General features: G+C 34.8%; 6 protein-coding genes across 6 annotated transcripts; 4 read left to right on the top strand and 2 right to left on the bottom strand.

Moving 5' to 3' along the window:
- Positions 1-52,642: 52,642 nt before the first annotated feature.
- Positions 52,643-79,528, top strand: LOC129248314 (UDP-glucosyltransferase 2-like). The gene is made up of 5 exons (XM_054887811.1): positions 52,643-52,820; positions 77,422-77,668; positions 77,780-78,226; positions 78,293-78,450; positions 78,519-79,528. Exons 2-5 carry the CDS (start codon positions 77,422-77,424, stop codon positions 79,248-79,250), a joined length of 1,584 nt encoding a protein of 527 aa, XP_054743786.1. The 5' UTR covers positions 52,643-52,820; the 3' UTR covers positions 79,251-79,528.
- Positions 79,529-109,415: 29,887 nt separating this feature from the next.
- LOC129248883 (UDP-glycosyltransferase UGT5-like) lies at positions 109,416-115,585 on the top strand. The gene is made up of 4 exons (XM_054888497.1): positions 109,416-109,665; positions 111,535-111,981; positions 114,638-114,795; positions 114,857-115,585. Exons 1-4 carry the CDS (start codon positions 109,416-109,418, stop codon positions 115,583-115,585), a joined length of 1,584 nt encoding a protein of 527 aa, XP_054744472.1.
- A 5,944-nt stretch (positions 115,586-121,529) lies between these two features.
- On the top strand, positions 121,530-131,853 carry LOC129247709 (UDP-glucosyltransferase 2-like). The gene is made up of 4 exons (XM_054886963.1): positions 121,530-121,585; positions 129,667-129,913; positions 130,088-130,534; positions 130,610-131,853. The coding sequence occupies exons 2-4, from the start codon at positions 129,667-129,669 to the stop codon at positions 131,551-131,553; spliced, it is 1,638 nt and encodes a 545-aa protein (XP_054742938.1). The 5' UTR covers positions 121,530-121,585; the 3' UTR covers positions 131,554-131,853.
- A 5,187-nt stretch (positions 131,854-137,040) lies between these two features.
- On the bottom strand, positions 137,041-141,654 carry LOC129248882 (uncharacterized). The gene has a single exon (XM_054888495.1). The coding sequence runs from the start codon at positions 141,652-141,654 to the stop codon at positions 137,041-137,043; it is 4,614 nt and encodes a 1,537-aa protein (XP_054744470.1).
- Positions 141,655-151,727: 10,073 nt separating this feature from the next.
- Positions 151,728-155,438, bottom strand: LOC129248881 (E3 SUMO-protein ligase ZBED1-like). The gene is made up of 5 exons (XM_054888494.1): positions 155,425-155,438; positions 155,198-155,321; positions 155,059-155,131; positions 153,565-155,000; positions 151,728-151,802 (listed from the first exon to the last, which is right to left on the bottom strand). Exons 1-5 carry the CDS (start codon positions 155,436-155,438, stop codon positions 151,728-151,730), a joined length of 1,722 nt encoding a protein of 573 aa, XP_054744469.1.
- A 25,856-nt stretch (positions 155,439-181,294) lies between these two features.
- Positions 181,295-288,135, top strand: LOC129247010 (uncharacterized). Its single transcript, XM_054885833.1, has 14 exons — positions 181,295-181,442; positions 182,454-182,696; positions 278,450-279,003; positions 279,071-279,419; positions 279,482-279,596; positions 279,673-279,944; positions 280,058-280,333; positions 280,412-280,629; positions 280,738-282,116; positions 282,183-282,336; positions 282,397-282,658; positions 282,726-282,872; positions 285,822-285,975; positions 286,077-288,135. The coding sequence occupies exons 2-14, from the start codon at positions 182,659-182,661 to the stop codon at positions 286,317-286,319; spliced, it is 4,161 nt and encodes a 1,386-aa protein (XP_054741808.1). The 5' UTR covers positions 181,295-181,442; positions 182,454-182,658; the 3' UTR covers positions 286,320-288,135.
- The last annotated feature ends 223 nt before the right edge of the window (positions 288,136-288,358 follow it).

Below are 288,358 nucleotides of genomic sequence, written 5' to 3'. Positions count from 1 at the left end.
TACAAAAAGTTTATGCTGCGGAGATGCTGATTTAAGTGAAACAACGTGCCGAGATTGGTTCCGTCACTTCAAAGACGATGATTTTAATGTTGACGACCGTCCACGTGAAGGAAGGACAAAAACCTTCGAAGAAGACGCTGAAATTGTGTCAAACGCAAGAAAAGCTTCAGTATTAGGAGTTACCCGTTAATCCATTTCCAAGCGATTGCATGCTTTGTGAATGATTCAGAAACAGGGGAATTGGGTTCCCTATGAGGTAAAGCTAAGGGGTGTTGAACGTCGTTTTTTCGCCTGTGAACAACTGCTCCAGCGGCAAAAAAGGTAAAAAATGAAGGGTTTCCTTCATCGCATCGTGACGGGTGATGAAAAATGGATTCATTACAGCAATCCAAAGAAAAGAAAGTAATGGGGCCTGCCCGGTCATGCTTCAACGCCATCGCCACGGCCGAATATACACGCTGCGAAGGTTATGCTAAGTATTTGGTGGGACCAAGTTTGTGTTATTTATTATGAGCTGTTAAAATCAAGCGAAACCATCACTGAGGAGCGGTATCGACTTCAATTGATGCGATTGAGCTGAGCACTGCGCGAGAAGCGGCAGCAATACACGGAGAGGCATGATAAAGCGATTCTACAGCATGATAACGCTCGGCCTCACGTTGCCAAATTCGTTAAAACCTACCTGAAATACTGAAATGGAAAATCCTACCCCACCCGCTATATTCTCCATATATTGCGCCGTCCGATTATCACCTGTTCCGATCGATGGCACATAGTTTAGCTGACCAGCAGTTCCATTCATATGAAGGCATCAAAAAATGGCATGATCCGTGGATAGCCTCAAAAGATTAACAGTTTTACCGCGACGGTATAAGAGATCTACCAGAAAGATGGGAAAAAGTAATAGCCAGCGATGGGTAATACTTTCAATGACAGCGAGAACTTAGTTACTTCGGATGAAGTTTTTTTTCAAAATAAATATTTTTTAAGTGGAAAAAATACAAATATTCTGGATATTCTGCCAACCGTTCGCTGTATAAGCAAAAACCGTATTTCATTAAAAAAAATATTATTTCAAAAAATGAAAATATGGTTTTTATTGAAGTGAAAACTTCTTTAGAATCGTTGGGAGTGATTTGGGAAAAAGTGAAACGAAAAAAGCGACCAACTTGGCTACGAAGCGTTATATTATATGTTGATATAAACGTAGCGACGAACTAAATAAAAATAACTTTTATTTTTTCTTGTGATTCGAACCAAGGATTTTGGATCGGAAGCTCACATTGCTAGTCGCTCGGCTACCGCGTCATGCTGTAAATGCTGGCCTAAAAGTTATTTAGTTACGAAGCGTTATATTATATGTTGATATAAACATAGCGACGAACTAAATAACTTTTAGGCCAGCGTCGACAGCATAGCGCGGTAGCCGAGCGACTAGCAATGTGAGCTTCCGATCCAAAATCCTTGGTTCGAATCACAAGAGAACAATTTTTTTTAAACAGATATTTTATTTTATTTTATGATATGTTTATGAGGAGCTTTTTTTCATGGCAGAAATACACTCGGTGTTTTGCCATTGCCTGCTGAGGGGTGAGCGCTATTAGAAAAATAGTTTTCCTTAATTTTGGTGTTTTCACCGAGATTCGAACTGACGTGCTCTCTGTGAATTCTGAATAGTAGTCACGCACCAACCCATTCGGCTACGGCGTTTGTTTAATTTTACTGATGCAAAAATGAGGGAAAATATTTGAATAAAGTTTGCTTACTGTTTACACATTTTCCAAAGGTGACGGAGAACCAAAAAAAAAGTCGATTTTCAAACAAATACGAGTGCATATGTGTTTGTAACATTCAAAAAAATGTAATTGTGTTAGAGTTTCGGTCACGCAGGTTTTGCTGGGGACGCTCATAATAGCAACCACGTGTGTATTTTTATATTCGTAAATATTTTCATTTTTAAATATTTACCGCAATTATGCCGAAAAACAATGCAGAAAAGTGTCGTGAATATCGACAGAAAAAAAAATCAATAAATAGCATCACGGAATTCATTCACGAAAATTTAATAAAGTATACACCAGAAGTATCGCGGATACTTAATTAGAAAAGATTACGATAAAGTTCCAATGATTTTAAGTGGCGATTTTAACGTAAATTTTGCATTAGACACAGCGGTTCCTTCAATTGACTTTCTCAATACAACATTCAATTTAAAAATGTGTAACAATCGCACTGAACCGACAACACGATCAAAAACAACAATTGACGCGGTATTTCAAAGATATGTTGACAACATCGAAACCAAAGCATTTGTATCATATTTTAGCTATCATAAGCCACTCGTATCATTTGTTGAAATTGAAAACATTGAGGATGAATAATAATAAAATGAAGAAAATAAAATATGAACTTTATAGCAATATTATAATGAACCTATAATTATCCCGCCCCTAATGCTGCTTTCGTCTCATTCTCTCTCAGTTTGTCTTACGGAAGGTTTCGCTTCTATCCCGTCTAACCGTTAGACTGGTATTTTTTTTTTTATTTTACGCAACAGGTCTCCATAATCTCTGTATCATAGTTTAGTAAACGACATAAAGGCAGTATTTTTAGGAATTTTTGATATCGGAACTTTTTCTTAGGTTTTCCACCAATAGCTCAGACTATGCCCAGTAATCCTTGAAAGTTCCATAGTGGGATTCCATTAAATTCTCGAGTTATATTGAAATACGTAGAGTGAACCAATGTAAAATCAGTGCAGAACAGTCGTGCAGCAAAACACTAACATAAACAGTCGTATATTGCGTATCTTTTCAAAACGATAGAAGCGAGAATATGTGCATTAGTACGCTGAAACGCAATATTTTGACCGTAAAATCACAAAAAAAAAAATTTACCAAAAATTTTGAAATTTCAATTTTAAAGAGAAAAAATTTGATTTTATTTTCTTTGGCGAAAATATATTAAAAATATATTTTTGTTTTGGGAAAATGTGTTAAATTTTTTCTTTTTTAATTTATTTATTACCATTCACAATTTTGTTATAAATTATTAAATTATAATTTTTAATATCTACTCTTTATATTAACATAAAAACGTTTTTTTTTTGTTTTATGGGAAAATATGTTAAACAATTTTTTTTGAACAATTTAATCAGTGTCGAAAATTTTACAGATACAGATTTTTTAAAATAGAATATCTACCGTTCTTCTTAACATTAACATTTAAAAATTTTCATTTTAATTTTTTTTAAGGAAAATATATAAGTATACATATTTTTTTTATTTTATCAGGGAAAAAATATTACAACTTTCTTTTTAATTTTTTTAGGGGCAAATGTGTTAAAAAAATTTTAAAAATTTTGAAAAAAAAAAAAAAAAAAATTAATTTTTCCAGGGGAAAATGTGTTTTTTTTTTACTTTTTTATTTTTGGAAGTGTTTTTTAAAAATGTTTCTTTTTTTAATTTTTTTTTTTTAATTTTTTTTCATTTTTGTCAAAATTTTAAAAATTTGTTTAACACATTTTCCCCTAAAAAAATTAAAAAAAAGTTGTAACATATTCCCCCTGATGAAATACTTATATATTTTCCTTAAAAAAAAAAATTAAAAAGAAATTCTTTAAATGTTAATGCTAAGAAAAACGGTTGATATTTCACTTTAAAAAATCTGTATCTGTAAAATTTTCAACACTGAATAAATTGTTAGTATTTTTGCAAATTTTTTCAAGATTATTTCTTATTGTACTCAAAAAAAAAATTGTTTAACATATTTTCCCCTAAAACAAAAAAAAACGTTTTTATGCTAAGATAAAGAGTAGATATTAATAATTATAATTTAATAATTTATAACAAAATTGTCAATTGAAAATTTCAAGATTTTCAACATTCCTTTAATATATTGGGTTGTTCAGAAAGAAATTTCGTTTTTTCCCCACAGCGGAATTAATTGTATTTTTCACAGCTAACTTCACACTTAAGTCGCATTTTCATTATATGTTTTGATAGCTGATATAGCAAGGCTTGTATGTCAATAAGTTCAATTGATTTAACGCAGTCATTTTCGGTCGGTGCCCTTTGAATATAGAGAGCAATAAGCAGCATTTTCGTCATATTTTAGTTTTTTACTATAGAAAAGGTAAAAATGCTGTTCAAGCCAGAAATAAATTAACCGATGTGAATGGCGAAGAGGTGTTGACAATACGCCAGTGCCAGAATTGATTTGCAAAATTTCGATCCGACAATTTTTATGTCCAAGCTGCACCACGTTCTGGAAGGCCGGTTGAAGCTGATAAAGACGCCATAGAGTCATTAGATGATGCAAACCGGCGAATAACAACACGTAAGATCGGTGAGCGGTTAAATTTATTGAATTCAACTGTTTATGACCACCTGAAAGGCCTGGGTTTAACATCGAAGCTCGATATATCCACAAAAAAACGAAATTACTTTCCGAAAAACTCAATACTTATATTTTTACTTAAAAAATAAAAAAGTTTGATCTTGAGAAGAACAGTCAATAGTTTATTTTATAAAACTCTATATCAAAATTTTCAATATTGAATAAATTTCAAAATTATAAATTTTAATTTTTTAAGTTTATTAATTATTGTACTTAAGCCTACAATTAAACAAGTTTTTAACAAAAAAAAAATAAGACAATGTCCAAAATACTTGGATCTCTTGGGATGAGATCACTTAATTCTACCTAACTAGGTAGGGACTTGAAAACTTTAGTAGGCTGTGAAAAGAACTCCACCTAACTTTTTCAAATTCATCGAGTGTTTTATTACTCGATAGTGATGCTTATTAACAAAGTACGAGATAAATATTAACACAATTCCGGCTAGCTTGAGTTGCCATAAAATTATCGCACGTAAACAATGATGTCAGTTGGGCGCTTAGAAGCTACGATTTGAGTTCATTGGATATTTTCTTGTAGTGCTACTTTTAGATTAAATTAGAATAGATTTTTGGGGGGTTGGACAAGTCCAAGCACTCAGTCAGGAGACCATTGTACTACACCCGGATAGATTTCAGTAGTAAGAAGAGAAATAGGAAAGATAAAAAGTGGGTGGTAAGACCGATAAATTAGTTTGAGGTCACTCTTCCACAAATCTCTTGGATTCTTTGATGAATCTTAAGAGATCCGGAAGAGGAAGAGTATGAACTTTATCCATACTCAGTATATCGCAACCCAATATGCTAAGTCTGATTCTGGCAAATGCAGGACAGGTACAGAGAAAATGTTCTGCAGTATCGTCGTTCTCAAGATAGGCATATCGGGCTGTCTACGACTCCCATGGCAGCCATATGCTGACCATAGACGTTGTGCCCTGTGATTACACCCACCTGAGAGTACTGATTCTTTCTGCTGAGTTTTAGGAGAAAGGTCGCTATTTTCATTTTTGGTTCTATCACAAAGCACTTGGCTACTCTGCATGAGTTCAACCCAGACCAACATCCTCTATGGGTAGACCTCATGAAGTCGTCAATCCATAGATCGATGCGGAATTGACACCTAGAAAGGGTTTAGGGCCTAGTGGCATACTTGTTCCTTGTAATACCACAATGTCCAGGCCCCCAAATAAGACTAACTTTGTTGTGTTTTGCAACACTGTTCACTTTTGTCTTACATTCATCGACTAACTTCGAAGAGCAGCGTGGGTGATCAAGGGCTTTCAGTGCAGCTTGAATTTAGGAATAAGCTACCTTTAGGAATAAATATTGTGACAAACAGACAGGGGCGATTTGAGAGTTAAAAACGAAATCAAAAATTCTCATTCTTGCAATAAGTGACTGAGGAAAATGTAATGAAAAATTCGGTTGGTAGAATGGATTGCTCTGTAAAGCCAGTGGCGGAAATAGTTTGCAATTTGCAGCTAAGAACGAACATAAAGTGGAGCAAGTCAGATAAGCAGCCTCAAGCGATGGAAGTTGAGATGCATTCACATACAGATGTAGGTGAAACTATCAATAAATTACATCGCTTTTTTTAGTTTTTCCGTTAACATCTATCAACTCAATTCACGCAGATTTTTATCTGCATACTTTTCAAAAAACTTCGGCAGCAAAAGTGTAAAGAGAAACTCAAAAGTCACACAGCCGCGAAGGGCAAAGACCTGTAAGGACCAACAAATGGCAACATATTTACACATACACACGCAACTACATATATGTACATATGTAAGTATGTGCTGTATTGTGATGGAAATGCAAGAGCAAAACAACAACAAGAAAAGGAGTAGACGAAGACAACAAAAACAAAAAGCAACATCAACCGCAGCACAGCAGCACCGCAGCGGCTAAAGTTAACTACTTCAGACGCGGCAATGGCTCATTGCAAACACTTGGCTCACATGACTACATACGAACATAAGTATGCGTATATACATAAATAATATACATACATACATAACCACGCACACACTCACATATTTACGTGCGCTCGCATATGTGCAAATCTTTTATAAGTGAAAATGTAACAAAATAAAGCCTCATTGGCGGCGTTGCGCTGTGAGCAGAGCTCCGACAACAACAAATACAAATACAAATGCAACAACAACAACAATGAATGATAATAATTTTTGAAAATTGTTGCTGCCGCCTCTTCAACATTTGCTTGCGCCCATTTTAAATTAAGCAAAATCAGCAATGCACAACGTGCAACATGCAACATGCGGCATGCCACAGCGCAAAGGGAGCAATCAAAACATAATTTTTTGTGCAGCGCAACGCATCGCCTCCAATAGCAACTGCAAATGCAACTTTTCCGCTGTCTTTTCCGATTTGCCTTAATAAGCGACACTGTGTGTGCGTCCCTATGTGTGTGTGTCTGTGTGTATTTATGTGCACCTTTGCCCATTCGCAACGCACTGCATCAAATGCCAAACGCAAACGGCAACGGCAAGCAACAGCTGGCGGCTAAAAACTGCGTTTGCCAGCCAACAAAAGCAATAACTGCAACAACAAGAATAACAAACGGCTTTGGGGACAACACCGCTGCTGCTGCTGTTGGTGCTGCTGTAGTAGTTGTTGCTGTTGCTCGCCGTAAACAGGAAAGTGAATTATTTACGGATGGAATTCTAAATATAAACCACTCCCCCTCTTTAAAATTGAAGTCGCTGTGTTGGCTGTATTGAAGAAAAGTCGACTATTGCTTTCATAGAAAAAAGTTAGTGCCGCCTTTGCTGTGTCGGTGGTGGTGCTGCTCAAGTAGTTAAGGCAAGTTGTATGGAGGGGCACTGTTGCCAGAGACTACGATGGAAGTTTTGCTGTTGTCTTCAATGTCTGCTTGGCGGCTTTGACGACACTACGCTTCGATACTCTGCCCCTCTATACTCTACTCTACTCCACTCTGCTCTGCCCTGCATTGCTCACCTACTATTCATTTGATGATCGTAACACCAACTGTTGGTGTTGTCAACTGGCTGCTGCCTGCTGCAATCGAGACATTGATTAATATTCGGTATATGGTGTTTCAGATGTCTTTTGACGTTTATTTTTACATACAAATAGGGAACTCTAAATATGAATATGAGCGGTTGTGTGTTTATAGTATTTTTATGAGTTCTTTGAATTTATTGCGCTGGAATGGCGCATCAGAGAAATTGAAAATTTCTTATAGAACCTACTTAAAAAGTAAGCATGTGCAGGGCTATTCAATAGGTCTGGTTGAACTTTGATAGTGTAAAGCTACCTTCGATTCATCACTTCTATGTTGGCCTGAGAATTGCGCTGTGCACTAAGCGAGGAGTTCTTTTGTGAAAATCACAAAAATTTGCTATGTTCAAACAACTTCGTTTTCATCCTCTTAACTCACAAGCGACATGCTTAGGCTAGTGCTTACACCCTTTATTGGGTGTTTGGTCGAGTTATTCCTTCTATTTGTGGTATGCGTCTTGATGTTGTTCCCCAAAAAAGAGGGACTTACAATTTTAAGTCGACTCTGAATGGCAAATGGTTTTTTATGAAGAGCTTTTTCATGCAGAAATACATTCGGTGTTTGTCATGTTTACCATTGATTACCAGGGTCGACCGCTAATAGAAAAAACTTTGTCTATCATTTGGTGTTTCACGCCCAAAGATTCGACTCTGTACACTTCCAAATGGTATCTTAAAATGTTTGTTTTATTTTATTTCAAAATTTGAGCACCCTTAATAAAAGTCTCTATATCTAAGCGCATATATCCAAAAAAACAGAAAAAAATTTATTCTAAAATTATTTTTCATGAAACTCATTGTTTTGATGCATCAAATGCTGCTGGGTGTTTCACACATTGTCTTTTCAAGCTTTACGAAAAGAAAGAGAAAGTCGATTGTTGTAAAGGCCATCATTGATGATGATTGACCAGCCACCACTTCTATTGGAGTGATTTCTGTGGCTTGGCAATGAACTACCTGCAGTGTGAGGGATTCGCAAGACATTTTAAGTTTTCCATAACTAAACACATATCTTAAATTTTCGTTGTTTGGAGCCAGTGGAGCTTCAAAGTAATACTAAAAAACGCCATTGTCCCGAACTTCACATGCAATTATTTTGTGTTTATAAAATATTCCACATTTATGTAAGTTAATTAATTTTGGAGCTGTATTGGTAGTAAAAGACCTTTCAAAGGGTCGCGCCTAGATGTTTTTTTGACATAAAATATGTGTAACATTTAGATTCTTTCAGGTTTCACTATTTTTACTCAAATATGCCTGGTTTGGTGGGAAGCTCTTCGGAAGGGCTATAACATCACTAAACTGGGGAGGGTGTAGAACGTGCCCCCTAGTGCTGCCCTGAATGTCGTTTTGCACTTACTTCCCATTGACTTTTATGTTATTTCCATCACAGCTCAAAGTGCAATCAGGTTAAAGGAGGTTGGCCTCTGGAGCTAATCTCCCAAGGGACGTGGTAGCATTTTCCGGCAGTTAATACCGTATTTCTCTGAACCTCGAACAGATCTCTCTATCCGCAAACTAGAGTTTCAGGGTCGTGCTAGAGCAATGTTTCCAAATAGGCAGGATTGGATTGAGGGGAAAATCTGCACCGAAGTTTGCACCTCTGTCTTCACTGACGGTTCCAAGATGGAATCAGGAGTCGGAGCAAGGGTTTTCTCTAAATCAGTCAATTTATCTATCTCCTTTAAACTTCCGAACACTGTTAGTGTTTTTCAAGCAGAAGGCTTTGCAATCTTATCTTACAGGCATGCAAAATGCTTAGGGAACGCGGGAACGAGGGAGATATTAACATTTTCTCCGATAGTCAAGCCGCGGTTAAGGCTCTGCCGACGCCATGGTGCAGAACGAAATTAGTAAACTCCTGTAAAGAAGATATCAAATTCCTTGGGTGTGCAGGTAACATTTCTCTGATCTGGATTCCAGGACATAGGAACATAGAGGGAAATGAAATTGCTGATGAGCTTGCCAGGAAGGGGACTGAATTGGCCTCAGAGACCTCTTACCCGATCATCAGCATCCCTTCGACAGTTGTTAAAGGGGAACTGCGCAAATTATTTCTCAGGAAAGCGCAGAAAAGATGGAGCTCCATTTCTTCATATGCTATTTCGATAACCTTTTGGCCCCAATACTATCTACGAAGGACTCAGAAAGTCATTTGGACTTCTCGCCACTCAATTTCCAAACTCGTAGCTGTGTTACCGGTCACTGGACGATCGGCATACACACGGAAAAGCTTGGGTTATCATTTAACCCCCTCTGGGGACGTTTCAGAGAAGGAGACTGCAGAGAGATTAAGATCACTGGGTGCTCCTCGACAGCGTGGGGCAGTGCGCCCCATTATATCATTCTTCATTATATCAACAGGCTGGCTGTAGATATCTGCCTGTTGGTGGTCTCATAATGGTATCAAAACGGCGCTTCAGTGCTACTTGAGGAGTGCCACACTGACACTTAAACCATTTCACCTACCTACCTACCTATTCAAATTCACGGCTCTTAATTATTAAATTTTAGAGGTGGCATCATTTCTACAGGCTTTCATATGAAAATTAAAATTTTCAAGGACTCGCTCACGAATTATCGCACTGAGTTCAGCAATCTCGATCCGAACGTTGAGTTTCAGCTCTAGACCGCTTGTTGGCTTATTCACTTAGGCTTAACTTTTCAAAAAACCCTAGTTTTTTCTCCTAGTTGGAACCAGAAAGAATCGGTTTCTTGAAATTTGTTAACCTTTGAATTGTTTTTCGCGTGGAGTTGTATGTCTTCCATCGGAGAACGCGTCCGAAAGACAGAAAATCGGGGGAGGCTCGGCTTCATATAGGGTAAATAGGAAACAAAATAGCACTCGCGGACCAAAACAGACAAACGCCAGCTTGGAGTTGTGGATAGTTCAATTATCACCAAGCTAAGGTAGGTAGACAAGCAACCTACATACCTAAAACAGCTGGGTTACTATGGCTGCAAATCAACAAGAAAAATTCAAAGGAACTGCTTAGCCTCTCAAGAGAGAATATCTAACCGGTCATTGGCTATTTCGCAGGCTATCCTTGAAACTACGAGTTTTCTCCCATTAATACTGTACAAGTTGTAGAGATGAGGAAGAAACAGTTGAGCACTTCTTTTGCAATTGTCCAGCCTTAGCTAAAATCAGAGCAGGTAGTTTACTTAAAAACCTTTTTTCAATTGTCTTACCAATCCTGCGCTTCATAAGAGCCACAAAATGGTGCCACGAAAGAAAAATAAATAAATAAATGAGGTTCCTATATAGCAGTATATCTGGAGATCAACAACGCCAGGACCAAGGCCACAATAACGCAAGGCAGATATTGGTTGACGGATGTCCGGTGGAATTTGTTGAAAACTTCTGCTACCTCGGCTGCATCATCACGGCAGATGGTGGGGCAGATGGAGATGGTAACTGCAGGTTCAACAAAGCTAGGGCGGCATTCGGGCGAATGCATACAGTATGGGGGAGTTTGCAAATCTCCAGGCGCACTAAACTACGAATATTCGGCTCATGAGTAAAGGCTGCATTGTTGTAAGAAAGGGAAACATGGCTGGGCTCTAACACCATCACACAGGGGCTACAATCCTTCATCAATAAATGCCTTCGCATTATCTGCAGAATATTCTGGCCAAACACCATCAGTACCGACGCACTGTGGAGATTAACGAAGAACCCATCCTAAGACAATTCAAACGCAAAAAGTGGCGGTGGATAGGTCACACATTGAGAAAATCACCAGATAGAATCACGCGAATGGCACTGGACTGGAATCTGCAAGGGAGCAGAAGTCGTCGTCGACCAAAAAACATTTGGGGAAGGACGATGATGCGCGAACTAGCAAATGCCGTCATCTCACGGGACGGTGCAAAAACAACAGCACAGAATCGTGTACGAGTGAACAGGGAGAAAAAAAATATAAGGGCCAGTGGTATAAGTGGACATGTAAGGTCTAGGTTAGTTGGTGTGTACAGATCGACTACCACCATAACCTAATCTAACGTACCTAAAACACGAAATGCTAACGAATCGGCAATTAATCAGCCTCAGATGACAAAACGAATTCAAAAAATCGTCGGCGATATTTGGCTACCCTACAAGAACTAAGACGGAATTATAGAATTGACGCCCTGACAACTAGGAGTCAGAGGATTTTATATATACATGTATATATATCTTTGAACTGCCGACTCATTCAGAGGATTATTTTCACAGAAAAAAATTAAAATTTTGCGGAATGTTATTCTTGAAGATCGACCATTTTCATAATAAGTTTCGATAATTTGAACGCATTGTTCTAGCGTGTAAAATTGTATCTTTGTCTCCTTGACAAATGTCAAAGGTGGCGTCTAGGAATTATTCAATACTGTCATCGAGGTGTCACTTTTAAAGGGCCGTGTATTTCTTTAAGGGATTGGGGGTAGTCAGAATTTTCAAAAAAATTATTTTTTTTTGCATTTTCTTCAAGTATAATATCTTAAAAATATTGTGTGAATATTAAAAGTAAATTCGTCAAATACTTTTCGAGTTATTCAACAGTTAACAAAAGGCGATCGGGCGCTCCGGAGCTAGCAGCAGCTGCAAGCAAACGACATATGAAAGTGGCAGATTGATTATAGATGTATCACCAAGGACTTGAGATGATCACCGTGAGGGACTTCTGGAAAAACGGGCTCCACACAACCAGCGGTAACTTTTAGAATTATAAATTTTTTTTTTTTTTTTGTTGAAATTTTGCTAAAGTCAAGTCGAAACAGAATGTATTAATGACATGTTTTTATTTTTGTAAAATACAGCGACTGACTAGCGAAAAAATTATTGAAAGTCATAATTTTTTCGGGCCTCTGCCTACCCCTAGCCCCTTAAAAAATTTCCGTATCAAAATGTGTAGGCTTTACTTGCGGACTTCTCTTGTAAATGACATATTTTTTTTTGTTTTCTTTTTCGCTTTTTTCCCCAACTTTTATTGATTTATTTATAAATTTTTTGTTTTCATTTTAATCACAACAATGAAGAGACACAGGAAAAATTAATTATCGTCACAGTGATGCTCGAAGATTTTCTATGATTTTCGATGATTTATGCTTTGCTAGTGTTTTTGAGATCACGATCGTTTCTTCAACTCAGTCGAGAGTTTACCATTACATTTTTGTGCAACTGTTTTTAATGACAAAATCAACACATACATATGCACATATGCATGCGTGTAATCAATTTTTCTTGGAATTATCTTTTTATCCACGATCGCACGGAAACACACACACACACGCACATGAGCTGCTTAAATGGCCGGGAGTGAGGTCACAATGTGGCACGCAATTCGAGGCAAAGTAACAAATTAATTAAGCGCCGCTTGATGCAGCTTTATTGATAATTGGGGGCACTGAATAACTGAATTGAACTGTGCGCACACACATACATACATTTGAAGTTATATTGAACTGAATGGCAGCTATTGTTCGGCGCACAAAACTAAAGTGTTTAACTAAATTGAATTCCCACTATGGGCAACTTTTCAAATATTCAAAAACCCATTATTTTATTTACACTTTAGCAAACTTTTTTTGCTTTTGTAATTCCGTGCCTTTTTTATGTATCAATAGGCACACCAAAAAAATTTCGCCCACATAGTATGTATGTATGTTTGCATGAGTGTACGCAGGCAAGGCGCAAACTATTCACTTCCACACTTCACTCAGTTTGGTTTCCCATTGTCCACGAACGAACTACACAAAAACAAAGACACATTTCCAGCGCATAGTGAAAAATCTATTTTCTAGGCACACTCCTATGTTTGCATCTATCAAATATTGTACATACATACATACATACAAATATGTGCGCTTGTGTACTTTTCTTCCGTCGCGATCATCAACAGCGGCTGCGCCCCCAAAAACGGGTCCACACTGTCAATATTATATTTTCACGCTTTTCCCACAACAACTACTACTACTACTACAACAACAACACTTTTCCGCCACAACAAAATATTTACACGAAATCGTTAGTGCTGCACCACCGTCAAACCGTTCAATTCCGCGTTCACTCAGAGACTGAATGAAGAAGTCAACTCGCACCGACTGGCTGCGTTGCAGAGACCGGCAAGCCGTTGAGTGGCGTGGAGGCAAAAACAAGGCGGGCGTACTTGCTCGCCGCCATGGCGTTGTACTTAGTGGCGCACCCGCGTCTTGAAACAAGCCCTCGCGCATTTTCTGCGGTGCTGCGCCGCGCTGAGTGTCTTCTGCACTGGCACATCAGCTGGCACAGGGAAGTAATGAGCATTGGCGGGGTTGCACGCACCAGCGGTAAGTAAATATGTTTTGTTTTGTGTGTGTATGTGTGTGTGTGTGTGTACATGCGCCTAGTGCCGCGCGGCAATCAAGTACGAGTCACTTCCCTCCCTATGACTGTGCGACGATATTTTCTTTTCGTTTTTCCCAATTTTCGTAGATCGCTCTGAAAATAAATGCTACCATACACAGCCACACATGCACACACACTCATACTGTGTAAGTTATTGGGTGCTTCCATTGTGAATATTGCGATCGCGCGAAAAAAACCAAAAAAATGGAAAGAGCAACAGCGAGCGTGCTGTGGATGGTTGTACATACATACATACAAACATATTTCCATCCAAGATGATACATGGTGGGGTGCTCTAGAATGGAACAACAAATAAATAATGTCTGCTACAGTGCCGCCAAGATAAATGCAAATCTTCTTTCACCTGTCGAGCGTAATTTTTCTGTACTCTTTTCGCGATATTTCCTCAAAGGCACACTGCATTTAGGACCAGTACTGGCGTATTTGGGGTCAGATAGACTAATCATAATATGCTGAGGAATAGAACGACAATCTTTGAAACTGGGCCAAAAAGATTATGAGTCATGTCAACCAAAGGATGCCCCTAAGAAGGCGTTTTATCACCGCCCCTTTAGCTATTGATCATTAACGAGCTTCTACAGATTCTCGACAATCCGGGATACAAAGTTCCGGGCTTTGCTGACGATTTAGTCATCAAGGTCAGAGGCAAATTTGACTCTACATACTATAACTGATCGCATGCAACTAGCTCTCGACATTAAGCACAAAATTGGTGTCGGGAGCAAAGGACTTTCGTTAAATCCGAACAAAGAAAAAGAAGGAAATTAAGTATAGGGACCCTTAAACTTGGGGACACCGACTTAACTCTATCTGGTGCCATAAAATATCTGGGAGTAATCTTTGATAAAACCTTGACCTTGAAAAATCGTATACGTATGCCAAAGGCTTTACGGTGAAACATGAGGTCTGCGGCCAAACATGATGGTATGGTCTTCTAAGACAATAATAGTGCCAATGATCACGTATACCTCTCTCGTATGGTGGCCAAAAGTATTCCAAACTAAGACTCAGATAACACTTAACAAGGTATACAGAATAGCCTGTCTGAGCTTTGCGGGAGCAATGCCAACATGCTCCACAGCTACTTTAGGAATGGTCACTGGACTTATTCCACTATGTCTCGTAGCCAAAGGGACGGCAATCAGTGCGGCTCTAAGGCTTCCTAATCTATGCAATCAAATATTCTTAAAACAGGGCGCACAGGTATGGTTTACTGATGGGTCAAAAGGGAAGACGGTAGTACCGGGGCTGGAATTGTCGGACCACATTTCAAAACAGCAATTGCAATGAGAAACACCACTTCCATTTTCCAGGCGGAGGTCCACGCCTTAGAGCTGTGTGGCAAAGAATGTCTACGAAGAGGCACGCGAGTTACCAACCCAACACCCTTGCCACCAGTTCTCTGGAATGGGACTCAACAACACACAAACACATATACACTGATTCCTTGTAAAAACACACAAACACACATAAATGTATGTAACTGAAAATACTGAAATAAAAAATCACTTCTGTTTTTGCATTCGAATTGAGCAGACGTTTTACGTAGAGCGGCAAAACCCACACACACAGACTCACACCATCCTGCTCCCGATGGTAACCCGCGCAGTGCCAATATTAACATTTTCTCTGCCCGTCAAGCAGCTCTAAAACCACTTCTCATTCATACCTTGTACGCATGTGCAGCCATAGATTATGACCTGTTAGCATACCCATAATGGTTCTGCAGTCCTTTCGCGAGGGCGTAAGTACGAATTGAGTCAGTTTTTTGTCGTTAGTTCTACACATAACTTTTGCTGTTTTGCATGTGGTCAGATTAGTCCACCTAGCTTCCACTCGCCTTTTCATGTAGTTGTAGTCTAGCAGCACTTTTTGCTATCTCATCTGATATTTCGTTCCCCATAATGCTTTTGTGACCAGGTACCCAGTAGATATGCAGCCTACTGTTTGCGGCTAGCCTTTCTATGGCCTCCCTGCTCCGTCGAATATTTTTGGACTTAATACAATATGAGCTTATTGCTTTTATTGCTGCTTGACTGTCCACGTGTACAGGTATATTAATTGTTGAGTTCTTTCTTGTTCTAGTGTAGGCTAGCTCCGCGGCTTTCGCCACAACAAAAACTTGTAAATGCCCGCTCCCACTCCATCTAAAGTTTTAGAGCCGTCTGTGTAGCCAGGCTTCAAGCCTTTGTGCCATCACTCCTCTTCAATTAAAGTACGGAGTCATGTAGTCTGTGCAACCTAAACTTTCCTACTAAGCTGTGTCCGAAGGTTCTACAGGTAAATACTCCCTCAGCCACTAATCTCCTCGCGGATATCCTGCCAGGTTTTCCGCCATAAGATCAATAGGTGGAATGCTGAGTATCATTTCCAGCGCCGCCGTTGGAGTGGTTTTCATCGCTCCTATTATGCACAGAGCAGCAAGTCGCTGAATCCTTTCCAGTGGCATTAAGTATGTCAGTTTTCTTGTCGCAGTCCACCATACTAGCGCCCCATACCGCAATATCGGTCTAACTACTGCCGTGTAGAATCAATGCATCAGAGAGGGTGATAGACCCCAAGTAACGCCCACCATTCTTTTACATGCGTACAACGCATTACTGGCCTTTTTCATCCTTTCCTCAACATTGCGCTTCCGCAGCAATTTACTGTCTAGTATTACTCCGAGGTAATATTAATTCAGCCAAATCCTGGCCTTCTTAGACTTGTTTGGTATCAGAGGAAAGGCATTTTTTTAGCCTTTTAATTTTTTGGAAAATTAAACTATTCGCCAATGAATTTTTTTTCGCATACATAATTATTTTGACTTGGCTGATTCTGTTTTGAAACTTTTTTAAGCAAACCTTATAAGCCTTAGCTCTTCTACAGCGTGGCGCAAAATTAATCACCCTATCGGAAGAGCTATAATCTTTGCAAACAGCGTTGCGCGTCAATCATAATTTACACTAGCGAACTAGACAGCTGCAGTACACAAACAAATAAGCAACGGATCGCGTAAAGGTCAAAATAAAAACATCAAAATTGTTTTTCTTAATTTAGTAAAAAATTGAGTCAAAAACAAAATTGTTGAAGAAGGGGTAACAAATAAATGCATGCGCCACCTTGTATTATCTGAGATGATTTTTTGGAAAAAGTATTTTTAAAAACTAGTTTAAGTAATATATTGTAAATAATACAAAAACTTTTCCAAACGTCCAGCTCAAGTAAATCTCAATACTTTTCCGAAATATCATATTTCAGAGAGGCTTTCATATATAATAAATTTTATGAAAAGCGGAAAAACAGCAAATTATTTTTGGAGGCGTACCCTAATGTACATGCATTACTTCCCTGTATTCCCAAAACAAATTACTTTAATCCATATAATTTTACGCACCTATCGAGGCACCTCTGTTCAACAAAATGAACACAATGTGGGTGCAAAAACATACAAACGTATCAGTATGTATGTATGACTTAATGCTTTCTTGCTTAAATTCGTTCTACTTACTGTTTACTTGTTTACTATGCATGTTGAAGCTCATCTATGAGTCTACTAAATCGATCATCTTGAGAAATCTCGTGCACATGTTTTGGCCGGTTGTAGCAGTCAAAGGAGAATTTGAGAAAATACAACTGCAGGTGTTGAGCGCAGAATGCATATTTGCTGGTTTTTCTGCTCATTTAAGTAATCAGTTTATCCGATATTTTGCAATATTAAGAAAAAATGGAAAAAAATTGTCTACGAAATTGTCTTAACCCTCTCATAGGACAGATCAAACTCACGGTGAATGGAAAGGCTATACTACTGTGGGCAAAAAGTAAAGTGAATTTATTTGTCAAACTTCGCGGGATTAAAATTTCGCTCTAGTTATTTTTTTCATGAGTTGGCAGCACTGTTAATAACATCTGAGCCAACTTTCATGTGAATGTCATTATCAGTAATATATTTACGCTTGTGTTTACCAAACGACCAAGAGTGCATCTTTCGATTTTTACAGTGTCTGATTGTCTCTCTTGTGCCGTAGGCATGCAAAACTGCAAACAAACCCACACATAATACTTATACAAGAACCATGGGTATGTCACAAGCGTATCTGTGGTCTAAGTGCTATGTCGTGGGGACAAATACATCATTGTGAAGGGAATGTGAGACCGCGAGCATGTATTATCATGCCGAGGTTGATCGAACACACGATGTTAAAAGAGCTATGCTCTGGAGATATCGTTGCTGCAAAAATAAAGTACTTGAAAAGTGGGAACAGTGTCGAAGCTATCATAGTTTCGGCCTACCTACCCTACGACTCTTTACAGCCACCTCCTTCGAGGGAGCTAAGAGAAGTGGTCAAGTACGCAGAATCCAATAATCTGGGGCTAATAGTGGGCTGTGACGCAAATTCACAGAACATTGTGTGGGGAAGCAGCAAATGCAACCCCAGAGGTCTCAAGTTACTGGATTTTATCCTGTCATCCGATTTGGTCATCCAAAACACTGGTAACAAACCAACTTTTGTGACCAGAAGGAGACAAGAGGTGATTGATTTAACACTTACCAATAGGTCAATTGGAAATCAAATCAACCGATGGCGAGTTTTGGAAGAGGACTCTCTTTCTGATCATCGTCTTATCGAATTCCGACTGGGAATTGACACAATATCAATACCTTCCGGTAGGAATCCTCGAAATGTGGACTGGGACAGGTATGGTGAGCTTGTAACAGAGCGGTTACCAAACCTGAAAAAACTCAAATCAGCAGAAATGATTGAAGATGCTACTAAGAAATTAGAAGGTACTTTAATCAATTGCTTTGAGGAACTGTGTCCACTCAGGCAAAGCAGACAGGGGAAAGCGGTTCCTTGGTGGAACCCTGAACTGTCGAAGCTTCGTGTACGGTCCAGGAAACTTCTTAATAAGGCCTTGAAGACCAAAACAGAAGAGGACTGGGCCAATCATCGACTTACACAGAGAGAATATAAGAAAAAAGTACGGCAAGCCAAACTTGAATCCTATAGAAATTTCTGCAGTAACGTCGAAGAAATGAGGGAAACAGCGAGACTCTGTAAGGTCCTTCATTTAGACCGCTCAGTAAGGCTGGATTCCATTCGAAAACCTGATGGTTCATACACCATTTCCAAATCGGAAACGTTTAATGCTCTACTCGAAACCCATTTTCCGGGTAGTAGAACTCTCTCTGAAGCTGAGAGTGGCATGAACAATGACGGTGGCAACGGTGGAACCTCTAGGTACAGCTGGTATATTGCTAGTCGGATAGTGACAAGGGAATCGATAAGGTTTTCCTTATCTTCCTTTGAGAACTTTAAGTCCCCTGGACCTGACGGAATATATCCAGTAATGCTTAAAAAAGGAGGAGACAGGCTGATTGAGGCCCTGAAAAGGATCTTCACAGCCTGTCTTGCATTTGGTTATATACCATCCCAATGGCGACGCGTAAGAGTAGTATTTATTCCAAAACCAGGAAAAGATGACTATTCCCTAGCAAAAAGTTTCAGACCAATTAGTTTGACATCGTTCATGTTGAAAAGTCTGGAACGAGTGGTGGAGAAACATATTCGAGTGGGGGTATTGCCGATAAGTCCACTTAGTAGAAACCAACACGCTTACCAGAGTGGAAAATCATGTGAATCAGCCTTACACGATCTTGTTAGCAAGATTGAAGCTGGGCTGGAAGCTGACGAATACACAATGGGCGTGTTCGTGGACATTGAGGGGGCTTTTGATAATGCCACTTTCGGCTCGATATGTTCTTCCGCCGAACGACATGGAGTTAATCAAGCCATTATAAAATGGATATACTCCATGCTCTCTGAGAGGCTGTTAACCGCTGGTGGGAGCGGCGACGAGCAAATCACAGTCAGGGCCAAGCAAGGATGTCCCCAAGGGGGTGTTCTTTCTCCGCTGCTGTGGTGCTTCGTCGTAGACTCCCTATTAGCGGAGATGCAGGAACTCGGATTTCACGTCCAAGCATATGCGGACGACGTCTGTGCGCTAACATCGGATAAATCCTTAAGGAGGCTTTGCACGAAAGTGCAGAGGATCCTTGACAAAATCGATGATTGGTGCATGAGACAAGGTCTTTCCGTTAATCCGAACAAAACAACCATAGTCTTGTTTACGAGAAAACGGAAATTGGATGGACTCAGTCTTCCAACACTGAAAGGTGTGACACTTGGTCTCTCCAACGAAGTTAAATATCTAGGAGTAATCTTGGATAAGAAGCTGACTTGGGAGACACACGTTTCACTGAAGGTGAATCGTGCATTGAAGATTTTTCAGCAATGCCGTAGAGCCTTTGGCAAAACTTGGGGCCTGAAACCTGCTGTGGTCCTATGGATATACACGGCACTTATCAGACCAATCATCACTTACGCTTCTGTGGTCTGGTGGCGACGGAGCATGGTTAAGTCCACAATCCGGGAACTATACAGGCTGCAAAGAAGTGTATGTTTATGCATCACGGGTGCCATGAGTACAACCTCTGGTGATGCCCTAAATGCTATGCTTAATTTGCTCCCCCTGGATCTTAAGATACAACAGGAAGCAATAAAAGCAATGTGTAGACTCCATAAATATGGTTTCTGGCACGAAGATGGAACTACGGGACACAGAGAAATCTTTAAGTTGCTGTCGGAGCAGTATCCACTGTTTTTGGCACCTAAAGATGACCTGATACCCACAGTTTCATTCGGAAGGAAATTTGATGTCAGATTTCCATTGCGTGAGCAATGGAGCAATCCAGAATGCATGCAGGGAGGTTTGACGGATATTTTCTTTACCGATGGGTCCAAGACTGAAATAGGGTCTGGAGCCGGATGGTACTTAGACGATAGTTATAAGTATCACTATGCTATGGGGGGAATGGCAACTGTTTTTCAAACAGAAGTTTTTGCCATCCTAAAAGTAGCCGAATGGATAATCGAGAGGAGATGGAGCGGGAAACAGATTGGAGTCTTCAGTGACAGTCAGGCTGCATTGAAGGCCCTGGAGAACGCGAAGCAAACCTCAAAGATTGTTCAAGAATGTAAGAAGAAGCTTAATTCTGTCGCAAGACAAAACAGGCTTGTACTTATATGGGTTCCAGGACACTCCGGTGTTCAAGGAAACGAAATCGCCGACGAATTGGCCAACCGTGGATCAGCGGTGCCCCCACAGGGGCCAGAGCCAATAATCGGAATCAGTCCCGCAGGAATCAAGAATTGGACCAACGATTATGTAGGCAATCTACATAAAGAGCGATGGTCCGGTCTAGAACGCTGCAGAACTGCAAAGTGTTTTGTGACAAGTCCGAACAGAAAACTGTCAAACTTTCTACTAAAACTTAGAAGGAAAGACATTCGGTTGATGGTCGGCATCATTACGGGACACAACCCATGGGGTCAGCATATGGCCACCATTGGAATCATCGAGGACCCGGTATGCCTGTCCTGCTTGGAGGAGGCGGATAGCACTGAGCACTTTCTCTGTGAGTGTCCTGCCTTTGCTAGAGCGCGACTACGGGTATTGGGTTCAGATGTCATGGGAATGAGTGATATTCGTTCTCTAAAACTGGAGGATATTTACAGATTCGCCAAAGAATCTGGAAAATTCTCACAGGACTAACTATCTCTATCTCTGTCTCTATTCTTTCCTATCTCTTTCTCTGATACTTTTCTCCCTCCCTCCTTGACTATCTACCCCCTTTCCAGAGCTTTAAATACAATGGGCTTTTTAGCCTGAGTGTTTTAGGAGCCACCAAATCTCCTGGTGCTCCTTGGCTCGACCTCTTCAAATTCAATTCACAGTGTCTGATTTGATTGAGCAGAGAAGTACCATCAAATTTTGTTTGCGGATTGAAATTTCGGCTGCGGAAACGTTTAGCATGTTTCAGAAGGCATTTGGTGGTCACAGAAAAATGTTTATAAGTGGTACAAAGACTTCAAAGAGGGTCGAGAACGTGTTGATGACTTGGAGCGCTCCGGACGACCATCGACGTCAACAGATGACCAACACTTCAATAAAGTGAAGGAGTTAGTGCTCAAAAATCGTCGGTTGACTGTTAAAGACCTTACTGATATGATCGGAATATCAGAAAGATCTGTGAAAATCATTTTGAAAGACCATTTGGGTCTACGAAAAGTCAAATCTCGTTTGGTACCGAAAACTCTCAATTTCTTGGAAAAAAGTCGTCGCGTTGATGTGTGTGAAACAATGCTTTCAGACTATCAGGACAAGCTCAAATGCATCATTACGGGAGATGAGACTTGGATTTATGCTTACGACCCTGAAACAACCGACCAATCAAGCGAATATCGTGCTAAAGGCGAGGCCAGACGGAAAAGAGCACGTCAAAGTCGTTCAAAAATAAAGGTCATGATGACAGTTTTTTTCGAATTTCGTGGTGTGGTGCACTATGAATTACTTCCACCTGGCCAAATTGTTAATAAGGAATAATATTTGAGCGTTATGCGTCGTTTACGTGAAGCAATTCATCTAAAAAGACCAGAATTATGGGCCAACAATTCTTGGTTTTTGCATCACGATAATGCACCGTCTCACACTGCACTCGTTCTTCGTGACCATTTCGCCAAAAATTCCACACATATCGTTCCGCAACCACCGTATTCGCCTGATTTGGCTCCATGTGACTTCTGGCTATTCCCAAAACTCAAGAGACCATCCTGGGGAACGCGTTTCGAGTCGATTGAGGAGATAAAAGCTGAATCGAAGAAGGTGCTGATGGCTATACCGGAAATGGACTATTTGGCACGTTTCAGGGATTGGAAAAATCATTGGCATAAGTGTATTTCATCGAGAGAGGATTATTTTGAAGGGCATGAAATTTATTTATAAGAATAAATAAAGATTTTTCATTTTACAACCAAATTCGCCTTACTTTTAGCCCACATTTTTTTCTTATATTTTTTTCAATGCGAGAAAATGGCACAAGAAATTATAGGAAAGGCACCTGTATACCTAAGGTCCATATTTAATATTTTATACTAACTGATATTGAATACTGAAAAAAAAAGTTCAAAGAATTATGTTCTCGCTGTGTTTGTTATAATATGTATGTTTCACGACACCTGATAAAAATTAAGTAACTCGCACAGTATCTACTATTTCTTGTATTTTATTTATTTATGATGACTTCTCACACTTTACTGAAAAAACTTTGCCATTCTTCTTCGTAATTTATTCAAATCAGTAGTGTTTTGCCAGATATCTAATAATACTAAGTCTATGAAAAAGTAGTAAAATTAAAACAATTAACTTGACCCTTAGATATTCATGGGCATTACATCTCTTTTTATTCTTGTTGTTATTACATTTTCGTTACCGGTTTCTAAAGCTTCGTTTAGAATTCTTTGTCGATTTAGCGATAGCGATTTCTGTTATAAAATTTATGCTGACCTTCATTCAATAGTCGTGGCCTGTTTCATTAAATTTAAGAGCATGCCAAGGCAGCTGCTAAAGAAAGTACTTTTATAACATAAAATGCCGCCCTTTTGATTTTTGAATTTGGGCATTGCACTCGACTTCCGTTTTGGCTTATTCTTTTTTCCTTTCATTCCAAATGCTTGGCGCGATTTCTACTTAGCCTTTAAGGCGACAGATACCTGTAAACGGCCTTATTTTCCCTGATTTTTATTAAAATTACTTAAAATGAAGAAGTCAATAATATTTTTTTTTTAAATGGCATACAGTTTATTTATACATTAAAATAATATAAATTTTTTTTTGTAATTTAATCATTTAAAATGGCGGATGTACACTCAATTCTGCCAGGAAGTTCGCAGCTTCTCAATCGGCGGGCACTGTAGCATCGGCGTCAGTGACCTGAATACAAAAAACCAAAAATATTTTTGTTTATTAATATCATAATTTCTATATGAATTAAAAAAAAGGAAAACAAGAAAAGTTCGCGAAAAAATGCTTAAAAAAATTAATTTTGGAATTTTCCTACTATTTTTCTTTGAAAACATTATTTTTTCGAAAAATTTTCGAAAACTTGAAACACATATAAAATAATATCATAAAAATATGTGTGGGTAAGACTCCGTCAGAAAATATGAGATTTGCAAGTGGTCTTTCGATTTCTTTGAAACTTTGGGAAATATTAGTTCTAGGTAAGATACATTCGAGCCTAAAAGGATTTTGAAAAATTTTCAAAATTGAGTCATCTACGCCATGTTGAAAATCGGGACCGTGTTTTTTTCAAAAATCAATATTTCTTCTATAATAGTTCTCGAGATATTGCGATTTTAGTGGAAGCGCGCACCGTGAAGTTCGCGGTTACGCAGCGCGGGAGTAGAAAAACGTAGTAGAGTAGAAAAAATGCGCAGCAGTCTGCTCCAGTCACTCATACAGGAACACATAAGGCAGCGCGAACCGTGCGTGCGTACGCGAACCGTGCGTGGGCGCTTCCACTAAAATCGCAATATCTCGAGAACTATTATAGACACCATAAAATTTTTTTTTTCAAAATAAAGGTTAAATCATAAGGAATCGTTACGTGTATAACAGAAAATCTAAAAAACTGGCCAAATCAACTAAAAATTGATTCAAAAAATTTTTTTGACTTTTTTTTGGTCAAAATTTCGAAATTTTTTTTTTAACATAATACTAATTTAAACTACTTATTTGTTTCTATATTGTCTGTAAATTGCATTGAAATCCATCCAACGGTTCAAGAAATATTGATTTTTGAAAAAAAGTAGAAACATCTGAAAAGATGATTTTTCGGTAAAAATGCTCATCTTCGGTCAAGCGATTTTCTGCCCATTGAGCGAACCGAAAACGCATTGGATGGTCATTAGGCTTCAGTTCTTGCACCAATTGAACTTTGTAAGCCTTCATATCGAGGTCTTTAGGCAAAATTCTCCTCAAAGAAGTGCGTGAAATGTTCAATTCTTGAGAACGATGACGAGTTGAGGTTTTTGGATGTTCACGCACATTTTCGGCTACAACAGCAATGTTTTCGGGTGTACGCATTGTAGGAGCACGTTCACGTGTTGTTTTATCCATTAACGATCCATTTTCACGAACACGATTAACAAATTGATCCACAAACTGTCTTGTTGGCAAATCTTTTTTTTGGAATTTTTTTTTCAGATTTCTCACAGTTTGAGTAGAAGACTCACCACTTTGGAAATAGGTTTTCAATATTCCCCAATTTTGTCAAACCTTTAAATAAATTATGAACACATTTGACTTGTTATTTGTGTTACCATTCTCAAAAAAATAGGTGGTTCAAAAAGCAAACGCTATATGGCCCAACCGTATTTATACATTTGTTTTGGAACTTCAACTTGCTGGACAATGGAAAACCTCCGATCGTATTTCGCCATTAAAAACCTCATCATACAAATTATTTGCCGTTTGGAGGCTGCATAAAACTATAGGGCCACAAGTAGGAAAAGGAACTCGGCAACCCAATAAAAGGTGTAAGCGCCAATTATTTGTTGGTTAGGGGAAAATTAAATCTCTTATTTTTTCGGTGGATAGCTGTAGTGGTCGATACCGTACGAGATATCGATAAAACAATTTAAAGTTTAAAGTTAATTGTCAAGGCGACATTTCACAATAAAAAAATTCATTTTCACTTTTTTGTTTGTTTCATTCAAGTGTGAGTTACAGGGTGTTAACAATCGAAGTCAACAAAATGAAAATTTGGTTCATTTTACAGGCAGGCCGCTGAAAGTGTGAATGGTGTTTATGGTGTCGATATTGTAAGAGCTAATTACGTGAAATTTTGGTTTCGTCGATTCCATTCAGGCATTTTTGATATTAAAATGCATCTCGCACAGGCAGACCCGTCGTGGAAAATGTCGATAAAATCACAGAAATAATCCAAGTTGACCGACATGTCAGTAATCGTAGTATCGTCCAGAAGGCAAATATTGACCTAAAACAATTTAAAAAAATTTGCGAAAAAATTTTACGCAAAACTAATGGATTTTTTCCCCCTCAACTAATTATACTTATTTTGTCTCTATGAAGTTCAGTTGCCAATAAATTCCTGATTGCACAGGTTTATCTATACAATTTCCAGCAAATGATCATTGAAATGTCAAATAAGGTCCATCGCAAAATTTCAGTTAGAAGGAATCGAGCTGGAAGTACTAGTTTGCGTGCAATCAACGGAAATAAAAAGGAGCCCTACTTTTCAGGTTTATTGCTTGATGACATATTTTATGTGCTTAGTTCTCACCACAATTACAGACCAATATTTGCCCATTACATGGAAAAAAATTTTGTAATTAGGGCATAAATTGCCATTTATTATATGCGCGTACGTATGTTTGCGTGCGTCAACTGCCATTAAAAAGCACACCTTTTTTCAATACATAACAGGCTAACTCAATAAAGCCATTTAAAACTACTAATGCCTGCAAAAATATCTTGCAAAGGTACCAAATAGTTAATGTGAAAAAAAATCCACTCGATTTATATTTTTCTGTAACATCAACCGCATATTAAATGTTCATTAGTTAACAATAATAACCCTTAAATAACACTAATGACACTCCCATAAACATAAAAACCCGTTATATGTAAGTATGCCATAAAAAATTAACTCCTCAAGCATTTCCATCAGTCTCAGCATTGAAGCCGCAATAAATCACAAACAATAAACGATGCGGAGGAAAGGGAGCGAGAATCAACCACCCCTGGGAGGACTTTATGAGTGACAAACATGCAGGGAATGCATTTATATTGTGGATATATTTGTATGTGTGTGCGTGTAGAACGTGAAAAGCGCAACCAAAAAATATGAACAAAAAAAATGGTTTCAAGGCAAATATTTTTCAACACTTTCCCAGAGGTAAACAAGCGTACCTACATATTTCCATTTCCACCCCTCAGAATGCACGCACAATTTCATTTCAATTTACATGAAATTTTTTAAATAAAAAAACACAAAAACATTTCTAAATACAAATATTCGTATGGGTTAGTACATACATACATATACGACATGTGTCGACCCTGTAGGGAAATCAACTAGTACTAGAGGATACTGAAGTGGCATTTATCGCCTTGTGCTCTGGACTATGTAGTACTAAATTTGAAGGAAGAGTTTAGTATGACCGCCAGTCTTGTTTCCCTATTTCTGAACTAGTACTAAATTTCAAAGATGAGATTTAGTACTAAATGCGACATATGCAATCTGGTATGGTTTGCATCCCTTTTTCGATTATTCTGTTCTAGTATTAAATTTCAAAGATTATACCATTTTTCGACAATTTGAATCTAAATTTATAAGTGCTAAAATTTGGCAGATGGCGCGGGTACCCTTTGAATCATTTTTTTATGGGTCGTAATTAGTACTAAATTCGACATGTGAGACCTGGTATGATTTGCATCCCTTTTAAAATAAATTTGAGCTAGTACTAAATTAGTCAGATGAGATCTAGTTCACTCTGCATGCATTTTTCGATAGTTCGAAACTAGTACTAAAATTTCGTATATGGATCTGGTACGTTTTACATCGCTTTTTATATAGTTCGGAACTAGTACTAATTTTTGAAGAAGAGTAGTACTAAACTAGATAAATAAGATCTAATTGACTCTGCATCCATTTTCCGATTTCTCGGAACTAGTACTAAAATTTGTCAGATGGATCTAGTACGATTTACATAATATTTTATATATAGTGTGGAAGTAGTACTAAATTCGAAAAATGAGATCTAGAAATGTTTGCATCCCTTTTTCTATAATTAGGAACTAGTACTAAAATCGAGAAATGAGATCTGGAATGATTTGCATCCCTTTTTCGATAACTCTAAACTAGTACTAAAGCTCAAAGATTATATCTAGTACTAAATTCTGCAGATGGAATCTAATTTACTGTGAATCACTTTTTCTATAGTGCGGAAGTAGTACTAAATTCGACAGATAAGATCTGGTATGATTTACATTACTTTCTCGATAATTCTGAATTAGTACTAAATTTCACTATCACTGTTCCAATAGTTCAGAACCAGTAATTTGTTCCACTACGTTCAGACGTCCCTGCAGGGATGCTATGTGTTATGATGCCCGTGTGCCGCGTATGTATGTGTGTAAAGCGAAGTGATGTACCTTGAAGCACTTCCAAATAAATGTGACTAGGTATTCCCCATGCAAGTGTTAGGGATCTTCTTCATGCTTCGCCGCCAAACGAGGTGTGTCCCCCTGAAATCGATAGAGCAATGCTGGCCGATGTGTAAAAATGTGTGTATTGTATGGACATAAGTGTTGGTATACATATACGTATACACGTAAGAATGCATATATTTAAATGTACGCTATTTTTTGCTCTCATTCAGGGTTAGTTGAAGTACTCAAGCACTTCATAGTGAAACGGAAATCAATATTACTTTACTAATTGTGACAGGAAATTCTTCAAGAAATGGAAATGAGACATGAAGTAGTGACCACAAGCAATCAAACGCCTTGTCAGCGATGCAGTGAGAGGTGCATGTGTACTTCTTACATACAATACATACTTACGTGGATTGGCTTAGATTGAGATGGCAGGCCTCAAATAGACCCAAAACGTTTATAGTTTTACCAGAAACATTCAGATCATTGAAGCCCAATTTGGGTAAATAGGAGTAATGTTGAACCAAGAAAGATAGAGTCAAAGATTGCGCAGATTGGTGAGGAAAAATGAGAGTTACTTTGCCGCAACATAACTGTAGATGAGGTATGTGAGGAAAGCAGGAGGAAAGTGTCAAAATAGTCAGTTTATGCAAACAACAAATAAAAGTTAGGTTAGGATAATCTACCATAAATGAAAGTTAAATAACCGATCTGTTTCACTGCTCAAATCGGATTACTCTTCGTTGTGTTTTTGTTACCCGAACGGTACTTACTCTCCCCGATTACTTGTCACAAATGATTCTTATTGGCTAATAGACTGCATATACGCCTTTAGGTCTAGTGTTACATGCGTTTCCCCTATGAGGGGAATAATACATAGAGAAAAGTTCTTCGTACAACAAAAAATGTAAAGAAAACTCTAAAAATACATGAACTCAACAGCTGATTCTATCAAATTTACTGAGCGCCAGGTAGCGATACTGCGATATACATAACCTTCTGTATTCTCTCCACCGTAATGTTGAAGAATATTGAGGGCCCTTTGACACTTTAGGGAAGTACTTTTAGTTCTTTGTTGTTGGCTGCCTAGAAACACCTTAGCTGATCTTCACCTACTCAATCAAGTAATTCCTGCATATTTGTGTAGCGGAATTTGAGGGTGCGCACTGCGATAAGACACTCTCTTTAAAGGCCTTAAATATTCTCATTAAAAATAAAAAATGAGTGAGACAAGCAAAATCCATAGAAAAATAGTGAACGATTATAGCAATTAAATTAAAAAAATAATTAGTTAATGGCCCATTCTCTATGAAAAGATGGAAGTAGGAAATATAGTTTCTTCTTCTAGCACTTAAAAATCAAAGTGGATCCGTTAATGACCCCATTCTTTGTAATAAAATTGAAGCATGAAATTTATTTCTGCTAGAAATTAAAAAGAAACAATTACAGAAGAAAGAAGTAATGGATGGTTAAGTTTCAAGGGCCGGTGCTGATTTTGAATAAAATATTGTACAATTTTTTTAGGAAATTATTGTCATTTTTATTTATTATGATAATATTCGTATGGCTCAATTACGTGTAAAACAAAATATCATCCAAATAGCCGCCGCGATCTCGGCGACACACCTCCATCCGATGGTCCAAATTTTCGATGACGCTGAGGCATAATTGAGGTTCTATGTTAATGCGCCGAATTATCTCTTTAGCTCTTGAATTATTGCTGGCTTATCGACGTACACCTTTTCTTTCAAATAATCCCAAAGAAAGAAGTCCAACGGTGTCAAGTCACATTATCTTGGCAGCAAATTGACATCGACGGGACGTGAGATTATCAAATTTTTCGCGCAAAAGAGCCATTGTTTCGTTAGCTGTGTGACAAGTGGCACCGTCCTGTTGAAACCACATATCGTCCACATCCATATCTTCCAAATTGGGCCATAAAAAGTTCGTTATCATCTCACGTTAGCGAACACTATTCACAGTAACTGCCTGACCGGCCTCATTTTGGAAAAAATACGGCCCATAAACCGCACCAAACAGTCACTCTTTGTGGGTGCATTGGTTTTTCGGCAACCACTCTTGGATTATCATTCGCCCAAATGCGGCAGTTCTGCTCATTGACGAATCCACTGAGATGAAAATGTGCCTCATCACTGCAGATGAAGTGCGCAATATGCATTTTGATTTGAACGCCCGTTTTCATAATAAGCCTGAATAACTTTAACGCGTTGCTTGATTGTGTATCTTTCCATGGTTCAAATTGAGTTAGTCTGAGATTGCAAAATTTCAAATGAAATGCAGAAAAAAACTTGACGTTTAGGTGTGGTTCACATTCAACATCGGGCCAACCCTTTATAATAAAGTTGTAACGCATAACCAAGCTAAAGCTGCCACCGGTATGCTTTGAGGACAGCAAATCGTGTAAAAGTCAATTTGACTTAGCCATTGAAAATAAATATACGCCTAAAGATATGCAAAGTATTACATTGAAATTTGCATCCGTTATCATTTATTTATTGCTACACCACTGTTGGTAGAGTAAAGTTCGTTTAGTTTGAAATTTGTTTCATAATTAAAATTTCTTTAAAAATTGTTTCATAATTTGTTAGAATTTTTTTAAGAAAATTAAATACAAAATATCCAAAAAGAGTTAGTTTGAAATTTTTTAAAATGTATTTCATAATTTTTAGAATTTATTTATTTACTTTTTTTTTTAATTACAAAAATTGTAAGGCGGATGATATATTAAGCGGGGGTCTTGCTTTAGAGGCTTCAAAAAATCGATTTTTTTGTGGATTTGCTTGGGAAGGAAATAAATATTCGATTGAAACGAAACTTTCAGGTGTTATTGTTATATAATTCAGTAGTCTTCTCAAATTTTTTCATTAAAGTATATGCCATATTATGCCTGGTACAGGCATTTTGCCGAGGCGCCTCGAGTGTGCTTGTGTCGTGCGGCGGGAAAGGTGCAGGTCGCAATTTGCATCTTAAACCAAAAACCCAAAAAATTTTTTATTTTGGTATAGTATAGCTACTAGTTACACTTTATATTGTTTAAAAAGTGGGTTCATCATAACTTTCTTAAGGTTTTTTAGGTTCAACTAGAAGAGAATTTAATTCCGAATAGAATCAATGTCATCTCGTTTCGATAGGACGTTTAACTTTTTCCCTATCTTTCCCGTCAATTAGGAAAAATCGTAAAAATAAAAAACCGAGAAATCGCGCGTCAAAGTTTTTGTATATAAAAATCCGCTCGTATACCTGCTCGACGCTTGCTCACAATTTCTTCTGTAACTCTGAAAATATTTTGAATTTGCTTTTGAAATTTTGAGGACACATTCTTGGATAGTTTGGAAAGACATTTATGCAAAAAAAAAAATCGATTTTTTGAAGCCTCTAAAGCCTCCACCTTAAAAAAATTCAATTTTTACGATATCTCAAATACGGTTCGGCCGTTTAGTGGTGGTAAATGCACCCAGAAACACATAATTTGTTAGAATTTTTTCAGAAAATTACAAAAGTTTGAAATTGTTTAAACAATTGTTCATAATTTTTTAGAATTTGTTTTTTCAAAAAATTATTTTACAAAAACTCCAAAAATTGTAAGGCGGTCATCTTTGCTGATAAATTAAAAAAATCGAATTTTTGAAGCCTTTAAAGCAGGCTCCCCCCTTAAAAAAATTGAATTTTTGCGATATCTCAAATACGGTTCGGCCGTTTAGTGGTGGTAAATGCACCCAGAAACGCATAATTTGTTAGAATTGTTTAAGAAAATTGCAAAAAATCCACAAAGTGTTAGTTTGAAATTCTTTAAAAAATTTTTCATAATTTTTTAGAATTTGTTTTTTTTTTTAAATTATTTTACAAAAATTCCAAAAATTGTAAGGCGGTCATCTCTCTAAAGCAGGCTCCCCCCTTAAAAAAATTGAATGTTTACGATATCTCAAATACGGTTCCCCCATTTAGTGGTGGTAAAATCACCCAAAAACACACACGATTTTCTCTAATGTGCAAGGCACCAAAATACATTGGAAACCAGGCTTATATCAAAAATAAATAATAACTGAATAATAAAAATAATTAGTAATAAAATAATCAAATAATAAATAAACTAATAATAATAAAATAATTTTTTGTAACCCTGTGTTATTGTTTGCAAACGATGATTCGTGGAAATTAATAAAATTTCAATCATTTATTTATTTATTATTTTGTTTTTTTGTGAAAAAAAGTTCGAGGTCAACAAAACTTCTAAATTCTCCGAAGCAGCCAAACTCCACAAAATTTTCAATAAGTCGATTTGCTTCATTGAACTTAAAATTACATGCATGCAGCGAAGCGTAAAATCTCATACGCAATCATTTACAAATCTACTCATACTCGTATGTACGTATGCGCTTATGCACAGTTATACTTAAGTGATGATTTTACTCGCTCACATCAGGGGTTACACGTGTGGGTGTGCATATACATACATACATATATACATAGTTTCTGCCAAATAAATTACCGATTCTGCCACTAACAGACACGCGTCGGCAGCGAGAAGTTTGAAATTTTAAATTTCATAATACCCCTACCACCAAGTGAAATGTTGTTGTTGCTACACACACACATAAGTTAGATACAATACTTATTTATGGGTATATAATATTTAATTTTATAATATTTATTTTTGTTTAATTGTAGGTACTCAAATTTCATTTTATTTTAATTGCTTCATATGAAGGGGCGGGCGTGGAAGTTTAAAGGATTCTAAGCACTTAACTGTAATAACTCATTCATATTCTTAACTCAACCTTATAAATAGAGGAAATATCGCAGTTAAATTTTGCATTAAGTATTGCAAAAGTGTTTGCTGTCGTTTTTTATACCCGTGCGCACTGGTCCACTAGGGTATTTTTATTTTATTTACATGGCAGTCAAATGGAACCTATTAACAGTATCGAATTGGATTAAAATGTTATCTTTTACTTTTACTCGCTGATGATTTGGCAATCGCTGTTAAAGGCAAGTACACCAGCACTCTCATGGATATTCTCCGCTCTAACATGGCCTCGCTTCAAGAATGATAGAAAGAAGATTGCGCCCATCAGAGCGTACGTGACGTCACGTTTGCTGAGTTGTGCAGTATTGCCAACCATTTGCTGTTCGCAATAAATTTAGTGCTTTTTTATACACAAAATGCAAAAATTTTTAAGTTTCGTGTTTGTTTCTTTTTTTATTTATTTAAAGCTACCGAAACTTTAAGTTAAAAAACAAATTATATTATTAAACAAAAAAAAGTTAAAAAAGGTCACTCTGAGAAGATTTTAGTGCTAATGAAAATTTTTTTACTCTTATAAAATTTGATAATTTGAAAGTGCAAATTTAATTTTTGGCTCCATTTAAGTTTATGCAAAAATATTAAATGCCCCTCTCTCAACTCTTCTTAAGATTGAAAACCTTTTTACACATTTTAAAAAGCCTTTGAATTTATTGAATGCGAATTAAAACCATAGGGGTGTAATCGTTTCTTCCGGTCATCAATCCTTAGTGAGACATAGGACATTAAGAGTTATATTCATTGTAAAAATAAACAAGAAAATACCAGAAAATACTAAAGAAACCATACTGACATTTTTACAAAAAGAGTACCTTATCTAGTTACATAACTTCAAATATAGCAAAAAAGTCGTTCCCTTAACAAAAGAGTCTCGCTTAACAAAAAAAAAACCTCATAAATTAAATTGTACATAAGCATAACACGTTTATTTAAAAAAACGCACATTTTAAAGACAATTTGTCACGAATACAAAGTTCTTTAAGTGATTCAATAAAAATTTGTTGGTTTATTTTCTTTGAATGGGCATTTTAGTGCGTTTTTATATCCAAATCTAGGCAACACTGCAGTAGCGAGAGAGAGATTTGGCTGCCGAAAGCAGAAGAACACCAACAACACCTGCAATCGCGGGCAATGCCACCAGATGTTAAAAAAAAGTAAAGCTAAATAAACTGAGTGAATTATTTAAATAATTATTAAAAAATGTATATTTTACAAAATTATAAACATGACATTTTAATTAGAACAGCTAGAAAAATGTCATGAAGCAAGAACTAAAACTCCGAGACTAAATAACAAAAAAAAAAATGCTAAATCAAGTTACGAAAATGGTAATCTGGTCATACTGGAGCTAAAATCACGTAACTAGTTGTCAAATTCGCTGAGCGCAAAGTAACAGGACCACGATAGGCGCCATCTCATTATTCTTTCCATCATGGCCTCGCTTAGTAACGGAACAGAGAGTGGGGGAATCGATATAAACCCCGATAAAACTGAACTAATTCTCTTTACAAGCAAACATAGACTACCTACAGTACCCCCACTAATTTTGAAGAGAGTGAATATGCCTTTGAAGGAGAATATTAAATACTTATGTAGTTACTAACTTGGCTTATTTTGCTATATGGAATTCTTGTGTGATGGTCATCAACTCAAGCGCCAAGTTATGTGGAGCTGCTGAGGAAGGTCTAATCAAGGGCATTTCTATGCGTCCCCGGCGCTTTAAGGACGACCGCAAATAAAGCGCTCGAGGTGCTAATCAAATTTTTTGCTCTAAATCTGGTAGGAAAACACGTGGCCGCCGCTTCAGCTCTCACACTTAACAGTATGACGCTATGGAAGACCCGACGGTTCGGTCACGCTTCTATACTAAATACTATGAGTAGTTATAATCAAGTAATCGACTACTCTTTCCCTCAACCCACCTTCAACAGGCTCTTCAAGACTAGCATCCCGACAAGAAGAGAGAGCAAACTCTAATGCCGAATGGATAATCGAGAGGAGATGGAGCAGGAAACAGATTGGAGTTTTCAGTGACAGTCAGGTTGCACTGAAGGCCCTGGAGAACGCGATGCAAACCTCAAAGATTGTTTAAGAATGTAAGAAGAAGCTTAATTCTGTCACAAGACCAAGCAAGCTTGTACTTATATGTGCAAAATGATTTGTGACAAGTCCGAACAGAAAACTGTCAAACTTTCTACTAAAACTTGGAAGGAAAGACGTTCGGGTGATGATCGGTATCATTACAGGACACAACCCATGGGGTCAGCATATGACCACCATTGGAATCATTGAGAGCCCAATGTGCCTGTCGTACTTGGAGGAGGCGGATAGCACTGAGCACTTTCTCTGTGAGTGTCCTGCCTTTGCTAGAGCACGGCTACGAGTTTTGGGTTGCTATGTCGTGAGAATGAGAAATCTTCGTTCTCTAAAACTGGAGGATATTTACAGGTTTGCCAAAAATCTGGAAAATTCTCACAGGACTAACTATCTCTATCTCTATCTCTATCTCTATCTCTATCTCTATCTCTATCTCTATCTCTATCTCTATCTCTATCTCTATCTCTGTCTCTATTCTTTCATATCTTTTGCTCTGATACTTTTTTCCTTCCCTCCTTAACTATCTACTCTCTTTGCAGAGCTCTAAATACAATAGGCTTTTTAGCCTGAGTGTTTTAGGAGCCACCAAATCTCCTGGGGAAATAAATTTTTACACGGATGGGTTCAAGCTAGAAAATCAAGTAGACTATTGAGTTTTTTCAAAAGAATTAGGACTGGAATTATCTGTCCGACTTCCGGACTACTGTAGCGTCTACCAGGCAGAAGTCTTAGTCATAAAGTTGGTAACTGTGTACCTTAACACGCCGTAACAAAAACTGCGATAAATACCTTCTTGGGCAGCCACAGGGTCAGCAAATCAATGGGGGCAGTTATACTAAGATCAAATGTTGCTCAGGTATGCCTGGCAGCCTAAATGACGGTGCTGCTTTCAAGGTCAGTCTTATATGGGTTCCGATACATAAAGATATTGGAGAGAATTGCACGGCCGATGAGCTAGCCAGAAAGGGGAATAATCTTTCGCTGCTTGAAAGCAGAAGCAATATTGGAATTCCTATGGCGACTTGCAAATTCAGGATCAAAAACATATTTTCCAAAAGGCCAATAGATCATGAAGAGAAGGAAATACTTGCATAACAACCAGGCTAATTTGGCCGCAAAGGTCAGGAGAATTGCTTAATCTCTCAAGAGAGAACATCTCGTGTGGTCGTGGCTTATGCCACCGGTCATTGGCTCTTAGGCAGGCAATCTTCTAGGAGTACTTTCTAATGAATACTGCAGAAGTTGTAGAGACGAGGAAGAGGACGAAACAGTAGAACTGTTCCTCTGTAATTGTCCAGCATTAGCTACAAGCAGAGCGAATTTGTTAGGAAAATGTCATTTTAACTCTCTTAGGGACCTATCCGGTGTTGGGATAAAACCTATACTACGCTTCATAAGCGCGTCTAAATGGCTCCAGGATGAATAAATACTGAGGACCTACATGGGCTAAGTGAGTTGCCATTCTAAACCGACTGCCACTAAAACCTTTAATCAGAAAGAAGCATAGTAAATTGAAACAACTTGAAGCTGGTTTTCTTGAATTTTGTGACTCCTTCCAGCAAACGAACGACTTACCACCTTGATCAAAACGTGCCCTGGGTATATTCGGAAAATTCAAAAGACAAGTTTACTCCTCAAAAGTAATATTATCACCTTCAAAGTGCTCCGCATCAACTGCAACGCGCTTATGCCAGCGTTTGATCCAGCTCTCGAAACATTTCTGGAACACTATTTTCGATATAGCCATCGGAATAGTTTTCGATTTTTCCATTACATCCTTTCGGCTGCTAAAACGCGTTGCCCGTAGTGGTTTTCTGACTCGATCAAACAGAAAAAAAAAATCGCAGAGAGCCATATCAGGTGAATTCAAAGGCTGCTGGATGGTATTCGTTTCGTTCTTGGTCAAAAACTCACGGATAATGATGGCGTTGTGCGACGTTGGGTTCTAATGCTGCAAAATCCGCGAGTTGCTTTCCTACAAATGCTTTCTTTTTTCGCGAATTTCTTCTCGTAAACATCTCGTAATGCCCAAGTAATAGTCGTTATTAACGGTCTGACCTTCTGACAAGAATTCGTGGTATCCAATACCGTTGCAATCCATAAAGCCCCTGCACAGATTTCTTGTTTGACTGAAATCGACGTGCGTTTTTTTTTTTTGGTTTCGGCTCACTTGGAGCTTTTCACCCACTCGCCTGATATCTGGATTACGTGTCATACTCATAAACCCGCATCTGGTCTCCAGTAATGATGCGTTTGATGAATGTTGGGTCGGATTCCGTCTTAAAAATCATGTATTTGTCGATATGAACTCGGTCCCTTTTTTGTATGAAATTCCGGTCCTTTGGGATCAATTTTGCAGCAACAAAGCGTAAACGCAAGTCATTAAGTCCAATGCCCTGAACAGTTCCTAAGCAATTTTCAAGTCCTCTGCCAGTTCTCTGTTGGCTAATTTGAGTTTATTGATCAATTTTTCTTTCACTTTATTTATTATTCGCCAACTTATCCCACATCGTCTGTTTAAAGGCTTCCAGCCAAATATAGCATCCCGCGGTTCGAGTGCTCTTACTTTTGTTTCCGTATATTCCAATTTCGATTTTTTTGTGGCGATATGTTGGTACTCATGTCTCTCACTCATGCAGACGAGTTCGTCCATTTTTAATGTTCAGTTAATTGTTGACAGCTGCTTTGCCTGCACATGTTTCGGCACGTCTTCGATTTTTACCTATTCGAAAAGATGGATCAAAGAACCTGTATCAAATTTTGTGTGAAAAACGAAATTAAATGCGCGGGTGCATTCCGAATGTTGACTGCGACATAAGAAGAAACTTATTTGGACCAAAGCAACGTTTATCGGTAGTAAAAAATGTTCTCAGAAGGCCGAGAAGATGTGAACGGCGAAAAGCGTGCCGGACGCCCGAGCACTTCAACAACAAACGAAAAAATTTATGAAGTGAAGAAAATGGTATTGGCCAATCGTCGAATCACCGTTAGAGAAGTTGCTGAGGGCCTAGACATATCGACTGGCTCGTGCCATTCGATTTTTTTCAATGATTTTGGCATGAGGCGGGTCGCCGCAAAATTCGTACCAAAACTGCTCAATTTCGACCAAAAGCAGCCTCGCATGAACATTACTAATGAGATGTTCGACTCTATCCGCGACGACCCAAATTTGATCCAGAGGGTCATAACTGGTGACGAATCGTACGTTTATGGTTATGACGTGGAAACCAAAGCTCAGTCATCTCAATGGAAGCTGCCGCATGAACTAAGACCGAAAAAAGCGCACCAAGTTCGGTCGAATGTAAAATTTTTGCTTACTGTTTTCTTCGATTGCGGGGGCGTTGTGCATCATGAGTTCTTGCCACAGGGTAAAACGGTAAATGAGGAATCTTACCTGCAAGTTATGCGCGATTTGCGCGAAGCAATCCGCCAGAAACGCTCGGTTTTGTGGAAGAACAAAATTTGGCTCTTGCATCAGGTTAACGCCCCTGCTCACGCATCGTTGCTTGTGCGCGACTTTATGGCCAAAAACAACACACTAATGATGGCAGCCACCGTATTCCCCAGATCTAGCCCCCTGTGACTTTTTCTTGTTTCCGAAACTGAAGAGGCCCACGCTACGACTGACGAGATAAAGACGGCATCGAAGAAGGAGCTAAACAAGAGGTTGTTTGTAAAGTCGGTTTACTAAAGATAATTCAACGTGACAACGTCATAAGAAAATACTGATGGAATGGTTGCATTTTTGAAAAGAAAATTTTAATTTTGTTTGTTTGATAAATATTTTGTATGGATATAGAGAAGGAGGTAAATGGAATCGTACTGGAATTGATCAAGTTACATTTACGCAAACGTGAAAAATTACGAAACATTTATCAAATTCATGAAAGATATGTTCAATTTCGACTGTGCATCAGACGTTAATAAGTCAACAACACTAAGATGCAACATCATCGATTTGACTTTTTCAAGACACATTACCCTCGAAACACCCCCTATCATCGTCCTATTCTCTACAGAGAAATGGTTAATTACCATGCACACAGGAAGAAAGGATATGCAAATACAAATATGTGAATTTATACACATATGCGCATATACATACATATTTATGTATGCTCACTCAAGTATGAGAGCGCCAGATGTCGAACGTTGCCGAACGCGGGGGCCGATTGTGCCTCTTTGTCGTACGTTCCGCGCTCTCGCTTGCAGTTCAAGCGAGGTAACGCCGCATGAGCAAGATAACAACGCATTTTTTTGTGCGTGCAGCCGGCTACATCGAATTATAAAAAATGATTTTTTGAAGTGCTTCGAAGATTGGAAAAATCGTTGGCACAAGTGCATAATATCTCTTGGGGACTACTTTGAAGGGGACAAACTAGATATTAATGAATAAATAAATAAATAATTTTTGAAAAAACACAAAATTCACGATACTTTGTGAACACACCTCGTAAAACTAAAAAGCATTAAATCATTTTATTTCCGCCACTCCTTCAATTATAAATATGAGCCAAAAATAACTATGCCCTTAACTAAGAAAACATGCGCCGGGTATTTAAAATAAAATTTCATCCGAGCTTAAGCGATATTTTCAAATGTTTAATACTCGTGTCAATAATTACTAACTTTTTAGTTTATGAGCTTTTTTTAACTGGTTCTTACTAATTTGCCGTGACAGTTCAGCTCAATATTTATTTTTATTTAAATTTATTTAACAGCCTAGTTTTGGGTTTTCGAAAATATTTCATTGCACTAATTGGCAGTTATTGGCTGTCTGAATTTCGCACCTGAAAAGCTAGAACTTTTTTCTGGTGAAATAAACTGACATCATCGGCATTATTATTTCTTAGGAAAGCGCAAAAAAGATGGAGTTCTATTTCTTCATGTGCTATTTCGAAAGCCCTTTGGCTCCAATACGATATACTGAGGACTAAGGACTAAGAAAGTCCTCGCCATTCAATTTCCAAACTCGTAGCTGTGTTACCGATCACTGGACGATCGGCACACGCGTGGAAAAGCTAGGAGTACCATTTAACCCCCATTGCAGAAACTGTGGGGACCTCTCAGGAAGGAGACTGTAGAGCATTTTCTCTATAAATGTCCGGGTTTGGCAGCTAGACGACTAAATCATTGGGCGCTCCTTTCTTCGACAGCCTGGGGCCAATCAATCTCCTCCATTATATCAACAGCTGTGGCAGGCTGTAGATATCTGCCTGTTTGAGGTCTCATATTGGTATCAAAACGGCGCTTTAGTGCTACTTGAGGAGTGCCAGACTGGCACTTCAAACATTTCACCTACCTACCTATCATCGGTCTTAACAATCGCGCTGTTAGTTTTTCCTTTTCTAAGCCGGATAAAGAATCATAGCGAATAAGCCTGGAGGTGAAAGAGGGCAAGACAAAGTGCCTCCTGTCATCAAACAAACACTAGGCGCGCTCCCGTATCGACAGCCACGTCACTGTTGACAGTTTTGATTTCGAGGTTGGAACGTTCATTTATCTATGAAGCAACATTGACACTGAAAATAATATCAGCCTCGAAATCCAACGGAGAATCTCTCATGCCAACAAGTGCTACTTTGGACTAAGTAGGCAATTGAGTAGTAAAGTTCTCTCTCGACGCACAAAACTATTGTACCACTCTACAAGGCTCTCGTCCTGCACATCCTAACATATGGCACAGAGGCTTGGACGATGACAACATCGGAAGAGGTGTCCTTTGAAGTGTTTGAAAAAAAAATTTTATTAGAATTATGCAATCTTTAGAACTATTATTAACACACATTTTGAGTTCCACGGAAAAGCAACATTTCACACAATTATTTATCTCACATTTTCTACGTTGCGGTCAGAATCTTAGTAGTGCTTATGGCTCATAATATTTAAGTGGCCACGTTTTTTTTTCTCACAACAATTTTTCGCCATTTACTGTAAAATCCGTTAGATTAAGAAGTCAGATTCAAGTTATGCAATCACTTGTTAAACTTAACCTATTGGTTTCGTTAATTTTGCATATCCGAGAAACGCGCCTTCATAAAAAAATTGATTGCTGATGGAAAAACTTATGTGGAAGTGCAAAATATTATTGGTTGCTCACCAACAATGGTACGCAATGCCATCAAGTACAAACCAAGTGGCAAAAAGCGTGGAAGAAAGCTAGCAATCTCGGCAAGAGAAGTTAAGTCTATCGTCAGATACTCAAAGCAGTTTCCCTTTGCGGCTGCTACTGAGATAAAATATGGCTTAAAAGCGTATTCGAGCGTTGAGACTGTTCGTCGGCGTTTGTGTGTGCTCGACCTGGGTGCCTAAAGTCCAAGAAAAGTACCGTTGTTGACAAAAACGCATGTAGAAAAGAGACTTCGATTCGCCAAAGAACATATAAATTGGCCTTCGACCAAATGGCGCAACGTTTTATGGTCGGACAAGTCGAAGATTGTCTTGTATGGTGGAAAGGAATTGCGCCAATATGTAAGACGACTACCTAATACCGAATACCAACTAAAGTATACAACAAAAACAATAAAGCATGGTGATTGAACCATTACGGTCTGGGCAAGCTTTCCTTGGCTAGGCGTGGGACCCATTCATTGGGTTAAGGAAATGATGACTGGCGCTTCATATGTTGATTTACTCAAGGACATCATGCTGCCACATGCCAGAGACGAAATGCCGCTTGTTTAGACGTTCCAGTAAGACAACGACCCCAAACACACGTGCAAAGCTGCTAACAGACAGTTTGAGGAGAGTCAGATCAACGTAATGGAAAGGCCGCCACAGTCACCAGATATAAACCCCGTTGAAAATTTGTGGGTTGATGTCAAGGAGGCAGTAGCACAACGCAAGCCAACATCTAATACGCAACTATGGGAAGCTATAAAGAGCGCATGGGAGTTGGTTTCGATTGAAAGATGTCAAAAACTTGTTGTGCTGCCATTCTAAAGAATAAGGGTCATGCAACAAAATACTAATGTAAGTACTAAACAAAACCCCATGTAAACAAAAAAGTAAAATCACCATCATATAAAAGTTTTGTCAAAATTTTGCTCACAATTTGACCGCTCAAAATTCGCTGCAGTTTTTCTAAATACAATTTTACCTTACTAAAATAAGATAAACGTTGGATTTGTTTTTTGGGATTTGTTTTGTTTGACATTTGGGAAGAGGAAAAAATACAATTTTTTATAAAAGCGCACTACTAAGATTTTGACCGCAGCGTATATCTTTTAAAGCTCAACTGTCAATAACTCAGCAACTGTACATCGAATTAGTTCAATTTATTTTCATTTCATTGGCTGAAGTGTACTCGAGAGCTATCAACGCTAAGATGTATAAAACATTTTTAGTGTAATTAAAATAATTGACTTTAAAAACTAACGAATTAAGCGATTATTGTGAATCAGAGGGTTAAATAAATACAATCTTCACAAATTATTTTTTGTTCTTAATTTTATTTTTCACCAACTTCGGCTCAGCTAAGGCCATTACCCTTTTCCAGTAGCTGTCAGCACTTCATCAATTTGGCTCTCAGTAGTTGCCTAATTTTTGTTATTTAACCAATCGTCGAATGAATGCGATAAATTAAAATTGACATTTGACAGCTGCTCCCACACTCACACGAGCATATGCCTCATACATCATACGAAGTATAAATGTACGAGTACACCCCACTTCACGAGTGATTGCTAACAGTGATGCGGACAATTAATGATATCTGTTGTTTTACAAATTTACTTACGGCATGAGGGGTAATTGCCTTTGAGATGGGGATGCAAGAGGTATATATATAGTGCCTAAGTATGTGTTATGTACATACATATAATATATACATAAAAGCAACTGCCTCTGAACATTTTGAAAGAAAAATGTATCACAACTATTCGGCATTTTATACGAAATTTCTGCCAGAATATTTTAAAGGTTACAGCTTAGATATTTGACATTCATGCAGCAAAGAAATGAAATTTATAAAAAAAACGAAGTGTGTTGCACATTTCACATTGCATGCACATTTTTGGCCGTCAAAAAGATTTGTTCACGTTTTATGCCGCAAATTTTGGCAATCACTCAAAGAGAGGCTCGTATGAACTGTGCGTGAAACTCGGTTAAAACGCTTGCAAAAGTGTTTCGGTCGACATGGACAATGTCATTTTAAAAGGAATTACCTTATTTTATGTATCATAGCTCAGCTATTTTCGATTTTAAATATTTATCTTTACTTGGCTTTCGACAGTCGGGATTAATATAAGAAAGAGGTAGAAGTTCACTACACTTCACTTGGGCGTTATACGGGATACAGGGATGTTTGAAGTTTCCTAATTCATTCATATTGCAAACAGTGTTCCCATATTTTTAATAGTTAAAAATAAATTTTGGTATTCCGAAATTTAAAAAACTGCATATTGAAAATACGTAACTATTTTTTTTATTTTTCTAATTTTTTTTTTTTAATTGAGTTTGATATTTCTTTATGAGGAGCTTTTTCATGACAGAAATACACTCGGAGGTTTGCCTGCCGAAGGGCGACCGCTATTAGAAAAAACTTTTTTCTTCATTTTGGTCTTTCGCCGAGATTCGAACCTACGTTCTCTCTCTGAAATCCGAATGGTAGTCACGCATTAACCCATTCGGTTGCGGCGGCCGAAATGCAATGTAGGTTGTAGAAAAAGAAATGTAGTACAATTTTCAATCTGGCAGCTATATTCTGATGAAAATGTCACAGTACTAGTACAAAGCAGTATCAGAAGCAGCCGATTTAGTTATCAGCGCAGCCATCCCTATAGATCTTCTAGCACAAAAACGCAAACGAAGATGGAAGGCAAAAATCTCAGAAATTCCAGGATTAGGCTTATCCGACATTAGAATTCAAATGCTCACGCTTTGGCAAAGAAGATGGAACTCTGAGTAGCCCGGTAGATAGACAGCGAGACAAATACCCGGTTTAAAAAAGTGGGTAGAAAGAAAGCACGTCGAAATTAACTATTACCTCACACAACTTTTTTCCGGACACGGGTCCTTTCGCAAGTATTTGTGGCGAATGGGAAAGGTGAAGCTACCAAATTGCATTTATGAAGGTACTGAATACGATGAAGAGATAGGTGGAGAGGTGGAACACAGTGAGAACAGCTCTGCAGCGAACTATTGCTGTATGAACATCTGAAGAAATAATCGCAGAAATGATGATAGGCAAAGAAAAATGGAATGCCGTCGCAAATTTCGTGGAGGATATTAAACAAAAAAAAGGCGTGAAATGAAAACTTATGCTGAAGAGCATTGAGCATAGATTTTTCAAAACAGGCGACCCTGGACGCAGGGTGAGTAAGTGAACTTACTCCTTCTTAGGACGCCGTCTTTTGGACCTCTACCTCGAAGCAATGCGGAACAGTTCCGGGGTGGAGGGATAAATCCAAGAGAAGTGGAAAATTGTTTTTCATGAAATCGTAGTAACGAAGGTGACTATATGGTGGGAAGTCATTTTTAACCCAACCTTACCGCAAAAAAAAAACACAAAATCGTGGATAGTAATATCATTAAGGGGACAGATACCTTTAAACGGCCATATTTTCCCTGATTTACATTAAAATTATTTAAAATGAAGAAGTCAAAATATATTTTTTTCAAAATTTGCTTACAGTTTACTTATACATTAAAATGATATGCAATTTTTTTTTTATTTTAATCATTTCAAATGGCGGATGTACACTCACTTCGGCCAGGAAGGTCGCAGCAGGGCTTCTTAATCGGCGGGCATTATAGCATCGGCGTCAGTGACCTGAATACAAAAAACCAAAAATTTTTTTGTTATTTTTTCGAAAAATTTTCGAATTGTAAATTCACACAGAAAGTAATATCATAAAAAAGATGTGTGCAAAATTTCAGGGAGGTCGATGAATATCTTTTCGAGGTATCGTGTACGCCAATTTGAAAAATATAGTTTTGAGAAAAACGCGTGTAAAGTCGGCAACGTAACTATTCCTCTCCCAGCGCTCGGACGCAAATAGTCGTCACGGTTGACGATCTATGATATAAGAAATACTTAAATTTACGTTGTAAAAGTTGTTTGACATATTCTGAAGGATTATATTAACATTTTATGAAAAAAAAAATTTTTTTTTCGATATTTTACAGGTATCTGTCCCCTTAAGTGAGCATAAAAGCGACCCTATTAAGCAGTAGACCAGCTAAATTCTTTTTTTCTTTAACCGTATACATTCAGATTTCATGACAAAATGAAATAATGAAAAGTCGTCCCATTCGCACTATCGTCGTATGCTTCTAACTTCAATTGAATGTCGGCGGTTCAACGCAGTTCGTCCTCTTCTTTTTCTTTCCTATTTTCTTCTGTCGTGACATTCCAATGACCGAAACGTTGCTGCTGGTCTAGTGTCATTACCTTTAATGAATGCGCCTTGGGGAGCATCAAAAATATTTTCAAAATTTTATTTGGTATACTCTGACGAAATTCAAATATGCGCCTACTACAACATTATAGCTTATATTCTTGTTACTATCTAAGTAGAGTTGAGACACACGAAGATTTTTTTTCTTTTTGACTTTTGTAAAAGATTCTTTGGCCGAAAAAATGTCATTACAAATCGATTCCTGTACAAGAGCAGACTGCTGAGTTCAATATGACATCCTCATTGTGGTTCGAAGACGATAACGACCCAAAGCACACCTGGATACTTGGCGAGTGAAGGTACGCCAATTTGAAGAGGCTACAGATTTAACAAACAAATGCAGGAACTTCCATAAAAATAATATTTGGAAATGAAAAAGCTATCCGTAAGATGGATACCGCGATCATTTGATGACTTCAAAGGCGTGTTTGATGATATTCAGTCGTAATCCGAATGATATTTTTTGGTTTGAATGAAAGTTTGGTAATTTTCATGCGGAAGCATGGACTCACCACAATACACCGGAAGAGCTCAAGCAACAGTCAAACCTTCTTTATACCCCTGACGCATACAAAGAAGACTACAAATATTATGACAACAGCCTTCTGTGATAATCGTGATGTCATTAATCTTGATTCAAGGTAAAGGGGAAGAGAGTAAAACAATCACCGAGGCATTGCAGAGTTGTTGAATCAATTTTACACCGATTGCAGTTGGGAGTGAAAATGCACTGACGCAAAAGTACGCGTCGCATTGCAAAATTCGTATAGATTGGATTACGAATTGCTACCTTTCATTAGATTTGGCAACTTGCAACTATTTCTTGCTCACAAATATGAATGAGTAACTCCGCAAAAAGGCGTTCGGATCGAAAAAATATCAGATGCAACAATGGCCTGCTTGTACGGCAACATGCGTGATAGGACAACAAGATATATGGAGAGTTTCCCAATAACAGGTGTTATTTTGAATAGCCCGCTATTTTGGTAGATGTCACTTTTGAAGCTGTCCTTTTTTGATATTTGACAAGTAAAAACTAAGCCATTAATAAAAATGAAACGATACACGCTTAAACAATGCATTGAAATTATTAAAATTCACTGTAAAAATGGTGAAAATTTGGCAGAGACGGTTCTTAAAACTCGAACATTTTTGGGTCATCGTGACGCACCTTGTCGGACCGCAATACAGAAATTGGTGAACAAATTCGAGCTGTTGGGACAAATTAGTGATGTGAAGAACAAAACCCGTGCACTTCGCTCAAGAACAGCCGAAAATATTGCTGTTGCAGCCGAAAGTATTGAAGGAGACCCAGGTTTGTCCATTCCTCGTCGTTCTTTGGAATTAGGAATTATTCATTACACCGTATTTTGCATAAATATTTGGGTCTTAAGGCTTATAAAGTCCAGTTAACACTAGAACTCAAGCCGGCCGATCATCAACAAAGTCGTGTCTTTGTTGATTGGGTCGTTGAAATGCATGAAAATGATCCGGAATTCCATCGAAAAACCATCTTGAGTGATGAGGCTCATTTCCAACTCGGTGGCTTCGGCAACAAGCAAAATTGTCGGATCTGGGGCTCAGAAACCCCAAGAGTTATTGTTAGGTTAGGTTATGGTGGCAGTCGGTCCGTATGGCCTCACAGGTCCGTTGTGATACCACTGTGCGACACGGGAACCTTGCTTATTTACTTTCGTGAAACCATTTTGAGGCTCTTATGAAGCGCAGGAGTGGTCTAATCCCGCGCCAGATAGTTCTCTAAGAGAATTGAAAAAGTGTTTACCTAGACAACCTGTTCTGATTTTAGCTAAGGCAAAGGAAGTGCTCTACTGTTTCTTCCTCCTCCTCATATCTGCCGTTTCTACAATATTCATGGAAGAATACTCCTAGTCTCAAGGAATGCCTCTCAAATAGCCAGTGGCTGGTGACACAAGCCACGACCTTCGAGATATCTTCTCTTGAGAGGCTAAGCAATTCCTTTGTTCTTTTCTTGTTTATTTGCGGCATAGTAGCCTGGCTGTTACGCATGTATCTTCTTCTTCCCATGACCTATTGGCTTCTTGGATAATGTTGTTTTTTACTATTAATTTACTCGTGGCCAAAGGTATTCCAATGGTGCTTTTATCACTGAGCAGTTGAAGAGCAGTACCTTTTCAGGCTAGCACATCAGCTTTACAGTTTCCCTCAATATCTCTATGTCCCGGAACCCAAATACGGAAGAGTTATTGTTAAAATACCTCTCTATCCGGTGACGGTTTGGTGCGGTTTATGGTCCGGCGGAGCCATTAGACCATACTTTTTCGAAAATGAAGCTGGAGCAACAGTTACGGTGAATGGATTGCGCTATCGAGAGATGATTAACGATTTTTTATGGCCAGAATTGGATGGTATTGATCTGGACAACGTTTATTTTTTTAACAAGACTGCGCTACGTGCCACACAAACAACGAAATCATTGATCTTTTATCGAAATATCACCTCTTATTGGAAAACCCTTTATAAGAAAAAGTGTTTTACCGAATAAAGTGTTGCTCACTTTCTTGTTTAGGGCTTATTGCCGCACCCAATCATCCAATGTAGTTTGCCGTACCTGAATATTGTATACGTACAAATGGATATATTAGTTTTTAAAACAATTTGCAGAATAGTTTCCATTTAAAAATTATTTTTGGTGTTGCGAATTAGGATATACTTAAAGAAAAATCGTAAATACCGTAAAACCTTCAAAACTTCAACTCCCTCGAAACGAAACAGTAACCTTAAAATACAAAAAAATGTTAGCAAATCACGATTTGAGTATTTTTAGTTCCCAACAAACGACAATTTTGTTTCAATATTTGTGGCTTTGCTGAAATGGACCCATAACTTACGCATAACTACTGATGACTTGGTTTCGAAAAATGTGGGTTATTGGAAATAGTGAACATCTACTCGAAATTGGTTATGCTCGTTGATCCAATTAATGATGTTCAATTAAATTAAAATTTTGTTGAAGTACGCATAAATCGCAACTGAAGCATTTTCACTAAATTATTGATAGCTCTCATTTGCCTATTATGAATAGAACACCCGGTATATACCGGATTTTTTTATATTTGCGTTATTTATTTAAATTTTTATTAATTAATTCTCTTATTAAATTCTTTTGCCGTTAGTAATTCTTTTATTGAATCTTCACTGCGATTGCAGATAATTTCGAAAATATATTAAAATACCTGCACGAATAATATTTGTATAACATTTAACATACCTGCACACATACGCCTGCATGAAATACGAGCGCTTCCACATATGTATGTATATGTGTGTATATATTCATTCCCAAAAAGCTAATAACCTTATGATAATTCGTGTAAATAAAAAAAATTCTCTGACTCGTTTTAGCGCTTGACTCGCGTATGCTCATGTCTCAGCGACAGTACTCAACCGAACGCAAACGATTAACACAATGTTTGACAACAACAGCGAAATGCAACAATAAATGTTTGACAATGCAAATACAAATAGCAGCCAGACGTTAACCCGATTTCTCTCTTTTTGTTTTTATATAAAAAAGGAAAAAGAAAAACAAAACATGCATATCTACTATACATTTCTCATTGCCAAGGTCAAATGCAAATCCAAATGCGTGTAAGAGTATTGCAAAAAAATGTACAAGTCACTCTCAATTTTTTTCTGTCGTGCGAGTTATGTTTGTGTGGCTTGCATTTACTTGTTTCTCTGCTGTGAACATTTGTGTTTGTTTTTAGTGTTATTGTTCTATTTTTACTGTTAGACTTTTTTATCATTGCCCAAATTAGCTTTGTTTATAAACTAACTAAGCGCCAGTCAAATTCGCACGTGATGTATTTTTATTAGTTGCTGCGTTTTTTGTTTTTGTTATAATTTTTGCTATTTCTGTATTTTTTTTCTTATTTTATTATCAGCGGTTTGTTTTGTTTTTGTTGTTGTTTATTATACAATTTGAAAACAAAACGCTTTCTTAGACTGATTGATTTTTTATAATTTATTGTGTCGCTCTCTTTCAGTGCCAAGGCTAGCACTCGGCTATTTATGTTAGATTTGGTTGAACTCGGCAGCATTCATTTCTATTTCCGTACGCATATTTAATTTTTGTAATAGCCTGCGCAGAGTTGCCAACTTTAATGAGTAGTCGAAAATTGTATTATTTTTGTTTTCTAACAAATTTATGAATTCTTGATGAGCAACACCAAACCAGAAAAAGTTAAATTGGTTCATCTTTTATTTCTCTTATGAATAAAAAAAATTGCCATTTTGTGCAACATCTCATTTTCAACCGAAACCCCAGCGAAGACACATTTACTTATGCGCTTATGGTATTGCCAATACACCAATACCAATGCCACTACCAATACCAGTACGCCAGACACCACTTAATAGCATCCACAAAGCCATAATGCAAAATTTGAACCGAAAACCTTAATAAGTGCAAAAAGACGAGTAAATCAAGAATAATACAAGATATGCTAGCCCATTAACGGTAAAAAAAAATTAACGCTTTTGAGCTCACTAATGCAAGCATAAACACATTTACTTCGTCAAAACATGCCAGCTTAGTGCTTAAAATCTTTTTCTCGTTTGTGCGCCCACTCAGCCAAATTTTAAACAGGTAATTTTTTTTTCGCTACTTCGGTTAGCTGGGAAAATTTGCTTGCAATGTGCAATAATTCGCAATTTTAAAAATTAATTAAATTGCGAAGAATTCGCAATATAAAATTCTTATTTTTCTTGATATTAAAGGGGTCACAAGTGGTCTGAATTATAAAAAAAAGCAATAATTTCCGCGTACACTTTTCTTAGGCGTTTGCCCGAGCTCCTCCTCTTATTTGTAGTGTGCGTCTTATTGTTATTCCAAAAATGTAGGGATCTACAGTTTTAAGCCGACTTCGAACAGCAAATGATTTTCAATGAGGAGCTTTTTTATGGCAGAAATACACTCGAAGGTTTGCCATTGCCTGCCGAGGGGCGACCGCTATTAGAAAACACTTTTTCTATTATATGATGCTTATGCTCTTCTTATTATATGATGCTTCGAACCTATGCATCCCCGAATGGTAGTGTTTATAACTAATTCGGCTACGGCGACAGCCCGGCGAGTTATAAAAGCTTAGAGATAATCAGTCGAACCTTTAAGGGCTAAGTTAACCAATGATATTTTCAAACAAACTTTGACGCAGGACTGTGTAACGAAACTCTATAGCTATCACAATCACAATTCGCATGCCTTTATTCTAAAGTATTTCCAATGAAACAACAACAACAATAAAAACCCGATAATTTCACCTAATGTGATGTAGGTAAGCCCATTTATTTCGCTTGAAGCCATTACATCTGTTCCATTACAATTTCTCCTTTCTCCGACTCATAAGAGTTTGAGCTCGATTTTGCACCCAACGCTAGAAAGGACATGATAAAGCCCCATTTGTTGCAACTTCTTAGTTTATGCCTTAATTAACCCTTTGTGAAGATTGAAAAATTCGAATGCTCTACTCCTTTGAATTAATAATGTATAGCATTGATATTAAAACCACTACCCATCTGAACTGACTTCTGGTAACAAATTTAATCTTCAAATAATAGCCCTCGCTAGCGACATATTTTTCCCATCTCTCAGGCAATTTGTAGATGCGCGCCAAAAAAATTGGCCGTCTTTGGCCGCAAACCAATCATCGAGCCATTTTTTGGCTTCTTCGTGAGAATTGAAGCGCTGCTCGGAAAATGCGTGGCCCATCGATGCAAACAAATCATAATCGGAGGGCGCCAAGTCTGGTGAGTAAGCCACATGCACCAGCGGTTCCCAATCGTATGTCTCCACCAATTCCCGGGTCGCTCTTGTTCTTACTTTGTGACGCCGATCGGCATATTCTGGGCGTTTTCAGTGTATAGTGCTGTTCAAATCGTCCAATTGTCGTTGGTAGCGTGCACCATCAACTGTTTCACCTGGTTTTAATTGCTCGTACCAAATCATACCACGCTGATCCCAGAAAACACACAGCATTGCCTTGCGGCCGAAGCGATTTGGTTTGGCTGTTGTTTTTGGCTTGTGGCTGGGTAGACCATACGATCGTTTACGCTTGGAATTGAAGAAATACACCCATTTTTCATTACCCGTAACGATTCGATGCAAAAAAGACTTCCCTTTGGACCGGGAGAGCAGCATTTCACAAGTGGTATCACTATGTTCACAAATCGCAGTTTGAAGACACGAAATTCGACATTTTTAAGAGCGACAAAAATGCATTGTTGCATGAAACGTAAAAAACAATGAACTGAATATTGTTGACAGATGACAGACGAAAAAAACAAGACTTTTGGAAGGTTTAAAAATACTCCTAGCGACATCTTTGGACTAACAGCTCATTTCATAGGTATATATCGGTATATACATATATTTTCCCGTAGTTCCTAGGTGGAACATAGGGCCTCAACAAACAGGCAATAATTTAATTTATTTGAAGCTATAAATATATTATAATATATTTTGAGTTAAATTACTTCAAAGAGAGTCTCCTTAATTTCGCTACTTGGGTAAGTGCTCCGCATAAGGCGTTAGTTTGTGGATAGCTCTAGCTATAGTTGGTACATTTTGAAAACCTGATCCCCGAACAAACTGTATATATTCTTTTTACCGGCTTCTAAACTTAAAAGCTTGCTTTTAATGAACGAAAGGACAGGCAGAAGTTTCCTCCACATTCAACTTTCCCAGCACCTACGGAATACAATGGCGTGTGGTATACACATTTATTTATTTTTATTTATTTATTTTTTTATTTTTTTTATTTTTTTATTTATTTATTTAAGATAAGTTCGTGTATATGTAAGATTTTAAAGCTTTTATAATACTTCTACAGAAAGGAAGTTACAGTCAATTTCAATTTAAAAGGTAAACACTCTTAAATCTCTTTTTATCTCATTTCGGTCAAATGAATCTAGATTTCCAATTTATCCAAAAATTATGTAAGATTCTATTTATGAATAATAATAATTATAATACTGGCATACGAGTACCACTTCCCTTGACTTGCAAATACTTCAAGTAGGCCAATACCAGTTTGGTCTACCAATAAAAACGAAAAATTTTAATTAACAAATGATCTGCCGATTTAAATTGTTTGTCATCAGACTTTCGGAAGTATAAGAAGAGTAAACAAATATATTGTAAGAAATCAAACAAAGAAGCTTAATTAGCATGAGAACAGCTCCTCTCATTTCTCACACATATCCTCACTTGGCAACCCTCTTAAAGTGTTTTCCGAACTTCTTAATACTGCACCAACAACGAACTCTGACGATAAGCGCGAACGAATGCATTTAAATATTTTTACAATCTACAAAAATATAAAACATTTGTAGCCAACAACAAATTCGTTAATGTAATCAACCAACCGAACGGTGGGCAAACACTTTCGTGGGCTGTAGGTTGAAGTGATTTGGACAGTCGCAGCTGCAACCTGCAATCAAACGGACGTTTCAAATTTAATTTGTTGGAATTGTGCTAATCGTTTAAAAAAGGCGAACAGGCCAAGAGACTAAGCGATCGCTACAAAATACATTACAAGAAGCGTACAACAACTATTACATAAGAGGTGAAGCATAAGTTAATGCAAGTGATTACGAAGGTCTCATTTGTTGTTTATGTAGAGGAAGTTTTGTGATTTGAGCTAAGTTGGTAGACACAAAGGCGTTTTATGATAAGCTACGATATTTATATTTTTAATTGTCATGTGCAGATAGAAGCGTAAGAAATAGTGCGTTGGGTGTGTTGCATATATATAAAAAATGTTAATAAAACGAAATAAAGGCAAGATATCAAATAAAACGTGAAATAAAATATAAAATATTATAAAATATGATAAGAATACGATTAGTTAAATAAAGTTATTAATATGAGATAATAAAAAAGGCATTAAAATAAATTAAATTAGTTGAATTAAAATAAAATATTAACAAAAATATAGCAAAGAAAAATACAATAAAAAAAATTAATTTCAATTAAAATAAATGTTTTTATTAAAATAAAATAAAGTAATAAAATCGATTGAAGTAAAATGTATTGGAAAATAATTGAAATAAATCAGAATTAAATAAAATTAAATAAATATAAAATTAAGAAAATACAATAAAAATTAAAAAAGGGATGAAAAAAGTTAAACAAGTTAAATTAATTGAAATAAAATATTTAAACAATTATTTATAATAAAGAAAAATATAATAAAAAAATGATTAAAAAAATAAATGTTTTTATAAAAATAAGACAATGTAATAAAATTGATTAAACAAAATAATTAATATAAACCAGTATTAAATTACAATAAATAAATATAAAACTAAGAAAATAAATTAAAAATTAAAAAGAGATGAAAAATTAATCAAACTAAGTTAATTGAAATAAAATATTTGAGCAATTAAGTATGATGAAACAAAATATAAAAAAAAAACAATCATTTGAATGAAACAAATTTTTTTTTAATAAAATGAAGTAATAAAAACGAATTAAGCAATATTTGGTAGCAAAAAGTGAAATAAAGTAGAATCAAATTAAAATATATATGTATATATAATTGGCGCGTACACCCTTTTTGGGGTGATTGGCTAAACTCCTCCAGATCGGCCAAACTCCTCCTCCTATTTGTGGTGTGCGTCTTGATGTTGTTCCACAAATGGAGGGGCCTACAGTTTCAAGCCGACTCCGAACGGCAGATATTTTTATGAGGAGCTTTTTCATGGCAGAAATACACTCGGAGGTTTGCCATTGCCTGCCAAGGGATGACCGGTATTAGAAAAATGTTTTTTTTATTAATTTTTGTTTCACCGAGATTCGAACCAACGTTCTCTCTGTGAATTCCGAATGGTAATCACGCACCAACCCATTCGGCTACGGCGAATACAAAATTTTAAAAACAATTGATGAAAAAATAAATAAGAAAAGGTAAAAAATAAATCAAATTAAGTTAATTGAAATGAAAGTAAAATAAATTGAATTAAATAATAATAGTATATAAAATAAATGTAAAATAATATAAAGGAAAATTCAAATAAGTAAAATTAAATTTAATTATAAAAAAAAAATAAAATATATTGTAATAAATAAGAGAAAAAATACTTAATATAAAATGTACTATTATTATAAAAAGATTAAAAAAAAAAAATAAAAACAAAAAATAAAAAAATGATATTAAACCAAATTTAAATAAAAGAGAATAAAGTAATATAATAAAAGCTCAGAACTGCATAGAGTTTAATGACAAGTCCGAACAGAAAACTGTCAAACTTTCAACTAAAACTTGGAAGGAAAGACGTTCGGTTGATGGCCGGTATTATTACAGGACACAACCCATGGGGTCAGCATATGGCCACCATTGGAATCATTGAGAACCCAATGTGTCTGTCGTACTTGGAGGAGGCGGATAGTGTGAGTGTCCTGCCATTGCTAGATCACGGCAGAGCTCAAAATACAGTGGGTTTCTTAGTCTGAGTGTTTTAGGAGCCACCAAATCTCTCGGTGCTCCTTGGCTCGACCTATTCAAATTTCAAATTTCATATAAGTAAAATCAAATAAAATAAATTGAATTAAATAATAAAATAAAATAACAGAAAATTGGAAAGAATAAATACAAAATCAAATATTTAAGAAAATATAATAAATAAAAATTTATTAAAACATAATAAAAAAATGCATAAAACTAAATTAAATAAGGAAATGAAATAAGATAAAGTAAAATTTAACAGAATAGACGAATTTAATATTATATAATATATAATAAAATAAAATTAAGTTGATAAAAATGCAATTAATAAAATAATATCATAAGGAATATGGTAAAACAAATTAAATTAATATATTATAAATTGAAAACAAAAAATAAAACTAATTAAACAATAAAACAAAATATAAAAAAATTTGGTAGAACAAAAATAAAATAAAATATTAAGAAATATATTATAATAAATAAATATGTATTAAAATATGATAAAAATAAATAAAATAACTCTAAATGAAATGAAATTAATTTAAATTAATAGGACTATGAATAAGTTCGTGCGGTTTTACAACAGATGGCGTAACTTGATTATTATTCCATCGATCCACATTTCCAAACATTCATTGGAGAGCTACTGTCGTAAGGCACAAACGTCAGTATAAGTTTTTTATTTGAAGCGTAAACAACAATATTTTTACCACACTTGAAAATGTCGAATTTCGTGCCAAATAATGTGTTTTTGCGGGGAATTCTTCTTCATTATTTTAATATGAAGAAAAAAGCAGCCGAAAGTCATCGTATCTTGGTGGAAGTTTATGGTGAGCATGCTCTAGCTGAGCGAACGTGCCAGAAGTGGTTTACACGCTTTAAAAGTGGTGATTTTGGCTTGGAAGACGAAGAACGCGAGGGTGCGCCGCCAAAGTTCATGGATACCGAATTGGAGGAATTGCTCGATCAAGATCCGGCTCAAACGCAAGAAGAGGTTGCAAAAACTTTGGGAGTTGATCAATCAACCATTTCCAAACGTTTAAAAGCCATGGGAATGATCCGAAAGGTAGGCCATTGGGTGCCGTATGAATTGAAGCCAAGAGACGTTGAACGCCGTTTTATGGCATGCGAACAACTGCTTCAACGGCACAAAAGAAAAGTGGGTCCATTACGACAATCCAAAACGTCGGGCAACGTATGGATACCCTGGCCATGCTTCAACATCGACGTCGGCGCAGAATATTCATGGCCTGAAGGTTATGCTGTGTATCTGGTGGGACCAGCTGGGTGTTGTGTATTATGAGCTACTGAAACCGAATGAAACGATTACGGGGGATGTCTACCGACGACAATTGATGCGTTTGAGCCGAGCACTGCGAGAAAAACGGCCGCAATACGCCGATAGACACGACAAAGTTATTTTGCAACATGACAATGCTCGGCCACATGTTGCACAAGTGGTCAAAACATACTTAGAAACGCTCAAATGGGATGTCCTACCCCACCCGCCGTATAGTCCAGACCTTGCGCCATCCGATTACTATCTCTTCCGATCGATGCAACATGGCCTGGCTGACCAGCACTTCCGTAATTACGATGAAGTCAAAAAATGGATCGATTCGTGGATTGCGGCAAAACCGACCGAATTTTTCACAAAGGGAATCCGTGAATTGTCAGAAAGATGGGAAAAAGTAGTAGTAAGCGATGGACAATACTTTGAATATTAAATTTGTAACCATTTTACGTCAATAAAGTTTCAAATTTCGAAAAAACCCGCACGAACTTATTCATAGTCCTATTAAATTAAATTAAATTAAGTAATAAAGTAATATAAAGTAAGATTTAATAGAATAGAAGTAAACTTAAATTAAATTAAATTAATTTAAAGTAAATAGTTGAAAACTTATAAAATAAATTCAGTTAGATGAAAAATAAAGAAAATTATATTAGATAAAATAAAAACAGAGGAAAATATTAAACAAAATATAATAAATAAAAATGTAATAAAGTATAATATAATAAAAAAATAATATTAAAATAAAATAAAATAAAATAAAATAAAATAAAATAAAGTAAAGTAAAATAAAATAAAATAAAATAAAATAAAATAAAATAAAATAAAATAAAATAAAATAAAATAAAATAAAATAAAATAAAATAAAATAAAATAAAATAAAATAAAATAAAATAAAATAAAATAAAATAAAATAAAATAAAATAAAATAAAATAAAATAAAATAAAATAAAATAAAATAAAATAAAATAAAATAAAATAAAATAAAATAAAATAAAATAAAATAAAATAAAATAAAATAAAATAAAATAAAATAAAATAAAATAAAATAAAATAAAATAAAATAAAATAAAATAAAATAAAATAAAATAAAATAAAATAAAATAAAATAAAATAAAATAAAATAAAATAAAATAAAATAAAATAAAATAAAATAAAATAAAATAAAATAAAATAAAATAAAATAAAATAAAATAAAATAAAATAAAATAAAATAAAATAAAATAAAGTAAAATAAAATAAAATAAAATAAAATAAAATAAAATAAAATAAAATAAAATAAAATAAAATAAAATAAAATAAAATAAAATAAAATAAAATAAAATAAAATAAAATAAAATAAAGTAAAGTAAAATAAAATAAAATAAAATAAAATAAAATAAAATAAAATAAAATAAAATAAAATAAAATAAAATAAAATAAAATAAAATAAAATAAAATAAAATAAAATAAAATAAAATAAAATAAAATAAAACAAAATAAAATAAAATAAAATAAAATGAAATAAAGTAAAATAAAATAAAATAAAGTAAAATAAAATAAAGTAAAATTAAATTAAATTAAATTAAATCAGTTAATAAAGTAATATAAATTAAAATTTAATAGAATGGAAGTAAAAAAAAAAAAAATTTTAAACTAACTTCAAATATAAATAAAAATTACTGAATGAAATCAATTTAAGTAATAAATTAAAAATATGTATTTGGATTAAATGAAATTTAGTTAAGTAACTTAAAATAAAAAGAAATCAATCACCTAAGCAAGAACAGAGAAAACCAGATTATTTTTCCAACAACAACAACAATTATCAATGATTTGCAAATTTCTAATCCGTTAGAGATAGTTTTTGAAAAGCACGCGATCTAACTAATAAAATTAATTGAATCCACCGCTACAAATTCACCTTCAAATTTGTGCCGGTTGTTTGCATTGACGCTCGAACGCGGAAATCACGTAGAAAAGTGCAAGTTTTCATTACAAAAATAAACTCTAAATATTTCATTGTAATTAGCAGATCATCACTTAACAGTTGTGCATTTTAAAACGTGCTTTCGAACGTGTCTGCGCTGAGCATTATAAAAAAATTATAATAAGAGTAATTATTTTTTAAAGTTATTTTTTTTTTGTCAAGAGAGTAAAAATCTTTCTATTTTTTATTTTTTTTTTTTTTTTTTTTTTCGCGTTTTTTTTTTTGCATTTTCAAACGTGCTTCTCAAGCAAAAATCTACGGACTAATATAGAATAAAAAAAAATGTGTTAAAGTAATACGATTTCTAGTAAACAGAACGACTATAATTCGCCTAAAATAGGAAAATAACTATTACTTGCAAAATATTCTCGAAATTATTTTTCATTTGAGTAGTAAATAAATAAAATCACAATTCCTCTACTAAATATTTGCTGTGGTGCAAATAAACCTTTCGTAACCAATGGGTGACCAACAATAAGCTGCTTTATCGCAGAAACCGAATATACTTTGTACGAAACTAATTATCTTGATTGCTGCTTCAGCATTAAAATTTTTAAACACCGTAATAAAAGACGATCATAATTCGTTGCTGGTTGGTGCCTAAGCGAAAGTGTGTCAAGGATTGAAGCTATTTGATAATCTACTCTTTGAAGTTGTTTGAATACTTCGCTAATTTCGGGCAGTGTTTAGCCGAAAGAATAACCACAACAACATTGTATGTATGTATGTACATTTGTATGTTTAAGCAATACAAAAGGCCAAAAATTAGCGGGAACACTGTGAAGTGTAAATATTTTTTTGAAGAAAATGCTAGATGTAATATTTTTATTAGTGGCATCCGAGTTATTTTCCGTCCGTTGTGGAAATAAAATCGCTGTTAACATAATTTTCTACACGAAAGTTGATGAAAAATTGCCATTTTACATTTAAATAGAATTAAGTTCTTATTTTTCTTCAATTAAATATTAATAATGGCTTAAAAATGAACAGCTTGGAGTTCATGGTCCTTTTCTTTTATTTTCTTTCGTTTTTGCGGATTGAAAATGCCTAATGCATCATCAAAGCTAACGACAGAGCAATGGTATGTCATGGGACTAAAAAACTTCCACTTGTTTAGAACCTCTTACGACAGGCATACCTTACCGCGGGTGTATTCTTTTTTCCTACCCGCTGGGTTAGTTCATGGCCCCCTAAGTACAATGAATCCAATTTTGATAACCGCCAATCTTGAGTTTAATTTCACACAAACAATTCTAAATTTTTGGGCATTTTCTAGATAGAATTGTTTCATGAAAATTATACACAGCTATTTTTCACCGAAATTATATTTTATAATTATAATTTATGTATAAATAAGTGCATGCAAGTCTTAAGATACAGCCGCATTTTTTAAATAAATCAATAAATAAACAAATAAAAAAATGTATAATTATTTCCCTCACGGTGTTGCGCATTTTCTCCGTACAATTCGTGCATTTGTTCTGTGGGGAAACAAGTTTGCAGAATGTTTTAAATTTTTTAGTAAGGCTTGAAAATTGTATTTATGCGATTTTTGTTAGACAATCAGCTGGAGTGCAATAAAAAAAATATATAGAATAGACGTAATATAAAATATATTTAAATTAAATTTAATAAATATATTGAAATAAAATAATAAAATAAAAAAACTTAAGAAAAAGTAATAATACAATAAAAAATATTAAAATATTTAAATTGAAACTAAATAAAATAAGGAAAAATGAGAGAGAATAAACACAAAATAAAATATTTAAAAATGTATATTAATAAAAAAATAAAATTAAACTATATTTATTTGGTCCGTGACTACCATTCGGAATTCATAAGTATATAATTGGCGCTGAGACCCTTTTTTGGTGTTTGTCCGAGCTCCTCCTCCCATCCATTTGTGGCGTACGTCTAGAAGTTTTTTGTCATAAAGAAATATATTTTTGAGATTTTCTCATCATTCTTAACTTTTTGTTATTTTAATGTGGTTTTGCGGGACTGTAGGTCCACAAAGCGCCAGGTTATACACGTTTGCTATTGAATGGTTAATGGTTAATGGTTAATGGTTGTAAAGGGTTAAGGTATGGCCCTTTAGCACTGCGACCATATTGATCTATTGTGCACCCTATGCTGTCTATTGACTGTTAAGTATGCTTATGAATTGTACCAGCTCCTTCTGAGGGAGTGATTGAAGGTCTTCATCTGTAAGAATGGACTTGTTTAAAAACCTTTTCCTTCTATGCGTTAACCCCGGACATTCGATAATGAGATGTTCTATAGACTCCTCATCTTCCCAACAAAATCTGCAGGTGCTGGTGTTAGTTATGCCTAATTTATCTAAGTGTTTGTTGCAGGTGAAGTGACCCGTGAGGGCGCCTGTGAGAGTGCGAATGCTCTTTTTGTTTAACGTGAGGGCAATGTTAACTCTTTTAGCGTTGAAACTTAGGAACTTTTTGGAGTGTCTAAGACCCTCTACGTTGTTCCAATGCTGATTTAATAGAGTTTTGGCCCAGTATTTTACTTTTTGTTTCAGGTTGTTTTTGTTGAATCCGAACATAGGACTAGGTCCGATGAAGTTTTCATCTGCCCCTTTTTTGGCTTGAAAGTCTGCCTTTTCGTTGCCGTCATATCCCTCATGTCCCGGTACCCGAATTAATAAAACATTGTTTTTGGATGCCGGGTTATTGAGTGCCTTGTGGCATTCTAAGAGGGTTTTTGAGTTGTAGGTATAGCTATCTAAAGCTTTTAGAACTGATTGGCTGTCCGAGAATATTTTGATCTTTACTCTCTTGTGGTTTCTACGTTGCATGATGTTTGCTGCTTCCATTATTGCGTATAGTTCCGCTTGGAAGATAGTGGTGTCCCTGGTGAGAGTGTATGATTTGTGGATTCTGAGCCCCACTACTCCTGCTCCTACACCATAAGGTGTTTTTGATCCATCAGTGTACCATTTTTGTGAATCATCATTCATCCATTTCGGGTTTGTTTTCCACTCGATCCTCTCAAGAAAGGTAACTGTGTATCCTTTTGTGAAACAGAGGGTTGGGTCAATGTGGTCTGAAACTTGAGCCACGCTTATGGTGTTTTTGATTTTATTTAGGATATTTAGGTGACCGGTGAGGTTGCCCAATTTGAAATTTTCTTTCATGTAGCATGAGTGCTTGCGTAGCTGCTTCCTCTTGGATTGCTATATGAAATGGTGGGAGATTAAGGAGTGCTTCCATGCCAGCTGTTGGGGTAGTTCTCATAGCCCCTGTGATGCATAGGCAAGCAAGCCTTTGTACTTTTCCCAGTTTGGTTATCTCTGTTTGTTGGATAGATTTGCTCCACCATACTAGTGCCCCATACTGTATGATTGGTCTAACCATTTGGGTGTATATCCAGAGGGCCATACTAGGGCTGAGGCCCCAGGATCTCCCTAGTAATTGTTTGGTTGTCCACAAGGATTTCGTGGCTTTTTTGTTATGTTATTTATATGTGATTCCCAAGTGAGTTTTTTATCTAAGGTTAAACCTAGATATTTGACCTCTTCCTTGCTATTGAAAAGTAGTTTTCTCCAGCATATAAAGGTAAAAAATGATGACTTACATTCAAAAAGTAAAATTGGCTTAATTTAAAGCAAAATATGAGGTGGGCTCAAAAAGAATCACGAATCTTGTTTTTTTTTCAAAAGTCATTTATTTATTCTGTAATATCTATTTTGTCCACTTCAATGTAATCCCTATGACATATTATGCACTTGTGCCAACTTTTTTCCAATCTTCGAAGCACTTCGAAAAATCATTTTCTTTATCTTGCTCAGCTCCTCCTTCGATGCCGTCTTTATCTCGTCAATCGTAGCGTAGCGTCGTCCTCTTCTGTTTTGGCAACAAGAAAATGCCACAGAGGGCCAGACCTGGGGCATACGGTGGCTGTGGTATCATTAGTGTGTTGTTTTAGGCCAAAAAGTCGCGCACAAGCAACGATGTGTGAGCAGGGGCGTTATCGTGATGCAAGAGCCAAATTTTGTTCTTCCACAAATCCGAGCGTTTCTAGCGGATTGCTTTGCGCAGTTGCGCAAACTTGCAGGTAATATTCCTTATTGGCCGTTTTACCCTGTGGCAAGAGCTCATGATGCACAACGCCCCTGCAATCGAAGAAAACGATAAGCAAAACTTTTACATTCGACCGAACTTGGAGCGCTTTTTTCGGTTTTGGTTCGTGCGGCAGCTTCCATTGAGATCGATTCAATCATCAATTTTTCATCTGTTGTTGAAGTGCTCAGGCATTCGCATCTTCTCGGCCTTCTGAAAACATTTTGTACCACCGATAAACGTTGCTGTGGTCCAAAGTAGCTTCTCCGTATGACACAGTCAACATTTGGATCTCGAAATTTGATACAGGTTCTTTGATCCCTCTTTTTGAATAGGTAAAAATCGCAGACAAGCCGAAACACGTGCGAGCAAAGCAGCTGTCCACAATTAACTAAACATTCAAAATGGCCGAACTCGTCGGCATGAGTGAGAGAGATGAGTACCAACATATCGCCACAAAAAAATCGAAATTCGTGTATACGTAGCCTGCGAAAATTCAAATTACGTGATACTTTTTGAACACGCAAGTTCATTATTTTTGAAAAGAGAATCAATGTCCGAAAAGTTCTGAAAAAATGTGTGTTTTTTTTGTATGTTCTCAAAATTAGGACAGTTAAAAACATGTTGTATGTAAGAGTTAATTTCGCCACAAGAACAGAGATCGGTATCGCTGGCATTTATTTTACAAAAATTGACAGCATCATAAGTCTTTTCAGTCAAAATCCTTTTAATTCTTTTTGATATCTTTAACTTTAAATTTCCACTTGTAAAATCATTAGTTCGCTGGCAGAGCCTCATTAAGTCCAGCAAACAGACTAGAGTCCAAATTGAAAAATTCCAAAAAGCCAGAATACCAATCCCTGAATATTGTATTGCGTGTCTTTTTCAGTGCCTCTCCAACAGTTAGCCACAGTTGGAGCCACAGTCAACTGCTTTTTTGGCAATCAAAGCATCCTGTTCTTAAAAACCGATACCGCTATGGTCAGGCGTCCAAACTACGATCACGCGGAGAAACCCATACTCAAGAATTTTGCAATTAAAGATAGCGACACAGAAGTTGCTTGAGACAGGCTTTTTTAGTGACAAACTTTAATGTTTTTCAACTCCTGTTATTCGTTATAATTTTCTGTGAAAATAAGTAGGTTTTGTTTGAAATAAATGTGTATATATAGGGAATATTTTGTAATAAATTGTGTGAGAAAAATTGTAATTTTGAATGTGAAACAACTAGTTTTAAATTGGGAATTTTGCCGCAACTTCATCGCTACAATAATCAACAGGAATTTGTGTTCATCATTAGTCCTTCGAGCCGGATAATTTATTACTTCTATGAACTGGGTCCTCTTGCAACATATTAAGGATTCTCCCCGCAACATGACTACTTCGAGCCGGATAATTTATTACTTCTATGAACTGGGTCCTCTTGCAACATATTTAGGATTCTCTCCGCAACATTAGTTTGTCTCAAATTTCTGAAACACGAAACTGTAGCTAGACTGAATATTGGCTGAGTTAGCTATCGCGACATTCTATTAATATAAAGAGTTAGACTAATCTCCAGCCAGTAACGTGAAGTACCTACAACCCTTGGGCACACATAATTTCAATAATATAGGTCTATGGATAAGTTCGTGCGGTTTTACAACAGATGGCGTAACTTGATTATTATTCCATCGATCCACATTTCCAAACATTCATTGGAGAGCTACTGTCGTAAGGCACAAACGTCAGTATAAGTTTTTTATTTGAAGCGTAAACAACAATATTTTTACCACACTTGAAAATGTCGAATTTCGTGCCAAATAATGTGTTTTTGCGGGGAATTCTTCTTCATTATTTTAATATGAAGAAAAAAGCAGCCGAAAGTCATCGTATCTTGGTGGAAGTTTATGGTGAGCATGCTCTAGCTGAGCGAACGTGCCAGAAGTGGTTTGCACGCTTTAAAAGTGGTGATTTTGGCTTGGAAGACGAAGAACGCGAGGGTGCGCCGCCAAAGTTCATGGATACCGAATTGGAGGAATTGCTCGATCAAGATCCGGCTCAAACGCAAGAAGAGGTTGCAAAAACTTTGGGAGTTGATCAATCAACCATTTCCAAACGTTTAAAAGCCATGGGAATGATCCGAAATTCAAATTTCGAAAAAAACCGCACGAACTTATTCATAGACCTATAGCAAAATTTTCGTGCTGAATTTTTTTCATGAATTTTTTAGGAAAATGTATGAGTATGAATGAGTTTCAAGTTTCTTGCCAAATTCAAAAAAAATTTCCAAAATTAAAAAAAGTCATCGCAATTTTCAACTTTATAATTTAATTTTCTGGGTAAGCAGTTTTATAGTCCATTCAATTCAAATATAAGTAAAAGTAGAAGTTTTAAATCATTGATATTTGCAATTATTTTTGCATACAATCTTGAGCATTTTCTTCCATGTGAACGGGGCATTTCCTTCCATTCAAACTTGTGATTTATATAGAAGAAAAAAAGGGCGTAAATTTGAATTAAAAAGTAAACTCTCAAGCCAAACAACACTTTATTTGCTATTTTGTTGAGTTGCAGAATGGCACAAGAAAGAAAAGGAATTTGAAAACGTACTAAGAACGGCTGGCGAGATAAGGAAGGCATAAAAATCGGCGAAAGTAACCAACCTGATAACCCTCTGTCACCTTTGCTACCATTGCCCCTCACACTCATTGTAATCATTATTTACATAAAAGTTATACATGGCGTAAACCACACGGAAGCATTGGCGTTTTTTCTAATTTGAATGACGAGGTGGTCTCGTTTTAAAAATTAATAATTAGAGCTGTATTATCTTCTCTCGTGCGCCATGTAGTAAACTACCACAATTAAAGTGATCTAATCTACGTTATTTATAGCACTGGCAATGCTTTTAATAACATTTATAATCACGAGAAAACCTTCTGACCGGAAAGGTCTAGTTTAAGCTGCTAAAATACCAATTAGTGTACCTTAAGTCACTTTCATTAGCCCAGGCAACAAACGAACGGCAGCTTGTGATTGTGAGCACCCTCTACTATCGTGTAAAGTTATCGCTCTTTCTTTGTATTCAGGAAAGCCTGTATGAAAATGTAACGAAAGAGCCTCACTCTGCGTTACTCTAAATGAGTCATTACCATTGAGTTAAGGGTCCATTCTAACTTTTAGGACCACTTAATTAGAGAGGGAGAGCACAATTTCTGCAGTACGCCGAAGACATTATCAGCTGTTTATCTTGCCTTCTCTAATTTGGATAGAGATGCTAAGCCGATGAGACTGTTGATGAGCTGAGAATAAGCGGAATAAGCTAAATAAAGAATAAATCAAAGAATAAAACGTCAAACAAGCAATCAAAAGATTCAAGTGTGGGCTCCGGTAGCCCAATTAATAATTTTACTTATTTATTTAAATTACTTAAAAGTACAAAGTACCATACAGACTCATTCAAAATATAACAAATAGGTCTTGCGCGCCATTATTTACACTTACAACAATACGAGCCTTGAAACTCACCTTGCCAACAACTGCTATTTTGAACTGAGAAGGCAGTTACATGTTGCTCATCATTCCAATACTATTTTAGAGTGCAGAGACCGGACTGTATAAGAGAAAGAGGAGGACAGAGTAGCCCCTCACTGCGCTGGAAATATATATTAATAATCCATTCTTTTCGAGGGTAGTTTTATCAATAAATTCCAAGGTTACACAATTCTTACAACAAAGTTAACAAATATGAGCTTAAAAACTAATAGTGAGTGTCAAAATCTAAATTGTTGTTGTTATTATGTAACAAAGAGAAAGAGATGGGTTTCGATAATGTCATTAGAGAAAAGATCAGTTAGTAAGGGAGCAAATTAAGAAACTTGAAGAGGAGATATGAGAATTTAAGTAATAGGAGGTAAGGAGAGAATTATTACGGAAGTGTGTGTTGTTGGTGGTGGGAGCATGGGTGTGCGACTATATATTTATTTACTTACATATATTCCCGTGGGTCCTAGGGGGACCAAGGGACTCCTATGGTCTGGAAATGTCCAAACGAAAAATACTTAGTCCCTCTTGGTGCTTTAGTTGGCAAAAATTTGCACATGAGAGAAAGCAATGTTTGACGTTTTTCAAAATATGCCCAAACTGCTCGGGTGGTTGCCATTTAAAAAGCAGATTGGTGTTTACAACAATAACAACGCAATGATCTTTAACCCTTTCAAAACCTTATATAAAGTAAATATGAAACTTTTAGTTAATAATTTGTTTGAGAAGGAACAAAATGACAATTAAAATGACATAAATAGTACCGCCGCTACTTTAATGTTCAAAATAAAAAGGTATACAGCAAAGGGGAAGAAACGTACAACCTAATACATATGAAGGAATACAAAGGAATACATATGCATGTCTAAACATATATCCATATTATCCAAAACCTCATTTTTAAATAAATATTTTAGGCGAGTATGAGGCAAATTGGGCCATAAATACAAAATTACATATTTATCAACCACAGCACCACCAGAGGTCCAAACGAGCGCGTAAACTTCCTAGACTTACTTACAGCTACTATGATAAATAACATTTTGCTGAATTCGGATGAATAAGCAAACAAGCCTTAACATTTATAAAAGAGGGTGAAAAATTAATCAATCTATCAGAAGATTTATAATTTTTGCAAATGACGTCATACATAAATCATATTTGACACTTTTGAAGTGGACAACTGCACTATACAAACAGATAAGCAATGGTGGGAGAAAAGGAAAAGATTTTCATCCCTCAAAATTACTTTTTTTATTTAGTAAAAAAGTTACTAAAAACAAAATTGATTAATTTTGCACCACCTTAAAAAAAAATTGAGCTAAATCTCGCATTTGTTGCATCAGGGCCTAAATTGGATGATTAATTTTGCGCCACTTTCAAAAAACATGTCAACAAATTCTGACATTTGTTGCACCAGGCCCCAATTGGGTGATTCATTTTGTGCCACCTTCAAAAAAAATGTCAACTAATTCTCAATTTTTTTTGCACCAGGGCTTAAATTGGATGAATAATTTCGTGCCACCTTCAAAAAAATTTGCAACTAATTCTAAAATTTTTTGTGCCAGGGCTGAATTGGATGATTAATTTTGCGCCACCTTAAAAAATTGAGCTAAATCTCGCATTTGTTGCCCCAGGGCCTTATTAGATGATTATTTTTGTGCCACCTTAAAAAAAATTTCAACTAATTCTGACATTTGTTGCACCAGGACCTGTAAGAGATAAAACAATCCATTTTTGCAAAGCAAATTAGCTTCTTGCGCGTCATCTTCGCCTAGAAGTTCCATTTATATCTCTTTATCTCAAGGAATGCATCAATGAGTTTTCTCTCAACAAAGCTTACAGAAAATTTATATTAATATTTATATTATAACTATTATACATTTATTATATATGTACATATATAAGAATCGAGGAACCTGCAAAAATCGTTGTCAAATACTTTGACGACAATTAATTTCTTAAATCAAATTTTTAGTTCTGGTATTTTTGCAATTTTTGTGAAAGGTATTTGAAAGGCACACTTTTCTAGGAACCATTCAAAAAAACGCATTAAGAAGAAAAACAGCAAAAATTATAAAATGATATCTTACAAAGTAATGATATTAACTTCCTATATACATTCTGTCTGGCGTATTGCCCTCTGTAAAAATTTTATTACCAATGAGTCTGGAGTCCGTGAAACGTAATTGCTTATGTGTGAACAAATATGATAAATATAAGGTAATCATATGTAAATATGGCAATAATTTTAAATAAGCAAACTCTTGTGCAAAGAAGAAATGAAATACTGATGCAATTCTATGTGGGGACTGACGAAAGTTGTATGGCTTTTGTTGAGGCGATATTCGCAATTGTTTGATACATTTTGAAAATTTAAGCTCTTTAAAGTATTTAAGAAATGATAACAAGTAAATGAGTCTTGAGAAACTTTCAGTTGCCGTTGTGTTAGGTAGCTAGCGATTTTTAGTGCTGATGTTCGTTGAGCATCTGTAGAGTGTATCGAAACACGGCTCGTATAATTTAATATTTTCTTTTTATTCACTTATTATTCTACTTGAGACAATTGGTTTGAACAAAGTACATATTTATATCTTATTATATTAAGCTGATGGCCTAGCCGCTAATGCTTTTTAATTCATTGTGATTGTAATTCATTACTTTTCCAATTTAAAAAAAAAAATAAATATGTTAACTGCTGTTCTCTTTTTGACATCCCACTTTTAGTTAACTGCCTCTAAATCACGAAGGCTAGAACGCCTCCACTTATTTCCTTGACGAGGGGATCGCCTGTGTCCCTGATGGTTCCATTTCAACGCTGTTCTGCTTATGCTTTCGCTGTCCTTTCTGACAGTGTACTCGTTCCATCGCCATTTAGGACCCCTTATCACCTATTGTATTGGTTTTTGCTTAATTATTAAGATGTTTATAAATGCCCAGATTCATTACCTCTTTTACTTCGTCGAAATATGCAGGTGAAATCAAAACCCTGATTTTCCTTGCGTATATTACTTTTCTAATAGATGTGAACCTGAACCGAGTGAGTTCTTGAAGGCTCCATCCATCAATGGACCCAGCTTTCAAAATCGTAGATGTTTAAGTTCGCAGCCAGTGATTCTATTATTGGCCTTTTATAAAGTGCAAATATTGTCTGTTTTTGGCACCAGCTATAGCGTCTCTCCTTAAAGTCAGATATCTATTAAAATTTGATCGACTCAACTTGAAAATTTTCAGGCTTACCAGGCTTAGCCCTAGATAGTGGAAATTAATTTTTTTTTCTTATTATTATTATTTTGTGTGTTTTTTTTTTTTGCTGAATATTTTCATCTCAAACGACGTGACTTGGTGTTTTCTCAGATTTCTATCGGGGTTTTATTCGTAATAAGAGAACCTATTATACAATAATTAAAAAAGGTAATATTTGTATTCTTGGGGCACTTTGATCTTTTCGTTGTTGGTAGTGGGCTCCAAATTAGTAAAAGCAAAAACAAAATACATATTTTTATTATTACTTATTTTTATTAATTTTCCACCAAATATTCTTAATAGTCTCGAAAAAAATCTATTTTCACTTCATTCTGCTCTGAGTTTGGATTGAAGCAAAAAGATGGGATTCGGTTTGTTTCAAAGGTAGTTGAAAATGTAAAGCGTTTTTCAGTAAGAGCGCTTCAACTTTTTTTTTAAATAGAACACAAGCGGTTTGATTTTTTTAACTATTTTTTTTTTTATTATCGAGTTTGAACATATACATTTAAGTATGAAATTCGATTTCTTTTGCATGACCACCGCGTGCACGTTTTACGAAGTCCAATCGTTGAACCCAATTTTCGACTACTCTTTTGCATAAATCGGCCGAAATTCCAGAAATTTCGCGTTCAATATTGGCTCTGAGCTCACAAATCGTCGCCGGCTTGTTACTGTAGACCAATGACTTCACATAACCCCAAAGAAAATAGTCTAGAGGCGTCATATCACACGAGCGCGGCGGCCATTCGACCGGTCCATTTCTGTAAATAATGCGCTCATCGAACTTACTCTTCAACAAATCAATTGTAGCGTGTGCTGTGTGGCTTATGGCCCCGTCCTGTTGAAACCACATGTCGTCTAAGTCCATACCATTCAATTGCGGCCAAAAATAATCGTTTATCATGTCGCGGTATCGATTTCCATTCACAGTAACGTGGCGATCGTTCTCGTCATCGAAAAAATATGGGCCAATTACGCCGCCGGCATGTAAACCGCACCAAACAGTGATTTTTTCGGAATGCAACGGTGCCTCATGAATCACGTGTGGATTGCTTTCTGCCCAGTAACGCATATTTTGCTTGTTGACAAAGCCATTGAGCCAAAAGTGAGCTTCATCACTGAAGATGATTTTTTGGAAAAAAGTAGTCTTAAAGTAGCAGCAACAGAACGATTATTTTCATAAAAAATTTGCACGATTTGCAATCGTTGCTCAAGTGTGTAGCGTTCCATGATGGTATACTAATGAAGTTTACAAATGACAAGCGAAAAATAAAAAATATTGCGTCGTTCGCCCTCCCTATCGGAAAAAAGTTGAAGCGCACCTATTGATAAACGCCTTATATTCTAAGAAAATGTAAAAAAAGTAAATTGTTTTCATTTTAAGTAACAGCCAGACATAACCCGTTAAAATTGATATTTGGAGAAAATGTAAAAGTAGTAGTAATTTTGTTTTCGTTTTAAATTTTTTAAATTAAGGTCTTATTCTACGCGATATTCTAAGAAAATGTAAAAAAATACAAACATTTATTTAAATTTGTGGAAATTTAAAATTTATTATCTATTAAGTCACGACCAGACAAAATCCTCTTAACACTAAACCTACCATGACGGGTCAAATGACCCATTTTAAACTTTTTTTCAGAAGATTTTGGAAATAACATTATTAAGTCGCCGTTTTCTTTCACGACTTTTATTAAAAAATACATCGAATGTATTTTTCAAAATTTACTCCTCTCTTGCTAATTGTTTTACAGAGAAATATATGTGATCTGCTCTAACTACCGTAACGGGTCATTTGACCCATGCACAGATTGTGTCTCTTGATTGAGCCGTTTTTCCTATTACGTGATATATTTCGCTCCATTGAGTTATATTTATCGCAGACTGACGGATGAGTAACCAATTTCGTTCTACTACAAGCGAGCGTTACAGTAAAAATTTCAAGTTATAGTGCTATTTTGTGAATCAACAATTCTTATTTGATAATTTTACATATAATTCTTATCCCAAAAATGTCAAAACATTCAAGATATTTGAAATCATTGGAAGTTACAAATAACATAGATGAAGAGTGTTCGGAATTCAGTGAGGAGCAACTGTCTGAAAGTAAAGTAGATAACATAGTACAATAGAATAATTCATTTGACAGTACAGATGAATGTGAGTCCTCAGGTAAAGAAAGCGAAGGTAAAGAAAGCGAAGACGAGAAAAATACCATTATCGAGTTCAGAAAGTGAAAAATATGTCACTACAGATAATTTCTTTACAAGCGCTTCACTCGCTACGAAACTATTAGAAAAGAGGACCACTCTTTTGGAAACGATTCGCGGAAGCATAAGAGAACTGCCCAAATTAGCCAAGTAGAAGAAAGATGGTGCGCCACGCTTCTCAACAAAACTATATAAATCGAGTCATTATTCACTTACCATTTATAAAAGTAAGACAAACAAAAAAGTGCTTTTACTAAGCGCAAAACATAAATCTGTAAGCATTGAAACATATGGCAAGCGTATACCAGAAACGATACGATTTTACAATAATACTAAGTACGGTGTAGAGATGACGAATCAGATGGCCAGAAAATACTCAGTGAAATCAAAATCGCAAAGATGGCCTGCGCAGATTTTCTTCAATATTCTTGACCTGGCTGGAATCAACTCAAGGGTTTTATATAGAGAAACAATCGACAAAAACATCTCTAGATAACAATTTTTATTTTAATTAGCTGAAGAACTTGCCGAAAGAAGATTTTCAACAGGAGCAAAAACAAAGCAAAGAATAAACTATTTTTATGTTTTTTAAATTTAATATAATATATAAACTATTTTGAATCATTAATTGAAAACAATTGTTTCATTCATGCACCAAATTGGCCTAATTGATATATTTTTCGCTAGACTTAGTAATATATATAACATTTTAAAGGCGGGTCATTTGACCCACTTTGGTAGGAATAGGAATACATAAAGTATCGGTAGGTTTAGTGTTAAACGTTTCCTATTTACTGAACTTAGATATTATTCACCGTGTATTCCCAATGTGGTTGCCAAGAACCTTAAGCTATGAGGTTTTCTACAAAGACTTGGTGGTCTGTGTGGTTTGTTCAAAGAACTTGTATCTACTGGTTCGGTTGTCTAAGTGGTTGCTTTAACCGCGGTCTATCATAAAATACAGGCAAACATTTATTTCTTAAGCAGTCAAGCGAACTTTTGTCAGTCCTCGAGACCGCATCTATGTATGTACTATGTGAATTGTAAAAATATTATCGTTCTATAGACTACTTGCATACAAGTGCGCATACTAATACTTATACACACATTTTATAGCCATTTTACAACAATTAATATCTTTTAATTAGAATACAACTTTAAATACTTTTAATTACCGCTGATAAATATTTAGCTGGTTGATAGAGCGCAAAAATAGGTGCAGGAGGAGGAGGCGAAAAAGTCGAAAAATCCTAAGAAAAGGTTGTAATAAATTTTAAGTGTAAATTCGCAGAATTTCGTAGTATTTAAAAATATATGCATACCCATACATTTTGTGCATATATATGTTGGCATGTTTACCTCCATAAACAAGTGCGAATTTGCTTCCATATTGAAAGACGATAACGTTGACTGTCTGGCAAAGAAGTGCAGTGCAACCCGTTAATTGTTTTTGTAAATATGCATGCGCACTTTGCTTTTCTTAATCTTGCTCATTATACATTTTTATTATGTATATGTGTATGTTTGTAGGTGCATGCAAAAAAAGGTAATTGATACACATAAATATTTTCAAGATTTCTCGCGCATGCCAATAGGGAAAATAGGAATAATTTATTCAATGGCAAAACAAAAGTGGTGCAAGAAACGAGCTAATTTGTTAATTTAATGAGGAAACATGGATTTGCATCTAAATGAACTGGATTTACTTCAGCATATCTTTATTGAATGCGTGTGTGACCCAGCTTATGTCATATGCAGATCTATTTCAGCATATTTTTATACCCAGTGCACCAGCGGCCCGGCCCAATGCAATTGAGCTGTATGACATAGGTATGTATGTAAATGAAAGGTGCATACATATATTCAAAAAAGCGTTGAATGAAGAGAGAAAATTAAATAAATAGAAGTACCTTTGTGTGCCAGCCCATTAGGGAGTGGAAGCCATAACCCAAATATCTACATCTGTGGTCCCAGCAATAAGTAAATAAAAAAAAATGTTTTTAAAAATTTTGGTCTCAATATTTTTTAATATTATTATAAATAAAAATCTTTTTTGTAAATCATTTTTTTTTTATTTTTTTAACAATTTTATGTTTTTGTTAAAAATTTAGGGAAACAAGTTTTTGTATTTGAAAAAATAAGAAGTAAACCGTACAATTAAAAAAAAAATTAATAATTTTGAGATTAGAATTTTTTTAGAATTTTTAAAGGAAAATGTCTTCGATTGTTTTTATTTTTTTATCCATTTTTTTATTTTTTGAGGATGAAATATACTTGTTCATATGAGCATTTCTTTATTAAAATTTTTTTTGTATTAAAAATTTGTTTAATGCAATACAAATATTTTATAAAAAGTTATTAATAAAAATATATTGAAAATTTTTTTAAATCATTTTTTCTTTTTAATTTTTTTAACAATTTTATGTTTTTGTTAAAAAATTTTGGAAACAAAATTTTTTGTACTTGAAAAGTTAAGAGATAAACCGTACAATTAAAAAAAAATTCAAAATTTGGGATTAGAATTCTTTTTTAGAACTTTTAAAGGAAAATGTCTTCAAATGTTTTTTACATTTATATATATTTTTTTAGTTTTTTAGGGTATAATATACTTGTTCATATTATAGGTATTATAGGTTTTCTCCCAAGAATGAATACAATTTTTAATCAAAATTTTTTTAAAATGTTATTAATAAAAATATATTGAGCGAATCCATGTCGAGATATTGCAGTATTTAGAAAGAACATTTTTCTAAAATTGATTTATTTGTAGACTCAAATAATGCAAGAAGTAAATTGAAAAAGTTTTGGAAAAAATTAATAATTTTGTGATTTATTGAATGCAGAAAATTTTGGTACAGAGGTTTTAAAATAAAATATTTTCGATTCCTTTCAACTTATTTTTAAATTCTTTTTAAGATGAAACACAATTTAAAAAAAAAATTTGTTTGACATAAATAAAAAAAAATTATAATATACATTTTTTTATATAACTTTTTTTGTTAGTTAAACATTTTTTATGCTGAATTTGTTTTTAAACAATTTTACGGTTGTGTTAATAAATAAAAAAAAAAAAAATTGTCTGTAAAATTTCAAATTTTTTTTTTGTAATATTTGGTATCAAGCAATAAATAAATTTAAATCAAGTTTTTAAATAATTTTTTTTTTTAATATTTTTATGTTTTTGTTAAAAATATTGAATTTTTTTTTGTACATTTGAAAAATTTTCTTCTGTAATTTTTGTTCTAAGAAATAAATGAATACAAAAATTTTTAATCAAAATTTGTTTTTAAATGTTATTAATAAAAATATATTTGAGCGAAGCCATGCCGAGTGTTTCAAGTATTTTGTGAGAAAATTTCCTAAAAATTGATTTATTTGTTGACACGAATATCATAAATAGTAAATTGAAAACAATTAAAAAAAGAAATTAATATTTTTCAGATTTATAGAAAGTAGATTTATAGGAAGTAGAAATCGATTCTTTTCAGAATATTTATAGATTTTTTCGTCTTTTCGTATAAAATATACTTAAAAAAAGAAATTTTTTATATAAAAAAAATCGAATCGAATCTTTTTTATACAAAAAAAAATTTTTATAAAAAAAAAAATTTATTATAAAAAATTATTATTATAAAAAAATTTTTATAATAATATATATTATTATTATTATTATATATAACATAATTTTTTTTTATATAAAATTTTTTTTTATATAAGATATTTGTTTTCTTATTCAATTTTTTATATGCATTACACATTTTTTCATATTAATTTTTTTATATTTAACATTTTTTTTACAATTGCAGTTTTTAGAAAATTTTGGAATTATATGCATTAAACATTTTTTCAAATTAAATTTTTTTTATATATAACATTTTTTTTTACAATTTCAGTTTTTAGAAAATTTTGGAAAAAATCATTTATGGAATATTTAAATTTTTTTTTGTAATATTTGGTAATGAAATTATAGAGCGCCCACTTTTATTAATCTTATGCAAAAAATTATCAAAGAGATAAAACTTGTTGAATTCTAAATACAACTCTGTAAACCAATCCTGCTCTCTTATATGAACAATTGTACTTCACTTACATGGAACTTTGTACTTGTATAATACAATTATACATTAAATAGTAGGCGATGCCAAAAATATAAAACGGCATTTAGAATAAAAACGTGAATTACATCGACACGATTTTTTCTTTCTCTGCGCGGAAATACTGCTTCAAAACTAGCATGCGCTGGGTATATAACATTAAATTCCGCCCCTCTCTGTGCAATTTTCTTTCTCAATTGATGAAGTGGGTAGGCTTGTCTTGTATGTATCCACAAACACACAGCCTTGCATATAACAAAGTACCAGCACTCACGCCCAACAACAACTGCATAATTAACACATGGAAATGAATTAAATCATATCAACTGATGTAATTAAGGTATCGAATTGCATTTATTTTTCCTCCATTAGAAAAAATGCTAAAAAATGCATGTGGCGCACCACCTTTGATATATTGCGGTTACTCATAAAAATTCTATAGATTTTATCATAAATCACAAACCGATATATTTTTACTTTTGCTTGACTTGAGACACGTGTCGAACTCATATGCATTCGATTTAAATAAAGCGAGGAACAAACTTCTACGGCCATGCGAATATATTTTTAATTAATTAAATTTAACAACAAAAGTTAATTAAGCTCAGTAATTATAAAGGATGAATAGAATTTGTGAATGACTACGTAGAAGAAGGCACGATTTCTAATTATATTTTTCAAGCTGCGCCTATGAGAAGAGATGTTCGAGTGTATGGGTGAAAATTTCAGATAAATAATTAAGTTCCTATAAGGTAAACCTTTTTTTATTTTAATTTATTAATTTAACTCAATACGTGTCTCCAGGTATTTCAGATCCTCCATAAATATTTTGTTTTTGGAACGCAGTGAATTAAGGGTTGATGAAATAAGGAATTGTAAAACTTACACTTTCTGAGCCTCACTGATGGCCAGATGGATGAAAAACAACTAGAAAAAATGTTTAGTTTTGTTTGTAGTGCTAAGTCTTTTTGAAAATATCCACAAATACCTCTTACAACGCTTACGATGTTTTAGACCTTCCATCGATTCTTTTTTTTGTTTGCGTTTTTTGAACGCAGAAAGTTATAAGGAATTTGAAAGTTGACGCTTTATGAGGCCGAAGAAATATTTGGTATTTCCTGTTGTTCAAGGTCCGCCATCATCAGCATTTTTGAAAATTGACGTTTTATAAGCCTGTCTAATGGGCAGATGAATGAAAAACTATTTGAAAGAAGGACATTTTTTTGGGTAAATTTTTTTGAGAATTTTAAAACTATTAACTTTTTTGTAAACCATTAGAAATCCTCTCAAAACGGTGTAAATATGTATTTTTGACATTTATGAAAGCCTATTGAACAAATACCTCTGACATGTTTTAAGATATTTAGGCCATCCTAACGTTGGGAAGACATTGTAAATAATGAAGGAATATATATTATTGATTAATAAATACTCTAAACATCTTTTTTATTAATTTTAAAACCACCTTTAAAAAACGCACGAACTTATAGACTGACCTGATATATTTATTTTTTTAATATATTTTTTTGTTTTATATTTCTTTTGAAATATTTATTTTTCTTTTGAAACTTTTCTTAACATTTATTTTCTTAATATTTTTTTGTTTTATATTTCGTTTAAATCTTTTTTTTTTATTTTAACTTTTTTTAATATTTTTCAACATTTTTTTATTTTCTTTTAATACTTTTTTTAAATTTTTTTTATTTTAATATTTATTTTTTTTTTTAATATTTATTTTCTTAATATTTTTTTGTTTTATATTTCGTTTTAAATCTGTTTTTTTTATATAAGAAATAAATATTTTTATTTAAATAATTTGTTTTTCAATATTTTTGTAAATAATATTTTTTTTAACCTTTTTCAATTTCTTTAAAGATTTCTTTTTAAATATTTTACTATTTTATCTTTTTAATATTTTTTTAAATGTTGTCTTTTAGTGTTCTTCCTTTTTTTTAGTTTTTCACTATTTTTCTTAAATATATTTTTAAATTTTTCAAAAATTTTTTGAAATATTTTTTTTATTAAAAAAAACATTTTAACTTTTTTTCTTAATATTTTCTTTAATATTTGTTTTTCAATATTTTTGTAATTTTTTTAGGCTTTTTTTAATACTTTTTATTATATATTTTTTATATATTTTTAAATATTTTTTTAATAATTTTTTTATATATTTTTAAATTTTTCTTTAACTTGTTTTAATATTTTTTTTTAATATATATATTTTTTTGATTTTCCATCGATATGTGTCACTAAATAATAACTCCAAAGTTAATCAATGCGTTTTTTTCTATTCCATTCAGATGCATCTACGATGGCTACTTCTCTGTGTTGCGGCAGTTCTAATGCCCATTTCCTCTGCGGCCTTCAATATCTTATTTATGGGTCCCTTTCCAGCGCCCAGCCATTGGATGTGGTTGGAACACTTTTTGCGTGATCTACTGCATCGTGGCCACCATGTAACTGCAGTGACAAACCATCGCGCCAAATACCCACATGAAAACCTCATAGAGATCATTATCGAACCGCAATTCAATATTCCACATTATTGTAAGTAAAAAAGCTTGCGCTACCTTGGCTTAAAATAAAGACATTTTTACTAAAACCATTTTCATTCACATTTATTTCTTATTTCCTTTTGATAACAACTTTTGATTACAGTTCCCAAGGAGAATATTTTCAAAATGCGTTTTGCGAGCGATTTTCAAAACCTGCAAATGTGGTGGCATGTTGGTTTGCTCACCACCGAACATGCGTTCAATGACCCGAAAGTCAAGTCCCTCATAGCCAGCAGGGATCTAGAATTCGATCTCATCGTCATGGAGCAGTTCTTCCACGAAAGTTTCCTCATGTTTGCGCACAAATTCAAGTGCCCCGTCGTTACACTGGGCACAATGGGTTATGCGGACAATATGGACCATGCGATGGGACTCCTTACACCCTGGGCTATAATACCGCACCTTTTGCTCTCACACACGGATCAAATGACGTTCTCGCAGCGTGCCTACAATACGTATTTGTCCTTGTACGACACTGTCATGCGCCGTCTGTACTATATGCCCAAAATGCAAGAGATGGCTGAGAAGCATTTTACAGGATTCATCGAAGGTAGGCTATTGAGTTGTGGATCAGTTTTTGTTGTTTGACTAACTCATGAGACTAACTGAATTTTAGGCCCCTTACCAAATGTGCGCGATCTGGAGAGGAATATTTCAATGATGCTGATCAATAGTCATCGCAGTCTGGATGTGCCCCGTCCCAGTATGCCCGGACTTGTCAACGTTGGTGGCGTGCACATAAAAACTCCCAAAGCACTGCCAAACGATTTGCAGGTTTGTCTTGATAGGCCACCAGCATTACTGATTTTTTTCCAAATTGATATTTACTTTTTCTTGCGCAGCACTTCTTGGACAACTCCACCCATGGTGTGGTCTATTTCAGTCTCGGTTCATATATGAAAAGCATCGACATGCCCCAAGAGAAAATTGCGCTCATTCTCAGCGCATTCAGCCAACTCAAACAAGATGTGCTGTGGAAGTTCGAGAACTCATCGATTGGCCACCTGCCGCCCAATGTGAAAATCCAAAGTTGGTTGCCCCAAAACGACATACTTGCGCATCGCAACGTGAAGGTGTTCATTACGCACGGTGGCATCTTTGGCACTCAGGAGGGCATACACTGGGGTGTGCCAATGTTGTGTATACCCCTGTATGGCGATCAGCATCGCAATACTATAAAATCTGTGCGCGCTGGCTATGCGCGCGCCTTGAATTTCGGTCAAATGTCCAGTGAAGATTTGGTGCAGAACATTCAGCTGCTTATAACGGACTCCAGCTACAAGCAAAAGGCTCTGGAAGTGTCGCGCAAATTCAGAGATAATCCCATGCATCCTTTGGATGAAGCCTCGTTTTGGATGGAATACGTGGCCCGTCATAAAGGTGCACCGCATTTGAAGTCGTACGGCGCTTATATGCCGCTATACCAATATTTGTTGTTGGATGTGTTAGGTTGTGCGCTCTTGTTGGCGGTTGCGGTTATTTGGCTGCCATTGAAGGTATTGAAAGTTTTGCGCAGCCTTTTGCAACGAAAAGACGAGAGTGAAGCTGGCGCGTTGAGGAAAAAGCGCCAATAAAACTGTGATTGATTTTTTCTACGGAAATAATTTTAAGTCTAAGATAGTTTATGTTAATTGTAAAATAGTAAATTATTTATAAGTATTTCTTTTTTCTGCAATAAGAAAATTATTGGCAAATTTTTATTTCTGATAACCAAAAAGCTTTACTGTTCATTTTGTGGTCAGCTTACCCTTTTTTGGGACCGATATAACAAAAAAAAAACGAATTTGCTTAACAAAAAAATGTATTAAAAGTATTTTTTTAACATAAAAAATAAATAAAAATATAATGGTTTTTTAAATAAAGAATAAATAAAAAAAATTTAAATTATAATAAGTGCTTTTTAATAAAAAAATATATAAAAAATAATTTTTAAAATAAAATTTAAGTAACAAAAATTAAAAAATAAGCGTTGATAGTACAAGAAATATGAAAAAGTTACTTTTCAAATAAAACAAAATACAAATAAAAATTTTAAATAAATTATTAAAAAAATTTTAATAAAACTAATTATTTTAGGAACTGTGTTTGGTGTAGATTTTTATTTCTAGTCGAAGTATGAAGCCTAAAAATTTTTGAGAAAGAAACAAAACATCAACATTTGCATTCTGGCTGCAAAACGAAACTTTACATCGTGCGACAAAAAATGAACATTTTTCGTTATCCAGAAAAAATGTCTTATGCACGCGAGCCTATAAATTTTTTATATGCGAATGCCGCAACTCAATTTTTTATTCTCTCACCAGTTGAATTTATTAAAAGAGTGCAAGTAAAAAATGGAAAAATATAAACAGACAACTTCTTTGATTAATAGAACAAAAATTTATTTATTTTTTTGTGCGTTTTTACGAAACAGCAAGAAGAGCGAAAGGGCTGGCAAGCAAAGAGCGAGAGCGCACCTCACTACACTGCACTAAAGAGAGAGATATGTTTGCTATTATAGTTCATTGCATTCAAGAAACCTATCATTCTTTGGCTTGGCCATCTGAAGCAGAATTGTGAGGGGAACTTCGGGTGTCACGTCATTGGAGATTCGGCAGCAGAATTGTGCCAGCTCATTTCATACACTTGTCCAATCAGTCGTTGTTCAGCAGTAGGAAGAACCATGAGTGAAGGCTGGGTTGACTTTTTTCGTATATCGTACACAATCTCACAGCAAACAAAGATTATTTAAAAAAATATTCGTTTTTTTTTTGTTTGTACAATCATTTGTTTTTAAGTGCTAGTTCAATGGTTCGATTTCTTTTTTTTGGTTTTAGTTGATGGGTATATCTCCCCTCAATATCCCTCAATAAAATTTGAGCCAAGTCTTCACAGTTTAAGAAGGCTGCTGATAAAGTTTTAAATTTACGATTTGTTTCCTACTTTATATTATTAATAATTTTTAAAGTGAAACTTCTTAGGCGTCGATGGACGAGTGAGAATGGAGAGTAAAATTTCAAGGCCATGCAACTTTTTGGGCATTTTCGTTCCGCGAGAGAGAAAAAAGTTATAACGTAGAGGAACAGGAGAGGGAGAGCTATACCTTATATTATATATATCTTAGACACACTTTAGGCTATTCACGTCTCCCTTTTTTTCAATTAATATTCCAAATTGTTCAGCGCCGTTGCGACTAAAATAATCATGGCCGCTGCGAGTGCGTATACGAATGTATTTGGTTTTTGTAGTCGCTAGGCTTAGATTTTGAGCTTGGACGACATACGCATATTGAGGCATGACGGGAATGCGCTGTGTTTTTGTTGTGTTCTACAACATTTTGGAATGCGTGGTATTTTGTAGGAGGTTTAGAAGGCAAGTAGGTATGTGTGTATGTATGCATGCTAGGACCTAAAGTGGGTATATATACATACACACCCACATAGGCTTTAGAGCAGGATTGTCTTTGCACTTGCTAGGAAGGAAAGAAGAAACTCGTTCACTGTGTGTATGTGTTCTGATTTCTTGTAGGAATGTGATGTGCTGTGACATGTGAATAAATAAGTCAAGGTTATTTGGATATACATGCATTTGTACATATGAAAGGGATGATGTTCTTGCGCTTGTGCATTATTGTTTTTCATATACGATTTTACATACATACATATGTAATTTGTCGTCAAATACATAAACTATAATTGAAATACAACATAAAATAAGTGTTGATTTATCTTAAGGGGACAGATACCTATAAAATTTCGAAAACAAAAAATTTTTTTTATAAAATGTTAATATAATCCTTTCAGAATATATCAAAAAAAAATTTAGAACGTAAATTAAAGTATTTCTTATATTTCAGATCGTCAACCGTGACGACTCTATTCTTTACGTTCGAGCGCTGGGAGAGGTATAGTTACGTTGCCGACTTTAGACGCGTTTTTCTCAAAACTATATTTTTCGAATTGGCGTACACGATAACTCGAAAAGTTATTGGAGGATCGCCCTGAAATTTTGCCCACATCGTTTGTATGATATTATTTTCTATGTGTTTCAATTTTTTGAAAATTTTTCGAAAAAATAATTTTTTCACAGCAAAAATAGTAGAAAAATTCGCCCAAAAATTCATTTTTTTAGAAGCATTTTATTCCGCGAATTTTTTTTTTCCATTTTTGTTTAATTCATATAGAAATTACAAAACATTAATAACAATGCCCGCCGATTGTGAAGCCCCGCTGCGAACTCCCTGGAAGAATTGAGTGTACATCCGCCATTTTAAATTATTAAAATAAAAAAATAAAAGTTTATATTATTTTAATGTATAAATAAACCGTATGCCAATTTTGAAAAAATATATTGACTTCTTCATTTTGAATAATTTTAATGCAAAGTAGGGAAAATATGGCCGTGTACAGGTATCTGTCGCCTTAAGCCATTTTTTTATTTTTGTAAATTTTGTCTATTTGTATTCTCTGCAAATATTTTGAATTTATTTAGATATGTATTCTTTCTCTCTCTCTCTCTCTCTTTCTCTCCCTCTTTCTTTGTCTGCCTTGAAAGTCTCACTTCTGTTATGTGTACTACGCTACACGCACTTTTTTCACTATTATTTAAATTACGGAATGAAAATCCATAAAATGTCTGAGTATTTCACTTTTTTTCTTTTTTCATAATTAAACTGTGCCTTTTAGACGTTAAACTATCAACCACACGGAGATTGGTGCGAAGAAAAAAGAGCTACTGGAGCGACCAGTATTGAAAATTCGGCTCTGCTGTGCGCATCGTCAAAGAATCAATTTGACTTATTTTGCGGTTGGATATGTACCTACCTCCGCATAGGATTGTGCTGACGCATGAATTGTTTTATTTTTCTTTAATTTATATGCCTTTCGTTCTTATCTGGTCCCCTTATAGAGATTAATAAAAGTAATTCAGCAAACCAATAGTGAAAATATTTTCAAACAAGCCGTCCATTTACGGCAAAACTTTATTTTCTATTTGATAAGCAAATATAGTCAAAAATATTATTATGCATCGGCCGGGAATCGAACCCGGGCCGCCCGCGTGGCAGGCGAGCATTCTACCACTGAACCACCGATGCTGTTGGTAACTCTGTTTCAATATATTTATACAAATTTAAGTGCTTTTAATTTTTTTTTACTATATCATTTTTTTGAAGAAACATTTTTGTATGGAAACTATTCTGCAAATTATTTAAAAAGCTAATATGTCTCTTTTCCGAAACTTCTTTTTTATTTTTTCGTTCAAAAATTTTGGGAAACAAATTTTTGTGTTTTTCATGTTTTACAACTTAATTTTTTTTTCATTTTCTAAGATAAAATTTACTTTTTAAAGTTTTCTTTTTTAATTTTTAACAATTTCAACTTTTTTTTACTTTTTCTTTTGAATACTTTAATTAAATATTTTTTTGTTAAAATTTTTTGGGAAAGAATTTTTGTTTTCTTTTAATTTTTAATAACTTACAGTTTTATTTTAATTTTTTAGCGTAAAATTTACTTTTCAACAAACAATTTTTCTTTTGAAAAAAAATTTCAAAATTTTATTTTTTTAACAAAATTAAAAAAACGTTTTTTGGGGGAAAAATTAGAATTTTGTTGTTAGAAATATTTGGGAAAAAATGTTTGCTATCTTAATTTTTAACAATTTAAAGTTTTTTTTTGTTTTTGTTTTTAAGATAAAATATACTTAAACCAAATTTTTTTAAAAGTCATATAATCTGGAAAGACTCCAATTTTTTTTTATTTTTAAATAATTAAAAAATTTTATTTTTGGAAGAAAAAGCTTTTTTGGGTGAAAAATTGTTTTATTTTGTTGTTAAAAATATTTTGAAAATATTTGTGTGTTTTGTTAAAAATTAGTTGGAGAAAAATTTTTGTTTTTTAATTTTTAAAACTTGAAGTTTTTTTTGTGTTTTGAGGTAAAATATATTTAAAATTATTTCTTTTCAAAATTTTTTTTATTTGTTTGCTAAAAGTTTTTTTTTAATTGTTGACAATTTAACATTTTTTTTTAATTTCTTAAGTTAAAATTTATTTTTTAACAAACAATTTTTCTTTTGAAAAAAATTTCAAAATTTTATTTTTTTGAAAAAAATTAAAAAAAAAACGTTTTTTGGGGGAAAAAATTGAATTTTGTTGCTAAGCATTTTTGGGGGAAAAGTTTTTGTTTTTTTAATATTTAACAACTTAAAATGTTTTTAATTTTTTACGATATAATTTACTTTTTAACAATTTTTTTTTTTTTGAAAAAAATGTAAAAGTTTTATCTTTTGGAAAACAATTTTAAAAAAGGGTGTTTTTTTGAAAAAATTTTGTTTTGTTGTTAAAAATTGTAAGGTTATTTTACCTTTATATAACACATCCGGGAACAAAGGAAACGCACGTTTAAACTGCTCGGTTGCTTTATTTCAACTAACTCTACATATTAAAACTAAGAATAACGGCTGAACCAAAATGTACATAGCCAACTATGATTCTTACAAATCATGGCTTGCTACGATTCTTACAATCATTGTTTGCTGTGATTCTTACAAAAATATTTGGGGAAAAATGTTTGCTATATTATTTTTAACAATTTAAAGTTTGTTTTAGTTTAAGATAAAATATACTTAAAAAACAACATTATTAAAAATCATTATATTCTGCAAACAGTTATAATTATTTATTTTTTCAATGTTCTCTTAGATTTGAATGAAATGCATAAAAATTAAATTTGTATTTTGTTGTTAAACAATTTTTGTTTTTTTAATTTTTAACAACTAGCAGTTCTATTTACTTATTTTTTGGGCAAAAATTGTTTTTTATTGTTAAAAATATTAGGGGAAAAATGTTTTAGATAAAATATACTTAATTAATTTAAACGCGTCAAAAATGTTCAGCTTTTAACAAATCCGATGCCCAAATGTATTTGTATTGATTAGCAAACCTTGACCTCATTAAGCTTCAAATAACGCCTAAAATCTATTACGAAAAAAGTGAAAGTGAAACAAAAATTTTGTAATTAGGTTTGATATTATTTGGCGAAGCGGGCGAGCCATTTCCCACTTCGAAGGTTTATTCAAGTTCATGCATGCGGTTAGCCAATTAATTTCATTTTAATTATTTTGCATTCCACTAAGTTTCGTAAGCAGATTTTTTTAATCGTAAAAGAAGCAATCAACAATCAGAGATACATACAGATACATATGTATATGAATGTAGGTATGTAAATGCACACGGCAATGGAGCAATGAACCTTTTCTAGATACTTGTTTTGAAAGGGTAGCGACGAAGCAGTAACCCGTACAAACGCAGTATGCATCAAGACTTCAAATATTTTCCTGTACAAAAATTCTATGAAATTGTTTTAAATGCTTGATTTGCGAAATTCTAAGCTATTTGTATACGAAAGAAATTTTTACAAACGATTTCAAGTTGTAGTTTCAATTTTATTTAGCCACTACTGTATGACGTGTGACCGGCACAGCTTTGAGTTCGAACGACGAACTTGGATCGCAAATAGTGTTGCATATTTTCAGGCATCCAGGGTATGCATTGTTTTTTTTTATATATTTACTTTTTATTTATTATAAACTAGAAAGCATAAAGTTCCATTCAGACTACATGGAGGAAAATAATCTAATTGCGTCATTCATTTCAACCTCCCATTCCGTTTGGCAACGGAAATTTAAAATTAGTTGTATTAAAGGTTGAACAGGTGAACATGTTTACTAGCAAATTGAATTATTTTATGTTACAATATTAAATCGCAAAAGTATTGTGAAAATTTAAAAATTATAAAAAAAAAAACCATTAAATCGCAAGTGATTTTAATTAAAGAGCGATTCCATGGCAAGCGATCCAAGCGATTCAAAAGTTAATGGGGTCGCATTATGCAGTTTCAGGCATGAAATTGTTAAAAATTAAACAAACATTTTTTACTGTTAACAAAAAAAAAATAAAATTTGTTCCCAACGTTTTTTTAACAAAAAAAATGTTTTCTAAACAAATTTTTTTTTTTAATTTTTACCCAACAAAAAATGTTTGCCAAAAATTATATTTCGTCTGAACTTAAAAAAATTAAATTCTGAAAAATTAAAAGTACAAAAATGTTCTCTTTTTTTCAAAACAGAATTGTGTCTGTAAAATTGTATGTTTTATCTGAAAAAATTAAAAAAGGACTTTAAATTGCAAAAATTGAAAAAAAAAAATTGTTTCCAAAAAGTTGTTTTTAAGTATATTTTATCTTGAAAAGTAAAAAAAAAAATGCTTTAAATTGTTAAAAATTAAAAAAAAAAAAACAAAAAATTTTTTCACAAAGTATTTTTTACCAAAAAATGCAATTTTTAATAAAGAAAATATTTTTTTTAATTTTTACCACAGAGAAAAATCTTTGCCAAAAACTATATTTTATCCTAAAAATATAAAAAAAAAATAATTGGGAAGGATTAATAAAACAAAACATGGTGTCTTCTTTAAAAAAAATGAGTTTGTAAAATTGTGGATAAAAAAGGACTTGAAATTGAAAATATTGAAAAAGAATTTCAGTTTTCTCCCAAAAGTTGTTTTAAGTACACTTTGTGTTGAAAACTAAAAAAAAATCTTTTTTCCCAAGCAAAAAATTACAAATTTTTTCCCAAAGTTTGTTTTACCAAAAAAATACAGGCTTTATCAATGACATTTTTTTTTAATTTTTACCAAAAAAATGTTTGTCAAAAATTATATTTTATCTTGAAAAGTAAAAAAAAATTCTTTAAATTGTTAAAAATTAAATAAGTCAAAATTTTGTTTTCAAGCAAAACCAAAAAAATACAATTTTTACCACAGAATTTTTCTTTTTTTTACCAAAAATTATATTTTATCCTAAAAACTTCAAAAAATAAATTGTGAAATATTTAAAAAAACAAAAAGGTTGTCATATTTTTTTTAAAAACCAAAAATGTGTTTTTCAGCTTTTTCCAAAAATTTTTTTAAGTCTATTTTATTTGAAAAGTAAAAATAAATGATTTAAATTGTTAAAAATTAAAAAAAACCAAAAATTTTCCCAAGCAAAAAATTACAAGTTTTTCCCCAAAGCTTTTTTTACTAAAACAATAAAGGTTTTACCAAAGAATTTTTTTTTAAGTTTCACCAAAAATGTTGGCTTAAAATTATATTCTATCTTAAAAAGATTAAATTGTGAAAAATTAAAAAAAAAAAAAAGTTGTCATTTTTTTCTAAAAAACAAAAATGTGCTTAAAAATTGTAGATTTTATCTTAAAAACTTGAAAAAGGACTTTAAATTGCAAAAATTTAAAACAAAATTTCAGCTTTTTGTAAAAAAAATTTTTTTAAGTACATTTAATCTTGAAAAGTAAAAAAATGCTTTGAATTGTTAAAATTTTAACTAACCAAAAGGTTTTTCCCAAGCAAAAAAAATACAAATTTTTCCCCAAATATTTTTAACAAGAAAACAGAAATTCTTTCCCGAAAAAAATGTCTTTTGTTGGTTTGATTTATTGAAATAGACTAAAAACATAAGCAAAACAAAAAAATTTTATTTGTTTGAAAAAGTTTAATTTCAATTTATTTATATTTATTATATCTGTTAGAAATATATACATGTGGCAACACTTCCCATCACTTTTTTTTTCATTATAAATAAATAAATGCCAATATTATCTTTTATTTACCGCGTTCCAATTTTCCTTGCAGTTTGGTGTTCTCAAGAGTTACAAAAGTAAAAATAAATAATAAAAATTTTGTCATTGCAAAAGATAAAAATAATATTTTTCATAAACGCAAGTTTGTGTCCCAGTTACATGTATCATTTTAGGTGTGCATTTTAACGTTGATGGTTGGCTGTTAAAAGTCTTTACTTAAATTTGTATAAATAATTCAGTTATTGTTTTATTGAAATTTGTATAAATTTTTAAAAGTTAAATAATAAAAGGTAAAAAAGGTAAGGTACCAAATGATAAGCGCTTTCCTAATATATTACTTAACTTGCTAAATACTCCTAAAACCATTTTAAATTTAATACAAAAATATGACTAAAAAGTTACGATAAGAAAAGGAAAACAAAGTGAAATTCTTAAAGTAGCAAAACAGTGGGCAAGAGTTCCTTCTCTGTTAACACCTACATCTCTGCTCCTACATAAACAACACAGCTGTTGAAGTGTGAAATCAGAGACTTCCTTCTCTGTTAACTCCTACGTAAATAACAGGACTGTAAGAGTGTAAAGGCATTTGCAGTTCGAGACAAGCAAACGAGAGTTGCTACTATGTTAACTCCTACGTAAATAACAGAGCTGCAAAAGTGTGAAGTCATTTTCCGTTCGAAGCATGCCGACGAGTGTTGATTCTCTGTTAATTCCTACCTAAATTACAGAGCTGTAAAAGTGTGAAGTCATTTGCCTTTCGAAGCAAGCGGTCGAGAATTGATTCTCTGTTAACTCCTACGTAAATAACAGTATTTCGTTCGTATTTGGAAATAAGACCTTTTTTTTTTTAATAATGCATTCACTGAAACAATGAAAAAGTAACACCAGAATAAACCTTTTTAACACGGAATGTGCATTCAGATCAATGCATTTTTTGCTTTGTGGGCATGCATTCATTTAAATAAGTCTCATTCCTTACAACTTGGGTATTAATGTTTTTCTTATTTCTTTTTTTATCGGAACATAGAATTGAGTACTTAAGAAATATGTATCAGTAAAAATTATCGCGTGAAAAATGAAATCAATTATCGAATGAAGAATGAAAATTGTCAAAATCATATAATTTTTTTTTTATTTTTATTATTGAAAGGAAATAAATTTGTTCAGTATTTTGGTTGAATTTTACAAAGGAAAATGCCCAAAAATTAACATTTTTTACATTTAGCATAACTTTTTATATATGTTTATTTACTTATTTTCAAAAAAGGAGCTCTGGCACGACCTTCGGGTCGCTATTATAGAAATAAAAAAAAATGAAATAATAAAAAGAAGCATATCATATTGAGCAAAAATATCATTGCAACCTACAAAAGCCTTCTCTAAATATTTGCTAACAAACAGATTTTTTTCTATGCAATTATATTTCCTGCTTTCGAGAATGTCGTACGAAATAGAAAACTTCACCCTTTTATTACAAGTTTTACATGCTGAAAGTTACTGGAGTCAACTTTCTTGAAGTTTTTCCAAGCGAAAAATTTTGGAGGGCCCCAACTTTTCAACTTTTCAATTTAAATTTTGCAGAAGTTACAAGAAAAGTAAACACAAAACCGGCTAACAGCAACGAATACCGCCTTCAGAATAAAAGAAGGTGGTTTTTGGAATGCTAGAATGTTTGGTCATAGTGCTATCTTAAACAGCCAAATGCTTACTATCAGCTCAACAAGATTTTACTACCGCTACCCTAGACTGTATAACACAGTTTAATGGCTTGTATATGTCTGAAGCGATAGAACTAGGCGTGCGTAAAAGGGAGATCTTCTCGCTATTCCAGAAGCAGGCTGTTTACAGATGGACGAACACGGATACCTGCAAAATAACTAAACAAACGTGGCCCAATTTCAACTAATCCAGAACTGGTGAGTTGTTAAGAAAGCTACAAGCAGACATATTCAGAATTACGTGAACAATAATCGGCCACTGGCCGTTGGGAGACCATGTCAGGTACAGCGATAGATGCAGAAGCTGCAATCAAGAAGAATCTAAAGAAACAGTCCTCCACTATCTGTGTGAGAGTGCCCAAGTCTGGGTGTTCTACGACAAAGAATACTGGGGGAATTCTCGATGGTTAACTGAGTTGAAGAAAAGAAGGCGTATTTATAGTTAAAGATGGTACGCCTTATAAAAAGCAGTGGTTCTACAAGAGGTGTATAAAAATAATATTTTTTGTGCTGATTGGGTCTGGGCTGTGTCACTCAGACAACACCTCCACCACCACCAAACAAAAAAAAAAAGAAACAAAACTTAAATTTTCATGACTCACATTAACGTGATGGTATGAATTTATGATGATGGATGTCTATATAGCGAATATTGCAAGAAAGTATCGATGCCAAGTACAAAACTCGAAAAAAGCATTGAGTACAAAAAAAAAACTTGTTTTTGTTCGTAAGTACAGTAATTGAGGAATCACCAATTTCGTATAAAAAAATAAAAGTAAAAGCAAGCAAAAGTAGCTTAAACCATTCTCAAGTCATATAAAAATATGCAAAATTTTGATTCTGGTGTTTCAAAGGCTCTTTTCTTGATCTATGAGGCGGCCGCCTTAGCCGAATGGATGAGTTGGTGTGTGACTACCATTCGGTAGTGTTCAGGTACCAAACTCCGGACATGAAACAAAAAATGACAACAACAAAATGTTTTCAATAATGATCGCCCCTCGGTAGGCAACGGCAAACTGCTGCCGGTAAAATAAACTCCTCATAAGAAAGCCATCTGGCATCCATTCGGAGGCTGCATAATACTGGAGGTCCCTCTTTTTATTGAAACACTTCAAGACGCATTCCACAAACACAATGAGGAGCTCCTGTCAAATACCTAATAAAGGTTTATCTATATTTAATTCGTTAAATATAAAATACGGAATGATATACTGGGTTGCCCATATTCGACGGACTCATGTGTTTTTTGGGTCCATTCCAATCGATGAGGCTTGTCCGCAGGCAACAATCTTTGCGTCCATTGAATCTTATACGGGAATAAATGCAAATCAATGCCGATAATTCGTTGTAAAGTGGTCCGAGCAATGCCCAACTGCTGAGAACGGCGATTTTGGGATGTCCTTGGCGACGTCTCAACACTGGCCCGTACAAGAGCAATATTCTCATCCGATCGCCTTGGTCGGTTTTGATTTGGCCTCTTTGGTTTAGAAAGAGCATCACCAGTCGAAAACCTTTCGTACAAACGTTTAATGGTGTTCTTAGAAGGCGCACTTTTCACATTATTTAATTTTTTATACGGACGTTGAGTTTTCACAATTGACTTCTTTTGTTGAATGTAAATTTCAACAAATTGGGAGCGCTCGCGTGGCGTGTACTGTTCCATGGTAAAAATCTGCTTACACTGACGCTTCCAACGCGATATCTGCTGACTGTGCCGTGAAGGAAGCCATGACAGGAAAGCCAATGCGTGTAAAGGCCAAAGACAGATCGAGGAACCGATGAATAGACGCAATGGAAAACGAGGATTTGGGAATACGGAACTATGAAGCAAAAGCTCAAGACCGATCGCTTTGGAGGAGTTGTAAGGTTGTAATGCTGTGAGAGAATAAGAAAGAAAAAGTATGGTTGAAAATATTCCGGTGCCATTCGCATTCTTTACTAACTGTTTTTCTTCTATTCAGTGACATCCTAACGATTTTTGAATGAAATATTTTTAATACCTACAGAAAGTGGCTTTTATATTTACAAATTACATTTTTATAACGAATTATTATGAGCTCACTCTTCCTTGATTGTATACTTCTATAGCTGTGGTAAATGATTTTTTTGTGTTATTTTTTGTTGTTTTTTATTTCAATTTTTTGATTTTTAATTATTATTTTTTAATATTTTTTTTAAATACGAGTCCTAAAGCTGCAGTAGTTGTTGTTGAAGTGGTTGAATATTTCCACAGAAATAATCCTCATTAGGGACCAGCACCGTTTTACTACCGCTGTCTCGTATGATGATGTCTCTTTTTTTGTTTGTTTCCAAATCAGACCCATTTAGTGAGGTCCAAGTATAACAGCAAATCCTTTATCTCGATGTCTGAGATCTCCTTAATTTGCTGTAAGAAAGGCTTACCGAAGGAGCGAAGTCCTGCCCTATCTAGAAAAAGACTTTCCTTCGCCCTTTCCGCTTGACTGCTTCTGGGGATGGGATTGAAGGGGAGGTTGAGTCTGGCTGCATGCTCACCTACTTTCCAATGACCTGTAAGGGTTGCAGTGATGCGTGAGATGGTTCGTCCTTTGGATTTTGTATGACGTGTTTGTGTGTTTTTGTTGTAATGCATGTAGTTAGTAGCTTTCATCTTCTTTCGGCTAAAGCAAGATAGTGTAAAGCAATGGATGCTCTTATTGCGTTCAGTGGGGTGGAGACTGCCACCGCCTCTGCTAAGTCTAGTGTCGAACCTTTTCTTGCTAGCTCATCCGCTATCTCATTACCCCGTATGTTCCTATGACCGGTACCCCATATGAGAGTGATTTCAAGCCAATGACTAAGTAATTACAGCTCCTCTCTACACTGTAAGACTAGTTTGGATGAAATAGAGTTGGAGTCTAAGGCGTTTATAGCAACTTTCTTCTAGAGTTTTAGTGATTTGCATGCTTCTCTGATCGCTAAAAGTTCTGCCTGGAACACCCTGGCATAGTCAGGAAGACGAATTGACTGAAATAGGTTGAGTGGCTCCGAATGGAAGCCAGCTCCCACACCACAGTTCATCTTAGAACCATCGGTATAGATTTCGATGTCGTATCCTCCAATCACCTTCCCTTTGCTCCATCCGGCTGTCATTGGCAAATATACCGTAAAGACTTTCTTGAAGTTAAGGTCGGGGACTGTGTAGGCTGATCTGTTTTTGATGTAGTCTGATCTGCTACAGATGAGTTAGTACATTGAGCGCTTCAGTAGGACTGGTGCTAGGCGCCCCTGTAGTTAAGATAATCGCTGTTCTTTGTCTCTTATTCAGCTTAGTTTTGTTGCATTTCTTGTCTGTTGCAGGCCACCAGACTATTGCCGCATAAGTTAGTATTGGCCTTACAATGGACACCTTATCTGGGTGCCAGGCCACAGGAATATAGCAGGAAACTGCAAGGCGGATGAACTTGCTCGAACCGGTACAACGCTGGATCTCAAACCGGATAAGGCGCTCATACCCATGCCTATAGCCACGTGTAAATTACTTATAGACAGGCAAACCATCAAAAAGGTAAATACAAGCTGGCAAAACCTCACAACATGCGAACTAAGCAGACAGACATGGCCGAACTGGAACAGCGGTCGATCGAAGAGCTTATTAAAATTTAACAGAGAAGCTATAAGAAAAATGATAGTGGTACTAACTGGTCATTACTTAATAGGCAGCCACGCTAGAAGGTTAGGACTCCCGTACTTCGATTTCTGTAGAAGCTGTCTTAATACAGAAGAAGAGGAAACAGTCAGGAACCATTTATGTGAGTGTGAAAGCTTAGCTATAAGAAGGCTGCGCACTCTTGATACAGCATTTTTAACCGATGTAGCGGACATAGCCCATCTAAAACTAACGAAGCTCTGCTTATTAAAGTTACCGGATGGTTTGAAAAGGAACACGTAGAGTAAGGATAAGCTCCAGTGGTATCACAATGGACCTGCGAAAGGCCGCAAAGTGTGTCTTTACGACAACCACCCAACCACCTACCTACCTACCTACAATGGCTGTGTAGGACCAATTGGATAGTTTTGGTTGGATACCCCATTTTTTACCCAATATTCTCTTACACGTGTAAACTGCTATACCTGCAGTAACTACCCACTAATTTTTAACTTGCGAATTACTAATTACCTAAGTCAACTAACATAGTTCGTTCCCTATCTGTTTTCAGTGTAAAGAAACGGAAATTTCAATTTAACGTCGATGCTCTACGAAGGCTCAACTGCCAACCTTTGCAGCAGAATATTACTAATTTCGAATAACAACTGAAATTGTCAATTTCGATTGAGAGAAAAAAAAACTTGAATTACGAAAATACTCTTTGAAATCTTTTATCTCAATCGATTTCGTTTGCGTTGTCAATATAGATTGAGGAGAAAAAAAATTTAATTACTAAAATACGCTTTGAAACGTTTTGCCTCAATTGGCCATTTGGAACTAGCGCAGCTCTATTCTACGTCATACCAACAAAAATCTAATCTACGAATTTAGTGCCAATTACCACTTAAAGTATTAAATATTTTATTGGCTAGCAATTCTATTCCCAATCACTACTCAGCAACAGCAGATTATAAATTACGACAACCCGCGATTTTTGGTTTTTGTGCTCTATTGGACTGTCCATTTGGTTGGCCATTACTAATGTACTTTATTGTTAGAGGTCAAGCAGGCGACAAATCGGTATTTAATACAGCTTCAGTGATTAAAAATTACCAACTCTAAGCGGAAATGCTGATAGAAAAAATAAAATCGGATGAGCGAAAAATTCGCAAATTTACTACTAATTAGTCCGCCGCTTATCATTTCGTAATTTAAAAAGCATGTGCAGAGGCGGAACTGTATTTCATAAAATATTCCCTGTGCACGTTTTAGAATTATCAACTTTTATTGAACTATTTAACATTTCTTCTTTAATTGTTGTTTAGTTTTGTTGGTGTTTAGCTTAGGGAGATTGGTGAAATCGAGGATGGGGGGAATGTTACCTGAGCTTCTTGGTGAGATCGTTAATTGATTTATGTATTTGACTGATTTTGCCCATTTAATGGCTAGCTACGACTATTTCAAATGGAGGGTAGCCAATATACACTTGCTCGCATAACTCTGCGTACATTTAGAAAAAGAACAAAACTTTGATGTTTAGTAGTCGATTATTTTAAATATAAGGCACTTGAGACTATGCTTTTTTTTATTTGATTCTTTGCTTACATTTTAATATATTTATGCTTTCATTAAAAAAAAAACTTAATAGAAAAAAAATTCATACAAAAAAAAAGAAACAAAATTATGACTCGTCAAAAGTCTGCATACACTTCAATTATTCTGCGTACAATGCCGGAATTTCTTGTTTTCAATACATTGTTGGATTTTCATTTCGTTTTAAAACCTCTGCCAGACGTCTAGGCATTGAATCAACCAGATTTTTAGTGTCCTCGGCAGTTATTTTCCTCCACTCCTCCATGAAGACCTCCTTCAACATGTTTTTAGAGCGTATGTTGTGCTGACGAATCCTACGCTAGAGTAAATCCCATAGGTGCTCAATAGGATTTAGGGGGAGGGGATCTGAGCTGGTTTTTGTTGTTGTAAAACAGCCAGAGCTTTACGTTATGGGCGGGATGCTTCGGATCATTGTCCTGTTGGAAGCAAAATTCGTCTTGGAGCTGCAGTTTCTGAGCACTCTGCAATAAGTTTTCATTTAATATGTTGATATAATCTTTGTGGTCCATTGTCGACTCTATAAACGTGAGATTTGCTACACCGTTGACAGCCATACCTCCCTACACCATAATACCACCACCTCCATGTTTTACAGTTGGCAATAAATTTTCTTTGTCCATGGCAGTTCCGCTTTTTCTCCGTACCAGCTTCTTTCCTTTTTGCTCTCATTCTTCCAGAAGCTTAGGGGCTTCGAAACGTGCTCATTGGCGAAATCCATACGCTTTTTTCTATTGATTTCAGATATATGCGGCTTCCTACGGGCAACACGGCCATGATATCCAGCATTTCTCCATGTGCGTCTAACGGTTTCTTCAGAAACAGATTTGGAGTAACGTTCTTCAACTTCGAGGTATCCATGGTGAGCAGTAATCCTTGGATTTAGAGTCACCAGTTGGACAATTCGTTTTTTCTCCCGTTCTATCAACAACGGTGGTCGGCCGCACCGGGGTTTTGACAATATGGAGCCCGAATTCACGTAATTGTCGTAGACTATCTGGCACGAGGAATGTGTTCTGCCAACTAATTGTCGAATTTCTCGGTAGGATTTGCCCTCCAACCTATATTTTAATATAAGTTTCCGAACTTTTACGGAAATTTTTTTTCCTTTTTGCTCCATAGTAAACAGTGTGCCAAACTCTTTTCCAATGTAACCACAAATAAAGCACATCAGCGAAAAACAATAAAGCGAAGTGAAAAAACTAACGGTAATCGCGAATTCCGGTATTGTTCGCGGAATAATTCAAGTGTACGCAGACTTTTGAGGAGTCATATTTTTTTTTTATGAATTTTTTTCCTATTAAGTTTTTTTTTTTATTTTAATAACAAGAAAGCATAAATATGTTAAGATATAAGCAAAGAATCAAATAAAAAAAAGCATAGTCTCAAGTGCCTTATATAGGGTTTTTCAATTGGCGCGGGTCGATTTTGGCGCCCTGTGGCAGCCATTTTGTTTTGGTGACATCTGTCAAATCTTTTGTTTATTATTCAGTTGTTTATGCCAAATCATCATGGCAAGTTACACGATTGAACAGCACGTTCAAATGATAAAACTTTATTATCAAAATAAGGGTTCATTAACGCAAACGTTGCGCGCATTGCGCCCATTTTTCGGTAGACGTGGTGGCCCTTCCAATTCCTTATGGCCCATATTGAACCATATGGACCTAGATGACATGTGGTTCCAGCAGGACGGCGCTACGTGCCACACAGCAAACGCCACGACATTCCATTTCAACATCTACCCGCCCTTATTGAAAAACCCTATATTTAAAATAATCGACTACTAAACATAAAAGTTTTGTTCTTTTTCGAAGTGTACGCAGAGTTATGCGAGCAAGTCTATGTATGTAAGTAGGTATAGGTTTTACTTAACGAGAAGTTTGAATAAATCGATTTCTTCAAGTTATCTGCATTACAGAATTTTCATAGTCTGGATCCTAATATAAAGCACTAATTCTGATATTTTCTTTATTATAAAAGGTCTTTCAAATGACGCGCCTAGATGTTGTTTAAAATAAGAAAAGTAAAAATTTATATTGTTTTCCAGTTTCACTTCTTTTTTATTTGAAATATGACCCTTAACAATTGTATGTGAAAAATGAACTGAATGATTCATTCATGATTATCAAGTAGTAGTATTTTCGTATTTATTTATTTTTATTATAAAAATGGCTTCAAACAAAAAAAAACATGATATTTCAGCAAAGAGCTTACTTTTTAATTGCCCTTACAAAAGAAAGACTCGATTTAATGCGAATAAAACCTATGGCTAACTGATTTATTTACAGAAGCGGGAGGAACTAAAGGGTGATTTTTTAGGAGCTATAGGAAAGTTTTTCAAAAAAACACACGTAAAATTCAGAAAAATGGCATGAAATTTTTATTTCACTCGATAGTACAGTCCATATGATTTAATGTTTGAAGATTATTTCATGCAAATGTTGACTGCGACTGCGCTTCAAATGGTTAATCCGCTTAGTCCAATTTTGACATACTCTTTCCAAAGTTTCAGCCGGTATCTCACATATAAATGCTTTAATGTTGTCTTCCAATGCGTTAATTGAAGCAGGCTTGTCTGAATAGACATGAGCTTTAACATAGCCCCACAAAATATAATCTAAATGCGTTATATCGCACGATCTGGGTGGCCAATTGAAAGGTCCTGAACGTGAAATAAAATGTTCACCGAACTCGCCTCTCAACAAGTCCATTGTTACGCGTGCTGTGTGGCATGTGGCACCGTCGTGCTGAAACCACATGTCATGCAAGTCAAGCTCTTGCATTTTGGGCACAGTTACGTTACGATTAGCAGCATCTTTGAAGAAGTACGGTCCAATGATACCTCCAGCCCATAAACCGCACCAAACTGTGACCTTTTCTGGATACATTGGAAGCTCTTGCAACTCTTCTGGCTGATCTTCACTCCAAAATCGCAAATCTGCTTATTTGCGTACCCATTGATCCAAAAATGAGCTTCGTCGCTGGACACATAAATTCGATAAAAAAGTGGATCTTCGTCCAACTTTCCAAGAGCCCATTCACCAAAAATTCTGTGTTGCGGTATGTCGTTCGGCTTCAATTCTTGCACCAGCTGTAGTTTGAAAGGCTTCACACCGCAAAAATTTCCACGTTGTTGAGAAACATAGGCCCAATTGCTGCGAACGGCGACGAATCGATAATTGATGGTCATCATTAACACTGGCCGATACAACTGCGATATTTTCTTCAGTTCGCACTCTACGTAAGCGTGTTGGTGGTTTGATGTCGCTTCAATGGGTCGATTAAACTGTCCATAAAATGGAAGAAGCGCGCGATAAACTTTCTTAACAAAACACGCATTTTTATAATAAAATTCAATGATTTGCAAGCTTTGTTCGTTTATAAGACGATTCATGGTTAAATTATAGACCAAACTGAAGATGTTTGACAGTGAAACAAAACATGAAACGTGTGTCAGCTGTTTAAACCAACTGTTTAAAAAAGAGGTTGTCTGTAAAGTCGGTTTACTGACGATAGTTTAACGTGACAACGTCATAAGAAAATATTGATGGAATGGTTGCAATTTTCAAAACAAAATTTTAATTTTATTTGTTTGATAGATATTTGTATGGATATAGAGGAGGAGGTAAATGGAATTGCAATGGAATAGGTCAAGTTACATTTACACAAACGTGAAAAACGACGAAACATTTATCAATTTCATGAAAGATATCTTCAATTTCGATTGTGCATCAGACGTTAATAAGTCAACAACACTAAGAGGCACCATCATCGATTTGCCTTTTTCAAGACACTTTACACTCGAAACACTCCCATTCATTTCCTATTTTTTCTATCATCGTCCTATTCTCAACAGAGAAATGGTTCATTACCATGCACACAGGAAGAAGGCATATGCAAATTCAAGTATGTGAATTTATATACAAATGCGCATATATGTACATACATATACATACATATATATGCTCACTCAAGTAGGACAGAGCCAGATGTCGAACGTTGCCGAACGCGGGGGCCGCTGGTGCTTTTTGTCGTTCGTTCCGCGTTCTCGCTTGCAGTTCAAGCACATTAGCTTACATTTGCTTGCGTACGGAATAGATTCGTATATTTGATATGCCCATATGACTTGTATGCATCTTTACATATAGATTTGCTCTTTTTGAAAATTGCGCGAAATTGTATATGTATATGCATGTTTATATACATATATTAGTATACAACATATCTTATAAGGTATATGGTAAATATTACCATACATTTTTTCCTTCATATATAATAAAAAAATTAATAATAATATATTAACATTAAAACAACAGGTATTATTAACAAACTTGGTTTTATTTTAAATTCTTCAAGTAAATCAAATTACTAATAATCAATAAGAAGGCATATGCAAATACAAATACGTGAATTAATATATGTACAAATGCGCATATACGCGCTTTCGCTTGCAGTTCATTCAAGGTAACGGCAATGAGCAAGGTAACGACAAATGAGCAAGGTAACGACAAATGAGTAAGGTAACGACACATTTTTTCGTGCGTGCAGCAGGCTAAATCGAATTATAAGACGTTATCACATCAAAAAATAATAGCTAAAAAATCACCCGTTACACTCGAAAGAGAAGGCATTACGCTTTAAAATCTGGCGGTCGTTGACTTTAGGCGCATACTACGTACTTCTTCTTCAACAATTCATCCCCTTTATTTCACAGCTCCACCTCGGTAAGCTTAAACAGAGCAGTAAGATTTGGTTTGATGGTAATCCGACGAATCTTTATGGATGGAATTCAAATGAAACTCCCGCGATGATATGAAATATTTTATACCAAATAGTCATGCTTGAATTTTGTACAACTACTTTGCGCTACAGTAGCAATATTTTTAATAGAACGTCCAGTTTTTGCAATGCCAATCATTTTTCTTGACATTTCTTCACCAATTTTTGAATTGTCGATTCATTTAGACGATTATTTTCGCACAAAAAATTTCGAATTTCGGCTTATGCTGCGCTTATTTTTATAATAAATTTTAATAATTTGCACGATGATTCTAACGGGCAAAATTATGCATCTGTCTACTTGATAATAGTCCATCTGGGAATTATTCACTACTAATAACTAGGCGTCACTTTTGAAAGGCCCTTTACAAGCGCAATGTTTTAGCTGTTAAATGTGCGGTTAGCCAAGTCTACATTTTACCACCATTACTTTTCAATACTGTGTTGCTCAGGGCAACTAAGAAAAAGGGTTCGTATTCCATGAGGCCTAACTGAAAGACTCGGAGATTTAAACTACGCTGATGAAATTTGACTTTCAAACAGCGACGCGGCAGACATAAAAAGGAAAATCGAATTGATGGTTAATTTTGCAATGAAAGTAGGACTGCGGATAAACGATGACAAAACTAAAGCTCTCCGAGTTAACACCGAATGTAACGAGCACTGTTTCATCTCCAATAATTCATTATAAAATTTAGACTATGTTTGTTACTTTTGGCAAATATGGCGGCTCCTTGGTAGATGTCGTTAATCGGCTTGCAAAAGCCTTCGCTACTCTAGACCCTGTGCGGGACTCACGCATCATTTCCCACAGTACAAAACTAAAAATCTTCGAATCGATGCACTTTTGTACGGATGCGAAACGTGAAATGCAGCACCAAATGACATACAGAAAGTACAACTGTTTGTCAATAAGTGCCTTAGCCAAGTCATCAGAATCTTCGGGCCCAATATAATAACAAATATCAAACTGTGGCACTTGACACAACAGCAACCGATCAATACAGAAAGTGTTAAACGTAAGTGGAATTGGATTGGCCATACGCTAGGCAAGCCCCCCAACGAAATCTCTAGACCAGCCATTACAAGTAACTCACAAGGCAGCAGACGTAGAGGAAGACCAACTCGTGGCAGGAGAAGGCAGCTGGAAATCGAAATGGGGAATCTCTAGCTAAGTTGGAACGAATTCTTCAAACTCACGCAAACGACAGAACAGCTTGGAAGGAATTGTTTACGGTCCTTTGCTCCCCGACTAGAAATTTTGGTAAAGCGGTGATTAGGCGCAAATAAGGTAGACCGCATTCCAAATTTGCGCCTCACAAGGCAGCCAAACTAGGCCCAAGTCCCGAAAGGTATCGAAAAACCGAACTTCGGTAATACTCCGGATGACCTTCTACAAATCAGTTAGGGATTCCTATTTATGCCTAAGTGAGACACTGCCACACATTTTTGTGACCACAACCAAATTTGGTATTGTTCTGGCATGCCAATCTTTGCCTTGCCTAACGTGGGCCTGGTAAGGTAATAGTGAGGCGTGCCTCAGTAAGGCCTGCATAATTCGGGCCTAACTGATTCTTCGGCATGCCTCACTGTAATTCTAGTCGGGTCCTTAACGGAAAGATAGGAACTTATATGTGATAGTAGGAGCTCTTCAACAACTCATTCAAATATTGGATTTTTCCGAATTAGACAAGCAAAAACCCTAAATGAAACACTCATCTTTTAGGCGTCCGCATTATCACAACAGGAAAGCAGTTGAGAGTCGGAAAAGTCCCTCTAAATATTTATAATGTTTGCCTAGCAGCAGTCCATGCAATCAGCATCGTTTTCGGTCGCATCCGACCGCTTCGCATTGCAAGAAACTGCATGCCTCTGAAATATTTTAGCAATGTACAACGTGGGTAGGAGCTCATCTGCCTACCTGTGGTTTGGCTTAAACAGGTGGGCCTCGAGTTAAATCAGAGAGCACTCAGCGAAAATTTTGACCTTCCCACGGCAGTCGGTTCCACGTAACCGGAACGACTCGGATTTATATCCGGCCAAGGATTGTCACTTCAGCAGCATTCCCAGTATATGTATGGGGATTGTTTATGCTGCTACAACAACAACAACCTTCAAACTGCAGGTTGATTGGGAGCCAGACATCTTCTAGCGTTAACACATACAGTTCCTACTTTCTCACTTCTCCCATACGTAATTATCTACTTTGTGGTATGCATACGGAAAAATTTAGCAAAAACCACAGCGAAAAGGGGAAACGATCGATGGTATTGGGACCAATTGGTTTTTTTTGTTTCATCGCTCAAAAGTTATTAACAGAAAATACTTTTGAAATATCTCTAAACACACATGTGTAATCACATTTATTTTCTTATGTTCATTATTTTGTACATTTGCTATCAACTTTTGCTCAGCCTGAAAGTATGCTATACAAATGTGTTACTTTCTCCAGTATTGCTGCCAATGTAAACGCAGGCATAACAATTTCTGTTACGTGTAAAGCTAGAATTGAGGTAATTGTATCATATTTTATACAAAAACAATAAAAAATGAAAGCATGATCTGACTCTTAACTTCTCAGAGCCTTGTTTCGCATATATGTACATACAAGGTGAAGTGCAAAATAAACAAGACTGGCGTAATGAACATGTTTTTGATGGCGCCCTCTTTTTAATGAGTCGGTGCGTTGGAAGTTACACCCCTAGCTGATTTCCAGTGAAAGCTTGGTCATATTCGGTTCAGTGGGAGCGAAGTTATTGCGTGTAACTGTGTCAGTATGTTTGTGTCATCGGTGCAAAAATGAGTTTCGAACAAAGAGCTAATATCAAATTTTGTTTTAAAATCGGTAAAACGTTTACAGGTACCTGAACAATTGAATTGATGAAAAAAGTTTATGGAAATGATTGTCTATCTCGTGTCAGAGTTCGTGAGTGGTTTACACGTTTCAGAGATGGTTGGGAGCACATAAATGACAATGAACATACGGGCCGCCCAAAAACAGTAATCACCGAAAATGCCATCGAAATTGCTCGTGTATTTTTCAAAAATTAACCAAAATCGTCGTTGAAATTCATGTAAGCGGAGTTGAATATCTCCAAAACATCGATTTATTGCCGTTGAACTGATCTTTGGGCTTACGAAAGGTCTGTGCACGTTTCATTCCGCACAAGTTAACTGAGGACCAAAAATTGCTCAGACTTCAACATTCGAAAGACCTCATTAAAGAGGCGAGAAGAGACGAGAACTTTCTTTACAACAGTGTAACAGATGATGAAAGTGGTGTTTCTAAGTTGAACTCGAAACTAAGCGTCAAAGTGCGAATGGAAGATCACAGACGAGGCACCACCCAAAACAATTTGGAGATAAAGATATCAAGTGGATGCCCATTTGTTTTTACGATTCCAAGGGAATTGTTCACAAGAAGTTCGTGCCAATGGGCCAAACCGTCAATGCAATTTTCTATCTTGGCGTTTTGAAGCGTTTGTTGCATCGCATTCGTCGAATTCGCCCTGAATACCGCGAAGGAGGTAGCTGGCGCTTATTGCACCATCTAATCGACCTACTCCTGTGACTAATTTTTTGACTCGAAATCGCATTTTAACCATCAATCATTCAACGTATTCGCCTGATATGGCTTCCTGTGAATTCTACCTATTCGGAAAAAATGGGCCATGAAAGGAAAACGTTTTGCGTCCGTAGAGGCCATCCAAAAGGGTTGTACCGCCATCCGGAAGAACGTTCCGCTCAATGTCCAGAAACACTCTTTCGAAAAGCTTTTAGATCGCGCAAAACAGTGTATCGAGGCCAAAGGGACTATTTTGAAAAAATAAACTCGAAGTTATCAGAACAAAGCTTCAGTCGTTTCTATTTTAGCTCAGTCCATGAGTACCTTCCATCGGGCCAGACAGTCAATAAACAATATTATTTATCCGTTTGTGAGAGATGCTGTACGTCGCAAACGCCCGGAAATGTGGGCAAACAATTCTTCAATTTAGCATGATGATAACTCGCCATCACACCGAGCCCAAATTGTGCTGGATTACTTCACCAAACACCAAGTAAATACCATCGTGCAAGCACCGTATTCACCTGAAATGGTCCCGTGCGACTTCTTTTTATTTCCCAAGTTGAAGTTACCACTTCGTGGAAGGAGATTTCAGTCGATAGAGGAGATCAAAGAGAATACGACAAAGGAGCTGAAGGCCAAATAATGGGGCGCATGGAGGGCTGGGTTAAGTGTTGGCACATGTGTATTGCTTCAGACGGGTTATATTTTGAATGAGATAAAATAAGTTTGCCTGAAATTTAACTCTGTTTTGTTTTATTTAAACATTCCCGGTACTTTTTGATCATAGGGTATAACAACAAATACTTCGGTTAGGTAAAGGTGTTGCAATTTAAACATGTCGAAACTTCTTCTTCTTCTTAATTGGCGCGATAACCGCTTACGCGATTTTGGCCGAGTTTAACAAAGCGCGCCAGTCGTTTCTTTCTCGTGCTAACCGGCGCCAATTGGACACACCAAGTGAAGCCAAGTCCTTCTCCACCTGATCTTTCCAACGCAGAGGAGGCCTTCCTATTCCTCTGCTACCACCAGCTGGTACCGCATCGAATACTTTCAGAGCCGGAGCGTTTGTATCCATTCGGACAACATGACCCTGCCAGCGTAGCCGCTGAATTTTTATTCGCTGCGCTATGTCTATGTCGTCGTAAAGCTCATGCAGCTCATCGTTCCATCGCCTGCGATATTCGCCGCTGCCAACGTGCAAAGGTCCAAAAATCTTACGCAGAATCTTTCTCTCAAACACTTCAAGCGTCGCTTCATCGGATGTTGTCATCGTCCATGCTTCTGCGCCATACGTTAGGACGGTCATGATGAGAGCCTTGTATAGGGTATTTTTTTTTAGAGGTTAGGTTTTCAAGTTGGCACTACTTTTTTCGTAGATGGTCTTTTTGACAGCTGTTACTTGATTTATGCTCAGTTTGGTTTGCCATTTCATAATGAATAGACTTACACCTGAACAACGTTTGCAAATCACGCAAATTTATTACGAAAATAATGGTTCGGTTCGCGCGACGCATCGAAGAAAATTTTGTTCAGCGATGAAGCTCACTTTTGGTTGAATGGGTATGTCAATAAGCAAAATTGTCGCATTTGGAGTGAACATAATAAGTCGTGCCTGAATTGGACGATGTTGATGTGGACGACCTTTGGTTCCAACAAGACGGCGCTACATGCCATACAGCCAACGCAACAATCGATTTATTGAAGGAAACTTTTGGTGAACGCATTATCTCGCGCCGTGGACCTGTGGCGTGGCCTCCAAGATCGTGCGATATAACACCGCTGGACTATTTCTTGTGGGGCTATGTGAAGTCGCTTGTCTACGCAGATAAGCCCGAGACGATTGACGTCTTGGAAGAGAATATTCGGCGCGTTATTGCTGACATACGGCCCCAATTGCTGCAAAAAGTGGTCGAAAATTGGGTCTCTCGGCTGGAATTTATTCGAGCCAGCCGCGGCGGCCACTTGCCCGAAATCATTTTTAAAACATAATGACAAACCCTTATCTTTATAATAAAGCTAAATTCTTGGCCATAACATTAAATTATATACGTTTTATTTCATCTTGAAAACCTAACCTCTAAAAAAACACCCTCTAGAGTGTTAGATTTGTTCGTCGATTCGTTTAAAATGTGCTTATTACTTGAGTCTGAAGTGGTAAAATCCAGTAGGGAGTGGTACAGTGCAGTTATAAGAGTTAATTTTGCTGGTGTAAATTAAGTTATCTCGCACGAGTTAAATAAATTAAAACAGCGGGTAGTTCAATGCAACTCAAGTCTTCACTCCATTGTATCAACTGAAGAACTAAATTCTGAACATAAAAAGTGAAAGCTTATTATCTAAAAATATTAAATTGTACTTTTTTATTGTTTGAGAATATCACGCCACCTAACCGCGCAATTTCATTGGCGTTACGCTAACCAACAATACTTTAAGGATAATACTATTTAATGAACTGTTAGTCAAGCTGTTAGTTTAACTTAGTTCCCCAATATACATTTTAAACGATATGAGTATTGCTTTAACATTAAAATTATAACTAACATTACTATCTCATTTGCTTTAACATTAACCTTGTTTTTAACACACTTTTATTAGGACGGGTTGTATGTATGTATGTATGTATGTATGTATTTATGTATGCATATATGTATTTATGTATGTATGTATGTAACGGAATCTTTGAGCTTAATTTTCACTGGCTTCTAAACATCTGATCGACTTGAAATTTTGCACACCTATCAAGGACCGATGACAATGCAATAATTTGATAAAAATTTTCCATTATCCTTATTGGGATTGACAGGATTAATATTTTCTTTTTTTACCTGTGGGCAAAAAGTAAGGTGAATTTGTTTGTAAAATGAAAAATCGTCATTTATTCTTGTAAATCAATTTCATCCCCTTCAAAATAATGCCCTCTCGATGAAATACACTTATGCCAACGAGTTTTCTAATCCCCGAAACATGCCAAATAGTCCATTTCCGGTATAGCCATCAGCACCTTCTTCGATTCAGCTTTTATCTCCTCAATCGACTCGAAACGCGTTCCCCGGAGTGGTCTCTTGAGTTTTGGGAATAGCCAGAAGTCACACGGAGCCAAATCAGGCGAATACGGTGGTTGTGGAACGATATGCGTGGAATTTTTGGCGAAATAGTCACGAAGAACGAGTGCAGTGTGAGACATGTGAGATAAATTTTCCATTATCCTTATTAGGATTGCCAGGATTAATATTTTATTTTTTTAACACACTTTTATTAGCTCGGGTTGTATGTATGAATGACTGTAACGGAATCTTTGAGCTTAATTTTCACTGGCTTCTAAAAATCTGATCGACTCGGAACACACAACATAGATGACTAGATGGGAAACTCTTTTTCTCGTGAGAGCGCTGAAAAATGTGCATTTTTTATAACATTTGCCAATATTGCCATACCGGTAGAAACATGAATTGGGTATTTTTTTAAACAAAAATTGGGAATTTTTAGTTTCCACACCACCATTGAGGTTAGTATTTAGTGTGTAGTTGTGTAATAGTATATTACTCGTAAACACCTACATATACTAAAAATATAAAATAGTTAAAAAAAACTAAAAACACGCTTTTATTGCTAATCGAACTAAAAAGTAGAAAATAAATTTTAATGACAAAGGGACCTATAATGAAGTAATAGCAAATCGAAGGATCAGTCATAGTCAACTACCTCAGAACAGAATTATAACAAAAATTAAGATACAAATAGAGTAATTCAAATTAGAGTTAAAAGCGTGGGATGCATTTTGCTTCACTTTCATAACCCTCTGTACATAGGTAGTTGCCAATAGAATGATTGTAATATTTACTATATCAAGCATCCCACGCTTTTAACTTCTGTAATCTATGAATGAAATGTATTTCTAATTTTTTAAACCAATATAGACGAAATCACGGTCTATAAATAGTAGGAATAACTGCATGCAACAAACCCTTAGCATAATAAAGAAATGGTGCACCGAAAAAGGGCTCTCTATTAACCTATCGAAAACGCGCTAGTACAGTTAACTAGGAAAAAACGTCAACCTCAACAATGACCTGTCCTAGGTAGGTAGGTAGGTATAGTGGTTGTCGGTTGACACACCTAGGCCTGCTGTAGGCCCATTGTGATTGGTGTCTCCTGTGACATGTCCTAAAAGAAACAACTCTTCAACCCTCCACAGAAGCGAACTATCTTGGCAACAATTTTGTTAAAACGCTCACTTGGAACTCTCATCTTGAGAAAGTTACTGCAAAAGCCACAAGAGCATTCTTTACCTGCACAAGACTTTTTGGAAAAACGAGAGGACTGAGCCCCAGAATAGTTTACTGGACATTCACTACAGTTGTTAAACCCATATACACTTACGCTTCCCTAAAGTTAAGCAACGAAAGGCGGTAAATGAACTCAACCACCTGTACAGACTCGTCTGTGTCAGTATAACAGGAGCAATGAAAACATGACCAATTGACGCATTAGGTGAGCTCCTATGCATGCCAACGCTTCCAATTTTATTTGAAAAAGAAGACCGTTTGAGTGGCTTAAGATTAAAAGTCAATCCGATCTTAAAGTGGAGATATGAACGGACATTTAAAGATCTTAGAAGATTTTCCAAATACTCCTGTTCTTTATAGAGTTGATACATTATCAAACCTGGCTTGCAGATATTGTTTACTAATGGGTCGAAATTAGAATATGCCGGGAATCAATGAGTCAAATATCCAAAAATTGATTCCAATAGGTCTCTACCCAACAATTTTCCAGGCAGAAAATAAGAAGAGCGACTTTGAAACTTTAATCACCTCAAAAATGGTATATGACTGCCTGAACCTTTTTAACATGTTAAGGAACTTCATCACGGTATTATTAAGTTGAGTCCTTGGACATGAGGAAAATGAAATGGCTGATCATCCAGCTAAAAAAAGGGGCTAAAATGCCACAAATTGGTCCTGAGCTCTTCTGTGGATTTACAAAAGGCCACATTAACGAATATCGCAGAAAGTGGAAGAAGAAGAAATTCATTGAAAACTGGCGAGACTTATTCAGTCAGCGACAAGCAAAACAATTCCTAACGCCGCACAGTGCGGCCGATTCCCAAAAAGCTGGCCAAAAGTCGAAAAAAAAGTTTCTAGATAGAGTTTTTTTGTCTTTGGGTTGGCTACAGTAATGAAAGATTTTGTAATGGAGTAAATTGAACAAAACCAAATGGAATCATCTTCGGAAGGTTAGTAAAATACGAGAAATCTTTAGTACATATCAATACCTCGACACAAAATTTTTAGCTGCAGCAATACGTAGACACATTTTTTGCAATTTTTTTTATAAAATTTGAGTTTTCAAACTGTATAGTAATACAACGCCGTCATATGCTGCTTTGAAACCCATTAAAGGTTACTCAAAAAAGTAATGGTTACTGAATAAAACAAGATTCAGCTGCTACCACTTGCTACCTTGCGACCCCGAAAACATATAAATTTACATGCTCTTGATTATGTTCTAGAATATACGCTATTTCACGTGAGGGGGTGGCCAATAGGGGTGGAAGGGGGTGGATTTTCAAAATTTTAAGATCAAATTCGTAATCAGCGACCCCGACAACCCCCGAGTAAGAAATTTTGAATCAATTACTTAATTTTTTTAGTTTTGGCCAGCTTTTCGGGAATCGGCCGCACTGTGCGCCGGACAGAGGAATTTCTGATAAGCTACTTTCAGGAGACTAGACTTAAGACTTTTAACTGGTTACTTTACAGGCCACTTGAGCTTGAGATTTCACTCAAACAATCATCTGCCGATTTTGTGAAATGGACACTCAAATTTTCCGAAAACATACTTTGTGAATATTCTGCACTAGGCGGAAAATGACTTCCTCATCTTGGTGGTATTGCCATTCATTCATATAAATTGAGGAATAATAAACCCCAGGATGTGCTAAAATTTTTAAAAAGGCCTTAAAATCTACATGGGGTACCACAGCTGGCTTTGCAGAATAAATCTCTTGGCCGCAGTAGCTTTAATAATAAAATTCCTTTTGTCGCCCTAAGATTTAAAATTTCAGTGAACAACTAACAGCTGGTTGTAGTAAAGCCAATGTCATAAAAATCAGCATGTTTCACGCTCTGATAATTTGTTACTTTATAGATAAGTAGCAACAAACGAGTAGTTTCACGAAAAAAAATACTTATGAATGAAACTGCCGAGTAACAAGCAATAAAGCGATGAGGCCTATGTGAATACCACTGATATACATTTATGAGTAGTGTTTGATATCAAAAAGTTATGAAATAATATTATCTTAAATTTATCAAGTGGAGAGCGACATTTGAGCACAAATTGAGAATCAGCTTTATCTCAAATAAAGAAAAATAATTATTGCTATAAAAAACGCCTTCTTTTTTAGTCCACAGTTATTCTCCTAAGAATAACTATTCAGTGATAAGCGCTCGGCATCCAATCTAACAATTTAATTAAACGCACTCTTGGCATTTTATGCCAACAGTCAAATACACATACACACATACACTCATATACAAGTGCGTAATTATCAAAAATTGTATTTCACTAACACTTCTAGGCGCGTTTAAAGTGCGTGAGTCCATTGAACCGTCACTTTTAGACCTTTAGGCGCGTAATCAGCTGAAAATTGTGCTATTTTACAACTAAAAATAAATATGAAAAAAGGAGGCGCACTGATGTTTATATTTTTAAATAGCCACTTCAGACTATCGGTGGCCGAACATTTTGATTGATAAAATAGTCTCATTAAATACTAATTTTTATTTTGAAAACTTTTTTTGAAAATTATTTAGGAAATCGGTTTATCTCTTTCAGATGCAACTCCACGCGTTACTGCTGCTTCTGCACTCATTACTTTCACTGCCATCCGCATGCGTGTCTTACAACATCTTGTTCATGTGCCCCTTTCCAGCGCCGAGCCATTGGATGTGGATGGAGCACTTTTTGCAAGAATTACTGCGTCGTGGGCATCAGGTTACTGCACTGACCAATCACCCAGTCAAGCAGCAGCATTCAAACTTAACGCAGATTATTATTGAGCCACACTTCAATTTAACGCATTATTGTGAGTAGATGGGAGATTCATAGTTCATGTACTAATGTACAAGGTGGCGTAAAATTATTGAAATATATTTTTATTAAAAAGAAAATTATTGAAATATTTGTTTATTAAAACAAAGTTATTGAAATATTTTTTTATTAAAAAAAAAATGAATGAAATATTTTTTTATTAAAACAAAGTTATTGAAATATTTTTTTATTACAAAAACATTAATGAAATATTTTTATATTAAAAGAAAATTATTGAAATATTTTTTATAAAAAAAAATATTAAAATATTTCTTTATTAAAAAAAAAGTTATTGAAATATTTTTTTATTAAAAAAAGTTATTGAAATATCTTTTTTATTAAATAATTAATGTTTTTACTAAAAAAAATATTCCGGTTTGTATTCTGCAGCGGTTTATTTTAATGTACACTTACGCCACTTTTATATGCTACTAAATATAAACTGCACAAAATAAGTATAGCACAGGGACTTATTTACAACTTGTTTGCTTCTCATTTAATTTTCTAAACAAATTGCTCGTTAGTTAATAAAATTCTTCTTTTTAACTAGTCGCAATGTAAAATAATAAAAAAAAAAAAAAATAATTTGATTAATTTTTTTATGAAAATATAGTTGAGAAAAATATAAGTCCAAATTTAAAACTTTTTGCAAATTAAAAAAAATTAACGTTGGAATAATCTTTTTTATTAAAATATAATAGAGAAAAATTTAAGTCCAAATTTCAAACCTTTTACAAAATTAAAAAAAAATTTAACAAAATTATTTTTAATGGAAATATAGTTTATTCTCTTAACAAAATATGCAAGCCAAAATGTCGAATTTTTTGCAATATTAAACAAGGTCAACATCAACGAAAATATAGTCAATTCTACTAAAAAAAATCATACAAATGCAAGTTTCAAACATTTCGCAAAATTAAAAAAAAATCAAGAGTCGAATAATTTTTTTATGAAAATAGAGTCGATTTTCCTAAAACAACATACAAAACAAAATTGCATCCTTTTTGCAAAATTAAAAAAAAAAAATTGCACGTGAATAATTTTTTATGAAAATATAGTTGATTTCACAAACAAAAAAACATAAAAATTATAATTTCAAACTTTTTGCGAAATGTAAAAAAAAAGTTACGAAAAAACCGCAAAAATAGTCACACTTTTTAATAAACAATTTTAGGGTGTTGGGTGTTTTCTTCCATATAAAAAATGTTCGAGCTTCATTTAGAGAAAATGCAATTAGAGCGATTTTTGAGCCTCTTGGAACTCGCACAAAATTCAATGGGCTATAAAATTGTGTACACCAAATTTTTCTAAAAATTTTGATAAAAAATTTAAAATTTGAATGAACATTTTTTTTTTTAATTTGCGCAAAGTTCGAAACTTGGCATTAAATGCTACCTAACCAAACAAAAAAACATAAAAATTATAATTTCAAACTTTTTGCGAAATGTAAAAAAAAAGTTACGAAAAAACCGCAAAAATAGTCACACTTTTTAATAAACAATTTTAGGGTGTTGGGTGTTTTCTTCCATATAAAAAATGTTCGAGCTTCATTTAGAGAAAATGCAATTAGAGCGATTTTTGAGCCTCTTGGAACTCGCACAAAATTCAATGGGCTATAAAATTGTGTACACCAAATTTTTCTAAAAATTTTGATAAAAAATTTAAAATTTGAATGAACATTTTTTTTTTTAATTTGCGCAAAGTTCGAAACTTGGCATTAAATGCTACCTATAGGAGAATTAACTATAACTTTAACAGAAAAAATATTAATATTAAATAAAAAATTAAAAAATTGTCAATAAGTCGTAGTGCTATACTTATTTAACGCAGTGTATATCGTTCAATAATTCTTTCTATTTCCCAGATCCTAGAGCAGATATTTTTAAAATGCAATTCTCAAGTGAGTTTGAAAATTTAAAATTATACTGGCACATCGGTTTATTAACCTCCGAACACGCGCTCGCCCAACCAAAGGTTAAGGCATTGATCGCTAGCAGGCATCTCACATTCGATCTGGTCGTTTTGGAGCAGTTCTTCCATGAAAGTTTTCTGATGTTTGCACATAAATTCAAATGTCCAGTGGTGACGCTCGGCACAATGAGCTATGCTGATAATATGGATCATGCCATGGGGCTGCTAACGCCTTGGTCGTTTGTGCCACACTTATTTCTCTCGCATACAGATCGCATGGACTTCCTCGCAAGAGCTTATAATACTTACCTCTCACTTTATGATGCTGTGCTCAGGCGTTGGTATTACATGCCGAGAATGCAGAAAATGGCAGAGCAGCATTTCGAAGGATTCATTGAGGGTGAGAAGTGTTGGAGATTAATTATATAAAATATACTAACGCTGTGCGCTTTCAGTGCACTTCTGTAGCTTAGAGATGAACACTCAAAAGAGTCACCAAAATATGTAGAAATGGAGTTTGCAATGAGCTCAAAACATTTTTGTATTTAAATGCAGACAAGCGTTTAATTTTTGGTGAAGTTCATCAAAAATATTGCCGGGTTTGGCCTTTTGTCGTCTTGTTTGAGGATCCTTTTTAAAAGGTTATATCCATAAATCCATAGAAAATAAAATTTTAGGGATCTTCCTGGAAGATGATGTCGTTAACTATAATAAAAATATGTTAAATTCGCGTCCAAAGTCGAAAAAGTCTTGCCAGAAAAGTCTCTCCAGTGCCCAACAGAGGGTTAACTGCAGAAGGGAGTCCACTTGATCATTTGAACAGCCAAAGCTCCTTCGCATGGACTCTATTGATGTTCTTGGGAATTGTGATAACTTTGGTCTAAAAATTTAGCGCAAGTCGATTTACTTAGACGTTTGAGAAGTTTGTTTTCACGGCATATCCATTTTTCCTAAGCATTTTCACTAATATCTTCAATTCGTGCACTCTGAACAACTTCAACCATCTTTTGAGTGAACCGAAAAGGAGCAACTAATTGTTGAGGGTGTGGAAATTATGATTGTTAACTGGCGACTGTATGGGGAAAGAAGCCTGATATGCTATAATAATCAATCCTTATGTGTATATTTATGTTTATATTATATTTCATGTAAAATAATCCATAGTAACATATTTTTCGGAAAATTGGTTTATGAAAATGAGATGTGGGAGAATTTAATAGTTTTGAGATTTATTGAATGTTGAAAGTTTTGGTTTGGGGAACATTTTTAGAATTTTTATTTCTTTTAGGATAAAATAAACTAAAAAAAAAATTTTTTGTGTGGAAAATTTTTAAAACACAAGGTTTTTTTTTAAGAAAATTTTTAAAATAAAATACATTTTTTTTTTCGAAAATTTTTAAAATAAAAAAAAATTTTTTTTTGGAAAATTTTTAAAATAAAAAAAAAATTGTTTTGGAAAATTTTTAAAAAACAAAATATATTTTTTTGTCAAATTTTTAAAATAAAAAAAATTAATATTAAATTTTTGGAAAATTTTTAAAATACAAATAAACAAAATTGCAAGATTTTTTAAATAAAAAAAATTTTTTGGAAAATTTTTAAAATTAAAATTTTTTTTTTGGAAAATTAAATTAAAAAAAAAATTTTGTGGAAAATTAAAAAAAAAAGTCTTTTTGGAAGACTTGTTTTTGGAAATTTATTTTTTTTGGAAAACGTTTTTTTTGGAATTTTTTTTTTGAAAATTTTTTTTTTGCAAATTGTGTTTTGTTATTTGTAAAAAACTGCCTTTACGAATAAAATAAACTTAAGGAATTGGTTTTTAAATGCATTTGAATCCTCTTTAAACATTTTTGTTTGCAAACTTTGTTTTAGTGTAAAAAACCGACTTCAAAATAAACTTTTATAACAAAATTTTTTTCGGAAAAATTTTTATATATTTTTTCACAATTTGTTTGTGATTTGTGGACAACAAATTTTTAATTTTTTTTTGTGTGTGATTTGTGAAGAAGATCTTATGTGTGTTGTTACCACTTTTTTTGTTTTGATTTGTTTTTGTAATTTGTAAAAAAATCTACAGTGTTGTTGTTTTTTATTGGGATTTGTGAAAAAAAATTTTATATATATACAATTTTTTTTTGACTAGGTTTTAGGTATCTATTTTCTCATAAAAAAAATTTTGATGTGTTTTTTAGGTATTCTATTATATGAAAAAAATCATTAACATTTTTGTAATGTGTTTTTTAAGGTTTATTTTTTTACTATTTTTTTGTGATTTATCAAAATGTTAAAAGATATTTTTCCACAAAAAGTCCAAAAAAAATTTATTATATAAAAAAATCATTTAAATTTTTTAACCATTTAAGTTTTTTTAATGTGTTTTGTTTTAGGTATTTTATCATATAAATTGTATTTTTCTAAAAATTTAATTTTTTTTAGTTTTCTTTTTGTGATTTGTCAAAATATCAAAAAGAAGAAAAGATATTTTCCTAAAAAACTCCATACCAAAATTTTTAACCTTAACAACATTTTTAATTTTTTTTAATACCTTTTCAGTCTACTTCTTATTATACTCAGGCCTAGAAATAAACCCATTTTTAGAAAAATTTAAAACCATATCCAAAATACTTGAATCACTTGACAAAAAATGGCTCGGATGGTAAAATCAGCATATATAGGACAGGTTGCAACAGATTATGGTTAGCACTTCGACCTCTAGGTTTTTTGAGCCCGTCACTTAGAAATTTATTTACAGAGGTTATTTTATGTATGTACTCATTTTGAAGTGTGCGCCCACTGCGTGATATTTCCACAAAAATTGTTAAATGATTTCTATCCTCATTTCACCAGCTTTTACAAAAATCGTTATTTGGGTCTGAACTGTTGGCCAGACCACTAATACATACTTCAGAATCCTGTTAGTAGTTCTGTTTAAAGCTGAATCTTCGATTTAGAGATTCTCAGTGTATTTGCAACTAAATGACCTTTTATGAACATAAAAGTTACCCCCAACGCATTAGCTATCCTTCATTAAAAATCAAATTACTTTCTCTTTGCAGGTGCTTTTCCACAAGTAAGCGAACTTGTACAAAATATTTCACTGATGCTGATCAACAGCCATCGTGGCGTGGACGCGCCTCGGCCCAGCATGCCCGGTCTAGTAAATGTTGGCGGCATACATATCAAGCCAGCTAAACCACTGCCATCAGATTTACAGGTTAGACTTGCAAGAGCATCGTAAATATTTCACTTAGCATATTATTCTGCTATCTTTCCAGGCTTATCTCGATAACTCACCGCATGGCGTCATCTACTTCTGCCTTGGCTCATACCTACAAAGCACCGATATACCAGCGGCGAAAATCGAGCTTCTCTTAAACGCTTTTGCCCAACTAAAACAGAATGTCTTGTGGAAATTCGAAAACTCCAGCATCGCACAGTTGCCATCAAATGTTAAAATTTATAAGTGGCTACCACAAAATGATATTCTGGCACATCATAACTTGAAATTATTTATAACGCATGGCGGCATCTTCAGCACACAAGAGGGCATCTACTGGGGTGTGCCAATGCTGTGCATACCATTTTTTGGCGATCAACACCGTAATGCTATGAAAGTGACTGGCGCGGGATATGCAGAAGTTTTGATTTTCAATAAAATGACTAGTGAAGATTTGGTGCAGCAAATACAGTTGCTAATCAGTGATCCGAATTACAAACGCAGAGCATTGGAGGCATCGCGCCTGTTTAGAGATAATCCAATGGATCCCTTGCAAGAGGCTGGCTTTTGGTTGGAATATGTGATAAGACATGGGGGCGCATGGCACTTGAAGTCTCGTGGCGCTTACATGCCGCTTTATCAGTACTTATTGTTGGATGTGTTGGCCTGCGTACTTGTGCTGTTATTTTTGGTCATTGCGTTAATTGCTGGCGTAGTAAGAGCTTGTCAGCGGCTGGCGTTGCCAAGGCGGAAGTCGTTGGTGATGATGAGGCGTAAAAAGCAGTAATGAAGTGAATGAAATTTGGTGCGAAAATCGCTGTCAAGCTGAGTTTGGGTTCATGTGATTCATATGAAATTATTGTTAATATATTTGAAAAAGTTATGCGTGTGAATATTAAAAAAGCTGTATTTTAAATGTGTTTTATGCACTTCATATTTCACTTGCTAGTTGTTTTTATTTCTTCTACCTGCTGATTTGGGAAAGTTCAAGTAGGTGCCAGCTTATCTTTATGCGCTTAAAATCTTACCTCGCTTGCGATAAGCTTCACGCAAACCACATTTTACATACAAATATTGAGTAAATAATGATGGATGATTGGTAGTAACAACTTAAGAATTTACGAGTTTATATCCGTCCAGCTAAAATTGCGAAGTCCTATCCTTTTATTGATTGCCGCTTATCAGCAACAATTACCGCCCACTCAGTTGTTTACTTATTAGAAAGTAAACAAAGAAAAATGCAATTGTGCATAGAATATAATCACGAATATTCTTGCAGGTTTTTCGAATCTTTTATTGTGTCTGCGGCATCGTATTTGATATTATTAATTAATGATAATTAAGTGACTCCCAAGTGCAGCTCGACCAAACCGGAATTATCTGCAACGATAAGCCAAAACAGCAAATTTTTATAAGATTCTTTTTTTCACGCAAACAAAGAACGTTTATTCAAAATATAAACAGGACATATATGTAGGTATGTTGTGCATATGTGTGTATGTGTTTGTATATATGTACATACTTGCAGCGCACGAAAAAAACAACACCACCTCAATATTTTGACCAGCGTTGAATACTTTTCGGTTTTTTCTTTCGTTTTTTAATTTTCATTAATTTTTTATAAAAATATAGTTCATGATGCAATAAATACCATGTAAGTTAAAGTTTAAAATGTTCTACAAAATTTATAGAAATTCGGTAAAATTGCATTAAAATTTCAAACTTTTGATTCTGAGTATTAAAAAAAAATCCAGGTACGCAGTTTTACGGCGCATTAAATTTTAATATAGGGATTTTCAACCAGAGGTATTATTTTGATATTCCAGGAAAAATGCTATTTTTTAATATAAATGATCGGATGTTTATTTCATTATAAAGAGGAAGGTATGCCATTAATAGTGGAAAATAACATCAGGCAAATGACCACCACGACCACGCTTACAGGACAATATCCTTTTCATGAAATTTTCCACAATCGAATTGCAAAGTGGCTGCCTTATGTCCTCGATAGCCTTACGAATTCCATCTTTAAGGTCTTAAATCAACCCCGGGAGGTTGGCGCAGACCTTCTCTTTCACGTAGCCACAAAGAAAAAAGTCACAAGGTGTTAAATCATAAGATCTCGGTGGCCAATTGTGATCACCTCTTCGAGAGATAACATGGTCTCGTTGCTTGTGTGGCACGTAGCGCCGTCTTGTTGAAAACAAACGTTGTCCAGATCAATACCATCTAATTGCGGTCATAAAAAATCGTAAATCATCTCTCGATAGCGCAATCCATTCACCTGTAAGTGCAAATTTCAAGTGTGCCAAAAATCACATCGATTTTTAAGAATTTTTTTACTGACTATGTTGTGCATCTTCTCCATATAATTTTGTGGATTTTTATAGCTTTTATATAAAATCTAAAATTTGGTTTTAATGGGTTTTGTGAGACAATGAGGCAAGAATAAACAATGACAATAAAAAGAATAATCAAAATTCAAAAAAAGGAAAATAAAAACGAAAAAAAAATTAAATAAAAAATCCTCAAAACTGGTCGAAATATTGAGGTGATATAGTGTTTTCGCGTGCTGTACTTTATAAATACATACATATACTCGTATACTTGATGCATTGATAATCCATTTATTATATTAATGTTTCTCAGTAGCATAAAACAAAACAAAGAAAATTTGAAGGACTTTGAAGCTAAATAAATAAATTCAACTAAACCAATTTAATTAGACAAAAAAATATTATATATTTAATTAGTTTGCAGAGGTTCCCATACATACATATGCACATATATACACGCATTATACATATGGCATAAATATATTTTGGCGCTAGGTAAATGAAATTTATAATCTTTTTCCTGTGAATGTACTGAGGCACATCTTTTTTTAATGATTACGCAATCTTCAAGTGAAATAAAAACAATAAAAAACTAAAAGAAAAAAGTTTAAGCAATGGTAAGTTGTTAAAAAAAAAGCAAAAAATAAGTAGCCGAGTCGTACTCAGTGTCTCAATTACCGGCCAACTTCCTTGCTTGAACTGTCGAAAAGTTTCAAGAACATAGACGCCTGCGCTAATATTTATTAAAAGTCCATGACTTTCTTTTGAATTAATGAATGAAAATAGAGGTTAACACTTCGACTTCAAGATATTCTGTGTCCTCTACTCTTCTCGATACTAGACTGTGGAAGCGCGTGGAGATGTGTATTTGGTCAAGACAACCGAACGATGAGGAATTTACGGTGGTGTTAAATGCTTCATACTACTGATGAAATTCATCGGCAAGATGTTTTCGCAGGGCAGTTAGGGAGAAGGTGCTAAGATGATGAAAATGCTTATCCTCCATGAAACTGACGCAAAAAGTATTCGAAGTAATGCCAAGTCTCACAGCATATATTATATATCTCGCGAACAATGTCCGGTAAGGGTACCCACGAAAATCGAGAGCTGAGATTTGGTTAACCTCAGTAGATCCCTCGAGCGCCTCCGATCCACTTGTGGCTAGAAAAATTTCGCAACCTTACAAGTTTGTGTACATGCCCAGCGTTCGCTGAATTGACACGAAGCTCACCTCGCAAGAGCAGACCGCAGATAGTCAACTTATGGATGCCCATTTTTGGCTTAATGGCTGAGCCTTTTCCGATAGATGGACAATAGCCGTCCTACATTTTTCTTGCAGCACTGCACTGCCTTTCAAGCGTCTATCCTGCGTAATTTTTCAAAACCTAAAAGTCGGAAAAAGTACTGCTTTTTCAAGTACCCTGCTTTTGTCTCGCATATTATTCTACAATTTAACATAAAAAAACAAAATATTTAAAGTGGATAAATCACGTTCATATTTGAAAATGTTTTGCTTTTCAATGTATTTTGTTTTTTGCTGACTGTGTTGGACACTTCCTCCAGAAATACCAATTAATACGATACAAAATATGTTTCTAGAAAATTTAATTGAAAACTTAAAATTTTCCTGAAACTTCGTCGATTTTTCTTTTAATTTTAGTACAAAATTTTAAATTTGGATTTATATGGCTTTTATTCTATAGCAAAAATTTCTTATTTTTTAGTTTTCACTGAGGATTGCTATTCATTGTTTCGTAGACGTTTTCAAATTGCCTCTATTTATGCAGATTTTTCCAAACCCTTCAAAAACATTTTCCATAGAACTTTAAAAAAAAAAATTGCTTTTTTGCTGCAACATTCAAGCCTTCTCGAGATATTCTAGACATATTTGTATAAGAGGAGCATCATGATTGCTACGGTTGCTGTTTGCTGGAAATCATTTGTTTCTAGTTCTGGAGTTCCTCTCAAGGTCTCCTAGAACATTTGAACCCTCTAGCGACCTGCACTTTGAATTTATTAGGAATTTCTAAATAAGGGACCATAATTACCTTTTCCTGAGAAAGATAATGGCTTAAGATGTTCTACAAAATCAGTCTTCGTCAAATTTTATTATATGCACTCTAACAACAAATTTCTCTCCGATATGTATTTAACTCTTTTTTCTATTTACTCCAAAAACACTTGGAAAAAATATTGTAAATTTAAAATGGCAAAGACATTTGACCGAAGAATGCAAAACGATTTTTAGGTTTTACTATAAGGGTCTAGGTCTTTCAGCAAGTGTGACAATGACTCTCATATTGCTGACTCTCATTGATCTTTAACCGAGCATTTTTAAATATCGAAAAGTGTCACAAAGTACCTCTAGGCATCTCATTTTATAGCAAACTCATATCTTACTGAAGTTAAGGAAAATAAAAACTTGGAAGTGTATTTCGATAATAGATTAAGTTTGCATAACTACTCATTTAAATTATATTATTAGTAGTTCATTCGCTATGCTTGCGAGCCAATTTTCTCGTTTTTCCAAACCATCTACTTATAAAATGCAATCCACATAAAGCAATCGGAAATTGTCCAGGGGAAAGCCCCATTTTACTCTGAGTCCCCTTAACTTTTCTGGCCCGATTCCGTCGTCCGCATTGCGGTGCTCTTTGATTAGTTTATTATCATTAACAGATAAGAGTTCCCTCTAGTCAAGTAATTTAATTTTTGATTTTCACGTTTTGATATCCGACAATATTAATTGCCCTTTTCTTCTTACCGAATAAATTTTAATGCTTCTTGCAGACATTTCTGTGATTAAGAAGTTTTTCGTGCTGTTCTTAACTGGTGAGTCCCCTTAACTTTTCTGGCCCGATTCCGTCGTCCGCATTGCGGTGCTCTTTGATTAGTTTATTATCATTAACAGATAAGATTTCTCTCTTGTCAAGTACGTTAATTTTTGATTTTCACGTTTTGATATCCGACAATATTAATATAATTGCCCTTTTCTTCTTACCGAATAAATTTTAATGCTTCTTGCAGACATTTCTGTGATTAAGAAGTTTTTCGTGTTGTTCTTAACTGGTTAGTCAGTGGTGCTAATGCTCCGATAAATATAATTCGGTTCGAATTTAACTTTTTTCCCAAATTTTTAGAATCATATTTTCCTTAAGCTGGTCACACACAAGGCACAATTCGCAGCGATTTGTTACAGTTCGAAGAAAATCCCTCGTGTATGGCGAAGTACGGGCATTAATCGCAAGTAATTGAAAATTTTCATTTACCTGGGATTTTCATTTTTTTTATAAGATAAGAGTACCATATATAAAATTGTATACTCCTCATTTCCATATTTCCTAACAACTTAATATCAGAACGATTGCTTCTATTTTGCAACCATTCCTTCATTCAAACTGTTTTTTCTTTTTTTCTTAATTCACAGGTAAATAACTGCAAGACAATCGCGTCATCCGCCTTTTTGTTTCACATGCCGATGATCGCAACGAAATGATAGTTTATGGATTTATGTACAGTGTGTGTGCTATGGACAAGGTACAAATCGCTGGCAATTGTGCTCTGTTTGTGGCCAGCTACGACTAGCGTGAAAAGTCGGAGCAGGTAGCCAAAAGAAATGTGTGCCGTTTATGGGTCGAATATATTGAATGCAATAGCTAAGTAAGGGGTGTTTTCAGCGGAGGATCGACTTGTGAGGCAAGATGCTTTCCTGAGCTCCCGGAAAGAAAAAGGCGAAAAATCCGCTAGAGAAGTAAGCAGCAATGACAAAACGAAACTCTTTCAGGTTAGGAGACGATTAATAGACATTCAAACAGCAACAGAACTGTACTCAAAATATTTCTTACGGTACTTATGTATATATGTACTTATATACTTGTTTATATAACTATAAAGATGCGTAGTCTGGCTACCTTCGCGAACTCTTGTTCTTATTAACTTGAACTTTTGCATAGATCATCTAACCGTCGAAATCTTTTCACATTTTATTTTTTCTATTTCTTAATACTCGATTTTCGACTAATTCAAATGCTACTTCTTATCAGCTCATAGTAGCTATTCGAGAATTCTGCAAAATTTGTACAGTTTGCATTGTGATCCGCATTTCTTGCATAGCGTAAAAAAATGAATGAAAAGTTTGAGTGAAAAAAAAAATAAAAACAAAAACAATAAACGATGCCTAATCATCATAAAGTCATAAAAAAAAATTTATCACCAAAAATGTACTTTTGTTCAAACCTAGAAAGATGTGTGAGAGCAAACTTTCTTCGCCGATGCGTTTCAATGTCTCGGCCAGTCGTTGCTGCTAGTTGAAGTCCGACGGGCGCTGAGCGCAAAATTCGTTGTGTCCTTCTGAGCTGAGCTGTTGAAGCAGGCAGGCAAAATTCGCCGAGCAGAAGTTACTCGCAAATAAAAAGAAAATCAATTTGGGCGTGTAATAATTCCGATTCAAGGTAAATCAAAAGAAGTCATGTAAATTAATTAAGTGAATATTTGTGACGAAAAAATACATCCATTTGCGTATGGTGCAAGAATATATTCGTATTGGTATCTGGATATAAAAAGTCATTCGCGTGAATTGATTAGTGGACATTTATACAGGAAAAGTGATTTTTACGGAAAATAACAAATAAGTGAAAATTGCAAAACAAAGGGAAAAATCAAGCAAATAAAATTAGAAATACAAATTTTATAGAGCAAAATAAAAATAGAAATTCAGAATTGAATTGGATAAATATAATATAATATTTAAAACCAAGTTTATAGGCTTAGATTTAAATTGTAGTAAAAAATTTGGAGCTAAAGTCAATTAAGAACTCAAGTAAAAAATTTATAACTAAATTGGAACTATATTAATATTTTTATATGTATAAATTTAGAAAATTTTGTTTAGAACTGAAGGAAAAAATTTAGAACTAAATCAGAACGATGTAATTTGTTTAGATGCAGAACTAGAATAAAGGAAATTAGAAAAAAATTTAGAACTGAAGTGAAAAATTTAGAACTAAATTAGAACTAATTTTTTTATAAGTAGAATTAGAATAAGGTAAAAAATTTAGAAATGTTTTGAGAACAGAAGTAAAAATTTAGAACTAAATAGGAAATTATATTTTTTTATATAGAACGAGAATAAAGAGGAAAATTAAAAAAACAAAATTTAGAACTGAATTAAAAAATTTAGAATTAAATTGGAACCAATTTTTTAGATGGTGAAATAAAATAAAATGAAAAATTTAAAATATTTTTTTAGAACTGAAGTAAAAAATTTAGAACTAAATTAGAACAAATATTTTTTCTTTAGATGTAGAATTAGAATAAAGTGAAAAATTAGAAACTTGTTTTAGAACAGAAGTAAAATATTTAAAACTAAATTCTAACTCAATTTTTTTATACGAAGAGTTAGAATAACGTAAAAAATTTAGAAAACATTTTTTAGAACTGAAGTAAAAAATTAAAACTAAAGTGGAACCAATATTTTTAGATGGTGAACTAGAATAAAATGAAAAATTAAACATTTTTTTTAGAACTGCAGTAAAAAATTTAGAACTTAATTAGAACAAAATGTTTTTCGTTAGATGTAGAACTAGAACAAAGTGAACATTTTAGAAAAATATTTTAGAACTGAAGTAAACAATTTAGGACTAAATTAGAACTATTGTTTTTTATAAGTAGAAATGGAATAAGGTAAAAAATTATAACGTTTTTTTAGAGCTAAAGTTAAAAATGTAGAACTAAATAAGAACACATATTTTTATATATAGAACGAGAATAAATAAGAACTAAAAAAAATGTAGAACTAAAGTAAAGAATTTAGAACTAAATTATAACCTTTTTTTTTAGATGTAGAACTCGAATAAAGTGAAAAGTTTCGAATTATTTTTAGAACTGAAGTAAAAGATTTAGAACCAAATTAGAACTATTTTTTTCGAGATGTAGAACAAGAGTTAAGGGAAAAATTTAAAAAGTTGTTTTAGAACTGAAGTAAAAAATTTAGAACTAACAAATATTTTTTCTTTAGATGTAGAACTAGAATAAAGTGAAAACTTTAGAAAATATTTTTTTAGAACTGAAGGAAAAAATTTAGAACTAAATTAGAACACATTGTTTTTTTTAAATGTTAAACAAATCAAAGTAAAAAATTTAGAATTTTTATTTTAGAACTAAAATATAAAATTTAGAACTTAAGTAGAAGAATAATTTTTAAATAAGGACTAAACCAAAGTCAAAAATTTAGAAAATTTGTTTAAAACTGAAGTCAAATATTTAGAACTAAGTCAGAACTATCCTTTTTTAATTGTAGAACTAAAATTAGGTAAAAAAATTTAAAACAATTTTTGTTTTAGATCAAGAAATAAATTTTTAAAACACAATTTTTTAAACTTCAGATGAATATGACTGTATTGACCAGCCTAAAATATGCTTCTATGAATCCGAAAATCTGCTAGGGCTCAGTTGTATTAAAACTCTTATTACACTCTCAGAAGTAATAAATGCCCTCACAGCATCTAATTTGCTTACGAAAGCTAGAGTAAAATATACTCGTATAGAAAGAACAGAAGCAGCCATAAATATTTTGCGACACTAGAATGGGCTTACAAGAGCCTGCCTCAACTGCATAGCGAAATCATGACTTATAGCTGATTGTAAAGTTGACAGAATCCGTTGAACGCAACTCTTATTCCATGGCTTCACGATTATGCAGCTTCAGCAAAATTAATAGATTCTATTGGTCACAACACTTATACCATGGCCGCGTTTAGTCATCGGCGATCGCTGACCAAAATCCCTTTCAAGGTTTCTTGTTTGTAGATGGAATATTTCAGATGCCTGCCAATTATTGCACTCATTTTTGGGCAACAAGCAATTAACACAGAACATGAAATTTATTGGGGCTTCCAAAAGGGATATACGACTGATTAAGAGAATATCAACGGATGAGTGTACTCTTGGCTTTTTGGCAGCCAGATTCGCATATTGCAAGAGTTGTAGAGACGAGCAAAAGGCACCATTAAATAAACACTTCTAGCGATTAAGGTTCTGGGGAATCACTTTTCGAGGATATGAATAGTTAAATACAATCTGGTATGAGGAGCTGATTGAACTCCCCAAAAGATCAGGATAATTTAAGGACATGTGGTAACGCGACTTCAGAAATATTTCCCAGGTCACTGTAATGAGTCTCTGTGGTCGACGAGTTAACGCTGCTTAAGAGTAGCTTTTGTAATACGGGTGTTTAACACATCCCCAATGGCTGCTGAAATGTCATTATCGAATGGAAATCCTCTGTGAAATCTTCGGGCGAAAATGTGCGCATTGAATTTGTGAAAAGTAAGAACAAATAAATCAAATTTTATTTATCAAAAAGTAGTGACACTTGTCTGGCCCAAAGCTGCATATCGCTATTAACGTAAAAACTATATACGAGTAACTACATAAATCAGGATTTCCAAAAAATGCAAAAAAAAAAAACAAAAAAAGAAAGTAAAGATATTCCAATCAGTAAGGCACGTTTGTTAGTTAATGTAGAATACTTGAAATTTCTTTGTCAGTGTTTTGTTGCTTGCTAAAGTTTGTGACCTGATAACAAAACCTTGAATACGTGCACTTCTCACCAAGAGTGTTTTTTTTTTTTTTGTTTTTGGGACTCTCATATTTAGTCACTCCAATCACTTTTCAATATGTTTGTGTTTGTATGCATGGGCAAACGTATTTAAATGATTTTATGATGACGAAAATATGCTGTACTGTAACCATGTGAACTTTTGTAGTATTTGCCTACTTTATGGTCGCTGTACTGCGATTATTCCACAGACATTCGCTCGGAGCGTGCAGTCAAAATAAAAGCGATATGAAATGCCGATTTCTGAGGAAGCAATTGGATGCCTCACAAAATAAAAACAAAATTATTATTTTTTTGTATGTATGCATGTTTGTATGTAGCCATTCTTGTTTCGATAACAGCTGTTTTTATTGAATACGCAAGCGCAAGCCAACAGTTGGGGTCTTTTTGATGGCCGTTGCTGGCTGAAGTTTTCAAGTGCGCTCACTCGCGATAAATTCTTGAAATGCTCGTATGTACTTACTGCAGCTGCTTCATTATTTGTTAGTGGATGAGTTTATCATTTCAGATTGTTAAATTGGCTGCTTGAATTAAGTGCCAAACTTGAAGATATTAACTGATGCTAATAGCAAATTAAGTGGTTGGCATTGCTTGGTAGATATCGTAAAATCGCAGCCAATCCATTAGTGAAACTAAGGGACTTTCAAGTGCGATTTTTGCGAATTTTGGGCAGTGTTTTGTTTTGACAGTTGGCATAGTTCGAGTAGTGATCGCATTTTGGCAGGCCTTAAACGTTTGCTGTTAAAATTCTGAATCTGCGCTTGCCCTGATTGCGAATTCGTACGAAATGTGGGAAATGGAAGTGATGCGAGTAGGTGTGAGATGCATGTGAATGCGTGTGGGTATAAGTATTCAAATACGCCAAACTAAAATAAATATTTAATCGCTTTTCTGAATGTAAAGTTCGCTCGATGTCAATGGAAAATGCAACGAAATGAATAACTTCCTTCAGTGCAGAAATTTTAACTCCGATATATAGGTGGCGTGGCATCTGACATGTAGACCAAAATGTGAAAACCTATATCTCTCTAAAAGTTTTTAAGCTAGGGTGAAAAGTACTTATGGTGAAAAAGCAGTATAGCACCTCCTCATACGAAGTGCTTTTCTCGCTTACGTTGGGAAACTGAAATTTCATACAAGGCCTCTTCGATTTGCCAAGCGTTAGCGAGTGGCAACTACATGAAGCAACTAATTTAAAAAAGCATATGTTGGTAGCGCTGGAAAATGGGTGTCAAAAATTACATTTATTTGCAGGCTTTCAATGAGTATTAGTAAGACCGGGTTCATGCAGGGAAATATTTATTGCTTCAACTCGTTACTTGTGATGCTGGTGCTCTGTCGAAACCCTTTGTATTCTCGTTCTTCTCAATGTTGTTGTTGACTTTAGCCTAAAAACAATACCAAAAGAGAACTCGCAATGTTGAAGCAACAAAAATCTCCCTGTATGAACGGTCGAATGAGACTCTCTGGAAATGGAGTTGGTAGCAGTAAAATTAATGGAGTTTACCAGTTTTATGAGGTATAACCAAAGTGAACTGAATAGAGAAGTTGGCGCCTTTTGAAAACAGTTAAACAAACTAATGAAAACGAAGTGCCCGATGTTAAATTGTGAAAGCACAAAATAACATAAAGCTTCCATATTCAGTTTTTTGCATTTAATGCGGTTGAGGCCGTGGCAAGAAAGTTTGTATGTGTGCGTATAATTTCTTGTGCTTGGAAGTTTCTATTGCTTTTGCCTACTCTCCCTCTTCACAAACAAATAATTCCTCTTCCTTTCGTTTGTTTGTCTTGAGGCCTGAAGACACAGCGAATCCGGAAGGCGCAATCTGTTATACTATCTGGCCATACTTAAGACGAACATCATTAGGTATTTTAAAAGGGGGCGTGGCACCTACTTTATTTTTTTTTATGGGTCGCAAGCAAAGTCTGAAATATTTTTTTTCCTATTCTATCAGATTGTATAGTGAATTAAATTGTTCATGTTTTATATATTCCCTATAAACAAAAACAATTGGCGACCACCGTAGCCGAATCGGTTGGTGCGCGACGACCATTCGGAATTGACAGAGAAAACGTAGGTTCGAATCTCGGCGAAACACCAAAATTAAGAAAAACATTTTTCTAATAACGGTCGCCTCTCGGCAGGCAATCTCAAACTTCCGATTGTAAAGGGTGGTTAAATTTCAAGGGCCGATGTTGAACGTGAACCACACCTAAACGTCAAAGACACCGTTGGACTTCTTTCTTCGAGTTTATTTGAAAGAAAAGGTGTACGTTGATAAGCCAGTAACAATTCAAGAGCTAAAGGATGAGATAATTCGGCACATTAACGGCATAGAACCTCAATTATGCCTCAGCGTCATCGAAAATTTGGACCATCGGATGGACGTGCGTCGCCGAGACCGCGACCGTCATTTGGCCAATATTTTGTTCCGTACGTAATTGAGTCATATCAGTATTATCATAATAAAGAGAAATGACAATAATTTTCAAAAAAAATTGTATTTTATTCAAAATCAACACCGGCCCTTAAAACTTAACCACCCTTTATTTCTGCCATGAAAAAGCGACCTCTAATGAGGCACATATATTGTCTTTGACAGGAATCCTATAACACCATGCTACAAAATTTAATAATTTTTCCACACATCAGACAATCGATATACTCCCGAAACTAAAGCTCAATTACAATAAATTTGGGCTCTTTGTTTTTTTTACAAAATTTATGATCTTTTTTTTTAAAGTAGATGATGTTGGTTTCAAAAACTCCTATACGTAAAACTAAAATTATGCAAGGTATAGAAATATAAGTATCAAATGAATGGGGACAGTGCACACAATCGTAAAACACTTTTTAATAGTTTTTAATAACTTTTTTATTTATGTTCTAGTAAAACACGTAAAAACGTGGTTTAAAATTTATATCCTTGAATATCTTTCACGTTTTTCTTTCAAATTCTTTAATAAAAATACATTTTGTGAGTGGTAAATGCACTATCACAAAACTAAATTTCATTACTTCCGGAGTCTTCCCTTCAAGAGTCTTCTTCAAGAGTCTTCTTCAAGAGTCTTCCCTACAAGTATCAGCGTGCCTTTTAATTTAATTTTTGTGTCACACATGAGAAAATCGATGAATGCACGAAACTGCGAGTCATATACTCGTATAGTGCGAACCTAGAGCTCAAATATAAAAATTTGCGTTTTTCGGTTTTCCTCAGAACGTCTGAATTTTTTTGTAAACAACCTTAAAGTTTCAATGAGGATGGTAATTTCATAAACAAAGTTAATAATGTACAGAAGTATAAATATAATTTTTTTTCGTAATCATTCTGTGGAAAAATACCTTAAAAATCTTCTTCAAAGTTCTTATCCTTGAATATCCTCGACAATTTTCAATCAAATGAATTAACGATATTATTTTATGTGAAATATGAGGTGTTACCACTAATAATAATTCAGCTAAAATAAGCTTAAACTTTAATCTTCTCTGTTATATCAACAGCTCTGGCTGTGTTAAACTTATTTGTTTGTTCCACTTTTATAACAAAAAATTGGAGTACACATACTTTTTCACCGCACTTGGCCACTTCTGGTTTTCTTCTCATAGTCCTTAAGTAGCATTCCCAGGTAGGAAACTGTACAAAATTCATCGTTTCACATTAAATCTAGTTAATTAATCTCTGAGTGCTAGGCTTTCCCATAACAGCTTTCCATACCAAGCGGGAGATAGAGATGCCTGCTTAAGGGGGGCAGCTACTCCAGACAACGAGTTTTTCAATAATTTTTGGGAAACCCTGAGAGTATTCATTTTCTTAAAATAAATTGCATGTTAATATTCGTGCTTAAATGAATATACAACCAATTTTTTAAAATAAAAATAGTATAAAAAATGGCAGCGCTACAGCTTCTCAAATGAGGCTCCTTTAATTTGCGCCGTGGAATGTACAACCTCGTTTAATCAACTGAAATCAATCAGACCAAAATTTTTCATCAAAATAAGTTGTTCCGCTTTGTATTTACGTATTTGAAAAACCAAAATGAAAATTTGAAGTAAAACGGAAAAATATTTTAAGTAAAAAGGAAAAAAAATTGAAGTCAAAAAGAAAAAAATCTCACTTTTTACAAATTGATCAAAACCATATTTTTAGTAGTAATTAATGTAAAATTTTGACGTATATGCAAAGTCAATATATCAAAGAATATTTCTGTAAAATTTTAAGTTGATATCTTTATTACTTTTTGAGGTATATTCGGCAGCGCGGAAAAAACGTATTTCGAGAAAAACGCGATGAAAGTTTTCGTTCTTACTCATCTTTCGTTCGACGCTCATCACTTTTTAGACTTTCTGTTAAGCTTAAAACATTGAAAGTATATTCTTTAGATTGTAAATGAATTAAAAAAAACAAGGAGGAGCTGCCTCCCTTAAATCCACATTTATTCCGCTTTTGCAATAATGATTTTTCACCTCCTGACGCCTCATAAAACCAGTTATGGTTTCTGTCTACTAAATAACTACGATAAGATATCCCTATTGGCTCAAAAAACTCAAGCTTATGAAGTTCCTCCATGAAGTTGGAGATCGATTGCGTTTCTTAACCAGTTCGCTGTGATCGATCTAAAGAAATTAAGTTAAGAATACTTCCAGTATCAAAAGCCCAGAAACCCCCAAGTTGTTGGATGTTTTTCGTTCTGCACTTGTGCTGTTGGTCTTGGCACTAAACCTAAGCGAATTGAAAACTCCAGCAGTTTTCGAATTAGCAAAACAAACCTGCCCTTCCTGTGAGGTTTTATTTTTGCATTCCACGCACCTCTTCGTGAACTAACTTATCTGTCTGTTGCTAGTTCTTACAATTCTACTTCCTGTTTTCCTTTTATTCCCCCTCTAAAACAGTTTTTGTTTTCTAATTTTTTCAGATGCAACTTTCATGGTTAACCCTCCTCGTCATGGCAGCCCTGATGCCGCTAACGTGTACAGGTTACAGAATCTTGTTTATGGGACCCTTCCCGGCACCCAGCCATTGGATGTGGATGGAGCACTTTCTAAAAGACTTGTTGCGACGTGGACACCAAGTCACTACATTGACTAACCATCCCGCCAAGCAGCCACATCCAAACTTAACGGAGATCATTATCGATCCAAAGCTGGATATTGCCGCTCATCGTAAGTACAAGTAGATTTTTTGTGAATCAAATAGTTTATTTGAGTTTAACAAATATTTTCGTAAAAAAAATATAAAAAAAAAAATAAAAATCAGAAAGATTAGTTTCAAAATTCTTGATTTTCTTTCACGCCTCCTTTTTAGTAAACATAGCCTGTATCTCCTCTCAATTCCAGGACCGCGTGAGAACATTTTTAAAATGCATTTCACAAGTGATTTCGAGAACTTGCAAATGTATTGGCATGTCGGCTTGCTTAGCTCGGAGCACGCATTCAACGACCCAAAGGTGAAATCTCTGATTGCCAGCAAGGATTTGGAATTTGATCTTATCGTGTTGGAGCAATTCTATCACGAGAGTTTCCTCATGTTCGCGCACAAATTCAAATGTCCCGTCGTTACGCTGGGCACAATGGGCTATGCGGACAATATGGATCATGCGATGGGCCTGCTGACGCCATGGGCTACCGTGCCGCATTTGCTGGTCGCTTTCACAGATCAAATGACCTTCCTGCAACGGGCCTATAACACATATTTGTCACTGTATGATGCGGTGCTGAGGCGCTGGTATTACATGCCCAAGATGCAGGAGATGGCTGAGCGCCACTTCGGTGGTTATATCGATGGTAAGTTGAGACGAGAGAAATTTGAGATTTTATTTAAGGGTATTAAAATAATTATTTTTTCATCAATCATCTCAGGTCCTCTACCGCATGTGAGCGCTCTGGAAAAAAATATTTCCATGATGTTGATCAACAGTCACCGCAGTACGGATGTGCCACGTCCCAGTATGCCTGGTCTGGTGGATGTAGCTGGCGTGCATATCAAGAAACGCAAGCCACTGCCAGAAGATTTACAGAACTTTTTGGACAATTCCACACAAGGCGTCATCTATTTCAGTTTGGGCTCGTACATGAAGAGTACTGAAATGCCTCAAGAAAAAATTAATCTCATACTAAACGCCTTCAGCCAGCTTAAGCAAAATGTGCTTTGGAAGTTCGAGAACTCATCAATTGGTCATCTGCCACCCAATGTGAAAATCCAAAGCTGGTTGCCACAAAACGACATACTCGCCCATCCGAATGTGAAGGTGTTCATTACGCACGGTGGCATCTTTGGCACTCAGGAAGGCATCCATTGGGGTGTGCCGATGCTGTGCATTCCATTCTTTGGCGATCAACACCGCAATTCAATGCGTTCGGTGCAGGGTGGCTATGCGCGTTGGTTGCATTTCGGCCAAATGACCAGTGAAGATCTGGTACAGAATCTCCGGCTACTTGTCAACGATCCTATCTACAAGAAGAAGGCGTTAGAAATGTCACAGAAATTCCGCGATAATCTCGTCGATCCACTGGAAGAGGCCTCCTTTTGGATGGAATATGTGGCCCGACACAAAGGCGCATCACATTTGAAGTCACACAGTGCTTATTTGCCACTCTATCAGTATTTGTTGTTGGATGTTTTTGGTTGTGCGCTTGTGCTGTTGCTCTTGGCATTGTGGATACCTCTGCGCCTAAGCGAACTGAAAACTCCAGCTTTCGAATTTGTAAAACAAATCGTTTGCTTTAGTAAGGCGAAAACGCAAGGTACGAAAGCGATACAAATAGACCTGAAAGCAAGCAATAAATACCGTTACGCGGGCTAACACAAGGCGTTGCCGTCCCATACATAAGGCTATGTTGAGTTAATTTATAAAATGGAGTGCTATTAGGCGTTTAAGCATTCTTCTCGTATTTAAGAATTTGAACACTTAATTATTACCAGTCTATTGTCAATCTGTAGTAATCGATTAAGAGTCAAATCCAAATGCGCTTTTTTCTTAGTGTAAGAAATTGTTGTTATGTTTGTGGCGCTATCAGTGAGTTGTTTGTACAATTTTGTTTTTGTCAGCAGACTTCTAGGATAGTTGAATAAAAAACTAAGCAATCATGCACGACTAGATTAACTCTGTTGCGTTTTGAATGAAAGGAGAGAGAAAAAGGAACGGGGACTTTAAAATAAGAAAAACAGCGAAGCGGGTTTGGGGAAAACAAGAAATCCTTCATTTTCTTGATCAAACATTTTAAAGTTTATGATCGTTGTCAAGGTGATATTTCGCTCTAAAAAAAATATTTTACCCATTCTTTACCTATTCCATTCAGTTGTGAGTTACAGGGTGTTAATAATGGAGAAAATTCGGTACAGCTTACAGTTTTTCTTTGATAAAGGCCGAAATGCAAGCCTGACCTGGTCAGGCTGAAATTGTGAATGTTGTTTATGGTGCCGATATTGTAACAGCTAATTACGTGCAATTTTGGTTTCGTTGATTCCTTTCAGCGTTGATTTCTTCAGCGTTAAAGGAAATGTTGATAATGTAGGAAATTTCGAAAAAGTCGATCGAATCACAGAAATAATCGAAGTTGACTGGCATACTAGAAGTTGTAGCATCGCCCAGGAGCTGTAGATCGACCATAAAACAGTTTTAAACCATTTTCACAACATTTAACATAAAACTTGGGTACATTTCATCCAAGGTTTTTTAATTTTTTTGGACACCTCTCGAAAAATAAAAATTCTACAAAGTTCACAAAGTAAGCATTTCGTGCATCGATGAACTCTTTCTGCAACTCACATAGTTTATAGCCGAGTCATTTCTGCCACTCCTTGGGAGCTATTTGTAACTTAATTCATTATTTTCAACACTGCGACTGTGGACTATGATGCACTGCTGCACTATTTTGGTGAATATACATTTTTTTCTCGAAAAATGCCTTCGTTTTTGCCTCAAATCGATGTTGAATTGAACCCAAAGTTCTGCTTAAAATGCGTTAGTGCTCGTTTTAACCTTTTCAAGGTAAGTAATGTGAATAATAACAGACTCAACAGCGAAAAAATTGTCTCGATGCTTTAATTAGCTGATAGACCAACCTTGTTCGGCTTCGATTCACCAAGAGCAGCTCGCTGTTCCGACATTCTTCCTTTATCGCGGGAGTATTGCGGTGAGTCCATGTTTCGTCTGCGTTTACAAAATGGTCCAAATGTTTTCAAATTGCTCGACTCTTTGCGAACTCAATCGGGCTTTCATTTATATATGACACCCTATTTTTATATTATTATTACCGGACCATCATGCACAGCGACCTCTGATGTGGTCTATTGTGTTTGACCCCAATCCTATGATTGAAGGGATGGAATGAATTTGCCTCCTCAGAATTTTTGTCGCGTATCGCTAATGCACTTAGGCCACTTAAGTGTATAAAATTCAATGAACTTAATTTTTGGATGCACAAAATTTATATTCTGTTTAGATGATAAGTCCATTATAACCGGATTGCACTGTACCTCGTGATATTTTTGTAGCCATCGCTGTGCTATGCAGGGTGACGCACGCTGGGCTTGGTATTTTTGCGATAAAATTATAAAAACATTGCATATTTGCAGGCTGCTTAAACGAACAATCAACTGTGGGTTCTTATACCCACCACAACACAAAAACGTGCGCGTGGAAAATTTTACAAATATTTATTGTAGTAGTAAAAAATTATAAAAAAGTAATTAAATAAAAGAGTAATTAATTAAAAAGAAAAAGTAATAAAAAAAAAAAATAAAAAGAATTTGAAATTAAAATTAAGTAAGCAATTCTTAGGATTCAGGATTCTTTGTTTTGGCAAAAAAATGAACACACCTCTGGAACAAATGTTCTGTGAAACCATTTTTCGAATAAAGCTACGGTCATCCAAGCACAGGCATATCAGTAAAAAATTTAACAAACTTTTATCAAGGTTTCAAACTTTTCAGTCAGAATTAAAAAACAAATCTCCTTGATTTTTGGAATAATGAAGTGCACTTTTTAAAATTTTTTGATTTTTTGCTGGCGGGCCTGTGCGTTTTTCCCTATAAAAAAAAACTAAAATTCGAGCACTTGACAACGACCACAAAAAAGAAACATTATCAAAAAGCAACCAGAATTTTGAGCTACTCTAAACGGGCACACTGATATGCCAAATTAAATGGACTACAAAACTAAATACGTACTTCAAAAATTTTTAAAAATAGTCAGCATTTGAAAAAAGCAAAGTTTGAAATTTTTATGAAAATTGTTTCAATTTTATAAATTTTGCTCAAAATTTGAAATTTTAAGTTATGTGAAATTGAAATTTGAAAAGGTCGAGCCAAGGAGCACCAGGAGATTTGGTGGCTCCTAAACTACTCAGGCTAAAAAGCCCATTGTATTTAAAGCTCTGGAAAGGGGGTGGATAGTCAAGGAGCGAAGGAGAAAAGTATTAGAGAAAGAGATAGGAAATAATAGAGACAGAGGTAGAGATAGTTAGTCCCGTGAGTCCCAGTGCAGCTTGACTGTCACTGAAAACTTCAATCTGTTTTCCGCTCCATCTCCTCTCGATTATCCATTCGGCTACTTTCAGGATGGTGAAAACTTCCGTTTGGAAAACAGTTGCCATTTCCCCCATAGCATAGTGATACTTATTACTATCGTTTAAGCACCATCCGGCTCCAGACCGTATTTCATTCTTGGACCCATCGGTGAAGAAAATATCCGTTAAACCTCCCTGCATGCATTCTGGATTACGCCTTTGCTCACGCAATGGAAATCTGACATCAAATTTCCTTCCAAATGAAGCTGTGGGTATCAGGTCGTCTTTAGGTGCCAAAAACAGAGGATACTACTCAGATAGCAACCTAAAGATTTGATTGGTCTGATCTGTGCAGTGTATATCCATAGGACCACAGCAGGTTTCAGACCCCTGGGTTTACCAAAGGCTCTACAGCATAGCTGGAAAATGATCAATGCGCGATTCACCTTCAGTGAAACGTGTGTCTCCCAAGTCAGCTTCTTATCCAAGATTACTCCTAGATATTTAACTTCATCGGTAAGACCAAGTGTCAGACCTTTCAGTGTTGGACAACTGGATTTCCGTTTTCTCGTAAACAAGACTATGGCTGTTTTATTAGTATTAACGGAAACACCTTGTCTCAGGCACCAGTCATCGATTTTGTCAAGAATCCTCTGTACTTTCGTGCAAGCCTCCTTAAGGATTTATCCGATGTTAGCGCACAGACATCGTCCGCATATGCTTGGACATGAAAACCAAGTTCCTGCATCTCCGCTAGTAGAGAGTCTACGATATATGGTTTTTGTTATAATATAAATTACGTTTTCTATAAAAAAAATTAAATAAAATGAATTAAAAAAAATCTCAGAAAAATAAAAATACTTTAAAATTTTCTAAAAATGCTGCTAAAATTTGGAAATTTGTATAAATTTTGCTTTAAAGTTTTTTTAATTTTGTACAAAATTTAAAATTCTGAGTTTTTGTTGTAACATAAATTATGTTTAAAAAAAAAAAAATAAAAAAATATATAAAAAAAATTAAAAAAAAAAAAAATTAAATTAAATAAAGTAAAATACATATGTCGCGCTGCTATTATGACATTCGTCACTTCTCCGTAGCCTATTTCTTGTAATTGGTAGGTATAGCATTTTAATTTACCGCTACTAATAATAGACGAAGTCGTAAACTACGATGTTGCTGTTGCTAACCGTATTTTTTTCAATTAAATAGTGCGTGGCGCATCGCAGTCGTATTTGCCGTTTTTGGGCCATTCTCACACAGCTCGAATCGTCATCGCAGCTCATGCAACCAAATATACGAGAGGCATACTTTTCGTTATTATTCTTTGTTGTTGTTTCTAATTATGATAAATTCAAATGTCTCAAGACTTTGTGGATAAGCGCATTTTGATTTACATACACGGCATTTCATATACGAGTATACCAACAACAGTGTTTTCCCTTACAGAAGCGACATCTTCAATTGAATTGACGGAACAAACGCACGCTGATGTTTTCATGATCTGTAATGAGGAAATCGATGCAAATTTTTCACTTAATTTTTATATTCCAGATTCTGTATCTTTTGATGTGTAAATTTCTAAGACAGTTTTTTGATTGCTTGCGGCACATTTCTTAAAGAGGTGTGTTGTCCCAACAATAGGCGGCCCGCAAATTAAACAATATTCAAGTCCTTGTAGCTGTAGGCTGAAATCTTTATTTTACAATTAGTTCAAATTTAATAATAAGAATGTACAATATAAAACTTACATTTTGTTCGCTTGCGGCGCCAGTGCTCGAACAATGTAGAAATCAAAAGGAATGAGTTTGACATTTTATGAGAGAATGAGAAAATGAGAAAATGGCAAACAGATGAGTGCGATGGGTTGCCATCGCACCTTTCGCAATAAGCGTGAATGCAAAATTATAAAATGAATAAATTTCGCAACATACCCCCTCTCGTAAATTTCCTACGAATTCTAGTATGAAATTTACCAATTCAATTATGACTAGTGACATCGAGTTTTGCTAATTTAATTACGGGTCGGGTGCACAGACCGTTTGCTAGTTTCACCACAGCGCTACGAGCCTCTCCGTCCTTTCCACGGTGGAGATCTATAACTATTCCTTTCGGCCATGAGTTCCTTTTCGCATTGTTGTCAACGATGACCACGACGTCGTTTATTTCGATAGGTCGAATCGGCGGGTGGAACCACTTAGAACGTCTAGTAAGGTACGGAAGGTATTCTTGGATCCAACGCTTCCAGAATTGGTTAGCTAGCTGGTTTGAAATTCGAAAGCATCGACGGAGAGCTGGCCCACTGTCGTCATCACAACCTGATTCGCGAATTCCGCTTGAGTTTCCTAACAAAAAGTGATTGGGCGTAAGTGCGTCGTCGTCTGCAGTCTCCAAGGGCACATATGTCAGAGGTCTTGAATTAAGAATATTTTCAATGTCCGCTAAAGTGGCCCTTAGAACTTCTTCACGTAGTATTGCTTCGTGCGTAATATCCATTAAAATTGATTTTGTTGACTGTATCATTCGCTCCCATGCCCCACCCATGTGAGGAGCCGAGGGCGGAATGAAGGACCACTCGATTTGGGGATGTCTTCTCTCTAGGTCATCGGATGACACCCTTTCTATCTCGCTGATAAGTGCTCGGCTGGCACCACGAAAATTTGTGCCGTTGTCTGACACAATGCGCTTCGGGACTCCTCTGCGGCACACGAACAACTTCAACATTAGCAGGAATGTCTCCGTCGACAACGACGCGGCAATCTCGATGTGAACGGCACGACTCGTCAGGCACGTAAATAACACGCCCAACGTTTTTCACGCCGCCGGCCAACAGCTACGTCGATAGGGCCAAAATAGTCCACTCCTGTAAACGTGAATGGCTTTGTAAATGGTGACAGTCGTTCTACAGGTAGACTTCCCATTTGAGGCGGTTGCGGCTTAGTTTTACGATTGCGACATATTTGGCATCTTTTGGCGCACTCCTTTACCATCGATCGCAAAGCACCGACGCAGTATCGCTGGCGCATCTCATTGACAATAATCTCATTATGATGGTGGTGAAATTTTCTATGGTAAAAATCAATTATCAAACGCGTTACTGTATGATTTTTCGGTAGTATTATAGGTCGCTTAACATCGACTGCTACTCCTTCTAAGAAGTCGATTCGACCTTTCACGCGAAGAATCCCAACCTCGTCCAGATACGGCGACCATTTATATATAGCAGACTGCCGTTGAATATTTTGACCGTGTTGTAGGCTTTTGACTTCTTCGCTAAACGCATTTTCCTGGCTTACGGAAATAAGAATTTGCTCTGCTGCTTGAATATCGCGCAATTCGAAAAGTCTTAGTAGCGAACGTGGCGTAAACTTCAAGATCCGGCGCAGGAAACGCAAAACAATTTGTTGTGTGGAAAGCAGTCTCTCCCATGTGCTAAACCTTCGTACGTCTGGAGAAATTACTGACAGGGTGGGGAACAATGGTGTACTTGTACTTATGTGGTGCAGCTCTGATGTAGCGCCTACTAGCTCCCCTACAGGCCAACTAGATTCGGGCTGGGCTAAGAACTTTGGCCCTCGAAACCAGCGTGCATTGTCGTCAAAATTGCGAACGTCGGACCATTTTGTGCCCTCATCAGCGATGTTTTCAGAAGATGGCAACCACCTCCACTCTTTAGCGCTGGAACCCTCAAGAATTTCGCCGACACGTAACGCAACAAATTGGTGGAACTTTCTTGCATCTGAACGCACCCAGCATATCACGTTTTTCGAATCTGTCCAAAAAATTCTACGGCTTACCTGAACAGAAAGTTGCTTGCCTATAAAAATTGCCAACCGCAGACCCAGAACTGCTGCCATTAACTCCAACCTCGGTATTGAAATGGGCTTCAATGGTGTGACCCTTGTCTTCGAAGCCAGCAATGAACAGTTCACCGCGTTACCAACTTTAGCACGCAAATACGCCACAGCAGCATAAGCGTTGATACTTGCATCCACGAAAATGTGCAACTGGTTACTCTGGCTACAGCTGGAAAGTAAGTAGCACCGAGGAATTTTGACGTTGTTTATCGAAGAAATTCTTTTCAACCAGTTCCACCAGTTACTGCGATCATCCTCTCTGATAGGCTCGTCCCAATTAACACCTGAACGCCAAATGTCCTGTAGGATGATTTTTGCTTGTATGATGACATACCCGAGCAGTCCAAGGGGATCGAATATTTTCATGATTGTACGCAAAACTTGTCGCTTCGATGGAAATGTGTGCTCATCAAAAACTTCTTTAGGAAACTTTTCCACAAAGGTAAGCTCATCCGATGCTGGTAACCACCACATTCCAAGCACCTTTTCGATAGTAGCTTCAGGCTCCTCAAAACATCTGGATAGCAGCGTGCTGTTAGCGGAGAGTGCAGTCAAAGTTTTCTTGGAATTGGATACCCAGTTTCGCATCCCGAAACCTCCTTCGTTATGGATCCAGCGAACAACAGTAGCCAAACGCGATAACTCTTCCTCATTGTCTGCACTCTGAAGCCAATCATCGACGAAAGTGTTATTTATAATGGCTTGTACAGCTTCGGGATAGTTTTCGGAAAAACGTTGTGCATTTTGGTTTTTTACGTAGTTCGCTAGCGAAGGAGAACACGAAGCGCCGAAAGTCAACACACACATGGCATATACATCTGGCTGCCGATTAGACTCACCGTCGCGCCATAAAAACTTCTGCGCCATTTGGTCCTCTTTGGCTACCTTAATTTGGTGAAACATCTCGCGTAAATCTCCGCATATTGCAAAGGGCCTTTCGCGGAAGCGAAGAAGAATACCCATCATCGAGTTTAGCTGATCAGGTCCTTTTAACAGCATGTTGTTAAGTGCAGTATTTCCAGCTTTGGCTGCAGCGTCCCATACCAATCTAGTTTTGTTTTTGTTAACGTTGAGCACCGTGAATATAGGAAGGTACCACGATCTGCCACCTATCGATGTTTCGAGCGACTCCAATTTGCGTATGTAACCCTTTTTCTTGTAATCGTCAATTTTGTCGACGATAAAACGGTGGAGTTCAGGATCCCGCTTCATCTTGGATTCCAAGCACATTAGTCGACGGCGTGCCATAGGAAGTGAATCGGGTAAATCGACGACGTCTTGTTTCCATAGCAATCTTGTTTCCCACCTCTTCTCTGTCGGCAGAAACTTGGTGAATTTTTCCATCAGTTGTAAAGCACGTTCATCATCCTTTGACCGAAGCGGTTTAGCTGGCGCATAGACACCGATAGCGTCGATAGCAAAATACGCCTTCATCTGTTCGTCCATTCGGTCCCTGCTCGTAGGATCGCAGCTGCAGATGTGGAGCACGCGGGGCATCACTGCGTGTTCAGATGTGTCTCGACCGTAAACGGTCCATCCCAGCCGGCATCTAGCAGCAATCAGGTTGGAGGTGCTACTCTCCTTAACTTCAATTGGCACACAGACTTTCGCGTTGTCGACTCCGATAAGAATTCGAGCCCTTGCACCGTTGTATGGCAATATAGGTAGACCTCTGAGATGGGCATGCTTCTCCATGGTATCGCGGTCCAATGTTTGAACAGGCAGGCCTAAACGAGCAATAGTGCGTACGCCTCTTAACAAGTAGTTTGGAGAGCCCAACTGTGTCGATGCGATCTCAAAACTTACAAACTTGGAGTTATTTTCGCTTTGAGTAATTTCGTTAGTCCATCGCAGACACAACGCCTCGGACGGCCCGTCTAATTCAAGGTAATCTGCAAGCTCGTTCTCAATTAAAGTGCAAGACGCGCCTTCGTCGATGAGTGCATATGTGTCAACAGATTTGGATGCGTTACGAACAGTAACGGCGACGTACCTAAATAGCGAGTTCTGCTTCTCCTTTGGTGAGCCTGAATGACGTTCGTGGTATAGCGCTGTTTGCTCATGACCGACGTTGCTCTTAACGGGAACAGGCGTATGCAGAAGAGCGTTGTGTGCCATCTGGCAGCCGTCAACCCCACACCTATTCTTCAGATTGCATCGGCGAACATAATGAGAATTGAAACAGCGTAAGCAAAGTTTTTTCTCTCGTACAAACAGCCATCGATCACTTCGCGAGAGCGCAGTAAATTCTGCACAGTCTGACAGCTTATGGTTGGCGCCACACTTTGGGCATATAGTCACCTTCGCGTTTACTTCTACATTTCTTCCGATAACTTCATGAACTAAAATTCTCGCCTTGTGGGAATTGCGGCCTTTCTTTACTTCAATATTTTCAAAGGCGGCTGTGGTTGTGGGTGGCTCACATCTTGTAACTTGACTCGCGCATGTAGCAAGTCCGAAAAGCCAATCGTCAAACACAGCAATGTCGACGCGACTGAGCGACATACGATAACCGCCCCAATTGAGCCTTAGATCGCTTGGCAATTTGGCTATCAAGTCATTAAGCAACACAGGATCGTTTAAATAATCGGCCAGGCCTACCGCCTGGATCGTAGCGCGATAGTTTTGCACTGCAAGTGAAAATGCTATGAGCGTTTCCAATTTATCGGCCCTAACTGCTGGCTCTTGTCTCAATTTCATCTGCATTGTTTGATGAATAATGTCAGGCCTACCATAAAGCATTCTCAATGTGTTGATTGCCAGACCTACTGTTGCTGGCATCATTAACCTACCACGCACCGCTTCGAGAGCTGGTCCCTTTAAACACTTTTGTAGTCTGATCAGGTTTTCTTGATCGGTGAAGCCACATCGCTCGGTAGACTGCTCGTAATTCGTGATGAATAGGGGCCAGTCCTCAGGCCTGCCGGAAAAGGTTGGTAAATCCTTGGTTATCACTTGCCTGCTGGAAATCTGCGTTGGTGTTAAGTTGACGTCGGATGTGCTATATTGGCTGAAAACATTATAAGAGGGGTCGCGCGTTTGGTTACACGATGGCGTAATGTTCGGCTGCATGAAAACAGAAGTATTCGGTTGTGGTGCCACACGGCTATGCATATTCGTCTGTGAACAAAATGGCCGAAATGTATTGCCGAACGTTGGATAGGTTAGCGCGCTGCAAGGCATAGCAGCCGAAGTGAGGTTAGGTATGGCACCATTAGCAATGCCGGGCCCCCACGTGCTTGTAAATGCGTTGACTGCCGCGGTTTGAAACAGCGGTGCACTGGTGCTATATACCATGTAGTGCGGTTGAGTTCCATGAACTGATGTTATCATGGATGCGTTGTTCACGCCCGGTACTGTAAATGTCGAAGGGTGAGTAGTGGGCGTTGATGCGTGACAATACGGTGCACTACCAGCTGTGAGTGTCGATCCAATTCCAGTTGCTGTGTCGTTGCTAGGTTTGTCAGCCTCACCAATGGTCGCCGCCGGTGGTATTTCACTGCCTTCCATAAGTACGCTAATATGTTCGGAGTCTTCCATTTCCGAACTGCGATGGCCAAGGGAACTTCAGAATCCAAAAAAGAAAATATTTGTTTCCGAAACAAAATATTTCAGAATGTTGTCCCAACAATAGGCGGCCCGCAAATTAAACAATATTCAAGTCCTTGTAGCTGTAGGCTGAAATCTTTATTTTACAATTAGTTCAAATTTAATAATAAGAATGTACAATATAAAACTTACATTTTGTTCGCTTGCGGCGCCAGTGCTCGAACAATGTAGAAATCAAAAGGAATGAGTTTGACATTTTATGAGAGAATGAGAAAATGAGAAAATGGCAAACAGATGAGTGCGATGGGTTACCATCGCACCTTTCGCAACAAGCGTGAATGCAAAATTATAAAATGAATAAATTTCGCAACAAGGTGACTGAGTCATTTCACCCAAAGCTAACATGGGTTCCTGACCATTGCTTTGTGGGGAATCGCAGGACCGATGAAGTAGCAAGGCTTGTCCAGATGTTGACTGCTTAGTACAGAAAATTGTAGGAACAGCGAATGAAAGATGACATAGTGAGCGCATCTGCAGAATCGCCCAACAATTGCAGCCTACTCTCACTGCTAAATGCACCAGAATCTCTACTAAGCCAAAATAAGCATAGTCTTAGTATACTTTATAATTGGGTACTGCTTAATTGGCAGATACGCCAAGAGGATGGGAGTGCAGATACATGACTTCTGAAGAAGCCGTCTAAATGAGAAAGAGGAGGAGACGATCTCGCACTTTCTACATCATTATCCTGCTCTAATTAGACAAAGATTCACTATTTCAGGTAGACAATTTTTTTAATGAGTTGGAAGATCTCTGGTGGAAATCAGGGATCTTCTAAATTTTTTTAGTTTAATATAATTTCACAATCGCTTTAGGAGAGATAAGGACAAGTTCCCTAAGCGGCATCGAAATGGACTGAGAGCCTGAGTGTGCCCCTTAGTGGGCAACCGCTACAACCTAACCTAATCTTGACTCAATATTGTTTGAGCGCTCAATGAAGGTGGACACCAGAGGGGAGAAAATATGTTTTGCACTTTTTTTTTATTAAGCTGGAAATGCAAGTCAGGTGGCGGAAAATGTGAATAGTGTTTGGTCCTAATGTTATTACAAGGAATTTTGCATAATTTTGGTTTCATCGACTACGTTTCGGTAATTTGATGTCAAATATGTACAGGTGGCGCAAAAGTAACCTTGCGATGGTTTTTGCCTGTAATTAAAAAAAAAATGAAAAACCTGTATTCTTCTTGTGGATTACTTTTATTTGGTCTTTTAATTTTTTTTACATCAAGTCGAGAATATGATGTCATGTAAATGGCCGCCGCCACAGTTGATTACCATTTGATCCCTTTTTATGGCATTTTCACTCACTTTGGCCAAAACTTCCGGCGATAGGTCCTCACGTTCTTGACGGATATTATCTTTAAGAGCTGTAAGAGTCTGAGACTTGTTGACATAAACCTGCGACTTCAAAAAGCCCCACAAAAAGAAGTCTGGAGCGGTCAAATCAGGCGATCTTGCTGGCCAGTGCAAATCGCCAAAACGGGAGATTAGGCGCCCGGGAAATGCATCCTTCAGCATATCGGTTGTGGCACGTGCAGTGTGTGCCGTTGCACCGTCCTGTTGGAACCACATGTTTTCCAATCCCAATTCATCAAGTTGCGGCAAAAAGAACTCGTTGATCATTGCTCTGTAGCGCTCACCATTCACAGTAACCGTTTGGGCCGCGACGTCTTCGAAGACAAAAGGTCCGATGACTCCTCCAGCGAAAACAGCACACCATACAGTGACTTTGAGCGGGTGTAATGGCTCTTCGTAGGTTACACGCGGATTTTCAGTGCCCCAGAAGCGTAAATTTTGCTTATTTACGTACCCGCTAAGATGGAAATGTGCCTCATCACTCATGATTATTTTTGATGAAAAATCATCTTCCTCTTGGTGGTGATTAAGGATGGCTTGAGCGTATGTTAGACGCGATTGGCGGTCAGCAGCTAACAGCTGATGTACCGTCTGGACTTTGTACGGAAACATCTTCAAATTTTGTACCAAAATTCGCTGTAAAGACCGTCGACTGATACCCATTTGCGTGGCACCTCTGGTCGATGTCGGCGGCGCTTCCATGACATCCTCGGCTAGAGCAGCAATATTCTCTGCAGAACGGCTACTCCGGGGTCTGCCACTCCTGGCAGCATCTCGCGTTGTGCCAGTCTCTTCGAGGCGAGCGGCTAAACGTCGCAGTGTTTCACCAGTAGGCGTTGGACGGCGAGGAAATCTGCGACGAAATTCACGTTGTGCCAAAGTCACTGACCGATTATTGGTCAAATAAATAGTCAGCAATATTCCGCGTTCTGGAGCAGTGTAGCTTAACATTCTTTATTAACGTGTATTTCGCATGTGTTTACTACACAAATGTCAAAACAGAACTGACATTAGGGGCCAATCGCAAAATTTATAGTATTTTCTAATAGAAGGATTACTTTAGCGCCACCTGTTACCACCCTCTGAGGGTCAATTGTCAAAAATGTCGACAAAATTATGGAAAGTAAGCACTTGTTGCATTGCTTGTAACTTGGGTGGTTGGTTGAAGTGGTGATTCATCCAGAATACAACTAGCGCTTCCGCACCACTTTGATGCTACATTCTCGCTATCAACTTGTTTAACGGTTATTTACAGCCTGACTATATCGAGTCTGTGCAGTTTTAGAACCTTATTAGGTTGTTGACGTCTAAGCCTGTTAGTTGTTGGAGACTCTCGAACAGTGGTTTGCAAAGGATTGACATTCTCTCCTTCCCTACGGCAGCGCATGCACAGAGAAAATGGAAAATCCATTCTTCCAACTGTGACAGTGTGTGTTGTGAGGGATGCCCATTTTGGCTGCTTGTTCCCGGCAAACAAAAGGCCAGTTATGATCGCCGTGAGACTCCAAGCGTACCGTCGTTTCATGTTTATCAATATGGACGTTTGTTTGGGGCTGTAGGTTGACCATAATATTCTTCTAATTTTATTTGCCGTCTGGCCTCTCCGTCTACAATCCGCAATTCGAAGGTACATCTATTGAGTAAATTGTATTCTTGATTGCACTCAGCACAAGAACGTTATTCTTGACAGATACCTCTCTTGCCAGTTCATCTGCTTTTTCGTTCCCTTCAATTATCCTATATCCCGAGACCCAGATTAACGTAACGTTACAGTTTAGAACTACCTAAGGTTGAGTACACTAAGAAGCCCGATGTTAGGCAGAAAGTCTCATGAACCGAGTTTTTATCTGCGAATTGCAATCTGAAACGCAACAAATCGGCCTCGTTCTGAAACCAATAGTGGTTGCTGATGCGATAACTGCAAGCGAAAGCGGTCGTAGACGAATAGCGGTGACCCCAACTAAATGGGGATCAAGCCAACTTTGACAGTTGTGTGTTTGATGAGATCGGCAGTGAATCACCTGCTATGAGCTGCTCCACAACAACCAAACTCTTAAATTGTGTATCTACTATTAACAATTGGACTGTCCGAAGGAAGAAGTCGCTCTAAGAGGGCCGGCTTTGACCAATAGGAGGAACATCTATCACATAATCTATATAAACCTCTTGAAAATAGTTCAGAAGATCTTTCGCCGTTTTGATCTGAGTTCGCTTAACTTTGCTGGCCCGATCTGGTTTCCGACAAGATTATTTGAATTTTTCTTCTTCATCGAATAAATTTTAATGATCCTTGCAGAAATTTCTGTGAGAATGAAGTTTTTCGTGTTGGTCTTATTCGGTTAGCCTACGGTGCTAATGATCTGATACAGTCCATATAAATATAGAAGGCAAAGCAGATGAGCTTGCAAAGGAATGAACAATACAAAATATTCACTCAGGTAATACACTGATACCAATTCACTTAGCTACAAACAAATTATTACTGAAAGAATGATTATCTACCAATGCTGCTAGTGCCCGTTGGAGGCAATCATTTCTTGGCTATTTCACCAAAAGCCAGGCAAACTTGGCCAGAATGGAACCATGGCCGCACAAAATCGCTACTGAATCTTAGGATGCAGGTTATGACAAATACGGCAGGAGTAATAACAGGATTTTGTTTAATTGGAAGACTTGCAAATAGACTGGAGCTACCACATAATGATCTATGTCGCAGCTGTTAAGATTCTGAAGAAGAGCAGATCGTTAAATATCTCCTGTGTGCATGCATTTCTCTATACAGAAAAAGGCTTTGCACGCTCGAATGCGCCTTTCTTGACTGCATTGAAGCGGGTTGTCGAAATCAAAGCTATGGATTGAAGGACGTAGTCAGGTCAAATACTCATTTTTTATTTATTTTTTTAGGAATTTTTTTTTAAGTAAATAAAATGAGATCGTTTTGATTTTATAGTATGTTATTATTGACATCAAATAGTATACAAAAACAATATTTTTTTGACAAATTTTTTTTTAGTAGGCTGGCACCAAGTAAGCGTCTTAAAAAAAGACAGGTAGCTTGTTAACAGGATTTTGGCTCTTCAGGACATCTGAAATGAAAAAGTTAAACTGATTATCGTTTTGTAATTCTGACAGGTGTAACAATGGAAATTTCTTTTTTGAAAAATAACAAAATGGCGGACTTTTGAAAAAAGGTATGTTGTCAAAAAAATATGTAAAAAAAATTGTTTTTGTATACTATTTGATGTCAATAATAACATACTATAAAATCAAAACGATCGCATTTTATTTTCTTAAAAAAAAAAGCAAAAAATCCGAAAAAATATCTATAAAAAAGTAGTATTTGACCAGTCTACGTCCTTAAATCCACTGCTTGGTTCAGAGAAAATTCAGGAGTGTAAAGAACGAGCTCAGTGATATCACTATTCAGGCCTAATTGTGTCGGATGACAGCCACTCAACCTAACCTAACCTAACCTCAAACTTTCGAAAGTCGTCTCATCCAATTTCTTTCTCAATAGCGACGAGGCGTTTTTGGAGAGAGACAAAATTGAATTACTTTCGAAAGAGCAATAAGTGATTCAGCGAAACCGCGCATAGTTGATCTAAGTCGGAGCATTCTTCTTCTTCTTCTTCTTGATTGGCGCGATAGTCGCTTATGCGATTTTTGCCAGTTCTTATAAAGTGCGCCAGTCGTTTCTTTCCCGTGCGAAGGTCCAAAAATCTTCCGCACACTCTTCCACACACTCAAATACTCCAAGAGACGCCTCATAGGATGCTGTCACCGTCCAAGCTTCTGCGCCATTCGACAGGACGGGCAGTATAAGAGCCTTACAAAGTGTTAGTTTTGTTTGTCGATAGAGGAAAACCTTGAATGTCGTGCAAAAATACAATTTTTTCTTTCATCACCTTATACCCATCCTTACATACACACAAACACATATCAAAGGCGAGAATTCCTCGAGGTGTAAAGTACTTTTCGCAACAGGTTTCATTTTATTAATTTTTAAAGTTTCTACATTTAAATTCAATAAAACCTAGGATTTTTGGTTTAAATAAAATATTTTTCACTTTTCTTCATTCACAAGCGGGAAATTCCATGTAATGGCCGACGAGCAGACATTCAAAAACAAAAAATTGGAAAAATTGCATAACTTTGTGCAAATTCTGTGATTTTCAATGAAGCAATCACAATGCGGTAAAGTGGAGCAGCTGAAAAAAGAGGGACGCACTTTCTAGCAAACCGGTCACAAAAGACTTTCACTGAATTCAGGCGAGACAGAAATAATAAAAGACACAATCAAACAGATAAAGATGTAAAAAATATAAGACAAAAACAAAAAAAAAACACAGTAATGTAAAGATGCTGTGACCAGCTGGAGGGCGAGTTGTCCAATACCGCTCCTCACTGTGGCCCAGAAACACTGCACGCTGAGAATGCGTCGGCGATGCATCCCGCTGACTGGAATTTATTTAAATATTATAAAATAAAGCAATAAAAGCGGATAAATTAAACAAGAAAAATGGTGGGGAATGTAATTTGTGTTTTGCTTTCGGAAACACCTCAAACCGGTTATGATTTCAGTTTTGACATTCAATTTTTCGGTTTTAGTTTTTTTTTTCTTCCCATTAACCAGACTTCTTATATTAATTAACTGTGAATTTATTTTCGCCTTTTTCTTGTAAATTTCTGTAGCACATTATTGTTGTTCCAGCGCATTGCCTCACTTACTCACTTTTCTGCGTGCGCACAGCCCGCGACAAGCGATGGCACAGCAATATTTTGAACAGTTTTGCATGTTTCACTTTTCTTGTTTCGAATGTTCATCATTTTATAAAAATAAAAATTTGTTAAATTAAAAAAAATACAGCTTATTGCCTAATGAAATCCATGTAAATTCCATTTTAAATTTTTATATAAAAATTAGACAAATTGCACGAAATTTTCATCACACTTTCGCTGCTTTTGAACAGGTTTTGGAATACAATTTTTAGAAATATTTTTAGTAAACATTTCACAGCTTTTGACAAGAATTTCTAGAAATATTTTCGGTATGCATTTCACTGCCTTTGATTACAATTTCTAGAAATATTTTTGTTATGCATTATACAGCTTTTGACTAGAATTTCTAGAAATATTTTCGGTATGAATTTTACTGACTTTGATTAAAATTTCTAGAAATATTTTTGGTATGCAGTTTTACAGACCATTAAATTTTATATAATAAAGCGCAAGTTTTAAGTTGTTAAAAAAATCTGTACAAAATCCATATAAAATCCATACAAAATCCATATAAAATCATCTGCGCATTTGTTATGTAGAGAAAGCCATGGAAAAATAAGAAAAGTTTCTGAAATTTTTTTCAATTTTGCTATGAAGTCGAAAAACTGGAATTAAATAGTTTTTGCTAGACAATATGTCACAGTTTCATAAAAAAATATAGCATCAATAAAAAAGTAAAAAAAAATTGTCCCAACTACTCGAAATGTTGATGCGCTATCGTTTTGTCGCTCGGTGTACGCATAAACTTTCTGCAGCTTATTGTGGCTTTGCTCTTTTGTTTTAAATTTTTTAGTTTATTTTTTGTGATTTTGTAACCGAATTGGTTCGATTTCATCACATCTAAGTAGTCCAGGTCTGTGGCATCTCTTTCCCACTTTGCATGTGTGTTTGTACTTTAATGTTTTTTCTGCTGCAAATTTTTTTTATTCGTTATTGGTGTTGTTGTTTTTTATTTTTAACCGATTTGCCAAAAACAAGCGATTTTTCTGAAACTGTGCCACCAGAGTTGCAGCAAAGGGGAGCTGCTGTTATAGACTCTACTTTTTCTCTCTCAGTGGCATAAAATAAAAAATGGCATTACAAAACTTAAACTAAAAGTTGAGATCCACGTGCGTGCGTGATCAATTGTAAATTTTGGAGAATCAATTGAATGTCTACATTTTTCAAAAATATTAAGTCCTTCAAATTTTAATATCCGCCATTCGGCAGCCACCTCTTACTCTCACTGCTCCAATAGCCCCATATGTGCGCCTGTATGTGTGTACACGTATTAATTTGCACCGTTTAAGTTTTTGCATCTAATCGAAGTCAAGGTCTTTGCAACTTCTTTCACAAATGAGTTGTGTATTGAGTTTTTAATTGGATTAAGATTACCTTTTACCGAAAACAAATTTTAATTTTTCTGCGGCTGCTTCAGATGTTGTAATTCATATGCGGTGGTAATAAAAAAAAATATATAAAAGAAATATGAAAATTCGAGCCTCTTTGGTAGTGAACACATTAAAACGCAGAAATTGTTTTAAAACTTAGCTAAAATTTATTAGGCAAAATTAGTTAAAAAATTCTTCAAATTAAACAAAAAAAAAATTAACTTCTCTTAAGTTTGCGTGAAGGCAAACGAAAAAAAAGAACAAAAAAAAAAATTCTTCAAATAAAAAAAAATAATAGTAATTAGGTAGGTAGGTATAGTGGTTGTCGGTTGACACACCTAGGCCTGCTGTAGGCCCATTGTGATACCACCAGGGCTGTCCCCTCTCCTCACTCTACATTGTCTACATTGAACCAACCTGTGGCTTTGATGTATCTAACAAGGCTTGCAAGACTTTTTATATTGGCTACTTCTGCCAATCTGCCAAGTTATTCAGGCAGCTTTTTCCTAAAATATTGAACCTTCCTCTATCCAGAGATATGCACCTGCATATAAAGTGTTCTATAGTCTCTTCTTCTTCAATGTCGTTACAGCTTCTGCAATAGTCGTTATAGGGTGCTCCCAGTCTACTGGCATGTCTACCAATCAGACAATGCCGGGTTAGGACTCCGAGAAGATTTCTCATATTTTTCCTGTTTAGTTTCAACAGTCGGCTTGTGCGGCCCGTATTCCATTCCGGCCACGTCATTCTACTAGTTGCACAGGTCAGGGACTGAGTCCATAGCCTGTTGGCAGCACTGATAACGTGTTTATGGGCATTTTCTAAGGTATGTTCGCTTTGTTTGGTTGGATCGGTAATGTGATACCCAATCTCGCTAGTTTATCTGCTCTGCAGTTGCCTTCTATGTCTCTATGACGCGGCACCCAGAGCAGGTTTATTATAAAGTACTGTGATAATTACGTCAAAATTTCGATACATTCTTTTACTATCTTCGAGTTAATATTAGGCGATTTTAAAGCTTTCAGGGCCGATTGGCTGAATATATGTTTATATCTCTTGTAGTGATGACCCTTTTATTTAGGGCTAGCAGGCCTTCTCTGATAGCCAAAATTTCAGCTTGAAATACGCTGCAGTGATCCGGTAACCGGAATGCGATGTTGGCATTCAATCCTTCAAAATGAAAGCCTCCGCCTACTTGATCATTTAGTTTGGAATCATCAGTATAGATGCTGATTCCGCTTCTATTGTCCATTACTCCATTGTCCCAATCTTCTCTCATTGGGAAAGTTGTGGTAAAGGATGTATTTAAATGCAACTCCATTGAGCTACAAAAGTCTGTCGTTTGATGTAGGAAGGGGTATTCGTCTAGTATTCTTGCGTAAACTCTTCTGTTAGTGGCAAAGTTGGAAGATTCTCTTAACCTAAGTGCCGATTTCGCTGCCAACTGTTCGCTGTAGGCCTCAATCGGTAATAGATGCAGCATGACATTCATCGCTACCGTGGGCGTAGTCTTTAGTGCCCCGCTTATGCAAAGACTAGCACCCCTTTGAATACTCTCTAGGCGTTTTACTGTTGTTCTTTTCTCGAGTGTTGGCCACCAGACTAAGACACCGTATGTCATGATAGGCCGTACCACCGCAGTATATGGGCAGTGTACTATTTTTGGGGTTAGGCCCCATTTTGCCCCCATAATTCTTTTGCATGTATAGAGTGCTGTGGCTGCTTTTTTACTCTATCATTAATCGTTTGTTTCCAGGAAAGCTTCCTATCTAATACTAGTCCTATGTAGCTCGCCTCTTCCCCAATTGACAGAGTGACTCCCTCAAGGGTAGGGGGGGCTTAGAACAGGCATCCTGTATTTGCTGGTGAACATGATTCGTTCTGTTTTGTTGGGATTTACTCCAAGACCACTCGATGCAGCCCACCGGCTTACATCGTTCAAAGCATTTTGTATTATGTTGCAGAGGGTATCTGGGAATTTCCCTCTAATTAATATTGCAACATCGTCTGCGTAGGCTACTACGTGTATCCTCCTTTCCTCTAGACTCATCAACAATTGATTCATTGCCAGAAGAGAAAGTACACCGCCCTGAGGCGTGTCCCTCTTTACAGATCTGCGTATCGTCGAGGGGCCCAACGTCGAAATTACGAGCCTGCCTAGTAGCAACTGTTCTGTGAATTTCACAAGGCCCTCGGCGACATCCAAATCAGTCAGCGCGCTTGTTATGGCCTCCGGTAGGATGTTGTTGAAAGCGTTCTATGTCCAGGAAGGCTACCAGAGAATGTTCTTTATTCTCTATTGATTTCTCTATCTCTGAAACTAGTGAGCTTAATGCTGTCTCTGTGGATCTACCTTTAGAGTATGCATGTTGTGATCTCGCAAGTAGCGACGGTGTTAGGTTTTCCCTTATAAAAGCGTCTATTAATCGCTCTAACGTCTTCAATAGAAATGAGGAAAGGCTAATTGGTCTGAAGTCTTTAGGTTTCGTATGCGAGCTCTTACCAGCCTTTGGTATGAAAACCACCCTGACTTCCCTCCACCTTAGGGGGACGTAGTTTAGTCGTAATGCTGCTCTGAATATAGTTATGAATATAGCCATTTCATAATGTTGCCCAATGTCTGTTGTAGTTGTGCAGGGATTATTCCATCTGGTCCCGGTGTTTTATATGGTTGAAAGTTTTCTACAGCCCAAGTTATCTTGGCTTCTGTGACAATGTTGAGGATGTCGGAACCTGGTACCGCATCCGAATTTTGAATATTGGCGGTTATCGCTTCCTCTTAATTAACTGGGAAGTAAGTATTTAGTAGTAAGTCTAATAATTCTTCGCTGGATTCTGTCCAGCTGTAGTCTGGCTTCTGAAGATACCCTATGGGTTGAGCAGACTTGGTTAGAATTTTTCTCAGTCGAGATGACTCTACCGTAGCCTCGGGATCCCCACAGAAATTTCTCCATGAAGACCTTTTTCTTTTCTTATTTCTTTCTTATATATATTTAGTTTGTCATAATACAGGTCCCATTCGTTTCCGCTTTGGGAGAGTTTGGCTCTGTGGAATTGTTTCCTGCAATTCTTTTGTAGCTTTTTCAGTTCAGGTGACCACCAGGGTGGCTTTTTCTTCCCTCTATGCCTAGCTGCTGGACAAACCTTGTGCAGGGCTTGGTTGCAGCAATTAGTCAGTAACTAACTTCAGTGGCATTGCGTGAAGGCTTCTTGAGGTTGGCTCTTCCTTCAAGTCAGATGATTCTTATACCGCGCTTACTGATGCACTAGTAACAATCGGATCACGGAGTCCGCTTACACCTAAACGAATTTGACTTAGAATGAATTAAAACACATCTAAGTCCCTCATCTATCCTAGTTGATACCATCACTGAGCATTACCCTATGGTAGAGCTGGGAATCCATCGATGGTTGCTCCACTCGATATTTTTTCCATCGATGGAAAAAACCATCGATACTATCGATGGTTCCATCGAAAATTTAAACGAGTTATTCAACATATATATTTTGGTGTCGTTTTTCAATATTACAAAGTTTCAAATATTCAAAAAGGGTCAACCAAAAGTATCAGAACTCATGACCTTGTCTATAATCATCGATACGAATTATCTAGCGTATAATTTAACTACTATAAGTTAGCCCTTTATAAATTAATTCCATCGAAAATATATTAAAATGATTTTAGCTTGTAATTTGTGAATGTTCTTTAATATAAAAACAAAATTTATAGTTTCAAGTTAAACTTGAAGATAAAAAAAAGGGTGACTTCTCGTCCTAAGTCCAAAAAACGAAAACAAAAATCTCTCTAAGCAAAAACAAAACAAAAGGCGATTTCCAAACTTAATGCTAATGAGAGGTTCTTATTTAAAAAAAAAAAACAATTCGTTCCAATATCACAGTTATTTTAAAGCAGCCATTGATTTTTGTTAATAAAAACCAATGTGTTCACTTGTTTAGGTTTTAAACATGCTCTCCGTTCCGTCACAATAGCTCCTGTTTTACTAAATGTGCGCTCTGATTCAGCTGAACTTGCTGGTATACACAAGAATTTTATTGCGCATTGTCCAAGTGCAAATAAATGTTCCTTGTTAATCTGTATTGTAGAAAGTACAATTATGAAAGTTGTTAAAAAAAACTACACTTAACTTACCTGCCAATACTGGAGCGGATCGCTGTCATGAAGAGCATTGCGCTGCTCCATATATTGGCGAATGGTAATAATTGAGTCCGCCCGTGAACTTTTGTTTTTTTCTTTTATTTTTCCTGCCATGCATTTAAATAAAAATGGAGTCTCCTCATTCCTTGGCAGTTCCTCTGTGGAATTTTTAGATCTCACGTCCTGTATTATATTATGAACCTCTCCCTCCAACATCAACATGGCCTGCTGGGCATTTGACGGATTTTGGAAACCCTCCTTTTTGAAGCGTGGGTCAAGAAGAGTTCCAAGGCGTGGTGCTGATCTATTCTCATATGAGAAGAGCTTTTTTTTTACGTTGCTCTGTAAAAACTCGCAAGTTTCTCTCCCTACAGGTGTTAACATCTGCTCATGGAGCTCTTCCAAACTTTGCGATAAGGCGAAAATTGCAGGAGCAATTATTGAAATTGTAACGCCCTTTGCAACAGACGCATGTTTTGTGGCTTTTTCGAACGGTTCCAAAAGCGAGCACAAGTCCTTCAAAATCCGAAATTGATCCTCTGACAGTGGAATCGGAGCATTATAGCATCTTAAAAGGGTGCCAGTTAGGGGCTCTCTTGTCCGCAACACTCTCTGAATCATTTGTAATGCGCTGTTCCAGCGAGTAGAGACCTCTTGCAATAGAGAGCAAGGATTTTCGGTGCCTTGGGCATCTTTGAACTTTGCATAAGCAATTGCGCTACTCTTAAAATAGAACACTATTCTTTTTGTGATTTTTAAAACGTTTTGCACATTTTCCAGATTTAAAGCATCTTGCACAACAAGATTAAGAGTGTGCGCAAAACACGGTAAGTGTTTCTTTTTCAATAATTCGCACGCTTTAATCATAGATGCTGCGTTGTCGGTCACAATGGTGTGCAGTTTGTCGAACACTTTCCACTCATCGCATATTTTACGCAATGTGTTGGCAATATTTAGACTTGAATGGTTTGTCTCATCCATTAGTGGCTTTGTAGATAGCACTGCCGTCTTAAGCTCGAAATTTAAAATAAAGTGACACGTTACAGTTAGATAACTAACATTTGCACGAGATGTCCATGCATCTGTTGTGATAGCGCACGAGTCAATGGAGTCAAGAATGCCCTTCAATTTCTCCGTCATACTCTCGTTCATATTTTTAATATGCGTGTCCCGCAGAGTTTTTCGACAGGGCATGACGTATCTAGGGTCCACCACCCTCATCAAGTTTCTAAGTCCAATATCTTCGACAACGCTAAATGGTTGCAAATCCGTTGCGACCATTGCAGCAATGGCTTTGTCAATTGCTTCCTTTTTGGAAGATGTTGGACCGTAAACGTCTGTCCGTGTAAAATATCGCTCTAACTGAGAAGACGTAGTTTCGTTATTAACTTGCTGGGCAAGAGGGTGCGCCCGTTTTAAGTGCTCTAACAAGTTGGACGTGTTTCCGCTTGTCTTATATTCTTTGCCACAATAATGACATTTTGCAAGTTGTTTGGTTTGCAATTTGTCAAAATGTGTCCACACTGCGGAAATACACTTTTTGCGCTTAGGCTCCGGTTCAGATTTTGAACAAGATGGTTCATTTGATGATGTTGGAGAGGTATCATGATCTTTTTCTAAAAAAAAAAAATTCTTAAAAATTGTCCTGTAATTGTTTCTTTTTAAAATGCTTACGGGATGAGGTCAAAAACTTGTCCATTTTACCAGAGGAACTGCCAGGGTACTCTAATAGAATAAAAGTAGACCTCTATGTAAAGAAAGGCAGAAAAAATTAATAATAACAAAATCTTACTATATATTGCAATTTACTTACACACGTGTTGGAACCAAAAAGAAATTCGATATATCGACATCGAAAAATTTCCATCGATTTATCGCACTCCATCGGTTCCATCGATAATATCGATGGTGCCATCGATGGTTTTCCCAGCTCTACCCTATGGGAACACATGGGAACTGTATGGCTTCTCCTTCTAAGAACTTCTGTCACAGCTGCAGGAAGAAGAAGTGAAGAGGAAATGAAGAGTGCTGAGCACTTACTTTGCTACAGCCATCGTCTTGCCAAATCGTCTAAGCTCTTACTTCTTTCGATGCCTGGCAGTCTTAGAATCCGTAGCCATTCACAATATTTTACATTATATTAGAGCGACGTAGTTGGTGAGAGGGGGAAACTTTAGTCCAAGCAAGTGTTATTGCATTGACTATCCAAGTCTAAATGGGCTCTCTACACTTTTATCGAGAGTGACAGCCACCGTAACCTAACCCAACCTAACTGATACAGCAGTGTAGTCAATAAGCTCCTGAAAATTAAAATAAAAAGCATTCTACTCCACAAAAGGTTCGAAAACCTAATATCTGTTAAGCAAAATACTGGATTATTCCTATTTTTGTTGCTTCCCGAATTATAAGATTTTTCTAGACCATCAAAATATTAGAGGGTCACCGCCGAATCAGAAAATAACCGACTGTAGTGAGCGGACTTCTCTGGTGGTAGACGTTATGCGCAACATAAGTCCTATCTAAACTTTATATAAAGGGTTTTCCAATAAGAGGTGTTATTCCCGTAAAAGAGCAATGGTCTCGTTGCTTGCATGGCACTTAAACGGCAAACGTTGTCCCGATCAATACCATCCAATTTCGGGCATAAAAAATCGTTAATCATCTCTCGATAGCGCAATACATTCAGCATAACTATTTTTCCAGCTTCATTTTCAAAAAAATAAAGTCCAATGACTCCGCCGGACCATAAACCGCACCAAACAGTCACACATTGAGGCTTTTCGGCAATAACTCTTGGGTTTTCTGAACCGCAGATCCGACAATTTTGCTTGTTGACGAAGCCACCGAGGTGGAAATGGGCCTCATCACTCAAGATGATTTTTCGATGGGATTCCGGATCATTTTCATGCATTTTAACGGCCCAATCAGCAAAGACACGACTTTGTTGATGATCCGCCGGCTTGAGATCTTGTGTTAACTGGACTTTATAAGCCTTAAGACCCAAATCTTCATGCAGAATACGGTGTAATGACGTTTCTGGAATTCCTAATTTCAAAGAACAACGAGGAATGGGCAAACCTGGGTTTTCTTCAACACTTTCGGCTACAACAGCAATATTTTCGGCTGTTCTTGAGTGACGTGCACGGGTTTTGTTCTTCACATCACTAATTTGTCCCAACAGCTCGAATTTCTTCACCAATTTCTGTATTGCGGTCCGACAAGGTGCTTCACGATGACCCAAAGATGTTTGAGTTTTACGAAACATATCTACCAAATTTTTACCATTTTTATAATGAATGGCGAACGCGCCTTGATAAACGACTTTTTGATGCCGGAAATTAAAGCCCGTCATCACCACGATATTTGGTTCCAACAAGACGGCGGTTGGTTCTACTTCCCATACAGCCCGTGAAGCAATGGACTTACTGTGTCGTCGCTTTGGTGAGCAATTTATCTCTCGCCTCGGACTAGTGATATCGCAGCTTTGGGCTTTTCTTTGTTGGGGTATATAAAGTCCAAATGCTTTGTGAAAAAACCACAATGAGGCATTGGAAGTCAAGTTTACTAAAGTTATTCACGAGATACTGATCGAAGTCCTCCAGTGAGCCAATCAAAAGTGGTGTTTACGGATGGTCGAATTACGGCACAGTTGCGGCCAATAGCCTAATTTTGCAAGGGATTATCTTTAAAAAATAAATGTAACGAATGGTTTTATACAAACAAATGAAAGATCGCCCAATCAATTTTAACTTTCGTTGTTTCATGACTAATGGCGATCAGTATTGATCGGAAAATGGGCGTCGAGTTGAATCCTCCCTGCTACTCGTCACCCATTACCGCCTAAAGTAATCAAAATGTGTAGGATTTCTCCGCAGCATGCAATGAGGACTCGTGGAAACTTTCCGTGGAAACTTGGCGCTTACACCCTTTCCACAAATGGAGGGACCTACAGTTCCGGCAGATATTTTTTATGACGATATTTTTTATGGCAGAAAAACCCTCGGAGATTTGCCATTGTCTGCCGAGGGGCGACCGCTATTAGAAAAAACTTGTTCCATCATTTTGGTGTTTCATGCACGGAGATCGAGCCTATACACTCCCAAATGGTATTCACACACCAACCCATTCGCTGTGGCGGCCGCTCCTCAGAGGAGATACTCACATCACAAATAAAGCAGATGTGGCCTTTAGTATAGCCTGACTGCTAACGAAGAATTGACTGGCCTGAGATGATTGGCTGGCCTGTCGCTGTAGAAAATATCTCAGTGGCTTGGTCCTCGCTATGAATCTTAGGGATTTTTTGCTACAGGTAATTCATGAGTCGTGTGGACTAATAGTAAATATAATGAAATGAAGTTTATTTAAGCCACTGCCAAAACCTTTTCTTTATTATGTCAGAATAAAATAATGTTGGAGTCCTTATAATATTAATAATAAAAGCAATATTTTTCTATCAAAAACGCTTTAGTTCCTTCTCTTCAACACTTATATTTCTGTTTGACCGATGATTTCGTTCAAACTGTTCATTATTTTCTGTCCAATTTTTAACACTTGTCAGTTTGCGTTGTTATTGCAGTTGTTTGTCTTTTAACCTGTATGCTTAAATGGCTTGTGCGGCTGTGTGGATGTGTGGATGTGTGGATGTGTGTACATATCGACGATATATACGTATGTATGTATTTCTCAATGATAGTCACGTGCTCTTACTTACTCACTCATTGCCGATCGATGTCAGCAATACCAGCAGACACACAGCTCCTCTAAAATATAACTCAGCAGCAACACAAAAATACAGCAACGATAGCAAAAACAGTAACTCGACTAACACCTTCAACAAAAAAGCCAACCACAACGTCTCATTACCATCCGAAATTCCAAAGGGGATCCATTACCTCTGTTTGGCTTGACTTCAGTTGGCGAACTTTAGCATCTCTTTGCTTGACTCTTTGCCGAATTGCTTGATTTTTATTCGGTTTTGTTGAGATGGTTTCTTCGTAATTTTGGCAAAACATAAACTCGTATTTGACTGGTACTTGTTGGTGTTATGAGATTTTCGGTAGCTGGTGATTGGTGGTAACAGGAACTTGAATTCATATTTTTTGCGGTATGTTTTGGGTAAACTATTTTGCTGATTTAAATTTATATTATGCTGACGTTTGTATTTCAGCCATCGACATGGTTAATGGCGTTTTTTATGCAAACTCAACTGATGTGATTGGAACGAGCTTACTCGGATTGAGTCTGGTCTTTCCACATGCATACCGTGAGGCAACAACAGCACCCTGTTGGAAATTTCACTTGTTTGCGAATGCTGCCCTTCAACAATTTTACCAGAAATGGCTTGCTGACGACGGGAACACTGTCATCATTGTGCTGAATATTATTCAGGAAGTTTAGCTCTGATGAATACCTTGAATTTGTAAAGGTGGGACAGTAGATCTTTCAAGACGCAGTGCTAATTCTACTCATAATAATAATAGTAGTACTCAAAAACTTTTCACTTACAAAAAGTTTAAATTATCGATATAAAGAACGAACCGACCCTTTTTCCTCTCTCCATTTTCACCACCAGGTCATTCACAATAGGGTTCCAGATTAAACGTTCGAGAACACCCCCTTGTGGCGTCTACCTACTCACCTGCCGCTGGGAGAGGCACAATCGCATTCTAACAAGACTGTTCTATCACCAAGTAAAGATAAGCCTATTGGGATCTGTTTCGACCCCGGTTTAACCTGAAATTTTTGGATTGTCTCTGGTAGGACGTTATTGGTAGCCACACTGATATCGAAGAAGGTGTCCACTGGGAGTTTTTTTGCGAGAAAAATTTCTCTATACCATTGAGAATGGGACAATTGTATGCAAGTGGCATTTCACCGATTTACTTTTACGGTAAACAGATTGAACAGGCGACAAATACTCCTGAGGAATACCATTTACACTTCTTATACATATGTATGTAGATCAAATAATCCTACCAGGGCTTCCCAAAGTACAAAGACACTATGGCCGCGCTTCTCTTCCTATTTGTGGTGCGTGTCTTGATGTTTTTCCTACAGTTTTATGCCAAGTCCGAACGACAAATGATTTTTTATGAGCAGCTTTTTCATAGCTTAAATGCACTCGGAGATTTGCCATTACCTGCCGAGAAAAGAGCGCTAGTAGAAAAGATTTGTTCCACCATTTGGTGTTGCTCCTACCTGTGCACTTGCGAATGGTAGACGGCCGCCTAAGGCGATGGAAATACTGATTAGCCTAAAATCCTTAGGGGATACATGCGAGCTCTTACTCACTATGGATATGCAGGCAACTGTTGGTCTGGAGAGTCGTAAATATACACAGAAAGGGCCGGTTCTATGTATTATCGCTGAAAACCTAGCATAATTGAGACTGAGCGTTGAAATGACTTTTTTAGCTATATTATTTTTCTTCTTGCGATGCACAAACTATTCGAAAATTACTTGGCGAAGGAATTCTTCTTTTTAATTTTGTTTCTGTTTATGTTTATTTTTTATTCTTATTTATTATTATTTATTCTGTATTTTTATTTTCTCATATTTTTTTTATTTAATTTATTTTGCTTTATTTATTTTTTTAATTTAATTCAATTTTGTTTTTTATATTTTAAAAGTGTTTCTAATTTCTTTTGTGCTAAATTTTTTAATTTTTATTCAATGGTGAAATATTTCTTATTATATTAGCATTTTGTTTTTATTTTTTTTTTTTTTTATTTATTTTTGTTTATTTTTTTTTTTATATTATATATTTTTAATTTTTATTTATTTTGGTTTTTTCGTATTTTTTATTTTTCGTATTTTTAATATATATTTTTAATTTATATAAGTTTGTTTTACTTATTATTTTTAGAGTATATATTTTTTTATTTTAATTTAATTTAATTTATTTTTGTTTTTATATATATATTTGTAATTTTTTATTTAATAAAACTAATTTACTTTTTTTATATATATCTTTTATTTAATAAAAAGTGGACGATGAGAATATCCGATGAAGCGTCGCTTTGCACGTTGGCGACGGCGAATATCGCAGGCGATGGAACGATGAGCTGTATGACCTTTACGACGACATAGACATAGCGCAGCGAATAAAGCTCCAGCGGCTTCGTTGGCTGGGTTATGTCGTCCGAATGGATACAAACGCTCCGGCTCTGAAAGTATTCGGTGCGGTACCAGCTGGTTGTAGCAGAGGAAGAGGAAGGCCTCCTCTGCGTTGGAAATATCAGGTGGAGAAGGACTCGGTTTCACTTATCCAACTGGCGCCGGTTGGCACGAAAAAGAAACGCGCTTTGTTAAACTCGGCCAAAATCGCGTAAGCGGTTATCGCGCCAATTAAGAAGAAGAAGATTTGTTAAAGATTTTTATTTAATGGTAAATTAATTCTTTTTTGCATTTTGGTTTTAATTTTTATCTTTGTTTATTTTTGTGTATTTTTTATTTGTTTTTTTTATTTTCTTTGTTATTTTTTAAATTTTTTTATTTCTATTTATTTTTTATTTTACATTTTTTTTTATTATTTTTGTGTTTTATTATTATTTTCAATTTTTTATTGTTTGTTTTTTTCTTTTTATTTTTTATTGTTTATTTAAAACTTTTTTATTTTATTTTTTTTTTTGTTTTGTATTTACTAGAAAGTATAATTCACAAATTTCTTTTCCTAATTATTTAAGTTGACCTGGTCTTTCCAATGGCGAGCTAAAATCTATTAAAGAGATCAGTGATCGTGACATTGTTTTTTATTTCCATTTTTTGTTTTAAAGTCACAGAATCGTTACTTTTTGTACTACTTTTTTATACGACACAGTTATGCGAAACAGAATAAACGAGTAGAAAGCCTCTTTTGAATTTGCTATTCATTTGGTATAGATTTTCTAATTATTCCCACGCTTACAATTTCCGCTTCCTTATAATAAAGTTAAAGTTGACAACTTAATTAAGAGGAAAGTCAATATCCCTCTCCCTTCTGTGTTGTTTATTGATTCTTCATCTCTACTACCAATTAATTACCCTATCGGATCACATTTGGCACTTGTGAATTGGACGGCAACAGTATATAAACAGATTTTCGTCAGTCAAAATAAGTTTTGTTATTAGTAAAAAAGTTTTCAAAAAAAACAAAATTGGGTGATTAATTTTGCGCCACCAGTATTTACTTTGTTATTTTCAGAAAAAAACTCTACCCATTTTAGACCCGGAATCCCTTACGATCAATACGCTTAAGAATTCTATTCGCTTCACGAGTTTGATGCGGTGACTTCTGCAGGAGTTGTGAAGATGAAGAAGAAACTGAGTCAGTGCAACACCTCCTCTGAGAATGTCCTGGACTTCAAAGAAGCCGTGCAAAATATCTTGGCGTTTATTTCTTTGATAACCTGGAAAATTTGCAAAATATCTCGCTGGAGGGACTACTTTAATTACTTTCTTAAAAATAACTAAGTGGTTTAAGCAACTTAGTTAGCTGATGGAAATCAAATGCAGGTATCCCAAGGCGCCTTAGGACCACAAGGCAAGTAACCTGGATAATCTAACCCTCAAAATGCCAATACTTCTTTTTTGATAAAAGTCATTAACAAAAAGTTAAGTAGAGAGCGAGTGCGACCGAGTATTCATACCTACGGAAAACGATATTTCATTAAAGTACACATTTTAGTTAAAAAATATAAACACTTTTTAAGAAAAAAATGGGCTACATTTATTTTAAGTGTGTAGAACTTACCATTTGCCTCATTACTTCAGTTGCCTCATTACCTGCAGGGTAATAAAAGCTATTGACACAGCAACAAAAGTGCGTCGTAAAGTCGTCATCCGCAAGTGTTTAAAAAATTGATTTTAATTATTGTTAGTGTACACAAAACGTGGTCTGGGGGATTAAAATAAAAAAAAGCAATAATGTAATTAAAAATATTTGGCAGTGGCATTTAAAAAATGTTATTAAATATTTACTCATTAATTTAAGTCACTAATCCTATTTTGTGGAAAAGTATAATTGTGTGTATTAAATAGCAAGGCTTTTCAAGTGTGTTTTTATTTTTGATTTTTGAGTGCTCATAAAAAAAACTCGTGTTTGTCCAAAAACTCGTTATTGGGCGAGAAAGTTTATCTGGATTTTTGGATATTTTTGACATTACATGCAAGTTCAATTTTTTTTCTGCCGACTTACTACTTGTAATATGGAAAGGTACACCAAAAATGATTAGTAAGCTGCCAAATAATTCGATATGAGAAATTGATATCACCAAGATTGATGACGGATCCCGATTGCTGTATTTACATACTTCACAGATAATTTTATCCAGAGCTAAGCGTAATATTAGCATTACAGCAACTGTGTCTTTAGATACATTAGGAACCGTTTACACTAGCATCTTTTGGGTCGGTACCCTGCGCTACCTGGACTCTCCTATCTAGGTAGATAAATTATCGATATTTCAAACAACCGCCGATTCTTATAAATCTGTACACTTCTAAAAAATAAAAAGTTACTTGACTCAATAACCTTACCTAGCCTCCAGACTTTGGCTTATTGTATGTGCTTGGGTAACTATAAATCTATATATAATATTTGTGGGTTTTTGAGATCAGCTGATAGATAATTTCATCATATTAATTTTTTGAATATGATATCCGACATTTGTCTGTTGCGGCTATGAGTTACAAGTCCATTCGACTAATCCAATTTTTGACTACGTTTTCCAATAAGTCTGGCCGTATGGTGTCAATGGTGGCTTCAATATTACAATAAATCGATTGTTAATGGAACAATAATTCAGTAAGCATGGCTCGTTAGCTCTTGCCATTCTCCGTAACTGCAGCACCTCCCTTATTTCGAAATAAATAATGACCGATTATGCCGCTCTATGATTGTGCTCCATGAGTTTGATGACTTCCCAAACCTTACAGCACAGAAATGTCGCCACAGTTTGCCATTCTAAGCTTTGATGTAGCTAAACAAAACCCTATATATAAAAATGAATCACTGTTTTGTGTTTAAGGGCATCACCCACTAACGCCTTAACAGATTTGCTTCATGGTTTTTCTATTTTGCTTTTTTCAGGCTGTGGAAGATTTGCAAGGAAAATATTAAGTTGCTTGATTTTCGAAATATGAAAAAAAAGTTCAGTTAAATGAGTCGCATTAACGGTATTTTTCAATGAGTGTATTAAATTATTCAATGTTAAAAATATAAAAAAAGGGTAGGATTGCCACCTATCGAAACAAATTTCATAAAAAGTATTTAAATATACTAACGAATACAACGTTTTAATTTAGAACACTACTATCAAGTGAAACGTTTGAGAAATATACATATATACCGTACTTTCATGTAGGGTTGTCACCTACCAAAACAACAAACAACAACCACGTAAATCGCCTTGCGTCATTGAGCTTTCAAATTAAGAACTCCTGTCTACATACACATACGAAGGTTGTTTGAAAAGTCCGTGCAAAAATTAAAACTTTTTAATTGTTTAGGCTAAAACTATTTTATTTTTCGACATAACCGCCTTTTGGGCTTATACAATTCATCCAAATCTATTCTAGTTTGTTCAGTCCTTTCAAATAATAGGATTTGTCCAAGTCTGAAAAATAGCCATTCGTTTCTGCAATCACCTACTCGTTTGAATAAAATCTTTTTTCCACCAGGAAGATCTTTAAATTGGGGAACTAAAAGTAGTCCGAAGGATTCGAGAGAGCCAAAACTGGAGAATAGCAGGGATGTGAAATAAGTTGGAACCCCGTTTCCATTCATTTTGCTATCACAACTGCTGGGGCGTGCGCTGGTGTGTTGTCATGATGAAAATGTAATATCACTCGACTTCCTCGATTCAAACGAATGCGAAACAGAAAGAAATAATCCAATGTGACTGAAACTTCATGTTTTTTTTTTCAAGAGATGTTGCTAACTAAATATAACCTAAATATGAGTCAGTAGGATGTCTCTCTGACTTTACACGGACTTTAAACCTAGGAACCCAATTTTATTTGATGCGTGAATCTTAGCCCGACGAGATCAGAACAGATGTGTATAATGTGCTGAGACGATCTCACCATATCCTCCAAACAGCTTTGACAGTGTTAGAAGTTCCTTTGAGCTTCCCCATTATATCCATGGCCAGAAGGATCTCGCGACTTTATATCATACGTTTGCGCACTAACTCAGCGCTCGCCGAGTTGATGAGAGGCCCATTTTTCTAGGAACAGACCATAAGTTCTCAAGGTAACCCCAATTCTCTCATTTCACTGCGAAACCATATCTAGAGTCAGCTGTCTAGCTAGCTCATCAGCCCAGCAGTTTCCCGCTATTCCACTGTGCTACTGGGAACCCAAATAAGCTTAATATTGAAGTATTCGAATACAGTTGACAGAGAAGTCAGGCATTCCCTGACTAATTTCAAATGCACCAACAGCGAGCCTAGGGCCTTAATTGCCGTTTGGCTGTTTGCATAAATGTTTACCTCCCTTACAGTAGGTAACAAAAGTAAGTAGCCAATACATTGCTTCTTTGATTGTGGCTACCTCCACTTGGAAAATAATACAGTGGTCCGGTAGCGTAATTTTGAACTTCATGGGGAACTCCTCGCAGAATACTCCCCCACGAAGCTTTCCATTAAACTTCGGGCTATCTGAAAAAGTGTTTGCCATGTCTTGTCTCCAAATGTTGCACGCCGGCCACTTCCAAATTTGGTTCACTATAATTAATTTCTGATTCCAAAAATTAGGAAATGTCTGATGATGAGAAATTTTGGTCGAATTAAGAAGCCAGTGTTGAAACAAACGAATTTTTAATATGAAGCCATCAAAAAATTAAACTTCTGTTGAAAAGGCTTTGGATGAGGAATATCGAGCTAAAATTTTTTTTTTGCCACGAGGGGTATAACTCTACATATTTTTGAAATATATTAATCATATTCATATTAAATTAGATATAAAATCAAGGCAATGTGGGTTGGAGTAGAAAAAATTTTTCTTCAAAGATATGAAACGACGATTTCCGTTTGTGTTTGTCGAACTCCGTTAGAAATCTATGCATATATATTTTCATAACTTTATCACTATCAAAATTACAATTTGGTTGAATGGAAATTTTCTAAAAAATTCTACAATTCCCAGAAATGCTCGTTAGCGACAATCAAGCGCTGCTAATGGGTTTGCGCATTTGCGCTCATTCAAAACAGATCAATTACGGTAAGTGAAGTGCTCGAGTAGTGAAGAACTGGGAAATTTCCTAGTATTGATAATGGTTTGTGTTTACATTTAATGTTTTTTCGCACGTGTTTGTTTAGAAAATTTCGCCAGTCCAACAAAAGGCGCCACGTGATCGAACTTTCAAGAGACGCTCCCGGCAAGTGGTTTGAGAAAGCTTTTCAGATGTGCAACAGCTGCAAGTACCCACACTCCGGCAAAAATTACAAATATGCTTTATTTTGTTTTACGAAACGCCGAGCTTTGCTAAAGAGCAACTATCTTCACATATACACTCACATACATACATATATGGGCAGCTACATCATAACCATGCGCTTGTAGATTTACTCCCGCAAATGTTGCATGCGATTACCAAAGCAGCTTGGAAGGCGTAAAACGGCACGAATCTCAATGCACTTATTTTGTCCATTTGGCAGTAACGCACTTGCATAGCATCGCGTACAAACTCTTCAACCCTTTTAGCAGGCAACATCCAGCCAAGCTGGCTAGTCAGGCGGGCATACAGGTATGCAGTCATGCAGTCATGCAGCCATTTCAGGCCACTCCAACAACCAAAGCCGCTGCATTCAACAGCGGAACTAGTCAGCCAACCTCACAGTCAGCGGAGTTGGAATGCTAGGCCATTGTGCAGGGAGGGAGGGGAGCAGTAGCGCCAAACCACATCACATGACAGCGAGCGCGATGTAGTAACAAAAAAAAAAAAAAAAATGCCAAAACATCTGCATCTAAAACAAAAACAAAAACAATGAAGTATGTAGAGTTGGGACTGTGTGTGTGTTGGCTTATTAAACCCACACACTTGCGCGCGGAAGTCATGTGATGGCACTCGGACACAAACACACACACACATTTATCACTATTACGATGATACGAGTGTAATAATCATGGAAAGTGACTTATACTATTGCACTGTTTGCGGCGTTTCAGCGACAGGGAAATCAGCAGTCAAATACATTTATAAATTAATGCAAAAAGCTGCAAAAGCAACAAACACCTGAACAATACGAAATAATAAAAACATAAAAGCAACAACAACAATAACAACATTTGCAAAATTGGCAACAACAACAACTAAACAAAAAGTATCACATGACAGTCACAAGACAAAGTTGCTTTGAGTTTTGTGTAAAAAAATTAAAGAAAAAGAAGACAAGAAATATTAAAATGCCGAAAAGGTTGGGCAAAAATATTAACACACATACATATGCATGTAAGTAATATTAAATGAATGTCATATTTCATTTAATCAAAACAACGGTTCGTCCCAATAAACATAATAATACCACTGTCAGTAATTTTTGCATATGTATGTGTGCGTGTGTTCTGTGCTGACTTGGTTAATAGATTTAAGAATTTTTAATTATTCTTTCAAATCTACACATTACGTCCTCTTTAAAGCATTCTTCTATATACACATATATCTACTTCTTAATTGACTCGATAACCGCTTGGGCGAGTTTAACAAAGCGCGCCAGTCGTTTCTTTCTCTTGCTAACCGGCGCCAATTGGACACACCAAGTGAATCCAAGTGCTTCTCCACCTGATCTTTCCAACGCAGAGGAGGTCTTCCTCTTCCTCTACTACCACCAGCTGGTACCGCATGGAATACTTTCAGAGCCGGAGCGTTTGTATCCATTCGGACGACATGACCCAGCCAATGTAGCTATTGGATCATTATTTGCTGCGCTATGTCTATGTCGTCGTAAAGCTCATACAGCTCAACAGTGACGTTTAATTGACGTTTACAAGGCGGAATAGAGGCCCCTTGTGATACCACCGGAACTACACCATCCTTACCCCACTTGACCCTCTTTAAAACATCCTGTGGGCTTTATAAATCTAGTTAGTCTATGAACCTAGTGAGTCTAACTAATTTTATATACCAACTCCGCAATTCCGAGCAAATTAAATCTTCTTCTAAACAGAGTCATGCATCCGCATAGAAGGTGTTCAACTGTGTCTTCTTCTTCTACATTCTGTCAGCTTACACAAACGTCAAAATATAGTGCCCCAATTCTACTGGCATGCCTTCCTATAAGACAGTGCCCTGTCCTACAAATATACTGAAGTCTTTCCTATTAAATTTAAGTATACCGTTAGTTCGGCCTTGATCCCATGCTAGCCATGTCTCTCTACTAATGCCACAGGTATGTAAGTGTCTACAGCGATTATGGGCAATACAAAAGGTTTATCTATCTATTTGCAGCTTGTTGACAAGGGCATAGGTATATCAACTTTGTATTAAGCAATTTGGAGTGTAGTGACCTGTCATGTTAACTCATCTGCCAACATTGGGGGTAATGTTACTGTGGCCGAGTTGACCCAGAGTAGAGTTATAGAGAAACACGGAGCGCGTATTCTTAACTGTTCATAACACTCTACCACTGTCTGACTATCGGAATATATTTATATGTGGATATTTCTGACTGTAATTGTGTCTTTATTTAGCGCTTCTTTAATCGCCAAAACTTCAGTTTGGAAGACGCTGCAGTAATCAGGCAAGCGGAAAGATATACTGATGCCTTTGATATCTGAATAGACAGCGCCTCCCACTTGATTGTTGAGTACAGAACCATCGGTATATTTACTGACTCCATTTTCATAAAATACTAAACCATTTTCCCAGTCCTCTAAAGATGGAAATTTGCTTGGTTGAGCTCCCCTCCACTTCGTGCTCTGCGTCTTGATGTTTTTCCACAAAAGGAGATATTTACAGTTTTTGACCGCCTCTGAGCGGCAGCTGGTTTTTTATGAGCAGTTTTTTCATGGCAGAAATACACTCGGAGGTTTACAATTGCTTGTCGAGGAGCGACCGCAGGAGGAGCCCGGCCAAACACCTAATAGAACTGTACGTTTCAACTACTTATTTATTTATTTAGTTAAGAAGTTAAGTTAGTGCATAGAAAAAGCTAAGTCAATCCCAAAAGATTTATAAATAGTGCTGAATCGGGTACTATGAATTTCTCTATGGTAGTCTAAAGGGTTAAAATGATATTCAGAATTCATTATTTTACCAGGTGGTAAATAGTTCACGAACAAAATTTCCTTCGCATCGCAAAAAACTGATGCTAACACCTTCTTGGCCGATTTCTAGACACAATCACGTTTTGATATCAAAAAACCAGGTTCATATCACTCTTTAGCTTTTTGTTTTGATTTAGAATCATGGAGATATACCTAAGTCTAATCCATAGTGATGAATCGACGCACAAAATCCACTGTATCCTTTCAAAAATGCTCTAAATGTTGCTAAGAAAGTTGCATTCCAATGTTTTATTGCCCCATTTTAGCGAATGCGGCACCCATTGTGCACACAGCTTTCTGCAACCCTTCAGTCAAAATATTGCTTACACTGCTGAATGAGATGCATGCCGAGGGCTTCAACTGAGTCTCTTTCAGTCACTCGTCGATTTTCCATTATGATATCCTGTATTTTTTTACGATTTCTGGTGTTGTTGCAGTTTTTGGACGTCCTTGAGGTGGATCGTCTTCAAGGATTGTACGACCACGTTTAAATTCAGTAATCCATCTTTTTATTGTACTAATTGATGGCGAAAAACCTTATATACTTGCAACATTCATTCATAAATTTTCTTTGATTTTGAACCTTCCAAAACCTTCTTAAAATAAAAACTCAATCACTGCGCAATACTTGAATTTTTCCTTTGAAGAAAATATTTACTGTGACACGTCGATACTAAATTTCTTTTAAATAAAGAATGAATTGATATATTGAAATAAAATTTTGCATCCGTTCATATGCAGAGTCTACCAACTTAACAAAAAACATGTAGACTAGTCGCAATGCCAGCGAACCTTATTGAACAACCTAGTATTCAAAGCTGAAAATTGTGTTATAGAATTTTTAAGCAAAATATCTTGGGCTCCTTTTAATATTTTTATAACTTTTTATTTTAAAAAAAGTTTAGTTTTGTTTAAGTTTTTTTGCGAAAAAATTCGTTTTTGCAATTTAAAAAAATCTGGGTTCTTGGGTTCTTTTTAAAATTTGTATAATTTTTTATTTAAAAAAAAAATTTGTTTTGCTTACTCTTTCTTGCGAAAGAATTCGTTTTTGCCATTCACAAAAATACTGGGTTCTTGGGTTCTTTTTAATATTTTTATAATTTTTTATTTAAAAAAAATTTTATTTTGTTTAATTTTTTTGCGAAAGAATTCGTTTTTGCCATTTACAAAAAAAAACTAGGTTCTTGGGTTCTTTTTAAAATTTTTATAATTTTTTATTTTAAAAAATTTTGTTTTGTTTACATTTTTTTTGGAAAGTGAGTTCGGGTCCGTTTTAGGTAGAAAGATTACTCACATTTCTCTCCGGAGTCCCGCGTAGATAGACGCCAGGCTGCAGTTGTGCGAGTATGAAATTGTTGGGACCATGCGGCTTGAAAATTTTTAGCGATTTAAAGCGATTTGTTTAGTAAGCCACTTGAAGTGGTTGTGTAAAATTTTGATGTGGTGAGCGATCTAGTCTTATGGCGATCGGTATTGATCGGAAAACGGGCGTCGAGTTGAATCATAACTGTTACTCATTTCCCGATACCGCCCAAAGTACTCTAAATGTGTAGGATTTCTCCGGAGCATGTTATGAAGACTCGTGGAAACTTTCCACATTTTCATAGAATTATCTCTACGAAGCCTTGTTTGGCTTTTATAATTACATAGATAATTTTATTACAGCACCCTCCACTTAAATTGATTTCCGCCTGTAAGCAGTCTGCAAGTTGGGCTTTTGTTTTACATTTCCATTTGCCGAGCATATCGCTGCAGCTCTCAAAGGACCTATGAAATTATTAATTTAAAGCATGCATTGCTTGCATACTACAAGTTTTACGACTACGCAACCGCATCGCATCGGAGCAGCAAGCTTCTCTTATTAGAGCGACTCCACAACTCCCACGCGTCTTTCCATAATGAAATGTCAATGAATGCTGAAAAAAAAAATATGTATTTAGTTTAACAGTAGTCCCGCGTGATCTGTCAAAAAAGGCCTCGAATCTGAGTACCCTTTACTAATCTCCCGCTATTCGTGTTATGGTTCACGCATTCTGCTGTTTATGTCAATTTGGCGAATTACTAGTAACAGCATCGCTTTTCGACAAATCGCATTGAAATATTGTTGCCTTCGGCGTATCAACACATTGTTTGATTTGCTTATTATTTGTGCTACTGTTGTGCGTTGAGTATAAGAGTATATAAGTATGATATCGCTACTTGGTGATCCATTCCACGCTGTTGTACTTCTCGGCTACCAACACTAATCGTCTATAGTTGCGCATGCGCATTATTCAATTATGATGGCTGCACGCCCACAATGCTATGCTCATGTCTACTTTCGTAGTTGTGTGCTGAGTACAGCTGCTTTTGTACATATATACATGTTTGTAAGTATATATGTAGGCATGTGTTTGTATTGATTGTTAGCTAGCAAGCACCACATCCAACAATGCATCAATGACTGTCATTTAAGCCAGTCGCCGGGGACAGTATTTGCATTTTTGTGATGATGATGTTGTTTGCAAAAATATTTTGTTTACAAAATGCAATAATAATTGCAAATAGTGATTTCTTTGATGCCACATAAGCAATTACTGAGTTGGATGCAAATTTGAGGTGGCTTTGCATAGTTTTGAAATGAAATTAAAGAAATGTGTAGTACAGGTGTGGACAAGTTTTGCCAGCTGATCTGTTTCTGATTTAATTTTTATAATTTTTTGAGGAAAATGTAGTTCATTCTGCTACAAAATTTATATAAATCCCAGCTTTAAACTTTGTGAAAAATATAAAAAAAAAATTTAAAAAATTGTCAACAAAATTTCAAACTTCTTAATTAGATTTTTTTTAATTTTCGAGTACGCAGCCCATTGAACTTTGATTTAATAAAGTGAAGGTTTGAAGCGGCTCAAAAACCGCGTCGATTTCTGAAAATTTTTTTGATCATTACTAAAAAGAGTCAACAAATTTTCATAAATGTTTCACACTTTTTAATCAATTAAAGTTTTTTTTTAATTTTCGAGTATGCAAAGTTGTAGCCTATTGAATTTTGATGTAATAAAGCGCAGGTTTAAAGTGGCTGAAAATTTTTGTTTTTACTGACGATGTCGGGTGTTTTCTTCTTTGCAGAAAATGTCGAGCATTCTCTACGAATTCGTATTAAAAAGAGTGAAATTTTGATGAGAATTTATTGATTTGTTTTGCTTTTGTAATCTCCATACCTTTTGAATCTTCTCTTTTTGATCTTTTTTTCGTATTTTTATAGGAAAACTAACCATGTTTTCATAAAAAAACTGATAAAATTCAATAAGAAACAAAAAATTCCAAAAAAATTTCATCAATAAGTCCCTGTGCTATGTTGAAAAATGAAAAGGAGCAGGCTTACACTTTGTCCTTAAGGGGTCACGGTAGCCTACAGCTCGAAAATTTAGGGAACTTTTTTGCAATTTTCAGGAACTTTTTTTGCAATAAAAAAATTGAAAAACGATATTTAAATTTTTTAGGCTTTTTATGTAACTTATTTTACATACAAAAATGAAAATTCTTTTTCTTTTTCAATTTTAATAGTTTTAAAAATGGCGCTGAAGTTGACCCCTCCCGAAAAATTGAGCCTGAATAGTGTTGTCCCTTTTGGCTCTGCTATTTATCTGAAACACAAAAACCAAAAAAATTATTAATCAGTATGACTGTAGCTATGTCCCGTACAAGAATAAAAACAATGTTACACAATGGCGCGGTTTTAAATTTGACACTCTAAAAATCGGTTGTTTTTTAGTTTTTTATTCAAAAAAATACGAAATAATTGAAATAATAGGACTATGAATAAGTTCGTGCGGTTTTACAACAGATGGCGTAACTTGATTATTATTCCATCGATCCACATTTCCAAACATTCATTGGAGAGCTACCAGTTTGAGGTACAGGGGCGTACGGACCGCTCTCCACCTACTCTACTTAATGTGCTGTAGAAGCTGTAATATTGGAAATTTTTGGCATGAAAATTTCACAGCATATTCCTAAGATACTATACTTTCAAAATATCAAAAAAACAAAAAATCGAATTTTTGAAATTTCTAGACCACCGTGTCCCCTAAAGGCCTCTTTTGCCTCTGTGTCATAGATACTAAACGCAATATAGTTGCATCTTTTCGCGCTGATGGCCGCAGATTTAGGTATTTTTCTATTGCCTTTTCCATGATTTGACGTCCTGAAAAAATATGTAATGATAAATTTGTCAGATCATATCTGAATCTACACTGATAAGGTTCAATTAAATTCCAGTACTTCCCTAATAATTATTCGAAGCTAAATTGAAAAATTGTGCTCTATTTTGGGTTGTTTAGAGTGAGCGGCCATACCTCAAACATAAAAAAAATTTTTTTTTTTTTTGAAAAGTCGCTTTGATTTCTGATAAGTTTTCTGCTGTCAGTTTGTGATCGCAAGTAACGAATGCTTCTCACTTTTGATATGGAAGAAAATACCCAACGCTGGCAGCAGCCAAAATTTTATGGGCTATAAAATTGCGTCACCGAAATTTTTCTAAAAATTCTGATTCGAATTGCTTTGATTCTAATGAAAGTTTGATGAATTTTTTTAATTTGCAGAAAGGTCGGAACTTTGACTTACATGCGTTTTTTAGTTCTGTGAATATATTTTCATAGCAAAATTATTTAAATAAAATTTTTAGAAAATAAATAGTCAGACCTTGTCACGAAATGTTTTTTCTAAATTGATATCTATTTTTGATTGATATTTTTACAAAACTTATTAAGACTTACTGATCGTATTTTGGAGTAATTGCTTTTATTTCGCAGTGTAGAATAACGCAAAATTATATTGCATTTTTTCACCAATCATTGATTCTACTTTTTTTTGTTTTTTGGAACGTATTTGTGTTTATTTATATTTCACGTTCGCACACACACACATACTGGGCGCTGCGACCAAAAGAGATATATTGTGCACACATACATACATATGGGTATATATTTTTATAGATCTCAAATTCAAATTCAACTTCTCTAACTTGATTCATTCAAAAAATATTTGCACATCCGTGTCGCTGTACTGCTCGATTCTCTATTTTAAATGACTCAAATAAAAAAGAAGGCAAAAGAAGAACAAAACAAAAATTCTTAAATAGACAAAGTATGAATATAAAAGTATAGTATATTTTTTTAGTTAGTAATGCTTTTATAGCCGTATTACCAGCTAGACAATGAAGATACATCCCAATCAATAAATATTTCGTTTTCAAGAAATATTAACCCTTGCTTTGTGCTCACAAATATTCTTGCAAGTTAGCGTATTACGAAAATAGCCTCAATGGTATTACAAGTTAGAGCGATTTATTTAAGTTACAATTTAAAGGTAAAGATGGCCGGGATTATAAATGAAAAAAAAAAAACAAATAAGATTTAGAAAACTTCGATTATTTTTCATATAAAGATGGGTTCATTAACCAATTAAAAAAATAATTTCGGGTATTTAACCACCATAGGATCATCTGGTGCTATCTGCGATAAGAGCTTCGATATCGTTGGGAGGGTATTCGAAAGAATATTAAACGAAAGTCTACAGGAGTATCTGGAGGTACCAGGAGGTCTGTCAGACAAACAGTTCGGTTTTCTCAGGGCCAGATCTATTGTTGATACAATAGGAACGGTAGTTGATTTAGCCAAAAATGCTGTTAATGAACTCAATAGCATCAGAGCAGCGAAATAATTTGCAGTCATAATCTTGGTGCCAAAGTACCTTATTAGAATCATCCACAGCTACATATAGTAAGCCAGAGAGGACTGCAGTATAATACAGAGGAGGGCCCAAAGAGGTGATGCGTGTTTGTTCTTGGATGAACCCTATGGGACGCTATGTACGATGGCGTTCTTAAAATCGAAGTGCACGGTAACTCAGCTATAGTGGGATACGCCGACGATATCGCATTCGTAATGATTGATAAATATATCGATAGACTGCAACATCAACATATAATGATACCTTAACAAGAGACGAAAGATGGTTGAATAATGCCAGCTTAGAAGCAGTTGCCCAAAAAACAGAGCTGGTGCTGAGCAATAGGAGCAAGCAGAAAGAAAAACTGTCAATACCAGTTGGTAGCCAGGAGACGGAATCTCAGAAGCCTATAAAATACATGCCAAGATATTCGAGACTAACATTCAGGGAACATCTTGCAGCTGGTAGCGTGAAGGTGACAAAGGTTAACAACGCGCTTGTGAGCTGCTACCGAACATAGGAGGACCACAGGGCACCAGGAGAAAAATTCTTTCCACGGTGACGAACTCTATAATGCTGTTCGCCTCTCCAATTTGGGCTGGAACAAAAAAGTGACATTTTAAAGAAGTACTGCCGGTCAGTGGAATAAGTTCGACCGCATGCACCTATAAAACAGTGTCGGATGATGCAATCTGCGTCATGGGTAGCAGAATGCTTATAAACATGCGGGCAAGTGTACAGACGAGGTTGTACTGCTTGCAAGGTACCAAGTCGCCAGAGGAACTCAAACAAGCAGAGGAATTCAGGCAAACGTTCTTCCTCGACAGCTGAATGACAATCAAAATGGGAATAGTCACTAAAAGGCCGGTGGACGAATAGGTTGATCTCACGGATTAATGAGTGGATTTCTCGAAAACTCGGAGACGTTGATTTCGTCCCGACACAGCTGTTAAGCGAACGATATGTGCAGAGGGGGGAAAACACCTCAGCTGAACAGAGAAACTTGTAAAAAAAATTTAAAAGTAAAACTACTTTATGCCGATTGAAATTTTTTTACATAACTTTGGACACATATGAAAATATAACGAAGACCGTCAGCCGAAGGAAGAATGTATCATTGCGTTCATACATCTCGGCAGCGCGCGGAATTTTCAATGCTACGACTGACGTCTTCCCACCGCTATAAACGCAACTGACCATCATTATTATATTTTCATATGTGTCTAAAATTATGTAAAAAAAATTTCAATCGGCATAAAGTACTTTTACTTTTGAATTTATTTTACAGCCTTTCAGCTGACGTATTTTCCCCCTTCTACGGCGCAGCTGACTCTTTTTTATTCTACTAAATGTTAACAATACACAAAAAAAATTTCAGCCGGTATTAAATGATTAAAAATTTTTTTCCACACGTTTCGCAGCATCCCACGCACGTACCCACCGCTACTGGATCAGCTGATGGTTGGTTTCGTCATCCCTTGGATGTCGTCTGCCTTCAGTATTAAAATCAGTCGGCATGAAATGATGAGATCAAAATGACCCCTGGCACCCGGACTATTAAGAGTTCACTTAGATTCGCAAAACTCGCAGACGTATTATAATATGTCTATTACAAATAAAAGTATTGGTCTAGCTCCATCAGGTAACACTAGGGATCAGTAGGTCTATATGATGGCTTTCAGCCAGCCAAGTCAACCTAAAATGTTAAGAGGACACGAATGCTTCCAAAAATATCTGCATCACCTAGACTTGGCCGGTAGTTCTTATTGCCTAGAATGCTTAGACGAAGAAGAGACTGTCAAACATGTGGCCTTTATTGCATCAGGTTTGCTAAGTAAAACGACGATTTACCAAAGAAAACCAATAACCAATAACCTAGTCCCACAATTGATTGATTGCCACACGAATTATCGTGGAACTTCGCAACATTGACTGGAGGTGAAGGAATGATGCTAGACGAACGTGGGAGCAAGAACAAATCTCGTGTTGATAGAATGCAGTAAGACGAACAGCAGACGAATTTGACTGACGATTGAGCTTATAACTCAGTACAGCCTCCAGACGTAAACACCAAATCGGTATCCCTGTAGGATGAATCATCGGAATTGTGGTTATTTTAGTGGCGTTAAAGTCCCACAGTGACTAATGCTTTCTTTTGCTTTTATACCTCATTAAAAAAAAGAACTTTACTGGTAATTTACGCCGAATATTTCCATGGAATTAAGAGTGGGGCAGTCGCGTGTTTATATTTCATTTCATGTATTTACTTCATTACATTCATTTATGTGAAGAAAATGCGTAATACTTTTAGGAAGAAAATGATCAAAAATCATCTAGAATTTAGAGCAACTTCAAATCTTTATTTTATTATACTAAAATTTGTAAAATAAATAAATAATTGGCGCGAACTCTTCAGTTACTCGTTTGGCCGTGCTCCTTCTGCCTTTTCTGGTGTGCGTCTTGATGTTTTTCCACAAATGGAGGGACCTACAGTTTTAAGCTGACTCCTAATGGCAGATATTTTTTATGAGGAGCTTTTTCATGGCAGAAATGCTCTGGAAGGTTTGCCATTGCCTGGCGAGGGGCGACCGCTATTAGAAAAAAACTTTTTCATTTTGCTGTTTCATGCACGGCGATTCGAACCTTCGCACTAAATACTAAATTTTAACACTACCCTACAAATTTGTTGGCTATAACACTGCTTACCCTTTTTTAATTAAAGTTGAGGCGGGTTAAAAAGTTTGATATTTTATGAAAGTTTGTCGAATTTTTGTAAATATTTTACAAAGTTCGAGACCCGGATTATTATAAATTTATGTAGTTATAGAATAATATAGATTATTTTTGTAAAAAATAACTTAAATGAAAAAAATGTTATGCAAATAGGCAAATAGTCAAAACGTGTCAATATGTACATATTTGGTGTCTTTATATAGACTTCGTGGGGTGTATTTCTATATTTTAAACAGGCGACCTTCGTAGCTTACACCACTAAACATTTGAGTTACGTCGAGCCAACTAGTAGAGCAATAAATTTTTTTGGTTGTTCCATAGTTCTTCATTATTCTCTAAGGTCAAATTATAGCTCAGGAATAAATAGCAAACCTCGTCAGGAACTGTCTCTCTAATACATATTTTTGACAATAGATCTGGTTTACTGACATGTATTTGAAAATTATAATTATTTAAATGTGCACACATAATAAATAAATACAAATGCTTTCCAAAACACCTGGCATACATTCATACATACTTAGTACAAATTGTCTCACAGCTAGAGAAGCCAACACACATACATCCACACATAAATGTATGCTTACATACCAGCTCGATAATACTCGTTTATGCAGCAATAATTTGGCAAGTTTGAATTGACAAAATAAGACAACAATGCCACACTTACCTAATAGTAACGGTTGGGGTAAAATGACGAAAGCAACGAGTCATCACGTCAAACTCGTGACTCCTTTCACCCAAAAAATTACATTGAAATAATTTATGCATTAAATAGAAATCATAAAAAGAGAATAAAAACAAATACACCGAACAGCTCAATCAGTGTTGATAGTAAATAATAATGAACGAATGAATCGTTAAGGAAATAATGTAGAACATATCCAATAAATAAGTGGAAAATATGTGCAATTGCAATCAGGGCGTATAAGTAATGGAACAATTTTGTAAATAATTTTAAAACCGGCGATGAACAGTGATAGAAAATAGGCAGTTTTCCATTTTCACTCCATATGGGTGAATGCAACAAGAAGTGCAACTGAAGGCCACACCTAGCACATACCAGACGAAACGAATGACCACAAGTCCTCCAGCTTCCAACACTCAACCATAAATGACGAAGATGGCTAATACGGAAAACGCGAAAACACCATATTCAGGCCCACAGAAATACACAGCTACGGGGATTTCCGAAGAATACTCCATAGAAAAATAAAGCCTGGCTACGCAGAAGCCAAAATAAAAGCCGTTCGTAAAACATGAGCGGGCGCAATACTGGTCGAGCTAGATAAAGGGGAACAGTTCAATCCCATTTTCTGCGAGACACTAAAACCACTCTACAGGGATCGGCTGTTATCATAGACCTTAAAATAAAAACTGCTATAGAGGTACGAAATTTAGATTACCTTACTAAAAAGGAGCAAGTGGTAGAGGCTTTAAAAACGACCCTCACCATAACCACAGAAGAGAAAGGCGTCAACTTGTCAACACCAAACAGCAGAGAATTGATTCGTGTTCACGTTAAAAAGTAGAAAGCTGATATTCTACTCGATAAGACACGAATAAAAAACGGCTGGGTGATTTGCAAAATGGGACCCTAGCTTAATATTAGACGCTGCTTCTAGTGTTTCGTCCCAGGGCACCTAACATGGAATTGTAAAGGTCGGTAGCAGTAACTACATTTAGAAGACCCAATTCCGAAGAATCAACACCAGATATTACGCTCATATCTGACCACCAATATATTTCTTTCAGAGTAGAACATAAGGGAACACCCAGCGCGAACACAAGGAAAAGTGGTATCCGTCAGTGGATCCATCGTTGATGCACATTCCCATGGAAACACAACCTACAGAGGTGATGAGAGCATAAATGTTCCGCATCAAGTAAGTCTGTAATAAATCTAAGCCAACTCTAGCAAAGAAAAAACCTAAAGGCTCTGTTTACTGGTGGATGATGAAAATAGCCGAACTGAGGCGTAACTGTCTTCGGCTCAGATGGAAATAAACCAGAACCTGGCGAACCGGGCAAGCCACAGTGGATGCAGAGGTATATAATAGTATACGCTTCTAGTATTGGTAAAACGAACGGCAGCTCTGAGAGGTATGTTCGCCTAACGCACAGTAACAGGGTCTGCTGTTCAAGTGATAAGCGGTTCAATACCGATAGACTTACTTACCTTTGAGAGGAAATAGTTGTGGGCATTAAAGAGCAGGAAGATGGAAGAAGGAGTAAGCTTACTTGCAGCTCGCGTAATAAAAGACGAAACGATAAGGCTATAGCAAGACCGCTGGAGAAACCAAGCACGCGGCAGATGGACGGCCATGCTAATAAAAAGACGTCATTACATCGTACAGCAGGAACTTCGGTGAAATCAATTTTTATACAGCCCAAATGCTTTCGCGCACGGGTATTTCCGTGTATACCTGTTCAAAATAAGAAAAACCAAACACCCCACATACATATACCGCCGAAGATGTCGATGAACACACATTTTTCCAATGTATGCGTAGGGAACAACAAACGTCGAGCGCTGGAAAATGCAGTCGTTCATATAACCACTGAAATGTGATTGATTAGATGCTAAGTAGCTAGGAAACGTGGGAGATTATTAATGGTTTTGCGGAAAGAATTCTCCATACAAAAAAAAACGGGACCTGGACGCAGGCACGTAGTCATTGACCTTTGTGATAAGGAAAATGGAATGCTGCTCTGAAGTAATGCGAAAGCAGTTCTAGGGTGGGCCGAGCGTTCCAAATGAATAGGAGTTTTTCAGTCATCGGACATATATATATATATATATATAATTGGCGCGTATACCCTTTAGGTGTTTGACCGAGCTCCTCCTCCTATTTGTAGTGTGCGTCTTGATGTTGTTCCACTAATGGAGCGACCTACAGTTTCAAACCGACTCCGAACGACAAATATTTTTTATGAGGAGCTTTTTCATGGCAGAAATACACTCGGAGGTTTGCCATTGCCTGCCGAGGGGCGACCGCTATTAGAAAAATCTTTTTCTTAATATTAGTGTTTCACAGAGATTTGAACCGACGTTCTCTCAGTGAATTCCGAATGGTAGTCACGTACCAACCCATTCGGCTACGGCGGCCGCCGTCGTCTCCGGACATACTATATTATTATCTATTATCTATTATCTATTATCTATTATCTATTATCTATTATCTATTATCTATTATCTATTATCTATTATCTATTATCTATTATCTATTATCTATTATCTATTATCTATTATCTATTATCTATTATCTATTATCTATTATCTATTATCTATTATCTATTATCTATTATCTATTATCTATTATCTATTATCTATTATCTATTATCTATTATCTATTATCTATTATCTATTATCTATTATCTATTATCTATTATCTATTATCTATTATCTATTATCTATTATCTATTATCTATTATCTATTATCTATTATCTATTATCTATTATCTATTATCTATTATCTATTATCTATTATCTATTATCTATTATCTATTATCTATTATCTATTATCTATTATCTATTATCTATTATCTATTATCTATTATCTATTATCTATTATCTATTATCTATTATCTATTATCTATTATCTATTATCTATTATCTATTATCTATTATCTATTATCTATTATCTATTATCTATTATCTATTATCTATTATCTATTATCTATTATCTATTATCTATTATCTATTATCTATTATCTATTATCTATTATCTATTATCTATTATCTATTATCTATTATCTATTATCTATTATCTGTTATCTATTATCTGTTATCTATTATCTGTTATCTATTATCTATTATCTATTATCCATTATATGCATACTTATACTTTTGGTTGCCCACTGTTCACTTCTCAGCCACTTTCTTTTCATATAACACTTTTCATATCATTAGTTCTCCTAATATTTACATATTCTGGTTGTTGTTGTTTGTTTTGCAATTTGTTTACAAATGACTAATATAATTACACACACATTAAGCTTAGTTCCGAAAGCTTATCTTTATCTGACAATGGGGGATGCCTACAAGTTTTGTTGACTTCAGGCGCTGCTACTACTTCGCTGCGGCTGCTAAGACGCGCATCATTACACGATAACACTAATGATATTAGCGCTCGGCGCTCTTCGCCGCCACCACTATTGGAAACTTGCATGTTGCTTTTTAAGCCATTGCACGCTCGCAGCCAGCTTTCAGATACGTTTCTGAGTTTCAAGCGCAAGCACAGCTCAACCATTCAGTCGTTCAATCACTACTTTTGTAGGCAAAGCTGAATGCTGACGCTTCTCACAGTAGCAGCAACAACAGCAAGGCAACAACATTTCAATAGAAACCAGCAAATCCACTTCCAGTAGGTATATTGTGGGGCATTTTGGGATTTTTGTGGGTTTCCATTGACTAAGTACGCGGCTCTCATATTCAGTTGTTGGTCGAACGTTGCGCTTCGTTGTCGTGGTTTCGCTTTGATAGCACGGTTTTTGGATTATTTCTTACTCTCTGGTGCTTATAGTAAAAAAGCTGCGTAAACACAGCCAAAAACAAATATCTGCTACAAAAGCAAAAAAAGAAAAACGAACACAAAACAACGAAGAAGTAAAAGAAAAACACAAACAAGCACCGAAGCTTGTAAAAATATACAAATACGTAAAATACACATACACACACATAACACCAGACGTCGTGATCACCACTTGCGCCCATACGCGAGCGCACCATCAAACACTCACGTACTTGCAAACATACAGACATACACCACCAAGCACAAACTTTCCGTCTCAAGCGCGCTGAATTCACTTGGACACCACAGAAACATTCAGCGCTTGCTCGCGTACGCACGCATGCGCAAAACTTTCGCTTTTCGCTTCGTTCTCTTGTATAAGTGGTGTAGTGCGCGCGTCGCCATACAGTAGCACAGTTGTATCCTGCGATATTGTGCATCCTTTTGATAACAACTTAAACCAGTGCAACTGGAAGTGTGTGCGTGTTTGTGTGTTTATTGCATGGAATTCGGCTTTCAGTTTTGTACTGCGCGATTATGCCACAGCCTGCGTAATGCTGATTGGCGAACGGAACACCTACAAATCCTACATTATCGGCTATAATCTTTTTGGCAAGACGCTGCAAACACTCACTAGCGCTTAGCGTAAATTTGGAAAATAACTAAAATTCTATGCCAAAAAAGAAATAAAATATTCATAATTTTTTCCTAATCGTACTACGCGTTTTATTTACAAAAAAAAAGAAAATATTTTTATATAAATAAAACAAACAAAAATTCACAAAGTGCCACATATTTAAGCATTTTAATTATAAAATTAAGCGGTTAAATATAAAACGAAACGTATTTTAATTTATTTAACAGTCTAAAATATAAGTAAACTCAACGTATAAGCGAATATATGCAAATATTGCATAAAAATCTACCTATAAGAGCAAGCACGAGCTGTACCTTAGTAAATAAATATCCTGTGTGACAAGTGACGCGAATTTTTCTTCGCACAAGAAAGGACACAACCCCCAAAAGAGAGATAGAGAAAAGGAGAGTAGCAAAGAAAGCTTTGTTGAAAATGTCAAAGCAACGCCTAGGCATCGGATTATTATTGTGGTGAGTAGAATTACTTGGAAATGTTACGATAAAATTTTTTTAAATCAGTGTAAAAATTGTATTTATGCATATTTTAAAGTCTTAAATTATAAATCATAAATCACAAATTATTAATTATAAAATGCGAATTATAAATTGCGAAATATAAAAAATTATATTTAAAAAATTATATTATTCAAAAAATTTTTAGTTCTTCAATTTTATTATACGCATTGTTTGAAAAAAGTTTGTTAAACTATATTTTCGATCGAATGCCCTTACATTTTTTATATGGCAGAAAACGCGCCAGATTATCAGCTAAAATGAAGTTGAATAATCTATGTGAGTTTTGAGCCACATTAAACTTGGACAATAGCAAAATTAAATGGGCTACAGAAAGGACTCCAATGATTTTTTTAGATATTCTGTCTGCAAAAAAAATTTGTTTTATTTAAATATTTAAATTCTTTATATTTTTATTTAACAATTTTTTTTTTTTGTTTAATTTTGATTTTTTGTAAAATTTGTACAAAGTCTGAAGCTTTAAGTAATTTGGTTTTTGTTGTAGTGGAACTATATTTTTAAATTTAATAGATTAGAGAAGTGCTTGCAATGATTTTTTTTTAATATTTTGACTGAAAAAAATTAGTTTTATTTAAATATAATATTTTAATTTTTTTCACATATTTTTAACTTTTTTTTTCTAATTTTGAATTTTTGTAAATCTTATACAAAGTCTGAAGCATTAAGTAATTTGATTTTTGTTTTAGTAGGAAATATTTTTTTATAAAAAAACGTGTTTAATAAAAAAAAAATTGCAAAATGTCGCATAACTATTTTTGTGTGCGCTTCTCTACATACCTAAAAAGTTAATAAAATTTGTATAAGTGTTTCGTGCAATGTTAAAGATTTCTCTTTAAAATTCATTTAAATTTGAAGTTGAAGTTTTCACAATAAAATTCAATCCTTGAAGTTGTTCGCTTAAAATTTGTTATTCATTTTCTATATTCGTTTGCTTACATTGCCATTTGATTTAACGAATTAAATCTCAGTTTGTTACATCTTTTTTAGATTCTGAACAAAAATTATTTACAATTTTTAGACATTTTTTTGAATATTTTTAAATCTTGTATAAAATCTGAAATACTGAATAATTTGATTTTAGTTGTAGTAGAAACTATATTTTTATATAATAAAAAAAATTAAAAAAAGTAGCAAAATGTCGCACTGCTATTTTTGTGTTCGCCTCCTTACATACCAGAAAGCTAATAAAATTTTGTGCGAAAATTTAAAGTTTCGTGCAAAAGTAAAGCCAGATTTCACTTTCAAATTCATTACTTGGAGATGTTCGCTTAAAAATTTTTATTAATGATTTGCTTAGATTTCTATTTAATTGAATGAATTAAATTTCAGCTTTTTACAGCTTTTCAGATTCGGAAAAAAATTATTAATAGTTTTACAAATTTTTTTTTAATTTTGCACAAAGTATGAAACATTGATTAATTTTATTTGGTTATTGAGCAACTATATTTTTATAAAAAAAAATTTTAATTTAAAAAAATTTTTTAAATTTCGCACTGTTATTTTGGTGTTCGCTGTTTTACGCACCAGAAATCTAGTAAAATTTTTATAAGAGTTTCGTGCAAAATTATAGCCAAATTTCATTTTCTATGGCATCTCTTTGGAAATGTTTGCTTGAAATTTTTCATTAATTTTTCATATTCGTTCGGCATCCCCCTCTCTGTTGTTAAAGGGGTGCGCTTCCCTTATACTTATTTCTTAGGAAACAGCAGAAAAGATGGAGCTCCACATAATGCGCCACACAAGAAATTTTGCACAGAAATTGCAAAGAAAAATATTTTTTAAGGTGCACTACTTCTTCTTCAGATAGCTTAAAATATCCTGTAAAGCATAGTACTTCAAACGTAATGAGCTTATAACCTACAAGAAGCAGCACGAACAGAGGAAGTTGCCAAAAATTTAGAGCAAAGGATAGAATACGTAAATATATCAGACTAGGCTTAACTTAGGAGAATCCGGCACAATGGCAGGCTAAATACTTGATCCTTCCATAAGGCCACCAAATAGGCTTCTAAGTCTGGAGGGAGAGCACTTACGAACTCTTACCGGATACTACATTGGACAGCGTAGTCTTCGTTATCATTTCAAAAGACTATAATTAGTAGGTATATAGAAACACTTATCTGCTGTTTTCGCATGCAAGATTGTGAAATTTGAAGTAAATTTTCTGAAAATGTGGAGCTCCCACAAGACGAATACTTGTAATCCTTGGTAGTGTGGCTCGAAGTTCTTTAGTGATGGGCAACAAAAAGGCTGAATAGGTACTGAAATTCACCATTTAACTCCCACTGCAGAAGCTGTGGGGACCTTTCATAGAATGAGACTGTTGAGCACTTTTTCTGTAAATGTCTGGGTTTGGCAGCCTTACTATTGATGTCACTGAGTGCTCCTTTCTTCGACAGCCTGGGTCAGTGCGCCAGCCTAAACCCATCAACCTTCCACATAACATCAACAGCTCCAGTTAACTGTAGATATCTGCCTGTAGGTAGTCTCATAATGGTATGGTAAACGGCGCTTTAGTGCTACTTGAAGAGTGCCAGAGTGGTACTTGAACTATCTCACCTACATGCCACCTTCATAGTGGTTCGCTTAGATTTGTATTTAATTTAATGAATTAAATATCAGCTTCTTAAAGCCAAATTTCACTTTCAAAGGCATTCCTTGAAAATATTCACTTAAAATTTTTGATTAATTTTCTATATTCGTTTGCTTTAATTTAACGAGTTACTTATAAATCTCAGTTTCTTCCAACTCCTTAAAAAACTAGAGACTATAAATAGTTCGTAGAAAAAAAAAAATCAAATTTCAAAAACCTTTTTTTATTTATTTCTTTATTATGATTATTTATTCAATTTAAATCTTATAACCAAAAAGCGAGCGCTGGCTATCAAGGTTTTCAGTTCAGTATTAAATTTTTATTTTATCGATCATAAGGGCAATAGTTGCTCCATTGTTTTACTTAGCGCTTTGTTTTTGTTAATAGTTTTCCAATCAATTGGGCTTGGGTGCTAAAAATTTTAATTACTACTAGTGGCTAAACACTTGATTAATGCTTCTTTCAACGCAAATCTCAAAATACGGTATGAATGGTAAAAAACCACACCCAGCATACAAATAAGAAACGGCACTGGTTTCCCAAGCATAAAACATAATATTTTTTATGACTTCCACCAAAATGCCTTGGCAGTTATTCTTGAGCAAAATTCTATTGGAAATACCACTGAAAAGCGAGTTTCTCACAACAAAAATTTTATTACAAAATTTGTTCCAGTACATCCACTCAGATGTTTGAGAAATTTGATCATAACAGATTTATCTACATCAAAGTTCAGCGTAATGAGATTTTTTGGGTTATTTTCAAACGGAGAATCTCACTTACAACTCATAAAATCTTCAAAATACAAAAGCATTAATTTTTTTCTTTGGCACAGTGGCAGTATAAAATTTGTATCAGTTTCTGACTTTATTGTTTTTCGTAATCGGTATTTAAAATAAGATATCATTTATTTGTCTTTGCTGAGTTTAAAAAATTCATAAATCAGCCGAGTTTTAGTACCTCACGCAGTACTTAAGTTAGCTTAGTACTGAAATTTAATTACCAACTGTGTCGAATACGCGGACAGGTAAACAAGTGGGCTATTGTTATTGAAATTTTGCAAATTTGAGCTCATAAAAAATGAAGCACAGTGTACGTGGGTGCAGCACAAAAAATTTTACAGAAATTGTATACCCTACATTCACTCTAAAAGAAGAGGAGTTCAAGTGGGTAGTTTGGTAGGGATAATTCGGAATTCTAAGAGCAATAAATATTGACTTATTTACAGGAGAAATGAATATTTGCTTATGTATTGCGTATAAATACTTGCATTAAAATATTTGCCCATTTCTTCAAATTTTAACAAATAGGTTATAAATAAATTTTAATATAATATAAAAACATATAAAATAGGATTCAATCATTTGAATCCTTTCGAATAAATTATTATAGAACCTGCTAAAGCTTTCAAATTGAGTGAAGAGCTAAGGCTTAGGGAGGTTATCTGGTACCAAACTATGAGGCGACGTCAGGCGAAATCCCTAGTGGGGGGTACAATCAAAAGAGGTTTGGAAACTCATAACTCTCCTGAAAGATAAGCTGACGTGCAGCTCTATCTTGAGTTTAATAAGTCACCTGGATCTGGATGGTACTGTGACGAGTAGAGGGCACAAAGGCCATAAGGTCGAAGTGCAACCTTCAAATTAATCTAATCTAATCTGGAGCTTTCACAGAACTTTGGTGGCTGAAATGAGCGGAAGAAAAATCATCACAAATATTCGATCAAAGACAAAGTCAGTTACTGATGATACAGAAAGAAAAACTCAATCTGTTGAGAAAGGCTATTAAATTTTAAATGCTTCAAAATCGTTAAATTCCTTTTGTGCATGGTGACGCAAAATTAATCACCCTATCGGAAGATTTATAATTTTTGTGCACTGCTGCAGTACACAAACAGACAAGCAATGGAGCTTCTAAGGACGAAAATAAAGATTTCCATCACTCAAAATAATTTTCTTTTTGTTTAGAAAAGAAGTGATTCGAAGACAAAAGTGGATGATTAATTTTGCGCTACCTTGCATTAGTATGACACTGCAAATATTTTGTACAATGCAAACGATCTAACTAAAAGTGAGCATTTGCTTTTCTGCCTTTCTACCAAGAAAACTACCAAGTCTTGAACTTATCGGCTCAAAATGGAAAGGATGCAGTAAATGCATTTTTTAGCTGTTGATTTTTTATTTTAACATTTTGATATTTTTTTTTACACCTTGATAATACATGATGGCATTTTTAAGGAAATGATTTTTATGTACAAAAAAAAACATCTTGCTGTACATATTATCGCTCCTAGTTGGCGCATAGGGCGGAAACTTTACCACAAAACTGGTTTCAAATATCATTTTATCGCCTCTGAAAAGTTTTTGCTGCAGTTGTTTTTATTTAAATTTTTCGAATAAAATAAATATACACAAAAATTTATCTCACACAAATTGTGTGCCTATTTTTCAAATTTATTTCAAAGTTTTTACATTTTACCTTAGTGTAGTTACTTTTTTATTCTCCGGAAATATCCAATTTGCTCTGCTGTTATCGCTATCCATATAGTTTCTCTAAATCGAACAAATAAAAATTACTTTTCTGGAATGGCTATTAAATGCCCCTTACTGACTTCATTAGATCATTTTAATTAGTAACCCCAAGTGCGGTCTTTGCAGAGCAGATGAGACCTCCCATTTCCACTGCTGCCATTAGCAATTGAAAGTGATGTATTATTTCAGTTAAACTGTTGCTTTTTTTAATTCAAAGCAAATAAATATTACTCATAAATATTTAACAAGTAGGTACTTGTTACTCATATTTTCATTTTTGAGCAGTTTTAAACAAAGATACGAGTATATGCCATTCCCCAAGCAGCAGAATTTGTGGCTTCCATGTAGTTTATTTGAATTCTAATAATTGAGAAATCTGAATCATTTTTGAGAAGAAAATTTCCCGAGATTTGAGATGAGTCATGAGATTTGGGTCCACTGAACTTTTATGTTAAATCATCAAAAAAGTAATCGAAAATTTGCTTAAGAAAATCGCAATGAAATTAATGCCAGAATTATGGCAGCAGTTATGGGCTGCCGAGTATTAATTGCATTATAAATGTAAAAAGTATGAGTCAACGGCACTATAAAATATATTTTCATTAGAAGGCGTGATATGTGCATGCTTGGATTTTAAGTCTTACACTATACTATTTTTTTATTAAATTTAGCTTTAACCTGAACTTCATAAGAATCCAGATAGCGGATCCCGATTCCGATAGAATCTATTTAATAGTGAATTATATTGGCTCGTGACTGCTGTCTGAATGCCGGGATTATTTAATTGAATTTTAAGACTCTTTTATGAGGTTTATCTGGAAAATAAAAGTGGATAGTTCACATACGAAACTTTAATATGTTTGTTTTTTACTATATCTCCTGTGTGCCTGCTCACATTTATGTATTTTACTTATGTATCTACACACTATTTTACCAAGAATTCGAGACGTTCAGTTCGAGATTCTTTGAGCATTGCTTAATTCGAGAATCTGATAAGGTATTCGTTTGAATTGCTTCTGCTGCTTTAAAAACTGAAAAAATGCAAAATTAAATACTTAAAAAGATACATCTTTCATGAACGTTTATTGCATTATTAGCAGTCTACACAAAATCTTCTCTGAATATAAACCCATCAGCGGCGAGTTCATACCACAAAGAGTTAAAAATCCAAATTACTAAAAACAAAGTCAACATAATGGCTTTGACAAAAAGCAGTCGAACTTACGAAAATGCTTCCGAGCTCGCACTGATAAAAATCCACATAAAAAATATAATTAAATTTGTGACGCTTTTGCACAACATGAAGAAATTGCTGAGCTCAAGGGCAGCTTTATATATTTAATTTATTCAAAGACATTAGCAAAAGTGAGCAAAACACAAAAAGAATAGATATTAAAAAGAGTTAATGGCTCGAAGCATTGCTAGAGGCAGATATAGTCGTAAATGTATGTATATGCATCAGTGTGGTTTGCTTAAGAACAGGAAACAAATACAAGCACACGAACTACATAGACTCGAGAGACAGATAAAATCACATGATGAAGAAGCATGAGTTTGAATGCAAATTTGAGAAATAATAGACACATCTTGCGTCATGATCAAAATAAAATAAAATCAAATGAAGGAGAACAAAATAAAATAAAGTAAAATTTATTGAAATAAAAATAAGGAAAATCGAGAAAATGAAATATATACAAATAATGAAGAAAATATTATAAAAAATTACAAATCAAAGAAATAATAAAGTGTACAAAACAAAATGTTTAACAAATACAAAAATAAAAATTACATGGGAATAGCAATATAAAAATAAAGTAAATGGAACCAAAGAAAGTATGGAAATTAAACTATAAAAAAATAATATGTATATAATAAAATGAATATTTTTATTATTTCTCATTTTATTTTATAAGGATACGAAATAAAAGGAAAAAAAATATTTAGTAACATAAGATATACAATAATAATAAAATAAAGTAAACTTAAAATAAAAATAAGGAGAATGAAAAAATCAAATAAATAAAATAAAGATACTAAAAAACGACATTAATGAAAAACGGAATTATACAAAATAAAAAAATAAAATTAAAAACAAATTATAATTTGTCAAGACGAGAATACAAAGCAATAAAAAATAAGATAAATAAAGATAATAAAAACAATGAGGAAGCAAATCGAAAAAAACTAAAAAAAAATGAAATAAAATGCAACAAAATAAAAAAGAAAAACAAAATGAAAAACAAAGTAGAATAAACTAAATAGAAATAAATAAAATAAATAATAATATAGAATAAAAAAATTAATTTACCAAAACACAGTTAATAAACTGAGTAACTACAAAAATAAAATAAAGGGAAATTAATTAAAGTAAATAAAGAAATATTAAACAAAATATAAATCAATTTCTAAAATGAAGTAAAATAATTGAGTAATAAAAAAATTAGTAAAGAAACGAAACAAAATAAAATTAAAATCAAATAGCATAGAATAAAATAAAATAATGTACAAAGCGAGGGAAGTAAATATAATACTAATAATTATATCTTCCACTGGATTAGTGCCTAAGCATCTACATAACCAATAATTTGAAGAAGTATGACTGCCAACACCTTTTAGAAGATATGCAGGAGTCGACTATATTGCACACATGTGCAATAGTTCGTAGATTTATAAATATTTAAACAATATTTTATCCGGAATGTGTAATATCCGGCAATAGCCGAGATGGATTAAGCTTAAATAAAATAAAATAAAATAAGTTAAAGCTAAATATTACAAAATACAAAAAAATGTGTTAGAGTAAAATAATAAAACAAAATTAAGAAATCGAGTGTGAAAATTAATGAAAGTAACGTAAAATGACGGAAGATGATCGAACAAATGCTCCAAAATAGAATAATCCCTTCAGAGCTTGGATTAAGCCGCATGAGAATGTACGCCGTCAAAGGCACTCCTCAAGGCGGAGTACTTTCACCCCTTCTTTGGAATCTCGCTGTAAACAGTTTGCTTCGAAATCTCGAAAAAGCAGGCTGCAAGGTTGTAGCCTATGCAGATGATATTGCCCTCTGCGTGTCAGGCAAACACCTGAATACCCTCACTGAGCTCATGCAACGCTCAATCAATATTCTGTCAAAATGGTGTACCAAATGCGGACTAAATGTGAATCCAGCAAAGACAGATCTTCTTCTCTTCAATAGGAAACAACAATCTCCTCCACTGCAAACAATAACTTTAAAAGGGGAATCATTACTTTTATCAGATTCAGCTGAATATCTAGGAGTTATTCTAGATAGGAAGTTGAGTTGGAAATTGAACATTGAAAACAGATGTAAAAAGGCTTTCATAGCTCTTTATACTTGTAAGAAAGCTAAAGGCAAAACCTGGGGTTTTCACCTCGGATCATTTATTGGATATATACCTCGATCATCAAACCAATACTCTTCTACGGTGTGGTTGTATGGTGGACAGCACTCGAAAAACGGTTTAGAGTAGCCACAATTGATCGAGTTCAAAGAACAGCCTGCCTCCTGATAACAGGATGCCTAAGTACAACACCTACTAAGGCTCTAAATACGTTGCTTCACTTGTTCCCTATCGATCTGGCTGGCAAAGCGTTTGCAGCGAAAGCAGCGACACGCATGATTGCCATATCGAAATGGAAAAAGTATCTTGGCCATTCGGCCATTCTGAACAGGAACACTGTTATCTCTTCCGACATAGACTATCATGTAAGTCTTCCATCACCATCCTTGCTATTCTCCTGTTCACTCCCAACTAGGGAAGAATGGAAGACAAATCTTACCGAAATCGATGGCCCTCTGATTATATACAGATGGTTCAAAACAAGAGGGTAAAGTGGGATTTGGAATATTTCCCAATTCCCCTCACATCAATCTATCATTTAGATTACCCGACTACTGTAGTGTATTCCAAGCGGAAGTATGCGCTATCTGGTATGCTGCGAAAACTCTCTTAGAAAATAGAATATCACTAGAGGATATCCGCTTTTTCACCGACAGTCAAGCGGCCGTTCGAGCACTCAGCTCCTCTTATACCCACTCAGATGTGATTCGATCCTGTCTCTTAACTCTTAACGAGATAAGTGTTCAGAATTCTGTCCAAGTTATCTGAATACCGGGTCACAGTGGATTCGAAGGTAACTGCAAAGCTGATGAGCTCGCAAGAGCTGGAGCTGCGCAATCAAATGTTAGTAACTTACCCACAATCCACATTCCGCTCGCAACATGTAAAATGATCATTGATCGAGAATTTCACAGCATTGCTGATCGGAGGTGGCGAGTGAAAACTACTTGCGTTACGACCAGACAAATCTGGCCATCCTACAATCTGAAACAGACAAAAACCGAACTAAGGCATATAATATCTCTTATCACCGGCCACTGCCTTTTGGGCACTCACGCACGTCGGCTCGGGGTTCCTCAAAACGACCTGTGCAGATATTGCGAGGACGAAGATGAGGAAGTATCGAGCAGGCATTTGCTGTGCAGTTGTCTCGGCTTAGCCAGAAGTCGACTCGCTCTTCTAGGCTCTCCAACAATTGACAATCTTTCAGTACTCTCGGACCTGGAAATCGAATCTCTCATTAAATTCTCGAAACGAATCAATATTTTGGACCAAAATCTATAATAAAAATCTCGGTTAGGTAGGGAAATCATATAATATAATGAGCTCTAGGGCAACACAACGGACCCAACTTGTGGTCTATGTGGCACTCCGATGCGGGGTCACCCTTAAACCAACGAACCAACCAACCAACGTACATAAAATAAAACCAAATAAATTAATTTAAATTTTAAATTAAATTATATGCCATAAGTTGAATAAAATGAGGGTCAATAACTAACGTGGAATAAATTAATAAAATAAATTACTTAAAATCTTAAATGAATAAAAGTAAAGTAAATGGAATAAAAATGAAGCAATAAATTAAAATTAAATGAAATAAAATAAATTGAAATAAAAACTAAATAAATAAATAAATAGTAAAAAATGATAAACACTTAAATAAGACGAAAAAAGAAATTAATTAATGAATAATTGAAGTTAATTAAATGAAACGGAACAAAATTATTTAGAATCAAAATAAATTAATGAAATTATATTAGGTTAAAAGCAATAAGAATCAATGAATACAAAAAATTAAGCAATATAAAAAACTTAATAAACTAAAATTAAAATAAATTAAATAAAAATTAAGTAAAAGGTCAAACTAAGGGTTAAATTTGTGTGGCTGTTTTCGCTAGTTAAGTAAACGAAAAGGGCTAAAGAGCACTTCGTAGTTAAGAATACTCGTAGTTTATCGGCTCGCTTGGTAAAACTTGTTTTGTCGCTTAAGTGAGGAAGCGGGCCTTAATAATTATAGAATAAAAACACAAACTAAGCATAGGATATTTTTCATTCAATAAAATTTTTTTTTTGAATAAAAATAATTGCTAAGTAAGACTGATAGACATAAAAAAGCTTCTCCCAATAGTTTTTTGTTTTTTCAATTGCCAATTTGCAAAGACTTGCAGAAAATTACTTTCTGTCGCCATTCCCTTTTGCAATTTTGTCGCCCATTCCGCTTATGCCGTTATTCGCACTGAGTAGTATTTGCATTCCACTACCATCGTCAATAACATTCGAAAGTCATTGTTAATGTTAAGTGAAGACATACTTCCGAGGTACGTTCGATACCTTTTGTGATAAGGGACTTACATAATAGCTAACACACGCATGCGTACATACAAATATGACTTGGAGTATTTATGAAAAGATATTAACATTACAAATGCGGCGATAGTGACTTCATAACCTTCATTTCGCTACTGCACATACATACTTATATACATATATATGGGCATGCGTGTAAAGGGGTATGTAAGAGAGTTATCAACACTCTCTGCTAAGTTGCTGAATTCTTTGCAAACCTTAATTCAGTTTTTAGATTTTTAGTTCGTTCCCATCAATAGCTAAATAATGGGTAAGACTCCGTCAGAAAATATGAGATTTGCAAGTGGTCTTTCGATTTCTTTGAAACTTTGGGAAATATTAGTTCTAGGTAAGATACATTCAAGCCTAAAAGGATTTTGAAAAATTTTCAAAATTGAGTCATCTACGCCATGTTGAATATCGGGACCGTGTTTTTTCAAAAATCAATATTTCTTGAACCGGTGGATGGATTTCAATGCAATTTACAGACAATATAGAAACAAATAAGTAGTTTAAATTAGTATTATGTAAAAAAACAATTTCGAAATTTTGACCAAAAAAAAGTCAAAAAATTTTTTTGAATCAATTTTTAGTTGATTTGGCCACTTTTTTAGATTTTCTGTTATACACGTAACGATTCCTTATGATTTAACCTTTATTTTGAAAAAAAAAATTTTATGGTGTCTATAATAGTTCTCGAGATATTGCGATTTTAGTGGAAGCGAACACCGTGAATTTCGCGGTTACGCAGCGCAGGAGTAGAAAAACGCGCACAGACCTGCAGCAGTCTGCTCCAGTCACTTCATACAGGAACACATAACGCAGCGCGAACCGTGCGTGCGTACGCGAAAGTGCGTGCGCGCTTCCACTAAAATCGCAATATCTCGAGAACTATTATAGACACCATAAAATTTTTTTTTTCAAAATAAAGGTTAAATCATAAGGAATCGTTACGTGTATAACAGAAAATCTAAAAAAGTGGCCAAATCAACTAAAAATTGATTCAAAAAAATTTTTTGACTTTTTTTTGGTCAAAATTTCGAAATTTTTTTTTTACATAATACTAATTTAAACTACTTATTTGTTTCTATATTGTCTGTAAATTGCATTGAAATCCATCCACCGGTTCAAGAAATATTGATTTTTGAAAAAACACGGTCCCGATATTCAACATGGCGTAGATGACTCAATTTTGAAAATTTTTCAAAATCCTTTTAGGCTTGAATGTATCTTACCTAGAACTAATATTTCCCAAAGTTTCAAAGAAATCGAAAGACCACTTGCAAATCTCATATTTTCTGACGGAGTCTTACCCTAATGTAAGCGGAAGAGTAATACAAATATTTTTTATCGAAATGTTTGGTAGGTCATCGAGCTGCTTTGTATGCACAATACAAACACGACCATATTCCCCTTGTATAAAATAGACTGCATGTGCCCTGAATCTGAATCATTCATAAATGGAAGTATTTACCCATATTTTTTATTTTTAGAACCATAAAATACTAACATTGAAACTGAAGAAATGTAATGAAGTTATTCACATCCCTGACAATGAAAATCACTCGGTAGGAATAAATTGATCATTGATATCTATGAATTTAAGGAAAGAACACTATTGATATATATATGGAATATAAAAAATAAAATGGAAGTAAATATACAAAAATAAAAATAAATATATAAAAAAAAATTAAATATAAAAAAATAGAATTAAAGAATAAAAAGGCACTCAATATAAAAAAAAATTATAAAAAATAAAATAAAATTAAATTCAAAAAACAGTAATATATAAAAAAATAACATTAGATACAAAACAAAACATGGAATTAAATATAAAAAGTTATAAAAAATAAAAGTAAATTAAATATAATATAAAAAAAAACTGGAATTAAATATGAAAAAATAAAATTAAATACAACAAATAAAATGGAATTGAATATAAAAGATATATAAAAAAGAAACAAGAAATTAAGTAATATATAAAAAAACTGGAATTTAATATAAAAAATTATAAAAAATACAAAGGAAGCTCCCAATGCCTTATAAACTCTACTGTCGCACAGTGCGGCCGATTCCCGAAAAGCTGGCCAAAACTCAAAAAATTAAGTAATTGATTCAAAATTTCTTACTCGGGGGTTGTCGGGGTCGCTGATTACGAATTTGATCTTAAAATTTTGAAAATCCACCCCCTTCCACCCCTATTGGCCACCCCCTCTCGTAAAACAGCGTATATACATTCTCTCTTCGTATTTATTTCTTGTGCACAAAAAATAGCATAAAAGCCAAGGTAGCAAGTGGTAGCAGCTGAATCTAGTTTTATTCAGTAACCATTACTTTTTTGAGTAACCTTTAATGGGTTTCAAAGCAGCATATGACGGCGTTGTATTACTATACAGTTTGAAAACTCAAATTTTATAAAAAAAATTGCAAAAAATGTATCTACGTATTGCTGCAGCTAAAAATTTTGTGTCGAGGTATTGATATGTACTAAAGATTTCTCGTATTTTACTAACCTTCCGAAGATGATTCCATTTGGTTTTGTTCAATTTACTCCATTACAAAATCTTTCAAATGTGTACAACTTTCACTATTCATCGACAGTAATACGATGCTCAAACGAAGGCCACGTTGCGACTGAAAATACAGAGGATACTTAGGGTACAGGACGTTGCTATGAACGGTTTTCACTACTCAAGGCATTACTGTAACCAACCCAAAGACAAAAAAACTCTATCTAGAAACTTTTTTTCTCGACTTTTGGCCAGCTTTTTGGGAATCGGCACTGTGTGCCGTGGTAAGTCGCTTGAGTCTTTTATTCAATCTTATTCACCTTGTAACAATCGTGCGGTAAAACTTTAACGACTTTGCAAAGTCTGAAAAATTGTTGTCTAAGTCTTAAGACGCTTCCACAACTGGGTTCCCTTCATAACTACTAAATCATTTAGTCTATGTTTCTTTGCGGCCGCCGAATGGATGGGTGTGTGCTTACTAGTACGTAGGTTCGAATCTCCGTGCATGAAACACCATAATGAAACAGTTTTTTCAAATAGCGGTCCCCCTCGGCAGGCAATGGCAAACCTCCAAGTGTACTTCTGCCATGAAAAAGCTCCTCATAAAAAATATCTGCCACTCATGCCGACTTAAAACCGTAGATATCTCCATTTGTGGAACAACTCGCAAATGATTTTTAATGAGGAGATTTGTTATGGCAGAAATACACTCGGAGGCTTTCATAGTTTAACCAAAAGGACCCAATGTAATGTCGAGTCTCACAGCATTCACATCTCACGGAAAAAACCACCCTGTAAGGGCACCCACGAAATTCTACAGCTAGAATATGGGATTCGAGATCTTAGAAAATCCTTCGAGGGCCTCCGATTCACACGTGGCCAGAATGATTTCACGACCTTACAAGCTTGTGTACTTGCTCAGCGCTCACTGGACGTAAAGTCCATACTAAAAATAGCAGACGACACGGAGTTAAGGAGATTCCTCTAATTTCAATGGTCCCTTGTCTAGCCAGAATATCCGCCTTACAGACTCCTACAATGTCGCTGCGATCAGGTACCCAATTGGGCCTATTTTCAGCTAGCTGAGACTATTTTTTTTTACTTTTATTTAATATAAGCTCACATAGCAATAGAATTATTATACATATAAACTGAAACTGACTGGATGGCTTAGACTATAATTATTTTTATTTTTTTCTTGCTTTTGTTTTGGTATGTCCGGAGACTAAACAATTCGTCCTAGTTTGGGGCCGTCGTCAACCCTGGCATCGCATTCGAATTACTTCAGAATGGCGTTCCATCTTCCTCATTATAAAATATACCTATATCATACTTGTGTGCCTCAGTCCAGGTGCCACTTTTTCATCCGGGAAACCTTTGATGGTTTCCCACGTTTTCTCGCTGCTTAGCATCTTGCCGATTATATTTGCAGTGGTTCTGTGACCGACTGCATTCTCCAATATTTAGCAATACACTGGGATGAAAAAAATAAAACGACGGAAAACCGCGAATGATATCCAAGCTATTACTTTGTTGGAGGCAACAGTAACTCACCATCTGCGAAAGCTGCTAGAAGCTGTTTGCACGAAAAAGCACTCTTTGGCAGGAATTTTTAGAAAAAATATCTGTTCTCAGCAAGAAATCGCAGGAAATAGTTATAGTGCCCATGAAAATATCGCTATAGAAAATATCCGCAAAAGCAAGTGGGAGGAAGAAAAAATGCATTATCTACATATTAACTGTTCTTTTAATGCAGTCCAACAATTTTATTACATAATTTGTTATACAACCAGAAATACCAAAAATATTTCGTAAGCTAAACAGGGACTTTTGGCATTCCAATATTTACATAGCCATTAAAAAATGCAACCTATTAAATTTAAACTATTAAATAGTACACATTTAGCGTAGGCTTTTTGAAACCCACAAGTGCATAAATTTAATTCATATCTACTTGAAGAATCTACACAAAAGCACCTCAGCCTATTGCTGCAATTGAGTGGCCGGCAGACGCTGTCATCGCACAATTCATTTTCAACCTACTTACATATCAAATGAAATTATAACAATAGCACAATAGCCGCAGCAACGGTTTTACACTCATGCATGCACCCATACATGCACACATCCACAATTATTTAAGTAATGACGAAAATGCGGTAGGCATATCGATGGTTGCTATTGAGTAAAAGCCGAAGAGGCCAAAGAAAAATAGAAAAAAAACTACAGCAACACCAAACTGCTTGGCAACTACTACTAAGAGCGTAAAGTAGGCAATCGGCAATTAACGACTGCCCGCTTGGCTTGCGTTGATGTTATTTAGTACTGCCGTTGTAGTAGCTGCCGCTTGTTTGAGTTTCACTTTCATTTTCAGTCAACCTACAAAACAAAAAATCAAAAAAAAGTATAAAGTATTCAACACAAAAAATTGTTGCTAAAAAAGTAGACAAAAGAAGAAAATAAAAAACGTGCCTGTAATGGAGGAGGAAGCTACAGCCGAACAGGGTGAATTAGATATGAATGCAGCGTGTGTATGTGGGCATGTGTGTGTGTGTGCTGCATAGCTGATTTCCAGGTGCACGGCTACGCATACCAGGTATGCGAAAATTAAGATTCTTGGCTAGAAAATTAAGTCAATTTATGCATAATTTTACACACACACCTTCGTATTTATCTATTTCTTTTTTGTGTCTCAGGATAAAGTCAAGCAGTAAAAATTCCTTTGCGTTTAAAAAGCGAAAGTTTTTTCTCAATCGAATATGCAAATTAGCTTTTGTTAATATTTTCAATGCAGACTCACATGATACGAGTTGACAACAAAAATAAAAAAAATATTTTCTCTGCATTTTCCTGTGCTCAGCTTATTTGAAACCACCCTTTCTCAAATTTTTATTGCATCAGAGAGCGAAGTTATTTAAATGTTAATGATTTTCACTTTTTCAACAAATCGAAACTAATTATAATAGAATTTTTTTTTTCCAAAATTAATCAGTTTACAATTTGTAAACTCACAAAATTTAATGACTACCTTTCAGATGTTAGTAGTGTTAGGTTGCAGCAACTGCCATAAAAACAGGGCGGGCCATTTTTATGAGACATTTAGTCATCAGATATCGATCACAATGTATTTGCAGTGAATGCTACCTGAAAAAGCGATACTGAGATGGGAGAAAAGAGGGAAGAAAAAATTAACAAGAAAACAACAGTATTGGAAAGAGATTTATAGCTTTACATTAATTGAGCAGTAAAGTATTGTAAACGTTGCACTTAATTAGAAATTTGAACTTGCTCTTCATATAAAATTTCGACGAGATAAACCGTCGCTTCATATCGCTCAATAACTGAATCCATTGAAGTAGACGTACATACATTGGCCAAAATCGCGAAAGCGGTTATCGCGTCAAATAAGATCAAGAACAAGACGTACGCCTCTTCGTCGACAAATTTCTTTATTACAGCATTTTCATAGACTTTCTACATTTTTATAATATACGCAGTAGATATGTTGTAAACTAAAACACAATTCCAACACTTTCTTAATTAAAATTAGGTGGCAACGCTAATTTTTTTTTTGAATTAAAACGTGTTTCATCACCCGCCTTCCAATATTCAATTCAAATGCGCAACTAGTTAAAATGTTCGCATTTGAAGCTGGGTGGCAACATCCTACTAATAAATATTTATGCAACTAAAACATCTCTCCTTGATATGAACACATTTAGTATGTTGCATCTATGGAAATTTTTGATAAATTTTGTAAATATTTTTCCATTAAAGTTTATACATACAAACTTTTTCAAATGTGTTTGTATCCATTCAAAATTAGGTGGAAACATCACGCAAAAATAATTTTTCCAATAGCACCTTTCACTTGGTATTTATAGTTTGGTTTATTTTTAAGTTTTTTTTTATTAATTTCTATTAAAATTTGTTGGCAACGTCATTCAAAAATTTTTTTTTTTTAGTTAAGCTTTCGCTAAAAATATCCCACTTGAAGTACATATTTTAAAATATTACTCAGTTTTTAATTAGTTTCAATTTTTCCATTGAAAATTCGGTGGCAACACTACTCAAAAATATTTATTCATCAAAGTTTTCCCACGTTTTTGTATATTGTTTTGTATATTTTTAAGTTTTCTAATTAATTTCAATTTTTTCATTGAAAATTTAGTGGCAACATCACTCAAAAATGATTTTTAAATAAATCTTTCTCGAATTTCTTTCATTTGAGATCCATATTTTAACATCATATATTATTTAATTTTTTAATAAATTTCTCTTATTCCATTATAAAATAAGCGGCAACGCTACTCAGAAATATTTTTTCAATAAAGTTTTCCTATATTTTTGTATATTATTAAGTTTTGTAACCACATAACTTCAATTTTTTTTATTATAAAGTAGATGGCAACATCGCTAAAAATATTTTTCCCAAACTCTTTTTTTTTTTTTGAGGTGCATATTTTAGTTAGGTTTCTAATTAATTTCTTATAATCCATTAAAAAATAGGTGGCAACATCACTTATATATATTTTTTCACTAAAGCTTTCCCAAACAGCTTTTACTTGAAGCCCGTATTTTAGTCATTTTTCTAATTAGTTTAAAGTTTTCCCTTAAAAAAATAAGTGGCAGCATCACTCAAAAATATTTGTTTATTCTCAAACAACTTTCAGCTGATTTTCATCTCTTATTATTTAATTCAGTTTTTAACTAGTTTATATTTTAACATTAAAAATTAGGTGGCAACGTCACTAAAAAATATTAAAGCTGTCCTAAACACTCTCCACTTGTGGTCCATGCTTAAAAATTTTCTTCAGTTTTTTAATTAATTTCAACTTTCCATTAAAAAATAAACAGCAACTCTACTCATAAATATTTTTTCGATTACAGCTTTCTCATATTTTGGTATATTACTTTGCAGATTATTAATTTTTGTATTTAATCATTTTAAGTCGTTCTATTGAAAATTAGATGACAACATCACTTAAAATTAGTTTTCCTGTTGAAATGGATAATATTATATATCACAAATCTGGCATCACCTATACTATACAGACTAAGTGTCAATTATGTCAATTCATTGAATCACACACTTTTCCCCGCTTGATCGAATAAACGAGAACACGTTCCACAAGACTATGCGATTCAATACATATTTTTAATATTTTCATTAAAGCTTTCTTAAACCCCTTTTACATGAAGCCCATATTCAAGTCATTCCTTAAATTAATTTCTATTTTTCCATTAAAAAACAAGTGACAACATCACTTAAAAATAAGTTATTATTCTCAAGCTACTTTCGGTTGATATTCATATTTCATTATTTATTAAGAAATAAGTGACAACATCACTAAAAAATATTTTTTTATTTTCAAGCCCCTTTCACTAGATACCCATATTATATTATAATATTTATTTAAGTTTATTAATTAAATTCGAATTTAACATTAAAATTTAGGTGGCAACCTCATTAAAAATACTTTTTATTAAAGTTGTTATAAACACCTTTCGTGTGGTATTTACATCACAGTATTTAATTCATGCGCCCTTTTTTCATAAAAATTAGGTGGCAACACTGGAAAGTTACTGGTTTTGTATTAATTTTTTCTCAAATACACTTGTAGAAAACACATATTTTAATAAATATTTCTCTTTTTGCTAGCTACATAACTCGTTTTTTGAAAAGCAAATACGTGGCAGCACTCTGCAAAAAGGATGTTGCACACCAAACTTTTACAACTAATGAGGTTTGAAGCATTTTAAAGTGATGCTCTTTCTATTGATTATTGAGTGAAGAACTAAGCTCTACTCGGTTTTATATGGAAAGGCTGAGTATTTCAGCATAGGTAATGATACCGCGGTATAATAGAACAGGAATTGTGAAAATATTTAGTTTATTTAAAAACTAATTAATAACTCTATATTTTGCTTAGTTTATTTAATTATAAGTTTTTAATTCTGTGATCTCGCAAGTTGTCTGTCGCTCAAGCGATTTTTAATTCAATCGGCCCATTCAGTGATATCAACTGCTCATTCATTCATTTCAATGGCGGAAATAAGGGATGCAAAATAAAGCGAATGATTTCACCAAATATTTATATGGCCAAACCCATATTTTCATAGCTAATACTAAGACTTAATATTTCTATATGAACATATTAAAGGCGTAAATGCATATGAAATAAGACATTCAAAGAAATTCAAATGAGGTCGTAATTTATGCGACCACCAGTATAATCGCACAAGGAAGTAAAAGTTAACGTTTACCTTGGTATCATTTCCATGGCCACTAACGTATGCCGTTAACAGCATAAAGTTTTATTATCATACAAATGTAGAAGTAAATATATATGTATGTGCGTGTCGAATATTTTTCATTTCAAAGCATTTTAGAAATTTCATGAAAGGAAGGAAGATAGGGAGAATAGTATTTTAGAATGCAGGATTTGCATTTCCAAAAGAGATTGAGGTAAATTCGTTCAGTGTGAAAAGTTTATAAAACTCAAAATTCCACGCGTTACTCTTTACTTTGCTTTAGCAATTCAGAAGGAATCGTTGAAGTGATTTACCTGCCAATTTTTTTTTTCTTCTCAGTGGATAATCATTAAAAGTAGTATTACATCAATCATATTGGAGTGGTCGTATTGCAAATTACCAGCTAATTAACTTAAATATTGACTTAAAGACAGCACGGAAGGATATCGCCCTTGCTCTGCGAATCTCATGCAGAAAATGTTTACGTTGGTTCTGGCAAGTCGTCAATCCTCTTTCAAACAAATAGCAAATTCCATTTTCTCCTAAAGTTCGCGGAAAAGGCTTTTGACTGTGTTGGATTACATTAATAAAATACTTCAATTATTACATTTATCCAATAGCTGAAATGAAATTTGAAAAGTCGAGCAAAGAAGCTCTGAAAGACTCCTAAAACAATCAGTCTAAAAAGTCCATTGGATTTTAAGCTCTGGAAAGTGAAAGGGTAGATAGTCAAGCAGGAAAGGAAATAAGCAACAGAAGGAAAAAGAATGGAATAAATAAATAGAGGTTGATAGTCTTTTGAGAACTTTCCAGATTCTTTGGTAAATCTGAAAATATCCTTTAGTTTGAAAGAACGGATTTTACTTGTTCTCATGACATCGAAACCTAAAATTCGCAGCCTTATTCTAGCAAATGTTGGACCCTAACAGTGAAAATTCTGAATGCTATTCGCATCTTCAAAGGAGGGCAGAAAAGTCAGGTCCTCAATGATTCCTCAATGATGACAATGTGTTGACCCAGGGAAATCTAATAACTAATGACCTGGAAAGTCGGCCCCAAATTTGTTTTGTTTAACGACCTTTACATTTTTTCATTAGGTCGATGAGCGAGTGCTTACCTATGCCAAAAGAAAAGTTTACTTGATAACATTTTAAGTTCTTGCCATGGTACACAAAAAAATCATCTAAGAAATGTAAGCACCTGTATAAATAATACCAATAACCCCAATGGAAATAGTTAAGCAAATGGCGGCATTAACCGCTAGGGCTTAATTTCCTGATTCATAATTACATTATTATTTTACCATAGTATTAATGGGGCTTGCTGCTGAAGTTCACTCTGCGTACCTTTAAGCATCTCCATCATCTTAGTGAGAACCAATGAGGGTCGGATTGGCTGACAGTATGGAAAGTTGAGCTTGAGTATTCCTCGTACGACACTCCATAGTGTCAATTTATAGCTCAGCGAAAGGCTAGCCCTACAGATTATCGACAACTATGGTACTAAAACTTACAACCCACTACTTTATATCCACTTACTAAAGGTGCAAATCAGTAGTTTTCCATATTACTATCTTAAGAAACATTTATGTACATATATCTAGAAAAAACCAAACATATGCCTCTGTACGCTCGAAGCGTGCCCAATACTTCCGTATACATCCGGCCATACCCTTTTGTTTAGTAACAATTCATATTCAAATATGAGGACAACCTATTACTTAATCAAAATTGTTATCGCAATCTCATAATCTGCATTTGGCACTAAAACTTTACATTCGATTTACTGTTAGTTTTTAATTTTCTATTTGCTTCTTTCTCAATCAGCCAGCCTCTGATCAACTTTTAGGCCATTACATCGAACTGGTTATGTCAGCGCGAGATATCACCTAAAGCGCTTTCAATATTTTTATTTTAGTTGCTATTTTTTGTTTATCTGTATAAACTTATTGTAAGTGATATACCTGTATGCATTAGCTAAGTCAGCTGACTAATTTATAAATCAATAAAATGGCGTGTAACAATAAATTTCAGACTCATCCGTTTTGGAGTTTGGTTTTCTCCCCTCCTCTTGATTTTTGGCTTCATTCCATTTCACCTGTTTTTATGGGCAGCGAGCGTGATAATAGCTTTTAAATGCTAATGCATTTTGTAATTTTTTTATTGTTTGTGAGTTATTTATGTTTTTGAGTCTTTTTATTTTTTATACAATATGTATTTTATTACATAGCGCATAACAGTCGGCGGTGTATATGATCACAATGTCTTCACTGATTAGGTAATATGCAATGCGCCGCGGAGTGTGTGCATTTGTGAATTAATTAATGAATTTATGTTTGGATACCTTAACTAATGAGAGAGAGAGAGAAAAAATTAAAATATAAATAAAAAAAATAAATAACTACCAATAAAGAAAGTTGTTAGACACATACAATTATTTCAATTTAAAAATAAATAAACAGCAACATTTCTTATAATATTTTTAATAGAACTGTGTGACATAAGAAGAAAATTAATAAAATGGCAAGATATTTTTACATTCTGTTGTAAGATTTTCTGGCGCGTTTAATATTTCTGTCACTCTGAACAATGCTTCTCTTAACTGCACTAATTCCCTATTTTTTATGTCCCTGGCATTTTAAAAGCGTGTCGCCCCATACGTTCTAGTTAGATTTCGAAATAAATTTTACTCGTCCTGGACAAAATCGGAATGAAATTGATTGCAACTGTCTACTATAGTGACTTAAAGTCATTCCGAAAGTTTTTAGAAAATATTAACATAAATATTTTCTTGCTTGTGAAAGTCAATTAAGATGACACGTAAGAGCCAAAATGAGCATTTTTTATTACATTCCTTCAGGGAAAGAGTGGATGGGATGCAATATTTGGAGGCAGGACCTGCTGAACCTGTTCATGGATGGCTCAAAATTGCATGGTAAAGTTGGCGGAGGAGTATTCTGCGAGGAGTTTCCCGCCTGACTTAAGTTCAGATTACCGGACCAAGCAGAGGTAGCGGCAATTAAAGAAGCAGCTGATTGGCTGTTCACTTGTGTAATAACTTTCACGGAGATTAATATCTACTCCGACAGCCAAGCGGCAATCAGGGCACTGAGCTCGATGATGGTGCACTCGATACTGATTGAGGAATAGCTGACCTCAGTTTCGATTGCATCCGCAACCGTCCATATAAGGCTCATCTGGGTAGCTGATCATCATCAAATAATTATTTGCGCCCAAGCGTGACATCTCTATGGGCAACCATTTCACCGTAACCTAAACTATTGCAACACAATAATATATTCCAATACTTTCAGCGAGTGAAAATTAAATAACTATTAATCAATCATTTTTAAATGAATTAGTTTATTTGTTCAACAAAAATTCGTTAAAATAACAAATTTCGTAAAACACAAATTGTCAATGAAAATAGTCAGCGCCACACAGTAGAATAGCTAAAGCTCGAATTTATTTATTCAAAGATAAATTAGTTAAAAAATTAATGAAGGTGTGCGCTTCTAATTAATCATCCCCTATGGGCGATAATCGAAGAAGAAATAAAAAATAAATAAAAATAAATAAAAAAACGCCGCTAAGCTTGTGTGGCAAGCGTTTGCTTGATACTGACAGATGATTAAAAATGATTGACAGTGTGCAGGAGGCGCTAGACATTAAAATTAATTGAGATTTTGGAAGATATGATGAAAAAGTGCATAAATATATTATATGTATGTATGTAGTAGGTAAATATATTGAAGATGCCAATCCCGAGACTCTGGTATACTGGCAACTTAGTGTTTTTCAACTACTAAGATCTGAGAATTAGTTGAAATAAATACCGAAATAATTCATTAATTTTTTTCGAGCTCAAGTCTACGTAGAACTTGGAATAAGTTCTTAGTGAAAACTTATTTACATTGATTCGCATTATAAATATTTTCATTGGCAAATTTATCATGCAAAAAATAAGTATAAGTGTATAAGTACAATATAAGTGGGCAACTTTTACTTGCAAATGATGTTATCATTTACATTGATTCGCTTTACAAAGTTTGTTTATCATAGGTATATAATAACAGAATCACAAAACGGAGTCAAAAAAACAAAAAAAATAATGAGGAAAAAGGATTTTTGTTCGATTTTTTTATTCATGAATTTTCAGTTAGATCAGGCCAGATGCTGACTGTCGTGGGCTAACTGTCGCGTCTAACGCATACTCTCATTTATGATTTAAATGATTAAATTCCTATCAAAACTCTAAATAAACTACTATGCATTTAATCTTGAACCAACATGAGATAAATCAAAGTTTAAAAATTTGTGGAAATTAAAAAAAAAATGTTCATCAAAATTTCACACATCTCAACCAGAATCTTTAGAAGAATGCAATTTCAAACTGTTTCCACAAATTTTATCAAAATTTCACACATTTTAATGAAAATTTTGAGAAAAATTCAGTTTTAAACTGCTCTCAAATTAAGGAAAAAAATTGCACAGTTTTCATCAAAATTCCACACTCTTCATCAAAATTTTAGAAAAATGTTGTTTCGAATAGTTCTCAAATTAAAAAAAACAATAGAATTTTTCATTAAAATTTTACACTTTTTAATGGTAATTTTTAGAAAACTGCAGTTTCTCAAATATAGAGAAAAAAATTCAATCCATTTTCGTTAAAATTTTACACTTCTCAACCAGAATCTTTTGAGAAATTTAGTTTCCAACTGTTCTCAAATTAGAAACATACAAATTTTTTAATTTAAAAAATTTTTTTTCATCAAAATTCCACACTTTTCCTCAGAATTTTTGGAAAGCTGCATTTTCAAATTTTGAGCAAAATAAAAAAAAACTTTCGTAAAAATTTCACACTTTTCAATAAGAAATATTAGAAAAATGCAGTTTCAAACTTTGTGCAAATTAAAAGAAGAACTTTCGTAAAAATTTCACACTTTTCAATCAGAACTTTTACTAGAAACATAAAAATTGAGGTTTCAAAGCGAGCGTTTTAAATTTTTTAAACTCGTAAGGGAGTTTTTAGCCTTCTTCTTCTTCTCTATTACAGAATTAAATCCTTTTCTTCAACAGTTTTTGTACAACACATTCAATTTGTTTTGATTATATTGTGTTAAGCAAAAAAATTTTGTTATCGACAGAGCTGGATGTCCACCACCCATTCCAGCGTTTGAGAGGTGAGAGTTCAGGTGGCATCGTAGTCAGTTTTTAGCCAAAAGAGAAATTTAAAGGAAAGAAGGGCAGTACTCTTTACGTTCATGTGATGTTTAGGGCATAAACTTAAAAATGAGTTGAGAAATTTGGAAAATTTTTCTCTCGCGACTAGTCGCGAAATTTCCGGATTACAAAAAATATCCCGAAATCTCGGGGTTTCAATAAATTTGTCCCGAAATATCTTTATTAATAATTTCCACTCATATCGGTATCCCTAATGCAGATACAAACGCAATGTTTTATTATTTATGTATATTAGCAACGAGAAAAGGTTAGTGAACTGTTGCTTAAACTTAGAGATTCGCTATTAATTGGTAAGTTGCTGCCTCTTTGAAAATAATTTTGTTGAAAAACGATGAAAGAAGTATCTTAAAATGAAGCAAAGGCAGTTTACTGACTATTTATTTTATAATCCTGAATGTTTATTTTATTCTGCTTGCTATTGCTAATAATCGCTGCTCTTTACTCGATTAATTTGCAAAATATTTCTCAATTAAAAAAAAATATTTTTTTACTCTTCTTCTCTGCATTTGGTTTATTTATTTAAGTAAAGTACAATACATTTTTTTTTATTACTTCTCCTCTTAAACAACTAAAGAATAACAAAACGTTGGCATTTTGAACTGTTAATTGCTACCTTGAACCAGCCGCAGCTCGCCAAGCCAAAAGATGCGAGTCACAAGTGCCAAGAGCAATTTTTTTCGTAATCTTTTCAAATAAATGAATACTTATATATATTTTCAATTCACATGTTTTGCATGTTTCTAATTGTTTTTATAGGTTCTAAGGCAGTTTTTTTAGAATTTATGGTGGTAGATACATACAGATTTTACATCTTTCATATACTTTTTTCCCACCTGTCTTGCGTAGTCAACTGGTTTGTTTAACTTGAATTTTAAAATAAAAAGAACTTTTCGACTATAAATATCTAGTTTAAAATACCATTTTAATTCTGGTATGTTAATATTTCATATAAAACAAGATTAAGAACTTTTTACTTCTTTAAAATTTTTGCTTTAATTCTATTAGTTGTTTGTTTGCTAATAAGCGGTTTTTTGTTAAATTAATTTAACTGGCTTCATAACGGGCACCTCAAGTTTATTGTATTGAGTAGCTATTTTGGTAGACAGTGAACTTGTTGTTTTGTTGTCCCTCTTATGAGTAATAATACTTATTAAGAAAAAATTTGCATACAAATCATGAAGCCAAAGATTTATTATAACAGGGGAATTAAACACAGTCAAAGTCGAAAGCAAATAATTGTTTAGAAAAATCGAGTTTTATGATCGTTTGCAGTGTCAAATATAACACTTAAATAAAAATAAATAATAAAGATATAATAAAAAATAAAAAATAAACAAATAATAATAATTTTAAAACTAATCAGGAAAAAAGATTTCTGTGCGATTTGTTAATTTAAGATTTTCCAGGTAGAACGGGTCGGATGAGAAGCTATTTCCAGCAGGCTAGGGCGACTTTCATAACTCAAGCGTAAATTACTATCGAAACTCTAAATAAACTACGCTGCGTTTATTCTTCAACAAACATCAGAGAAATTCAAGTTTAAAACTTTGTGTCAATTAAACAAAAAATTCAACAGATTTTCATCGAAAATTTACACCTTTCAACCAGAATATTTAGAAAAATGCAGCTGCAAACTGTCCTCAAACTAAAATTTTTTTATTAAAATTCCACATTTTTCAATCAGAATTTTTACAAAAATGCGGTTTTAAGCTTTTTGCAAATAAAAAACAATTTCAAAGGATTTCATAGAAATTTCACACTTTTCGATCAGATTTTTAGAAAACTGTTATTCAAAGATTTTACAAATTAAAAAAAACAACCAAAAATTTGTTGTTTCACACTTCTCAACTAAGTTTAAAAAAAAAAAAAAAAAAAACGTTTTAATTTTGTGCAAATTCAACAAAATTTCAAAAATTCGTATCAATCAGAATTTTTACAAAAAAACATATAACAATAAATGAAGGTTTCAAACTTTCTGAAAATTAAAGGAAAATCAACAATTTTAATAAAAACTTTATACTTTTCAACAGAATTTTGTGAAAAATGCACTTTCCATTTTGTAGAAAAAAAGTTGTATCAAAATTTTATAATTTTGAATCAGAGCTTTTACAAAAATGTATATGCGAATTTTGTGTAGATTGAAAAAAAGTAAACACTTTCATCAAAATTGTATATCTTTCATAAGAATTTGTAGAAAAATGGAAATTTAAATGCAAATTAAAAAAAAAAAAATTTGAAGTTCCTCCAAAATGTCAAACTTTATTTAAGTTTTTTTTTTTTTGTTTTGTTAGAAAAATACAATTTCATATACAAATTTATACAAATTAAAAAAAATATCCCATTTTCTATAAAATAAAAATATTAAAAAAATATTTTTAAAATTTCAAACTCTATTAATTTTTTTTTTGTTAGAAAAATGCAGTTTTGTATTTCATACAAATTAAAAAAATCCAAAAAATTGGATCACAATTTCACACTTTTCCAATATTTGTTTTTTAGAAAAATCCTGTTTCAAACTTTGCACAAATCTAGAAAAAAATTGAGCGCATTAATTTTTGGTCTAATAAAGTGCAAATTTCAAATGGCGCAAAAATGATAGTGTTGATTTTTGAAAAATTCATTGCCGACCATGTTAGGTGTTTTCTTCCAGACAAAAATGTCGTTTAATGCATTCGCTACATTGAGAAAATACGTAACTCCTTCTTAGAAAAAGATTATTTATAGAATTTCGACGAAAATAAAAATTGCGCTGTTTTAGGGTAGAATTAGAGAGGATACAAAACGGTGTACCCAAAATGTTATTAAAAATCTCGATTAAAATATTTGAACATTTTATGCAAATTCTTAAAGTTTTTTTTTTATTTTTTTTAAATAATTTTTTATACAATTAAGCATGAAACTTAGTTTCATACGACTTTTGTACGAGAAGGAATTGCGGAATTATTAAAACTAACAATTTCCAAAAAAACTACTACAAATAAATAATTACTATAATAAGTACTGTCACAAACAGTGTGCGTGTGAGAGGGCATTCGCTTGTTGACGTTAAAAAGGAAAACAGCAGTCGTCGGTTCGTTGAATGTGCAGGTTGGATATTCCTGACACCCGTATACTCATTTTAATTAATTATAAGTCTCGGTTTGGGTTTGGAAAAGTTTTATAAAATATAAATTTTAAAACAGAATAAAGACAAATTGGCTATTCTTGACAGTACTAAATCGCTAAAGCTTGAGTGCAAGTCCAAGCGTTGCTAAAGCAGTGTATTCTGCAGTTCATGACCGACGAGTTCAACATATTTTCGATTAGCCCGCGTTCTATTGTAAGCAGTTTCCTTTGCATATCAGCTCACAATTCTACTGAAAAATATACTCAAGTAATTTTGACCCTGCCAATGATGTCAAAAGTGCCAATTGTTGCATTTGCGCAGCTCGTAAATAATGAAATCAATTTCAATCTGTTGAGTTAAGGGATATGAAAAAAAAGTATTATTAGTATTCAAAAATATATATTTGAAAAAAGTATTTGTTATTAGTACTTAAAATATATATTTAAATTTAAAAAATATCTTCTCACTTAATTACGAGCAAAAGTAATCTAAAGCAATAACTCATCGCCAAAAATCCCAATAAACGTCAATCATAACAAATTAGCAGTGAAAAATTTGTTGAAAATTAAACACTTGAAACACGCGAAATTCAAGTGCGGCACATGCAATACATTTTTTCGATATATATTTTTAATGGTATTACAATCAATATGTTTTTGTTTTTTGCAGCTGTTTGTTAGCTAAAAACAGCGAACTTGAAAAATTGGTAAAAAATCGAAAATTGATGAGTGTGGCACGTGATGTGTAACAGGTATAAAAATACAAACGTACGAGTATTTCCTAAGATTAATTTATTGACTTTACATATACAACCACAGAAAACTGCTTCAAACACTTATGCCAGCACTCATTCAAATGTATAAGCCAACAAGTTTGTCTTGCAAACATCATAACAACATTTTCTGAATAAATACACAACCACTCAACTACCACTTAATTCAATCATCACAACTTGCCACAACTTGAACGCTCACCAAACGTGCTTGCTGGAGTGGCGTACGCTGCAAGCGGCTATGCAACAACTGAAGCAGCAGTGTCAGTCAAAGTGGCACATGGCCTTCCAGTTCGCATCGGTGGACACTGATGGCCGCTTGAAATAAATGACGCGCCGTAAAGCATTTAAAATTTCTACTCGATTGCAAAAAAATGAAGAAATAAGCAACAAAAAACATTAAATAAAATTAAGTATTATAAATATCCATACACATACACACACACACACACACACATGCAAATGTGCATGCTTCTCCTTAATGCACAATAAAAAGTGGCAGCAGCATATCGGCTAATAAGCGAGTGTGAAGTATTAAAATTTTCAAGTTTATAGCGAGTAATACACATACACATACATACGCGTTCAGCTCGACAGCTATGCAGTGTGTGCTGGTTGGCATGTTCGTCGCTTAAGTCTTTCGATTTGCATAGCCAAGTGATGAGCTGCAGTAAGTGCATATACGCAGAGAAGCGGAGGCGGCACTTGCCCATCTGCCAATATCAACTGACCTCACTCATATCGCATATAAGGTGATACATATATATATGTATATATGCGTTGGCGTTGGCAAAATTTCTGCTAAACACAACAATAAAAATGATTGGGTGCTTAAATAGTAATATTGAAAACACGAGTAAACCCACTTAACTCAATAAGCTACAAAGTGGAGCAAATCATTTATTGGTTACTTCGATGCTGTTTTTTGTATATATTTATGAGTGTTACATACTATTAAATAAATTAAATAATTTATTTGCTTATTGAAGTTGACGTTTTTCCGCTGAAGCTGATTGAGTGTAGCGTGTCCTTGAAATTTGCACAAAGTCAATGTGCATCGCTGCGTTGAATGCCAATCGGTGTCTTTTTTGTTTGCTCATTTTGTAGTAAGAATATTATTCGCTAAGCCTGTTGTTGTTGTGAAATGCAAAGTCATTTCTAGGCGCTACAAATACAGTGGAATGCGACAAAATGTTTTGAAAAAAAATATAAAAAAATGAAACATAACGAGTTTAAAGTCTATGTCACTTAGAATTATTAAGATATAGAAGTAAGATATTATAAGAAAAGGCACTGCGATCAGAAAGGTATTTGCTTTTCAAATTCATTGCTACCCAAAGTATACTCAGTATATCTAATCAAAACTGATAGGCGATATGTAGATGAGTACTGAAGGCTAAGAGATCGGTTATGCAGGAGTTCAATCTCTTTATGAAAAGGACGGAACATTTATGCAAAATATGAAAGACTTTTTAACGTATTCAAGACAAATTCGATAATTGCTGTGTATTAATAGACATACCTACCCTTTGCATGTGCGAACTTTGTCAACTGTGACCAATTATTTGACCAGTGATCAATACAGGACCAGCTAATAGTTCTGGTCTCAAAGAGACGCTTGCCAACTACACGCTTTTCTGCTCATCTACAAGCTCATTTTCTTCGAATCCGTAGTTGTGCTATAAGCAGCCACATTATAACTGTGCATTTTGGAGCAAGAAGCTTAAGGCTGTTTTAGTATTTCTTAAAATCCTTGAACGTAAAAGTTCGACCAGAGGACCAGCTTAGAATTTAAATGCGCATATCAAAGTTTTAACGATGTTCATACTGATGCATGCCATTCACAGATGCTCGTGACTCGTGCTCGTCGAACATTTTGACTTCTCACTACCTTCTGAAGCCATGTTTTCGCCAGCCATAGTGTAAGAAATCTCATCAATATTTCCTACCCAATGAGTTTATCTAGAAGAAGGAGAAGAAGAAGAAGAAAAAGAAGATATTAATGTTCAAACCCACTTTCGGCGCATATGTAGACAAAATTTTCATGGTAGCCTCTCAGACTCCAGGATATTCCTCTGTTGGCCACGGAAGTTTGACACTTTGATGCTTGTCAGGTTAAATAGGAGCGGGGAAAGCACGCATCCTTGTCTGCACTTGAATGCTACCGCTCAGGAGTGGCATCTGTATACAGTTCTTCTATGCAGTTGATGATCATAAACAAAACATAAAGCAAATATAATACAGCTTAACATAGCAAAACAAAACATAGCATAGCAGAACATAGCATAATATAACATAACATAGTTTAACAAAGCATAACATATACATATATATACATATATATAATTGGCGCGTACACCCTTTCTGGGTATTTGGCCCAGCTCGTCCTCCTATTTGTGGTATGCGCCTTGATGTTGTTCCACAAATGGAGGGGCCTACAGTTTCAAGCCGACTCCGAACGGCAGATATTTTATGAGGAGCTTTTTCATGGCAGAAATACACTCGGAGGTTTGCCATTGCCTGCCGAGGGACCACCGCTATTAGAAAATACTTGTTTTTTATTTTGGATCTTTCACTGAGATTCGAACCTATGTTCTCTCTGAACTCCGAATATTAGTCGCGCACCGGCTACGGCATCTGGCTAGTTTGTATTGTAATATAACAATGCATAAAAACACTTAATATAAACAGCATAAGGAACATAATATAACATAACATAGCATAACAAAGCATAACACAACCCAACATATTATAGAATATGATAACATAATATATTATATAATAAAGTAACAAAACAAAAACATGATATAGCATAACATAACATAACCAAACGTAACGTAACAAACGTAAATTAATGTTCATATCTAAGTATCAACTTTGAGTTTCCATTCCCCGCCTAACTAAAAACTCTTCCGTGGGCCCGTCTATGTTAGAAATTCCTACCAAATCTCTTATGTAGCGTGATGCACAGGCATTTGAACTAATATTTGCGCAATATAACTCTTTGAGTGTTCGAGAATTCTTTAGTTGAATAATGTTTAAGTATTGCACACTATTATTCTTCTATTTTAATAGACAAATCTACACCTTTCCGAAAATTAGCTTAAGGTAGTATTTAGTCATAGCGTTTCTTTTGTTTTGATACAAAGTAGGTATTGTGGTATGTCGCGAAATTTGCGAGCTCATATGAGATTTCTAGGCCTATATTTTAAAAACTTGTTCATTTATGCCCCGAGAATTTAACCACAATTCTACTGGCTCAAGTTGAAAAGTACATACATACCTATGTATGTTTATAACATTGTTCATTTGAATTAATGAATATTTTGGTATACAATTGCGTGGGCGAATCGCCAAGTATTCGGATGACCTCATTTTCATTAACATTCATATGTATTTCAAATTGTTATTATACTAAACGTTTTCTTAGAGATGGTTTTGAAGAAATGTATATTCGAATTTGAAGAGTTGTAAAATTATTATTATAATATTTTTATTTAGTTCTTTCATTGTTTTAATTTCACTTTTTCAATATAAGTATTAATTATGCAAAATATGCAAAACTATAATACAATGCATTTTTATTTATTTACTTAATTTTCCACCAACTGTCACAATATAACTAACATAATATTTTTTATTTTCCTTTTAGGTAAGCATAGAAAATACTGCAGTGAACATGAAAATATGCGCGTATGTATGTCTGTATGAATTTATTTTATCTGAACTTAATTAAGTACAGTTGGGATGGTAAAAACTATCTTAAAAGTGCTATCAATAATACAGGACTCTAATTTTTTCTGAGATTTATGCAATACGGAGCACATATTTGCTTGCTAATGTACGTAACCTCGTAACTTTATATGTCAGCTTCGTTCGATTTATAAGCGGGCGTAATACATGTACATATATGAGCAAGTATGCTAGCGCTCCGCTTGAGCAGTATTTTGCCTGATTTTTCACTTCCTCTCTGTACGTATTTGAATATAACTCGAAAGCAATGGGGATCGCATTATCAAAAAAAAAAACTTGTCAGGATAACTGAGCATAGTGTCAGCTGTTAATAAAAGAAATAATACGACAAAGATGCACCCTTCAAATTTTTTCAAAATGACACAAACAATTGCTTCCTAAAAATTTGTAATAAAATTTTTATATTCTATAATTTTATCACTTTTTTCTTTTAACTCAATGTAACTAAGAAAAAAAACCTTGTTTAAAAAAAAGTAACTATAAATATTTCGTAACAATTTTATATTTAAAAAAAACTTTGTTTTTAAAGAATCTAAAATGTAATTTTTCGTAACATTTTTTTGCTTCAAAAGTATTTTTTATTCTACAAATTAAAACCTAATCTTTTCGTAATAATTTTTTTACAGTATTTTTTACTAAAAAATAATAAAATATAACTTTCCCGCAACAATTTTTGGTTTAAAAGCATTTTTTAATATAAAAAACTAAATAAAAATTTCAAGAGTATATTTTGTCCAAAAAAATTTAAAAATTTTTTTATAAAAATATTAAAAAGAATAGAAGGCATTTTACTGTAAATTCTGTACCAATTGCACTATATCTGAGCATTTAATAACTCTTAAAATTATAAGCCTTTTAAAAATTTTAAGCTTAATTTTTAATATATTCAAACCCACAAATAAACACTTGGAACACTTGGCATGAAATTGCTTGTACGGATAATTGGGTTTGGAAGAGTAACAGTTTGCATAGCTTTAAATATCCCTCCTCACTACAAAAAGTACAAGGAGGCGCAAAATTAATCGTTCTATCGGAGGGCTCATAATTTTTCCAAATGTCAATCATATTTGACACTTGTGAACTAGGTCATCTTCTTGGCGGTCTTTCACGCTTTGTACTGTCCATAATAAAAGAGTTTAAGGTCTTTTTCGTAATTCTGCTGTCGTTGACCCTGAGTATGTGCCCAAACCATCTCAACCGCTGAGCTTAATGAAATGCATATCAACTGTTCGGTCTACATAATCATTGTATCTGATTCTGTAAGTCCCATCAGCTTCACTTACTGGTTCAAATATCCGCCTTAGGATTTTATGCTCAAAGCGGAGAAGGTAGTTCTTTATCTTAGGTGTCAGTATCCATGATTCGCAGCCATATGTTGCTACTGGTCTTATTAGCCTCCTGTAGATTTGTAGCTTATACGACCTCGATTGTAATTTATTTTTGAGAAGTTTCTGGTGAGCAAAATAACTTCTTTTAGCACCTTGTCGTCTATCATTCATGCTAATCAAGGGGTCCGTAGCGCTGCTAAGGTTTACACTCAGCTATTTAAAACTCTCAACTTTGTGAAAAATATACGGGACGACCTCCAGGTGACCATAGCGTGTGGCGCTTAAATACCTAGTTAGCCACCAGTTGCAATAGTTTAACCCTATTTAAGGCAGCAAATTCTCAAAACAATTTTAATTTTCTATTTTCCTATATAGGTAGCTTTTGAATTTTTTTTAGCTTTCATATACAACAAAATTTTTAGTTTAAAAAAATATTATTACATCCTCAGTTACAGAGATCTGCTTATACTCGCAATAACTAAATCAAACATTGGACCGAAATAAATTAAAAATTAAAATAATACAAATGCTACACCAAAGCAAAGTCGGCGCCATGCGCGCACATCAAAATGCAGATGAAGAGAGAAAAACCTGAAAACACTTCACCACTCCACATAAATTACATATTCAGATGAAAGTGAAATCTCTTTTAGGCACACAAACACATTTACAGCCACAGCAGTAGCATTAACAGCTCCTCCTACAGTTACAGTCATAAGTTACCAGACATAACGAAAACGAAAGTGCAAAGTGTTGCAGTAATCAGCGACGCCACAGTGACGCCATTGTCACACTCGCTTTCTTACTGTCTCACTATCTCACTGTTGCACTGTCTTACTAGCTGATCGGCTGTCTGGCTGATTGGTTGATTGGCCGACTGACTAGTTGGCCACGAGTGAAATTGTGGAGATGAAACTGGCTCGAGAGTGCCGTTTGCACTGCCGCATTAGCTGTTGTTGCTATGTGCGCTTGTTGTCAGTGCTGATGGTCAATGGTGAAGAGCGACAATGTTATAGTGGAGTAAGCGTCCATCAGCAGCTTTAGCTGGAACATCATCATCATTAACATGGCATTATTTTGTTTACGCATTAACTACGTCAAGTGAAATATCATCAACGCATAACGTAATCGATGTTAATGCATGAAACACACAGCGCATGGCATGAAAACAAGCAAATATGTATGTACGCATGTCGTATTCACACATACGCAGATGTGTGTGTGCGCGCGTGCATAATAAACTTACATCTACAAGTTTGTATGCCTTGTTGGCCATCGTGGTGTTGTGTCATTGCCGCATACCAGAGACAGCTGCTAAGCTTTCGCAGTGGTATGCATGCACGCTTGCTGGCGGACCCACTAGCACTTGTAGATGTGTTGCGCAGACGGTTACAAAACCATGTAATACATGCATATACATCTTCATCTATATAAATCGTGTGTATGCATATATAGAGGTGTATTGGGTTATTTTATTATCATCGGTCTTGTTTGTACAATTCACTGTTCAAGTGGCGACTTTTGCGGCTGATACTTAGCAAAAAACCGTTATCAGTCAATCTGAAATTCAATTGTGATAAATAGCAAAGCAAATATTTGTCTTATTGAAATAAGACAAGAGAGACTATGACCTGGAAAACTTGTATATGGATATAGTGTTGATAACCCCCAGTACTCACGACACCATCAGGCACTATATTGCTGGACCAAAGGGCATCATTCCCAGTATTCGGAAATACAATCAAGAGCGATCATGCATGTAAAATTTTATTTTTTTCTTGTGAACTTAATGAGTTGCATAGGTAGTACAAGTAGTACTGGAGAGCCGTTTTGATACCATACAGGAGTATTTTACCACTAACTGCGAAACATTTCAAAACTAAAAGTATGAAAAACCATCTACAGTCATCTAGTGCCGTTTTTGTAGTGGAGGAGAGAAACGCGATCAAGGATGGCTCACTATTTTGCGTATTTCGGCGTGGCGTCCAAAATGGATGTTATTTTCACTGATTTCTTTAAGGCTTTTGATACCATTTCCTACTATTCTTAGTTGCAAATTTTCGTTTTCATTCTATCTTTTTGGAATAGATTAAATCTTCTTTGGACAACAGGTGTTGGACAACAATAATGTTGTTATTGATGGTATTTTAACGATATCATTTATTGCTTCTTCTAGCGTTCCTCAGAGTAGCAACTTAGGACCATTATTTTTTATTCTCTTCATAAATTATGTGTTTCTCTTCAACGAGATTTCTCCTTTATGCCGATGACTTGAAAATTTACTCTGAGGTTAGTTACCATCATGTCTAAATTGTTTCGTAGTCAGAACTCAATAAGTTTTATAGCTTGTGTAATGATTTAGCTTTTCCTTAACATCAAAACATGAGAAAAAGTAAAATTTTTTAAGTTGCCTAAGCCATTTAAAGGCAACTTAGAAAACCTTACTTTTTTGGCATTTACATCCTACCATTTATCTAATGCCACCACTCTTATATCAGTCTTAGGAGTGTCCTCTGATTCAAAATTCAATTTTACTTTGTATGTGCAGTCTGTGTCAGAAAAAAGGAACCGCGATTATTCATGAACTGTAAAAGATACATATTTATTACAAAACTAAGAGAGTAAATTACTCAATAATCTTCATCGGTGTTGAGTATAGCCTGGCATCTTCTCGGAATGCTTTAAACCAAATTTTCTCGACAAAGAGGACCAAAATTGTTTTAAATCGAGGACTGGCTTTCCGGCAAGATGTGTTTTCATAATTCCCAAAACATATTCAATGGGGTTGGCGTCTGGGGACTGGGAAGAGCAGTACATTACTGTGACGCCATTCCCTTGTTTTGGTGTTTCTCAATGTGTTTTTCTGAGAGCAGTGATTTTGATGATGTGAGACGTTAGGATAAGTTCGCCTCTTTCAGTCGTCGTTCGATGGTGTTGATGCTCACATATATTCCCTTTTCAGCAAGAATCGTGCGTGCTTGACGTAGTCGCAAAGAACATCACCATTTTTGTACACCTTATACCGCTGATTCCATATCACAACTAACTTTTTTGATTTTTTAATCACTATTGCAGCCGCGTCGTAAGATAATTTTGGCTCTTTCGAATGCGTGCATAAAAATACCACCTCGAAACGCTGCGCGTACTTCTCACTAATTTTTGTTTAGTTGCGTTTAAGGGAAAGTTTCGGACAATACTAACCTGAGTTAGCCCTAGCATCGTAGCCCTTGAGTGGGACTAATACGTAACAAAAAGCAGAGGATATTTATCTTGAAGGTTCAAGAAAAAGCCGGTTCTTTTCTTCTGACACAGACTGTAAATTATATAATTTCAAAGTCACCTGCCATGCTGGCATTTGTTAGACCTTATCACGCTGTTCATATAAACTCATCATATAACTCTCGTTTCTATTTAATTGGCTTATTAGTATTGACACAGATGATCTCGTTTGTTTTTTTTTTCATTTCTTCTTGACATTCTTTCGGGTAAAATTGACTGCTCGTTCCATCTTGGGTGAATCGATTTTAATGTGCCATGTAGAAACCTTCGACGTATCGATACTTTTTGTAGAGGCACCTTAAAAGGCTTTACAATGCTAATGCTCCAATTAATGGAGCTTTGTCTGTGTTGAATTATTTCTCAAATTTTTTTAGAGTTAGACTTATCGGATTCGAAATCAATGCATTATAATAAAATGAAGTACTATTAATAACTTGTAATTTGAGTTATAATTTTGTATATATTGTAAAATTATAAATATTTTGTAATTTTTTCTAATGTCTATATACTCTAGATACAAATAATACATAAATAAATAAGTATGTCGCTAAACTTCAAAAAAAAGCATTAATTAATTCCCAATTTAAAATTTCGAGTCTTTTAAAAATATGAAAGTTATTTAGTAACGTATCAGTGGCCATTTCACGAAACTGTTGTTTATTGACAATAGCATTTAATCCATTCAGATTTAAAAAATTCACGTAAACCAGTCTTGCAAAGTATTCCAACTAGCGTATTTTATGGAATAAATCGCTGGTTGGGCAGTCACCCGCGGATTAGTGTCGCTCCTACATGCGGCAACCTGGCTTTTCCACAAAGCCGCCGAGTCAAAAATGATGCTCTACAACTAACACTGAAGCACACTGATGTTGATAATCAATCTTCACAGTTTATAAGTATTTGGCGGTTGGAAGGTAGTTACATATATATGTACAAGTGCATACTCGTCTATTGTAATAAGTACTTGCTTCTCGGGCAAATAACAAGTATTTCGTATGCATACATATATTACATATTTATTACATACAACTCCATGGGTGCATGCTACGGAAAAAAGTCACCTTTTCACCTTAAAAATGCGTGTAAAAAATGCCGGCTTACTGCGTATTTTACTTGGTGAAATATTTTCATTTTTGGGTGTGCCTCTTTTGGTCCCAAAATAAATTTAAAAAATTTCGGCAAATAGTTTTGCTTTTTTTTTTATTTATTTTGCTATCGCTGACACTGAAACTTTTACCAAAATAAAAATATGATATTAAAAATAACAAATAATAAAACATTAGTGGGCATATCGTTAAGTAAGTAATAACCTGAGTATTTATGAACTCACGTATGTATGTGAATGCTGTAAATTCATGTATAGGCAATACCAATAAGAGCGAATTGATGTTGAAATGCAATAAGACAACAAAATAAGATACTTTTTTTGTCCATTTATGCCCATTTTAAGCCCGTTTATGTCATCATGTTTATAGTGTGACATATTTCTCAAAGTGATAGAGATCTAATTGGTCCGATTTTCTATGACTCTTCTGCATAGATTCGATAGACCTGGCTGACTAGATTGAGTAATGCCCTGTTTTATGCTGTTTTTGGGGACATTAGTCGAATGCGGGTTTTTGGCGTAGTCCTTCAGTTAAAATATTGTCCCAATCTTATGCCAATCCATTGTTTCACGCCAGCTCTCGAACATAACCAATGGTGCTTGTGCTGGATATTCAAATAAATTAACAAACAATTTCCGCAATAAAAATCAAACGGGGGCCAAATAACGCGATCTTAGTGCCCAATTCGTGTCACCTCCGCGAGAGCTAATCATATACTTTGTTCTATTATTCACTTGTGCTGCTTAATCTTTTCTAATCAAACTTTTCATGTTGATTTGCCTTCAGTGACTGAATAATAAACAGCTTGCTAGCACCCAAAATTTCCGATTGGAAAGCTCTTGCATTTGCAATAACAAGTATGTACGTATGTATGCATAAAGGTTCTCATTAAAAGGTTGAGTTCCCATTGGTCTAAAAAATTAAATCGAAAATTGTTCAAGTTCATAAACAGTTTTTGTTTTTTGCATTTTGCCAATTCTGAACGGCTATAACTTTTATTACGTTATTTTTGAGCTTTTTTCTTTAAGAACGGAAGAACGGAATCGGAAAGAATCGAAAAATCAAAAATTCGAGAAAAGTGCCTACGAAGCTTTCAGTTTGCTATGCCCTTCCTAGTAGTGGGAATGCCCACCTGTCGCTGCTGAGGAACAACACCTTCTTACAGCTTGGAGCGCCATCTGTATGCCAAATTTTTCTGGCAGAAGGATCGCATAGATGGCTGAGGAGTTCGCTAAAATAATGTGTCTGTGCTATTACCACGATTTCCCGCTTTCTCTTGCAGGCTCAACTTGATGCAATGTGTAACTGTGTATTTTTCTTTGTTGGTTGCTTGTTTTAACAGCCATAATGCAAATTATGCGCTGACTATTGTGCGGGAGTAAGGATGAAAAGGATACGTTTTTGAGTTGAGGAATGGAGTTGGAGGAATTTTGTTTTTTTTTATTTGTTTGGTTAGAAACAGGGAAAGTGGGTAAATTTGGAAAAGTGCAAGGACCATGCTTTACGTGGTATTCGACCCCACAACCTCTGGGAGGGCAGGCTAGTGCACTTACGCTAGACTACCGAGACCGTATGATTACCTATTTTTTTTCCTCTGCAAATCACTCTCTTTTCTTTATCCTCTTTCCTTTTTCCTCCTTTCTCTTTCCTTTTTTTAATTATCTGTTTTTCTCTTTTCTAATATTTTCCATGTTTATATTTGTCGATTTCATTTCCGTGTGCAATAGTTTACTATTTTTCCACACCTTTTAGTTCTCACTCACTGTTCATCTAAAATTACGTCACAAAGGTACTCAAAGTCTCAAACTTTGAAACTAGCATTTAAAATGGATATCAAAGGATAATTAAGTGAATTACTCCAAAAAAATATTCTTTAAAATATCCAGTCCCCTCTAGTAAATCTAATGGAAGTCACAATGGATTCATATAAAATGAATAGTGTGACCTCTTTTCAAGACTTTTTAAAAATTGCTTCGATAACACAAGGAAGTAATAAAACACAGTCTTTTTAAAATATTCATATACAATATTTTCGTTTGTAATATTCCCTTGTCGTTCATAATTCGTTCCTCACACATACATACATACATCCGCAAAAATGAAATTTTTTATGTAAGAAAGTGAAAAGACAAACATCAGCTAACCGTTTTCGTTATTCCTTTTAAGCAGTTCGGCCTATGTAAAGAGAAAGCTTTTGTTAATAAATATTTGCTATTCATCGGTACGACATTTGAACGCGTGTGTGCGTGTGTTATGTATGATGTATGAGAAGTGCAAGGTCGCTAGTAAGTGATGGCCTGAATAAAATTATTTAAAGTCGCATGCGTCAGTGATTAACAGACCGTTAGCATAAAAGTTGACCGCATGCTTGCTGTAGGAACACATTTGGAAAATATGTGTATATGTATGTCTGTTATGAGTTTGTACATCCATGCCGGCGTTTGTCAATAGACAATTTTCTAAATATAATCACTTAATTTATGTTAAACGTCTGCTACAGCAGCCAATGATTTTATTATTTGTTGCCTTTTTATGGTTTTCCTTTCTTCTTGGTTTTTGTGTTTTACAGTTGAACTTTTGTTGTTGTGCTGGTGATGATGCAAGCGTAACTTATTGATAATTTTGTAAAAATAACTTTTTACTTGCGACTTATTTATTTCATAGCTGTGAGTTGTATTGTACAAGCGCATGCCAATGAGTTTTGCATTAGCATAGGCATTTGAGGTAAATTAATGAGCCGAAAGAGATGAGCTTACGTGCATTTATTTATTTACATTATTATTATTATTGTTATGATGGGACTTCCAACACTAATGAATAAGCGACACCAGCACCTGAGTAAACATTGTTTACCAGAGGAGGAAATAAAGCTCATTAAAATAGGAAAAATATTAAAATTAATTGATCAAATTGGGCCCAGAGAAATGCTTTGAATTCATGAAGGTACACAAAAGATTTTTGATGTCGCAGTGGTGCACGATGCCGGAACATGTTTGGCTGTTTCATTTTCCTCTATACTGAACCAGTATAGTTGGCGAGCGTTCCCAGGTTCTTCTTCTTTCATAGCGTTACAACGCGGGGTGGGTCAAAGCTTCCTTTAAAATGCTCCTCCAAAGCGGTCTATCTTGAGCTGTTGCTTCGTAGTTACGTATTCCCAGCTTGTTAAGATCGTGTTCCACTGCGTCTATCCAACGTTTCGTCGGTCTGCCTTTGGCCTTCACGCCCATTAGCTTTCCTGTCAAGGCTTTCTTCACGATACAGTCAACAGGCATACGGATCACATGACCTAGCCATCTTATGCGCTGCGCTTTAACAAAAGGCACAGCTGTCTCGTTCTGAGTTAGATCGTTCAGTTCAGAGTTCAATCGGATTCTATAGGTACCATCATCCATTCTTATTGGGCCAAAGATCTTTCTTAAAATTTTTCTTTCCATGCGAGCAATCTGAGCACAATCATTAACCTTAAGAGTACATACCCCACAACCATATGTTAGGATTGGTCGAATAAGGGTCTTGTACATAGTGAACTTTGTATCTTTAGACAAAAGTCGGGACTTGAACAAGTTAAGGTGAGCGTAATACGCTTTGTTGGTGGCGTTGATGCGATCCCTGACGGCGGAAGTTGAATCACCGTCAACAGATATTAGGTTTTGCCCTCGTTTACATAAAGGCCAATATCGTTCGCAATTTTGTTAATTTTTAAGAAAATTTCTTTTAAGTCATTCCTATTTCTTGAGAGAATAGCGATGCCATCTGCATAAACGTTCTCAGGTTAGTGAGATGATAATTCAATCTAAGATGCGCTATCAGAATTCCTGTCAAGATTCAAAAATTATTCTCATTTAATTCCATACAAGCTTTAAATCGGTTTGCACTAAGGCCGAATGCGATAAACCGGATCTTCTATGCCTTTGATCTACTTCCTGAATAAGAGATTAGAAGTTAACCTTTCCAAGGCAGAGGTAAGAATCTTGAGGTTATAATTGGTTAGGTCGTTCCTTTCCCCTTTCCTGGTTTATTTCCTAATTTATGTGCTATTTCGTTCCCGGTATTTCTATGTGCCCTGGTATGCATAAAATACGTACCTGGTCGTTCTGGTCCAATATATTCTAATTATTTATGTACTCAGTTACAGTGGGTGCCATGAAATATCGTACAATTTTTTTTTTGTATATTTTTATTAAAAAGATAAAAGTAAAATTTCTGTTACAGTGAGTGCCACTAATATCGTAAAAGGATTTTTTGCAATGTTAAAATTTTTTATTAGAAAGATAAAAGTAAGTTTTCCGTCACAGTGAGTGCCACTAAATATCGTACAACTATTTTTTTTTTGCAAAGTTTACATTTTTGATTAAAAAGACAAAAGTATGTTTTCAGTTACAGTGAGCGCCACTTAATATCGTAAAACTAGTTTTTGTTTTGTTTTGTAATATTTAAATTTTTGCTAATTAAGTTTCTTGGTACAGTGAGCGTCACTAAATATCGTACAACTATTTTTTTGCAAAGTTTATTTTTTTTTTAATACAAAAGTAAGTTTTCAGTTACAGTGAGTTCCACTAAATATCTAACAACTATTTTTTTGCAATGTTTATGTTTTTTACTGAAAGAAAAAGTAGGTTTTCAGTTACAGTGAGTACCACTAAATATCATACAACAATTTTTTTGTTGTAATATCCCACTGTTTAGCATTTCGTTTCTTTAGTCCAAAATGATTCCAGAGTAACAAAAATGCTGGTTATCCTTCCTATATTTCTTTATCTAAAAACTATTTTTTAATATGTAGATCAATACCACTAACCTTACCGCTTAAATTCCAGCGAAAGAAGTAGTTTCAAAATTTTTTGTAATGTAGTTATTGATGCGATTGTTTTTTTCTTTCTTATTATTATTTAAAAAATTATATTTTTAATTTTTGCCTTTTTTTTATTTTCTTTAAATTTTTTTTTTAATTAATTAGTATTATTTTATTTCTTAAAAATAATATTTAAGTGTAAGTAAAACTGTCCACAAAAGAAGTTATTTCATAAAAAAAACTTTTTTAACAAAATATTATTTGAGAAAATTTTTTTGGCAAAATCCTTCTAAACATTTTCTTTAGTTTTTTTTTTTTAATTTTACTTCTTGCTTATATCCACTTTTTGCATAAAATGTACATATACAAAAAATTTTATGTAAAACGAAATTGTTTTTCTTGGTTTGTGGAATAGAGAGTTAATATTCGTTTCTTTTCTATTTTTCTCAGAAGAGATCGTCATTTAACCCATAATGGCATAGTGCAGGACCATAATGAAACAGACATTGCGAAGGTTCTACATTGGCTCTAAAACAGGAGCTATGTATAGTATCTAAAAGCCTCATAAGGCAAACATTTGAACAATCGATTCAAGTGGCACAGCATTCGTTCAAGCCAGAAAGCTGGGTTACCGATAAGAGCAAATAATGCTAAGTAAGGATTGAATTCAAGCCGCTTAAGGTTATAATAAAAATATTTTGTAACAACAAGTCCATTGGCACCAGTTCTGTTGTATATTTTTTTAATATGTTTTTATTAATACCTGCATATTAATACTAAACGAAATAATACATACATTGTGAACCTTAACACCTGATGACTATCAAAAAGTTGATTAACTTTATTGCGAGAAGAAAGCAACTAGCCACACTTTTTAATTTCAACCGTTAAGTGCCCACAGGCTAGTAAGTAATATCATCCCACCACTCCACTTTGCCGTATCATCACCTATGATATTCGTGGAGACTATTTTTTTATTTTCATTTTGGTATACAAATACATCTTGTGAACTTTTAATTAACAAACAACCTGCTGGCGCCTACATTCTACCTCTCCATTTGATTGAGCGCACATTTATGCAAATATAAAAATAAAATATTTATTATCTTCCAAGCAATTCAAGTTTTAGTTATCCACTTAATCTCATCTCTTGTTTTCTAAGCGGCAATAAATAATTAATGCAACTAAAATTCCTTTCTTCTTTAATTCACGCGAAACTTGTTCAATTTAAATGCATAGCAGCCCGACAAGAATTCGTGAAAATATCCAGTCTATTTGACGTCTTCAACAAAAATGCAACTTTTTTCTTCGTCCATTCTATTTTGGTAACGGTGGATTTCACTTTCTACCGTCTCTGGTAGTATTTTTTGTATGCATACAGGGTGGTCCATTTGCAATTATAAGTCTTAAAAAATTCAAATTTAAGTCGTTTAAGACTTTAAAAATTAAATTAAATGAATAAACCTCAAAGTATGGATGGGTTACTGCTGTTATTTGCTGTAATTATAGGCCGATTAATTTCATGAATACTGGTACTAGTTAGCTTTACTGAAGGATTAATTACTCGGCCGCTCATTGTTTCCGGTTTTTGCTCTTTTTGGAAAGGTTATTGTGTTCACTCCATGATTTGAACTTTCTAGGTCAAAGTTATGCGTAGTTCACTAATTTCACTATCTTCATGATTTTTCTCCGGATTTAATCTGAAGTTACACAATGAGGAGAAATGGGAGCGTATCCTTTTATCGACTTGGCAATATCGATGGGTGATATATGCACACATTTCAAAGAGATGTTTCTAATTAAATTGTCAAAAGTTGAAAAATGCTGTACTAAAGATATTTCAGTAATTTAAAGTTTTAAAGCGCTTAAACCTCTTAAAACTTATAAGTTCTTAAATCAATTTGGCTAACTTTCATATGTTTTACTCCACTTCCATAAATTTTCGACAGATGTCAAAGCAAAGTAAAACTTATTGGCGAATTCTTTGAATAGATTTTAAGCCTGCAAAATTGGAAAACGTAGCTAAAGTGACACTAAAAAGCTGTACCTAGTTGGTGTAGTTCCATTATTGGTGCTCCAAATGCTCGGGCATTTGTTATATGAATCAAAATGGTCAAAAGGCCGCCAAGCAAAAAAATTAGGGATCTCTGAAAAGACTCGCCTAGATGTTAATAAAAAATGTGAAAATTTAGATTCTTTCGAGTATCACTACTTTTTTTCAAAATATGTGTTTTAACAATTATATGAGAAAAATGGCACAAATTAAATACCCACTATGATCAGGTCTACAGGTAAAACCTCCCAACAGTCTACTCGTGAATGCCTAATTGTTGAGAATGTCGAGATATCGATGTCGAAGATTGTTCAGCAACACTTTGTGCTATAGTAGCAATATTCTCACCAGAACGTCCAGTTTTTGGGCAGCAAGTCCTTTTCTATCCTCCACAGAACCATTTTATTGATTTGTTTACCAACCTTTGAATTATGGACTCATTCGAATGATTATTTCGACCAAAAAAATAAAAATGTTGCGTCATAATAAATTTCAGCCATTTTAAGGCGTTGTTCTATCGTATTAAATTTTGCTTCAGTCAACTAAACAAATGCCAAAGATCACATAAGACGAGGTTCTGATTAGAAATTATTCACTACTGACATTTTAGCGTAATTTTTGAAAGAGCCCTTATAAAATATCAATGAAATTTTTCATGAATTTAATGAAAAACTATGAAATTATGATGCAAAGTTTTATAAAATTTTTCTAATATTTATATATAGTCTTAAACTTGAATTCATGTGGTTTTAATTAGACAGTGAGCTAAAATATCAATACCAAAATAATGAATATTCAAGTTTTGGTTATGTTGTCGCGCTTGCCCACTATGGGCCACACTGAGGCTCTTGTGCCATTGTGTTGCTCCATCGCCAATTCGACCTGATCTCCTTAAACCAATGTGAACTTTTTAAAAATTTAGAAGATTCCTTATTTCTATAGTGCTGCGGCCTTCTAACTCATTGAAAAATCGTCAACGTAAAGTGGCGCATGTTCGTCGGGATACAGCAAGTCAGTGGCACAGAAGGTGCAAAATCGTCTCTTTATCTTTCTCATCCAGACAGGTTCTGAAGTCATGTGCCTGCAAACCTAGCATCAGGACGTATCTGTCTATAAGTCAGTGCCCATTATGACAGATGCCAGTGTGTTAAGGATATGACTATTTTGACTTAGCAGGAATGCTGTGCGTTTAACATTGAGAAGTGGGCGCAATTGTCGGGTGATTCTATAGGAAGGTTCGTTGAGCCATCTAAGTTTTCAAAAAACCACAAAAAAAACAAAAAGATACATAAATAAATAAACAAAAAACAGTCAGAAATAAAAAAATAACTAAAAAAAGAACAGAAAGAAAAACAATAGAAAAAAAGCAGAACGAACAAATAAAAAGTATTCAACGCTTTTCAAAATCTTGATGTAATTCGTTTTGTTGGGAGGTACCTTTGAATATAATCTGGGAAGTGTTACTAAACTTTTTTGACATAATGACTTTTACAATTTTTTTTCAGTTTAATTATTGTAAGCGTCAATATATTATCTATGGAGTTAACTTTCCAATAAGCTATCAAAGAACCAGACAAATTTTAAATTCTCCAGAAACAAATTCAATTAACAAAACTGAAAATTAGCAATTAAAAATTTAATTCAATTCTATATTCCGTTCAATATACTTGCGATTAATATTACCGTTAACCCAAGCTGCTATTACTTCATCGCTTATTACTTTTATTTGCCTGCATTATGGCATGACTTTCGTTTTCTCTTCTGCCATAACACATAATTTGCTTAACACTTCCACATTCATTTGTAGAAAACTTAAGAAGGTATGCACGAGCAGACACATATTTCTCAACAAGTGCACATTTTCATTTTTATTTACGTTTTGCGTAGCCGTAGTGGCAAACACATGCGTATACTGAGCGCCGTACAGGCACACAAAGGTGTTGCTGACGCCTGAAATGGCGCTGCCTCAAGTTGCCTATATAAGTAGGTGCACATATATATGTGCAAACATGCACCATTCGACTCCACTTTGAGTATTGTGCAACACGGTTTCGCTTTTTGTGCATTTGGTTTTACCCCTCGTCATATTTGTTATTTCACCTTCTTTGCTGTAATTTTTACTTTGGCACATGAAAAATCACAATGCGGTATTGACTTTTGTTGGCTGCATTTTACTGCGTTCAGTCGTCTGCGCCTGACTCTGTTTCTATTTTTATTTTTATTTTTGACTTCTTTTTTATTTTGCTTTATTTTCTATACTCTTTTCATGCCATTTGTGGCACAGAAAGCATTTGTTTTCTTTGCCTACTTCGATTTCTTTGCCTTTCCCACTTCTAGTGCCACTCAATCACTGAGCCGAGATGTGCCGCCTATTCATTTTATAGCCGCTGCTTGAGATTATCGTCGTTCGTCACTACGCACATGCACATATGTATGTATGTGTGCCTGTAATTGCATACGTATATATTTATTTATATTTAGTTGTTATCTCCTTTCTTAGAAAAACCTTGCCTTCGCGGTAGAATTGCAAATGCAGCACTGAAAATTCGTAGAAAAATGTGTTCGACATTGCATTTCCCAGCTATGCGCCAACGATATGCGCCACGAACATCCACACATACATACATATAAAAGCACGTATAAGTACCTTGTTGCATTTTGCCTATGCTCTGCGCTTACTGTGGCTTACAAATTTATTTGGGATGCGACATTAGATTCTGTCCAATTCGCATAATGCAAGCCGGCGATTCGAAAATAAATACGTGACCAAAAACAATGTACAGTTTGACTTGAGAGGCTTGTTTTGTACACCCATAGATGAAAATGATCTCGTATAATTATGTATTCATATGTATGTGTGTGTGCAAGTGCTAGCTGGTTTAAATGTTGGTATGACAAGTCACATGTTTGCCTCCAGTTAAGCGCAGAATTGTGTTTGCAGTCGTCAAACCAGTTGTCTTGTAATTTGCAATATTTCTTTTTTGTCTCTGTATTTTCGATTTTGCTTCTTTGATTTTTGTTAATTTTCACATTTTACGTTTGTTTGCGAAGTGGTCATTTTTTTATTGAACTTTTTATTTAGTCTTTGCTTTCCTAATGATGGTTTGAGTTTTGGATTGATTAATTTTGGTTTTTGCTCTGTGTTTTGACTGCATTGGTCCTTGTCAGTTTTCCAAGCCAATTAAACTTACGAAGAAAATTATACAGTATTACTAGAGTATTACTGGGAAAGACATCCTAGATAGTTAAGAACAATATTATTTGTGGTGTTACTGGGAAAGATATCCTAGATAGTTAAGAACAATATTATTTGTGGTGTTGCTTTATTTTGGTTATATGATATAATGTCAAAAACTTTATTGTGTGCAAAATATTAGATTTTAAACATTATTTTGAAAAAACATTTTTTTTGCTTGTCCATTTTAAACCGATTATATAGAAATCAACTTCGCTCGTACATATACATACATAAATACATACATACATCTCGTCTATTGGACATGATATTTTATTAAAATAATAAATTTTCTTTTTATTTTCAGGTAAGCGAAACTTTACTCCCTGCAATCGAAGCCATTGTAAATATGTATGTATGTAGAAATCACAAATTACCGAAATAAAAAAAAATATCTAAAATACTTAAAAGCAAAATCTAAACAAGACTAAAAAATAAAAGATAAATAAAGATTAAAATAAAATAAAATATATAGAAAATATATACAAAAATACATAAGCCAAAATAAAATTAATTTTAATCAAATAAAAATAATTAAATTAAAGTAAAACAAAACAAATCATGATTTCAGAAAATTTACTTAAATTGAATTTTAAAACATGTAATTAAATTAAATAAAAGAAAAAGTGAATAAATAGGAATAAAAAAAATTTAAATAAGACAACAACAAAAATCAATTGAAAAAATAAAACTAAAAATTAAAATAAAATGAAATAAAATAAAATAAAAATAAAGCATGGAATACTAAATCAAATAAAAAATAAAAAAAAAATGACAAACGAAATAAAAATAATATAAGAACTTAATAAAGTTCAATCAAATAAAAAAAAAATTAATTAAAAAATAAAATAAAATAAAAGTTTTAAAAGTAAACTGAAAAAAATTAAATCAAATAAAAATAAATAAAGCAAATGGAAATAAAATAAATTAAAATGCAACAACACAAAATAGAAGTAAAAAAACCTACTCAAATTTGGCTTACAAAATTTAAATAAAATAAAAATAAATAGAAATAAAAGAAAAAAAATTAACTACAACAAAAAAAAATCAAGTGAAAAAAAATAAATTAAAATACAAGGAAAAAAATTTAGTTAAAAAAATAATAACAAAAACATTTTAAATAAAAAAAATAAACAAATTTTTAAAAGTGGAAGAAAACTAAATCAAACGAAAAATAAATAAAATGAAACAAAAAAATTTAATAGATCAAATAAATTAAAAAATTAAAACCAAAAAAAATAAAAAATTAAGTAAAAAAATTAAAGTGAAATAAAGTAAAATAAAAAAAATTAAAAAAAGAAACAGAGTCAAATATAAATAAAATAAAAAATTAAAATCAAAAAAAATATATATATATAAAAATATAATATATATCAAAAAAATATAATAAAATAAAATTAAATTAAAATGAATCAAATTAAATTAAATTAAATATAAATTAATATAAAGTAAAATAATATGAATTGAAATAAAATAAATTGAAAATTGAAATAAAATAAAGCGGAATAAAACAAAATTATATTAAATGAAATACAAAGTAAAATAATATGAATTCTAATAAAATAAAATAAAATGAAATAATAATTTTTTGCGGATGACATGTGTCCCTGCCGCAGCAGTATTATGCTTTCTACTTTAGCACCGTCACTTACCCTGGCACCACTTTCGCATTATATAAAAATGGTGTTTCTTATATCCCATTACAATATCTCTATCTGAACATCTGCGCCTAATTCGAAATTCAAAATATCCCGTACATCTGATGATGATTTCGTACATTTTCGCAGGTCTTATCACTTTCTCAAGTATATTTTCGTTGTTTACAAGACCAGCTGCACCTTCAATTTTTCGCCGTTCATATTCCCGATGCGAGCATTTCAAAAAATTATGCTCAGCGCAGCTTGTGAGAGAACCAAACAGAAAACTAGCAACCTTCCTCCTAAAACTTAGCCGAAAGGACCTGAAAGTAGTAGTAGGTGTAATCACTGGGCACAACGCCTGTGGTTAGCATATGGCTACCATGGGAATTATCGACGACCAATAGGCTTATCTTGTCGTGAAAACGAAGACACTGCTGAGCACTTTCTTTCTCTGTAGCTGTCCGGCGTTCTCTAGAATCAGACTTAGGCTATTACGGTACGATTTTCTGAGCATGCAAAAAGTCCATACTCTTCCTCTTCCGGATCTCTTAAGATTCATTCATGAATCCAAAATATTCGCGGAAAAGTGACCTCCAACCAATTTGCCCGTCTTACCATCCATGTAATATCTATCCTGTCTCTGTATTCCTTCAACTGTAATCGATCCGGCTGTAGTACAATGGTCTTTCTGACTGAGAGCTTGGACTTGTCCAACCTCCCACAAATCTTACCTAATCTAATCCAAAACTCAGCGTCATCTTCAGCAGAGAAAGAAGTTTAAAAAGTAACAAATAATATGATGAATAATAAAATTAAATCAAATAAAAATCAAAATCACCCATCAAAAGCTATACTTTTAACTACTTTTGGTTTTTTGAACTTATCTCAAAACATCTTATTTTTGCTCACTATTTTTACCAACTAGTTAAATGCCATTTTTACACACTTCTTAACATTTCCACCGACTACACAATTAAATCCCAGTTTTACGTAAATTTCTATGCATTATCATTATTTCCCTTGATTTGATTTATAGGCCATTATTACGGTATTTGCATTTGCTCAATCAATTTCGTTAAGTTATTCGGTTTTTGCGTGCCACTAAACAACAGTTGGTGGAGTGTGCCGCACTCAAGCGAAAATTTCTATCAATGCAACATCGTACGCTTTAATTTTTGTGCATGCATACAAACACTCACACGTAGATACATATGATATATGTATATGTTGCACCCACTAAGCTAACATTTAATAGCAAAATAAGTATTATCTATTTTCGCATTTGAATTTTAAATAGTTTTTACATCATTGCGATAGTATTTCTTTTAGCAGCCTCTCACTGCTAGCTGCTCATTTGGCATGCATTCACTGAGTACCTGCATATGCGCATACTTAGGAATTTTTCACAAGTAATTGCCTAGTATTTTATGCCGTTTATTGCATTGTTTCCCTATCAACATTGCAGTCTTGTTGCAAAGATTTCCGCATTTTATGTTATTTTTATGTTGTTTGGCACCAACAGTTCACACCCAAGAATATCAGTTCAGTTGGCCAGCCAGCACCAAAGTTAACCGATTTATCTGTATGTAAATTTCAAGAGTCGTTGCGTAGTCAAACTACAAACTCGTAATTCACTCAGTGCGAACAAAAGACTTAAGCGAGCAACTTGTTTTGTTTTTGCGCCGGTGTGACTACTTATTAAATTGTGGTGGTGTATACTTTATTAATTGTGGAGTCGGTCAGGCGCATAGTGAAATTAGTGTTTAATTAAATTTGTTCTTTTTTTCAAATGGTGGCGGTATTTGGAGGCGGTTGAGTTTATAATCCACTTGCGGCATTTAATGTTGACTCAACCCGTTCTATACATAAATGCATATCTGTGGACTATTGGCAAAGCAACTTATTTACTTCAGCTAGTTTTGCTTCTGGCTCAATAAATCTTAGTTTTTCGCAGATTTTTTTTTATTAAAAATTATATTTATTAACTTTCTATTAAATCTTATGTTGTATTGACACTTTGCCTAATACTAATATAGTACACTTTTAAAATACTAAATTACCATGAAACTTGTAGAAAAATAAAGAAGAAAAGTAAGTAGATATGGCTTTTAGCTCCCTTGGTGTCGCTGTGGTCGAGTTTTTTGTAATAAACTTTCCTATGGCTGGATTTAGTACATATCCAGGATGTATTAACCATAAGGGCAGGAATATCTCTCTCGGTCATTAGGTGACATTCTGAACTAAAATAAAATTGAGCGATTGTTATTAAAATGAAAGCATTTTTTTACTAAACGTAAGCAATTGAAAAATATTAATGATGATAAAATTTTTATCACTTGGCGATATTCCACTTTTTTTTTAAGAAAATAGATCCCCTAGCGGAACTGCTAATGATTAATGGCTTAAATATTGTTTAAACTGAGCTATTAAGCGTTTAACAGTTAAAAAGTGCTAGCTCAATTTCAGTTGTTTTGCTAATAGTCCAAAGACTCATATCAAGTTCTATCTAACTACTTATTTTCCTGTTTTATGTATGCACGCTGCGATTATGCAGGCTCACGCTGATGTCTGTACCCCTTAACAGGTTTTGCGCAACTTTACTGTTTATTTAAAGTTTCTTTCTTGTTTTTGTTTTGTTTGTTAATTATGGACTTTTACTACTAAATGTGTTTAATAGTGTTTTATAATAATATAGCCATATATTACACGCTGAGCTTCAAGCAATAAGCGATGTTTGAAGTTGGCAGTGGAAACACGCATTGGCTCTTATCTCGACTTAATCAATTATTTAGATTGTAGAAAAAGTCTCGTAAGAAATTAAGAAAATATACTGGATTTTATTTCTTGGATAACAAGCAGTGCTGCTTTTGCACTCCTATTTTTCGTGAGACAATGTGAGACAAACTCGTATACAAAACATTAGAAATAATAGCGGAGGAAACACAATATCGCTACTTTTTGTATTTGGGGCGTGGGGTTTTGTATTTTTATAAGGAATTGTGAACTTACTGCTTAACATTGGGTAACTGGCAGAAGTTTCTTACCTTGGCGCAAACTCCATCAGAAAATTTATAAAAATTGCTGCATTTTGTTTAATGCTTCAAGTCTAAAAGTCCAATGATGCTTATAAAGATATTTGCAACTTACTGGGAAATGATTCGAGAAAGAGCGTATTGCTTTGCCGATTTCAAAACAATTTTCGTCATCACTAAAAGGGCTTACCTATAAACTGCGTAATCTGTATTTCATGACTACGAATAATTCAGATGCATCTTTCGGCAGATTCAGTAAGTTCCGTCAAACTTGAAAAACGTCTCTTCAAAATAATTGATACCAAATTATACCGACACTATGGTTGTCTCATATGCATATATTTTAATTTGTTGCTGGAAAAAATGAGTAGAGCTATAGAGCTAAATCTTTAACGTACCACCATTTACTATCACTGCTTCCAAACCAGATAAAGAAGCGAAGTGAATGGGTATTGAAGGTCTTGAAATAAAAGCATGCAAGATGAAGTATATCCTGCCATTAGCCCAACATGGACTGTTGACAATTATAAATTTGAAGCTGCAGAGGACTTCATCGTTAATAGGGTAATTATTGAAATCTAATCGAGAATTTGTCTTACCACTAATTGTTGCTTTGCTCTGGGCAGGCTATTGAGCAGTAAACTGCCCTTTAGCCAAACTGAAGCCAAACTTTATCAGTATTTTACTAGAAAAAATCAGTCCATGGAAAGTCTATGGCCGAAGACGAAAATTATGCGGAATGCAAAATAATACATAGGGTGCGTTAAATCACTATAGCACGGAGACTTATTGGGAAGTTTTTATAATTAATTTGTTTCTCATTCAATTTCAATAATTATTTTAAGCAAACATATTTAATTCTCCTATGAAAACCATATAACTTGAAGTTTAAGATTTTATACAAATTTACTAAACAAATTCAAAAAATGTTCATCAAACTTTCAAACTTTAATCAGAACTTTAAAAAGTTTTCGAGTAGCAGAGCCCATTGTAGTTTCATACAGGAAATTGAAAGTATGAAATGGGTCAAAAATTTATTCGAGTTTTAAATTTTTTTTGTCATAAAACAAATAACATAAAAAATTAGAGCTGACGACGCAGCTATTCTCTCGATAGGAAACACGGAAAACGCATCGACATCACAATTATAATTAGCCATAAATAAAATATTCGACTGGACTGGACAAAGACTTAATGGGCTAAGCAGAATCACACCTTAAGTGTGGTATGCAAATTGCTCGCTATTTAATAATATTTTTCTTTGTAACGAGTCGCACTGTTAATTTACAAAACCGAAAAAAGCAAAAAAAAAACACAAAAATATGAAAAAATTAATAAACGAAAAAATGCACATGACTCCATCAACAAAAAAAAAAAAAAAACAAAAAACAATATAAAAAATCAACGCGGCTTTAGAATTTTTTGAGGCTTACACATTATTATATAAGAATTCAATGGGTTATAAACAGCAACAATTTTTCTACAACTTTTGATTAAAAAGTGTGGAAAATTCATGAATAATTCTTTCTATGATATGAAGTTTCAAACTTGATTTTATACGACTTCAATAAAATAAGGTGTAAACTATATTTTTATAAAACAAAATTATTGAAATTTAATAACGAACAAATAATTTTGCAAAACTTTTCAATAAGTCCTAGATAAACTCTGACTTTTTCTTACTAAGATTTAATAAGCCAAGGCCAGAGGAAAAAGGTTCCCTTAAAAAAAAGAGGTGGTCTGTAAAGTCAGTTTACTGACGATAGTTTAACGTGACAACGTCATAAGAAAATACTGATGTAATGGTTGCAATTTTCAAAACAAAATTTTAGTTTTATTTGTTTGATAGATATAAGGTTGTCAAAAAAGTCTTGCGGTATTTTTATTGAATTTTCAATTATTCATAAAATTGGTTATAATAATGCGATTTAAGTCAAATATAAGCCGTTTTGTTCGATGACGAGTTCCCAACGAGATGCCAACTTCATAATGCCCCTCTTATAGAAGCTCGCTTCCCTATGGTCAAAAAACTCGGAGAGCCAATTTTCACAGGACTCTCTTGAGGACAACTTCCGACTACCAAGCTCGTTCGCCATGGACAGAAATTGGTAGTAATCACTTGATGCGAGATCCGGACTATACGGTGGATGCAAAAGAACCTCCCATCCGAGCTCCCGGAGCTTCTGGCGCGTCACCAAAGATGTGTGTGGCCTGGCGTTGTCCTGATGGAAGACAATTCGGCCTCTGTTGATCAAAGATGGCCTCTTCTGCATGAGTGCTGCATTCAAGCGGTCCAGTTGTTGGCAGTACAGGTCCGAATTGAGCGTTTGGCCATAGGGGAGCAGCTCATAGTGGATGATTCCCTGCCAATCCCACCAAACACACAGAAGAACCTTCCTGGCCGTCAATCTAGGCTTGGCCACCGTCTGAGCAGCTTCACCGCTTTTCGACCACGAACGTTTGCGCTTCACGTTGTCGTAAGTGACCCACTTTTCATCGCCAGTCACCATCCGCTTCAAAAACGGGTCGATTTTGTTGCGATTCAGAAGCGATTCGCATGCATCCATACGGACAAAAATGTTTTTTTGCGTCAAGTCGTGTGGCACCCATACATCGAGCTTCTTTTTGAATCCAAGCTTCTTCAAATGGTTTATAACGGTTTGATGACTCATGCCCAGCTTTTGGTCGATGCTACGGCTGCTACTATGCCGGTCTCTTTCGATCAATTCAGCGATTTTATCGCAATTTTTGACGACAGGCCTTGCGGACCGTAGCGCATCTTCGATCACCTCTGCACCAGAACGAAAACGTTGAAACCATCGTTGTGCGGTGGAAATGGAAACTGTATCGGGTCCATAAACTGCACAAATTTTATTGGCAGCATGAAATGCATTTTTGCCTTTATCGTAGAAGTACTGTAAAATATGCCGTATTTTCTCTTTATTTGTCTCCATGTTTGCGACGCTATAACTCACGAACGACTAAAAGCAAACAACAATTAATCAAACGCGTGTTAGCACGTGAAAAGAGCTTTCCAAAAAGCTCTAGCGTGAACCGATACGACGAATACAACTAGAACTACGCGCTTGCAAAGACAAGCTTGCGGAAATACCGCAAGACTTTTTTGACAACCTTATATTTTGTACGGATATAGAGGATGAGGTAAATGGAATCACATTGGAATTGATCAAGTTACATTTACACAAACGCGAAAAATGACGAAACATTTATCAAATTCATGAAAGATATGTTCAATTTCGACAGTGCATCAGACGTTAATAAGTCAACAACACTAAGAGGCACCATCATCGGTTTGCCTTTTTCAAGACACATTACACTCGAAATACCCCCTTTCATTTCCTACTTTACCTATCATCGTTCTATTCTCAACAGAGAAATGGCTCATTAGCATGCACACAGGAAGAAGGCATATGCAAATACAAATATGTGAATTTATATATGTACTTATGCGCATATACATACATACATATGCTCACTCAAGTAGGAAAGAGTCAGATGTCGAACGTTGCCGAACGCGGGGGCCGATTGTGCTCTTTGTCGTTCGTTCCGCGCTTTCGCGTGCAGTTCAAGCAAGGTAACGACGATTGAGCAAAATAACGACGATTGAGCAAGATAACGACGAATGAGCAAGATAACGACGATTGAGCAAGATAACGACACATTTTTTCGTGCGTGCAGCCGGCTAAATCGAATTATAAGACGTTATCACGTCAAAAATACCAGTGCAAATGTGGAGCTGCCACCAATTTGACTCATGGTGTAAATCGAGCCACGTATCAAAGTTCAATAAGTAGGTTAATGAAATTCATTATTGAGGGCCAGTTTTTTAGCGTTAGTTTAACAATGCTGATTATTTTAAATTAGGTGTTTCAACATAATTGAAAGCCTAGTTCAGTTAGCACTAAAAAACTGGTCCTTAGCGTTCCATTCAATTGGGAAATAGTGATAAGTACAAAAAATGCTACCATTCTTTTGCAATCCCTTCTTTTTCTTTGTTTATTAAAGAAGACTATTACCTACAATAATATAAATGGATAACTTTTACTGTACTCCAGTAGATTCGTATGCCCAACATTCATTTCATCTCTTCGGTGGCCGCCCGGATGGTCTATTGCACTTATAGCCTTGCTTGCTATGCGTTCACCCGACATTCTGCGATTACAATCTCCCCACATTTTTCTTCTTTCTCAGATCTGTTAGATCACAAATCTCTCAAATGTCATCACTTGGTCTTCTATCACGCAATGTGTATCTTGCCCGTAGTGTTTTCATTTCCCCAGTGCTAATATACTGGTGGGTCATGGAAGTGCCTGCCTTTGCTTCCGCGACGTGCGTTGGAATCGTTCGAATGCATATCTTATATATTATATAATCATCTTGCTTTTAATGTTCATATGTTGTTCCATATCACCGATCTTAGGCAGCCAGATAGTGTTGCTGTTTTGTTAGGCGGAGTCTTCACTTCTTTCCTTACATCCTTACTGCTGATAATTTGGGAACCCAAGTATGTGAACTTCATTATGTTCTATTGCCTTATTGTTGACCGCCAGCTTGCATCTTTTTGCTTGTTTGAACATTACCATTGCCTTGGTGATGATTAAGCCACTTTCCTAAATTTGAACAGTAATCTCTGCAGGCCGTCTTCGTTTTCTGCTATCAACACAGCATCGTCTGTGAAGCATGTTATTTTCAATTCACCAGCTGTTTATGCAAAAACCCGAGACGGCTGTTTTAACTTGTTCTCTGACTTCATCCATAATAACAATGAACAGTGCTTAAGCTGTCCCCTTGTCGAATTCCTGATGTAACCGGAATCAACTGTTTTAGATTTCCTTTAACTTTATTCGCTGCTGTTTAATTCGCATATTGTAGGCGAGATATTATTTGGAGTTCTTTTCTTATTCAGCAATCACATCATATAATCGCACCCTATCAAATACTTTTGTGACTTCGACGAAATTTAAGGCGAAAACACCCAAAGGTGTTTTCTGAAATTTATCCTAATATGAATATGGCATTTATCGTTGACCCTTTTTTCCTAAATCCTTGTTGTTCCTCTGTTCTATATTGCTTTGAAATTTAATTTGCAATGATTTTTGTGGTTATGCTACGAAATGGTTTTGCTACCCTCGTACGTGCATGTGTATGTGCATATATCAATTTAAAATGCGGTTTTACTAACAAAGCGAACTGGAGCACTGTGATAAGCATCTTATAATAATTTATTAGTTGTATTTGCCTGAATATTTGATTTTCGACAGCCTTGACTGCAATGCCATTCAAAATTCTTATTTAGCCATGCTTGCAACTTGTTTACAATTAATCATACAAACATGTGTGTGTGTAAAACTTTTTTTCTGTTTTTTTTCCAATAAATGTATGCACCTATCCACTTGCATCTATACAAATATAGATGTGTTCTATGTGTTCTTAAAGCAACACCAACAGTGCACTGTAAATATTTACATAACAACACATAAATCATCGCATTAATGCCGCCATTCTGGGCAACTGTGTCACTGTTAACCGCAGCAAATGCTTAGTGCAGCGTCTATTGCGAAACACGCGCAACGAATCGATTTAAATTTTTGTGACTGCTTAAGAAACTAAACAACACAAAACCATACAGTACCAAAATACAGAAACAGTTGAGTCTGATTGGGTTGTAAAATTAGTGGCTGCAAAAAAAAAAGGTAGTGCCGCAATTTATTGGAGACCTTTCAACTACAGAGTTACACATTATTTGCACAGAACAAACGCTAAAGTTACAAAAAAACTGTCTAATATTTAACTAATTTTGTTTGCTCAGAGTGAATTACTGACATCTGCATACTTCCCTCTTTACACTGAGTTCTTCCACACACTCACACGCCTAAACGACTTGTGGCATACGCCCTAAGCAGTCGCCCCAACTGCATATTAACTATCTACACAAACAGCACCAGCAATGGTGCCGCACTAACTTGTATCAGTTAACTCACATTTATGTGGAATTGCAATATTCGTTCGAGAGATAATATGCCTGAGTTATTATGCAACATCTTGAAGGTGTTGCGAACAACGGCATATAATATTTGAGATTTACAGAAAAGTAGCTGCGAGTGCCATTAAAACTTTTAGTCAAGTATTGTTGTTAACAGCAATAAATTTGTGTGAAACAACAAAGTGCTGCAGGCGCAGTGCGATTTGAGGCATAGCTAATAGCCGAAAAATAAATAGATACATACATATGCAATATATATATATATATACGCACACACTTGCATTCATCCACTTAGTCGTTGCTTTTCTCGCTGCCTGTCTAGCTGTCCGCATGTCAACTGACACTCTGTGAGATTTACGCGGCTGTCTGTCTGTCACTCACTCATTCACACGCACTCATCACTTCGCCTGTGTATGGAGCCTGGCTGAGTGGTCGTACTGGCTGAGCGGTCGTATTGGCCGCTTGTAAATAGCTAAATTCAATTATCAACAGACAATTGCAAAATTCTTACAAGTCAAGTGATGAATAATTTTAGCAACAGGCGAAGATTGCTGGTAGTTATATACAGGGGGCGTAATTGCGTGGCAGTCTAACTTACCGCCAGTTTAGTGCTGACCGCCTCAATTGATTGATTGACCAAAATAATGTGGCACATTGGGTTGAATACTGTACGTACAATATTTTGGAATAAAAAAAATATTATTTTCGAAATACTTTAGAAATTTCGTGTTCCTATGAGGTAGGAAACCTTCCTTGTGCAGTAAAATGGAATAATTCATGGGTTTGTACAGTGTGTGGGAAAATTTCGACATACAAATCAGATTACCTTTAAGTTGAGTTCTAAATTTCGGGTTTCTCTCATATTTAGAGCTTTTTTGTGAACCCCCAAAGCCATACAACACCTTCGATTGGACACTGAGTATTACAAATTTCAAAATAAAATATAAAACAGGCACCAAAAATAATCATTATTTCCAAATTTTTGATGAAAAAATCCAAACCAAAATCCAAATATGGTAGACCAGTTTGGATCAAATATTCGAGAGTAGTTTGAAAAGTCAGAGAGATGGTTCTACTGGGTCATGTACCGAGGTTATGTTTAGTTAGTAGCATCTCTTGGAAGAACACTTACCAAGTTTCAGCCAGATCGGTATATTTCTTTGCGTTTGGCATTTGTTTGGATTAATTTTCCTTTTTCATCATGACAACACTCCTGCTCGCGCTTCAGCAGTTCTGGTCGCAAAATTGATGGAAATAAGGTTCCAACTAGCATCAAATCCTTTATATTCTCCAGACTTGGCTCCCTGGGATCCAGGATTTGAAGAAATGGCTACCGGAAAAAAACTTGGTTCAAAAGGGAAGCGATTGTAAAAGCCAAGAGCTGTTTTTCAGACTTAGACAAATTCTATTATTCCTCTTAATCAAAAGAAGTTGAGGTAACTCATAACACCGCAGAAGGATAAACCAGTCATTGACAATCATTGATATCTGCACGAAATTGTGATATGGTCGACTCACTCCTGTCGTTTCTGCGACACAACAACACACCTTCTTCTGGAATGTAGTGCTATAGCGCGGAGAAGATTGAGACATCTCCATCAGATGCAGTCAAAAGAAAGACATATACGCTCAGCACAACCCAGTTCTATTTTAAATTTAATAAAGGAACTGGGTTTAGTTGATGTACTGTAATGAGTAGAGGGCACAAAAATTCTTAAGGTCGAAGTGCCAATCTCAAATTTTATTCATTAATGCACGAGTTCGTAACACGCTGTATTATATCACACACTAAAATGATATGAAATATAATTAACGGTCATCGCCCGGCAGGCAATGGTAAGCCTCTGATAGTTCGACATTCTTTCTGGTATCTGTATATTATTCATGATCGGGCCAAGCTGCAAAAGAGTTAGCTCACCACAAGTCTGATGCTCTGGTCACCACCAGATGAGCACACTACCACTTTCAAATTATTTCAGATTACTAGAGCTCAGGTACAGGATAATACTCCTACTGCTATTAACAGCTGTGCGTACAATTATCTCTGTTATCATACAAAGTTAAGAGCATACAGGAATGTTAATAGCAGAATTTGACTATAGCACAATCGTTCCCACGATAATTGGTTCTACATTGCTGGAGAGACACAGAAGCAAATTCTCCATTCAATAGCATTCCCCAAATTTTTATGCTGTTACGAATATAGCAACAGCAACCATGGGACCATGTGGTTTTCTCTACTTCCATCGCGTAGGTAAAGCAAACAACAAAATGCTGAATTTAGGAAGCTGATTTAAAGTGGTCATGACCTACAAGCTCTTCCTTTACTTCAGTATTTTTTAATTTTTGTTTTTCTATTATTCCCTTTTAACTTGAAATTCTGCTTCTTACTTACTATTATATTATTTTTCTATTTAAGTTGTTGCTATTCTGTACATGATTGATTCCGCTTTTGAATATTAAATGCAACTGGTGTTATTACTGACCTGCCTGCTAAGTTATTTCTGAGAGTTGTTGGAAAAAATAGTGAAAAATGTGCTAAACTAACATGCCGTATCATCTTCAGAGTATCCAGTAGTGATCAGGTAAACGAGCTCACGTGTTTGTTGAATTGCGCTGTAAGCATTGGTTTTTTCTTTTCTTTATAATATAAAATGCCTTTTTAATTATGCGCTTTAATATAATCAAAAGGTTAATGTATGTGCATTAGAGGTACTGTAGTTTTGCTAGCACGAGTTTATAATAAATGATGTATCAGAGTCAATAGCATACAACCAACTCAAGGGAGAAATAAATAAGTTTTAATGAAGGGTCATATAATGAGTATCTCGACTCGAATACGAAAGCATATTTGGGACGTTCTAAATATCCGTGACTTTATTGGTACTTAGCGACTTCATTACATTGGAGGCGGATTAAATGTGAACCAAAACGATTTTGTAAAATTTCAATCTTATTGAACATTTTTTTTTCTAAATTCTGAGTCAACTTTTTTTCAGGGATTTTGATTGCAAAATCTATTGATCCTAGAAAAAAGTTTTGTGAACAAGAATTATAGTGAATGAATTAAACTCTAATAATAAATAATAATTTTTGAAAAAAAAATTAAACAAAAAAAAAAAAAAGTAAAATGAAATGGTTTTTACTTATCAAACTTTTGAATCATCTTTTTCTCAGCGAATTTAATGTAGAAATCTATAGGTCCAAAAAAAACTGTTTTGGTAGGAATTGTTGGGAATTAATTAAATTTTAGTAATATGATGTTCAAAAATTCCTGCACTTAATTTCAAATAGAAAATTATTTTGTTGTTGTTTGTTTACCCGAATGGAATAATCAAAAGCTATGAAAACATATTTTATAAATATTGGAAGTGTCCCTAGGAAGTGCTATAAATATAAGAAATTAGAGTTTTTCAATTTTTTCCAGAAATAAAATTTTTGAATTTTTGACCGTATGGCTCGGTCAACATAACTTGCGTAGTAGTGCTCGCAGCTTCTTCAAACTATCATAGGAAAATCAAATGTTTGTATGTCGATAGTGCTATTTAAGGAAGTTTCAAGAGCCTGCCGGAGCTACCGTGCATGCCATATTTACCGACCCATGCAGCACAAAATTCAAAAATTGATATGCAAAAATTCTCATTTCTGATACTTGTAGCATTTCTTAAGGGTACTTCCTACATTAATGTCTACTCAAAGCTTTTGATTATTCTCTCCGAATAAAAAAGTAATAACAAAAAAATCCTGTTTTTATTTGGATTTTTTTAATACACAAAAAAAGTATTTTTTTATTTTTGTTTAATTAAATATAGCAATATTCCAAAAATTATTATTTAGTATGAAACATTAATTCATTCCTTACAATTCCAGTTAACAATTTTTTTTTTATAATGACACCTCCAACTTTAATAGAAATATGTTTTTATAAATTTTCATTATTCTCTTGGGGTTAAAAAACTACAAAATAATATTACTTTACTAATTTTTTAAATTAAATACAGCTATTTTTCAAAAGTTATTATTTATTATTAAACCTTAATTCATTCTCTGCAATTCTTACTAACAAAATTTTATTCTTGGACCAATAAATGTCGAAATAAAAATCGCTGAGAAAGAGATGACTCGAAAATTTGATAAGCAATAACTAGCATAATAATTGAAATTTAGCAAATTCGTTTTAGGTTGGGTTAGGTTTGGCAACCGCTTCGCACATAGAGACAGCGATGCCACTTAGACCACGAAATGGGTCCGCTGTGAGCCTGGTAGCAAAACTGTTAGGCATACATCAAATAAACTCCAAATACTGCAAAGTCACCAAGTAGCAATAAAATCTGAAGTTCAGAAATTCACGAATTGGAGCAACGCCCCAAATACACTTTCGTATTCGATACGAGATTCTCATTCTGTGCTTCTTCATTAGAACTTACTTAGTGGCAACAAATATTGCCACTGGGATTGAAAAGATCGTTGAGAGTTACTGCTCACAAGCCAAAATAGGAATAGAAGTACTGGCTGAGAATAAAGTAAAAAGTTGATGGTACTTGAGTTACTTTTACTTATACTCCGCCACATAGTCACATACCAAAATCATATAATATTCATACATTTTTTTCTTATATTTTCTTTTTTATCTCCAGGTACTAGAATGCATGCAATATCGCTAACAAATAATTGTAACTTTTGATTTCCCTTTGTTAATTTCTTTTTTCATGCTATTTCCGTTTTTCAGTTTAATTTACCTTCAATGCAAATGCTATCATTTGTTAATTTTTCACTTAATTTACTGCATCTGCAACACTTAGTGTAAACCTTTGCCACCGAAAGACCTCCACCCATTGGCATCGCTTTGACACCACTCAGCGTACGAGCCAAGGTGAACGAACATAGAAAACTACAAAAATCTTCTATGCATCAAATTTCCATGAAAGTTTTATTGGTGTTTTATGCATGTAAATTGTACATATTTACGTATTCATATGTACTTATGTAAAGTAAATAATTTATACCCATGTATGAGTAAGTACTTTAATGTTAAATGCAGCTTAGCTGACTAATCACTTCAATACTTCATGCATGCGGATGGGGTCAGAGATGTTGCCTAGAATAGTTTTCTAGAAAGCTATTAGGGCTTACTCATCTTTGACTCGCTTGTGAGTGCAGTTTCAAAGAGCAGTTTTGTCCATTAATAGAGAGAGAGAGAGAGCGCTAACTATAATTTTTTGGCAGGAGTTATTTTTTCATTTATTCACAAGGCTACAAGGCTTACAAGGCTGAAATGCTACAATGTATCATCAGTTAATTTTTACTGGTTTCTAAGTAGAGAAATAACTTCACAGCTTTAAATTTGTGAGTGCCATCAGTGTGCGTTCTGTGTGTTCCAATACGTGGAGACTCTTTATGTGCTTCCAGAAACTTTATTTCGTGCCAATTCACCAAATGTATACCTGGAGTTATATTCAGTCCTTTTAATTACTATAGTACAGGTACTTTATATTAAGTTTCGGAATTTATTTATTTTTTTATTTACGTTTAATAAATTTTTTATCAAAATATAGTTTATTCTCCTTAAAAACCTATATATGTAAATCCAAGTTTCCAACTTTGCGCAAATTACTAAAAGAAAATCAGCAAATTTTTAACAAAATTTCAAACTTTTTAATTAGAAATTTCTTTTTTTTTTGATTTTTTTTTTGAATTTCCATAAAGTTAATTAGTATATTAGATTTACAGGCTTCTTTTATAGGAAAAAGAACTTTGTCTTCATACAAAAAAAAAAAATTAAATTAAATAATGTACGCATTTTATAGCGCATTAAATCCAAGAATAAAACAGTACAGGTTTGGGATAGCACAAAAATCGTATGGACTTTTGACAATTTTTTTTTTTGTTTTTTGCTTACGATGTTGGGTGTTTTCTTCCATATAAATAAAATGTCGAGTTTTCATTTTTCTCAGAATTCTGATTAGAAACAGTGAAATTTTGATGGGAGTTTGTTGATTGCTTTTTCATTTTTTAAATTCCATAAAGTTAGTAAATTGGATTTACATGTTTTTTATAGAAAAATGAACTGTGTTTTCATACAAAAAATTATAAAATAAAATAAGAGGAAAATAAATTATAAAAAATTATCAATAAGTCTCTGTGCTATAGTTGAAAAATTAAAAAGAAGAGGTTTACACTTCTGTGCCATAGATATTAAACGCACTGTGGTTGCTTCTTTTCGTGCTGTTGGCTGCCAACTTAAGTATTTTTCTATTGTCTTTTCCATGATTAAACATACTGAAAAAATATGGTTCACTTTTGAATTTTATTTTCATTGTCTCACACTTTTATGGTATTACTATTGATTATTTTTACAAAAATATTTTTTATTATGTTTTTTATTAAAAGTATGAAAAAGATCGTAATTAAAAAATGTTTACAAAAAAATTGTAAAATCGGCCAAAATCGCTTGAGCGGCTATCGCGCCCATCAAGAAAAATTAAAAATAACTATTATCGAAAAATTGCTCTGGTTTCTAAGGAATTTATGGTGAAAAAAATAGTTTTTTCTTCCAGTAGTACCATAAAAGAAACCAATATTTTAGATTGAGAAACCAGACTTAAAAATTGAGGTGACCTCTGTTATAAGCTCTGAGTGAAAGAAAATTCCGTATTTATAATTTAAAACACATGCCAAGAACATATTTTGGTTCGTTGCACTAGTGACAAGACTTGCTTTCACAAATGTCACTTGCAGCAACTCAAAATATGTGTTTATAAGGGAGCTTTGAAAACCATTTGAGACCCAAACCAAATGCAACCGTCTTCCTGTAAAGTTGTATGCCAATTGTTTTTATTTTGTTTTATTTTTTTTCATTTATTATAATTTAAAAAAAAAAAATTTTTCTACTCTTATCCGTGCCTACTTTATAAACAGAGTTTAAGACTTACAACTTACACTAATGAGGCTTTTTTGTGCAAGTACCAATGCGCTGTGTCATCGTCTGAACTTTTCCTGCTCCTTAAACTAAAATTTTCACGCCAGTTTTAGTAAGTACACTTAGAACTACATTATAAAAAACAAAAAATTGGTTAAATACTTGGTCCATTCAGCCACTAGGACTAAAACTATTCTTTCTTGAGTCCCTTTCATTATTTTTCCCCAATAGCTTTCATTGCACAACGTGAGCACCTATCAATTTCCCATTAAGAACGGGAAAAATATTGTATTCTTAACTTTAGTTCCGACTGCGGATTAGGCAACTGAAATTCACTTAAAATAGAAAAACTTTAACAAAAGAAAGAAAGAAAATAATACCAAATAAATAATTTTTAATAGTTTTTTTAAAAACATAAAATTTAATTGTTGCTTGAAATCCGGTTCAGCGGCAGCGGCAACGGCTGAAGGTCGTTAACAGCAGTAGCAAACAAGTACAACAAAAATTCAACCAAAACAACAATAGCCAACAGCGTGGTAATTGTTGTTGGCACTACGTCAGTTAATAACAACAAACATTAGTTATTTACACGTACACATACAAGTAAGAGAAAAACAATAGCAAATCTGTGACAATAATAAGCAATAGCAACAACAAATACTTAGATACAGCAGAGTATCGCATTACAGTGTTGTTAATACCATTTATTTCTATGTATGCGCACTTGCGTTCCCGTGTATGTGTGCGTGTGTAAACCATGCAATAAATCGGAGATTCTCTGGATAAATAAAGCACTCGCTAGCTTTCGAGCATTGGTAGTTTGCGCTGAGACACAAGCAAATACTTTTAAGCGATTGCATTAAGGAAAAGTTAGAATTTGCTTTAAGAACTAGCATCCTCTGCTTTTGTTCAGTACACTTATTCTTATGCTTAAAAATAAAGAAATAATTGGCGCGTACACTTCTGTTAGGTGTTTTGGCTCAGCTCCTGCTTCTATTTGTGGTTTGCGTCTTGATGCTTTCCCTCAAAATTATGGGGCCAACAGTTTTAAGGTAATTCCGTACGGCAAATCGTTTTTTATGAGCAGCTTTTTTTTGGCAGAAATACACTCGGATGCTTGCCAGTGCCTGTCGAGAGGCGACCGCTATTAGAAAAAAAAGTTCTATTATTTTGCTGTTTCAATCACGGAGACTTGAATCTACATACTCTCGAATGGTAGTAACTCACCAACCCATTCGGCTACGGCGGTCGCCGTATTCTTATGCTTACTCTTCTTTCTATTCGTCTTTGTAGTACGCGTGGTGGCCGCTGAAATGATTTAGGCTGACTTCAATAAAATGCGCCAATATTTTTTTCTTTCTTGTGTTAATTGTCATCCATAACATATGAAGTGCTTTTCTAATAATAGCACACGGACAAGCTTGTGCTGAGCGACTTCTATGTAAAATAAATGCCGATCATTATTTTATGGTGCAAGGCCGCCAAAAAAAAAACACATTGTCAAAAATCAGAGAAAATTTTCAGCCATTTCAAACTTTAATTTTATTGTATTTAAGTTCAATGGGCTGTAAAACTGCATAATTGAAAGCTTTCTAAGTATTTGGTTGAAGATTTTGTGATTTTGATGAAAATTTGTTGGATTTTTTTTTTATTTTATACCAAGTTTGAAGATTTCGGTTATATAGTTTATATTGTAGTAAGAACTATACCATATTTTTATAAAAAGTATTAAAATTGAATAAGAAACAAATAAAAGGTCTAAACTTGTCAGTAAGTGTCTGCTCTACAGTTATGAGACGCATTTTAGAACCACCTAGAAAGCAATAAGGGTTTTTTCTATATGCTTTAGAATTTATAGATTGAATTATAACGCAAAACTTGTTGAACAACTTAGTAAGTAGTTACAGTTAGATAAGCAGATTAGCTTCTTTTATAGGCCTCCAGATATTTTGTTATCCTCTTTTTATTTGATCAGGCAAAGCCCAGCGTTCGCGAACATAACTTCTAATTGAGGTCAAAATATCGAAAAATAAATAAAAGCAATAATTTAAATTTTTGTACTTCTACTCTTCCAGCCTTGAGCTCACAAAATGGAAATACGTAAAATAGATAAATAATTTTTATATAATTTATCAAAATAAATACTTATAATCGAGAGTGGCACTATTTTTTCCCCAATATTTTCCATGAATATCAGTACACTTTTTCATGCATTTTTACCAATTTTCAAAGTACTCGAGATAAGTTGTTTAATATTTGTAAAATAATGCGCTATCAAATTATTTAATTCGAAAAAATCTTTTGAACTCATATCTAAGCATATCTCATTCTCATGACATATCACAAAAATACTCTTACAATATGAATTCATGCACAGACACTAATTTTTTTTTGGCATAGCAACCAATTTTGGATGAATAGCACAAAATTAAGTCTGAAATAAATAGCAAACAGAATTAAACTTGCAGGATCAGCCAAGTGCGAGTGCTTGAAATGTTGTTTCATAAGATTGGCAAATAAGGTGTGTATGGTTTAAAATAATAAATATCGGATACTGAGGCTGGGTAAATAAATTATCACAGCAAATGTTTTCAATAAAACTTGCAAAACTTTTGAGGGCGTGGATGAGCTACCTACATGGGACGAACGCGAACTGTCAAGCCTGGTGCTTTATCACTTAGAGTCCAAGCGAGTTGATCGTCGCACTGTTATCGGTTTAATACACGTCGATAATTACATAAAATCAGCGCCGGAGAATGTTCACAGTTTAACGGCAAGTTTCAAATACCCATAAAAAACACATAGAGCATTCGTATGACAGAGCACTCTGAATTCGATTACCACTTTTTTTTGTGGCTGAAGAGGATTTAATTCCCTAACGCGTTATCGAAGTTACCGCCGCAGCAGTACTATGCCTTGATACTACAAAACTCCCCCTCATTTGGAACCATTGCCGACCCTGAAACCGCTTGCGCATTACTTCAGAGTACTTATGGCGTTTCATCTTCACCATTACAAGATCTATGCTGATGTGCCTGTATGCAGGTCCCGCTTTTTCATGCGGAAAATTTTTTTCGCAAAATGACTGATGCTTTTCCACATTTCCTCGCTGCTTGGCATCTTGTCGACTACATTTTCAATGAATATGTGACCGACTACATTCTCTACCGTTCTTTGGCTGCATCAGCATGCCGTTCAACGAAGTTCCTACTCTACCATTTAGCTACATCTTTTATTACATCGATTACCCTTAGAAATATCAAACTTTACGGTCATGATATCAAATCTGATATATTCACACTGGCATTGTCATATTAAAAAGCTTAAATAGTAACTCATGCGGTCGCATCCCAACTATCGCGCTTTGCATCCATTTTCCATCAGTTTGAGATTAGTAGGAAACCGGTTGTTATGTGACTAGGCAGTTTAACAAAACTTGCTGATTTGTGTATACAGACAAAAAAAAAATATCAATAGCAATGCTTTTCAAGTGGCTTTGTAAGTTTGAACAGCAGTAGCGACATTCTCGTTGTGTTGCGCGCATCCCCATGTAAAAGGGTGTGAATTTAAGTGTTATTCTTTATTGCTATCACTCGCAGCAGCCAGCATCACAGCAGCAGATTTGCACTTTTATTGCAATTTAAAACAAAAGAAAACGAGAAAACAAATTGAAAAATTCCATGGTAATTGCACAAGGCAAGGAATTGCCGATAAAAATAATTGTTATTTGCGATATGTATTTGCGCCAAATTATGTAATGAGCTTGAAGAGTGTGCACCAAAATGATTGCTCAGTTTGTTGTTGCCAAGCTAGTGATATCTCGATGTGAAAATTATAACAGATCAATAATTTTGAAATATGAACTGTAGACAAATGTTACAACAAGTCCAGATACGGACCGGGCTCTTGAGCTGATAATGATGATGATGAGGTAGGAAGTACATACTTGATGAAAAATCGTAATCTCCAAATTATATAAAGCAGGCGTTGGTTTTAGTCTTATTGAGCACTGACACATCTTTTAACTAAAAATAAAAAAAATAATTTCGCTTATAATACTTTTAGCCGTGTAAGGCTAATAAAGTCGCAGCTCATGTATGTATTTGGTAGGTATCCTTACCGTGCATTGTCCGTTGGGTGTCCGTACAGTGAGACTTGTGATTTCTTCAAGTCATTTCTGCAGGAACTGTCTGGAGAATGAGGGGGAATCATCTGAGTAACTTTTTGTCAGCTACATTGATTTCGTTGGGCAAAAATTTAGGCATCTAGGATCTACATTTTGAAACGGTTAATACAAACTAAATTAAATTAGCCACTGCTGGTCGTCATCCAAGGCCCCTCTTCCTTTTTCCGCCTGTTTGTTTATTTTGCTTCTGTATGCAGTGGATATATTTCCTATTGACGCACCTTAATTTTAAAAAGAAACCCACTTTTACTGAGTGAATCTGAGGAGCACTGAATTTTTGCACTTTATCAGTGCCTGTTTTGTGCCGTGAGTTTATGAGAAACGTACAAAGACCTCTTTTTACAGTGTTCAGTAATCCATAAGACTCAATCAAGTACAATCTCATCAGCCGGTTATTTCGATTTTATTATAAAATATCAAAAAATTAAAATTTTTGCTTACTTCTCTTTATTATTAAGCCGATGACATCAAAAATAATTGACTCCTTATCGCTTAGGATCATAGATATATTCGGAAAATGAGCAAATTCCAATTTTTTCGAATTATCAAGATTCCGGCGCCACCCAATGAGTTCAAACACACCTAAAAGTATTCGCGTTGCTACTCACAATAATGCAAATACTGCAATCAGTTGAATGATGTATACATACCAAATAAACAAAAGGCCATTAAATTTAATTATGAAAAAATGAAACAAGAAAAACAGTTTTTATCTTCAGAAAATTGAAAAAATAAAAATTTAAGCCAGAAATTTCTTCAACATAAAAGTCTTGCTTAAAAACTATCATTAAAATTGGCTTAATAGTTTTTCGAGCAACTTTTGTAATAAACCAATTTTGTATAATAACACATTTATGCGTGTGTAAGTATATAATAACATAAATAAACTTTACAAATTCGCATTGCAATGGATTTCAAGCATTTCATATGAAAGACTTAAGCAACGAACTTCTGCCATAAAACAAAATTTATTACTACCATTTTTTCTAAATTATAGCCGCTACAAAGAGCAATATAGCTGTACGCACACTACAGTTGTCCTAAATATATAATCTTTTGTATTGAATATTACACTGACGCAACAAGAAAACAATTTCGTTTGCCCTCATTCCAAGCGCAAAACTCAATAAATATGTAAAGTACACCGGCATATAGACACAATTTTTCAAAACAATTGTGGCAATTAGGAATCGTTAGGTGAAAAAATTGTAAACAAACACAATGGTGCTTGAGCATACATAAACAATTGCAGTCAATTACGCATAGAAAATGGCATCGACTCGCGGTTACATAGAAATACATAGCAAGTATTGAATTAGGCGTGTAGTGGGAGGATGGTGAATATAGGTACATTTATTGCATTTTTGGTTCAGTGAGATGCGATTGGGATCGTAGCTGTGTTCGTTGGTATAAGAAATAATAGAGGTAGGTTCGAAGTGCGTTTTCCGCTGCTATCAAAATTACATCGAATAAAACAAAATTATAATTTGCTCTTTATATTAGAAGTAAACGGTTGTCTTATACAGCATTCTACCCTTCGGAGCCGCATGAAACTGCAGTAGTGGCATTATTTAGTAACATTTATGTTAACTCTCCAACTCTAAGCCAAACTGAGTCAGGCATGATGAGAGCCTTGTAGAGGGTTAGTCTTTTTCATAGAGCGAGGACTTTAATTCTCAATTGCCCACTTAGTAAAAGGAAGCACTTGTTGGCAAGAGCGATTCTCCGTTTAATTTCGAGGCTGGTTCCTAGATAAACGAAATCTCTTACAACTTCGAAATCATATTTGTCAACAGTGACAAATTTGGGCTCTACTTGCTTTAACAGAAATGTGATAGGTGAGATTAATTGATTTTTTTTGGTTTTTAAAAAGATGATTAACAATAAGAGTAGTAGGTGGAAGTAGAAGATATAACCAACATCCTTATTACTCTAAAATCCCTTTAAAAAAATATGACTAGAAAATAATTTATTTAACCTCTCGTCACTTGTGGGCGAGAACTGAACGATCGAAATTTAAAAAGCAAAAAATTAAAAAAGGAAAAATAGATTCAAATTTTTGTAAAGTACTCATACACACAGTAAAAGGAGTCAAGATAAGATAACTCACGCAAAAATTTCTTGGCGACAGACATGTCCACATCATAACAACAAAAGTTTATTGGCCCAGACATAAAAGCAGTTAGCTGCCAAAGACGCCAACGCATTGACTAGGGCGTCGACATTTGTCTGTACCACTGAGCTATTTATTACCCTCCGTATTTATTATTTTTTGCATTACTCACTCATTGATTTTACTATTTTGATTTGCTCTTTTTACCAACGCCTCCACCTCTAATGCTGCGGCAGTTCCATGAAATACATATTCGCCAAAGACCTCATGCCAACGCTGACACAAGGTGGCTTCTGATTGTCTGCTTAAAGGGGTTTATTGCCTTGCGGGTTGCGTGCCTTGAGGTAGCCTGCTGAGCTGATTGTTTAATTGTACTGGCTTGACTATTGCGCCATATGGGACGCTTGCAGCAATCGAACACCTTTACCAACAGCGGTGGAGTGAAAATAAAGTATTTATCCGATTGTGAAACGCAAATGCAAGGGAATGTGAGGTCAATAAATTTGTAATGAAAGCGAAAGCATTTATTAACTTCACTTTCTTGTTTTGCAAATGTTCAGGAAAAAGTGGAGCAAACAAAGTAAGGAGTGATTGCAAATACGTTGTTGTGAGAGAGTCTAAACAAATTATTAAATAATATTAAATTAAAAAATACTGCCATCTTTAATACTCAGATTTCACACTAAGAAATTCGTTTGTTGTTTTTTCTTTGTTCCATTCAGCTGTGCGTTACAGGGTGTTAACAATGGAGGTAAACAAAGAGAAAATTCAGTACACTTTACAGTCATTTTTTGATAAGGCCAAAAAGCAAGCCAGGCAGCTGAAATGGTGAATGGTGTTTATGGTGCCTGTTATAGATATATTAACGGCTAATTTCGTGCAATTTTGGGTTCATTGATTCCATTCAGAAATCTTTGATGTTAAGAAAATATCTATAATTTCGAGAAAGTGAGAGCAATAATCGAAGTTGACCGCCATGTTAGTTGTAGCGCGGCCCAGGAACTAAATATGGACCATAGAACAGTTTTAAATCATTTGCACAAAAATTGTTCGCAAAAATAATGAATTTCTTTTTCCCCAAACTTATATTACAAGGCTCATAGCTATATGAAGATATTCCAAGTGGTTTCCTTCGAAGTGGTAGCTGGACACTTTAGCGACCTGGAGGCTGCTCTCTGGAATTAACTTCATTTACGATCTCTCTTCATGCTCTTATTTTATTCATAGCTACTGGTAAAAAATACCACAGAGGTAATAAAACCACTTCTGACACTTTTTCTACAAAATATCGTGACCTGCCGCTTCAAGAACTTTTCTGCATAGAAACAAAAGAGGCGCTCTCTACGTAAAATAAATATTTAATTAATTATACACCTATATATTATGTGTTAGTTTTTACCCGGTTGTGACCGTTTGTGTTTGTGTTTGCCTAGCGTCAAACCCCGGGTTAAAGTAATAATGATCCAATGATTTTTTATTTTTTTATGTTTTTTTCTAACCACCTTAGCCAATTTTTTTATCCAATATAACCCAAATTCTTTTTATTTACTTTATTTTTTTAATAGCATATTTTTATGTAAATCGCAAGTGATTTTAGCTAAAATTCCAATTTTCACCAATTTATTTTTGCGTCTCTTTTGTGTGCAAAAACTCGTCGCAGCCAACGCCTTTACTTCCTCTTTCCTCTTCTTTTATTTCTCATTTTGCTTTCCCTTTTAACTTCACTCAACGTAACAAATGCATATTTGTTTTTGTTATTTCACTTTTGCCGCATATTTGCTAAAGTAAGAAAAAAACACAAAAACATAAAAAACAAAAACAATATCATTTTCATATGGTGGAAGCGGCAGTCGTAATTAACGTTGTTGTTTCTTTTATTTGCCATGCAATTTCAGTTCATTGTTACAAGACAGCAGAAGCATATTTGTTGTTGGCTTATATTTTACTATCTTTCAAACTTTGTTTTGTTTCAGCCTTCCGTTGTTTGCTTTTATTATTGTTAGCCATTTTTTCATAGTTTACTTTTTATTTTTTTTTAGTTTGCATTTGCAACTTGGCAGTCACATGATGCGCAATTGCAACAAACACAGTTGTGAATAAAAATTAAAAAAAAACCAAGAGCGGGGCAAGTAAAGTGTGTCACGCTGGCTGGTTAGTTAGTTGGTTTACTATCTTGCTTTTATTTACCTACATTCAAACATACATATGTATATACACACACACGTGAAAAATTCCTTCAAACAAATGAGAAAAAGAAGCAAAAGTGGTGTTGCACATACAGACAATCAGGCAGCAGCTCGGCAGAAGCGCTACAAAAACTGGTAAACACATAACTTTTTAACTCCCACAAGCGATGAGCACACCTACATAAACATTGCAAAAATAACAGTATACCTATATACACACATTTGCGGTATACTAAATCTACTTGTCGGCATATCTAAATATCCACTAAAAAAGTCATAGTTAAGGCCTATCCACGCAAAAACACCACCAGCCGCGTGCACGGAGTGTCGTAATATGTTGGCGTAATTTTCTTTTTGTTGAAATTTAACTCGACGATGACTACGACGAAAAACGCGCGCACACTCACTACTCGGCACTCACTTTCTTGTATCCGTTCGTTTCTTAGTTTGATGGTTTAATGCGATTGCCATTTACACTTTTGAATTGTTGTTGTTTTTATTTATGCAGCATTTAAATTTGCCAAAATGCGATTATGAAATGTCACGTGTTGCTCTTTATACTTAAGTATATATTTTGTTATGTTAAGACTACAAATTACTGCGTACAAAAGACTTAAGTAGCCAACCTGTTTAGCAAAACGTAGTACTTGCTGTTTTCAATTCGAGTTAAAGTTTTTTGAATGAATAATAAACATATATTTTGAATGAGAAAATGCTACTGAAATATATAGTGAAGGTTCTCCCATAGATAAGATAATATTATTATTTATATTGAGAGATAAATAATATCATATTTACCAATTGCTCTACACGGCCATGAACATGGATGACATATTTTGCCGATGCGAAATTGCCGATGCCATTTAAGTATAACTGGAGCTTCATCGGAGAATTTTTGTATTCAGCATAAAATTATTCTTATTTTTGTGAAAACTACTTCAGCTTTAGAATAGTTTTGTAACTATTTTTAAACAGCTGTTTTAGTAAACTATAGATTCTCGCCTTAACATCTGTCAAAAGAGATGTCGGAGAACTGCAGCAGCTGTATTACTTTATATTGTAGACAAAAAAATACACCCCGAACTTGGAAGACGATGTAGCAAATATTTAAAATTTCTTCCACATAACTGCTTATGCAGGAAGCCTACACATACTTACAAATAATTTTTTTCTCGTACCTATCAACTATTTTTTTGATATAACAGATTTTTTCAGGCAGATCAAGATTGAGCTTGCTTTTTATGGTATCGGTGCTGCCATTCTAAAGCAAAAACATTTGGCTCGACATTACATATATACATTTTTCAAACAAATAGAGGGACCTAACACCGGCTTCGAATGGTAGCTGGTTTTCTATGAGGAGCTTTTTCATGGTAGAAATAAACTCGGAGCTTAGCCATTGCCCGCCGAGGGGCGGGCGCTATTAGAAAAGACTTTTTGTAGTATTTGGTGTTTCATGCCTACTGGAGGATTCAAGCCTGGGCTATACCAAATGGTAGTCACGTATCAACCCATTGGGCTCCGGCGGCTGATACGGATTACATTCCAAGTTATATTACATTTGTCGAAGTTGTATTCTGTTTTTGTTTTGACTAAAAAAAAACTATTGATTTTTAAGAAAAAAGATTAAAAAAAAAATCAAAAATTTTAGTTTGCAAAAATAAAATTTCGATTTTGAAGAAACAACTTTAAATTTTAAAGAAGCAAAAATTGTGTTCTCAAGAAAAAAATATTTATTTTCAAAATTTTTTTTTGTAAATTTTTATAAAAAAAAATACAATGTCAAGCAAAAAATTTATCCGTAAATCCATTGTAAATATATTTTCATGTAAAAAAATTTAATTTCAAGCAAATTTTACGTTTTAAAAATTGTTTAATAATTATTCTACATATGTAATACAAAAAATCGTTCCGCAATTCCATTGTAAATATATTTTAAAGAAAAAAAATTTTATTTTCAAGAAAAAAATTTTAATTTTTAAGAAATTAATTTTTTTCGAAATATTTTTAATAAACAAATAGTATATAACGCAAAAAATCTATCCGTATTTGCAAGAAAAAAATTTGAGTTTTCCAGAAATTTTTTTTCGCAAATTGTTTAATAAAAAAATACAATGTAACTCAAAAAATTCATTCGTAATTCCATAGTAAATATACTGTTAAAATATTCTAGCCAGTCGGTCAAAATTTGTTTGAGCTTGAGTAGAGCTGACTTCAGAAAGTTTTAATTTGAAAGAAAAATGAATGAAAAGTTTCCGGCACAGTTTGCATAGAACTGAAAGTTAACATATAAGTCGAAGTGGACAACGAATGTTATTTTTACGTAATTAAGTGAAAATTCTACATTTACCTAATCCAAGCAAGTGAAAGAATTTACCTTGATTTAATAGCAATAAAAAGTATAAGTGGTATGAACGAGTGGGAGCTGCCATATTTTGCTTGGAGCTCCAATTTCAATATTCATACAGACTAACAGACAACTGGAATACTTTCGAAGCCATCCCTTGTGCTGTAACTAATTCAACTGAGTCGTCAGCTAAACTAATCCCCCCTTAACTTTCGTGTGAATATCGTCTTTGAAAGCCAGACAACCGTTTAAGTCAAACAGCCTTTATAGGGCAGGGCACATGATACTAGAAACTAGGAAAGACAGACAGTAAGTAGATGAATAACTCATCAGAGTGTTACGTGCACAATTTGCACTCTTCCAATATACCATGCACCTTCTCATATATAATACATTACACCCTTTCACTGGCGGTAAATTGGCGCACTTGTGGTCGCGACTGCGCTTCCGCCTCATTTTTGCTTTCATCTGTGATTTCTTATTGTCTGCAAATGAATGTTTTCTGCACCTCAAGCAAAAAATGAATAGCAAATTAGTGGATGAATTTAAATTTTTTTGTTGAAAGTGAAATTTTGCACCTGAATGAAAGGTGTTTATTGATAGGTGGCAAATGGCTAAAGTAACAATCGGAGTTTTACATACTAACATATCTCTATATGTATGTCCCATTTATGTATGCGCAACAGAGTAAGCTCTTGGCGAAGTTGATTGAAAATGTGCGAATCATTGTAGCTGTTATTTATCGTTTGGCATACAATCAATCACTGTCATTTGAAGTATTATAAAATTGTGCATTCCTATTGCTTTTCAGAATCATGTGACTTATATTAAAGTATTTGTTTAGATGGGAGTTATTAAACTGATATTTTTATTATTTACTGAAGCTGATATTTATTAACTGCTCCCATTACTTGCTCAAATCACTTTTGTTGCTGGTATTCACTATTATGCGGGTAACAGATGAACCAGAAGAAGAGAGCCCTTGTCGAAATGAATGTTCAATAGCTAAAATAATCAGGCTTAAACCTATACAACTAAGTGCAAAAAAAACGAATTATATTGCGGGACCTTCATTCGAAAATATCTTACAGTGATTTGTAAGCAAATAGCCCAAGGCTGTTCTTTTACTTTTTAATTAAAGCTGGATAAGTTGCAAAACAAAAAACACCAAATTTGGTCAAATGTATCTGCTTCAGTGTCCGAGACTGATGTATGTCTCAATATTTATTTATAATTTGTTCTCAAGAAAAATATATTTATTTCAAGATTCCCTGCTTACAATAATCAAATAGCACTTATAAGGTAACTTGCATTGAATTGAATTGCAAATATTAATTCAAGAATTTATCTGCTCCTACATAATAGAACAGGTATCAATATTTTTTATTTCGAATATTTATTTTCCTTGAGTGCTAAAGAGCTTTGAATAGACCAATTAGGTATAATTCCTTATACCTTTATACGCCCTCTTCGGTGAATAAATGCGTAAGTTGTATTCAATTTCTACATCTTCGATCTGCTTGCTTTCAGAAAAGCTGTATGAAAAATGGACATATTTAGTACTAATTCCGCTATATTCCAAATGAAGCTAAATTGTATGAAAATACACAAAGGGGTGATAGGTTCGATCCGCAGAAAACTTTACCTTATGATCTGAAAGTACCGAGAATGTTTAAATAAAACAAAACTGAGTTAAAGTTCAGGCAAATTTATTTTAGCTCCTTCAAAAGATGATCCGTCTGAAGCAACACACATGTGCCAACGTTTAACTCAGTCCTCCATGCATTCCTAGTAGGCCGTCGAAAGAATGGCCTTCAGCTACTTCGCCGTATGCTCTTTCATCTCCTCTATCGACTGAGATCTCCTTCCACGAATAATAATATTTTATAAGCATTTGACTATCAGAAAGCTCTGATAATGGCAAAACAGTAGCAAGACTACTTGAATTGACCTTCGAGTTGCTTTCACTTCCACCGTGTTCACCACATTTGGCTTCCAGCGGCTACTGGGTGTTCGCAGACTTAAAAGAAATGTGCGCTGGAATGAAATTTCGCTCGAATGAAGAGGTTATCGCTGAAACTGAGGCCTATTTTGAGGCAAAAGATATATCGTTCTAAAAAGTGGTATTGAAATGTTAGAGCAGTGCTGGAACGATTGCGTTCTTAGATCCGAGACTTTTCCGCCCATGTGTTATATATGTATATACACTTCTGGAATGAATATAATATGTTTATGGGTAAAAGAAAAACATAATTTAAAGTCAAAGCAAAAATATCGGAGTCGAAAGAATTTATGTTCAGATCCCCTTCCTTGTTGGAGTGCATTTGTCAATGGATATTTTTAAAGGAATTATATTAGTAATTTTTCAAAAACTAAATTACAAGTATAAACGAAAAATGCTTAGTTTAATTTCATTCAAAACCTGCAAATAAACTTCACGAAAACACACAAAAAAATTGGTTTCCTTTAATTTCCTCTTTTCGCCAACATTTTAACCGCTTACTCGCAAGCATTGTTGCCATTCAACCATTCAATCTGCCTTGATAAGCATAACAAATTGTTTGAAACGCTTTGCAATAATCAAAAAAGATATCGCATTTCAATTCATCACTCTTGCGGTATTCGATTTGCTTACGAGAAACCAAAACGAAAGAAAATATTTCCCATTTTATATAAGTTCAAAAAAAAGTGTAATGGAAAAAACGCTTATTATTGTGTACAAAAAAAAAGTTCATTCAAAAATTCCCAATAGCCAATTATATTCGAAGCGAAGCGACGTGTTAATGAGTCACGGTATGCGCGCGAAATAGGCAACAAACACAGACACACCAAATAATAAGTAGATAGACTATTGTTAATTATATAGACTGGCTTAAGTAAATTGAGTAGCACGTCGAATACACACCCCTCTACACACATACACACATAAGCAAGTTAGTTGATATAATAAAAAGTCATGCGTAATAAGTTACGACAAACGTGCGGCGACCAAATGAAACGTGATGCAGAATTATTGTATAATGATGATAGGCTATGGTGAACAGTAGTAAACAGTAATACACGTACAAACATAGATAAGTGGAAAAAAGGGAGAGTAAACGGGTAGCAAAAAGGATTTGTGCAATAAAAGTAGTGGCAATAGCATGCAGACATTTTTTTTTTTTACTTTTCGACACTTAACACTAAAGTAAATAATAAGAAATATTTGGATAGTAGACTTAAGCAACGAACGCGAATAGGCAAACGCCCACGCAGCGTGCAGATGAAGCGCTAAAGGTAACTTGGCGAGGTGGTTGGTAAATTTGACTTCACAGTGAGTGAATTCATAAGTTTTATACGTTGTCAAGGAAATCAAGCGAAGAAATATAATTAAAAAAAGAAATTAAAAAATATATAAAAATAAAAAACTAAAAAAAAAACAACAAACAAAATAAATAATAATTTTAAATAAAAAAAAAATAAAAAATTTTAAAATCATTTAAATATAATAATAATACCGCAAAACAAACGTAACACAAAATTATTTGACGAAATAATCGTATTAAGCTGCGCGCACTTACGTGGGACCCATTAAGCTCTTTAATAACCAGATAATTAAGCCCACAGGTATTGAATGATTTGACGACTTCAATGAGATATGTACAGAAAAAAAAATAAAAAACCTGATTGCATCTCAAATTATGTTCATCTGTCAATTATGATTGACAATATAACTGCAGCCATGAGAAGGCATCAAAAGCCACATTTACAGCGAACCGGAAGCGTGGTTTGCTACGCATGAACCAACAATTGTTCCTTTTGTCTTTCTTTGTATTCGATGACAGCTGAAACATAGAAATGCTCATAGTTAGTGGGCCAGCTATAGGCAGAATTTTGTGATTATTTGCTTCTTGTAAAATTATAGCTTTTCGAAGTACTTCCGCTTCTTAAAGGCCTTGAGCTAATGTTGAAGATTGTTAAGCAATTTGAGTGATTGCTGGAACTGCTTACAATGTAATTATAGACGAAGTAAAATATTCTGACCATTTGTTTTAGTTAATACGAAAAATTATATGACTTGCGTCAATGTGCAGTTTTTCGTTTTTTGTGCACCCTTGTACCACAAGGAAGTTTTGCAAATGCGGAAGAAGTAAAAAGCAGCAAAGGGACAATTCGATTTTGTTTCGATTAGTTGCCGAGGGGCGACCGCTATTAGAAAAATGTTTTTCTTAATTTTGGTGTTTGATCGAGACTCAAATATGCGTTCTCTCTGTGAATTCCGAATCGTAGTCATGCACCAACCTATTCGACTACGGTGGCGTTAAAAATGTTTGGATGTCCACTTTAAATCAAACCTACAACATTTAGTCCAATGAATTTTGTTCATTAAGAAGACAGTTTTAATCCCGATCAGTTCTTTACCATCAAAAAAATTTCCAAATGAGAGACGATTCTATTGCGCCAATTCGTAAGAATGTAAATTTTTGTAATTTTTCCAATCCAGAAATTTTCGGGATCTTGTTAATGCAATCCTGGTATCTCGAGATTTATATATTAACCCTCCGTTAGACACCTTTTTTAAAACCTTTGATTGAGCACCCGAGTCTGACCTTTTTTTCGTCCAGTTCGGGGTTCCTTTTAAAGGCTACATCTATAAATCGAGAGAAAATTAAATTTTAGGAAGCTACTTGTAAGCTGTAATAGAAAAATGTTAAATTCACTTCCAAATTCGAAAAAGTCTTTTTACCAGACCCGGGCGCCCAATGGAGGGTTAATTATTTTGCAACAACATAATTCGAAAAAATTGCATGAATATTGTTTAAGAAGTTCTTCTGGCATACAATAAATAATATAATAAAAATAAATGGGTTTTAAACATATTTTTTTACAATATTTAAATTAAAAATTATTTTATTCCTGGCAAAACAAAGGAGTTGAGTTTAATTTATAGGAATTCACTAATAAAATGAGAGACGTAACTATAAGTCACCTTATATTGGTAAGATTGGGTTATATATATAAATTTTCGAGTTTTATTTTTTTGGAAATTATTTTTTTTTGTAAAACTACAAAAATCAAAGTTTGAAAGTTTGAGACAAATTTTTCACATTCAATTAAAATTTCACCCTCGTTATTCTGAATTTTTAGACAATTTTTGTGTAAGCAGTTCTTTAGCTGATGGAATTCTATGACTGTTACCTTTTTTATTTGCGGCCAATAATGAAAACTCAGTAAAATAATAATGCAAATAGCTCTACAGGCTTTCAAAATTTCTCCCTGGATGTCAATACCCCTCTGCACTCGGTTGAATTAGTTTGCAAAGCACAGGAAGTGGATACCTCCAAAACGAGCTGTTTAAAGGCTGTAATAGTTTATTCAGACAATAAAAAACATTGACTTCGCATTGCCTTTTTAGTATTTGGGAACAAAAATAAATCATTAAGTGCCCAATTAGGGCCCTCTCCCCGGAAAAGGAGGAGGGATTGTTTTAATGGACCCCCACTCACCGCAGTAGATGGCGGTCGCTGTCAGTGCGAAGGCATTTGAATGCTACTTCAGCCACAATAAAAAATGAGGCTATAAGACGGATAACCTATTAATTCGTTATTGTGAGTACTCGAAAATGCTCTTGTGTGCTCCGACATTTGAGCGCTCGCATTGTCTGGGTGAAGAATGATACGCATTCGGCGGTTAATTTTCATTCTCCAAAAATTTCTGGCAAAAAAATGGTTGTGTACCACTCAGAATTGACTGTTTTAAGTTTCTGTAGTAGTACAGTTGCAGCATGACTTGATTTGTCAAAAAGCAGGGGATCATTTGCTTCGAAGTGCTTCTTCTGTGCACAACTTTTGTTGAACTAAACTCATCTTGGAACACGCACCCTATCGATTGCTATTTTGTTTTCAGCTCATATGCACATATCCAAAATTCGTCGCCTGTTACGATGTCATAGACGTGCTTTGAACCACTGCGGCTGCATTTCTTCTTAAACATTTCTTTATTCCAATCGATGCGCGTCCTTTTTGACGCCATTATGAAATTATATGACAGCCAGCGAGAACAAATTTTCTTGACGACCAAATGCACACGCAATATTAAAATTAAGCTGGTGCCACTAATGCTCAAATAGCTCTCCTCTATTTAACGATATGCCACAGCACGATATCTCGTTATCAATTGAAGCACAAACAACCCTTTTTGGATGGGGACTCATTGAAGCAGCAGTTTTCACAGTGACTAAGTGTGAAGCATTAGAAAAACCGAAGTAAGTTGATCGATGCACTTTTGTCTCGATAATCCGCGTCGAAATTAGTAACAAAACATCGCACGAAAATTTTCAAGGGTTATATCCATCTTTTTGGAGCGATGAGTTTTCCAACTCACTGAAAAAGGAAAAAAATAAAGATAAAAAAAGTCAAAATTATCCAAAAATCTATATTAATCCAAATTCTACTTGTTATACAAAAATTAGAAATAATGACAAATTAAAAAAAAGTTTTATCAGAATAAAAATAAAAAAATGGGTGGTCAGCTTTATATATTTAATTTTAGTATAATAAAGTACACACTTACTTCAAATGCTTGTACGACTTTGGTAAACTTTTTCCTCGGCGTTGTTGCGTGTTTTTCTTTTTCATAACAAAAATAATTTAAAGGATTTGTTATAAGAAAAGTAGGCGCAACGTCGTCAAGGAAATAAATCATAAATAAAAACTTTATTTTCTAGCAACTTCAAACTTGCACTTTCTTGTACTAAAATTAAATGGGATAAATACGGAGGATCCAATATTTTTATTTTCTTTTGTCACTCTTATTGAAATTTTTTCTTTTTTCTAAATTTTTAATTTTTTTTTCTAATTTTTGTATAAAGTTTGAAATTTGAATTAAAACAGATTTTTGTTAGTTTTCGCCAAGGTGCATTTATTAAAGGTGGTGGCACTAGACCAACGACAATGTTTTGTGCGTTTGAATGTCACGTCAAAGTATTGGAAAAGTAGAAGACAAAAAATCAATTCAGCTGGTTTTATTCTGTGTTGACAGCCTCATAAACACAGCGAAAGAAAAAAAACAAATCAGCTGATTTACCAACACTACCTTTAATAGATTGGCCTTGGGTTTCACCATTTTTCTTTCTTTTAATGATCATCTTTACAAAAGATAGCAAAATGCTTTTATAAAAAACCATAGGTTATTGATACTTTCTAAAAAAATTAATGATCATTGAAAGAAAAAAAAATAGTCAAATCTAACAAAATTCTGAATAAATTCAAATTTCAAACTTTATACAAAAATTAGAAAACATTACAAATTTTCAATCAAAATAAAAAAATATTAGCTACTCAGTCAAATAGACAAAATGTTGAGGTGCTAAATTTTTTTGGGGGCCGTATGCATACGCAAGTGTGAAGAAATTAATATTCAAAACTAATATTCACAACTAAATTTCTTTTTTTCTCAAAACTCCAAATAATGTTCGATTTCGCATTTGATTTTGCATTCGTTAAGTAATTAATCACCGCACCACTGCCACCAGCTGACGTCAGTCCCACTTCCGCTCCGGGCGCATCAAACTGCCAAATTTATTTCCGCCACTCAAAATATTACGCAAAACATTGTTGGTCATAAAACAATAGCCATTACCAAAATGTATATACGTACGTGTGTGGCGTTTCGCCAAATGCAAAATTCGGTAAGCAAAGTGAGTTGCAAATAAGCTCACCGTATTAGATGAGTTTGCGACTGGCACGAGTTTTTATTAACTATGGATTAGGTGGTGGCACTTATGGCTCACTGCGCCTCCCAAAACTAAAAAGTGAACTTAGATATCTAACATACCAACACACAAATCTATGCATTGCATGCCAGGCAACGTGCAAATTATTGTGACAAACTCCAGCTGCCTTATTATATATTCCGTGTGCATTTTTTGAGTGACATATTCGTTTTTGCACTCTTTACCTATTCCGATATTTTTGTTTCTTATTTTTACGCCATGCGGTCACATGACTTGCGCTGGTAGTTATTTGGACATATAGCCGCTTTACTGACACACAATTTTGGTGGTAGTTAATTAGTTTGTTGTTGGTGGCTAATTAGATGTTTGTTTTTGTTTTGAGTTTTATAATTTTTTTTTTGTTTTCTTGGCTTAGATGGTTTCACTTTCAAAAGTGTGCCGCAGCAATAAAAAGAAGTGAAGTAATAATACTGAAACAATATGCAAATATGTTAATGTGCCTGAGTGCCGAAGTGCCCAAGTGTACTTGCAAATATAGCTACGAATATATTAACGAGTAGGTGTGCACATATTCTACAATTTAAAGCACATAAGTGCATATGTGTGAGTTCAAATTGATTAGGGGTTAGACGATTTTTGTTATGCTTACATCTTACAGGCCTTTATTCAAAGTGAGAGAGACGTACGTCATTACAAATAGACAACAAGTAATATTATATGTGAAATACTACAGAAGGCGTTAAGCATAAGGTTGCACAAAGTGGCGCACAATTAATCATCCAATTTGGTTTTTGAATTTTTCTTTTTGAATAGCTTTTCTGCTAAATAAATAAATGATTTTGAGTGGTGGAAATATTTATTTCATTTGCGTTACGCTTCGCGTTATTTGCATTTCACTGATCCAATTCCATACTATAAAAGTCAATTCTTGCTCATTAATCTAGAGATAGTAGATATTAGAAGAACTATTCTCTTCCTCACTTTCGTTTTCGATTTGATAGGTGAGGCGATTGACTCCCTATCGGTACTCGAGAAAATTAATTTCAATATTTCTCAGCGAAGCTTAGGGAATGACAATATTTTCTGGTTTGATTGTTAGAACTAATTGTGATTCCAAAGCGCCAATTTCTAGAATTTTGAGAGAACTTAATGTGCTTTCAATTTTGTTGGCCAAGATTTTTCTTACACAAAGCACTACTTTAAAATATTACTAAATGAATTATATAACTAGATTCTAAGTACTCTCTAATATTTTTCCTCTGTAAGCTATACAACAATTCACATTTGCGTTCATTCATTAAAATGAAACAAAAAAATTATAAATTAAATTTATTTTTGATAGAATTATTTAGCATTTTGCATGTTTTTTATAGTATGTAAGAAATACTGTATTTTCAGATTGTTTGATTGATTTATTCATTTAAATTAAGATACAAATAAATAAATAAATAAATATGATTAATATATGACGAGACTTACAAAATTGTAAATCTTCCGATAAAATGATTAATTTTGGGCCACCTTCTATGCAAGCATTGGAATGACTTTGCATTTTCTATTTGCTATAAGAAAATCTACTGTTTTGGATTTAGTGAACTACTGAGCTTCTAGTGAAATCGTAATCAGTTCATTACTTTAGAGCTGCAATGACACTCCGATTAAAATTAAGGTTAATTTGTTTTTATCTTTTAAAATATTTTTGCATATTCTTCTAAATTTACTACATCACTATGAAATAGCCCCATACCTAACAAATTATATTTATGCCCAAAGTTTTTACCATCCACGACATCAGTGTTGAAGTCAATTTCTGAATTGACTCTCAAAGCGCGCCACCATTCGGGTATTAAACTGTCCACGAAGTGGCCTCCTGAGCCTGCTGAATAACCAAAAGTGACACAATGCTAAATTAGCAAAATATGGTTATTTTGGAATGATATTTGTTGGACTTTTAACAAAATACTCTCAAAAGAACATTGCAGTCCAAGTTAGTGCATTGTGTTTTTTTATTATTACACACAAACGAGATTTAAATTTTTTCCTAATAATTGAACATACTCCAAATGAAATGCTAGCGGTATTAACGAGATGCCTTCCTGTTATGTGAACGCAAAATGTTTAATTTCCTTAACATGTTGTTGTGATGGTTTCCCTGAGCGAGCTTTGTCTTCAACGCTTTCTGTTTCTTGATAAAGCTCCTATGACTAAAATGGGTGAGAAGATAAAAAAATCTGCACTTTATGAAAATAAGGCGTAGTGAATGATAGATGCTGAGGTGATTCCATTTCATAATCCTCCGCTAGCTACCATAGACACTTAAATAAGTCTCTACCCTCTTTGCATGTGGAAATCGCCTCACGGTGTTCTTGGCAGCCTAGACAACTCATCATCATTTATTTTCCTGTGATATATTTCTGCCTGGATACTATAAATTACCAGATACTTATCGTTTAATTACGCGTACACTGTCAGCCCAGTGTACGGACTGACGCCTGCCTTTCTAAAGTAATATTTTTCTCTTTGAGGGGTACAAAACAGTTTATTTAATATGTAGCAGATACGTCTGCTAGAAAACATTGTCGGAATCCAAAAACCCACATTTCAATTGATTGGTGCGGTAGGAACTCCAGTGGTCTATGGATGTCCCAGTGTAAAGTAAAAGCAGTGGCAAGTTTCGCATTCGTTGCTATGCAAAACTTCACAAAAACTATCTGTTTATAACAGAAATTTAAGAAGCTCAGTCTAAATTGTTATATATTTAGAAAAGGTTATTGTGCACCGCCTAAGAAGTTTTATATAGGGTGGGTCATGTAAAATTTGCTTTTTGAATCGGCTATAAAAAAACTAATCAATATTTTTTCAAACTTTTTTTTTTATTTTGAAGATTGAACATTGTCATTTTTGAATGAAAAATAATATCGTTCAAATGACTCCCACGACTGGCTTTACAGTAGGCCATTCGATGAAGCCAATTTTTAAGCACATTTTCGATTGTTTGGGCTCCAATTTAATGAATGGCAACTTCGATTTCGTGTTTTAAAGCATCAATCGTCTCTGGATGGTTCGCATAGCATTTGGCCTTAACGGCCCCCCCCCCCCCCCCCAAAAATAGTCCAACGGGCTTAAATCACAGCTCCGAGGCGGCCAATTGATATCGGAATTTCGGCTGATTATTCGGTTTTCAAAAACGGTAGCCAAAAGTTCGAGTGTAACTTTGGCAGTGTGACAAGTTGCACCGTCCTGTTGAAACCAAATGTCGTCCATGTCATCCTCTTCAATTTTTGGAAACAAAAACTCGTTGAGCATGTCACGGTAACGCTCGCTATTTACTGTAACCGCGGAAGAAGAAGAAGACTCACCACTTTGGAAATAGGTTTTCAATATTTCGAAATTTTGTTCAAGCGTATAGCGTCCCATTTCGTAAATGCCAAACCTTTAAGTAAATTATGAACACATTTGACATGCCATTTGTGTTACCATTCTCAAAAAAATAGGTGGTTAAAAAAGCAAACGCTATATGGCCCACCCTGTATAACTTTTATTTTTACAAATATACAAAATTTGGAAGTTAGAAACTAGTAAATCAAACCCAAATTTCAAAATTCAATTGAAATAGGCGAATGTTATGCGTTGGTGAAAAAATATGAAAATGAATTAACTAGCTAAAGAATCTGCGTCAATTCTGAAATACAATTTTTTATCTTTTATCTCGTATATGTTGCGGCCGCCATAGCCTAATGCATTTGTACTTGACTGCCTTTCGGTAGAGCACGAGTTCAAATCCCACGGTACGACTAAAACATTAAATGATAAAAAAAAATTTCTAATAGCAGTCACCCCCCGCTGGCAGTGACAACGTGTAGAGAATCCGAGTGTATTTCTGCCACGAAAAAAGCTTCTTATAAAAAATGATTTCCCATTCGATGGCGGCATAAGACTGTACGCGCCTCCATTTGTGGAACAGCAGCAAAACGCACACCGCAAATTGGAGGAGTAGTTCAGGCAAACACCCAATAATGGATGTGCGGGCCTCTCATCCCTCTAGATAATATAATAAATACCATATATACATTGGTTTTGAGTTAAAACGCATTCAAAATAATTATAATTACAAAGTATATTAAATTTTCATGCTGAAGCATAGCAAGTCACGGTAAAATGGCAACCGCTTAAAGCCAGGCATATTAACCTACATTTTCCCAGTCGGCAATAAAACTAATTTACACACATTTCAGTGTACTTGTGTATACACCCATACATACAGGGGTAGCTATGTGCGTTTCTATGTCAGTGATATTTTCTTATTTAAATATATTCATATATATCTAAGTGTGTATATCATTGAGTTTTTTATTGCATTGCAAAAAATCACACTATAATTTACATGCTGTCTGGTGTAAAAAATAAATCTTTGTAATGATCCATTTAAACTCTCGCTTTTATTTACTGTCTGCCCGCAACTTGCAAGTCGGCAGGCATTTCGGCCAGCCAGTTGGTCGGTTTGCAGACTATTAGCTAGCGTTGCAATCAGCTGGTTTAGACAAACATTCGCAAACATGCAATTAACTAGCATTACATTACACAAAACAAAAACAAAACAAAAAACACAACAACAAAAAATGTTTATAACATGTTATTCAACCGATCATAAACTATGCGTTGGACATGAACAGAGTTGCCGGTTTGGTGTTTTTCGTGCCAAAATTGGTAGACATTTTTTCTTTCGGTAGGTTTAAAATGCATTTTGGAAAATTGTAAATTTTGGAATAGAATTTTTTTGAGAATACAGAGAAAAAAATATTTGCCATACCTGCATAATTTTAAAACATTTTGCCTTTGCTGCAAGCTCGTAAGTTTTTTGTTAATCAAATATTTTTTTTTTTGCAAGTAGAAGTATATTTATAAAAATCATGAATGCGCACCAGATAGTTATTCTCACAATTTTGCTTCAGGTGGCCAAATTTTGTAATCTATCATCCTATGTTGGCTTAAAATATTTGTAATGCCATTGGCTTTCCTTAGTTATTTCTTTTGTGGAGTTTTTCAACTAAAAAGAATGAATGAATATAAATATAAATGAATATATTTCCAAAAAAGCTTTAAAGCCTGTCAGAAATCAAAACAGATTAACGAAACCAATGCAAGACTGAGTCTTGTCGAGGCCCAATTTTCCTGAAAGGAGTGAACAAGTATAAAAAAAATAGTGAAGGACTATTCTGATTGTTACAAAACATGTATCAATGGAAAGAGGCGACTTATATCCCTTGAATAATGTTCATAAAAGTTTAATTTTTATCGCTTTTTGGAATTCTTTCAACAATAACTGTAAAACGACATAGAAAAAAAACAGATTCTTTGCCTATATCTCAAAAAAATGTTTTTGGAAAAATAAATTAAACCCATTTCCATATTCAGCGTCCCCAAATTAGTCTTAAAAACAGTATTTTCAAAGAAATATTTTTTTTTATGTAGACTATTGTAATTTTTATATAAAGCGATATTATTGTTTTCATTTCAAGTGCACTCCAAATAGGCAGGATTGGAGCGAGGAGAAAATCTGCACCGAAGCTTGCACCTCTGACGGTTTCAAGATAGCCAGATGGAATCGGGAGTCGGAGCACGGGTTTTCTCTAAATCAGCCAATTTAACTATCTCCTTTAAACTTCCGAACACTGCGATTGTTTTTCAAGCAGAAGTCTTTGCGATCCTGCAGGCATGCAAAATGCTTATGGCACGCGGGAGCGAGGGAGATATTAAAATTTTCTCCGATATTCAAGTCGCGATTAAGGCTCTGACGACGCCATGATACAGAACGAAATTAGTAAACTCTTGTAAAGAGGAGATCAAATCTCTTGGGTGTGCAGGTAACATTTCTCTGATCTCTGTTCCAGGACATAGGAACATAGAGGGAAATGAAATTGTTGATGAGCTTGCCAGGAAGGGGACTGAATTGGCTTCAGAGACCTCCTACCCGGTCATCGCCATCCCCCTGACATTTGTTAAAGGAGAACTGCACAAATTATTTCTCAAAAAAGCGCAGAAAATATGGAGTTCCATTTCTTCATGTGCTATTTCGACAACCCTTTGGTCCCAATACGATATCCGAAGTTTCTTTGGACTCCTTACCATTCAATTTCCAAACTCGTAGCTGAGTTTACCGGTCGCTGGACGATCGGCACGCAAGCGGAAAAGCTAGGGTTACCATTTAACCCCCATTGCATTTCAGAGAAGAAGACTGTAGAGCATTTTCTCTGTAAATGTCCGGGTTTGGCAGCTAGACGACTAAGGTCACTTGGCGCTCCTTTTTTCGACAGACTGGGGCTGTGCGCCGACCTAACTCCAATTAATCTCCTCCATTATATCAACAGCTCTGGCTGGCTCTAGATATCTGCCTGTTGGATGTCTCGTAAAGGTATCAAAATGGCGCTTTAGCGCTATTTGAGGAGTGCCATACCGGTACTTCAATCATTTCACCTACCTACCTAAGTCCACTCTTTCGTTATATGGCGATAGGCTTGAAAAATTGAAAACTGAAATTGACGATTGATCGGTCGAATATTGTTACCGTAGTCCTATAGGCCGCTAACGCCATTCACCAAATTGAAATGCCTCACCCTGTATTGAATAATTTCTCACTTATACTCGCTGACGAACTTCACGGATGTTTGCATATTTAAATACAAATTAATATGTTTCCATTTAAGCCATTCCCCCATTATGTTAACCTGCAGTTATTTAATCCAGTGTCTCGTTTAAAAATCACTAAAACGTGCATTGAGAGTATCAATTTCATTTACGAGCGGATTTAAACACTTTTATACTTATTTTAAATCAAAAAACTTTTTACAATTTGCATGCCCTTAAACAATTAGCAATTTTTTCCAACACGACATCGAAATTTTCCCGGAGATAACACCACAATTACGCCTGAAATCTCCCACACTTTTCTAAACACAACATATTTTTTATACAAATCGAAGCTTCCAATAAATTATAGTTCAAAGGTTTTTCAAATTTGAACTCATCTATACTAGTATATGTGGGAATGTAGGTACATTAAACAAACTAAGCTTAGTTATGTCTTCCCAAAGTAATTAAATTACTTTGCATATTTAACAAGCGGCAACAAATGCGAGTACAACAATAATTGCTCATCTGCTTTCTCAGTAAGCGGCGAACAGTTGGGTGAATGAGGAACTTCGTAAGGGAATTTTTATTATGTATTAGTGTTGTATGCATGTGTGTGTATGTATGAATAGTTGCACGTTTTCTAAAAGCCAATCCTTGGAACAGATGCCAATCAAGCAGCTAATTTTTTATATACTTTTTTTTGGTTTTTTTTTTTAATTATTTATAAACATTTAATACCTGAAAAGGTAGAATGAATCAAATAATAAAAAAAGCGTACACAGTTAAGAATTATGAAAAACCAGTTTAATGAAAATAGCCTTTTTGCTTTTCGGCGTTCCACTAATTAGCCTAAATTTGTATCGAAGCCGGATATTGTTTTCAAGCTACGTGAAAAGTGTTGCTGAGAATTAGCAATGCGGTACAACAATGAAAGGAATAGATATGAACAAGTTGTGAAAATAAGCAAAAAAAAAAATTAAAAACAAAAAGAGGATTGTGTTTTCAGAATTATAGCAAATTATTAATAGATCAATTTATTATTTCGCTGCAAAGTAAAATTTTACTAGCTGAGAAATAATATTAATAAAAAATGTTTTTCGGCAAGCGCATTGTGGCATGAAATCGCTTTGTATTCACCGATATTATGAATTTTTTGTTAAAATATTCTTTTATTTTTTCTATTTTTGTATTTTTTATTTTTTTATTTATTATTATTATTTTTTTTTTTTTTTGTTGAAGGTGAGAAATCTGGCTTTTGCATAAAATGCAATTAGCATGCGAAGTAGTCAGCATTTTTTTATTTTTAGTCAGGTTTTATTTATAATAACGGCCGTCGAAGTCGAATGGCCTGGTCCGTGACTACTATTCGGAGGTGCACAGATTCGAATCTCCGTGCGTGAAATTTTGAGAGCGATTACCTTATTTGTAAGTAATTTACTCTCGAACAAAACGATGTCTGTCCTAATGTTTGTAGGAAATTTATCTAAATCAGCTAACAAATTCAAAGGAAAGCGCCAAATTTGATTTATGAGCAGAAAAAGTTGTAGTAGGCAAAAAATGAACCTCTAAAAACAAATTTGTGTATCAAGAAGGTTGCTAAACATCTTAAGGATAGTGAAAAGGAGAAAAATTTATTGAGTGGTTTCGTCTTCACCTCCACCACCGAGCATTCAAATCCTTGGTTCTGAACCACTACACCATTTCTAAAAGTATGAGTCTGCTTTTACGCCAACAAAGCGACTCGTTAATTTTTTTTTCCGACGGATGGAAAATGGAAGGAATTAATTACATTCTTAGGAATTAATAAAATTTTCGCTATAAAATAAGGTCAAATCTTAGTTTCAACTTAATTTTCTCCTCTATCATCGATACTCTCAGATTTTTAAAAAGCTTGAGAACTTAAAATGTCAATAAAAACAGAAATAATTTTGCAATGATTTTGTTTCATTATAATCTGGTAGATAATTTCGTGGTATTTATTTCTTGCATTCATTGCATTATTTATGTCCGCGGCAACGTGTTACATGGTCCATTCGATCAGTCAAATTTTTGATTACTTTTTCCAACAAATCTGAATAATAAGTCTAAATGAGCTCAATTGATGGTCATTTGGCTTCAATTCTTGCGCAACCTGTATTTTATATGCACGTAAGCCAAGACTTTTACGTAATATTTTCCACTTAGTCGAAGGAAAGAGGCCAAAAGTTGAGAATGAAGACGAATTGAGATTTGGGCTCCTTCATCAACATTTCGCTTTATGTACTTCGCAAGAAGATGTATACTGTTTTTTTTGTTTCAGTAAATTTCCACAATTTACAAGCATTTTTCTGTTATTAAAAGATTCATGTTGACTTCCCAAACCTTACTGAAGAGAAATGTCAACATAGTTTGTCATTCTCATTCTTATCGATATCTATAGTCCTCAAGCAGCTTAAGAATACCCCTAATGTCAAATAAAAGGAACAACAACTAGAAAGAGAGCAGCCATTCTCTTAATACCTGCATGCTATGTTTTGATGCCCAACTGGACCAATTTAATACCCAGACAGGTAATTTAATGGGGAGGGAAGAATTACGAATTTCGAATAATTTGCATGTGAGCGAATCCATGGCAAGTGATCCATATATTTTTGACATTGCTGGAAATTCTTTACAAAATTAGTTTATGTGTGGGCTTAAGGATACTAAAGTAAACTGAAACAAATTTATAATTTTGAGATTTGTTCAAGGTTGAAAATGTGGCAAAGTCTTTTAGAGTGAAAAAATCTTCGCTTCTTTCAAATATTTTCATATATTACTTTAAATTTTATTTTATTTAAAAAGATTTTTTTTGTAATTTTGTTTTTTTTCAAAACTTTTTTTATCAAATTTTTTTTTTTAATATTTTTGTATTTTAAAATTAATTTTTATTTTAAACAAATTTTATTAAACATTTTTTTTATTTAAATCTTTTTAAATATTTTTTGTTTTAAAATTAGTTTTATTACCTTTTTTAATTTATTTGTTTTTAATATTTTTTCCTTTAAATTTTTTTGTTTACGTTTTGTTATTATTTTAAAATAAAGATTTGAAAACAAGTTTATAACAAAAAAAAATTCTTTAAAATAAATAAAAATTCAAAAAAAATTGTTTTGAAAAAAGAGTTTCAAACAAAAAAAATTTTAGAACAGGAATTTTTGAAAAAATTTTAATTTTTATTTATTTATTTTTATTTCTTTTTGTTTTTATTTTTTTATTTTGAAACTAACTTTATTACCTTTTTTTAAATTTTTATTTTAAAATTCTTTTTAACTTTTTTTATTTTAAAACTAATTTTGTTATTTTTTTTATATATTTCTTATTTTAAAATTTTTTTATTTATTTATTTTAATACCAGGATTTGAAAAAAAATTTTATAACAAAAAAAAACTTGAAATAAGCTTTCAAAAAAAAATTTTTAGAACAAGAACTATTGAGAAAATTTTTATTTTTAGTTTTGAAAAACGCCCACTGAATTTTTTTAGTTTTTTATTAAAAGTTGCTACTGGGCCTTGTAATTCAATCAAATTTCATAATGGGATCCTCGTAACTTCGAGTTATAGTCAAATAGGTCCATCAAATCAGTGAAAAATACTGTTCAAGTGAAGCGCTAGTTTTCAACTGTATATACTTCAGAAAGGGTTACAAAAAAATTACGAAAGTCCACTACTGACGAGTACAGCCCATGTTGAGACGATTGCGGTCCCATAAAAAATTGTTTCTTTGATTCTTTCCAAAACTGCCAAAATTTTATTCCATTAGAACTATGTCATTTGATATCCGCTTTTCAAAAATATATCATTACTTCAGCCTAAGCAAGTTTTGTACATTTTTGATCGTTCTAATGCCTTTTGAGTTCCGATTACTTACGAATTTAGCAAAACAGTTCAAATCAGCATTTAATGAATTTTAAAGTACTCGAGTTGGATGAAACAAAATGGATATCTTAGACGGCACAACTCCGAATTGCTCATCCGACACAACTCTATATCAAACAATAGGTACTACAATGGAACTTGCAGGTTCTGCAGGGAGGGAGATGAAACCACCAAACAAATACTGGCATCGTTCCCAGCACTGATCCATGCGCGGCACAAACACGTGGGTAAACAAATTTTACCAGAGGAGAAAAAACGCAATAAAATAGCGCAAATACTAGAATTTATTGCGGAACAGAAAACTGAATTCTAATCCCTCAAAAGGGTACAAGAGTTCTTTCTGGCCGCAATGCTAAATCCGCTCATAATAATAATCGTAAGAGAGTTATAATAACAAAACCATTTCACCAGCTTTCAGAAGGATATTTAAAAAAGTTTTTATGGTGCCGAAACTCTCTGGAGATATAATAAACAGATACGTTGGGGGTCCACTTCAACTTTTTCTTTCGTTTGCCGACCGACCCTGTCTAATATATTTCTATACCAGTCAGACATGACAAATTTATATCACACCCTATCGCAGTTTTTTCTACAGTGGCGAGTGCACTGTCTACTATTCGAAAGTGCTAACAAATTTGAAAATTATACGCACCACTCTAAATATAAAGCTTTATGCACATTTTTTTTACTGAAAAACTCGAATTTGGAAAACATAAAACTAATTATACCTTTACTTTCTTTGTTCATTTCAGCTGCCTTTTTGCCGCAGCACACGCTCTCCGCACCCCTGACGACTTGCAGGCGAACGCTCTTGCTGCCTTGCGCCTAGAGCGAGCTCGCTCACTGGAGCCATGCAATCAAACAGACACCGAAGTATGCCCACCGAGTAAATACCGCCAACCGAGCGGCGAATGTAACAACGTCTCCCATCGTAAGTGGGGCGCACGTGGCGATGTGCTGCTACGTCTCCTCGCACCCGACTATGCCGATGGCATTAGCCAGCCGCGCACCTCGCATGGCACACACGCCCTACCCGATGCCAGCGCCATTATCGATCAGCTGCAATATCATGTTGACGCCGAACTGCGGCATCCGCATATCACCGCCATGCTACCAGCCTGGGGACAATTATTGGCTAACGATTTGTACGAAGTGAGTCAGCTGTCGACCAGTACGAAGTGTTGCAATGAGAATGCCAGCTCTAAGAACCCGGAGGAGCTGCAACAGTGCTATGTGCGGCGTGGAGTAGATTGCAAGGAATACAAACGATCAGTGCCCGCCTACGATGCGGAAGCTTGCGCGAGACGTAAGTTAGATTTTTTGGCACGTACTCTCATACCCATAAAATTGATCAATTTTTTTTACACTTCCAGGTCAACGCGAGCAAATGAATGTAGCCTCAGCTTACATAGATGGCTCTGGTCTGTATGGCGCTACGGTGCAGGATATGCAGGATTTACGCACTTACATTAGCGGTGGTGTTAAGGTGGAATCGTGCAAATATTGTCAGCTGACTAGTGCTTCGGGCGCGCTACATCGTGCGCTGTTGCAGGAACATAACAACATCGGCGAGCAGTTGGCGCATTTAAATCCGGATTGGTCGGAGGAGGATGTTTTCTTCGAGGCGCGCCGCATTGTGACCGCACAAATTCAACATATCACCTATAGTGAATTCTTGCCTCTGGTGTTGGGTCAGGAGACGACCGCCAAGGAGGGACTGAAGTGAGTTGGGATTTGAAAGCACGCTGGGATGATTTTTAATAATTTATTTCTTCATTCTTTAGACTCACTGCTGAGAAGCACTCATCCAACTACTCGAGCACCAATCGCGCTGGCGTTTATACTGAGGTCGCCAATAGCGCATTCCCCGCATTCCTCACTATGTACCCACCAGAGATGGTTAGTCGTAAAGCAGCTGTCATAGTTTTTCAATAATCACAAATCTGATGACATTTTCAACTTATTTCCTCTACAGATCTCGCATTCCATGTCAGCTACACAATTGCTTTCGGTCGCTGCTTTGCAGAAGTCGCTGATTCCTGCCATCAAAAATGGAGATGGTTGGACTGAGCTGGCTTTGGCCATACACCGTGGACGTGACCATGGCATTCCCTCTTATCGTCACGCTTTGGATATGTGTCAGGAGCAGTACTCAGGCGCAGACTCTGCTAATATCACTTTCGAAGTTCTGGCCAAAATCTCCAACATACCTGAGGAACACATCACCAGTTTGAGAGATATCTATCAGTAAGTGTACTAAGCCAAGAAAAGAAAGAAAGCAAGCAGTTGCAAGGCATTCCGATGCCGCGTCACTCGAGTATAAAACGATTTTTCACACATTCACATTTTCGCAACTTTAGAAATGCTGACGACGTCGATTTGCTAGTGGGCGCACTCCTTGAAGATCCTGCTGTTGGCGCTCTGTTTGGACCAACGATTACCTGTTTGCTGACGCGTCAATTCGAGCTGCTTAAGAAGTCTGATCGCTTCTGGTATGAAAATGATATTCCCCCTTCATCATTCACTTTGGTGCAGCTGAAGAGCATACGTCAGACAACGCTTGCGGGCTTGCTCTGCACCTCCAATCAGGTCGAGAAGGTGCAATCGAAGGCGTTCATACGCGAGGATAACTTCCTGTAAGATGACTTTTGGCACGCTTTGTATATTACTTGCTTTGTATGTTAACATATCAATACACTTTCATCCAAATAAAGAAATTCAGTGCTCGACTGCGCCCAAATTCCCACATTGGACTTACATCCCTGGCAATCCAATCCCGAGTCGGCTGAGCTGCACGAGCACGTTGAAATGGAACCTGAAGTGAAAGAGGCTATTAGTGAAATAAATATTGAGCTGTTGGAAGCTGCCGTGGAACGCGCAAAGATTGAATTGGAGGAACGCAAACGTTTTGAATACGAATCGTGGTTGTCGAGTAAGTGTTTGTTCTCTTCCACATTTTCACATTTTCTCATTAAAGCGTAATGCCTTAACGCGTAACACTATAATCTTCTAATTCTGTGCATTTTTTGCTCACTTACAGATGGTGGCATCAGCGCCAAATCACCCGATGGTGTCGCCGCCTCATTCAGCAAGGCCAATCGCAATGCGCTCGCACTTGCCAACTCTTCGCTCATGTTCGAGTTGACTTCCAATGAGATTTTGAATACCCTGAACTCCATCAATCGTCGCAAACGTCAAGCATTCGACAGTAACTTTAATCGTAATGAGCTTTCAGAAACACTCCAAACCATCGATATTAATGCCATTCTTGGCGGTACGACTCAACAGGTGAAGGCCGAGTGCGATGATCCGTTGATTGCTTGCGACACATCTTCACCCTTCCGTACTGTCACCGGTTACTGCAATAATTTACGCAATCCGAACTGGGGCAAATCACTGACCACATTTTCACGCCTTTTGCCTTCGCAATATGACGATGGCATCAATAAGGTGCGTCTACTGTCGGTCACCGGCAGCCTGCTGCCCAATCCACGCGCCATCTCGACTGTTATCCATCCGGATATCTCCAACTTGCATACGCGCTACTCTTTGATGGTCATGCAGTTCGCACAGTTTCTCGATCACGATCTCACGCTTACCCCAATTCATAAAGGCTTCCACGAATCTATACCCAGCTGTCGTCGTTGCAATTCGCCACAAACTGTACATCCGGAATGTAATCCATTCCCGGTGCCGCCCGGTGACTATTTCTTCCCCGAAGTGAATGTGACCAGCGGTGAACGTTTCTGCTTCCCTTCGATGAGATCGCTGCCTGGTCAGCTGACTTTAGGTCCACGCGAACAGATCAATCAGAACACTCACTTTTTGGATGCGTCCATGATTTACGGTGAAAATCATTGTGTCGTGAATAAGCTGCGCGGCTTCGGTGGCCGCTTGAACTCTACCATACGTTCGTTTGGCAAAGAGTTACTGCCGCAATCCAATTCTCATCCCGAATGCAAGTCACGCAACAACCTCTGCTTCATTGGCGGTGATGAACGTGCCTCCGAGCAGCCAGGTCTCACTGCTTTGCATACCATTTTTCTGCGCGAACACAATCGTATTGTCGAGGGACTGCGTGGCGTGAATCCACACTGGAACAGCGACCAGTTGTTCTATCAAGCGCGTCGCATAGTTAACGCCGAATGGCAACAAATGGTGTTCAATGAATTCCTGCCACGTGTGCTCAGTTGGAATGCTGTGAATTTGTATGGCCTGAAGTTACTGCCTCAAGGTTACTACAAGGACTATAATCCTTCCTGCAGCCCCATCATCTTTAACGAATTCGCTGCTGCCGCTTTCCGTATTGGGCACTCACTGTTGCGCCCACATATTCCACGTTTGAGTGTAAACCACCAACCTGTCGACCCACCACTGCTGTTGCGCGATGGATTCTTCCGCATGGATGCCATTCTGCAGGTAAGAAAAACGATTTCATAAATTGTTCAGTAGAAGTGAATAAACAAATATCTAATTTTTGCACAGCCCGGCATTATTGACGAGATCACGCGCGGTCTAGTCGCCACCCCCATGGAAACTTTAGATCAGTTCATTACCGGTGAGGTAACCAACCACTTGTTCGAGGATCGCAAAATTCCCTTCTCTGGTATTGATCTTATTGCGCTCAATATTCAAAGAGGTACACAATCAATAGTTTACTTTCCTGAGAATCTGTGATAATTTTTTTGCCTCTTTTTAGCACGTGACCACGGCATACCCAGTTACAACAACTATCGCGCTCTCTGCAATCTAAAACGCGCCACTACCTGGAGTGATCTCAGTCGCGAAATACCGAATGAAGTTATTAACCGTTTCAAGAAAATCTATGCATCCGTTGACGATATCGATCTATTCCCTGGTTCTATGACAGAACGTCCATTGCAAGGTGGTTTGGTTGGTCCAACATTGGCTTGTATCATTGGCATTCAATTCCGTCAGCTGCGTAAATGTGACCGGTTCTGGTGAGTTGTGACTCATTTGTGTAATGGTGTGAAATTAGAGAAAGAATTAAAAAAAAATGCTTTCCAGGTATGAGAACGCTAATCCTGAAATACGTTTCACTGAAGCGCAACTGGCTGAGATCCGTAAGGTCACACTGGCTAAAGTTCTTTGTGAAAACTTGGAGGTACCTGGTGATATGCAACGTGCTGCCTTGGATCTGCCCAGCAATTTCCTGTGAGTAGACAATTCAAATTATATTTAATTAATTTTTTAAATATCAAAGCCTCAAAGCACATGGAATTTGATAAAAGAAAATGTTTATTAAAAAAGATTATTTTAAGAATTACATTTTTTGATGATTTAAAAAACGTTATTTGATGCTAATTTTAAGAAAAGTTATTGAAAAAAGGTATTTTTTAATAATCTAGAAAAACCACCTTTTTGAAGAAAATGAGTTAAAAAAACACTAAATTTTTTGGTAATTAGAAAAATTTTTTGGTAATTAAAAAATGAATTTAAAAAAAATTCCAGTGTTGATAATTGAAAAACAGCTTATTTAAACAACTCAATTTTCTGATGACTAAAAAAAAATTTGCTTGAAACATTATTTAAAAAATTCCATTTCTTGCTAATTTTATTTGAAAAACTTTAATTTCGTGATAACTAAATATCAAAGTTATTTGAAAACACAAATAAATTTTACGTGAATTTTATTTTGTTCTAAATTACGAAAAAAATTATTAAAAAATATTACTTAAAAAATTAAATTTTGTAAAATAATATGTAGTATTTAAAAAAATTTATTTTTTTGACCAAAAAAAATGTTTGAAAGTAATAAAACTTTTCAATTTTTTATTTTATATCTAAAAAATTTATTTCAAAAATTTTATTTTCTGATAATTAAAAAAAAGTTATTTGACAAAAGTTAATTTTTGGTTAATTTGGAAAAGAGTTATTTGCAAAAAAAATTATTTTTTAACAAAGTTATTAAGAAGACATTAATTTACAAAAATTGTATTTGTTGTAATTTAAAGCAAAATTGTTTACAAAAATTGATTCATTAATAATTTAGAGAAAAAAATCATATTAAAAATATAAATTGTTTTGATAATTAAAACACATAAAAAAAATTTATTTGAAAAATTATTCATAAAATTATATTTCTTGATAACTAAAAGGAAAAGTTATTACAAAAGAGTAAATTTAAATAAAATTTTATTTTGAATATACAAAAAAAAATTAAAAAAAAAAATCAATTTTTTATAATTCAAAAGGAAATTATTTTAAAAAAGTATTTAGAAAAAAAATTATTAATTTTGTTTTTAGTTTTTTATTACAAAAGAGTTAATTTATATAAATTTCAAAATTTAATTTTGTTTTATTTTACAAAATTTTATTTTTTTAATTAAAAAAAAAACAAAAATAACTTAATTTAAAAAATTCAATTTTTAAGATTTCAAAAGGAAGTTATTTGAAAAAAATATATATTTTTGATAATTAAGAAACAAAGTTTTTCAAAAAAAATTACCAGGTAGATACCTATGAAATGAGACTTTCAGCTATTAGTCCAAAGGTGTCGCCAGGAGTATTTTTAAACCTTCCCAAATGTCTTGTCATCTGTCAACAATATTCAGTTCATTGGTTGTTACGTATCATGCAACAATGTTTCGCTAGCGATGGCTATTATAGGGTGGGCCATGTAAAATTTGCTAAATCGGCAATAAAAAAAAGCTAATCAATATTTTTTCAAACTTTTTTTTTTATTTTGAAGATTGAACATTGGCATTTATGAATGAAAAATAATATCGTTCAAATGACTGCCACGACTGGCTTTACAGTAGGCCATTCGATGAACCCAATTTTTAAGCGCATTTTCGATTGTTTTGGGCTCCAATTTCATGAATGGCAACTTCGATTTCGTGTTTTAAAGCATCAATCGTCTCTGGATGGTTCGCATAGCATTTGTCCTTAACGGCTCCCCACAAAAAATAGTCCAACGGTCTCAAATCACAGCTCCGAGGCGGCCAATTGATATCGGAATTTCGGCTGATTATTCGGTTTTCAAAAACGGTAGCCAAAAGTTCGAGTGTAACTTTGGCAGTGTGACAAGTTGCATCGTCCTGTTGAAACCAAATGTCGTCCATGTCATCCTCTTCAATTTTTGGAAACAAAAACTCGTTGAGCATGTCACGGTAACGCTCGCTATTTACTGTAACCGCGGAAGAAGAAGAAGACTCACCACTTTGGAAATACATAGGTTTTCAATATTTCCCAATTTTGCTGAAGCGTATAGCGTCCCATTTCGTTTCGGTTTGACATTAAACCTTTAAGTAAATTATGAACACATTTGACATGTCATTTACCATTCTTAAAAAAATAGGTGGTTCAAAAAGCAAACGCTATATGGCCCACCCTGTATTTTGAAGATTAAGTTTGTAAGCATTTTTGTTAATAAACGTTTGATATTGAAAAAAGTCTCATTTCATAGGTATCTACCTGGTAACTACAAAAAAAGTTATTTTGTGATAATTAAAAAAAATTTGTTAATAATAAATTATTATTAAATTTCTTTTTTATAATTTAGTAAACCAAAAACTATTTAATTAGCATTAAATAAGAAAAAGTGCGTTGCTTGATAACTAAAAAAAAAAATACTTCCAAAAAAAAACAAAAAATAGTATTTTTTATTATTTAGTTAAAAAAAAGCTATACGAAAAATATAAATTATTTGATAATTAAAGAACAAAAAATTAAAAAAAAAAAATATTTAAAAAGTTTTGTGTTTTGGTAATTAGAATAAGTTGTTTAAAACAAATAATTTAGAAAAAATTTAACTCTTCTGATAATTAAAAAAAATAGTTATTTATAAAACTGTTTATAAAAATGAGTTTCAAAAATATTATACGTTTCGATATTTTAACATAAAATTCTTTGAAAATATTTATTTTTAATAATTTAAAAATGTTTAACTTTTAATATATTTATTACAATTAAAAAAAATTTAATATTTTCCATCAAAAGGTTTAGAATTATACCCAGGATAGTATTTTTTAATAAAAAAAATGGCCTTTAAACTGATACTGAAAATATAAAATTTTTTTCGAAGAACTCGTAATACGATTTTTTCAATTTGTACATATTTCTCTTCGACTTTTTCACTCCTTTCCTCTCTCTCTCTTCCAGCAATCCACGCGTGCCCTGCTCATCCATGCCGCAAATCGATCTAAGCCTCTGGCGTGAAAATGTGCAAGGCTGCCAAATTGGCAACAGACATGTACGCGTTGGCGAATCCGCATTCCCCTCACCTTGCACCAGCTGTGTGTGCTCAGCCGAAGGCGTAAGTCAAAATTTTAAATTTTACCTAATCATAAAACCTTTCATATAGATTTTTCATAATTGAAGCAAATGCTAATGTCTAAATGTCTTCGCTTCTTGCAGCCACAATGCGCCTCGCTACGCATTACCGATTGTGGTCAACTGATTCGCCAATGGCCCAAGGACGCCATTCTGCGTGACGAGGTGTGCAACTCACAGTGCGGCATCTACTTGAATGGCAATGGCAATGGCAACTTTGCGCAGGCGCGTCAAGCTTCAGTGCAGGCACCAGTGCGCGTGCAACGTTCACGTCCACAAAACATTTTCAAATTCCCCGATCTGACACCGTTCATTGCGTCTTTGTAGATGAAAGTATGAAATGGTGCAGGAAGCAAATGCAAAAGGCATTTCGATAAAGAGAAAAATATCAGAAAGCGAACACTTTTTGATTGACGCTATTTAGTGAAATAAGTTAAGATATATGGAGATGAATGAAAACAAAGAGAAGGAGAAAGAGTAAAGAAAAAGCAGCGTGAACTGCAACACAGAAACTGCAATGCTTTTACCAGCTGGGTGTCAGCAGCAGACAATACTTATTTAAATTTAATTGTAAATAAACTCAAAGAAAAAAAAACGCACTTTACTACCACTACACAGGCACTTAAGCGCTTGCAGGTGCTTGCGCATACACGCTTGTGCGGATAAGTGCATGTGTATATGTAGTTTTTTGTAACTGTGTATGTATAAGCGAGCGCTTCTGGATGCTCGGCATGAGAGAGTAGACACCTGTGTTCAAAATAAGAGGAGTGTGAATAGTGGGAACTTTTGATTTTTTTTTGACATTTTTTAGACTTAATTTTGAATATTTTTTTATAAAATCACAATTCATTCTACACCTAAAACTCTACAAAAAAAAAAAGTAAAAATCAAAGGAAAATCAACAGTAAAAATAAAATCAAAGCAAATCTACCAAAAAAATGCACAAATCAAATTTCGAAATTAAAAAAAAAAATTTAAAAAAATGTGAGCAAAAATTTTATTTTTGTATGCAGAATTAATTCTTAATTTCTAATTAATTTACAATTTTGGGTATGCAGTTTTATAGTCCATTCAATTCTGGCGCAACAAAGTGCAAATTTGAAGTGACTACAAATTTTCATTGACTTCATTCACTTTACAAATACTTGAAATATTTTTTTGGTTTTTTAATAAATGTAAAAATTGATTATCAATCATTTACTGTCATCATTACTTCTTACACAGGTGTAGTTACTTGTGGTCAATTAGAACGTGAAAGTATAAAATAACTGAAAGAAAAAAATATAAATTTAATATACAGTAAAAGAAAATGGAAGTAAAAACCTCAAAGACTTACATATTTACTTCTAGCATGTAAAGAAATAATACATAAGTATGTGAATAATCAGCCAATATGTATTTTCTTACCCCTCCTCTACTCAACTTACACTTCTTAGCCTTCAACTATTCCAAACACTTTCCCGCTTTTTGATATTTTCACACCCAAAGTAAAAAATAAAAAGTGAAATCTTCTCACACTATCTTCAATCTCTGTCTCGGAATTTCTCGCTGCTTTCCAACTTTCATTACCCTAACTGCCTTGTAGAGTTTCATATACATATATACATACTTATATATATGTAATACCTGTAGCGAAATATGAAAATAAAATATTTGTACTTATTTAGTTCTAGAATTTATTTTATTTTTGTAATATCTCTCTCTCTCTCTCTCTCTCTCACTCTCACTCTCACTCACTCTGACTATTAGCATTACCACTACAAATATTCCAGTTCTTTTCTCTCTTTCAAATGCAAATTTAAATACTTTTTTAAGTCCAATATTTACTACATCTTTTGTATGGTTTTCATACTTACACTTTTTATCTTCGCAATATTTATTTCAATGTATAATTTATCGAACGCCCTTACACTTAAAACTTTCCTTATAATTAATTTCCTTTTTATACAGCCGCTGAAAAAGCGGAAATAATTATATACTTAGCTTACGATATTTTTTGTAATTTTGTAATTTTGTTAAAATATATTTTATTGTGAATTACACATAAATATACTATATGAACATAAAACGAATATTTTTACCCAGTGAATAAATGCCACAAAATAAAAATATGGGCAAATGCATGTCCGAAAAATTTATAAAATTTTTGGTTTTTCTAAAAATCACTAGAAATACGAGTATTTATATCTTCCTCGACCATGCACACCGCGTTGTTACTCATTTGAAAAAAATTCAGTTAGCGCGACTTAAGCCAATACTAATAACGGGTGAGTTTTTAGCTATTATCCTTTTAAACAGTTGATTTAAGTAGCTGACGTTTTCGTGTTTTGTTTCACTGTCAAACATCTACAGTTTAGTCTATAATT

This window comes from Anastrepha obliqua, chromosome 5, assembly GCF_027943255.1.
Source record: "Anastrepha obliqua isolate idAnaObli1 chromosome 5, idAnaObli1_1.0, whole genome shotgun sequence".
NCBI lineage: Eukaryota > Metazoa > Arthropoda > Insecta > Diptera > Tephritidae > Anastrepha > Anastrepha obliqua.
The sequence above is the reverse complement of the archived record's forward strand: the minus strand, read 5'-3'. Positions and strand labels throughout refer to the sequence as shown.

Bases quoted from the DNA above. Each gene is read 5' to 3' on its own strand.
- LOC129248314 (XM_054887811.1), top strand. From the start codon at position 77,422: ATGCATCTACGATGGCTACTTCTCTGTGTTGCGGCAGTTCTAATGCCC. The intron at 78,227-78,292 runs GTAGGCTATTGA...ACTGAATTTTAG, and splicing joins TTTTACAGGATTCATCGAAG to GCCCCTTACCAAATGTGCGC. The intron at 78,451-78,518 runs GTTTGTCTTGAT...TTTCTTGCGCAG, and splicing joins CACTGCCAAACGATTTGCAG to CACTTCTTGGACAACTCCAC.
- LOC129248883 (XM_054888497.1), top strand. From the start codon at position 109,416: ATGCAACTCCACGCGTTACTGCTGCTTCTGCACTCATTACTTTCACTG. The intron at 109,666-111,534 runs GTGAGTAGATGG...TCTATTTCCCAG, and splicing joins CTTCAATTTAACGCATTATT to ATCCTAGAGCAGATATTTTT. The intron at 114,796-114,856 runs GTTAGACTTGCA...CTATCTTTCCAG, and splicing joins CACTGCCATCAGATTTACAG to GCTTATCTCGATAACTCACC.
- LOC129247709 (XM_054886963.1), top strand. From the start codon at position 129,667: ATGCAACTTTCATGGTTAACCCTCCTCGTCATGGCAGCCCTGATGCCG. The intron at 129,914-130,087 runs GTAAGTACAAGT...TCTCAATTCCAG, and splicing joins GCTGGATATTGCCGCTCATC to GACCGCGTGAGAACATTTTT. The intron at 130,535-130,609 runs GTAAGTTGAGAC...CAATCATCTCAG, and splicing joins CTTCGGTGGTTATATCGATG to GTCCTCTACCGCATGTGAGC.
- LOC129248882 (XM_054888495.1), bottom strand. From the start codon at position 141,654: ATGGAAGACTCCGAACATATTAGCGTACTTATGGAAGGCAGTGAAATA.
- LOC129248881 (XM_054888494.1), bottom strand. The intron at 155,132-155,197 runs GTAAGTAAATTG...TTCTTTACATAG, and splicing joins TTTTTGGTTCCAACACGTGT to AGGTCTACTTTTATTCTATT. The intron at 151,803-153,564 runs GTGAGATCTAAA...AACTATATTCAG, and splicing joins TTCATAATATAATACAGGAC to AGCAGCATTACGACTAAACT.
- LOC129247010 (XM_054885833.1), top strand. From the start codon at position 182,659: ATGTCAAAGCAACGCCTAGGCATCGGATTATTATTGTG. The intron at 280,630-280,737 runs GTAAGTGTTTGT...GCTCACTTACAG, and splicing joins ATACGAATCGTGGTTGTCGA to ATGGTGGCATCAGCGCCAAA. The intron at 285,976-286,076 runs GTAAGTCAAAAT...CGCTTCTTGCAG, and splicing joins GTGTGTGCTCAGCCGAAGGC to CCACAATGCGCCTCGCTACG.